Source organism: Aquarana catesbeiana, linkage group LG10 (assembly GCF_042186555.1).
Source record: "Aquarana catesbeiana isolate 2022-GZ linkage group LG10, ASM4218655v1, whole genome shotgun sequence".
NCBI lineage: Eukaryota > Metazoa > Chordata > Amphibia > Anura > Ranidae > Aquarana > Aquarana catesbeiana.
In genome coordinates this window covers 87,570,319-87,858,676 of record NC_133333.1, presented here as the reverse complement: position 1 = coordinate 87,858,676, position 288,358 = coordinate 87,570,319, and the positions used below count along the sequence as shown (strand labels likewise).

At 42.6% G+C, this 288,358-nt stretch overlaps 1 protein-coding gene and 2 long non-coding RNA genes across 9 annotated transcripts; 2 read left to right on the top strand and 1 right to left on the bottom strand.

The window, feature by feature from the left end:
* The first annotated feature begins 24,027 nt into the window (after window positions 1-24,027).
* On the top strand, window positions 24,028-54,799 carry LOC141110767 (uncharacterized). The gene is made up of 3 exons (XR_012236342.1): window positions 24,028-24,147; window positions 28,387-28,437; window positions 50,730-54,799. It is a non-coding gene; the product is annotated as an uncharacterized lncRNA (long non-coding RNA).
* A 77,211-nt stretch (window positions 54,800-132,010) lies between these two features.
* Window positions 132,011-222,769, top strand: LOC141110766 (uncharacterized). Of its 2 annotated transcripts, XR_012236340.1 has the most exons (7): window positions 132,011-132,202; window positions 135,025-135,105; window positions 178,349-178,418; window positions 191,474-191,638; window positions 198,389-199,043; window positions 222,108-222,228; window positions 222,671-222,769. It is a non-coding gene; the product is annotated as an uncharacterized lncRNA (long non-coding RNA). The 2 variants fall into 2 exon arrangements; XR_012236341.1 differs by lacking the exon at window positions 135,025-135,105.
* On the bottom strand, window positions 145,590-271,760 carry LOC141110765 (transcriptional enhancer factor TEF-1-like). 6 transcript variants are annotated; one of them, XM_073602358.1, is made up of 12 exons: window positions 271,429-271,760; window positions 220,728-220,996; window positions 183,752-183,816; window positions 179,701-179,763; window positions 167,921-168,055; window positions 165,747-165,805; window positions 162,863-162,927; window positions 157,774-157,907; window positions 152,158-152,352; window positions 151,111-151,251; window positions 150,168-150,320; window positions 145,590-148,932 (listed from the first exon to the last, which is right to left on the bottom strand). In XM_073602358.1, exons 2-12 carry the CDS (start codon window positions 220,927-220,929, stop codon window positions 148,819-148,821), a joined length of 1,326 nt encoding a protein of 441 aa, XP_073458459.1. In that variant the 5' UTR covers window positions 220,930-220,996; window positions 271,429-271,760; the 3' UTR covers window positions 145,590-148,818. The 6 variants fall into 6 exon arrangements, with proteins under 6 accessions (XP_073458459.1, XP_073458462.1, XP_073458465.1 ...); XM_073602361.1 differs by having other exon boundaries at window positions 220,728-220,993; XM_073602364.1 differs by having other exon boundaries at window positions 152,158-152,331; window positions 271,429-271,759.
* Between the last annotated feature and the right edge of the window lie 16,598 nt (window positions 271,761-288,358).

Sequence of the window (288,358 nt, the reverse complement as noted above, 5' to 3'; positions counted from 1 at the left end):
AGCGTGGTTCCCCCTTCACGTGCTCTGAGTCCTTTATTGACCCGTGAGGACACTACATTATCTTACAAGGTCGATGGCAAAGGCAGGCTGTCACTTTATGCGCCCTTTATGCCCCCAATACCCATCAGACTAACTTCCTAACTAAAGTGTTTGCTCACCTATTTCGGACGCCTAATGAATATTTGATTGTTGGCGTAGATTTCAACGTATCCCATTCAGTAGTGCTAGATTGCCATGTGCTGAACCCTACGGACTCACAAACTCGAGCCTCCAGGGACTCAAAACTATTCCATCATATCACTAGACGCTATGCCCTATTTGATGCCTGGTGGGCCCTCCATCCGGGGGATAGGCAGTACACGTTCTATTCCATACCTCACCACATGCACTCCCACATTGACTACATTTTTTCAACAATGCCACACTCCGCGTCACCAGGGATGCCCAAATCCTCCCGATCTCCTGGTCTTACCATGCTCCTGTACTTATGACCCTGTGGCTAGGCGCCATGAATCGCAAACCATGCCATTGACAGTTGAATAATTTCCTTCTCTAACACCTCCCCTCTAAAGCGGAACTAGAGTCCACACTGAAACTCTATTTCCTTGAGAATGACAATGTCTCTCCTTCCACTCTCTGGGAAGCTCACAAGGCGGTCCTCCGGGGGGTGTTGTATAGCGATCTCCTCGGCCGTGAAAAAAGATGCGAAAGCCTCTAAACTGAAAACTGAAAGAGACCTCAGGGCCCTGGAGCTCCGGCTACAAACCTTCCCGTCCCTATCCCTTCTAAAAAAATTGTCTGTTTTTGCACGACACTTCGAGACCTTGCAATGGGCCAAGTGGAGAAGGCACTCCTCAGACTGAAGCAACTTTACTATGACAAGGGAACAAGGCCCACTCCCTGTTAGCATGCAAATTGTCTGAACACTCCCACACGATCACCCCCCACCAAATTAAAAATCGGGCGGGCTGCCTTCTCTCTCACCCTCAAGACATAGCACAAGCCTTTGAGGAGTTCTACACGGCTCTATACAGCGACCCTGAAATCCCACGCGAACCCCCCCGACCTGACTGATGGCCTGCACCAGTATCTGGAATGCAGTGGAATTCCCAGACTTCAGGCCTCGGACCTCCTTTCCCTTAATGCATCTATCACGGTTGAGGAACTGACGGCCAGCATCAAGACCCTGCCTACGCATAAATCCCCTGGCCCAGATGGCCTCCCTTATGAATATTACAAATCATTCCTCCCCATTCTCCTACCACATATGTGTAAACTGTTCAATGCCTTTCTTCAGCTAACCCCTATTCCCTCAGACATGCAAAGGTCGTTTCTCATGTTGATTCCCAAACCCGATAAGGACCCATCTCTGTGCACTAGCTATAGGCCAATAGCACTACTAAACTCTGACCTGAAAATCTTCACCAAGCTCCTCTCGATACGTCTAAACCTGATACTGCCCTCCTTAATACATAAGGATCAGGTGGGCTTTGTCCCCCTCCGTCAAGCGGGGGGACAACACAAGACGGGTTATCGACCTAATAGATGTGGCGAACAGAGATGGCCTGGAATCTCTAGCTCTTAGTCTAGAAGCGTAAAAGGTCTTTGATGGCCTTGGCTGGCCTTTCCTGTTCGCCACATTGAGACACATGGGGTTCCGGGGCCCCTTCCTACAGGCTATCCATCACTTATACACTAATCCCGCGTCCCAGGTTAAGACCACCTTTCCGATAGCAAATGGGACCCGCCAGGGGTGTCGACTCTCACCGTTACTGTTTGCGCTGTGTGTTGAGCCCCTGGTGGCGTCCACTCATAGAAATCCGGATATCCAAGGGGTCCCGGTGCAGGAGAGGGAGTTTAAATTAGCACTTTTCGCAGAGGATATCATACTCACCCTGACCCAGCCTAGGACCTCACTGCCCAACCTACACACTGAACTCGATCTCTACAAATCCCTCTCTGGCTATAAAATAAACATGACTAAATCGGAGGCTCTCCCAATTAACATCCCAGCAGCAGAAGTGCAACACCTGCAGCAGTGCTTCCCCTACCACTGGAAGACGTCAGCCCTGAAATATCTGGAGGTTCAGATTACTCCGTCTTATGCCTCTCTATACCAGGCAAACTTTCCCCCCCTGTTCCATTCCATAAGAGACCTTCTACAGAAATGTAAGGTCCACCATATATCTCTCCTGGGGAGGGTGGCCTCTGTGAAGATGACCATTCTCCCCAAACTCCTCTATCTCTTCCAGGCACTGCCCATCCCAGTCCCGTATGCAGACTTGAGAAGACTCCAGGCAGACTTGGTGCGCTTTGTCTGGAACTATAGGAGACATAGAATACCCTGCTCAGTCCTGATGGTGTCTCGTTCCGACGGGGGGCTGGCATTTCCTGACTTCATAAAATACTACCAAGCAACTCAGCTGCGCGCCTTGACCTCCTGGTTTCCACAACAGTCTTACAATAAATGGACAGAAATTGAAAAGATATGGCTCGCGCCCACACACCCATATAGTGCACATAGACTTAGCTCAGAAAAGTCACTCCTGACCTCCTTCCTTTACAGCCCCAAGATGCCTGCTGGTCTCACGCATCAGATGTCTTCGCCCTGGGCGATGCAGAATTTATTCCATTTTGGCCACCTGGTGGACCCTAGATCACGCAAAATGCTCTCATTTACTGAACTCCAGAATAAATAGGACTTACCTCGCCAGGCGTTTTATGGGTATTTGCAAATACGTCTCTACGCTCAATCTTTTGCCCGAATCTCCAATTCTAGACGCCAACCTCCTTTGAGAGCCTGGTGATAGGGGAACTGCACGCCGAGGTTTGATTTCTGACATATACCGGCTGCTAAACTCTTACTCCATCCCTACTCAGGTTAAGCATGCATATATGCTTCGCTGGGAAAAAGTACTAGGAGAAGAAATCCCAGAAGCGACATGGCAGACGATCTGGTCTCAGGCAGCAAAAAGCTCTTTTTGCATGCTCTACAAAGAGAACGCTTATAAAATCCTCTATTTTTGGTACCTGACACCAGATGTGCTCCACGATATCTATCCCTCTAGCTCAGATAGGTGTTGGCGCTGTCAGGTAGCCAAGGGGACCCTTTATCACATTTACTGGAGTTGCCCCAAGATAGTGCCTTTCTAGATGGAAACACAGCTTTTATTGTCCCGCCTTCTTGGAGTACAGGTTCCCAGGAGCCCAAAATCATTCCTCTTAGTGGTTTCACCCCTGCAGATCCCCAAACGTTCCAAAAAACTGCTTAGACATGTCCTAACAGCTGCGAGATGCCTGGTTGCCCTTCATTAGAAACGGCACTCCCCACCCTCCCAGGCAGATTTGTATACTAGAATAAAAGATATAGAGCTCATGGAAAAAATGACAGCCAGATTACAGGACAGGCTGGAAATGCATGACAAGGTTTGGGAGGAGTGGCACCGGCGAGAGGATCTGCCCTGAGCAGTTGGTCGAGGCCCCCTTTCCTCAACCCCCCTCCCCATCTCTCCCTCTTCTGTAGTTTTCTTTCCCCCTTCTTTCTAATTATTCTCTCTTTCTGTTTTCTTTTCCTCTTTTTTTTGTGTTCTACTGTGGCCCATAGCAGACCCTATTTGATATCTAGCAGCTTGCATATGGAGTCAGCAATGACCCCCTACTGTCTGTTTCACTGTTTACTGTTACTTGATATACACTGGTTCTACTGCTGTTACAATGAAGTTTGTGTATTACAGTGTTAACTTCTTGTCTATTTACCTGCTGTTATGAATAATAAAAAATTGTTATTTAACCATCACAATACAGTGCATTTTAACCCCCTTCCTGCTCAAGCCATTTTTCAGCTTTCAGCGCTGTCACACTTTGAATGACAATTGCGCGGTCATACAACACTGTACCCTAATTAAATTTTTATTATTTTTTCCCCACAAATAGAGCATTATTTTGGTGGTATTTAATCACATCTGCGTTTTTTATTTTTTGCGCTATAAACAAAAGAAGAGGGACAAGTTTGAAAAAAAACACAATATTTTTTACTTTTTGTTATATTAAATATCCATTTTTTTTTTAAAACAAATTTTTTCCTCAGTTTAGGCTGATACTTATATTTCTACATATTTATGGTAAAAAAAAATCGCAATAAGCGTATATTGATTGGTTTGCGCAAAAGTTATAGCGTCTACAAAATAGGGGATAGATTTATAGTATTTTTATTATTATTTTTTTTTTTTTACTAGTCATGGCGGCGATCTGCGATTTTTATTGTGGCTGCGATATTGTGGTGGACACATCGGACACTTTTGACACAAACTATAAAAATGCACTGATTACTGTATAAATGTGACTGGCAGGGAAGGGGTTAACACTAGGGGGTGATCCAGGGGTTAACTGTGTTCCTAGGGAATGTTTCTAACTGAAGGGGGAGGGGACTCACAAGGGGAGGAGACCGATCTGTGTTGCTCTGTACTGAGAACACAGATCGGTCATCTCTCCTCTCTGACAGGACGTGGATCTGTGTGTTTACACACACAGATCCACATCCTGCCGTGTTACCGGGCAATCGTGTGTGCCCGGCTGACATCGCGGCCGCCGGGCACACGCATCGGGTGCCCAGTGACACGGCGGGCGTGCGCGATTGCCGTCGGTGGCACGCGCACGCCCCCTGGTGGGTAGGAAGGCGAGGGCATCATATGACGCCCTCCCAGAACGAGAGCCGCACCGCCTCGCCATCATATGAAAGCAGGCGGGCGGCAAGCGGTTAAAAAAAAAAGATAAAAAACATTCTGTGGGCGGTAGCCCCCCTAATACTTACCCGAGCCCCATCTAAATCCAGCAATGTTGCATGAGAGACTCGGCTGTCCGGGACCCTCCCTCCTTATTGGCTGAGACGGCAGCAAGGCGCCATTGGCTCCTGCTGCTGTCAATCAAAGTCAATGAGCCAATGAGGAGAGAGATGGGTCAGGCCGAGCCACAGCTCTATGTCTGAATGAACACACAGAGCAGCAGCTCAGCTCAGGTGTCCCCATAGCAAGCAGCTGGGCACTCGGCAGGAGGGAGGGGTCATGAGCGCCGACATGAGACCCAAGAAGAGGAGGATCCAGGCTGCTCTGTGCAAAACCTTTGCATAGAACAGGTAAGTATAACATGTTTGTTATTTGTAAATGAAAAACAAAATTGACTTTAGTATCACTTTAAGCATGAAACGTAGGCAAAATCAGGGCACAAACCAAGTTTAGGTCAGGAACAGCCAAACAGCATAATACCAAATATGGCTCCATGCACACTGGGCTTTAAAAAATGCCAGTTCTCTTGGCATAAAAAAAACACACAAATAGAGCATTTTTGTACACAGTTTAGGCGAGTTTAGGAGAGTTTAGTATTTTTTCTGCCAGAAAGCTCAAATCAGGAACACAACCTAAAAGTGTTTTTCTAGCTGTCTCTATGCATTTCAGATACCTCCAACTCAGGCATGCAGCACGAGCCCAATTTCCTAACCTGGTAGTCCTTCAGCCTGACTCGGTGGAGAGTCTGCTGACATCAAGGGTCCTGGAGAAACCTTTGTCTTCTTTTTATCTCTGTTTGGCATCGGCACACGCTTTCACCTTGACTAAGGGTGACATTCCAGACTTAACTGAGGAGGACTGGAAAGACTGTGTAGGTAGTTACAGTGCCTTGAAAAAGTATTCATACCCCTTTAAATTTTCCACATTTTGTCATGTTACAACCAAAAACGTAAATGTATTTTATTGGGATTTTATGTGATAGACCAACACAAAGTGGCACATAATTGTGAAGTGGAAGGAAAATGATAAAGGGTTTCCCAAATGTTTTACAAATAAATATGTGAAAAGTGTGGGGTACATTTGTATTCAGCCCCCCTGAGTCAATACTTTGTAAAACCACCTTTTGTTGCAATTACAGCTGCAAGTCTTTTTGGGGATGTCTCTACCAGCTTTGCACATCTAGAGAGTGATAATTTTGCCAGTTCTTCTTTGCACAATTGCTCAAGCTCTGTCAGATTGGATGGAGAGTGTCTGTGAACAGAAATTTTGCCACAGATTATCAAATGGATTTAGGTCTGGACTTTGACTGGGCCATTCTAACACATGAATATGCTTTGATCTAAACCATTCCATTGTAGCTCTGGCTTTATGTTTAGGGTCGTTGTCCTGCTGGCAGGGGAACCTTCGCCCCAGTCTCAAGTCTTTAGCAGACTCTAACAGGTTTTCTTCTAATGCCACCGGTTTTGCCATCGGAATAAACTCCGAAGGTTTCTCTGACAGAACTCCGACGGAATTCCATTTAAGCGGTCTTGCCTACACACGGTCAAACCAAAGTCCAACCAAAGTCTGAGCGTCCAGAACGCAGTGACGTACAACATGTACGACGGGACTAGAAAAAGGAAGTGCAATAGCCAGTAGCCAATAGCTTCCGTCTCGTACTTGCTTCAGAGCATGCGTTGCTTTTGGTCCGTCGAAACAGCATACAGACGAGCGGTTTTCCCGATAGGAATTGGTTCTGTCAGAAATATTAAGAACATGTTCCATTTCTAGGTCCATCAGAATTTTCAAAAAAAAAAGTCTGATGAGGCATACACACGATTGGAATAGACGATGAAAAGCTTCCGTTTGACTTTTTCTGTCGGACATTCCGCTCGTGTGTACGTGGCTTAAGAATGCCCTGTATTTGGCTCCATCCATCTTCCCATAAACTCTGACCAGCTTCCTTATCCCTGCTAAAGAAACGCATCCCCACAAAATGATGCTTCCACCACCATGTTTCACAGCGCGGGTGGTGTCTTCAGGGTGATGTGCAGTGTTTGTTTTCCGCCACACATAGCGTTTTGCTTTTAGGTCAAAAAGTTAAATTTTGGTCTCATCTGACCAGAACACCTTCTTCCACATGTTTGCTGTGTTCCCCACATGGCTTCTCGCAAACTGTAAATGGGACTTCGTATGGCTTTCTTTCAACAGTGGCTTGCCACTCTTCCATTAAGACCAGATTTGTGGAGTGCACGACAAATAGTTGTCCTGAGGACAGATTCTCCCACCTGAGATGTGGATCTCTGCAGCTCCTCCAGAGCTACCATGGGCCTCTTGGCTGCTTCTCTGATTAATGCTCTCCTTGCCCTGCCTGTCAGTTTAAGTGGATGGCCATGTTCAAAGCTTGGGATATTTTTTTATAACCTAACCCTGCTTTAAAATTTTACACAACTTTATCCCTCATGTGTTCCTTTGCCTTCATGATGCTGTTTGTTCATTAATGTTCTCTAACAAACTTATGAGGGTTTCACAGAACAGCTGTATTTATACTGAGATTAAATTACACACAGGTGGACTCTAATTTACTAATTAGTTGACTTCTTGTTCCACTAGATTTTAGTTAGGGGTATCAGAGTAAAGGGGCTGAATACAAATGCATGTCACACTGTTCAGATATTTATTTGTAAAAAAATTTGAAAACCATTTATCATTTTCCTTTCACTTCACAATTATGTGCCACTTTGTGTTGGTCTATCACATAATATAAGATTGGTGCTTATGATTCAAGATCTCAGGGAGCTTTGTGAATCGTCTATTTAGTTGACAGTTGCTTGTACCCTCTTCCCCCCTCCCCTGTCTTCCCTCCTTTCTTCTCGCCCTCGCCTCCCCCCCTTTTATTATGGAAGTATTTGTGCTGTCCTTCTTTGCCAGATCTGCATATTTGATGTGTTATTATTCACCTGCTCTGTTTGATAACTTATCCTTTTTTACCACAGGGTGGCTTTGGCCAATTATGGCTCAGGGGGTTTAGTACACGCCCCACACTATATAAGGTCGCCTGCGTGGTGGCCTTGTGTAGTGTGTTGTGGCGGAGAGAGATAGACAGAGAGACAGTGTCATTTGATTTAAGTTAGATAGAGTAGACAGGCGAGTCAGTTAGCTGCACTTACAGTGTATTGTGTATATATATGCATCCTAGGTGTTGTGTGTGTGTATATATATATATATATATATATATATATATATATATATATATATATATATATATATTATACACTGTATTCAGTTTAGCTAGATCCGTTCCTGTTATTCTCTTCCTACTGACAGGCAGGCAGGTGGTTTTACAGTATTTACAGTTAATGTACTGTGTCCTTTGCACAGTGTGCACCTAAAGCTACCTGAAGAAGATTGCTGGTGTTCTTCTGATCCTATTAGTACCACAGGCAGGCAGCTACAGTATTTACAGCTAGTGTACTGTGTCCTCTGGACAGTGTCCACCTAAAGCTACCTGAAGAAAATTGCTGGTGTTCTTCTGATCCTATTAGTACCACAGGCAGGCGGCTACAGTATTTACAGTTAGTGTACTGTGTCCTCTGCACAGTGTGCACCTAAAGCTACCTGAAGACAATTGCTGGTGTTCTTCTGATCCTATTAGTACCACAGACAGGCAGCTGCAGTATTTACAGTTAGTGTACTGTGTCCTCTGCACAGTGTGCACCTAAAGCTACCTGAAGACAATTGCTGGTGTTCTCATACTAATAATACTACAGGCAGGCAGTTGATTCTGCTAGCTGCAGTATCAGTATATATATACACCCCAGCTTTGTGCAGCTACATCTCACTGCAGGCCATTAGTATGTCTGGAAGGCCAAAAAGGAGAGGCAGACAGTCACAAGCCAATAAAAGAGGGCAAGCAGGCTCTGTGTCTAGAGGCAACAGTGCTGGTCGTGGAGACGGTGCATCCTCATCAGCACGTGGCCGTGGGACACGCTTGTCCTTTTTTTTCGGCAGCTGGCCGTGTTGAGCTGCAACATGCGGAAGACTTGGTAGAGTGGATAACCAAGCTGTCCTCATCCTCCTCATCTTCTCTCACCCAGGCTCAGGGTACTTTGTCTGACAAAGCAGTTGCCAACGCGGCCTCTTCCCTCGGCTCAATGGCATCAGTCACTCTTTCCCTAGCCCCACCATGTCCTCCTGAGGAGTCCCCCAAACTGTTTGACCACAGTGTTGGGTACATGCTCCAGGAGGATGCCCAGCGTTTTGAAGGCTCCGATGATGGTACCCAGCTAGAGGAGGGCAGTAACGTGAGCCCAGAGAGAGGGGGTGCCCAAGAAGGACAGCAATCTGGCAGTCATGTTCCCCCAGCTGCAGTATACTGCCAGGTTTGCTCCAGTGATGAGGAGGGAATGGGTGATGAGGTCACTGACTCCACGTGGGTGCCTGATAGGAGAGAGGAGGAGGAGGAGGCACATCTCCAACGAGGCAGGATGCCCTCCAGGGGCCAGCTTAACGTCAGCACACTGACTGCATCACACCGCAGAGCTCCGCATGTGCAGGGCGCTGCTGTCCCTGCGCGTTATTACAAAAGTTCTTGGGCACCTGCTTGGGCACCACATGCTTGACCAGACATATGTCGACCTGCCATGCAGTTCGTTGGCAAGCGTACCTAAAAGACCCACACCAAAGAACAAAGCGGACCTCTCCTTGCTCCTCATCAGCTGGAAAATCCAACCCCACTATACCTTTAGTCCTCTCTGAAACCTGCACTGAGAGGAATGAAGGTGTAGAATTAGGTGTGTCACAGCCAAGTACTTGCGGGTAATCTGTTATCGGTACACCAACGTCAGATTGTACCAGGCAAATTTCCCTGCCCCAGCTGCTGCATCGCTGAAAGAAGTTCGCTCCCAGCCATCCACATGCCCAGCGGTTGAATGCTGCCTTGGTAAATTGCTAGCACTTCAACTGCTGTCTTTTCAGTTGGTAGATTCTGCCCCCTTCCGTGAGTTTGTGGAATGTGCGGTTCCTCAGTGGCAGGTTCCCAAACCACTTTTTCTCATGGAAGGTGATTCCGCCTCTCTACTGGCATGTGGAAGGCAATGTCTTGGCCTTGCTGGACAGGGCGGTCATCGGTAAGGTGCATATTACCACTGACTCATGGTCCAGCAGGCATTGACAGGGACGTTACCTATCTTTCACCGAGCACTGGGTGACTCTTCTGGCAGCTGGGAAGGATGGAGGACAGGGTGCAGTAGTGTTGGAGGTTGTTCCGCCACCACGCCTCCAAAATTCTACTAGTGGTGATTCTGCCACACCTCTCTCCTCCATCCCCTCCTCTTCTTCTTCCTCCATGTCCTCTTCCTGTGCTGATTTGTCCTTGGAACCAGCGGTGCTCCGTAGGTGTTCAAGGGGCTACGCAAGCACGCAGGCAAAAAGATGCCATGCGGTGCTTGAGCTGGTGTGCTTGGGGAACAGGAGCCACACTGGGGCAGAGATTCTGTCAGCTCTGCAGGGGCAGGTTCAGAGGTGGTTGACGCCATGCCAGCTTAAGCCAGGTATGGTGGTTTGCAGCAATGGCACCAACATCCTCTCTGCCCTCCGTCAGGGACAACTGACCCATGTGCCCTGTTTGGCTCACATCCATAACTTGGTGGTGCAGCGGTTCTTGGGCAGGTACCCGGGCTTACAGGATGTCCTGAGGCAGGCCAGGAAAGTCTGTGTGCATTTCCGCAGGTCATATAATGCCAGTGCTCGGCTGGCTGACCTCCAAAAGGAATTTAACCTGCCCAAGAACCGCCTAATCTGTGACATGCCCACCAGGTGGAACTCAACGTTGGCCATGCTGCAGCGGCTGCACACACAGCAGAGAGCCATCAATGAGTACCTATGCGACTATAGCACCAGGACAGGGTCAAGGGAGCTTGTTTTTTTTTTCCCCACGCCAGTGGGCTATGATCAGGGATGCATGCACTGTCCTGTCACCATTTGAGGAGGCCACGAGGATGGTGAACAGTAACAGTGCATGCATCAGTGACACTGTCTCTCTTGTCCACCTGTTGGAGCACACGCTGCGTGGAATAATGGACAGGGCACTTGAGGCAGAACAGATGGAGGAAGAGGAGGACTTCCTTACCTCTCAAGGCCCCCTTTATCCAGACAGTGTTCCTGCATGCCCGCCGATCACACAGGAAGAGGAGGAGGATTGTGTCAGCATAAAGGTGGTGCCTGGCACTCAGCATCAGCAGCAGTCTTCAAGGGATCATTTACAGTCCGAAGAAACCTATGGATTTGTATGTGGCTGGGAGGAGGTGGCTGCAGGTCATGTCATCCTTAGCGACCCAGAGGACTCTGGACCGAATGCAAAGCCTGCGGAAGGATCCTCGTATTTGTGGTATCAAGGGGAGGGATCATTACTGGCTGGCAACCCTTCTTGATCCACGTTACAAGGGTAAGGTTGTGGACCTTATCTTTCCATTGCAGAAGATGAAACAGCTTTGGGAGGCCTTGCAGAAAGGTTTGTGCGATGCGTTTCCAGAGCCTGGGAGGTTACAATTTCCTGGTCCTCCTGGACAACGTGTTGCTGAGGCTTCGGTCAGTCACAGAAGGAGCGGTGGAGAAGGTGGCCGTCTGACCGATGCGTTCAGACAATTTTTTAGTCCGCAGCCCCAAGGTCTGATCAGTTCCAGCAACCATCGCCAGCATCTGATTCACATGGTGCAGGATTACCTAGGGACAAGATCAAACTTGGACACCTTTCCCACCAAAAATCCTCTGGGTTACTGGTCTTGAGGATGGATCACTGGCCAGAGCTTGCAGAGCATGCAGTTGAGCTACTGGCCTGTCCTGCATCCAGCGTTCTTTCAGAACGCACATTCAGTGCTGCTGGAGGCTTTGTAACTGATCACAGGGTGCGCCTGTCCACCAAATCGGTCGATCGGCTAACCTTCATAAAAATGAATCAGTCTTGGATCACCAGCTACCAAGCACCTGATGCTGATGTAACCAATTGATTTGTTTTTTAATGTGAGATCCCTTTAAGACTGCCTATGCTGATGCTGAGTGACTATCCTGTTATGCTGAGTGACAATCCTCTTCCTCCTCAATTTTCATGCTGATAGCTTGTAAGAACATTTTTGGTTCTTGGCACCGCCACCAGTGGTCAAGGCCTAATTTTTCTGCCCCTGTTTAACAGGGGCGTATAGTTACAATTTTTGCTGCAATACTTTGCAGCAGGGCTCACTCCTGCACTCCAACTATAGCATCTGTGAGGGGTTGCAGTGTTGTGGCAGCAGTGACTAAGGCCCAGTTTTTCTGCCCCTGTTTAACAGGGGCGTGTAATTACAATTTTTGATGCAATACTTTGCAGCAGGGCTCATTCCTGCACTCCAACTAGAGTATCTGTGAGGGGTTGCAGTGTTGTGGCACCAGCACCAGTGCCCAAGGCCCAAATTTTCAGCCCCTGTTTAACAGGGGCGTATAATTACAATTTTTGATGCAATACTTTGCAGCAGGGCTCATTCCTACACTCCAACTATAGCATCTGTGAGGGGTTGCAGTGTTGTGGCTGCAGTGCCTAAGGCCCAATTTTTCTGCCCCTCTTCAACAGGGACATGTAATTACAATTCTTGATCTAATATTTCACAGCAGGGCCCATTCCTGCGCCCACCAAGAGTAACTGTGAGGGCTTACAGTGTTGTGGCAACACCACCACCACCAAAGGCCCAATTTTTCTACAGTGTTGTGGCAACACCAACACCTAAGGCCCCAATTTCTGCAGATTATATAGGGCAGGCCCCTACTTTCAAATCCAACTTACAAACGACTCCTACTTGCAAAAGGAAGGAGACAACAGGAAGTGAGATGAAATCTACCCCTAGGAAGGGAAATTCTCTCCTGTAAGAGTTAATATGTGAAAAACGTGTCTCCTCTTCACTGATGCTTTATCACCAATCCTTGTTTCACTAAAAACCCCAAATTTTCAAAAAACATTTGTCATTGGGATAGAAAGTGAGGTGAAATCTTCTGAAGAGGTGCACAGACAGCAAAACAAATGTTACTATGTTTTCCAAAAAGCTTAAAAATAGATTTTTTGGCTGGAGCTACACTTTAACCACTTCAGTACAGTGCATTTTCACCCCCTTCCTGCCCAAGCCATTTTTTAGCTTTCAGCGCTGTCGCAATTTGAATGACAATTGCGCGGTCATACAACACTGTACCCAGATTAAATTGTTATCATTTTTTCCCCACAAATAGAGCTTTCTTTTGGTGGTATTTGATCACCTCTTCGGTTTTTATTTTTTGCGCTATAAACAAAAAGAGTGACAAGTTTGAAAAAAAACACAATATTTTTTAATTTTTGCGATAATAAATATCCAATTTTTTTTTGTTTAAAACAAATTTTTTCCTCAGTTTAGGCCGATATGTATTCTTCTACATATTTTTGGTAAAAAAAATCGCAATAAGCGTATATTGATTGGTTTGCGCAAAAGTTATAGCGTCAACAAAATAGGGGATAGATTTATAATATTTTTATATTTTTTTTTATTTACTAGTAATGGCGGCGATCTGCGATTTTTATCGTGACTGCGATATTGCGGCGGACATATCGGACACTTTTGACACATTTTTGGGACCATTCACATTTATACAGCGATCCGTGCTATAAAAATGCACTGAATACTGTATAAATGTGACTGTCAGGAAAGGGGTTAACACTAGGTGGTGATCGAGGGGTTAACTGTGTTTGCTAGGGAGTGTTTCTAACTGTAGGGGGAGGGGACTCACTAGGGGAGGAGACCGATCGGTGTTCCTCTGTACTGGGAACACACCATCGGTCTCCTCTCCTCTGACAGGACCACGGTCCTGCTGTGTTACTGCCAATCGCGGGTGCCCGGCGGACATCGCGGCCGCCGGGCACGCGCACCAGGTGCCCAGTGACACGGCGGGCGCACGCGATCGCCGGCGGCGGCTCTCGCACCCCCACTGGTGGGCCGGGAAAGCGAGGCCGTCATATGACGCCCGCCCGCAACAAGAGCTGCGCTGCCTGGCCGTCAATTGGCAGCCGGCGGTCAGCAAGCAGTTAAAAATGTACCAGTTCAAAATTACAAACAGATTCTACTTAACAACAAACCTACAGTCCCTGTCTTGTTTGCACCGCCTGTATACTGCTGTTCAGAGTATATAGGGCCTGAGGGCCCCACGCCTTTCCTTTTAATTCGGGTGCGGGGTTCCCCTTAATAACCATACAAGACCCAAAGGGCCTGGTAATGGGCTGGGGGGGTACCCATGCTGTTTGTCTCACTGATTTTCATCCATATTGCCGGGACCCGACATTACATTAAAGCCGCAAGCAGTTTTAAATGACTTTTATTCCTCTAAAAATGTCATTTTGTGCAGGGACTGTTCTAAGCACGGGAAACATGCGCCACTTTACAGGCATACTATAGGCACCCCCGAGGTACGATATTTAAAGGAATATTTCACTTTTTTTTTTCACTTTAAGCATCATTAAAATCACTGCTCCCGAAAAAATGTCCCTTTTTATAACTTTTTTTTGCATTGATACATATCCCCTGGGGCAGGACCCGGGTCCCCAAACCCTTTTTAGGACAATAACTTGCATATTAGCTTTTAAAATTAGCACATTTGATTTCAAACGTTCGAGTCCCATAGACTTTAATAGGGTTCTAAAGTTCGCACAAACTTTCGGTCTGTTCGCAGGTTCTGGTGCGAACCGAACTGGGGGTGTTCGGCTCATCCCTAGTCCAGAGGTAGATTGGGAGGCAATTTGGGTCATATACAGTAAGGAACATACTGACGACCACTCATCAACATCCTTCTGCAGTGCTTCAGAAGCCACTGGGCTCCAATACCAGTGCCCAGCATGTACACTAATTTTTGTGCACCCTAACGTGCATGACTCTTTGCTGGTAAATATCTGGCAGTTGCCCTATAAATAGAGACATGGGCAGAAGTATGCACACATGCATAAGCCTACACTAGTTGCCTTACACTGACGTGAATCCATCCTTTCTTACAGGCGCCAGTAGGTTAAACTACATTGGCAGTTTTGCAAAATATTGTATAATGTAAGTGCCACACCTGTAGGGCAGTTGTGACACCCCCGGTAGAAAAACTCCCATATTGCTAGCATTCCCCTGTCATGGGCTAGCAGGCTAGCATTCCCCTGTCATGGCTAGTTGCTAGGATGTTCCATACAGTGAGTGCTCAGCATATGAAGCATCCTAGCAATTACCTATGACAAAGGAGTTTTTTTTGCAGACTTTGGAGTGCAACAAATGGCCTACAGGTATGGCAATTGCACTAGGCAATATTTTTCAGCATTTCGACTGCAAAGTCCATTTTATTCAAAAGGTGAACTTTAGGGTGGGGCTTCGGAGGCGACTTCCTGGCTTGGATTAAAGCCCTATAATTGTCCCCCACAACTTCTGTTAAGTATGCCGGGTTTTTTTCCTCGCCTTTCCAGATTTTCCGAGGTACAAGGCAGGGCTGTCCACCGTCCCCACCTCTTTTTATCCTTGCTCTGGAGCCGCTAGCCATCGCCTTCCGTGACAACCCTGACATTTCCGGTGTTCCTTATGCAGGCAACCATTATAAGGCAAATTTTTATACGGACGATGCTCTCCTGGTCTTCACCAATCCAATTATCTCTGTTCCCAACCTCCAGGTAACATTGGATCATTTTTCGGCCATCTCAGGCCTCCTTATAAATCTCGCCAGAACTACGGTGCTGAACATTACTCTTTCTGATGCCATGGTCACGCATCTACAGACACAATTCCCCTATCTCTGGGCACCCAACTATATAGATTACCTGGGGATTAAACTTACTTCCTCTTACTCCACCTTGTTCCCAGCAAACTACTACCCCCTGCTGCGTTCCTTGACCTCGCTTCCCCATTCCTGGCAATTCCCTTCTCTCTCCTGGATAGGCCGGATCCATGCTGTCAAAATGACAATCCTGCCTAAAGTCCTCTATTTTTTTCGGACCCGGCCCATACATGTTCCTTCCTTTTTTCTACGCCTTTTACAGAACAGAATCCTTCAGTTTATCTGGGCTCATAAGCAGCCCAGAGTCCCCAGATCAACGCTTTACACCCATAGATTGGAGGGTGGCCTGGGAGCTCCCAACTTGGTCAGGTATTATTTGGCAGCTCAAATCTCTTAACTATCCATGTTACATGCCACCTCTGACATACCATTGTGGGTGCTTTTGGAACTACCTAATTGTGCCCCGATTTCTTTACAAGTGTTGCCCTGGCTTCCCCATAAACTACACCTCTTAACGCTAAGCTAACCTTTAATGCTGCACAGCCTGAAGCTGTGGGATTCAGCTTGATATTCTGGAAACTTGTTGTCCACTTTTTTACCTCTCGTACCAATCACCAATAATCCCCTTTTTCTGCCAGGACTGGCACAGCCTCATTCTTTCTCCTGGTGGGTCTCCCACGGCTTTACGGGGGTACATCACTTCCTAACTGCGCGCTTGTTTCCATCGTGGGAGTCCCTTCAGGAGACGTGCGAGATCCCCAGGCAGGAGTACTTTAATTATCTGCAATTACGAAATTGAATTATGTCTCTTCGTCGGCATTCCACCTTTTCTTTTCGCAAGACGTTTTTTGAGCATACTTATCTACACTCGCCGTGGTCCCCTGGTCTCATCTCATCGCTTTACGCCTCTCTTAATGGTAGATTGTCTTTATCAACCCTTTCCTCTGTGACACGATGGGAGCGAGATCTTGGCTCGAGTATTGAGTGGGAGGACTGGAGTAAAGCCTGAACAGCAATAGCAAAATGTTCATTCAACACTGCCACCCTCAAGGCTGCTTATCAAAGTGCTCCTGCGGTGGTACTAGGTCCTGGCTAAGCTTGCCCACGCTTATCCTGGAAGCAGTGATGGATATTTTCAGAATTGTGGTCAGCGTGGGAACGTCCTACATATATGGTGGTCCTGCCCACGATTGATCGGCTTCTGGTCCAGAGTCTTTGGCCTATTGCAGACTTCATTCCATGTGACGGTCTGAAAGGACCGCATTGCCCTATACCGGGTCTCTTTACACCCCAGCAGAAATTGGCCTCACTCCTTTATATTTCTGCAAAGCAGACCATCGCCCATACCTGGAAGACCCCAGCTGTTACCTTCCAGGGGGTGAAAATCAGAATGATCGCTCTGATAGTTAATGAGCAGATGTCCAGTATATTGAGGGACTTGCATGCAAAATTCTTGAAAATCTGGGAACCGTGGAGAAGTTATTCTTCCTGTCCCTGCCCCCGACTAGCTGTGGTCGACTTTAAAGCTTGTTGCATGGGTCCCACGTTCGTGGTGCTCGCCCTCTCCCGGGGGAGCTCTCCTTTTCTCTTTTGCTTCTCTTTCCTTTATTCTCTTTCTGTTTCCTCCTTTTCTCCCTTCATTCTTGGTATGAAGGCTATCAATACAGATTGCTGTTCTCCAAGGAGTAGAGTATTATAGCCTGTATTATCTGCCCAATACCTAACTTGGTCCTCATAACAGTTTTTTTTGTTTATGTTATGCATTACATGTTCATATGCTGTTTCTTCACATGCTTGTCTTAAGATGCCCCTGCGTGGGCAAACCATGGCATGCTATGATTCTTGAAACTTAAGAAAAAAAATATTGAACTTTATGCCGCGTACACACGATCTGACTTTACGGCATACTTGGTCTGGAGAACCTGAGTCCGTCGGACAATTCGATCGTGTGTGGGCTCCAGCTGACTTTTTCTTCTCAAAAGTTTGACGGACTTAGATTTGAAACATGTTGCAAATCTGTCCGACGGACTCGAGTCCGGTCGAAAAGTCCGCTCGTCTGTATGCTAGTCCGATGGACAAAAACCGATGCTAGGGCAGCTATTGGCTACTGGCTATGAACTTCCTTGTTTTAGTCCGGTCGTACGCCATCACGTACGAATCCATCGGACTTTGGTTGATCGTGTGTAGGCAAGTCCGTTCATTCAGAAAGTCCGTCGTAAAGTCCGTCGAAAAGTCCGCCAGACGAAGTCTGGCCAAAGTCAGAGCCAGTGGCTCTGGCCGCGAACACGTAAGACACGCCAAGGGCAAAATGTCAGCTCCCTCGCGTGGACCAGGATTGGATACTGACGCCTCATTCTAAGGTAAGTATTTCATAATGAGCTAGTATGTGATGCATACTAGCTTATTATGCCTTTGCCTTACAGGTTTTTGTTTTTTAATTTTTTTTTTTTTTTGAGGTATACAACTGCTTTAACCTCCGAACTTTCTGCATTGATCATTGGATAACAAGGTACAAGACTAATTACCTTAATGCTAGGTACTTTGTCAGTATGTACACCTGTATGTACAACAGAAGTCTAACGACTGGGTTTTGTCAAAGAGACATGCTGGAAAACCAGCATCCGATCAGTGCTTGCAGCCAATGGCTGCGAGAGCTGATCAATGTGTTCTGGCGGGGAAGGAGGGGTCCCTCTGCCAGAATACAAAGGCAGAGCGGGGGAGATTGCACAGCATTGCTTGTTTTGGTACAGTGATCTTTCAGTTTTTTTTCATTCAGCCTGCTGGTTTGAAGGAAAAAAACAGTGTGTACTGGGCTTAAGTTGGCCAATAAATGGTATCACCTAAACCAGTGGTCATCAACCCTGTCCTCAGGGCCCACTAACAGGCCAGGTTTTCAAGATAACTGAAATACATCACAGGTGATATAATTTGCTGCTCAGTGATTGCAGTATTCTAGTCTGCATCTCTCCAAGGTAATACATAAAACATGGGTTGATGACCACTGACCTAAACTACAAAATTTTGCTAGTGAGTCTTAAATTTAATAGCACTGCTAATTCTATTACTACTTCAATAAAAAGTATAATAATAATAATACTTCCTGGTTTTATCATTGTAGTAACAATGTACAGTTTTATTAAATGCAGCTCTATTCATTTTGTTATTGTAAAAAAACTACAGTTTTAAATTATTGTAAAATTCTATACAAAAACTCTAAACATCACATAAAAAATCTGATTTCATTTAGGATATTAAGCTAAACTCAAATTTTTTAAAGTTGTACTTTTATATAACACTGTGATTAATAGATTGCATTTTATCTGTTCTTTGTACATCTAAAAAAACAGTACCAAAAAGTAATTTCCTATTGGAAGAGAATGGCATACAATATTGTCAAAGAGAAAATAATAATATGTAACCTGGTGGAAAGAAAACAACAAAGATAATAATTTAGAATTGAATCTCTGTGACCCAGGGCAAAATCAGCTTTTAAATGCACTGCGCCTGGGTATAGCTGCCAAAGTTTCACATGTCTTTGCACAACTACGAACTTGGCTCTTAAATAAAGTGTTACTGCAGAGCAGCTCACCAAAAGTTTTGTAAATGCCGGGGAGCTCATTTCTATGCAATTGCTCCACATGCAGTTACACAGCATTTGCTTTAATAAATCAGCCCCATTATTTCTTAATTTTAAGCAAAAATGGAAATAATCTTTCAAGGTAAAAGGATACCTTCACCTTTTTTCAGTATATGGTCTCCTTATCCCCCTGCCCTTTTCCCTGCAACAGCATGCAGGAGATCCTCTCCCCACACCTGCTGTCACATTCTGAAAACGGCGTAGCTATGCAACTTGTAGTTTGAATGGGCTACTAATGTACTTATTAGCACACTTGTAGTCCATTCACACTGTACAGGAGCCTGTGCAGGAGCCTGAAATTTCACCCACAATCTGCTGTACTTCTGTACTTGCACATGGGAGTTACTTTGTCTTGGTACAGAATTATGCTGAGATTGCCCACCTGTTTCCGTTTTAAATACCATGTACCGGTGTCCGTATCTTCTTTACACTAGGCGACCGCGCTATAGCCGAAAGACGGCTACAGCACAGACTCCAGTTGCCGGGAGGGCATCCCTGGACGTCCTCCTGTTTACTCCCCAAAGTTCTGTGTTGGCCGTGTCCCTTGGACACAACCAATCACAGATCGTGCTAAATGGCCAATCACAGCGGCCACTTAGCACTCGATCTGAGTGTCCAATGAGAGATGATCTCATATGAGATCATCTCTCATTGCCAGCTCTCCCGGGAGAGCAAACGGCTGCAGCTTGTGAGTAAAAAAAAAGGAGAAAATAAAGTGCTCACAGTGCCATCTGTCCCCAGTGCCATCTGTCCCCAGTGCCATCTGTCCCCAGTGCCACCTGTTCCCAGTACCACCTGTCAGTGCCATCTGTCCCCAATGCCATCTGTCAGTGCCATCTGTCCTCAGTACCACCTGTCCCCAGTGCCACCTGTCCCCAGTACCATCTGTCCCCAGTACCACCTGTCAGTGCCATCTGTCCCCAGTGCCATCTGTTCTCAGTGCCACCTGTCCCCAGTACCATCTGTCCCCAGTACCACCTGTCAGTGCCATCTGTCCCCAGTGCCATCTGTCCTCAGTGCCACCTGTCCCCAGTGCCATCTGTCAGTGCCATCTGTCCCCAGTGCCACCTGTCCCCAGTGCCACCTGTCAGTGCCATCTGTCCCCAGTGCCACATATAAGTGCCATCTGTCATCAGTGCCACTGCCACGTATAAGTGCCATCTGTCATCATCAGTGTCACGTGTCATCAGTGCCACCTGTTAGTGTCATCTGTCAGTGCCACGTATTAGTGCCATCTTTCATCAGTGCCACATCAGTGTCACGTGTCATCAGTGCCACCTATTGGTGCCATCTGTCATCAGTGTCACGTGTCATCAGTGCCACGTATCAGTGCCACCTGTCAGTGTCACGTGCCATCTGTTATCAGTGTCACGTGTCATCAGTGCCATGTATTAGCACCATCTGTCATCAGTGCCACATATTAGTGTCATCTGTCATCAGTGCCACGTATTAGTGTCACCTGCCATCAGTGTCACATATTAGTGCCATCTGTCATCAGTGCCACGTATTAGTGCCACATGTCAGTGCCACATATTAGTGCCATCTGTCATCAGTGTCACGTGTTATTGCCGACCCTTCTGACATCAGTGCCACCTGTCAGTTACATAAATTATGTAATTTTGTTTAGTTGTTTGTTCAGAATCGTGATCTCTATTTTTATTCTCAGTTTATCCTGAATTGTGTAGCTCTAATACATAGCTTGTGTATGTATCATTTTGTTCTATTTAAAGTAATGTATAGAAGATAGGGCCCGAAAGTGACTCAAGCCCAGGGGCCCCCACCACCCTAAGTCCTGCCCTGCTGACACAGTCTCCTCTAGCATAAAAAGCAGCAAGTCAGACCTTTAAAAAAATACTTTACTTCCTTTTGAACTGCAGCAAACTTTTACAGCCCCTTGGAATCAGTTTGTTATCATTTTCAAGATTGTTTATTTTTATTGCTTGCTATTTTTATCAGGTGCCTTTCTGATTTTATTAGCAGGGACTGAAGTCAGCTGATTATGGGCAGTGCTAAATGGCAATGGTAAAATAGATACTTATCAGAAAGCTTAGAAAAGTCAGATATTTGTAATATACACATTATATACCAGTGACTAGATTCTTCAGCGGCCCGGTAAGTACCTGGAGTAATCTGTATATTATAAAGTTATAATAATAATAATAGTAATAATAGTTATATTACTAACAACGTACTGTTTTACTAAATACATGTAATATTTATAGTTACATAGTTACATAGTAGGTGAGGTTGAAAAAAGACAGAAGTCCATCAAGTCCAACCTATGTGTGTGATTATATGTCAGTATTACAGTGCTTATCTAATAGTTTTTTTTAACTATCGATGCTCCCCGCTGAGACCACCGCCTGTGGAAGGGAATTCCACATCCTTGCTGCTCTTATAGCATTATTCCATTTTTTATTTTATTTTCTTGTTGCTTACCCAATGCCCCAAGGCCATTTTAGGATTTTATGGGTTAGGGTGGGGTTGGCAATCTGTTTTTTTGCAATTGACCTGTTGCTTGTAGGTAGGCAACAGGTATATCTCGACTAACCCCACTGTTCTGACAGTTCCTGACCCCACTGTGCCTCTCCTCAGGACTTCAGATCAGTGCAGTAATGTGAATGCGGCCAAGAAAATTCCTAGGCTGGTCCTTGGCTCTGATGTCTCACATGAAATAGCTGAGGGGAAACCTGGGTGGACTTCCCTCAATCTGCTTGGTGGTGCTGTATCTGAGGTCTGTGAACTCAAGCTGCAAACAGAAGAAGATAGAAAGAAAATGAAGGGTTGCACTATGTAAATAAATTCTAACCATTGGGAAGATGAAAGACAATTTAAAGAAAGGTCCCTCATGCAGCAAAATATGATCCCCATAGTGACAAAATGAAAAATGCATGAGAGAGTGGACATATACAGATTGAGGCTGATCACACATTGATGCAGAACGACCAAGAAAATCCTATGCTCATCAAATGTATTCTTAATCCTCCATATGCACTAATGTATGTATACAGGCACAGTGAACATAAGGCAAATTTATTAACAAGGATGGTTTGCTATAGAATGTGTGCTCCAAAGCCATACACCAGCTAAGCTGTGGGTTGCCTAAAACAAAAACTTGATTTTCTCTATGGTTTTTGGTTCTAAGACCTGTTAGTATTTTTAAATGTGCATACAGTATGGAAATAAACCTGCATCAAGTGCACACTTCTAACATTAAAGGAGACTAAAACTCCAATAATTAAAGAAAGATTCAGGGAACCATTTGCTGGAGGGTATTGTGTGTTAACGTTCACCTACTAATGCAGCTCCACTGCCAAACATTTGCTAGCTATCTATGGAAATATTTAGCAGGCTGTTGTGTTTTAAAAGTAAATGTGATTTGTAATATGTGTGATAAGAACTCCAGGAAGCACAATGTACAGTAATAATAGGCAGTAATCTTGTTTTAGGTACCCTATTTTGATTATTTGTATCATGTTTTGCCTGTAGAAGCAGCTCAATGTTATCCTATGTGTCCATGCACATTAGGACGATTTGAGGCATATTTTAACCACTTGCCGACCCTATAACTTACATATACGGCACCAAAGTGGCACTGCTGTGCAGGATCATGTACCTGGTATGTGATTTTGCACTTCTGAGTCTGGGCAGCGCATGCACTCCGCCGGTGGCCTGCTCCCGCTGTGATTATACACAGTGGGAGCTGATCGGCGGGTAGCTTCGGTACTAAGGGAGAACAGCGGTCTGCCTATGTAAACAAGGCAGATCACTGTTCTGTCTCTAGGGAAGGCATGGATCCTTGTTCCTACAAAGCAGAGACAAGGATCCATGTTTCTCCCTAGTGAAAACACCTCCCATAGTACACAGAAACACAGGCTAGGCACACAGTTAACCCTTTGATCACCCCTGATGTTAAACCCTTTCCTTGTCATTAGTACAGTGACAATGCATATTCTTTAGCACTGATCACTTATTAGTGTCACTGGTCCCCAAAAAGTGTCAATCAGTGTCCGACTGTCAGCTGCAATATCACAGTCCTGCTATAAGTCACTGATCGCCACCATTACTAGTAAAAAAAGAAATAAATAAAAAGATCCCATAGTTTGTAGACGCTATAACTTTTGCGTAAACCAATCAATATACTGGATTTTTTTTTACCAAAACTATGTAGCAAAATACATTTTGGCCTAAATTGATGAAGAAATTCAATTTTTTATATTTTTTTTATTGGTTTTGTTTTATGTGAAAGTAAAAAATATATATATTTTTTTTTTTCAAAATTGTCTGTCTTTCTTTGTTTATAGCACAAAAAATAAAAACCACAGAGGTGATTAAATACCACCAAAAGAAAGCTCTATTTGTGGGAAAAAAAGGATGTACATTTTATTTGGGTACAGCGTTGCACAACTGCGCAATTGTCAGTTAAAGGCAAAGTTTATGCAGTGCCATATAGCAAAAAATGGCCTGGTCATGAAGTGGGGTAAATGTTCTGGAGGGCAAGCTCAACGTTTAGAGGCAGGAAAAAACCCTTCTGGTTTGCGTTTATGATTGGAGCTTTCTGGCAGAAAAAACACAAAACACCCCTAAACTCGCCTAAACTATGTACAAAAAATGAGCTATATGAGCATTTTTTTTTCTGCCAAGGGAACTGATGTTTTTTTAAGCCCAGTGTGCATGGAGCCCTAGAGTAAAACAGTCATATTCTGGTGTTCAAATGTTGCAAGTATAGGAATCTCCAGACTTTATTATTTCTCGGTGTGCCTGATATTGCAATCATTGCATTTTGCAAAATAGCCACTCAACATAGTCTTGTCATTTTCCAAGAAGGAAAGCCTTTTTACTAAGAAAAACAGTAGACAGTTTCGTTTCTTGGTTATTATTAGTTTCTGTTCTAGCCTTGATTGAAGTGGGAAGCTGTTGAATTGAAGCAGGGCTCCTAAAGCTCTTTCCTCCAGTTTGCAGGTACAGTTATCTCCAAAATGTATTCTTTGTATTTTTTTTACAAATATTTTAAACTTTCTGTTATATGAAATCATTACACAAGAGAATCTTTTCTCAGGAAGTCCTCTTAAGCTTATTAAAGAAGACACCCAGGCATAGAATGTGTGGATAAGAAGTTTTCTTAAATGAACTCTCACATAAATTAAAGACCAAACTGTGCTGTGTGTCTCTATATGCACAGTTGTGATGGTTTCATAAAGCATATCTGTGGTTAAAATGTAAAAAAATATATTCATTTCCATTGTATTTCTATTATTTCTAGCCTACTCCTATTACTCTAAACAATCTTAATGTCTGCAATCTTTGTGAAGATCCCCACACATTAACTTCCTTGAATTATGTTACACATTCTCTATGAGTAGATGCTGCCATGTCACACATTACAGAGACTGCCTTTCTGAACTACAGAGGTGCGTCAGTATAGAAATCACTATTTGCAGGCAGAAAGATACCATGCAGTGGCAGCTGGTGGGGCTTTTTTTTGGGAGGGGGCAGCAAACAGCCCCCCCCGGTGGCCGGGGGAGGGGCACACTCACCCACCACCACCCGCTGTCCATACCTTGGATGCGGGAGGTGAGAGTGTGGTGGGCTCGGGGAAAGCTGCTCCGGTGTCCTCTCCTGGAGCAGCTTCCATGGTGTCTTCTCTCTCCTCCTCCCCAATAGGATCGGCAGACGTCAGTATTTTCATTCGCTGTTGCAACACACCTGGGTGGGCTCCAGACGCAATGCTCTGCGTCCCAAGTTTATCCTATTTTGAAGCCTATTAGAGCCTATGGCTCTAATCAGTGCTTCAAAATAAAAAAAACCCTGGCCCCTGTAATTCATATGCCTGGTGTCCTGAAAGGGGCCGGACACATGAATAAGCGGCGGCAGTGGATAGATTCATATCCATTATGCATATAGGGGGTGGCGAGCATAGGGTGGGCTGTGCCCGGGCGCTCCTAATGGACGGGCCGCCACTGAGCACATGGGATATGTAGTCTTTAGAAAATTTAAAGTAAGCAGAGGAGGAAGCTGCAAAGCATTCAGGAAATCCAAGAATTTGAGGAAAGAGATGGCCAGAATGCAGGCAGCACTCATTAGGCCTCTTTCACAAGGAGGAAGACTCCGTTTTGATCAGCAAGGGGTCTGTCCACTGATCCCCTGCTGATCAGAGCAGAGTGGGCAGATTAGCCATCCGTGTCCACTCAGTTTCTGCACAGCAGACATGGACAGAGCACACTCTTTGCTAGGGGCTGGAAGTGAATGGACTCCCCTGTCTGTTTACACCCAACTGTCCTTTGATCCAATCCACCTAGACAGAGGAGAACACATCCCCTTCCATTTTTTTTTTTTTTGTGGTCCTGATTGGACTGGAGGTAGGCGGGTGTAAATGGTCATGGTTTACAACCGCTGGTCCATAAGTGTGAAAAACTGACAGGTGGACCTGATCGCACCCTTTGTGTGAAAGGGGCCTAACATGAAAGAAGATTTTTCAATTAAACTCAAAGTGGAAGGGAGGTTCTGTTTTATGCCCCCCTCCCCTTTTGCTTCTGACTTTTTTTTTGAGGGGGGCAGTTACCTATTTCTGGCAGGTAAAAGCTCCCACATTCACTGGAATCGCCTAGGCAATTCCAACAGAAGTTCTCCCCCACCCGCATCATTCTGGGACACGTCACAGGTCCCAGGAGGCTGTGGGAACATTCACACAGTGCATCACGACTCGTGCATGTGCAGTGTGAAGCCACAAGAAGTCACAGCTGGCTTCCCACAGTCAACATATTGGTGCAGGGAACCCGAAGACCGGAAAAGAAACAGCGCTGGATCCCTGGACAGGTAAGTGTCCTTTTATTTGTATCTGCTGACTTTTATTTTTTTAGGTACCTCTTTAAATTGAATTGTCAAAAATAAGTATTATTTGTATTGTTATTACAATGCTGATTTAAAAAAAAACATGAAAGTATATGCTGTGACCATAGAACTTTCATCTTTCATTAAGACACACAGAAAGAAGTCAATTTTAAGACATTTGGATTATATTCCTGCATACAGGTGATTGGACACTGGCTAATTAGTCAGTCAGATATAACACCTTGCATTTCCATAATGCTTCAGTTTTTTTCTAATATCCCAGAAGAATGGATGTCTTCTCTCCTTTGTGAGAAGCACACCCTCTTTTGACTAGACATTTTCTCAATTTTTGTGAGGAATGTTTGCCATTGCTTGGCTCTCTAAAGTGCTTATATGTGCAGCATGTAAGTAGGTTAATAGATCGGTGCTGTCCCAGCCAGAAGGGTAGAAGTTTATGCCCGTTCTGGTTCTTTGGTCTTTTAGCAGGTCCTTCTCTGGGCCTGGTCCACTAATCCTGTGGTGTATAAATATGGGACAGTGGTCCGGTACATGGAGAACCCCCCGGCAAAGTAGTTGGGAAGGGTTCAGGAGAAAGAGAGAAAGCTATCACCGGGGCTCGCAAGGGTGGGTGACGGAGAATGATACCCGCGAGGAGCAGGAGGAGGCCATTTATCATCAGTAGGGATGGGTTATCTGTTCGAGTCGAACAGCGAACAATTTGGGGTGTTCACGGCAAATTCGAAAAGCCACGGAACACCCTTTAAAAGTCTATGGGAGAAATCTAAAGTGCTCATTTTAAAGGTTAATATCAAGTTATTGTCATAAAAAGTGTTTGGGGACCTGGGTCCTGCCCCAGGGAACATGTATCAATGCAAAAAAAAAGTTTTAACAACGGTCGTTATTTCGGGAGCAGTGATTTTAATAATGCTTAAAGTGAAACAATAAAAGTGAAAAATGTCTTTAAATTTCGTACCTGGGGGGTGTCTAGAGTATGCCTGTAAAGTAGCGCATGTTTCCCGCGTTTATAACAGTCTGAGAGCAAAATGACATTTCTAAAGGAAAAAAAAGTCCTTTAAAAGTGCTAGCGCTAGTGCCAGCTATTAATGAATTGTCGCTCCCGACAATACACATAAAAGTAATTGAAAGCCATTGAAAAAAAAAAAAAAAAGATGCGTGGAGGTCCCCCGAAATTCCATTACCAGGCCCTTCAAGTCTGGTATGAATATTAAGGGGAACTCCGCGCCAAAATTTAAAAAAAATGGTGTGGGGTCGCCCCCAAAAATCCATACCAGACCTCAAAGGTCTGGTGTAGATTTTAAGGGGAACTCCGCGCCAAAATTTTAAAAAAAATGGTGTGGGGTTCCCCCAAAAATCCACACCAGACCCTTATCCGAGCACTCAACCTGGCAGGCCACAGGAAAAGAGGGGGGGACGAGAGAGCTTCCCCCCTCCTGAACCGTACCAGGACACATGTCTTCAACATGGGGAGGATGTTTACAGTCATACTATAGACACCTCCCAGGTACAAAATTTAAAGGAATATTTAACTTTTATTGTTTCACTTTAGGAATTATTAAAATCACTGCTCCTGAAAAAAAGGCCGTTTTTAAAACTTTTTTTGCATTGATACATATCCCCTGGGGCAGGACCTGGGTCCCCAAACACTTTTTATGACAATAACTTGCATATTAACCTTTTAAATTAGCACTTTTAATTTTTCATGTTTGTGTCCTATAGACTTTAACCGTGTTCAAACAAATTTTTTGCCTGTTCGCATGTTCTGGATGCGAACCGAACAGGGGAGTGTTCAGCCCATCCCTAATGTACAGGCATGTACAGCATATTTTACACATTATGGCAGACTTATCTATGAAAACATTCCTTTCCAGCATTGCAATGTCAGCGCTCTCCTCCGCCACATACCATAACTCCCGTACATGCACAGGGGAGTGCGCCCCTCAGTGTACACTTTTACAAAAAAGTACTGACAGGCAGGTGGAGGCATCTGTGGCATAAAAAGCAGCCTGTCAGCCTTTTTTTTTTTAAGTACTGTACTTTACTTTCTTTTAAGTGCAGTAACTTATTACAGTACCTTGGAATTAGTTTGCTTTCATTTTCAGATTGTTCATTGTTATTGCTTGCTTTATGCACCACTGGTTCCTCTCTGACTTTAGAGGCTGTGATTTAGACGTTATGGGATTATGGGCAGTGCTAAATGGCAATAGTGAAAATAGAACGCAAAGCCTTAAAAAAGTCAGGAATGTGAAATATACACATTATACATTTGATTCTTTAGCTGGTAAGTATCTGGAGTAACCTGTGTTCTGTGTATTAAGAAGCAGCTTGTTTAAAAAATATTTCTTCCTACAGTGACCCTTACAAGGCAATGCTGTTTCTGTGATACCTAGGATACTTCTCAAGGTATTTAGAGATTTTCTACAAATTTTTTCACTGTCCAATGTAAAATTAAATGTATGCTGTGTCAATAACAGTTTCAGTCAACCTAAAATTAAGAATACACAAAGAAATTGTAAAATGTAAGTATTTAGGTCTTATTGCATTTGCTTATCTCATTAGCCTCTTAATTTATTCTTTTTTTTTTTGGGTCACCTACATTTTTAATGAAACATTGGGCTTTTAAGTTTAGTGAAATATATATCAAAAATATAAAAAAGAATAAAAAAAGGTCACATAATGTTTATTATACAGTTTAATTAGTGATTATAATAATAATAACAATAATTATAATATTCCTATTAATTTGTTTACTAAATGCATGTAATATTTATAGTATTAATGAAATATTTGATTTTGTTCTTGTTGTTTACCTAATGCTGCAAGACCATTTTAAGGTTTGATAGGTTTACTGTGAGGTCAACAATCTGTTGTTTGCAATTGACCTTTCGATTGCAGGCAGGTAACAGGTAGATCTCAATTAACCCCACTGTTCTGCCAGCTCCTGACCCCACTGAACCTCCTTACAGACCTCAGATAAGAACAAAAATGTGAATCCAGAGCCAAGAAAAATCCTAGGCTGATCCTTGGCTCTGATTTCTCATATAAAACAGTCGAGGGGTGACCTAGGTGCACTACCTTCACTCTGCTTAGTGGTGCTGTATCTGAGGTCTGTGAGTACCCTGCACTCTGTATTACTTACTACTTACCTCCGAACTTTGCGTTACTTTCTACTGACCCTCACACTGTGTATTACTTACTAATAACCTCTGAACTCTGTATTACCCACTACTGAGTCCTTCACTCTGCTTTACTTACTACTGACCTATGCACTCTGAGTTACTTACACCAGACCTCTGTCTTACATACTACTGAAATTAGTAAACACGCTTTTTTTCATGTGATTAAATAATTAGAATGAATCTTCACACATTTTATTGTGTGAACATTCTTAAATTATTTTAGTAAATCAGCCCCATTGACTAAAGTAATCCAATTTAATTTAGCATTGCTCTAAGCTTATTTTTATTAAGAATTTTTAGTGGGATAGAGATGAGTTGTAGCATGGTAACATGGGATTTAAGCAGCAATCAGGAGAAGATAGAAGGAGAATGAAGGGTTATACTAAGTAAATAAATTTTTTCCATGGGGAAGGTGAAAGACAATTTAAAGAAAGGGCCCTCATGCAGCAAAATATGATCCTGGTAGTGACAAAATGAAAAATGCATGAGAAAGATAATGTTCCCTTTTTGTATAGTATCTAATTGTATTATGTATTATGTATAAGTGGACACATACAGATTGAGGCTGATCACACATTGATGCCACACAAACAAGTCACTCCTATGCTCATGGAACGTATTCTTTTTCCTCCATGTGCGTAGATGTACAATATGTACACAAGCCACAGTGAATATGCGCTATATTTAATAACAAGGATGGCTTGCTATAGAATTTGTGCTCCAGTATCCTACACTAGCTAACCTGAGGCTTGCCTAAAACAAAAACTTGATTTTCCCTGTGGTTTTTGTAAGTGCTGTGAGTATCTTAAAAAAGTGCATTCCATATGTGAATAAACCTGCACTATCATGAAAGAAGACTAAAACTACAAAATTTATAAAGAAATATTAAGGCAACCACTCCCTGGAGCTTATTGTCCTGTGCATGCTAACGCTTGCACACCAATCAGGTCTACCTGTCAGTTTTTCAGACGGACCAGGTGGACCCTCCATTATAAACTATGGCGCAGTGGATGTAAACAGACTTGTGTCCGTATGCACCCTACCGACATCAAATCCAATCTGATCCGCTAAAACCAGATGGATGGAGATCTGTTTCCCATGTTTCCCATCTTTCTAGCTGATCGGATGGTAATCGGGTGTAAACTACCAGGTGGTTCTTTTACATCTGACCACACATGGAGGAGAGCATGCTGTGTCACCCCAGCCACCCACCTGCTCAGCGGGGATTAACAGATAGATCCCCGCTGAGCAAGTGAACCCCCGTGTGGAAGGGGCCTTAAATTTAATTCACTAAAAAAACAAATACATTTGTTAAATAAGTTGTGGTCTAGCCATGCACTATTTAAATGTATTACGATAATAGCTGGTTGTTAAGGAGCTGGTGCCTGCTGCTTGCTAACAACCAGTAAATAGTTGGTTGTTAAAGAGCCAGCATCCGCTGCATCCTTAACAACCAGTGAGTCACACCAGGCCTTTCGGGTCTGTTGTGGATTTTAAGGAGGACCCTACACCCAAAAAAAAAATGTGACATGGGGCACCCTCAAAATCCATGCCAGACCCTTATCTGAGCATGCAGCCCAGCAGGCCAGGAAAGGGGGGGGATGAGCGTGCAGCCCCCCCCACCATGAATCATATTAGGTCACATTCCTTAACATGCAGGGGGTAGTTTGCCAGGGTGGGGGGCATGTACGTATTTGGTCAATGCTGTCATCGGGTGACACGGGGAAGCGAAGCAGTCATTTGGCGAGTGTTAAGCAAAAGGACGGTTGTGTGAAGGCGGGCAGCGTTGTTTTCTGTGCAGGGCAGAGTACATTGGTCATTAATTGGATGAAGGGAAGATTCTGGACAGCCGCACTCAAAATCAAATGCCTTTATTAAAAAAAGGAGGTAATAATCCAAAAAGTACAAGCCACAGCAAACAACGGATCACAGGAGCTGACGCATTTCACACTTTCAAAAGTGCTTATTCATAGCTAAAGAACCACAAACATTAACTGCAATATATACACACTGATATCTATTAAACATGTGACCCAAACCTGTGAATAAATTACTCTAATTAGAGTTAATTAATAGGTGAAGTGGGTTGATTAATGTGTAGCTAACATGCGTGGTTAAATGTGAGAAAACCACTAAGTATTCTAAAAGATAAAAACAAAAATGTGTAAAAGTTGATGTGCATAAAAATATAAATGAATATATATATATATATATATATATATATATATATATATATATATATATATATATATATATATACAGTGAAATATGGCAAAGACCCAAAAACATTTAATTAAACATCCATTGAATATAATAAAAAAATGAGAAATACTTAATGTTGGATATTAAATCAAAGTGCATATGTGTTGGAATAAAAATACTAAATATAAAATATATCCATATAGACATTTATATAGTGTAGAATGTGAAAATGAGGATATATATTATAAATAGAAACGTGAAGTACAGTAAAAATAATATGAAGAAAGGTGAAAAATGTGAAGTGGAATGATGTAATGGTAAACGAACATTCGTGTCCATATAAACATGCGTATCTCCAAGTGAGGAACAATAAGCATGTGAGTGTAGACATACATGTGTGTGAATATATAACAAAAAACTACGTTTGAAAATATGAAAATATAAGAGCATGAGAATGACCACACATCTACAGAGACATGTATAAAACAAAGGATGCAAGTGCATTCAAGAAGTTATCTTGTGTCTGTAGCCTATATATAAAGATGAAAACTTAATTAGTAAAACTATTACCAAAAATTAATATGGCTCATATATATACAGGAATAGACGTGGCTTCTAGATATAAACTATTCAGAAAATGGCTACTACATATAAAATTATTATACTGTTTCATACATAATTGAACGTACATAAACAGACATATCATTACTAAAACCTTAAATTTAAAACATTAGATATTATAAACAAATATCACAAATATGTGTACTAGATTTAAATGTGCCTCGATGTCTATTTATCCATCTAAGTGTCCGTATTTTTTAGCTCAAAAGTTTTTTTCCCCATAAAAATATATTGGGGTCACTACACCTCCGAAACCATGGTATGAGCATACATTGGTCATCGTGATTGACATGGACTTACATCACTGGACAGTGTGATTGATGATGATTGTACATCAAGGGACTTTTTTTAAAGGACTTGTCACAAAACTGTGTTTGTGGTTTTTCTCACTGTTTACACTCACTGTTTTTTTTTGGTGGATGTTAGGGATACTATGTACCCCATAGTAGTCCACATGGGGGGCTGGGATCTGGGGACTCCCTTATTGTTAAAGGGGGCTTCCAGATTCGGATAAGCCCCCCTCCCACATACCCCCACATCCACTGGGCCAGGGTTGTGAAGAAGAGGCCCTTTTCCTCATCAACATGGGGCCATGGTGCTTTCCCAGTAGGCATGCCCATGTTGACAGCATGTGGCCTGGTATTGTTCAGTTGGGGGGGGGGGCACACACTTGTCCTTTCCATGACATGTTTTTTCATTTTTGCCATGGGATCACCTTAAAATACATAGACCCTTATGGCCTTTTAGGGATTATAGGGGGGACCTCCATTTAATTTTCTTTTTTACTGGCAGCTTATTTGTTGGCATGGGGCCCCCCCTAAAATCAATACCAGAACCAAAGGGCCTGGTATAGATTTTGGGTAAACCACCAAACCATTTTTTAAAAAACTGTTGTATCATTTGTTTACATACTGCTGTCAACTGGTAATCTCTGATGACTCTCTGAAATTGCTGACTCTCTGGTTGTTAAGGGCAGGGTAGGTGCCGACTCCTTAACAACCAGTTTTTCACTGGTTTCAAGTGATAATAAAGTCTTTTTTTTTTACTTGTACCTACAGGTAAGTCTATAATAAGACTTACCAGTAGGTACAGTGAATATCTCCTAAACTTGCACTGTTTAGGAGATATTTACACTACATGCAGGTCACATGCGCTCTGAAGGGACGGCATACCCATTACGTCCCTTCAGAGCTCTGTGCCGCAGCCATGACTCTGGCGCACATTCGGGGGAGTGATGTCATCGCGGCTCGGCCAAAAAGACAGCCAGAGCACTTGAACCCGGAAGGAAGACCGGGTGAAGATGGAAGCCCTGTCAGCGGTGACAGCACACTGCTGGAGGGCTTCGTTCTAAGGTAAGTTTCTCATAATGTGCTTGTATGCGATGCATACTAGTACAATATGCCATTGTCTTGCAGGGTTTATGAAAAAGAAATATGCAGTTTACTACCGCTTTAAGGATGCTGACGGGTGCCTACTCCTTAATAACTAGCAGCCCCAAGCTCAACTGTCACAGTTAGCAGTGGTAGTAATACCCCCACTAAATGGTTCACTTACCTCTGCAGCCGGAAGTCCATCTGCATTAAAATGAGGTGCAAATACACACATTAAATACTTCAAAATAAAGAAATTTAACATATGTTGTATTTAACTTATGCTGTATATAATGTGCATTTTTTTGTCAATTGCATGTTTCTTGTGAATTGTTTTTTACCGCTAATACTCATGTGGTATAAAACTTAGTGAATTGACCCCAAAGAGTCATATTTGTTCAAGTTGCAAGTAGAGGAATCTCCAGATGTAATCTTTTCTCAGTTTACCCAATATTGTAATAATTCAATTTTCCTAAATAGTCACACAACACAGGGCTCGATTCCTTAACCACAACCATATAACTTACATATGCAGCGGCAAGGTGGCACCGCTGCACCAGATCATGTACCTAGTATGTGATCCAAAACATTCAGGTAGGGGGCGCTCATGCGCGCTGACCGCGGATGGCTCCCGCTGTGATTATATACAGCAGGAGCTGATCTGCAGGTAATGCAGACTCAATGTCCGCTGGCACCTGACGATCATTCAGTACAGAAGCAGAATGGCAACTATAATGGATCCCTGTCGCACTCCACTTGAGTGCTTTCATCAGTACACTGCTTCCTCCACTCTGGACCTTCAGATATAAGATATTACAGCCCATATATTGTAAGGACCAGGTGAGACTAGCTAAATTACAAAACTGCAACATGGAACCCTTTATTGGATAAGAAATACAGGCTTTTATACATTTGAGAAGAACATTCCCACCTCCTGATCATATTATCCTAACAATACAACTGTAACCAGAAATATAAATTAACATGAGCTAATTAAGTAATCATTTAACCAGCCTAGGTGACTCAGAGGCCTGTCCTTTCAGGGCAGACTTGCCGTCTTTTAGCTCAGAAGACACAACACACATTATCATAACTATAAACACAGGACACCTTTACACAATAGCAGGAGCTCCCAGAAGTAGAAGACTGTCTGGCTCCAGAGACCAAGTTGGCCAGCTCTTATAAATTAACATGTATAGTTCAGAATCAAACAAACCAGGAATAGTCTTTGTTTATTTCCTGGGAGATATTGTGGATAAATATTACTGTTCCATTTTTAATAATCCAAGCCACATTCTTAATGTCCATTATCTTCTTGGTCACCCTGTGCCCCTAATAGACAGGGTAACTTAGACATAGGAGGTGCATGGAGAGCTGAAGCAAGGGTTTCCCAACCTCTCCAAGGGATTCTTGGTTCCACCCGCCCAAAGTGACTCCCGTCACATCTCTCCCCTTTTGGCAGCAGACTAACACAGGAGACCCCAGATGGGTTGACTCCAAAGTTAGTCCATAGTTCCAGTCCCCCAATACCTGTACCCACACAGTACCCCAAACATATTGTTCCTAACAGAGCATTACTCACCCAGCCAACCTTTTTCTCTCTCATAGAACATACCTGCTGCTGGGGGGAAGTGTGGACTGGTCCTTCCCCCTGGAGTCCCTTTAGCCGCTGGAGAGAAGACAGGGTGGCTGAGCTCACTCCATCATGCTGTTGGGGATCTGGGCCCACTGCCCAGCATCCCTGGGGTTTACAAGTGGAGACTGTAGTTCATTCCACTTACGCAGGAAATCCATCCTTTGTTAGTGGAGGGCAGAGGCCAGCAGTGCTCTGTCCTGTTGCCAGTGGTTCAGCTGGGTGTAGGAGCTTCACTACATCAGCTTGTCGCTGGGGAGGGAGGCCAACTGCCCTGGCTCCCTGGAAGTCCGCAGTTGTTGACGGTGCTGGGCAGAGGTTGGTAGCACTCTGCTTTGTTGCCAGCACTTTTGCTGGGCTTCTGTTAGTGGAGACTGCAGTCCTATCTACCAACACCAGCTCAAGCTGCCGTTGTGTGGTGCCGATTGCATTCTCTCCCTGGAGCTCCTGCGAAGTAGATTGTTGTGCGCAGAGGCCAGTAGTGCTCTGCCCTGTTAGCGCTTCAGCGCTCACATCATGCATTCCGACTAACTGCTGGGGAGGGAAAACAGTTTTCTCCAACCTGGCTGACTGTTGGGGAGGGAAGACGACAACCTTCTCTCCCTTCTCCCCCTGAATCCTGATCTGCTGCTCGGGAATGACCGACACCTCCTCACCCTGGGCCTCCAGAACTGCCGCAGGTGTGGGGCAGAGGTCTTGAACCCTCTGTCCAGTTGCCAGCGCTTCAGCTGGGTTGGTGTTATCATTCTGGGGCAGCGTCTGCTACTGGGACGCCCTTTCTCTGGTACTGTCTCCCAGGTGCACAAATCCTTGTGGGGAAGGGGGAATGGCTGCTTCCCCTCCCTGCATCTCTGAAATCCACTGGGGATAAAGAACCACCACCTTCTCACCTCGGGCCTCTGAAACTGCCACGAGTGTAGAGCAGGGGTCTGCAGTACTCTGTCCTGTTGTCAGCACTTCTATTGGGGGTTTGCTAGATGGTTCCCCCTCTACAGAAAAGTCTATTAAATCCCAAATCTCTGGAATTGCCATAAGTCTAGGGCATGGGCTGGTGGCCATTGGGCCCAGTGCCAAAACTTTGGCAGGTGACTCATCAGCCATAACATCCTCTGATGAAAAGTCAACCAAATCCCTGCTTTCTGTGATCCATGTCTGGAGAATGAGGACAGCTTCCTCTTCTCCCAAGCCCTTGAACTGCCATTGGACAGACACATTTCTCCATCCAAGGTCATCCTTTGCAGAAACAGGTTTGTCAAGGTCAGTCAACACTTGCTGCATCCCTCATAGGACCTCCTCTTCCATAGCTGTGGGCAGAGATGGGCAAAGCACACTGTTACTCCTACCCATTGCTGACACTTCAGCCAATATTTCAGGACTGTAGGCTGGTATTTCTGGATAGTCCCAGGCAAAGGGAGCCCAGCCCTGGCGCTGAGCAGAGTCTAGCAGCCGGCTGTAGGCAATCTCCAGCTCCCATTCCTGCACGACCAGAAACTCTATATCTTCCAGTGCCCAGTGCACCTCCAAGACATTCAGTATCTCTTCTCTGAAAGCCATGATTTCATCCAACCGCCACCCCAAATTGCTCCCAAAGTTTGGTCCCCTGTCAGCTTCACGTACAACAGTCCCAGGCCGCCGTATCCAAAGCCTTCCATCGGGCTGTCATCCGCTATCCAAAGGCATGCTTGGGATACATGCCACCGAATGGCTCTGTAGCTCTCATCCAGCATCATCTCTGCCCAGACCAGCCTGCTTAACTCAGCTGTCTGCTCCTTATGCAGGTTTTCTCCCAAAAACAGCACCTGCAATCCATACTGCGACCAGTACCTTTCCTGGGTGGAGGGGAGAATTTTTCCCTGGTGGCACTGCTCATGGGCTAGCGTTTCCTTCCAGAGTTCGCAGTGGATAGAATCATACCATCCCAGCAGGACCTGCTCTGATACTGGTCCTCTGTGCTGTATCTGCATCTCTAGCAACCTCCTTCCAAATTCCTCTTCCATGGTGGCTGGCTGGTATCTGTACCTCTCCTGCTATACAGACCTTGGATATAGGTGGAAGTTTGGATGTCCCAGACTGCAGAAAGCGTCCCACTGCTTGCCACCAATGTAACGGATACTCATCACACTCTGCTTGAGTGCTTCCATCAGTACACTGCTTCCTTCAGTCTGGACCTTCAGATATCAGATATTACAGCCCATATATTGTAAGAACTAGGCAAGACTAGCTCAGGTACAAAACTGCAACAGTGAATCCTTTATTGGACAAGAAATACAGGCTTTTATATATTTGAGAAGAACATTCCCGACTCCTGATCATATTATCCTAACAATACAACTGTAACCAGAAAAATTAATTAACATGAGCTAATTAAGTAATCATTTAACCAGCCTAGGTGACTCAGAGGCCTGACCTTTCAGGGCAGACTTGCTGTCTTTTAGCTCAGAATACACAACACACATTATCATAACTATAAACACAGGACACCTTTACACAATAGCAGTAGCTCCCAGAGGTAGCAGACTGTCCGGCTCCAGAGGCCAAGGTAACCAGCTCTTTCAATTAACATGTATAGTTCATAATCAAACAAACCAGGAATAGTCTTTGCATATTTCCTGGGAGATATTGTAGATAAATATTACTGTTCCATTTTAAGAAATCCAAGCTACATTCTTAATGCCTATTATTTTCTTGGTCACCCTGCTCCCCTAATAGACACAGGGTGACTTAGACAGAGGAGGTGCATGGGGAGCTGAAGCAAAGGTTTCCCAACCTCTCCAAGGGATTCTGGGTCCAGGGACAAGTATTCATGTCTTCCCCTAGTACAAGCACATCCCACACTGCACAGAAACACAGTCAAGGCACACACTTAACTCTTTACCTCTTTAACCTCTTCCCAGCCAGTGTCATTAGTACAGTGAGTGCATATTTTTCCTGAGGTCTTCCCGAGTCTCCTCGAGGCTTCATCTCCCGCTGACATAAGGCGCCCGCTGCTGTCATCAAAGGCTCCCTTGGCTTCTTCCACCGTTTCACCTGACATGCCTTAATTAACGAGCACATGTGAGTGCATTTTATTTGTTTTAAACCTTTGCTACTTGTCATTAAAGAGGAAGTAAACCCTGATGGGTTTTACTTCTTTTAGCCAGAAAACTGGCTAAAAGACTGAATTCAGAGAGTAGTGGTTAATGATTTATACTCTGAATGATCTAAGGTTATCTGTGGTGTACCCCAAGGTTCAGTGTTGAGGCCCTTACTTTTTAATAACTTTATAAATGATATAGGGTCTGGGATTAAAAGTGCCATTTCAGGAGGAGGAGGAGGATTGTGTCAGTATGGAGGTGGAGCCTGGCACTCAGCATCAGCAGCAGTCTTTAAGGGATCAGTCCCAAGAAACCCATGGACTTGTACATGGCTGGGAGGAGGTGGCTGCGGACCATATCGTCCTTAGTGACCCAGAGGACTCCGGACCGAATGCCTCAGCAAACCTACGCTGCATGGCCTCCCTGATCCTGCAAAGCCTGCGTAAGGATCCTCATATTCGTGTTATCAAGGAGAAGGACCAATACTGGCTGGCAACCCTCCTTGATCCACGTTACAAGGGTAAGGTTGCAGACCTTCTCTTGCCGTCGCAGAGGGAGCAGAGGATGAAACATCTTCGGGAGGCCTTGCAGAAAGGTCTGTGCAACGCGTTCCCAGAGACTGGGAGGTTACAAACTCCTGTTTCTAGACAACGTGTTGCTGAGGCTTCGGTCAGTCAAAGAAGGAGCGGTGGAGAAGGTGGCCGTCTGACCGATGCGTTCAGACAATTTTTTAGTCTGCAGCCCCAAGGTATGATCGGTTCCAGCAACCATCGCCAGTGTCTGTTTTACATGGTGCAGGAATACCTAGGGGCAAGATCTGACTTGGACACCTTTCCCACCAAAAATCCTCTGGGTTACATGGTCTTGAGGATGGATCACTGGCCAGAGCTTGCACAGTATGCAATTAAGCTACTGGCCTGTCCTGCATCCAGCGTTCTTTTGGAAAGCACATTCAGTGCTGCTGGAGGCTTTGTAACCGATCACAGGGTGCGTCTGTCCACTGACTCGGTCGATCGACTGACCTTCATAAAAATGAATCAGTCTTGGATCACCACCAGCTACCAAGCACCCGATGCTGATGTAACCGAATAATTTTTTTTGAAATGTCAGATCCCTTCAAAGACTGCCTATGCTGATGCTGAGTGACTATCCTGTTATGCTGAGTAATTATCCTCTTCCTCCTCAATGATCATGCTGATAGCTTGTAAGAACATTTTTTGGTTCTGGGCGTCACCACCAGTGCCTAAGGCCCAATTTTTAAGCCCGCATGTAATTACAATTTTTGATGCAATTCTTTGCAGCAGGGCTAGTTCCTGCATTCCAACTAGAGTATCTGTGAGGAGTTGCAGTGTTGTGGCACCAGCACCAGTGCCTAAGGCCCAATTTTTCAGCCCCTGTTTAACAGGGGCGTGTAATTACAATTTTTGATGCAATACTTTGCAGCAGGGCTCGTTCCTGCGTTCCAACTAGAGTATCTATGAGGAGTTGCAGTGTTGTGGCACCAGCACCAGTGCCTAAGGCCCAATTTTTCAGCCCCTGTTTAACAGGGGCGTGTAATTACAATTTTTGATGCAATACTTTGCAGCAGGGCTCGTTCCTGCATTCCAAATAGAGTATCTGTGAGGGGTTGCAGTGTTGTGGCACCAGCACCAGTGCCCAAGGCCCAATTTTTCAGCCCCTGTTTAGCAGGGGCGTGTAATTACAATTCTTGATCTAATATTTCACAGCAGGGCCCGTTTCTGCGCCCACCAAGATTACCAGTGAGGACTTACAGTGTTGTGGCACCAACACCACCACTACCACCAAAGGCCCAATTTTTCAGCCCCTGTTCAACAGGGGCATGTAATTACAATTCTTGATCGAATATTTCACAGCAGGGCCCGTTTCTGTGCCCACCAAGATTAACTGTGAGGACTTACAGTGTTGTGCCACCAGCACCACCACCACCAAAGGCCCAATTTTTCTGGCCCTGTTCAACAGGGGCATGTAATTACAATTCTTGATTGAATATTTCACAGCAGGGCACGTTTCTGCGCCCACCAAGATTAACTGTGAGGACTTACAGTGTTGTGCCACCAGCACCACCACCACCACCAAAGGCCCAATTTTTCAGCCCCTGTTCAACAGGGGCATGTAATTACAATTCTTGATCTAATATTTCACAGCAGGGCCCATTCCAGCGCCCACCAAGAGTAACTGTGAGGACTTCCAGTGTTGTGGCACCAGCACCACCACCACCATCACCAAAGGCCCAATTTTTCTGGCCCTGTTCAACAGGGGCATGTAATTACAATTCTTGATCTAATATTTCACAGCAGGGCCCTGTGAGGGCTTAAAGTGTTGAGGCCACAACAACACCTAAGGCCCAAATTTCTGCTGAGTATACAGGGCAGGCTCCTGCTTTCAAACATCCAACTTACAAACGACTCCTACTTGCAAACGGAAGGAGACAACAGGAAGTGAGATGAAATCTACCCCATAGGAAGGGAAATTCTCTCCTGTAAGAGTTAATATGGGAAAAACGTTTCTCCTTACCACTGATGCTTTATCACCAATCCTTGTTTCACTAAAAACCCCAAATTTTCAAAAAACATTTGTCATTGGGACAAAAAGTGAGGTGGAATCTTCTGAAGAGGAGCACAGACAGCAAAACAAATGTCACAGGGGTGATAACCCTTCCCTATGTTTTCCAAAAAGCTTAAAAACAGTTTTTTTGGCTGGAGCTACACTTTAAAAATGTACCAGTTCAAAATTACAGTAGAGTTTTTCCCTTTTGTTGTTTGAACTAGATGTACTTGTGTCTTTTTTCAACCAGACTAACTATGTAACTATGTAACTCTCTCCCTTGGCAGCTGCAACTTCCCCTGACATACAGTTTCTTTCTTAATTTGCATTTTTTAATTTACTAAGATGTAAAGGCAGCTAATTGGTTGATCAAACACTTTTGATCTTGTTTGTTAAACAAAATGAAAAGACCCTACCTGCATTTACTGAAAATAACAATTACCACTGACTGTAGTGTTTACAACCTTTATCTCATAGGACAGTAAACAACTGCCCATTTGACCAATTAAAATAAGGCCAGAATGTTTTCTCTTTACAGTTTGCATCAACCTTTTAATACAGTTAGCATAGGAAAAGTCTGCCAAGTCTATTCTATTAATTTTAAAGAATTAAAGCATTTGTATGCCCTGGATAAAAAAAAAACTGTAAGGCAAAGCCATAATGAGCTAGCTCATAAAATACTTACCTTAGAACGAAGCGCCTGCACCTCCTCCCAGTCACCGTTGAGGGAGCTGATATGTTCCCTCTGCGTTTCTTCTGGGTTCGAGGCTCCGGTGCTGCGAGTGGAAGTCCTCTGTTCCGGCAAGGTCCGGCAGCATCCACAGACCTTTAGAGCACATGCAACACTGACATCAGAGGCTGCATGCAAGATGAATATTCATTTTACCTTTAGGTTAGCCTTATTATATGCTTACCTGTACGTAAAAATGTGCAAGCGGGGTATACAACCATTTTAACTTTTAATGTGTAAATGTACCTGCATGTACATGCAGGAATATACTGTGTGTGTGTGTATTTATGCAGACAAATTACACATACAGTATACGTGTACTACATAATAGTGGTACAATGTGCAAAATATTTGAGTGATCATCTGGCTACACTCCAAGATTTCTAAAAAATTCCCAAACTGCTCTTCATGTAGAGTTGTATGTATGCTGCAATGTCCATGTAAAAAATATTATATAGGGCAGTGGAAACATATTAGAAGTATTTAAAAACAAGGATAAGGATAGCTAAGTGTGAGGTCTAAAGGCAAAGGGGATCTATGCTTTGAATCTGCCACCCAGAAGAGGTATTCCTTGGGACATAACTCCCCTATCCTGTTCCTCTTTCCCCCACTCCCCTTTTTACTTTTTTAAAAATCATTCCTTTACCATCCTTGATATAGATCCCTACTCTGGTTTGTGTGTTATCGTAATGTACTCAATTGGGGCACCCCAGAGTAGGTGTGTCAGTAGGCCATGTGGTCTGCGCACCATAAAAAACATGATGTCCCCACATCAATGTCTGTCCACATGAATAGGGGTCATCATGTTAAACATTCTTAAAAAAACATTGGGCAGGAAGGCATCTCCAGTTTAAATTTATGAGTATTTAGGGTATAATTTCTGTAAGGATAATAATGTGATTTTGGATAACTGCCTGATTGTGGATACAATGTACTATTGAGAGGCCACATTATCTGCATTTTAAATCCATGTCTAGACCTGAGTGTGACCCCTAGATGGATAACCAGTGAATTGCAATGGGTCAGGTGCTTATAGGTAGCCTTAAGGGGGCCCTGCTCTTGTCCTGATGAAGCTTGGGTAACTGCACAGATGAAATGCGTTGGCGTCATCGCATCGAACATCGCCTTTACCACTCCCTCTGTCCTCCACCACCGCCACGTGCCAGCCTGCCAGCCTGTATGTCATAATGGCCAGATGGGAGCAATACATGGACTCAGGATAAACAGTACCTGATGGTGGAATTCTCTTAAGTGGAACTGAGTGGCATCCATTGTGGACTATTAACTTTAGCTGACACGAGCCGGCAATAAGATGAGCTTTGTGCTCTGACACCATTCTTACAAATCTCTGTCACATCTACCCCAACGCAGGTGGTCAGACACTATAGCTGGCTACTGTGTTCTTTACCTATAGCAGCCCGTTTTCCCATAAGGCAAGCAGGCCTACCTGTACTCGGTTGCCCCCAGGTCTTATACACAATGCTATAGTGCCTGGCCACCATGCCAGGGCAGACGCGAACTGAGCAAAGCAAACAGGTACTTGCAGTTTGGAGATAGGCAGAGTGGTTCAATGACAGTCCAGGTAAAAGGCAGGCATTCAGGGAATAGTCCAAAATCCGGTCCAAGGTCATACACAGGGAAATCCAACTAGCAGAGCAAGGCAGACAGACAGGGGGCTTGATCAGAAATTCGACAAACAAAGATTTGGGGGCACACTTAAAAAATCCATTAAAATAGTGCAGCCATAAGACCATATAAACAGAACAAAATATTACAGCGCACACATGCAAAAAAAATACATTTACCTCCTACAAGGCTATTTAAAACACCTGAACATTTTCAAAAAATATGGGGATTTAGTCACACCATATGGCTATATGGTGCTTAAGCCCACTTACTGTGTCAAGTGGGGTACTTTACTGATAACTGATTTTTCTTGCTCCAGAAAAATAAGCCTCAGGATAACAAAATGTATTCATCTGAGGCTAAGAAAAGTTACTTTTGTTTCATTCAGTCCTCCTTGCAGTCCAAGCCTTGGACTTCCACATCCTAAAGCAGGGGTGTCCAAACGTTTTTCAAAGAGGGCTAGATTTGATGAAGTGAACATGCATGAGGGCCCACCATTTTGCCTGACATTCTTTGAACCATTAAAATTCAGTGTTTGTCCGAGCATTAATACATTGCCCAACAAGAAATTCTTCTGCCTTTGTGGCTGTGTGTGGTGAAGAGATGAGCTTGGGCTTGTTGTTTGGATATACTGTATTTATCGGCGTATAACACGCACCTTCAATTTAAGAGGGAAGTTTCAGGAAAAAACTTAAATTTTAAATAAAGAACGGTGAAGCAAAATAAGGGTCAGAGCCCATCAGTGCAGCCTAATCTGTGCCCATCTGCAGCCTCACAAGTGCCATTAGTGCAGCACCCCCATTGCCATGAATGCAGCCCACCACTGCCATGAATGCAGTCCCGCCACTGCCATGAATGCAGCACCCCCATTGCCATAAATGCAGCCTCACCATTGCCATGAATGCAGCCCCACCATTGCCATGAATGCAGCACCCCCATTGCCATGAATGCAGCCCCACCATTGCCATGAATGCAGCCCCACCATTGCCATGAATGCAGCACCCCCATTGTCATGAATGCAGCACCCCCATTGCCATGAATGCAACCCCATCATTGCCATGAATGCAGCACCCCTATTGCCATAAATGCAGTCCACCATTGCCATGAATGCAGCACCCCCATTGCCATGAGTGCAGCCCCACCATTTGTCATGAATGCAGCACCCCCATTGCCATGAATGCAGCCCCACCATTGCCATGAATGCAGACTCACCATTGCCATCAGTGCAGCCTGATCCATGCCCATCTGCAGCCTCGGAGGGGACAGGGAGGGGGCGGAACGAGCGCCAAGAGATTACATTCAGGAGAAACTCCTGTTTTCTCTGCGGCTTTTTTAATTCAAAGTCCTGCCTCTTATAATGGACAGAACAGTCATCCAATGGCAGCCACCGCCACGTGCCAGCCTGCCAGCCTGTATGTCATAATGGCCAGATGGGAGCAATACATGGACTCAGGATAAACAGTACCTGATGGTGGAATTCTCTTAAGTGGAACTGAGTGGCATCCATTGTGGACTATTAACTTTAGCTGACACGAGCCGGCAATAAGATGAGCTTTGTGCTCTGACACCATTCTTACAAATCTCTGTCACATCTACCCCAACGCAGGTGGTCAGACACTATAGCTGGCTACTGTGTTCTTTACCTATAGCAGCCCGTTTTCCCATAAGGCAAGCAGGCCTACCTGTACTCGGTTGCCCCCAGGTCTTATACACAATGCTATAGTGCCTGGCCACCATGCCAGGGCAGACGCGAACTGAGCAAAGCAAACAGGTACTTGCAGTTTGGAGATAGGCAGAGTGGTTCAATGACAGTCCAGGTAAAAGGCAGGCATTCAGGGAATAGTCCAAAATCCGGTCCAAGGTCATACACAGGGAAATCCAACTAGCAGAGCAAGGCAGACAGACAGGGGGCTTGATCAGAAATTCGACAAACAAAGATTTGGGGGCACACTTAAAAAATCCATTAAAATAGTGCAGCCATAAGACCATATAAACAGAACAAAATATTACAGCGCACACATGCAAAAAAAATACATTTACCTCCTACAAGGCTATTTAAAACACCTGAACATTTTCAAAAAATATGGGGATTTAGTCACACCATATGGCTATATGGTGCTTAAGCCCACTTACTGTGTCAAGTGGGGTACTTTACTGATAACTGATTTTTCTTGCTCCAGAAAAATAAGCCTCAGGATAACAAAATGTATTCATCTGAGGCTAAGAAAAGTTACTTTTGTTTCATTCAGTCCTCCTTGCAGTCCAAGCCTTGGACTTCCACATCCTAAAGCAGGGGTGTCCAAACGTTTTTCAAAGAGGGCTAGATTTGATGAAGTGAACATGCATGAGGGCCCACCATTTTGCCTGACATTCTTTGAACCATTAAAATTCAGTGTTTGTCCGAGCATTAATACATTGCCCAACAAGAAATTCTTCTGCCTTTGTGGCTGTGTGTGGTGAAGAGATGAGCTTGGGCTTGTTGTTTGGATATACTGTATTTATCGGCGTATAACACGCACCTTCAATTTAAGAGGGAAGTTTCAGGAAAAAACTTAAATTTTAAATAAAGAACGGTGAAGCAAAATAAGGGTCAGAGCCCATCAGTGCAGCCTAATCTGTGCCCATCTGCAGCCTCACAAGTGCCATTAGTGCAGCACCCCCATTGCCATGAATGCAGCCCACCACTGCCATGAATGCAGTCCCGCCACTGCCATGAATGCAGCACCCCCATTGCCATAAATGCAGCCTCACCATTGCCATGAATGCAGCCCCACCATTGCCATGAATGCAGCACCCCCATTGCCATGAATGCAGCCCCACCATTGCCATGAATGCAGCCCCACCATTGCCATGAATGCAGCACCCCCATTGTCATGAATGCAGCACCCCCATTGCCATGAATGCAACCCCACCATTGCCATGAATGCAGCACCCCTATTGCCATAAATGCAGTCCACCATTGCCATGAATGCAGCACCCCCATTGCCATGAGTGGAGCCCCACCATTTGTCATGAATGCAGCACCCCCATTGCCATGAATGCAGCCCCACCATTGCCATGAATGCAGACTCACCATTGCCATCAGTGCAGCCTGATCCATGCCCATCTGCAGCCTCGGAGAGGACAGGGAGGGGGCGGAACGAGCGCCAAGAGATTACATTCAGGAGAAACTCCTGTTTTCTCTGCGGCTTTTTTAATTCAAAGTCCTGCCTCTTATAATGGACAGAACAGTCATCCAATGGCAGCATAGGAGACGGAACTTCCTATTACAGAGGCCACCGCGTAAACAGGAAATTCTCCTATATGTATGGCACTCATCCCCCCTTCCTGTTCCCTCTGAGGCAGCCAGAGGATATATCTTTTGCGGCCCAGTGCTTGGAGATTCGTTGGGGGCCACAAAAGATATATATGTCCAAATTACCAGGCGGGCAGTTCAAAACCGGAATGTGGGTCCCATGTGGCCCGTGGGCCAGACTTTGGACATGCCTGTCCTAAAGCCTTTGAGTAAGTACTTCTCACAAAGATGGGACATTTGTTAGCCTTGCAACTGCCTGGACTGATAGGAGTTGTATGGGTAAAGAACATTGTTTCCAGGAGCTACAAGCTGGAATTTTAAGCTCTACCTTAGCTTTACTTCATTTTGTCACATCTGCCAACATTCCTGCAAAGTCTAGCAGAACTCTATACTTTTCTGACACAACTCCTCTCTCAAAGAGTCATAGCCGTTGTCCTGGAAGTGAAGGACAGGATTTCTACTTTAACCTGCTCAGCATTTCCAAAGCAAGGGGGCATTCACCTCATTCAGGGTCTAAGGCATGTAGTGTCTTCATTTGATTTAAAAAATCCATATAAGATCTACCAGGTCAGTAATTTTCTTTCCTCCATCTGGAAGCTTTTCTGGGCCTTGTAGATATGAGTGGAGCAGTCTGACCCTCTGCCCTTGCATTGTGCTTGATGGTTGCTTTCTTTGAGGCAGTTCTGTATGCGCAATTCCACTCGAGACCATTGTAACTCAACATTTTGGGTGTGTGGGACAAGAAGACACATTCTCTGGACAATCACATGTGTATTACACCCAGGACAATTTTGTTCCTGGCTTGGTGGCTTATGTGCCTAGCCTTGAATTTGGGGAAATCCTTTCTTCTGTCGGTTTGAATGACTCACATGACAGAAAGCAGCCTAACAGGCATCAGAGAAGTCCTGGACACTTTATTGGTGCAGGGGACTTGGTGGTCGGGGGAAGTTCATCTCCCGATATTATTGGAATAGCGTTTTGGTTATCCCTTCAATGTTGGACCTATTGACTACAAGGTCATCTGACCCAGATTCTGTCAGACAATGCCACAGCAGTGGCATACATCCACCATCAGGGAGAAACCAGAAGAAACAGCGCTAGAGAAGCCAACCTGTTTCGTGCCTGGGTGAAGCATCCCATTCCAGCCAAGTCTACCATTTCAGGCGTGAAAAACTGTCAGGCAGACTTTCTCAGTTGTCAACATCTAATATTAGGAGAACAGTCTTTTCTAGAGGTGTTCAGGACCTCTGCTGTAGGTGGAGAACACTGTACATTGCCATCCTTGCTTATGATTCAACAACAAACTGAGCAAGTTTGTCTCCAGGTCTATGGATCCTCTAGCCAAAGCAGTGGATGCTCTTGTGACTCTAGGGAATCAGTTTATCTATGCCTTGTCTCCCCTGATGTTCCTTCATTGTTTGCGTTGCAGAATCAATACGGTGGGCATTCAAATGGTACTCATTGCACCAAACCACCCCAGGCAAATGTGGTACTCAGACCTCAACAGACTCCTGGCAGACTTTCAGTGGGCTCTCTCAGGTTGTCTGGATCTATGGTCTCAAGGGCCAACCCGTTTCACATTCACTGACTTTTAACAGCTTGGCTGTAGAATCCCAACCCTAAGAGATAGGGACCTATATGACTACATTATTGTTCTGCTCCCTAAAGCTAGGAATTCAGTCTCTTGCAAGGTCTGCCGTTGCACTTGGAAAGTGTGCTTTGCTTGGCACAAAACAGGGTAATTGCACCCCAGGAAGTTCTCTGTGGGATGTATCCTGACCAGTCTGGATCAATGTTTGGATTGGAGTACTCTCCAAGGACAGATCACAGCTTTAGCAATTCTTTTACTAAGACCAGTTGCCTCTCATCCCTTTGTGATGGCCTTTGTACAGGGGAGTATTCACATAGTTCCACCTGCACATCCACATGTATCTCTGTGGGATCTCAACCTGGTTTTGTTGACTTTTCCAAATCTGCCCTTTGAACCAGGGTTATTCCTCCATCCACAATTGTCTGTGTTAGCGGCTCTCTCTTGTAAAGAACCCTTACTTCGCTAGACATGTGCAGAATGGAAAACTTTGTTTTGTTTCATCTCCAATAGATTTGATATTTTACTCATTTCCTTTCATTGATTCGTTCAGTTTCATGTAGTCTCTTAACTTTCTAACGAATTCCAAATTTTCAGAACAATTTGAATTTGGATCGGGCAGAAATATTCGTCTGATCCGAATTATGTGTGAAGAATAGCTGGTTGTTAAGGAGTGGGCTGGGAAGCCGACCGCCCTGTCCTTAACAACCGATGACTGATCAGCTGTCAGCTGATTTCTTCGCTGACAGCTGAATTCCGGCAATGAAAATTTCAGAAAGAAAACAGTGTGGGGAGTTCCCCCTATCCATACCAGGCCCTTCCGTGAAACCCATGCCAAATTTTTCCAGGCCAGGAAAGGGGAGGGGGACGAGCAAGAGCTCTACCTCCTGAACATACCAGGCCACATGCCCTCAACTTAGGGGGGTGCTTTGGGGCAGGGGGCCATGTTGATGGGGACAAGGGCCTCTTTTCGACAACCCAGGCCAGGTGGTTGTGTTGGGTCTGCGGGCAGGAGGCTTATCAGAATCTGGAAGCCCCCTTTAACAATGCACCCCTACTCATTCAACAACAAAAAAGTTAATAAAAGCACAACAACAGTTTTTGACAAGTCCTTTATTTTAAAAAAATCCCATAAAAACGCTGACCTGAACAAAAAAACACAGCTCGCTGACTGTTCCCATCCAGGGACACAGCTGAATGACAGGTAAACATAGGGGCACCCAAAGCACCTTGTCCCTGTGTTGATGGGGACAAGGGTCTCTTCACCCCAACCCTGGACTTTGGTTGAAGGGGGCTGCAGGGGGTTTATCGGAATCTGGAAGCCCCAAAAAAAGGGGAAAAAAGCTCTGCTTGTTACGAACGCTACCACGGCCTGCCTGTTCCGATGTGTGACATTTGTTATATAGCTATGGGGCGGGGCCACCCAGCGATGTCACCTGGTGGCACTGCCCTTTATGACATCACTGACCCAGCATGCACTGTTCGGTTCCGGCTGGGCCGCGTCATGATTGACAATAGATCTACATCGAGGGACAGTTCATTTTTTAATAAAGGAATTGTCAAAACCTCTGTACTGTCTTTATTCACCTTTCCCCTTTTTTGGTGAATGTGTAGGGGTATTATATACCCCCTACTCATTCAAATTGGGGGCTTAAAGGGGGCTTTCAGATTCCATGTGAGAAAATGTAAACAAACAAATGTGTGTAAAAAATAAATAAACAACAATAAAGCAAAAACAGGTAGATCAAGTTTGAACTAGATAAGTGTTATGCCGCGTACACACGAACATTCCGACAATAAAATCGTGAATTTATTTCCAACGAATGTTGGCTCAAACTTGTCTTGCATACACACGGTCGCACAAATGTTGTCGGAAATTCCGAACATCAAGAAAGCGGTGATGTACAAAAAAAATGAAGTTCAATAGCCAGTGCGGCCCTTCTGCTTGATTCTGAGCAGTCGTGGAATTTTGTGCGTCGGAATTGAGTACACACGCTCGGAATTTCCAACAACAAGTTTTGTTGTCGGAAAATTTGAGAACCAGCTCTCAAACATTTGTTGTCGGAAATTCCAACAGCAAATGTCCGATGGAGCCTACACATGGTCGGAATTTCCGACAACAAGCTTACATCGAACATTTGTTGTCGGAAATTCCGACCGTGTGTACGCGGCATTAGGGTTAGGGTCAATTCTAGGGTCAAAGGTCAGCATATTTTAGGTATGAATTTAAAAACAGAATGTTTTAGGTAGGATAAAAAAAAGCAAAATGCACACTAATATTTCTTGGCCCTACTATGGGTACAAAGAACATACACAAATGTCATATCGCTGTGATCATCAGGAGCAGGAGAATTTATTTTGTGTTGTTCTTTGGTGGTAGGTTATTGTAATTGCAAGCAATATACAGCTAAATTTGAAAAAAACATTTTATTTTTTTTTTACTATTTTGTTTTTTGCTCTAATAAAAATAAGAAGATAAAAAAAAACACACACACACAGGAGATATCTATTACCTTTTACCACCAAATGAAAGCCCAATTTGTTCTGGAAAAAAAACAAGGTATAATCCACCTGGATACACTAAGTAGTTGTGATGATATGTACAGTTTTACTAACACATGTCAACGTTGCAAAACTGTAAGGTCTGTTTTACATTCATCATGAAGGGGTTAAACATGTGATAAACTGAAACTGTATCTGAAGTGGGGCCTTCAGTATTGTATTTTAGAAAATCCAATATCACATAAACAAGCCACATGCCTGCTGATAATGCTATAAAGAATAATGGTTTTATTTATTTTTCTTTCAACAGCAATGGCCGGTAATTCTACTAGATACAAACCTTGTCAAAGGTTCTATGTCATGTACCATGGTACAAATTTTTCTGCAGCTACGAACATCATCCAGCATGGTTTTCGACAATCAAGTGATGGCTTGCTAGGAAAAGGAGTATATGTTACTAGAGATGAAAAAAAAGCTCGCCTTCACCCAAGCAATACAAGTGAACAGGTCATTTTGAAGCTCAGCGTGAAAGTGGGAAGGGTAAAAAGAATTGATGCACAATGTGCCCATATGGCAAAGACATGGCATGATAATGGTTACAATACAGCATGGGTACCTCCAAACTCTGGCATCGTTCAAAGGGGCTTAGAGGAAGACTGTGTTTGGAACCCGCATAGGATCAAAGTGATTGACATTGTCTATACCGCTATTCCACAGCATATGCAATATCTTAAGGAATTACTTGCACAAAAATAAAATGTACCATCTGCCAGAAAATGTATTTCATTATTATCAAGAAGGTTACATTTGTTGTGCTTACAGTAAACAAAAGAAATAATAAAATTGACAATATGTGTGCCATATGAAGTTATATATTAGGATGGCTAAGGAAGTAATTCATCTTTTAAACCAAAACATTATATGTTCTTTTTCTTAAAGTTAAGGATTACCCAAAACATTTTGTTTCAGTTTTAGGGTTTTTGACTTTTAGGGTTCAATCTACTGCTAGGCCTTACACCACCTCAGCGGGTGACCTTCCTACATAATCAGCAAGGCCATGATAGCTGCTGTTAACTTGAACTTCCCACGTCACTGGACATTGTGATTAGTCCGTATATTTTATGGAGAAGCCAAAAGACACAACATGTTTTTGTTTACTTTTAGTGAATTCTGCATAGAAATATGTGGTAGGTTTATTTTGCCCAGTAACATAGGAAGCTCTGCTGAAAAGTTACCATACATATGTTATTTATATGTGAGGTTGGGTTAAGATCTCCATGAAAGAAGAACTGGTGCATTTTTAATTAAAAAAAAACCTGTTCACCAGCACTGTGGATTTGCAATCAGCTGTCTTTTTATTTATTACAGTAAAGTTTTTTTTTTATATATATAAAAAAAGTAAATGTGTGTAAAAGTACTGTATGTCCCCAACACCACAACATGACAGTCCAGAGCAAAAACACAGAATATCATGTTTAAATAAGCCTATATGAGTGGCCCCTATTTCAAAAAAGCTGCCCAGGGTTATTGGGCATCAGCTTTATGCACCTACAGTATTGTAGAAGAGGATTGGCTTACTGGGTAGGTTAAGGTTGAACCTTCTTGCCCATTATGTTGGGGGGTGAAAAAGAAAGAAATAAAGGACCTCTATCTGAGCCACATCCCTAAATAGAAAGATACAAAAAACAAATGCAAGAGCCGGTCCTGCAGCAGATGGACTTTACTGGCACCTACACGAGACCAACAACTATTTTTGTAAAAGTATCAAACATTTATTAGTACAAATGTTAAAAAGAAGGTGCTTAAAGAGTAGAGTCCACAAAACATAATAGTTTTAAAACAGTAGGTTGGACATGACATTCCTCATTGGACCCTAGTACATCAGCTCCCCACTTAAATAACAGTATTGACAACAGCAACTGGGGTGGGGGGCATCCAAAAACTGGGTCTCCTCCACTGGTTAGCTTCTAATAGGTAGCCTCTTCAGGACCAATAATAGAGGATGTCATATTCTGCTAAATGTAACAGAGATTTTCTTTACATACATGTATATGTGCTTATTTCAAAAACATTTTTATACATTATACATTTACGGCTATACAAGACATTGTAGTTTATGTGAATGCTTAACATCTTCTATGAACTTACATTTAAGGATGGCAAAGGTCTGTCAATGATCACAAATAACGCCTGGGGGGCAGAAATAGGGGCTGAGGACTCTCAGTTGATTTATAAAGAAAGAAACAATGGTCTGGAAAAGCAATCCCCTTGTTTAACCACTTGACAAAGGAGCGGTGCAACTCTTGTTCTTGGATGACATCATATGACATTGCCCCAGAACGGCCGATCTCGCGCACCCCAGGAAGGGGGGGCGTGCAGAGCGGCATTTGCGGCTGCGTTCCTAGGACACGGTGTGAACCCAATCCCTGTATAGGGTCTATGACGCGGTTCTTTTACCATGTGATTGGCTGTGTCCAATCACAGCCGGTCACATGTAAATGCGGAAATGCCAGTAATTGGCTCTTCTCGCCTCACACTGACAGGCAGTGCCCTGCCTACAGTAAAGCCCCATCAGTGCCCATCAGCGCCACTCATCAGTGCCCATCAATGCCACCCATCAGTGCCCATCAATGCCACCCATCAGTGCCCACCAGTGCCGCCTATCAATGCTCAGCAGTGCTGCATATTAGTGCCAACTATCAGTGCCCATAAGTATTAGTGCCTCCTCATCAGTACTACCTAATCAGTGCCCATAAGTGCAGCCCATCAGTGCCCATCAGTGCCCATCAGTGAAGGAGAAAAATTGAGGATGGCAACACAGCAGCAAAGATCAATAATGGAAAAAAAGAAATTAATAGGTCAATACAGTCAATACTGGATCACAGCTACCCTAGTTTTTGTCAAGACCAAAAAAATGTTTTAAAAACAAAAGGAAGGTAGCGCTGATTCTCAACTATGTGTTAAAATATGAATGTGAATGTGTTCACAAACTGTGAAAAGATTAATCAAAAAACATCTATTATGAAAATCACCAAAATCCCACTAAGGTATACATATATCAATAAAGTGCAAAGTGCTCAAAAATTATACTTAATAAGTCTATAATAAGTGCAATAAGGAGAACACAAGAATAACAAAGTCCATCTTGTTGGTGATCCAAAAAATGTATATCTGTCAAAAAAATTTGTATGTATATATATATATATATATATATATATATATGTGATATATGGAAAATGCTCAAATAAATACACATAAAAAATAAAAGTTCATGAATGTGGAAAAATATAAATAAATGGTAATACTCAGTGTTATCTTGGCTGTAGATCAGATGTGATAAAAAAAAACACCCAATGTGATCCTCCACCAGTCATTTTAAACTGACTCACCAAATAGAATGGCTGGTAAAGTTATAAACTAGCAGCTGCGCCTTTTTGCAATCAATGCTAGGATCCAGAGAAACATTTAACAATACACGAAAACCTCTTCAAGACTCAAGACATGATCCCCACATCTATAGGAGAGGAGGAAGGAAGCTCCAATAGTGTAATAAAGTTTTTTTTAAATATGTATTTAAAGCATATGCAATCATTACACTTATATTTTACAAGTGTCAGACCCAACACTAGGGATAACCAGCATGTGTGTGTTCCTGATCACCTCCGGCCGATCAGCTTGGTATTTGAGGCACGAGTGTGATCCTGGATAGCGCGTTGACGTCAGAGTCCTAGCCCCATCCTACGCGTTTTGTCATACAACATCTTCCCGTAAAGACCCCAATCTGTATACGCATTGCGTTTCTCTCCTTGATACCTCTTCCAGCATGTCTGACCCCCTCCAATGTCCCACTATTCTGTCGATCCCATAAAAGAGATGCTTTTTAGGGTCACTATTATGTTTTAATTTAAAGTGTCGTGAGACATTGTGTTTCTTAAGTCCTTTAATTATATTGCTGACATGCTCAATAATTCTAGTCTTTAATCATCTGGTGGTTCTACCCACGTTTTGCTTCTAGCACGAACATTCTAGTACATGAACCACATGGGTAGAGTCACAAGTGATCAAAGACTTAATCTTGTAATTTTTATTGTCAGTGAACGAAGTCCCCTCCTTTTTAGTGCTATTGCAAGCCTTACATTTATTACACCTAAAAAAGCCATCTAAATTTCCAAACATTTTTATCTTTTTTGGTGGGTCGGTGAAATTTTTAACAAGTTTCTCTTGTATGGCATTGTTTTTCCTATAAATACACCTAGGATAAGTGGGCACAATTTTCCTCAAGGCTTCATCCTTTAATAAAATGGGCCAATGTTTTTTTTATAATTTTTCTACCTCTTTGAATTGTTTGTTATAATCAGTAATAAAATTAAATCCAAAGTCTTCCTGTGATTTTTGTATTTTTGTATGTAGAAATCCACATCTATTTTTAGCCAAAATTCTGTCCCTTTCAGCAAAACAAAAATGCTTTTTTAAAACTCTTGTCCAAAAATCTTTCTATTAATATTTGTTTGGTTTATATAATCTGATTCCAACACACAGTTTCTGCGAATTCTACTGTATTGACTACTGAGAGTATTATATATCCATTTTTTATGATGATAACTGGTTGTGGGTATGTAGTTGTTCTGATCGGTATCCTTAAAATGTGTCTTAGCATGTATCTTTCCTTCCACCTTGAACAATACAAGATCCAAGAAATTGACCTGGTCTGCGCTCCACTCACCTGTGAAACCCAGATCGTAATCAATCCGATCAAGTTGCTTCAAAAAGTGTTTTGAAACCTTTATTGTACCTTCCCAGAATAGAATGATGTCATCTATGTAGCGTTTGTATAGCGCCATCTCTGGCCACTTGTAATATATGTTTTCTGTTTCCCACTTGGCTAATACTAGGTTTGCAACACTGGGGGCATATTTGGCTCCCATGGCAACTCCCCCTCAATTGCTAAAAGAAGCTGTCATTGTACCAAAAATAGTTGTTTGTCATAGCAAACTCCAAAAGTTCAAGAATTAATTTTCTTTGTATCTTGCGAATATTATTTTTTTTTCTAAAACCCATTTGACATCTGACATTGTATCTTTTTTATTGATACTGTGTAGAGGGTCAGCCTGGGGCAGGGTTAAGAAGGGGTTAATCAAAGAGGGCAGGTACTTCCCCTTCAGTCCTGCTTATTGTCAGCTGGGCTGAAAGTGTCAGAGGAGAGCTGATTGAGTAGGAGAGAGAGACACAACAGCACGCTGTGTGAAAAGTTCCATTGCTGGATTGTGTACTTGCTGGGTGAGCTTAACCACATAAAAGACTGTAGCTCTGATTAGAGCCATGAACTATTGCCTGTAAGCCTGTATGCTGCGGAACTGTGAGCTTTACCTGTGTGCACAACAAGACAGCCTGTTGTGTCTTCTGTTTGTTTTTGCCAAACAAGACAGCCTGTCGTGTCTTCTGTTTGTTTTTGCCAATTTGCTGAATAAAGCCATTTTTATTTTTACTGGACTGTTTCTGAGCTGGCTGTTCACCCCCCTGATCCCCTACAAATTGGTGGAGCTATGCATTGGGCAGTTTGAGGGGTACAGGCCAATCCCATGTCCTGGGTGAAAGCTGCACAGGCTGTAAAAGTCTTTAGAACAAGCCATGGTGGTATAGAGGGAATTGACATCCACTATTACCAGATGGCAATCCTCTATATATGTGTTGGAATTCAAGATTTTATCAACTCTCCACTATCCTTGAGATATGACTCGTTCTTTGTAACAATCTCCTGTAAAAAGTGATCAATGTATTCACCAATTCTGGAGAACACAGAGTCAATCCCACAAATGATTGGTGCTCAAAGAGGTATCAAGGAAAGAAACACAATAGGTATACAGACTGGGATCTTTACAGCCACAAGGGCTTAATATTGATATAAATCTCAATTGTTTTCTGACCAATTTTTGACATACATACCGTGGATAATCATGTTTTATTAGATTAGTGTTTGCATTTTCAACTTATAACATATTGTAACTGTCTGGGAATATAGTGTGTTATAAGACCATTTTTTCAACCATTGGTACTGATTGCTTTTTAGGAATATGTCATATTATGTTTTAGTCTTTTACGGTAGTTTGGAGTCACTTATATAGTCCGTATCTTGCTGTTAAAAACTATTAATGGTTGCATTTTTAAATTGCGTATTTTAGATTGCATGCATTCAGTTTTTTCTATTATTGATGGAATGAGGTAGTCTGCAGTCACTCTTTAATTCCACGTTTGATCTCCTAAGAACTATCAATTGTTGTAATGACTGCGTGTATATTTAAAACTGTATTTGTCTAGCCTTCATATCAGTAAAAGCATGAGGCATGGAGGATTCGCCATTTGATCTTGCGTTTTAAATAATAAAAATGTTGTTAACAATCAGCGCAGCAGGTTGTTGACCAAGCCCACGGAGGCTTTCCCATACATAAAATGGCATGGAGACTTCAGACATCCTGCTGCTCCAGGAAGGCGCTGTATGACGAAATGCATAAGGAGGGGCTAGGACTCTGACGTCAACACGCTATCCAGGATCACACTCGCGGCTCACATACCAAGCTGAGCAACCAGAGGTGATCAGGAACACACACATGCTGGTTACCCCCAGTGTCAGGTCTGACACTTTTAAAATGTGAGTGTAATGATTGCATATGTTTTAAATAAATGTTTTTAAAAAACGTTATTACACTATTGGAGCTTCCTTCCTCCTCTCCTATACATGTGGGGATCGTGTCTTGAGTCTTGAAGAGGATTTCATGTATTGTTAAATGGTTCTCTGGATCCTAGCATCGATTGCAAAAAGGCGCAGCTGCTGGTTTATAACTTTACCAGCCATTCTATTCGTTGAGTCAGTTTAAAATGACTGGTGGAGGATCACATTGGGTTTTTTTTTTATCACATCTGATCTACAGACAAGATATCACCGAGTGTGACCATTTATTTATATTTTTTCACATTCATGAACTTTTATTTTTTATGTGTATTTATTTGAATATTTTACATATATCTTTTTAATATATATGTTTATATATACACATTTTTTTTGACAGATATACTTTTTTTTTTTTGGATCACTAACAAGATGGACTTTGTTATTCTTGTGTTCTCCTTATTGCACTTATTATAGACTTATGGCACATTGAGTATAATTTTTGAGCACTTTGCACTTTATTGATACATATATGTATACCATAGCAGGATTTTGGTGATTTTCATAATATATGTTTTTTCATTAATCTTTTCACAATTTGTGAACACATTCACATTCGTATTTATTACATAGTTGAGGATCAGCGCTGCCTTCCTTTTGTGTTTAAAGAAGGAGAAAAATTACTTATTTACAAAAAAAAATTTCCCATCAGTGCCCATCAGCACCACCCATCAGTGCCCATCAATCTCACCCATCAGTGCACATCAGTGCCGCTTATCAGTGCTCATCCGTACCGCATATCAGTGCCACCTATCAGTGCCCATAAGTGTCTCCTCATCAGTGCCACCTAATCAGTGCCCTTAAGTGCCACCCATCAGTGCCCATCAATTCAAACCATCAGTGCCCATCAGTGCCGCCTATCAGTGCCCACTAGTGCCATCAATGTCCACCAGTGCCGCCTATCAGTGCTCATCAGTGCCACCTATTAGTGCCCATAAGTGCGGCACATTAGTGCCTCCTCCTCAGTGCCATCTAATCAGTGCCCATAAGTGCCACCACATCAGTGCCCATAAGTGCCACCTCATCAGTGCCCATCAGTGCAGCCCATCAGTGCCCATCTGTGCAGCCTCAGCAGCGCACATCAGTGAAGGAGAAAAATTACTTATTTACAAAATTTACTGACAGAAAGTAAGAAAAACGTTTTCTTTTTTTCAAAATTTTTGGTCTTCTTTTTTATTTTTTGTAAAAAATAAAAAACCCAGCAATGATTAAATATCATGAACTCTATTAATTCGCAAATACCAGAAAATTAATATAAGCGGCGCTAGTGGTGATGCTGTAGTGTGGTAAGTGACCATGTGTTGGAGTAGTATACTAAGTGATATCAAGTACACAAATTGTATATATCACACAAAACAATAATTAGTATATCACAAATAGCCACCCTGTGTCACAAAAATGTATAAAAATTAGGTAATAGAGATTATGTTGTAAAGTCCATCAATAGGAAAGACACCATGAATGATGTGCAGATTTCTAAAATGTCCACCAAAATGGAGGGAGTGCTACTGACGTCACGCTGCCGCTTCCCTAGGTTTTCCCTTAGCGCTCCGCCTTCCCGTTCTCCGCCTCCTCCTGCACTGACTGTCACATCTAAAGCTACGGGGTCCTCTGGCTCTGGAATAGAAAGCACCAACAGTTTGTGCAGTGCTTGACAAAATTAAGGCAGACATTACAATTTGGTACAAGAGGAATCAAAGAGCCCTGCTCATTAGAGCTTACAATCTGAAAGTGAAATGGCATATATACGGATGGAATTTGGATCTTTCGTTTAAACCTGATTGTAAGGTTTATTACGCCTATTTGCCGAAACACGAGAGTGTGAGGCATATTTATCCGGTGAGTTTTGAATCTGAAGGGAGAGGAATCACTGGCACGTTTGATTTTGGTGGACATTTTAGAAATCTGCACATCATTCACGGTGTCTTTCCTATTGATGGACTTTACAACATAATTTCTACTACCTAATTTTTATAAATTTTTTGTGACACAGGGTGGCTATTTGTGATATACTAATTATTGTTTTGTGTGATATATACAATTTGTGTACTTGATATCACTTAGTATACTAGTCCAACACATGGTCACTTACCACACTACGGCATCACCACTAGCGCCGCTTATATTAATTTTCTGGTATTTGCGAATTAATAGAGTTCATTATATTTATACATTTAAAGTGGCAGCTTTGGAAGTTTCACACTTCTTTACACATTTATATATATATTTTGTTTTATACACATTGTTTAAGGCACTTACTTTCCTAAGCGCAGTGGTGGGAACTCAAGGTGGGCGTAATTGAATACTTGATTACCATTATTTGCAATGATTAAATACCACCAAAAGAAAGCTCTATCTGTGTCAAGAAAATGGTTAAAAATTAATTTGGGCACAGTGTTGCATTACCACGCAATTGTCATTCAAAGTGAGAAAGCACAGAAAGATGAAAAATGGCCTTGGCAGGAAGGGGGTGAAAGTGCCCGGTATTGAGGTGGTTAAAGAAGAAATGAACATACATGTACTCACATGGTTGAGGTAGATGGATACCTAATGTGGCAGTACTAAAAGCGAATAAGTATATGTACCTATTTAGGAGCATGCATTTCCTCAAATAGCTTCTATGTTTATCTAGGCAGGATACATATATACTGTATATATACGTGTACTCTGGAGGGGGCCTCATCAAACAATTCAACCACATGCAAAATGTGGATACATCACTCTGTGAAAAGCAGGAGAGCGGAAATAGTCAGATACTCCGCCACGCTTGACGCCATCTTGCGCATGTGCGGCGGGTGGAGTGACGCGGTGCCGTGATGTCATGTCCCGGCGACGGCCGGGTTCACTTGCGGCACTCATGGGGACATAAAAGGACTCCTTCAGTAGTGATCAATCCTTGCTGTTGGGCAGACAGACGTATCCCTCTGATGTTACTTCAGGTACTGGGGGTCATTTACTATAGAACTGCGGTGCTAATTAGCGCTAATTGCTGGTAATTCACGCTAATTAGCGCTAATTCACTATAGCGCTGGTGAGAAAATACTCCCAAAATCGAATTTACTATAGTTCCCTGAAACCAAATAGCGCCCAAACCCTTACTCTGCTAAAACCTGGAGTAGTGCACATGGAAATACTGTTTGCACCCCTCCCCCTCCTCATTACCTCCTATTTAGTGGCCACCAGTAAATAGGATGTATCCCTTTCAGTTCTCCCACATAGAGGAGTTCAGCTCCCATGGTTGAGACAAAGGATCTTCCATTGTATTACTAGTGTAGGACCCACTAATTCGGGGTACTTTGTCGCAGTAAGTGGGCTTAGCACTATATGACCATATAGTGTGACCAAACCCCCGTATTTTTTGAATATGTTCAGGTGTTCAGGTGTTTTTAACTAGCCCTGCAGGAAATGTCATTCTTGTATGTGTGCGCTGTAAAATATTTTGTACTGTTTGTAGGTCTTATAGCAGCACCATCTTGAATTTAAATGCATTGTATGGTGTGCCCCCCAAATATGTTCTTGTAAGTGGGTAGCAGTTCTGTCTAGCAGCACCTGGGATGTTGGTTCAATTCCCCAACATGCTAATCCTTGTGTTGAAGTTTATATGTTCTCCCTGTGTGGGTTTCTCACCACAATCCAAAGACATGCTGGCATTTTATTTGTCTCCTGCCAAAATAGGTTCTAATGTAAGAAAGTTAATTTTGGACTTTATATTGGAAGCTCATTGCAGCCAGGGACTGATGTTAATGTTTGTTAGCACTAATCATGCCCAGGGACTTGGACATTTCAAATTTTAGGGTTTACACTGCACAGGTACATATGCTTAGAAAACTGTTGCTTTGTTTATGTGGATGCAAATGGACTTTGATCTTTGTCCTGTAGTTGGAAATTTGATGCACATAGCCAAGGGCTAACACAGTTGTGAATAGTATTATGTGTTCCTGCTCATCAGGTGCAATCACTTTAGACATACATGAAGAGATAGATTGAAAGATACTGGTGGGCGTGTACTTCTATTGGGTGTGTCAGTGTGCTAACAATACACTCTCTCTTATATAAAGAGAGAAGGGGGATTCGTTTGGCCTGAGAAGGTCAGGTTTTTTGCTGTGATTTGTGGGGGAGAAGGAATGATATTGTGCATATTGACAAATGCCCAACTAGGGAGATTTGATGAAATTCTTGTGCTTTTTTTCAATCAAAAGTGGGTTTATGTGGCCATGCTGTCAATGTTGTGTGTGTATTGTTCCTGTCTGATCATGCAAACATCGTTTGGAAGCATCTGCTGACCTACTCTTTTTTGTTTAATCGTGTACACCGAAATGCAGCTTCCAGCAGAACATGGTCACCAATGTATGTATGTGTGGATTGTGGGCTGGTGGTGGGTGTTTTGCATAAGTCTTTTGTAGTATTATGTTGGAATGCTTTGTAAGAATGACTGTTAAGTATGTTTCTATAATCTTGCAGATAAAAATGTGATGTGTTGCCCATTATACACTGAAAGTAAAGCTGTGTCCACTCTAGGGTTTTGTCAAATTTTAGATTGTAAGCTCCTATGAGCAGGGCCCCTAAAATCCCATTGCTAAATGTAGTACCATATATCCTGTCCAAATTTTTTGGAAGCTAGTAAATGTACATTTTTTTTTCTGCTGGTAAAATAAAAGTACATTATTATGCTTTTGTTGTGGTGTTTTTTTCTTTCTTTCTTCTTTCTCTTTAGTTTTTGTGGGTGGTGGGTTTGGGAAAGTGCAATATAGTTACATAGTTACATAGTAGGTGAGGTTGAAAAAAGACACAAGTCCATCAAGTCCAACCTATGTGTGTGATTATGTGTCAGTATTACATTATATATCCCTGTATGTTGCAGTCATTCAGGTGATTATCTAATAGTTTCTTGAAGCTATCAATGCTCCCGGCTGAGACCACTACCTGTGGAAGGGAATTCCACATCCTTGCCACTCTAACAGTAAAGAACCCTCTACGTAGTTAAGGTTAAACCTCTTTTCTTCTAATTGTAATGAGTGGCCATCTCTCTTATATTTTATTTCAATATGTATTTGTGCACCAAAAAACTAGGGAAGAAGACGCCGCGGAGGAAGATGCCGGACGAGAACACCGCAGGAAGAACCAGAAGAACCAAAGAAGAAGATGGAGGAAGAAACCGAAGGAAGATAGAAGAAAGAAGAAGCATTTAAATAAAGGAATTGTCAAAAACTGTATCTTGTAATTTTTAACATTTTTGACACTTTTTTTGTAAAATGGTAGGGGTACTTTTGTACCCCCTTATTATTTCACACGGGGGGCTGGGATCTGGAGGTCCCCTTGTTAAAGGGGGCTTCCAGATTCCGATAAGCCCCCTGCCCGCAGACCCCCACAACCACTGGGCAAGGGTTGTGGGGATGAGGCCCTTGTTCTCATCAACATGGGGACAAGGTGCTTTGGGGGGCTACCCCAAAGCACCCTCCCAATGTTGAGGGCATGTGGCCTGGTACGGTTCAGGAGGGGGGGTGCTCTCTCGTCCCCCCTCTTTTCCTGTGGCCTGCCAGGTTGCCAGGTCAGATGAGGGATGATGGATTTTTGGGGGGACCCCACGCCATTTTTTTTAAATTTTGGCGCGGAGTTCCCCTTAAAATCCATACCAGACCTGAAGGGTCTGGTATAGATTTTGAGGGGGACCCCACGCCATTTTTTTTTTAAATTTTGGTTCGGGGTTCCCCTTAATATCCATACCAGACCTGAAGGGCCTGGTATGGAATTTAGGGGGACCCCCACGCCATTTTTTTTTTTTAATTTTGGTTCGGGGTTCCCCTGTGGGGAATTCCCATGCCGTTTTTATCAATTAACTTTTATGTGTATTGTCAGACCTGCAATTCATTAGTAGCCGCGAGTAGTTTTAAATGACTTTTTTCCTTTGAAATGTCATTTTGCTGTCAGACTGTTCTAAACACGGGAAACATGCGCCCCTTTACAGGCATACTATAGACACCCCCCAAGTACGAAATTTAAAGGAATATTACACTTTTATTGTTTCACTCTAAGCATTATTAAAATCACTGCTCCCGAAAAAACGTCCGTTTTTAATAAAATTTTTTGCATTGATACAAGTCCCCTGGGGCAGGACCAGGGGCTCCAAACACTTTTTATGGCAAAGAACTTGCATATAAGCCTTCAGTGAGAACTTTGGATTTTGCAGGTTCGAGCCCCATTGACTTCCACTATTCCAGCATATGTGATCTGACAGTCATTATTGCCGGCAATAGCGCTGCTTTCCATTTGCATTAGCGCTGACTTTCTGAGAGTTGAAGTCTTTCTGGCCCTTTCTGAGAGCTATTTTTTGGTACTGCAGGATAATTTTTTGGCGCTATAGTAAATGACCCCCAGTTTGTGTTGATGACCAGCTAAATCTATCCCTTTGATTGAGGAGTCAGTACGGATTGCCTGAGCAAGGGGCTCAATAAGTAGGGCAAATAAGAGTGGGGAAAGTGGACAACCCTGACATGTTCCTCTGCTGATGTCAAACATGCCTGATTTGTATCCAGCATATTTAACATAGGCTTTGAGACTATTATATAAATGACAAAAAAGAAAGTGCAAAGATAGGCCACGTACGTAAATATATGAAGACAAAAAAATAGGTAGTACTACGTATTACCAGGGGGCGGACTTTTTAGGCTGAGAAACACTGGAGAGGAAGTAACAGTATAAAAATATACATTTATTGAAGGTTACAAATACATAAAAGTAAGAATGAAGATTATAACATAAATGCATCTATGAATATTGTGCAGTGAGCCCTTGTATGTCTACTATTTTGCCGCTAGGCTTCCTCAGGACACGGCCAAGGTTCACAGACGAGACAGATAAGAGTATATGTTTCTCTATCTGAAATGAGATATAATGTCATTAGACACACATAACTAACACATAAACAAACTGTTCAAGATAAAAATCATGCGCTAAGCAATTGCGAGTGCAGAGACGGAACCAAAACAAGTCAGTCCAGACGTAGTGAGATTCATCACAACCTATTGTGACCAGCATCAAACCATACGTTCTATTATCCAAAAACACTGGCATATTCTAACTACAGATCCCACCATCAGCAAATACATAGGCTCTCGTCCCGAAATCACCTTTCGACAAGCTAAATCCTTAAAGGACTCCCTAGTACGAAGTCATTACCGAAAAACCACCAATACAGCACAATCCCTGGGTTGGTGGTGTATGTTTCATGTGGTAATTTTAGTTGAATCGGTTTAAATGGGCAATTTACTTTTTTAAGTGCTCAGGCAAGAAGGGTGCCAGGCTTATTTGCTTAGATAGAGATAAAATTTATGTTTGGATTTACGTAAGGTTTTGTTTATGGATTCTGATCAAGGTTTAGACATGCTTTATCTAGCTGTATCTTTGTCACAGGGGTAGGAACCGGTTTATGTGTATCCCATAAGGTTAATGGAGATATATCAGGAGTTTCATTGTTTGTCAGATAATCTTTTATGGCTATTTCTAGGTTGGAAGGTAGGAATCTAGCAATGAATGTTGTTGAAGAAGTTTTTGGAGCAATCAAGATTGAGAGCTGAATGCAGTAGGAGTTGGGGATTTATCTAGGTAATGATATAGAACTTGGTTTGAATCTCCACAGATCAAAAGTGTGCCCATTTTATGTGTATCTATTACCTGTAGTAAATGAGAGATGAATGATGATGGATTTCTGTTAGGAGCATCGTAGGATACCACTGTGATTGAGGAATCACATAGATGCCCCGTAAGTATGAGATATCGACCTTCTGGGTCTTTGATCTCTGTCAGAAGGGAAAAGGGTGTGGTTTGATGAAATGCTATTAGTACTCCCCTTTACTTAGACTTAGCAGAGGCAATAATAACTTGGGGGTAAACTGAGCAAAAATATTTAGGAGTCTACGATTCAGTGAAATTAGTTTCTTGGAGGCATACTATGTGTGCTTTTGAGGAAGACAATGAACGGAAGACTTTAGTTCGCTTTTGTGAAATGTTTAGACCTTGTACGTTTAATGTAAGGACATTTAAGGGGGACATCTAGAAACCTTAAGGAAGTTATTGTAATATATTGCATGTATAGATTGTGAATCTATATTTACCCCAGGGAGGAGCAAGAAAAAAGAAGGGTGTAGAAACAGGTTATTAGAGAAAAAAGAGAGAGTAAGAATCATGTGTACAAATCAGGATTGTTAACGATAAAATAGTTGTAGCATTTAAACTAAATTTGTTTCTTATTAATTAAATAGGGCTTTGATCAAAACAATATTAACCTCTTTGTTTTAGTTGAGAAGGGGTTAGGGGGAGAGGATGGGGAGGGAAGGGAGTATGGAGGAAGGAGGAGGAAGGAGAAGGGGGAGGCTGAGGAAGAGAAAAGGGAGGATGGGGAGGGAAGATTAGGGAGGGAATAGGGAATAATTAGATAATATAATAAATATAATTATCTAAATCTGGGGGAGGTTTTAAAGGGGAATTCTAAAGTTGAAATATAATATCAATTCTAAGAAGTTTATTCAGAATATGTTGAAGACAGTAAATACTAGACATGTGCGGCGTCAATAAATTTGTTTAGTTTCGTTCTGTTTCGTATTAGAATTAATTTGTATTTCGTAATTCGTGTCCAAAATTTCATCCGAAATACAAATTCTTGTTAGGTTCGTTAACTTTTCGTAACAATTACGAATGTTCGTTATGATGAATTTATCATTATGAGGGGCTGTGCTGTGCTTACTTCCTGGGTTTTTAACTTTTAGGTTCGTTAGGAATTTCGTTAGGAATTTGGATCCGAAGTTCGTAAACAAAATTTCATATTTCGTACAAAATTTGGAAGCTTAGCAATTCATATTTCGGATCCTCCCGAATGTACGGATTTACAGAAATTCGTACTAATTTTCGATTTGTACGAAACTAATTGCACATGTCTAGTAAATACTTAACGACCAAAGAAAGAACGGAGGAGCCATAAGATAGAGTGAACTTCAACTTGATATGCAAAAAGTATTCAGTCAATTGTGTCTGGAAGATCTAGATCCGGAGAGTTGAATAAACCCCTCTTCGATGAGTTTTGTCTGCTTCTATCATTTCCGAAATTAGAGGAGCCTTGTGGAGAGCTGGATGTTGTGCGTCAAAGTGGGCTAGCAGTGGGTCTTTCGTATAGATGAAGTTCTTGTAAGCAGGGCCATCTTTAATTTTGATTGGGCCCTGGGCAAACATTTTCTTGGGGCCCCCCCCTCCATTCTGAGACATACAAAAAATAGCAGGTAGACTCAAAATCAGTTTACTGCAGCAGATCACGCAGCGATTGCAATTGTTTGCCAGAGGTTACAGCCTATCATTACTGCTCAATGGCTGGTTTCTAGAGGTTACAACACATAATTTCTGCTTGCCGATTGGTTGCTAGAGGTTAATGTACATTATTAGCGCTCACTAATTGGTTGCTAGGGGTTACAGCACATCATTAGCACTTACTGATTGGTTGCTAGAGATTAAAGCAGATCACTACTGTTTGCTGATTGGTTGCTAGAGGTTCATGCACATCATTACCTCTCACTGAGCAGTGGAGCAATCCCAAATAATTGAGCAAGTAAAGGGGCACATTAATACACATACTACAGGAGAGGTTCAGAGACTGCGGACATACTGCAAGAGATTACCAGAGACTGCGGACATACTGCAGGAGACAATCAGAGACTGCGGACATACTGCAGGAGACAATCAGAGACTGCGGACATACTACAGGAGACAATCAGAGACTGCGGACATACTGCAGGAGACAATTAGAGACTGCGGACATACTGCAGGAGACAATTAGAGACTGCGGACATACTGCAGGAGACAATCAGAGACTGCGGACATACTGCAGGAGACAATCAGAGACTGCGGACATACTGCAGGAGACAATCAGAGACTGCGGACATACTGCAGGAGACAATCAGAGACTGCGGACATACTGCAGGAGACAATCAGAGACTGCGGACATACTGCAGGAGACAATCAGAGACTGCGGACATACTGCAGGAGACAATCAGAGACTGCGGACATACTGCAGGAGACAATCAGAGACTGCGGACATACTGCAGGAGACAATCAAAGACTGCGGACATACTGCAGGAGACAATCAGAGACTGCGGACATACTGCAGGAGACAATTAGAGACTGCGGACATACTGCAGGAGACAATCAGAGACTGCGGACATACTGCAGGAGACAATCAGAGACTGCGGACATAATGCAGGAGACAATCAGAGACTGCGGACATACTGCAGGAGACAATTAGAGACTGCGGACATACTGCAGGAGACAATCAGAGACTGCGGACATACTGCAGAAGACAATTAGAGACTGCGGACATACTGCAGGAGACACTCAGAGGCTGCGGACATACTGCAGGAGACAATCAGAGACTGCGGACATACTGCAGGAGACAATCAGAGACTGCAGACATTATACAGGGGATGGTCAGAGAACTTTCAGCAATGCACAGCTTTACAGTTAAATAAAACAGCTCAGGGTTTAAACAGTCAGGCATTCTATGGTTGTAAGGACATACCTGGCCAGCCAAACTAACTACATACATTCAGGACTGTGGGCGGGGCTTCCACTCTCTGCTCTCACTAAAACAGCTGGGAGCTCCACTGATGCTTTGTTGGGTGGGCCCACATCACCCGTGAATGGTCGCCCCGATCACAGCTTTGCAGAGCGCAAAGAGGACATGGGAGGATGTATTCCGTGCTAGCCAGCTGAGAGGGGCGGGGCGGGGCTGAGAGCTCCACTGACGCTCTGACCCCGCCCACGTGCAGCCTGTGTACTGGGAATAGAGCGCCTGTAGTGAGAGCCAGTGATCGGAGTGGGAGTGTCATTGGAGCTCTCGGCCCCGCCCCCGGACCTCTGTATTCATCAGCCAGTATAGAGGGGGCGGGGCCGGAAGCTCCACTGACACTCCCACTCCGATCACTGGCTCTCACTACAGATGCTCTTTTCCGAGTACACAGGCTGCACGTGGGCGGGGTCAGAGCGTCAGTGGAGCTCCCGGCCCCGCCCCTCTCAGCTGGCTAGCGAGGAATACAACCTCCCGTGTCCTCTGTGCGCTCTGCAAAGCTGTAATTGTGGCCCTTATTCACGGCTAGCGCGGGCCCCCCAACAAAGATTGGGCCCAGGGCAAGTGCCCCGTTTTCCCTGCACTAAAGACGGCCCTGCTTGTAAGGTGTTCAGTAATCGTCAGAGGATATACATGAATGCTTGGTACCTTGATACGTGAAGCGAATAGAGAATGGGAATCCCCATTGGTAGTGGATCTGGTGCTGTTGTAAATTTTGAAGCGAAGGTTTCAATGCGCGTCATTTAGCCGCAGTTATTGGGGAAAGGTCGGCAAAGAGCTGATATGGGTGACCTTGAAAGATAAGGTATTCTTTGCTCATGACCATGAGTTGCTCTTTGGTGCGAAAGAAATGGAATTTCGCAATTATGTCACAGGGGAGACCTTCAGATTTGCGTGGTGACAAAGCTCTATGAATTCTATCCATTTCTAATCTTTCAACTGGTATTGACGGTATCATTTCTTGAAAAAGTGCAGTTATAGTCAATTGAAGGTCAATAATAGCCTCAGGTATACCTCGTATGCGGAGGTTTGAGCGACGTGCTCTATTTTCAAAATCCTCTAAATGCGTTTGCAGCGTAAGGTATTCATCTTTAAGTTCCTGCAATTCATTGTCATGAGATAATACATTAGTTTCAATGTCATCTACTCTGTTTTCTAAGTCAGCAGTGCGCTGACCTAATTCACAAATTTCTTTTGTCAACTTTTCAGTGGTCGGAGGTCTGCTTTAATGCTTTCTGTAACATTTTTTCTATTTGTTTTATTACATTGGGATGTAATGATTCTGCCTGTTGATGCTGAGAGGTGGCGCTGTATTCACAGTCTGTGTCATAGTTTTCCTGAGGTGAATGCAGCTGCTTGTCAGTGCGAGATGTGACTGTGTGAGACAGCGCCATTTTACAGGAGCCTCTGGGCGGATTATGTTTGTGTTTTTTTATTTTGTTTTTACCACAGGTGGCTTCCAAAACCATCTCTAAATAGTCCCAGGGCACTAAGTAGGGTTAGGGTAAGTCTTTTGTCTTATTTACCCTGCTGTTCAGGTGTCCTTTTTGGCCGTGAAGTTTCCGAGTGTCTCCGGCGCCCCCCCACCCCTGGCCACATGCAGTACTGCATAGACAAGCAGTGGCTGTGGAACAAATTATCTGAGTTTCCATTGATTCCTATGGGGAAACTCATTTTGATGTACGAGTGTTTTGGATTACAAGCATTCTTCTGGAACGGATTTGTCACGGAACGTCCCACACTCCGCTTGAGTGCTTCCGTCATATACCACTTCCTCACAGTCTGTATACAGATATCAGATATTCCAACCTCTCTGAGCACAAAACAAGGCAACACTTGCTTGTTGCTAACATGAACTCACTTTTTTTAGAATCAAAATTACAAGACTTTATATGCCGTTGGAACCTCCTCTAACAATACAACTGTAACCTAATTAACCTAATTAACATGAGCTAATTAACTAATTTTTTATACAGCCTAGGTGACTGAGACATGACCTATTACCCAGACTGAGTTAATTATCACAGGACATTTTCTCACAATAGCAGCAGCTCCAATAGGAGTCGTCCCGTCTCCTACATTGTATAGAGGACATGTGATCAGCTCATTCAATTAACATAAACACAGGTAGTTGGAGTTGATGACCCCAGCATCTCCTCACAGGATGTGTCCCAACAGTATGAATCAGTCTTATCAGCAGGGGGCTGCTGGAGGAATCCCCCCTCCCTCTTCAGGGACACAAATCCCCGATGATCACAGCAAGGAGTCCCCAACAGAATCAAACAACATACAATATATACATATATACATGACTGGGTCCGATTAGTACAGTTCAGACTAGATTTCTAATTCACCTCACAAAGAGTATTGTTCCATTGAAAATCCAGGGCCCATAATCAAAAGGCAAGAGGCTTGCATTCAGTCCTCTCCAACAGCCTCTGTCCCGGCTAGGTCTGTCACAGGATTATGCTCGTAATCCAAGGTACTACTGTAGTTGCCTGATTAAACAGTGCATTGAAGTCAACTTGTAAATTGGAGACATCCTGTAAGGGCGGTATTCCACTGCATAGCTTGGTGTCATCTGCAAAGACTGAAATGGTACTTTTAATCCTACACCCTATATTAGAGCTACACGATTCTGGTCAAAATGAGAATCACGATTTTTTTGCTTAGAATAAAAAGATCACGATTCTCTCATGATTCTCACAGCGTAAAATCTTTCACATTATACAATAATTTTTGTATTGTCATTTTTTCCCAACAAATTGCATTTGAACAACTGCTGCGCATATACAGTGTGACATAAAATATTGCAACAACCACCATTTTATTCTCTAGGGTCTCTACTAAATATACATATATATATATATATATATATATATATATATATATAATGTTTGGGGATTCTAAGTAATTTTCTAGCAAAAAAAAATGAAATTAAATTGAAACCAACAAATGTCAGAAAAAGGTTTAGTGTTTAAGTGGTTAAACTTCCCTCATTTTCACAACAAAGTGTATTCCTTTGATCTAAAGGACAAATTGTTACAATGTTTATACTTAAAGAGGAGTTCCACCCAGGGGGGCCGTCAAATAAAAAAAAAATTAAAAGTCAGCAGCTACAAATACTGCAGCTGCTGACTTTTAATTGGACACTTACCTGTCCCTGGGTCCAGCGATGCGGGGGATCGAAGCCCCGCTCGTCCCCCCCCTCCGCTCGTCGGTGCCGGCATTTCAACTGTGGGCGCCGGGCTGTGGCTTCACAGCCTGGCACCCACTGCGCATGCGCGAGCGGCGTCGCGCGCCGTGATTGGCCGCTCAATTACCTGGGACCTGTAATGGGTCCCAGATGATTGACAGGAGGGAGGGAGCAGAGCGGAGCCCTTCCTGTGCCTGGGGGGAAGTGATGTCACCAGCCCAGGCAAAGGAACAGGCAGACTACGAGGGACCACCTAGCAACAGGCATTTAGAGGTAAGTAAAAAAAAAAAAAATATCCAAATGTTTTTTTGTTTTTTTTTTTAGAATTTTTACAGGTATTTTTGTTTTTTGGGTGGAACCCCACTTTAAGTTTCACTGCTAAAGAATGTTGTGATTCTTGGCATAATGCCCGTCTTTGTTTTTCCTTTCTTTTGACGGCTGTCGGCTTTAGCAGAGCAGAGAGAATTCTCTGCATAGAAAGAATCGGGAAACACTTTTTTCAAGATCGCAACGGGGAAACAATTGCGATAACGATTCTTAACGATTAATCGTGCAACACTGAACCTTGGGGTACACAACTGATAACCTTAGACCCATCAGAGTATGAAACATTAACCACTACTCTCTGATTGCGTGCTTAGCCAGTTTTCTATCTATTTACAAACTGATATTTCCAAGCCTGTAGACTTTACCTTACACATGAGCCATGTGTGGGGAATTGTGTCAAACGCTTTTGCAAAATCCAAGTATACCACGTCCACAGCCACCCCTCTGTCCAAAGTTTTACTTACCTCCGCATAAAAAGAAATCAGATTTGTTTGACAACTTCTGTCTTTCATGAATCCATGCTGTCTGTTGCTTATTATATATATTGGTCCCATTTTGGATCTCAGTTCTTTAAATCTGTCTCTTGTAAGTAATTTTGTCAAATGCTGTGGTCCACTTTTGTTTTTCATGGATTGGGAGTTTTTTGCATCTCATCCTATGTGTCTGGCTTTGGTTTTAGTGCTACATGAGCAACACAGGACAGACGTTTGGCTGGAATGCTTTTATTGCTTCTGGTGGATTTCTTGATTGAAGCTTCTTGTGGCCTGCTTTCCTCTTTTTACAGCATTTGGATTGTCTGCATTAATTTCTATTTCTGTGTCACATTGTTGCTTATCTGCATGTGACACTGATGTGTAATTCCCCTGTTTGAAGTGTTATGCCCCGTACACAGGATCGGACATTGATCGGACATTCCGACAACAAAATCCATGGATTTTTTCCGACGGATGTTGGCTCAAACTTGTTTTGCCTACACAAGGTCGCACAAAGTTGTCAGAATTTCCGATCGCCAAGAACGCCGTCACGTACACCACGTACGACAAGACTATAAAAGGGCAGTTCAAAACCAAGCGCGGCACCCTTTGGGCTCCTTTTGCTAATCTCGTGTTAGTAAAAGTTTGGTGAGAGACGATTCACGCTTTTTCAGACTCGTGGCTTTCAGATCGTTTTCTGCTGTTCAGTTTGTGCTTGTGGGTTCGTATCTGGTCTTCAGTGCGTGCAATGAGTTCGTATTTGATTATTCAGTGCGTTCTTGTCCGCTCGTTGCTGATTTTCAGGTTGCTCTTCACAGGCTTTGCTGTTCTTCAGTGTGTTCTGTTACTTCGTTCTGAGCAGCCGACCGTTTTCTAGCCATGTTACGTATACGTACTCCTCGTAGAGTTCGTGCTGTGCGGGGGCTTGGTGTTGGGGTCCTTACCTTGACACAAGCCCAGTCCATGAACAGGGTGGGGAGGAGTTCATGGACCAAGAATTGGTTGCTCCAGCGTGACCAGTTCTGTCACATGCCTTTGCTCCGTGAGATCCGTGAGAATAATCCTGACGATTTCAGGAACTTTCTCCGGATGACGGACCCGTATTTCACCGTTTGTTGGCTTTGCTGACCCTTTATATCAGCAGGCAGGATACCTGCATGAGGCAAGCCATCACTCTGGAGCAGAGGCTAGTCGCCACCCTGCGGTACTTGGCAACGGGGAGAAGCCTGCAGGACCTCAAGTTCTCGACAGGCATCTCCCACCAGGCCCTGGGGATCATTATCCCGGAGACCTTTTCTGCCATCATTCAGGTCCTGCAGAAGGACTATATTAAGGTAAGATTTTTATCCTTTAACATCACATTTTATTGTATTTAATGTTTGTTAGTATATTGTATTTATTTCCTCATTCCCTAATTACCATGATTGTAATATGCTGTGAATGTCCCCTTTGTCCTCATGCATGCAGGATTTTTATGTAATTTTTTTGTCCTTCATACATATTTGCCTTCACTAACCTCCCCAGCATGCTCTCCTGGGCCTATATTCACGTTGTTTAGTCACTTAACAATGTATTTTGTCAGCTCCATAGTAGTGCTTTACCCTAAAAACCCCCTAAAATGTGTAAAATTGTGATGTGTGCTTGAAATTCTGGCAGAGTGCCAGAGGCTTTTTTTTGGGTCCCAAAATCATTTGAAACCCTCCCCCCAACTGCTAACTCAGCTGATACCACTCATCTATCTGCTGACTTTGCCAAACCCATACACACTATACCCACCTCTTTTGTGGTCAGATTTAGGGATGAATTCCCCAAAGCATGTGCAAGGGCCTGCCTGAATACTTTCAAATGGTACTGTTTAAAGTTTTTGTATCCTATTATTATCTTGATAGGTAATAGCCGAATGTAAAAATGTTCTAAAATGTGTACAGTGTGTATTTATATCTTTGTATTATGACACTTCTTACCTGTCCAGTGGGCTGCCAATAGTGTAAAGTAAGGAGGGGCTGGCCAAAGTAATACACATTATTTAGGCATTCATCTCTCAATGAAGTGGAGAGGGTTACCTGTCCAAAACATCTCCCCCCCCAAAAAAATTTTTACAAATGGCCCATGAGAGGGGGGGATCTGATAGGTTGACCTTATACCTTGGTCTTTAAATACTCCATAAAATAAATGTTATACTGATGTTGGTCAAGAATGTTTGTGTCTAATCTGCTTTCCATGTTTATGTGCAAAATGATTAATTTATTTTTCTTGTTTGACTCCACAGTTTCCTTCCAACCCACAGGAATGGCAGACTGTGGCCTCCCACTTTGCCCAGAGGTGGGACTTTCCTAACTGCGGAAGGCAATTGATGGGAAACACGTCCACATCGTCCCACCACCCAACTCGGGGTCATACTATTACAACTATAATGGGTTCAGTAGTATTGTGATGTTGGCGGTGGTGTCAGCTACTTACGAGCTCCTGTATGTGGACGTGGGGAAGAATGGCCGGATGTCGGATGGTGGAGTCATCGCCCAGACGGAGTTCTACAGGTGTCTCCAGAAGGGCAGCTTGGGCTTGCCACCTCCAGAAGACAATGCGGAAGGACTCCCATTTGTCTTCATTGCAGATGAAGCATCTGCACTGGGGGACCATCTTATGCGGCCATTCCCTATGAGGACCCTCAACCCGGACCAGAGGGTTTTTAATTACCGGCTGGCCAGAGCCAGAAGAGTGGTGGAGAACACATTTGGAATAATGGCCAGCCGGTTCCACCTATTTCTTACACTCATACATATGGCGGAGTATAAACTCAATCATATCATCCTGGCTTGCTGTGTTCTCTACAACTTTTTAAGGAGAAATTTTGCGAACTATCATGGCTCAGTTGGGCCTGAATCCGGAATTCATGTAAATGAACCAACCCTGATGGCGCTTGAAGCTGGCCGTCCTGGCTTTCCCCCCCTGAGTGCCCGTGAGGTCCGTCTAAGATACCTTGAATACTTTGCGGGTAGGGGGACCATCAATATGCCAGACAATGTCTGAGACATTTTTTAAAAATATTTGCTCACATTTACTGCTTGTGTTTCTTTTAGCTGACCCTGACTTAAATTTGGGTAGTCCTGAAAATGGCATGATTGTGTAACATTAGAAGGCACTGTTGGTTGTTATTTACTAAAGGCAAAGACACTTTGCACTACAAGTGCACTTGAGACTGCACAGAAACTGCACTTGTAGTGCAAAGTGGATTTTCCCCTAGGAAATAACCCCCATTGTCACAGAAAACACCAATTTTACCACACCCAAAGTTTTGGAGCATTGAAAGAATAATCCACACATTCTTAATTATCAATCTTTTTAATACCAGCACAATCACATGTGCATTTATAAAAGGTTTTTAAAACAAACCAACATGTTTGTTGTATAACATTTTTTTGGGTCACATTAATAAAAGTAGAAATGTCCATTTAAGGTAAAACAGGCATGTTTAAACCAACAAGAAAGACACAAATCCGGAACTTATAAAGTTCAACTTTGTTAGAAATTGAAGGCAATATCATACATGAGTATTTATAAACTGTGTTTGATATTACGTTCAGCAGATGGGGTGAAGTCACCCCTGGAAAAGCCAAATTTTGAAGATGCACACAAATTGCCGAATGTCAACATGTGCTAGCTGCCATCACGGGGATCAAGGGACTTGTTTTGGGGGTGCAACCCCTTCCTCTCAGCTACTTTATTATTGAGTGAGGGGTTGCACCCCCAAAACGCGTACATTGATCTCCCGTGATGGCAGATAGCACATGTTGACACACTGTGTGCATCTTCAAAATTTGGCTTTTCTATAATATGTCAAAAAATGTGAAAAATGTTTTCATTAAAAAAAAGCACAACAAAGTTAGGGATTTGGAGGTGTTTTAAACTCTCAATAAAACATCAATGATGTTCTTCATTTTTTTTTGAACATCATTGATGTTTTGCTTGATGTTTTCCAAGTCCCTATTACACCCCATGATCTCCCTGAGATCCCTGATTTCACTGGTGAAATGACCTTCATCCACAACATCATGATCACCTAAAAATATAGAAACAAAAACACACCATGTATTATAAATATGCCGGCATCCATCTCTTGCCTGAGCCTGTGGTCGCAGACACTCACCTGTTGTGGTGACAATTTCCACCACGTCTCCCTCCTCCTCCTCCTCCTGTTGAGTTTGTGGCATTTCCACTTCTTCCTGAGGTGGGGGGTCTGTTGTCTTCTCAGATGAGTGGTGTCCTCCGAGTCTTTTCTCTCCTATGTAAAAAAAAATAGGTATACTTAGCACACAGATATTTGATGGCAGAAATAGGAATATGAAACATTGCTTGGAAGTGGGGTACAATTGGCAGAGTTCCAAGATGAAGAAATATTGTTTTCCTTTCTAAAGCTTGAATACTTACCTGTTTTGTACAAGCTTCACAGATGGAGACACCCTATAGTATACACTGGAGCACCTGTGTGGGCCCCTAATAAAAAGGGTGTTCTTGTGTCCCACGCTAGTGCTCCAGCGTCCAGATGTGTAAACAGCTGCTGAGTGTCCTCTCCTTACACAGAATCTAGTTTGCATTTCATTCTAGTTACAAACCCATCTAGACACCAAAATTATTTTAAGAGAAGTAGGCTAGCAAAAATGTATTCAAATTGTTATATTCTTTATATCTAAATTTTAATTGGCTTTATTAAAAAGAATATGCATTCTCTACAATTGTGTGAATGCTAAGACTTTGAGCTAATGACATTCAGATGGTGACTCATTGACGGAGACTGCAGGTCAAGAATCTGTCAGAACTTGATGGATTTTGTAAATAATATATGTATGGTTTCAAAATATTCCTATGTAACCGATACTCTATTTGATATATGCGTTTTTGTTTTAAGTGGTCTGATAGTCTCTCACACATATATCTTGTTTCATGTTTAGAAGGTTTGTTAAAGTGAAAACAGATGTTAAAGAGCTTGCATATCTCTCGTAGCCCCCACTTCTAGGAAGGAGGAGAAAGGGGAGTGTATGGGAGGGATTTGTGTTTGGGCGCGAATTTGAAAGATTGAGTTCATATAATCAGAAGAAGAACAGTTTCCCTTCACTTGCTACTTCCTGCCTAAAAGCCAGACACATCTTCTCTTTCAAGACACACAGCTCTCTCTCTCTTCTATGCATACAGTATTTCTTCCAGGACACAAGAAGTTAAACGGCCATCTTTAAAAAGCCAAGACAAAGGAAAGCACATGACTTTAAGAACTTTTTTCAGATCTTTGAAACAAATGAACTATATTTGAACATTTTTTGCATATATGAAACAACACTAATTCTGAATATGAATGTACTATTTTTGTAAGTATTTTCCAAGTTTTATGTGTGTACAATAAAACACACAGTTTGATTTAAACTGACTCAAGCAGACATAATTCCAAAATTCGTCTCACGAGCAATCATCATTATTGAAAGCTTTTTATACAATATTAAGTCATTTATTTCATTGGCGAACGCCAGCCAGTTTCAATCGTCAGAAGTTTTTTCCACTTTCTTCCGCTGATCAGAGGGGAGAAAAGTGACGAACAGAAAACTTCGCAATTATTGAAAGAACCTAGAATCGCTTGTTTGATCTTTTGATTCGTGAAGACCAGAAAATTTTGGAACAGAAGTCTTGACAGATGGTTTAATTAGAGTCCAGCGGAAAACGGAAAAGATTTATATTCGGTGAGTACCAAAATATGGAATTTATAAATGTAATAGATGAAGAAAGTAATTTAGAATTTGAAGGTTTAGCCAGTCATATTTCAGATGCTAAGTTATGGAAATCTATGTTTCAGCAATGCCTACAGGCAAATAATGAAATTGATAAAACTAGATTTTTATTAGCTAAAACAAAGAAAAAATTACGTAATGTAATGAAGTTAGTTATGGTTTTCAATACAATGGTTTTTGATGAGCCAGATAAACAAATGATTTGTGTAGTGAATCAGTCAGCAAGTCAAAATTTAACGGAAATTATACAAACACAAGAGAATGTACCTTTTGAACCTAGTTGTTCAAGTTGTGACACTTTTTGTACGTATATTGAGCATTTAGAGAATGAAATAGAAATGCAGAATGATACCATTTCAAAAAACAAACAGATCTCGGTACTTACAAAGGGGGCTGAAAAGAAAAAACAGTCAGCTGCGGCAAAATCGTCGTTTATACCGGAGAATCCTGTTGAGTTAGACGAACCGTCAGAATGTGACGTTCGAAAGCAAAAGTTATTAGACAGAGCGTCTAAACTCAAATTGCAAATACACGATCAGTTGATGAAAATTTTGAAAGATATTCCGCATTATGATTTGAAAGCAAATGTGTTTCGCAATGGGGATGTTTTTGAAAGTTTTTGTGATCGTTTCAATTTGACTGATGAGCAAAGGAATAAAATTTTCTGTTTATGGGTTCCTAATCATATAGCAAGACATTTAGTTAAAACACCTTACATTGATGATTATGGAACTGAAGTTACATACTGATGCATCTGAAAGATTGCGTCAGTTACTGATGTGTATCACAGGGGAGGAAACTCCGACAGCTGAGATATTGGATTCTTTAAAAGTAACTATACATGACGATCCATATCATTTTCGTGAAACATTTGCAAAGGCATTCAGAATTGTATATGCAGTGGGAGATGAGAATTCTGCATTAATAAGGGCATTTGTTCGGAAATGTACATATCTAGATCCTGTATCGATGGCATTAGCCAGTCAAAAAGAAACTCTGGACGATGCAACTTCAGTTGTAGACCTTGTAAGAAGGCAGCTGAAGCGTAGTAATTTGAAAACAAAAATTGCTATCATTCAGAATAGTAATTCTGACATAGACATTCAGAATAATGTTAAAGCAGATGGTGCTGCCACCTTCAGGAACGACAGGGTAAGACAGGTTGATAAGAAAAGACTAATGACTTGTTTCTTTTGTCAGAAGCCTGGTCATTATAAATCACAATGTAGGAAGTATTTAAAATATATTGAGTCGAAAAACATTGGGAAAGAAAATGGATTAGTATTCACTAAACCTTCTGCCCCACCTTCAACAGAAGAAGTTCAAACTTTTTCTCCCTATGCCCCTTTGAGGAAAGAGCTAAAAGAGATTGGTACAAATATGAATGCACATTCAACCAGCGATAGCAGTGGGAGACAGCCATTGTTATCTTCTCCATGACAGATAGAGGAAAAAGAAATTGAATACCACTCTTTAGTTCCTGTAGCGCCTATATTTTTAGACAAGAGTGGTCGACCTTATTTAAAGGTTAAAATTAATGGACAAAAAGTGAAAACTCTTTTAGACACTGGTGCTCATGATTAGTGTCACTGGTTTGAAATTACCTGTTTTATCGGATGCAGCAATTTGTACAATTGTTGGGTTTAATGGAACAGGTGATTCTCAAGCTAAAATGTGTAAAAATGTTTCTTTTGAAATCCCAGGTCATTTGAAAACTGAAATAGACATGTGGTTTTGTAAAGGATCCGAAAATATCATTGGAACTGATATTTTGTATCAAAGAGGGTGGATTATTGATTTAGGGAATGGAGTGCTTTGGAAAGGTTCAGCTAATCGTAAGCCTGTGGTAATTGATCCAGCTGATTATTCAGAAGTGGGAAGCATATGTTTGATGGAAACAGTTGACAATGATTACAAATGGCCTGATACAGGAGAGAATTTGAAGTTAAAACAAGTGGTACAGTCACACAAAAAGCTTTGGAGTCAAAAAAAAAAAAAGAACGATGTTGGATTATTTAAAGGCATTGAAGTTAATGTTGAAGGCAAGGATCATCCTTTCGTGAAGCCATATAAATTACCACCAGATTCTGATGAACCTGTCTCATTGATCATTCAAGAGTTTTTGGAACAGGGTATCATCAGGAAACCAAATACTATAACAAATAATCCTTTATGGGTTGTGGCTAAATGAGATGACCCCAGTGCATACAGACTTTTGATTGACCTAAGAATGCTAAACAAATACATACCATGTTGTTCGCATATTGTAGCGGAAACACCAGATATCATGTCGCAATTAAATGCTAATGCAAAAGTGTTTTCTGTATTAGACATTGCAAATGGATTTTTTAGCATTTCTTTGGCCAAGAGCTGTCAATACAAATTTTCATTTGTGTATAAAAATGTTTCTTACGTTTTTACAAGACTTCCACAAGGATTTCATAGTTCCCCGTCTATATTTCATCAGGCGTTGGCAAATGTTTTATCAAGATTCTCTAGACCTGATTGTTTAATTCAGTATGTAGATGACATACTTCTTTCAAGTGAAAATGAGGAGGAGCATTTAACTCTTCTGGCAGAATTGTTCACACTTTTGCAAGAAGAAGGTCTCAAGCTGAATACACGCAAAGTTCAGCTTATGAAAAGTGAGGTCAAATTTCTAGGAATTTTGATTGGCCCAGGGAAGAAGCAGCCTTTACAGGAACGTACAGAGGCTATTGCATCTCTACCTGTATCAACAACATTCAACGCATTGAGACAATTTTTGGGATTGGTAAATTTTTCCAGAGATTTCATTGAGTCATTTGCAGAGACGGCGAAACCGCTATATGACTTGTTAAAACATACAGAGGATAATGAATTTGGTCCCTGGACTGAAGTCCAGCAAAAAGCTTTTGAAATGTTGAAGAATGATTTGCAGTCAGCCCCTGCATTAGCGACAGTGGATAAGCAAGCACCATTTGCTTTGCAAGTGCATGCTTCAGAGATTGTCATCTCAGCTGTTTTGCTTCAGAAACAGGGAGAAGATTGGATAACTCTTGGGTATTTTTCACGTTTAACTACCCCAGTGGAGAGAGGACTTGATGAATGTGTTCGACAATTAGTGGGTGTGCATTATGCAATAAAAGCAACAGAGCATATTGTAGGATTTAACAAAATCATTTTGCAAACCCCACATAGTACCTTGAAGTTCCTTTTTGAGAAAAATGTTCCTGGAGTCTCTAATCAAAGATTTTCTCAATGGTTAGTGGCTCTGTCACCTAAACAAATACAGGTTGAACACAATGCCAAGTATATCCTTCCTCAGTTGATGGAATACAATGGGCTAGAACATGAATATTTGTGTTAAGTCCATGAAACACATTCTCCTCTTTTTCGTAGAGAGGCAGAGGAAAATGATGAACCTGTATTTGTTGATGGTTCGAGATATTGTATGTCAGGTAATTATTACAGTGGGTATGCAATTTGGTATCCAAAGTGTAATCTTGCCATACAACACAAGTTGCCAGGACATTTTTCAGCTCAACGAGCAGAACTTGAAGCAGTAAAAACTGTATTGACAATTGACAAGGAAGAGAATAGAGGCTCACTAGTGATTTATAGTGATAGCTCATATGTTGTTCGTTCTCTTACTGATTATTTACCTATTTGGAAACTAAGAGGTTTTGTAGATTCATCCAACAAGACTCTTGTGCAGAAAGAGACATTAGAATCAGTTTTTGACCTTGCAGGGAGTAATTCTCTTGCATATGCTATTGTAAAAATTCCATCACATAAAAAAGATAATAGTGAGTTATCTGTAGGCAATAGAAAAGCAGACACATTAGCAAAGGAAGCAGCTTTGCATGGAGAGTTAGTAATTCAACCTGAAACGGTCTCAATTAATGTTGTGAAAAAGACAAACACACATTTACCTTCGTTTTCTGAGGAACAAGAGAGAGACAAGTCCATCTCTTGCTCTTCATCGGATGGTTTAGGATCTTCTTTGGTTTATGAAAACGGGATCCTATGTCACGACGCAGACGGTTTATTGTGTCCTGTTATACCACAACACCTGCAGGTGGAATTCACTAAATTTAACCATGACAGTTTAGGTCACATTGGTAAGCAAAAATTGCTTGAAATTCTTAAAGAGAAATTCTATTGGGACAAAATGGAAGAGACAGTGGACAGCGTAATCAAATCTTGTCTGATTTGTGCACAAGTTAATCCTAGACCAAAGGGTCAGAAACCTCCTTTACAAAGAATTCCTCCAGCAGATGGACCTTGGTCTTCTACACAAATAGATTATATAGGGCCATTACCATCAGGAAAAAATTGATTCAGATTTGCATTGGTTTTAGTTGAGATTTTCTCAAAGTGGATCGAGATTCTTTCAGTACGCAAAGATGATGCTTTAACAACTGCTAGGATGTTGATTAATCATGTTTTTCCAGTTTGGGGTATACCAGCAAACCTCAGTAGTGACAGAGGATCCCATTTTACAGGTAAAATCATGCAGGCAATGTGTAACATTTTGGGAATTGAACAGAGATTTCATGTACCGTATCATCCACAGTCTGCAGGAATTGTTGAACGAATGAATAGGACTATTAAATCTAGAATTGCAAAAATGTTGTTAGACAGAGGAAATACTTGGGTTGATGTTATTCCTTTTATTTTAATGAGTGTAAGAAGCACAACTTCTGCTGCTACAAAGTATTCTCCTTTTGAATTAATGACAGGAAGGAAAATGCCGCTTGTGTTTCCACATGAACCTTTTTTATCTACACCTCAAAGGGAGGCAATAGAGAAATTAAAATGGTTGCAGATGTTGCAGGACAATTTGAATAGTATTTTGCCACATGCAGCTACTTGTATGCAAAAAATGGTCCCTCCACATACTTCTAAGTTTGAGAAAGGAGGTCAGCTCATGGTAAAAAGTTTCAGGAAAAGTGGACTGTGGCAAAGTAATTGGGAAGGTTCATTTGACATCTTGGATGTTCAAGGGGTAATCGTACAGGTACAAAGGTCCCTCAATTCAGTGAAAAATGCACGTAGACAACAAAAAACGTGGGTGCACACTGATCAGTGCAAACTTTATAATCCGAGATAATGATGCTGCATTTCTTTTTCCAGGAATGAATTACAAAAATCTAACCTGGAGAAATTGTGGATTCCAAAAGGAAGAAAAGATGTCAGCTCAACAAAAAGGTTTTAGAGAGAGAAAACTCATCATCATCACAGGATTCATCTTTTCTCTCGTGACAATTTTATCTGTGGTAAAATATATCACAAACTGTTCCAGCTATGCAGAGGTTAACAGGATTGAAGAATTACACTACAAAGACATTACATTATTCAGAAACAAAAGAGATGTAGACATCGATGTCAATTTAGAGGAACAAAATGATAAAAACACTAATATCAATAGAAAGGACAAAAATGAGAGAGTTATTGATATTAATGCATTTGACAAGAATCATGATTTTAGATACGTTGATATTGATACAGCTGAAGATTTGTATGGATATGTTTGTGTAGGTCAGGGATATGATTGCTGTCTGCAATTGTATTTCATTCATAGCAATAATATTGAAGTCAACGTTAAAATAGAATCTAAAACAAATTTTGTTAAAATGCAGGGATCTTATAGACTAAACAACAAAACTGGAACTTTTGAATGTAATATATTGTTGAGGAGTTTCTGGGCTATATATCTAAAGGGTAATGACTCAACAATTTGGTCTGGAGATGTTACTAATACTATGTCAAGATCTGGGAAAGTATTTTATCCCTTAGATCACTTTTATTACCTTTTTCAAAGTTTCGTAAAAATATTAGATCCAGAACATTTAAATATAATAGGAGATGAAAAAGGGGATGTTGTAAGAACATAGGATTTTAAAGTACCAAGACAATTAACACAAATAAGGGTTAAAGTTAGTATTTCTATGGTCAACATGATTATTTCGGAAATTTATATTTTTCCACAATCTTTGAACATTTTTGAAGATAAAGATAGTTTGCATTTGATATGTAAAACAAAAATATATGTACCTCAAGATTCATTGGTAACTTGGAAACGGAACGATGAATTTTTGGGAAGTTTTCTTCACAGTTCTACTATGATAATTCATAAAGGAATTTTTGGTAGTGAGAATTGGATCAATAATACATTTGTTTATCAAAAAATGAGAGTATCTTTGAATGATACTGGTATATATGAATGTTGCATATCAATGGTAAATTATCCGGTGAAATGTGCGAAGGCAAGTGTTGTTGTAATGTCTCCTAGGAAAACTCCATGTGTTGGTAAGAAAAGTGTCTCAGCAAATCCATTTCAGATTAACCATTTCCAATCCAGAACTCTTTTGAGAGAGGGAAAGTTTGTCATTATATTGTGGAACTTTAATGTTTCAGAATGGAAAATTTCTACAAGGTTTCCACAATGTCAAGGACATTTGGTTAATATGGAATTGGGTATTGAAAGATGGTTTGGAATTAATAGTAGAAATCATAACAGAAATAAGCGTGGTATTGTTGAAGGTATTTTAGGAGGGATTGGCACAATTGGGAGTATAACAAATAGTATGGATATTAATACTTTAAAGTCTGATCTTGAGACAGCTGGTTTAGTGGGTAGTAACGGGATTAAAATACAGAAAAATTTAAATGAAATTTTAGAAAATATGGTTATTAAAACAGCTAATATAATGGGTCCATCTATTTTACATTTTCAAAATATTACTCTTGATTTAATGTTAAGTGAACAACATTCTCATATTGCCAGAGCATGTTTAGAGATCCAGACTGAATATTCCACTAATTTTAAAATAATTGCACAAGCATTTCAGAGTGGAATAACCCCTCTTGGCATTTTACAGAATTTACCCAGAGAATATGTATATGCTATAAATCATACAGATTTATGGGTAAATAAATGGATAGGATGCAAACAGGATGTTTGTTATAGTTCTTCTATGATTCCAATAGCAGGACAAGAACAAATTTTGGTTCCAATCACTGTCTTGGGATTACCCGTCAGCAATACACAATTATTGTATTATAAATTACAGTATACAGATTTTGCATTTAACAATGAAAATTCTGAATTAGAACAATTAGATCTGTCATCATGTTTACAATTTCAGTCTAAAGTTATCTGTTTACCCAATCAAGACAAAAGTATTTTTCATTCTTGTTTCATAATCATACATTATGTTCAGCAAGAATAGAAAAAGTTGAAACAATTTCTGAATTAATTACTCGTGTAGATAAAAAGAAGGTTTGTTTTCAGATTATGTCAGATACAGAAAGGGTTAAAACATTTTTCTCTTCCTGTACAAATACAGAAAACCTAAATCAAGGCTTGTATTGTATAGAAGGAGATATTGTAGCAATAAGTATTAATGGGTTTAGAACAAATTTAACAAATATGCTTATGAAAAATATAAGTGCTCTTCCCACACAATATAATATATCTCAGATAGAAGAATTTCCTTGGAAAGAATGGGCAAATGTAATTCAGAAGGATAAAGGTTTATTGATAGCTTTGGCTAAGGAACTTCAGAATGCAGAAATATTGTTTAAACATGAACAAGGTAATTTGCAAGAGATATCTCATCAATGGTCAGAGTTTTCAGGAAGTAACTGGTGGAAAAAATTCAGTAATAGTGTATCAATTTGGGGAAAAACTTCAATAACCTCAGCAGCAGGAAATATTTTATCACATCCTATAGTTATTCTTTTTATTATTATTATGTTATTCATTATATTCCAGTTATGTTTGATGTTTAGAATGAAAAAATTATATTATCGAATTAGAAATGAAATCAAGAAAGGAGATGATTTATTGCAAAATAAGCTTAAGAGAAAGATGGGTTTTGGTATTGCAAACTCGGTTAGTGATGGAAATACATTTGGAGTTATTGGATCAAAGTCAGAATGAATGAGACATAAATGCTATGTATGGATTTAAACCTTGAAAATATGATTATTATTCATATTTCAGAGGGGAATGTTATATTCTTTATATCTAAATTTTAATTGGCTTTATTAAAAAGAATATGCATTCTCTACAATTGTGTGAATGATAAGACTTTGAGCTAATGACATTCAGATGGTGACTCATTGACAGAGACTGCAGGTCAAGAATCTGTCAGAACTGATGGATTTTGTAAATAATATATGTATGGTTTCAAAATATTCCTATGTAACCGATACTCTATTTGATATATGCGTTTTTGTTTTAAGTGGTCTGATAGTCTCTCACACATATATCTTGTTTCATGTTTAGAAGGTTTGTTAAAGTGAAAACAGATGTTAAAGAGCTCGCATATCTCTCGTAGCCCCCACTTCTAGGAAGGAGGAGAAAGGGGAGTGTATGGGAGGGATTTGTGTTTGGGCGCGAATTTGAAAGACTGAGTTCATATAATCAGAAGAAGAACAGTTTCCCTTCGCTTGCTACTTCCTGCCTCCAAGCCAGACACATCTTCTCTTTCAAGACACACAGCTCTCTCTCTCTTCTATGCATACAGTATTTCTTCCAGGACACAAGAAGTTAAACGGCCATCTTTAAAAAGCCAAGACAAAGGAAAGCACATGACTTTAAGAACTTTTTTCAGATCTTTGAAACAAATGAACTATATTTGAACATTTTTTGCATATATGAAACAACACTAATTCTGAATATGAATGTACTATTTTTGTAAGTATTTTCCAAGTTTTATGTGTGTACAATAAAACACACAGTTTGATTTAAGCTGACTCAAGCAGACATAATTCCAAAATTCGTCTCACGAGCAATCATCATTATTGAAAGCTTTTTATACAATATTAAGTCATTTATTTCACAAATGCATATGGCCAAAACATGGTGTTTTATTGGCCGAATGAACAATGTTTTTTCCTACGAAAGAACAATGTGCCCATGAACATGAAAGTTGCCATTTTAAACTGTACAACAGTTAAGAAAAGCATATGGAGCAGCACGAACATTATAAAAATAAAGAATAGGAACACAGGACAACTACTTACTTTTTTGCAGCATTTTCCTGATCCTTCTGTACTGCTCAAGCTCCCTTAATTTGAGGTCCGACCACCGTTTCCTGAGTTGATCCTTGGATCAACGTACCCCAAAATTTCGGTGCAGACTCTTCACCACTTTCGCCATTATCTTGGCCTTTCTGACATTGGGGTTGGGGTAAGGTCCATACTTCCCATCATAGTAGGCCCTCTTCAGTATGTCCACCATCTCCACCATCTCTACAAAGGACATATTCGATGCCTTAAATCTTCTCCTCCGGGATCCAGACGTTTCTGACTCCGGGCTTTCCTCCTCCTCCTTCTCCTCCTCCTCCTCCTGCCACAACTCCACCACCACAGACACAGCGTGGAAGGAAGTGTGGAAGGAAGACCAGAGAGTGATGGCCTGGGTTCAGTCTGGTCTGACAAAAGATGCAGGCTCTTGTATGACCACAGACTGGGGATATACATGTCATCTGCTGCTTTCGTGATTCTCTTGGACTTCTGGACCAGATTGAACTCCCTTAGATAAGGACTCCTCAGGCCACCAATTTTGCCTGGAAATAATTGATGTGTGCCCTGGGGGCCAAAGGCTTCACCAATTTCTGCTGTTTCTCCAGCGTTGCCTCCCTCTTTGTTTGGTTCTGAGCCCTTAATAAAGGAATTTTTTTTCAATTATACTCGCCTATGTGTTTTTTCCTTCAAAAAGGACAGTTTGTTTGTGAGGAGGCAGGTACATTTCAAAAATACAATGTGAAATTAACAAGAGACACCAACACCAAGCAACCTCCTTGAGATTAATAAATAATACAAGATAATAATGGTGTTGTGGTAACTTGACACACAAAACACACACAAAACTATTCTGGAGTTAAAAAAAAAAAATACAAGATCAGGCTTGAAATAAATATTAACAAAATAAAAATACAAAAAAAATTTTTTTTGAGTCAGATGTGAATAATCAAAATATTATATTGATGAAATCAAAAGAAATAATAAAGAAAGAAGTTTGTGAGAAGTCTGTGTGTCTGTGGAAAATCCGACCGTGTGTACAGGCATTAGTGTTAGTTTATGAAATTTTGAACACACTGAAGTTTCGTTAACAATTACACTGCTACTTATGGTTACCTTGTTTGTGCCTTGGTGTAGAATTCTGTATCCCTTTTCAGATTCACTGTACCCTACAAGTACACCTTCTTTTGCACAAGTATCCCATTTTGTACATTTTTCTTTTAGAATGTGCACAAAAAAAAATGTTTTTTTATTTCCTTTTTCTTTTATTTTTCCTCAAATAGCAAAAAAGATACAACATCATGAAATATTATGTGGTGTCTTACGATACATAAAACTGTTATTACTTTACCTTCCCTCTCCCTTCCTCCCAACCCACTCCCGCCCCCCACCATTTTATTTATTCTACCTATTATCTCCACCCAATATCTAAATAGCTTTGGGCACTTCCACACCATGTGGATAAAATCCCCTGTCGCTTTGCACCTGCAGCACTCATCGTTTTGTCTCCACCCAAGTTTAAAAATTTTTTTAGAGGTATAGTAGACTCTGTGTATTAAGAACAGATGAGATACTTTCTGTGAAGGGGAAATCGAGACCAATGCTCCTCGTTCTAAGATCTTATCCCATTCTTCCATTGTCATTGCTCCCACGTCTCTCTCCCATCCCACTCTGCTCTTGGAAGGCCCAACTCCACTTATTATTCTAGGCCCCAATCTGGCATATAGCTCAAAGATTAGTCCTTTGGATGTGTCTGACTTGATTATTTTTAGGAGAGTGGGGATCTGGGTCCATTCAATTATCTGTGACCTGAAATGACGTGTCTAGCCTGAAGGTATTTGTAAAACAAATTATTTGATATATTAAATTCCCATCTTAGATATAGAAATGTTTTCATAAGATTGCCCTCATATAATTGGATTAGTTGGTTAATGCCCTGTCTCTCCCATTCCCTGGGCCTCTCTATACCCCTTACTTCCACCAAGTTTTTATTGTTCCATAGGCAGGGCTTTTTTTCAGGGGGAACTTGGTGGAACTCAGTTCCACCACCTCTGGCTCAGACCCTTTGGTGCCTACTCAACGCAATTACTTGTAAACACAGAAGTCTGTTTTCTGTGTTTACAAGTGACAGCTCTGAACTCTGTGTGTAACCCCCATGAACTTTGCACTCTGTATGTAATGCAATCCTGATATTTAATGCCCTTTTAAGACCCTTCTACTGTTTGTGAAATATGACCACACCCACTATTTGATGTGATTTGGAGGTCGTGTGTGGGGGAGGGATTTTGGGGGGTCGTGGTTGAGTTCCAGCACCTATTGTTTGAGAAAAAAATCTCTGTCCATAGGGGAGTATATTCTTTTGCCCCTTTATACCCCATTAATGCCTTCATTACCTGCCATACTTTACTAACTAGTTTTATCGTCTGGCATCTGTGAATAAATGAGTATGCCTCTAATACCTCCACTAGTATACTATGTGGGGCCCCCATTATCATCATTCTGCCACTGGAGTTCCCACCTCCTAGGGTTCCACAGCCTGCTAGATGTTGCATCTGGGGTGCCAGAAAATATGATCTCGGGTGCGGGACCGCCCTACCCCCTTCTTTAATCGGTAGTTGCATAGTTTGCAAACTAATCCTAGATTGGCCCTTCTTCCAAATTAATTCCCTAAAGAGGGATTCTATTCTTTTAAACCACTTTTGACCTATCCAAATCAGGGAGTTGTGAAACAAGTATAGTATCTGCGGTAGCCATATCATCTTTATTAGATTGCAACGCCCTGCTACAGACAGAGGGAGTCGGCTCCAGATATCTCCTTTTTGCTTTAATTTAGGAAGTAATGGGGCTATGTTGTTATTAATGTACTGATTTATATCGCTCGTGATCCAAACACCCAGATATTTCAGCTTTGCAATTACTTTTAGGTGGGGAGTTCCAGATGGTATCTGGTTACCAAGTGGGTCAACCGGTAACAAGGCCGACTTCTCCCAATTGATAACCAGACCAGAAAATTGTCCGAACTCTCCAACCATTTGTATCACTATATTTAACAAAGTTTCAACATCTCCAAGGAAAAACAGGACATCGACCGCGAATAGTGCTATCCTGTTCTCTTCTGTCTGCCTTCGGAACCCCTGTATGTCTGGCATTGATCTAGTCATAATTGCTAGTGGTTCCATTGCTAGAGCGAACAATAGGGGGGACAGGGGTCAACCCTGCCTCATCCTTCTCTCCAAGTGGAACAATTCTGAATATTCCTTATTGATTCTTATTTTTGCTCTTGGTTCACTATAGAGTATTTTCACCCATCTGATAAAGGAGGGGCCGAAACCTAATCTCTCTAGCACCCTCCATAGATAGTCCCATTCCAGGCTGTCGAAGGGCTTGGTAGCGTCCAAGGCCAATATGGCCCTAGAGCCCACATTGTTGGAATCTGCATGTTTAAAAAAACTCTTCTAATGTTGATACTAGTTGACCTGTTGGGAATAAAACCCGACTGATCAGGATGTATAAGATGTTGAATACATCCATTTAGAAGGGTTGCTAGCACTTTGGCCAAGATTTTTACATCAGTGCATAATAATGAGATTGGGCGATAAAAGGAAACATCCAATTGATCTTTCCCCTCCTTATGTATTACAGTAATGGTGGCTTCCAACATTGAGGTGGGGAGTCTCCCATTGGTTAATGCCCATCTCAGTGTTTTCAGGAGTTCTGGAAGCAGTACCTCTCCATATCGTTTGTATATTTCTATTGGGAGCCCATCCGGGCCTGGTGACTTTTGGCTGGGGATCCCGGCCAAAGCTTGCTGTAATTTATCTAAGGTCACCGGTGCCTCTATATCTATTTTGTCCTTCTCTGCCAAGGTCGGGATTGTTATTCCCTGAAGAAAAGCATCCATTTTTTCACTCCCAACTCTCCTATTGGATTTATACAAAGACATAGTATTCACTGAATGTATGCATTATTTCTGTCGCGTCGATAGAGATCCCTCCGCTTGGTGTCCTAACCGCCAAAACAGTAGAGGGGGGTATTAAATCTAATCAAGAGGGACAACATACGGCCCACTCTCTCCCCTTCTCCAAAATGGCACTGTCTCTGGAATATTCGTCTATTCTCTGTCCTCTTTGTAGTGGCCATTTTATAGACTTGTTGCTTATCTAGCCATTCCCTTTGCCTGTCTGGGGTTGGGTCTTCGACATATTGTTTCTCTGCCTGTATCGCCTCCTTCCTAATATCCCTTTCCCAAACCCTAGGTTTCCCCTTAGTTTTTGCCACTTGTTGGATCAAAGGACCTCTGATATAGGCCTTCAAGGAGTCCCAAACCACTCCAGCTGACGCCGTGCCTGCATTCATTTGCACAAATTCATTCACCACTTCTCCAGGGTTGCCAATCAATTCCAGCTAACAAGGGCTGATTTTCCATTCTCTTGGATGGGCTTTACCCCCTATATTTATTGTCAGTACAAGCGGGGAGTGGTCTTCGACCATACTCTATATTCCTTACCAACGATGTTGCTTCCCTGTTACCTAGGGCCATGTCTATTCTGGAGAGAGTGAGGTAGGAGCTTGAAAAGCAGGAGTATTGCTGTTCCTGTGGATACTGTGTTCGCTACATGTCGCTTAACCCCATTTTCTCCAAATATCGAAATAGCCGACCCTCTCCTGTTGTATTGGGCCTGTTTCCCGGTGGAAATCTATCTAGGCTTTGGGAGACACCAGATAGTAAGAAAAAGAACCTCTTTCGGCAAAATGAAGTCCAGCTGTGTCTTATCATAAATGGTTACTTCTGGCCGAAAGAGGTTCTTTTTCTTACTACCTGGTGTCTCCCAAAGGCTTTGGGAGACACCAGGTAGTAAGAAAAAGAACCTCTTTCGGCCAGAAGTAACCATTTATGATAAGACACAGCTGGACTTCATTTCAGAACCAGAGAGCTCTTTGGCACCACACTCTGAATATGTAAAGGTGTACATTGGAGATCATTCATTTCCCCTTGCTGTGTGGGATAAAAGCTTGGTGGCTCTGACATGAGAGTGTGGGCAAAAGGAGCTGGTGAGTTTATTTACCTAAGGGGAGTGGATTCACAGTCACAGAGGTGCGGTGGAAGAATTATTTTAAGTGAAGACCTGCACTGTATCACGTCACGGAACAATATTATATTTGGACTTTTTGTGGACACTTTTTTATATTTGTGGACTGATTCACATTGGTTTACACATATTTATATATATTTTGAATTATATATTTAATTTTTTATGTGCACAGATATGTTATTCACATAATTGGTTTTGCGCACTTTATTTGTGAATTTTTTGATCATATTATTTGATGCACAATAATAGGGAGGAGTGATGATATGATTATATCATTGTTTGATTGTTTGTTTCATCACTCTTTACTATATGTCACTTCTTGATTAGGGTTCACTTTAGCGCTGCTAATTTGAGTTCACTTGGGGCGAGATTGTGGTGAATCAAATTTTTCATTTATGGTTGTTATCATTTAAGTAGCACCTTAGATTCAGGCTTTATTTTCCATCAGCGCAGCGTTTTTGGGTGTATGAGTGGGCGGTTTTTCTTTATACCTGATTTTTGACAAGCCTCAGACATTCCAAGAGCTTATACTGAATGTCTTATCCTGCATGAAAAGATATAAAAAAATAAATCAAGAGTAAAAGGAAAAAAAATAAAAGAATCAATCTGACAGCCCCACTCTCTCCCCTCCACCCCAAATATTCTCTCCAGTCTGTGTGTTCCTCCCTCCCCCATATCCCACTCTTCTCTCTATTGGTGCCTTCTGCCATATTGATATTTGTGGTGTATACTTCTTACCCCCCACCCTACCCCTATCCCCCCCTCCAACCACCTCCCTCCCATACCCCTCCTCCCCTGCCCAACTGGGCTTGCCCAGAGGGCTTCACCTGTGACCTTTCCGTACCTCCCCCACCATTCCCTCCTCACATTCCAAACCAGTGACATTAACAATTTTAGTGCAAAATATAGCCAATATTGGAGCCCCATTTGCTCCCTTACTCCCATTCTTATATGCATCTATAGGATTCAACCAAGAGTGTGTTTCCCTCCCTCCGCTCCATCTAATTTAATCAACCAACATTATTACAGTAATATTATAGTGATCAGACCAAACAAAAAAAAAATTATTTCAGGGCTGTAGGAAAAAAAAAAGGGGGGGGAGGGCCGGTAATCCCCAGAAAAAAAAGGGGGGCGGTAATCACGTAAAAAAAAAAGGGAAGAAAGTAACTCTCCGCCAATTTACCCTCTCTCCCCCTCCCCTCCCATACAATACATAATCAAACCAATTCCATGCCCATTATATTTTATTCTATTATATTCTCAGTTCTATAGGTCTTTCTTATTTTCCTCCAACCATTGTGCCACATCAGCCGGTGAGCTGAAGAACAAAGTTCCACCCAGTGCTGTCACCCGTAAGGGGGCTGGATACAACAAAGCATATACAATCTTATGTTTCTGCAAAGTACGCTTGATTGGCATGAATTCTGCTCTACGCTTCTGAAGATCTGGCGAAAAGTCAGTATACAATGAAACCCTAACCCCAATATACATAATTTCCCCCATCTCTCTGCCTTCTGTAGCAGGGTCACCTTGTCGTTGTAATTAAGAAGTTTCAGGAGAAGCGACCTGGGATAGTCACCCGCCTGCCCGGCTTTAAAGGGGACTCGATGGGCTCTTTTGATCACAAAAAATGGTGTAAAGGTAGTGAGCCCAAAAATTTCCCTAAACCACCCCTCCAGGAATGCTATGGGGTTAGGGCCCTCGCTCCGCTCTGGCAGGCCTATCACTCTCACATTGTTTCTACGGCTTCTATTCTCCATTTCATCAAGTTTAGCCACCTGTATATCCATTTGTTCCTTCAACTTCAACTTTCTCAATTTAGTGGATATAAATCATCCTCAACTGTACTTATTGATAGGGGGAGTTGGATAGGAAATGACCAGGACTTCTCCAATTAAGTCCTACCTCACCAGAAAAGACAGTTGTGGACTATCGCGGTACCTCATGAAAGCATGCAGGATAAGTAAAATTTCAATTTATTCAAAAATAGACATATTAAAAAATCTATATTTATACAATATAGATTAACAGCAATATAGTTAAGACATATTACAATACAATGTTAATTGAAATAACAATTTAAAGCGCCCGCATAAGTGAATGAAGGCAGGTTTTGAATACTTAGGGACGTGAACCTTGACAGTTTCGCGATCAAGCCGCTTCCTGAGGAGGCGTCCCAGTAAATTCTCTACAAAGTGAAACAGTCAAAATTACAAATACATAGTAATAAGAGATAATATAAAGTAAATAACATGACATTGGAGTAGTTAATCAAATTTTGAGAATACACTCACCAACCACTGCCCCTTCGGGCTTGGACGGCACTTGCGAGACGCCCACAGCGGGCGTTCCCCCGGGGGCGAGCAAGAGGTTTTTTTTTTGCAAAATGAGCTATTATGTAAAAACATAAGATATATAATGAGTGTTGGTGTGGGGTATCGACTGATGGTAAAGTAATAGCCACCTCAGTGAGTAGGGTGGGAAAGCAGTGAGGGAAAGGAAAGAGGGAGGGGGGGAAGGGGGGGGAGGGGGGAAAGAGGGAGAGGAGCAGGGAGAGGGAAAAGATGAGATGGGGAAGAGCAAAGAGTGGGAAGGGGGGGAAAGAGAGGGGGGGAAGGGGGGGGAAGAGAGGGGGAGAGGAAGGGGGGAAGAGGAAACAGGGAATGGTAGAAAGGGGGTTGAAGGGGGGGAGAAAAAAGAGAGACAGGGAGAGGGGCAGAAGGAGGGGGGAGAGGAGGGGAGGGGGGGAAGAAGGGAAAAGAAGGGAGGAAGGGAGGGGGGAAAAAAGGGGAGGGGGGGCCGGGTGAGGAAAGAGGGGGGAAAGGGGGAGGAGAGTCAAGGGGATGAGGGATAGGGAAAGGGAAGGGGGGAAAGAGGGAAGAGGGGGGAAGGGAAGGGGGAAAGGGAAGGGAGGGGAGAAAAAGGGGGGGAGAAAGGGGGGATGGTGACCGGAAGGATGAGGGAGCAGAATAGAGATAGCCCTCCACACTGGTGAAGTTGGTAATCATTAATATAGAAATGAAGCATAACCCACCAGCACTTGAATGATAGATAAGAGTCAGTTGTTACTGGCACCCAGGGATAAGAGTTAATTCCCAGCGACTGTTATGGGGAGGTACTTCAGCATACATAGGCATACATAGGCAGGAGGGGCCCTTAGAGAGAAAGGTATAGTGTTAAAAACAAATTGTTGTTGGGAGATGATGTACCCACGGGGTCCTCCCCGAGAGAGGTACACCGTGGTTTCTACATCATCTAACCCAAAGGGGTAAGGGGGAGGACAGAATGGCCCCCGCAATGGCTGGTCACTTACTATAAATCCGCTGATAGGTCGGGAGCCTCCGGGTGTCCGCCATCCACATAAGGCAGCCATGGCGGCTGCCTTATGTACCCCCAACCCGGAAGACGTACGGCGCTGTGTGAGACAGCTCCAACCCAAACCCTGACACCCCATGCAATGCGAAGGTCCCCAGGGGGAGCCAGGGGAAAGTCAGCCGGCCCTTCAAGTGGGCCCTGTAGTAACCTCCAAGTTGCCAGAAACGTCAGACACGCCGGGCGCCTTCAATCAAGAGAAGGTAGGGAGTGGAGGAGAAACACTTTAAACGCTCACTCTCTCACATTCACTCTCTCCTGCATCCGGTCACGCCCGACTTCCAAAAAAGTTTGCCCTTCCATTCCACAGTTCAAATGGAGTTTCCGCAGTTGATTTTCCTGGTAGTCGATTCTGGAGATAGCATGCAGTCATAATTGCCTGCCCCAAGTATGTGGTTGGCATATCTGCATCAAACAGCATGGTTCTTTTCCTCTCACATAAAGTACACTTCATTCTTTCTGAAACCCCGTTCTGTTTTGAGTTGTATGGTACAGTAGTTTATAATATTATGCCATGCTTTCTGAGAATCGCCTGTGTGTTATCACCTGTGCATTCAGTTCCATTTTCTGTATGCAATACACTTGGCATTTTGCCAAATGTGTTGCTTACTTGAGTCAAATACTGTTCAAGTTTCTCTAGTACTTCACTTTTGTTGTTTTACAGATATAGTGTATTATACCTGGGGTAATCATCTATAAAAGTGAGAAAATACCTCTTCTTTCCTGAAGTTAATTTTTCCACTGGACCACAAAAGGTTTCTTTGCTCTGCTGTTACTCTGCTTTGGAAAAGCTTTTCTTGTCCTTTTCTTTTTATACAGCTGCTGCATGTCATGGTTTGACATGGATTCATTTGTATTCCACTTGCCTAGCCATTCTCAGTTAATTTCTTTATTTTGTCAGGACTTCTGTGTCCAAGTCGTCTGTGCCATGTGTGAATGCAGTTTGAATATTTTTCCTCCTTGGCAGTTTTAACCACCTCATTGCAGTTCATTTGATACAGTTTGTCTGTAATTTTAGCCTTTGCAAGTAAAATATCCAGTTTTGTGATGGGACAACTGTCATCTTGAAAAGTCACTACATTAACTTGTTTTGTGAGCTTTTTCACTGACTAGTTTCAAGAGCAGGGACATAGAGGACATTTTTCATAGGTATCTTTCTGGTGACACTTTCTGGGAAATAGGATAGTAAAGAAAAACATTTCCTATTCCTGCTGATTCCATTATTTGCCCATTAGCTGTGGTGATTTTTTCTGTTTTACTCTGGTCAAGGCGAATAAAGAAATTTCTGTCATTTGTCATGTGACTCATAGCTCTTCAATCAACAAACTGAAGCAAAATCTGTTTCTTCCATCACACTTTTGGCCTTCTGTAGTTCAGTTTGTTTTTGCATTCTAGCTTTTCAGATTCTGCAATCTACTTTTAAATGATCTTGTTTCTTGCACACAAAACATTCACGTGTTTGTTGCATGTTACTGTTTTTATCCCCATTTTTCATCTTTAAAGCAGCCACACAACAGAAGCACAGTCGCTATTAATGCTTTCAGTTTTATGCTTACATTAATCCACAAGTTTGCCCTTAAAATATTCCAATGTCAGTACATCATCTGGACGTTCAAGTGCTGTGACAAGCGCTTCATAACTTTCTGGTAAACCACTTAGTATTATTGCTGCAATATGAAAATCTTTTCTTTTTTCTCCTTTACCCTTCAGGCGTTCAACCAATTCCAAGGTGTGCCTTATGTAATCTCGCATATCCTGGCCTTTCATCCTCTTGGTTTGGTATAGCTTTCTAATTAAACATAATTTACTGCTGAGATAGGCCCTTTCATGCACCTTTTGTAAGCCTTCCCACATTTCTTTAGCTTTCATCACTTTCACAAATACATATATGTATGATTTGATCATCTTCTGTGCTAAGAGAGATTGTGCTCTGAGCTTTTTGGTCTTTCTCTGTCCACTCATCTGAAGGGTGTTCTGGCCTGACTTCATTTATACATTTCCAGGTACCTTCTCTTATTAGCAGCATTTTCATCTTGAATTTCCAAGACTGATAGTTCTGGATTGTCAAATTTCCAAATGAATGTTTTGTTGCAGCTGTGTTGATGGCCATTTTCTTTTATATTCTTTTGCAGTCTTCTTTCTGTTGCTGTATCTTGCACTTATTTACTGTGGCTGGCTATGACTGGGTTCTCATATTTTCTCTGAGTGGGTGTCTGGGCTATGCCTGGGCTCATAACCTGTTAGAAATTCTCTATGTAGCCCTACAGAATAGACAGTGCACAGTATTTGCTGCTGCCTAACTGCAGAGAGGAAACAAGAACTTTATTACAGAGAAAAGACATAGAGTTTAACCATAGAGCAGCTACAAACTTATAAACACTGCAATCTACTGGCTAAGCCTGGCCATACACCTATAGATTATCTGCAGATTTTCTATGGTCAGATGGAAAAAGTGGAACAGATTCCTCCATCTACGCTGAACTGTGTGGATGGAAGAATAGCCCACTGGCCCAAGCTTCCATATCTTGCTAGTCAGCCTCGCTGGCTCTCACAATACCTGAACATTCTGATTGGGCGCTGGCATTGTTTAGGTTGAGAGCCAGCTGGGCCGACTAGCAAGATACTGAAGCTTGGCCCACTGGGAGATTCCTCTATCCACACAGTTTAGCATACATGGAGAAATCTGTTGCACTTTTTCCATCTAACCATAGAAAATCTGCAGATAATCTATAGGTGTATGGCCAGCCTAATGTGGTTGTTGCACAAAATACATGAACAATGTCTTCCAACATGGTGTGTATCCAATTATCTGAAGACTCTTGCTTCTTGAAAAAACTTCCCTTCAGTGACTCCTTCTTAGCCAATGGATACTGAATTGGCAAGATATCTTTACTGTTAGAGTTACAGATGGTAACAGTTCAGGGAAGTATCTGGCACTATGAAGGCAGCAATAAAGTTAGGATTTTCACAATATGCAGTTAAGGGGAGTCACACAATTACATGTAACTGTGTTTGGTGCGGTATCCCAAAGAAATACTAAACTTGAGCACGTCATAAAATTTATTTTTTAAATACAAGCAGTGTAAGTACCTGAATTTGACCTGAATTTTTGTAAAGCTCTGTACAGGAGAGCTCAGACTTGGAGATGGGGAAGGAGCACAATGAGCCAGTCAGCTGTGCTGCAGTGCCTACCTGCTAACAAGGAATATGCTGATAGAAGAAGATAGCAGAGTGAAGGAGAGATGAGCTTATCAGTCTGCTGCTTCTCCTTTCACTGTCAAGTCACATGCTGGGGGAGAAGAAAAAAATTGGGAGGAAAATAGTAAGAAGCCATGATGTTTTTTTTTTCAATTTTTATTCCCACTGGGGAAATTGACTGGCCCTCTTTAATAATGTGTGCTACATATATGTATGCCTAGGAAGCGATAACATGCAAACAGCCTAATTGCACATTCTACAAACTCAGATATTGCTGCAGATGATAATACATTGTACACTACTGAAACTTAAGCACCAGAGTAATTAATGTAACTTTTTAAAGGCTAAAGCTGGCCATAGATGGGTCAGTTTTTTTTGTTTAATTAGTGGGTCAAATGAAAAAAAAAAAAAAAAGACCTGATTCCCCCATCCACAAATTTGAGGTGGATAGGGGAATCCTCCCACTGTGACATTGTATTTTGACAGTGGGTAGACTACCCTGCCATCAGAATACAATGATCAGCTCTGCAGGCTATAGCCTGCAGTACTTATTGTGCTGATTTTTTTCCAACAAGGTGGTGGACAGAAGTTAATCAGTAGTCAATGCTCAACCACGGTGGCCATACATGGTTCGATATTCGGCCTGTTACTACTAAATGGATGAGTTTAAATCCATTTATGCCCAGCTTTAGTCCATCTTTCAGACCATGTTTCATAATACATCCACATTTGAGATGAAACATGGTCACAGTCCACAGTCCTCAACCCCCCAGTCCCCCCAGTCTCCCTCTCTTACCTCAATTGTAGGGTTCTTCTCCCCACACTGTCCTGTCTTTTTTTAGTTGCAATTTAGCATGCCTCTGTCAACACAGCCACGTCATCCATCATTACATTCCTAGTTCTTTACAGTAGGTCCACACCTTGGCATGCATCTGTTGCTAGAGGAAAGGTCTGCAGGAGACTATGCATTGCAGCTACAATCCACTTATCACAGTCGCAATGCTTTGCAGGCTCTTTTGCATAAAAAAATATATATTTTTTTGTTTTAGAAATGTGGGTGCAATTAGTTATTTTTTGCAAAAGGTAGGATATGCTTTTAAATATTGCATATAAAGAAGCTGGATGTGATAGGTGAGTGGTGGCAAGGCAAACAAAACATGTCCACAAAAATGTATACAATTTCGTATTTAGTGTGTTAAAATATCAGGTAAGCCACTTTAATAATATTTTTGATATACTGTATGATACAAAAGAAATATGCTGTGCTACCCCTTTAAAACTAAATTGATAATAAAATGAACTTATCAAGTTCATGCATGATAACATACAAATAAATAAAGTGAAACAAGTGAAATATAAAATAATTGCAATCAAAAAAGTCCAAAGAGCTTCCTTCTACAACAATCCACTTCCAAATCCTTAAAGTATTACTAAACCCACAACAGCAAAATCAGTCACAGCATGCTTGTTATACTCACTGTGGAACTTAAGAGGTTAATCCTCTGCATTGTGTAAAAAGGCTGTTTTATCCTGTATGCACAATTCCTTCCGTCTATCTGGGAAAGGCCAGCTAACACAGGCAGAGTAGCCGACCTGCACATGCTCAGTTGTGTCTTTTATGCTGGAGAGAACATTTACTTGTCGATCAGATCTAGCCTGGTCACATGATATTGACATCACACATGTGGGCGTGTATACAGGCTGCAGTGGAAATCTCCTCCTTCCTGAACTCTCAGCACTAGAGAAACTGCAGTTTATCATGTAACCTTGGTATACAGATCATCGAAAAAGCTATATAGTGGCAGTATTTTAACCACTTTCCGCCCGCCATATAGCAAAATGATGTCGGCAAAATGGTTGCGATATCCTGACCAGACGTCAGATGATTTTGTCAGGATATCAAGCCGCTGTGTGCCCCCGGGTGCGTGCATCGCGGCGATCGTTGTTGCAGCGTGTCAGTCTGACACACCGCAACTCTGATCTAGGTAAAGAGTCTCTCTGACAGAGACTCTTTACCACGTGATGTCGTGTCACGTGGATCAAGGCTGATCACGATGTAAACAGGAAGAGCCGTTGATTGGCTTTTCCTCACTCGCGCCTGACAGACGCGAGTAGAGGGGAGTCGATCGGCTGCTCTCCTGACAGGGGGGGGTATGTGCTGATTGTTTATCTAAGCGCAGCCCCCGCCTCGGATGCCCGCCCAGGACCACCAGGATGCCCAACACACTGGACCTCCAGGTATACCATCCTAGACCACCAAGGAAATGCCAATCAGTGCCAAGGCAGCTGCCAATCAGTGCCCAGGCATCTGCCAATCAGTGCCAATGAAAAATGCCTGCCAGTGCCACCAGTGATGCCTATCAGTGAAATCTATCAGTGCCCATCAGTCCCCATCAGTGCCGCCTATTGGTGCACATCAGTGCCCAGCAGTGCTGTATATCAGTGCCACCCATAAGTACCCATCAGTGCAGCCTTTCAGTGCCCATCAGTGTCGCCTATCAGTGACCACCAGTGCCACCTATGAGTGACCATCAGTACTGCCTATCAATGCCCATCAGTGCCACATATCAGTGCCACCTATCAGTGCTGCCTATCAGTGCCCATCAGTGCCGCCTATCAGTGCCCATCATCAGTACCCATCAGTGCCAGCTCATTAGTGACATCTCATTGGTGCCACCTCATCGGTGCCACCTTATCAGTGCCCATCAGTGCAGCTTATCAGTGCCCATCAGTGAAGGAGAAAAATTACTTATTTACAAAATTTTATAACAAAAACAAAGAGAAAATTATTTTTTTCAAAATTTTCGGTCTTTTTTTACTCGTTTAGCAAAAAATAAAAACTGCAGAGATGATCAAATACCACTAAAAGAAAGCTCTATTTGTGGGAACAAAATTATAAAAATTTAGTTTGGATACAGTGTAGCATGACCGCGCAATTGTCATTTATAAAGTGACAGCACTGAAAGCTGAAAATTGGCCTGGGCAGGAAGGTACGAAAGTGCCCTGTATTGAAGTGGTTAATGTAAAAAGATGATTTATATGCTGTGGGCACTGCGGGGGTGGATGAACTATTTTCATATTGTACTGGGTTTAGTAACACTTTAATTAGAAGACTCCTCTATGTGACCACCAGCCACCATCACAAGCACTAAGTTCTCCAGCAAGGGATCGGGACACCACCAGCCGATCATCAAATGAAGATACCGCCTCAAACCATCAACATACCGTCATAACATGTTAAAAAGAGCACTCCACATAGTGTATTGAACAATTTCACATTTAGAAAAAAAATCCAATACAAAAAACTCACAGTGCTAAGTAAAAAGTTTGCAGACAAGTACATTTGTCCTCTCACTGTACCACTATCTCACATCAACGTGCCATACTCCACCCAACATGTTTCCTCAAAGGTGACATCTCTGGGGCCATGTGTGCTGAGAGATCACAGGTAATATATAAAGCGCAATCCAATTAGGGGCAAGCAAAATCTCACCTCCCAAATGTCACTAATCTACAGCAGTATAAGCACAATCAGTAAATGAAAATGAATAAATGAAAGAACTCCATCTAGAGGCCTCATAATAAAAGAGCATCCCTATGGAAAATATCCTTTAAAGTGGTATGAGGCCCGAAAGGAAATATTTATTACAGTACATTGTAGCTTTCCAATTCTTAGATATGATGGCTGCATTAGGCTGAATTCACAATGACTTGCGGTAAAATACAGGGAAAATAGGTGTATATGTTCATCCATTTTATGTGTATTTTAACACGCATTGATCTGTGAATTAGATATGAAAATAGAGGATGCGGGACTTGCTTACAAATATAATTGCACAAGAAGAGTTAAAAAAATTACAACAATTTATTTGGTTACAAAAATTTGATTAAAAACATTTGTACAACCATGTAATGTCATCCATCAAACATGAGAGACTTATTCATTCATCACACTTGTAATTTCAACATGTTTTGCCAAAACCGGCTTCTTCAGGAAAAAGCGTGGTGAAAATACTGGTAAAGCAAATGAAAAGCATAAATCTAAATATTTTCAAACAATAGACATTGCATCCATTTTCACACATGGTTTTACCACACAATTAAAGGTAAGATTGCATCCACTAGCACTGAAACAAAATGAATTGCATATATGGATAAGAGCAAACCCATAGCATGTCTAGAAACTTAGATTCAGATTGGTATGAATCTTGGTTCAAGATTGAGGGTTATAAACAGATGTAAACAATTAACATCACCCCACAGGTTTACATCATACTTGTTTTGATCCGATATACAGATATACAGATGTGCCAAACATTAGTAGTGTACTTTACTGTAGGATGACCAGACATCCCCGGACTGAGGGCACTGTCCCCAGAGCACGTCGGTCCCCAGATTTGTCCCCGGATTGCAGGGTGGGTGCTGAGGCAGAGGAGGGTGCGCTCCGCCACCCAGGTGCCACACTGGGGGGTGTCAGTCCAGCATCTCCCGCTGTGTAAGCTTTAATTTGTATTGATGGGTGCTCGCTGTCACCAAGTTCATCTCCCGGTATGGCTCCTTTGACAGACAGTACACTTGTCCAATGCTGGGACATGTGCTGTCTATCATAGGTGGGAGCCGATCCAGGAGGCGGGACTTGGTAAGGCTGCATTCCAGGGCACTGGTAAGGCTGCATTGCTGGGCACTGGTGAGGCTGCAGTACTGAGCACAGCTAAGGCTGCATTGCTGGGCACAGCTAAGGCTACATTGCTGGGCACTGGTGACGCTGCATAGATGGGCACTGGTGAGGCTGCATAGATGGGCACTGGTGAGGTTGCATAGATGGGCACTGCTGAGCCCTGCATTCTTTATGTAGCACACCCCTGAGCCTTGCATTCTTTATGTAGTGCACTCCTGAGCCCTGCATTCTTTATGTAGCACACCCCTGAGCCCTGCATTCTTTATGTAGCGCACTCCTAAGCCCTGCATTCTTTATGTACAGTGCCTTGAAAAAGTATTCATACCCCTTGAAATTTTCCCCATTTTGTCATGTTACAACCAAAAATGACACATTATTGTGAAGTGGAAGGAAAATGATAAATGGTTTTCAAACATTTTTTACAAATAAATATGTGAAAAGTGTGGCGTGCATTTGTATTCAGCTCCCCTGAGTCAATACTTTGTAGAACCACCTTTCGCTGCACTTACAGCTGCAAGTCTTTTTGGGTATGTCTCTACCAGTCTTGTACATTTAGTGAGTGACATATTTGCCCATTCTTCTTTGCAAAATAGCCCAAGCTCTGTCAGATTGGATGGGGAGCATCTGTGAACAGCAATTTTCAAGTCTTGCCACAGATTCTCAATTGGATTTAGGTCTGGACTTTTGGCCCTTCTAACACATGAATATACTTTGATTTAAACCATTCCATTGTAGCTCTGGCTGTATGTTTAGGGTTGTTGCCCTGCTGGAAGGTGAAACTCCGCCCCAGGCTCAAGTCTTTTGCAGACTCTAACAGGTTTTCTTCTAAGATTGCCTGTATTTGGCTCCATCCATCTTCCTATCAACTCTGACGAGCTTCGCTGTCCCTTCTGAAGAAAAGCATCCCCACAACATGATGCTGCCACTACCATGTTTTACAGTGGGGATGGTGTGTTTAGGGTGATGTGCAGTGTCAGTTTTCCACCACATATATTGTTTTGCTTTTAGGCCAAAAAGTTCAATTTTGGTATCATCTGACCAGAGCACCTTCTTCCACATGTTTGCTGTGTCCCCACGTGACTTCTCGCAAAGGGGACTTCTTATGGCTTTCTTTCAACAATGGCTTTCTTCTTGCCACTTCCATAAAGGCCCGGATTTGTGGAGTGCATGACTAATAGTTGTCCTGTGGAAAGATTCTCCCACCTGAGTGTGGATCTCTGCAGCTCCTCTAGAGTTACCATGGACCTCTTGGCTGCTTCTGTGATTAATGCTCTCCTTGCCCGGCCTGTCAGTTTAGGTGGATGGCCATGTCTTGGTAGGTTTGCCATTGTGCCATACTCTTTCCATTTTCGGATGATGGATTGAACAGTGTTCTGTGAGATGTTCAAAGCTTGGGATATTTTTTTATAACCTAAGAGGGAAGACACATTAAGGAGTCAATGCTGCTCACCCCAATATGGACAAGAAAAATGGGAAAAGGTCCCCCGAGCGGGGTTTTTAGGCAGCTAACCATAGATATGAACAAGGCATTAAATAAAATATTAAAGTGCTTTATTGAGGGGTAATGAATGAATGTAACAACATATAAATATAAATTGGGAGCTCCAGTGGGAAAATACCCATACCAAATACATATAATAGCAAACATAGGTTATACACAGCATATGATAAGGCTATTGCATAACAATCCTGACGCGTTTCGACCCATGAATTTTGGGGTCTCTTCAGAGGATGAGTTTGCTACAGAAAAAAGAAAAATTTATAACAGTATGTCCAGCTTATTTAAAAGAATTACAGCATAGGCAAGTTTGTTTAGCAACACTTTGCACATAATTACCACTGAGTTTGGATGTACCCCTCGATCAGAGCCTCCCCACACAGCAGCCAGACCATCCAGTGTGCCCGCACGTAGCAGCACCCCAGGAAAAAGGGGGAACAGGAATCCACTTGATATGGCTTGCAAGGAGTCACACGTATAATTGCCCCCCCACCAACACACCACTGGGGGGTGGGGCCGGAACCTACGAAAATTGTCAGAGCGTTAGCTCCTGAATATACCCATATAGGTTAGTAGTTAGATTTAACTGTTGGGCGGTCAGAAAGTGTTGTAATAATCTATTACAGCTTGAATTGATCATGTGAAGGATAATAAAATGAGTAAAGTGACTATATTGGTATAACTAATATAGAATATGTCAGGGATGACATATAGGTTCCGGCCCCACCCCCCAGTGGTGTGGTATCAAGTGGATTCCTGTTCCCCCTTTTTCCTGGGGTGCTGCTACGTGCGGGCACACTGGATGGTCTGGCTGCTGTGTGGGGAGGCTCTGATCGAGGGGTACATCCAAACTCAGTGGTAATTATGTGCAAAGTGTTGCTAAACAAACTTGCCTATGCTGTAATTCTTTTAAATAAGCTGGACATACTGTTATAAATTTTTCTTTTTTCTGTAGCAAACTCATCCTCTGAAGAGACCCCAAAATTCATGGGTCGAAACGCGTCAGGATTGTTATGCAATAGCCTTATCATATGCTGTGTATAACCTATGTTTGCTATTATATGTATTTGGTATGGGTATTTTCCCACTGGAGCTCCCAATTTATATTTATATGTTGTTACATTCATTCATTACCCCTCAATAAAGCACTTTAATATTTTATTTAATGCCTTGTTCATATCTATGGTTAGCTGCCTAAAAACCCCGCTCGGGGGACCTTTTCCCATTTTTTTATAACCTAACCCTGCTTTAAACTTCTCCACAACTTTATCCCTGACCTGTCTGGTGTGTTCCTTGGCGTTCATGATGCTGTTTGTTCACTAAGGTTCTCCAGCAAATCTCTGAGGGCTTCACAGAACAGCTGTATTTATACTGAGATTAAATTACACACAAGTGGACTCTATTTACTAATTAGGTGACTTCTGAAGGCAATTGGTTCCACTAGATTTTAGTTAGGGGTATCAGAGTAAAAAGGGCTGAATACAAATGCACGCCACACTTTTCACATATTTATTTGTAAAAAATGTTGAAAGCCATTTATGAATTTTCCATCCACCTCACAATTATGCGTCACTTTGTGTTGGTCCATCACATAAAATCTCAATAAAATACATTTACGTTTTTGGTTGTAACATGAAAAAATGTGGAAAATGTCAAGGGGTATGAATACTTTCTCAAGGCACTGTAGCATGCGCCTGAGTGCTACTTTGTGTAGCGCGCACCTTAGCCCTGCATTTTTTATGTAGCGCGCTCCTTAGCCCTGCATTCTTTATTTAATGCACTCCTGAACTCTGCAAAAAAACATGTCCCTGGATTTCATTTTAAAAATGTGGTCACCAAACTTTACTGATGACACAGGACCAGTCTCAATCTGTGTAAAAGAGAAAAAAACGTGCCATCACCCCAAGGCATATTCAAAGGTATGGGGAACCATATGAACAGTCAAGTAGCAAGGGAGAGAGAAAGCGAAAGTCCTTTCAATAAAAGTAAATAACTGCTCAGATTATGAACATGTGGACACGTATATGCTGAGATAGAGCTCCCTGAGACTGCGGCAACATGACCGTCGGTATATGGATCTTTATATTCCCCACTCCTCCGCGCCAACGTGTGATGTCATTGCGGGGTGCGAATGCAACATAGAGTGCCACTCATGTGCAGAGTGGAGTGCATGCGCCCCCGTGGCAGCGTCATGAACTAAGCCAACACTAGCAGGTGTGGCCAGGCGGAGGGTGTATACCCACCCGCCAGACAATGGTCTGTGTGACGCGGGGGGAGAGCAGAAGTGTTCAGATGGATACAGGCCGAGGCTTGAGCACAGAGGACATGGAGATAAGCAAGAGGGAAGGCAGACCTGCCTCCGGCCCACGTCAGTCCCCATGCAATCTTACCTTTGCTTGTGTGTTGAAACCATGTGTGAACCTGGATTCAATGCCTATTATTTGATAATATTTTGATCTATGCTTTTCATTTACTTTACCAGTATTTTCACCACCCCAGAAGCTGCAATGGCGAAACATGTTGAAATTACAAGTGTGATGAATGAATAAGTCTCTCATTTTGATGGATGACATTACATGGTTGTAAAAATGTTTTTAGTCAAATTTTTGTAACCAAATAAATTGTAATTTTTTTAACTCTTCTTGTGCAACTATATGTGTAAGCACCTGAAAAGTCACCCATCCTCCATTTTCATATTTAAGTCTCAATACTGTGGCATGTTGGTGCCTTCAATAACCTGGTCTTGTTCATATAACTTACTTAGTTTTGCATTGATCTGTGTTTTAGTGCACTTGTAAAATGCAGGTCAAGGCATAGACACATATAAAAATATTTTTTTATGTGTCCTTTTCACATTACAGTGCTGTGTTGACCAGTGTTGTGTTAAAATGCATACATGTTGCATCTCAATGTATGTAAATATGCATATCTCATATCTAAGTGATCCCTGTGGAAGCTGAAAATCACTGTAGTAGTCTGCACTACCACAGCACTAGCTGCAGTCTTCCAGGTTCAGTGCCGAGCAGTTCCCTTCTACACACTTAAAGCGGACCTTCAGTCATTTTTTCAACTTTTCATCTATTAAATCTTCTGCCTTTGTTGTTTTAACTTTGTATAGTAAAACATTTTTTTCTGCCAGTAAATATCTTATACAGCCCACTTCCTGTTTCTTGTCTGTTAAAAAGCCTAGGCTTATGACATCATGCACAGCTCTTTCTCTCGCTCTTGTGAGAGTTTGCTAGGAAGGGAGGGGGGATGAGTCGTAAGATGGGCAATGAAAGCTGCAGAGCTGGAGGTGTGCCTCTGTGTGTCTGTGTAAATCCAAGAAGTGAACAGGCAGCAGCTTCAGCTGCCCACAGTTAAAATGGATGCAGCCAGAATCAGTGGAGGGAGATTTCTGCAGCATATTTGGCAAGTACAGAATTACAGTATATATAAAATAATATGCAAAGTGGTTGAAGGGAAGCTTCAGAATGGCAAAGATGTTTTTATTATAAATTATGTGAGTAGACTGCAGTTCCTCTTTAACGCAGGGGGTCACCCACTCAGCACTGCCACCATTCACAGAATACCTTGTATTTTTCAATTTAATACAAGGCTTCTTTTAATTGGATGAGGTTGAGAGGCAGGGCAGTAATGTCACAATCTCCACTTTCTAATGAGATAATGCCTTGTATTTATTGAAATGAATAAAAGGTGCTCTGTGAATGGCACAGTGCTGTGCAAGCAAACCCCTGTGGTTACTAGAGATGGGACGAACGGACCCCTGTTTGTATCATCATCATCATCTCCATCTCCTCCATCTTCATTATTAACACTGGAGACAACTTGGCAATACGCTGCGGCTTGGGGAACATGAATGCCAATTTATCTACCAGTGTTCCTCCCTCTCTCTAGGCTCATGTTCCTCCTCAACCTCAGAACCAACATCTGAATCCAGTAATGGCTAGGCATCATCAAGGCGCAAGTGGCTGACACCATGGTCAAATAACTCAGCTGACTCCTTAATGGCTGATGTTGGGGCTATGGCAGGAATAGATGTGGACAAGGAGGCAGGTTTATCCACTCTGGCAACTGCAGGGGATTGCACACTTATCTCTGCTTGTTCTGGGATCCAGCACTTTGGGCACTTCAGCTCAGTGAAGCCGCTTTGTCAGCTGCTCACCTCCCCCACTGCAGGCTCTGCCACATGAATAGAAAGGGGGATCCCACAAAGTCTTGGGGTCCCACATAGTCCCACGGTCATCTCCTTTCTTCCCCCCACACCCCCAGCCACCGCTATGTTGGTCCTAAGAGCGTGCACGCGAAGAGGGTGCTCTTTTACGGCAGAAACGGTGGAGGGGAGGGGGGTGTGGTTGCCAGCGCCATGCACGGCGAATCAATGCCCAGGTGCGAAACGTTTGTTTTAAAAAAACTCAGGTCGCCAGGAGTCTGTAAGCAGCAGGATACAGAGCTGTGGGCACGTAAGCATCTCATGTGGATCGGATACAGGCATTCCTAGACACCTAGTCAGCATCAGGTTGTGCAGGCTAGCAAACATTATTATTATTATTATTGTAAGACTAGGCACAACAGTGTATGCAATTGTATAGTGCCTCTGCTTTTTGTCAGCTTAGGACTATGTCTCCCCATAAAAGGGTTTCAAGGGCAGGTAAAAAGAGTACCAAGAAGTCACCGTCTGGGGGCTCTAGACGTGCATGTAGGATAACATCCTAGAAGCCGCCGCACAGGATGAGCCATTGCCCCTGTCAGGCTTACAGCCTCTTCCAACATTCCAGCCCTGAATAGGTGTTTTGAGGACGTTTGTTTGTATTGCAGTGTGTGGTTTACAGGAGAAGTTAGCTGCTTTAATCGCAGTATCTTCACAAGAGAGCAGTAGTTGGGGTAGTTCCCTTCCCCTGCTCTAAATCCTCATTCAAGAGGATCAACAGTCTGATGATGGAAGATCACCATCAGGGGACAGGGAACAGGTACAATTTGATCAGGTGGAGATATCAGAAGCCTCACAAGCTCTGATGTTGTAGCTGCAATCTTTTACAGAGGTTCAGGCTGCGTATAACTTACCTTCAGCCTACTCGGCCAAAGCCTCTGTCTCCTCCTTGGTTTTTTTCTTAAATTCCCATAGGTTTCTTGTTCCTTCCCAGTCCGTCCATTGCTACTAAGAGGTGAAAAACCTCCACAAGGTCCTCATGCAGGTGCTTGCTTAAAAAACAGCCAAACACACAGCTGCTGAGATGCACAGTTTGTTTGTTTTAAAAAAACTCAGGTCGCCAGGAGTCTGTAAGCAGCAGGATACAGAGCTGTGGGCATGTAAGCATCTCACGTGGATCGGATACAGGCATTCCTAGACACCTACTCAGCATCAGGTTGTGCAGGCTAGCAAACATTATTATTATTATTGTAAGACTAGGCACAACAGTGTATGCAATTGTATAGTACCTCTGCTTTTTGTCAGCTTAGGACTATGTCTCCCTATAAAAGGGTTTCAAGGGCAGGTAAAAAGAGTACCAAGAAGTCACCATCTGGGGGTTCTAGACGTGCCTGAAGGAAAACATCCTAGAAGCAGCCGCACAGGATGAGCCATTGCCCCTGTCAGGCTTACAGCCTCTTCCAACATTGCAGCCCTGAATAGGTGTTTTGAGGACGTTTGTTTGTATTGCAGTGTGTGGTTTACAGGAGAAGTTAGCTGCTTTAATCGCAGTATCTTCACAAGAGAGCAGTAATTGGGGTAGTTCCCTTCCCCTGCTCTAAATCCTCATTCAAGAGGATCAACAGTCTGATGATGGAAGATCACCATCAGGGAACAGGGAACAGGTACAATTTGATGAGGTGGAGATATCAGAAGCCTGACAAGCTCTGATGTTGTAGCTGCAATCTTTTGCAGAGGTTCAGGCTGCATATAACTTACCTTCAGCCTACTCGGCCAAAGCCTCTGTCTCCTCCTTGGCTTTTTTCTTAAATTCCCATAGGTTTCTTGTTCCTTCCCAGTCCGTTCATTGCTACTAAGAGGTGAAAAACCTCCACAAGGTCCTCATGCAGGTGCTTGCTTAAAAACCAGCCAAACACACAACTGCTGAGATGCACAGTTCTGTGCATATTGTTGCTAACACACAAGCAACTGATCGCATGAGTGCGGGAACGCACGTCAGCGGAGGATAACTTCCTTTTTTGGTTATCAGTCCAAATGTTTGCATAAATACATAAGTTGGATTGTACAATATGCATGTGGCAGAACATGTTATTCATATAGAGATACATGTTTTCTGTTTGTAGTGGTCTGGCATAGTCGCATGAAGATGCTTGATCGTTTAGGTGCCTGTTTGCGCAGGAATGCCTAAAATCGCATAAATGCCTAATATCGCATAATTGCCTAAGAATGCATAAGTGCCTGTTTGCAAAAAAGATACGGGATCCCACAAGAATGCTCGATCTCACAAGAGTCCTTGTTTGCTCAAGGATGCTTGGTCACGCAGAAAGGCTTGTTTTCACAAGAAAGGCCTAAATTGCATAAAAATGCTTGATTGCATAAAAGATGCTGGATCGCACAGGGGTGCTTGATCACACAAGAGTCCTTGGTCACACAAGGGTACTTGTCCGCACAGTAGTGATTATAATGCATAAAATGTTTGATCGCATAAAAAATGCTGAATCGCATAAGAATGCATGATCACCTAAGTTGCATGATCACCTAGATTTGCATGGTAGCATAACAAGGCATGTTAATTTAGCTTATGTTCACATAAGAATACGTGTCTGTCTGGATACATGATGTGTAAACTACACATTCAGAGACGCATGCTTGCTTGCAAAATGCTCGTTCCACAGCACATGATATAGGTATGCGTGTATACAGCGCACACCTTTTTATGTTTTTGCCCTTAAACATATTGTAGGTAATTCATGCTTCCATGAACGCACGTTTCTATTGAGGCATAGGGCATTTACTCTTGCCACATACACATATGATGGTTTGCATATGTGTTTATTTGTATGACACTACAGAGGTTGTCTGCGTTTCACAGGGAAGCAGAAAGTCCTCCAGTTAGTAGGCTTGCCCTTGGGTTAGCCACCATGCTCGAGTTTTAAAGAGTGCTAGGGCCCATCTCTAGCAGGTCTAAGAGGCCAGGGTATAGCAGTAATTGCATGCCAAGGCAGTCTGCTGCCAAGAGATCAGTCTGTTGCATGGCTGGACCTAGGTGCGTCCAGCATGGTCAAGTATCTGGAACTCCTGGGTTAGGATCCCAGTTTAAGGTACATTCTCAGCCCGAGGAAACTCAATGTGCTCAATACAGTAAAGACTTAAGAGCACTTAAGCTGGGTCCTCAACTTAGAGAAATCATCTTGCAGCCCTTTTGGACGCTGGAGTTTTTTGGGTATAGTCATAGGCACAGCCCAAAGCAGGGTGTCTTTACCCGGGTCAAAGGCCAAGACCATAAAATAAAAAAAAAATAAATAAAAAAGAAACTTTTTTTTGGCCTAAGTAGGCAAGTAGGGGAAAGACCTTCCATTTGCCTTTGTATGAGGTTGTTGGGGAAGATGGTAGCCTCGTTCAAGGCTATTCCCTTCGCCTAGTTTCACTCAACGCCATTAAAGAACAGCATGCTGTCTGCTTGGATCAAGAGAATCTAAGCCTTGGATTTTCCATTGCACCTGACGTCAGAAGTACGTAAAGCCTCAGTTGGTAATTACTAGCCAAACGTCTACAGGAAAATCCTTTATTCCAGTCACCAGGAAAGTGGTAACTACAGATACCAGCATCATAGGCTGGGGGACAGTCCTAGAAGAGCTTTCGGTCCAAGGGAAGTGGTCCAGACCGAAAGGTTCCTGTCCATCAATATTCTGGAGGTTTGGGCAGTATGTTTGGCCCTCGGGGCCTGGACATACAGGTCACAAGGTGGTCCTGTCTGGATACAATCTGACAATGCTACAGCAGTGACCTATATCAGTCACCAAGGGGGCGCCAGGAGTCTAGATGCCCAGAAGGAGGTGAACCATTTATTTGTTAGACAGAGAGGTATGTTTCCTTGCCTATCTACAGTTTTATTCCAGGGGTGGAAAAATTGGCAGGCGGATTTTCTAAGCCTCCAGCAGCTGTACCTAGGAGAATGGTCTCTACACCCCACCATATTTCAGGCCAAAAAATGGGGTACCCTAGATGTAGATCGGCTAGCTTCCAGGTTCAACAAGAAGCTAGACAACTTTGTGTCAAGAACAAGTGATCCGCTAGCACTAGGCTTAGATGCCTTGATAATTCCTTGGGATCAGTTTTCTCTGATCTATGCATTCCCTCCAGTTCCGCTTCTTGCGCGGTTCCTTCATAGGATCAAGCAGGAAAGGAAGCCGGTAATTCTAGTAGTCCTGGCTTGGCCCAGAAGGTACTGGTATGCAGAGATCGTGTGAATGGCAGTTGGAAGGCCATGGGTTCTTCCGCTACGGCCAGATCTACTTTCACAGGGGCCAATATTCCATCCTTCCTTACAAAATCTGAATTTGACGGTTTGGCTATTGAGACCCACGTCCTAAAAAAAGTGGGATCTCAGGTTCAGTCCTAACCACTCTGGTTAATGCCAGGAAGCCAGCCTCCAGGCTCATCTATTATAGAATCTGGAAGGCATATGTCTCCTGGTGTGAGTCCAAGGGATGGCATCCTAGGAGGTTTGCCATTGACAGAATTCTCGCTTTCCTTCAATTAGGAGTAGAAATGAAGCTGGCCTTGAGCACTATCAAGGGTCAGATCTTGGCCCTGTCTGTATTTTTTTTTTAGAAACCGATTGCCTCTCATTCCCTAATCCGGACCTTTATCCAGGGGGCACTGCGTTTAAATCCGCCAGTCAGGCCACCCGTGTGTCCATGGGATTTGAATTTGGTTTTGTCTGTTCTACAAAAACAGCCTTTTGAACCATTACACCGTGCTTCTTTGTGTCTTTTGACCAAGAAGTTGTTTTTTTCTTGTTGCCATATCCTCTGCCAGGAGGGTATCAGAATTAGCGGCTTTTTTATGTAAAGAGCCATACTTAATTGTTCAAAAGACAGGGTATTGTTGCGTCCTCACCTGGCTTTCTTAACTAAGGTGGTATCAGGGTTCCACCTAAACCAAGATGTGGTCCTACCATCCTTTTTTACAGAGTCCACGAGGAAACATTGGGGTTGATTTACTAAAGGCAAATCCACTTTGGAAGTGCAGTTGCGGAAGTGCAGTTGCAGTAGATCTGAGGGGGACATGCAAGGAAAATAAAAAACAGCATTTTTGCTTGTATATGATTGGATTATAAAATCAGCAGAGATTCCCCTCATTTTAGATCTATGCCTCAGATCTAAAGCGCCTGCACTTCCAAGTGGATTTGCCTTTAGTAAATCAACCCCATTGCTACACTCTCTAGATGTTGTTAGAGAAGTAAAAATCTATCTGGAAGCGACTGCTCAGATACGGAAGACTGATTTTCTGTTTGTGTTGCCAGACGGTCCCAGAAAGGGCCAGGCAGCGTCGAAGTCCGCTATAGCTAGGTGGATTCGACAAGTTATTGTTTAGGCCTATGGTTGGGAAAAGAAAATTCCTCCTTTTCAGGTTAAAGCGCACTCAACTAGAGCAGTAAGTGCTTTATGGGCATGGAGCAGATCTGCAAGGCTGTAACTTGGTCTTCGGTCCATATATTCACTAGATTTTATCAGGTGGATGTAAGAGGGCATGAGGATAACCCTTTTGGGTTTTATCAGGTGGATGTAAGAGGGCATGAGGATACCGCTTTTGGGTGCAGTGTACTGCAGGCAGCAGTGTAGGTCTTCACGTCCAATGGCAGTCTTTTCTGATCTGTGTCTCCCTCCCCTCAATGTAGGCATTGCTATGGGATGTCCCATGATGTAATGAATAGAGCTCTGTGTCTCGTGATGTATGAAAAAGAAAATAGGATTTTTTAAAACAGCCTACCTGTAAAATCCTTTTCTTGAAATTACATCAAGATATATATATGCATCAAGATACTTATTGCTTTGCTACAAAACTGAGGTGCTCTCCATATGGGAGGGGTTATATAGGGGAAGAACTCTCCTTACAATTAGGGTTGCCAGTGTCCAACACCTGAAGGTGGCTATCCAACCCATGATGTAATGAATGGAGCTCTGTGTCCCGTGATGTAATCTCAAGAAAAGGATTTTGCAGGTAAGCTGTTTTAAAAAATCCTATTATATCACTTTAAGAATGCACAGAGTGGACAGCGAACCTCCTCTCCTTCACAGTATAAACAAAAGGGAATACGAGCACACAGGCTCATGGTGCAATAATGTCTTTTTATTGGCTATAAAAGAATAAAATCGATACACTCACAAGCAGGGCTTTTTTTCAGGGGGAACTTGGTGGAACTCAGTTCCACCACCTCTAGCTCAGACCCTTGGGGGGGGGCTGCTCACCACAATCACTTGTAAACACAGAAGTCCGGTTTCTGTGTTTACAAGTGACAGCTCTGCACTCTGTGTGTAACCCCCCCTAAACTCTGCACTCTGTATGTAATGCAATCCTGGTATTTAAGGCCCCTTTAAGACCCTCCTACTGTTCCTGAAATTTGACTGACCACACCCACTATTTGATGTGATTTGGAGGGTGTTTTGGAGAGTCGTGGTTGAGGTCGTGGTTGAGTTACAGCACCTATTGTTTGAGAAAAAAAGCCCTGCTCACAAGTGAAGGTGAATAAACAGCGTCAAACAGTTCCTCCAATAGAGAGCCTTAAAAAGGGACACATCCGTGCTTCAGAATAGATGAGAAAACCACTGGATGGATGGGCTGGCTCCACCGACACAGGCTCATCAAGCAGATGAGTGAAGAGACAGTCAGTCAGGAGAGGGCTGTGGGGCGCCTGCAACACTTGTCCCAGGGAGAGCTCTGATGGAGTCAACTGACAGAGGACACTGTAGTTGTCAGGATAACATGTTTTGGAGGGCGTGGCCTCCTTCCTCAGATCCACGCCTTGTTATTCAGAGAGCCCTTTTGTAGCTAAAATTAATTGGCCTGGGCTTTTAACCTTATAATCAGAATTTATCGAACTTCTCCTGAAAAACATATAGGGGATAGTATGACAACTAGATCACATTTAAGAGTAGCATACAATGCCTAGGGTATAATTACATATATTTTCTCTTGAAAAAAAATTAAATTAATTGGATTACAATTGCAAATGAAAAATAATTGTATAATAGTAAAAAATAAATAAATCATAAATTTCAGTAAAATTGGATACGTACAAAATAATAATAATAATAATATTATTAATAATAATAATAATAATAATAATAAAAAAATTGCTATATAATTGTCAGTCTTGTCAGCCAGTCTTGTTGGTTGGAGGCTAGAGAGTGGGGACCTTGAGTGGAGAGTGTGAACATGTTTTGCTTTTGACTGCGGTGTTGCATTTTAGGTTCTTTTTGGGTCTTTTTCCTTGCAGCTTTTTAACACCTTTTCTGGCATTTTTTTGTATTGTATTTTAAATAAACCAACATAGTCTCCCTGCACTATTGAAATCTTATTTTCTTCTTGGTACTTACGGATAATCCTTGCTGGATTCAGTTGGAGAGAAAACCTTGATTGCCATATGAGGAACGCTCCTGGGTCAGCATCCTTTGGATAGTACCTTGGTGTCGCTGGCTAGCCTTCCTGTAAGCTGGAGGAACATCTACAGAGCTCCCTGCGGGACACTTTCTAAGGTCCACATATCTCTACTGAGCGTGTTTTGACCCCCCTGAATAAGGGCGGTCGCAGGCTGTCTGGTAAGCCTCCAACACTATTCATTAGGTGGTGGGCAGCACCTGCGATGGAATATATATCCAGGATTTCATATTGGAACACCACTGTTTTTTTGGGACTTTAATTTTTTGGGACTTTAATCATTTTTCAATTTTTTATCTTTCACATATATTTATTGTATTTCACTGCTATACAATCTACCATGTTTGATTAACCATACACTGGTTGATTTAATTTTATTAGTTGTCTCTCGTTGATATCATTTTTTTTGTATTGATATATTGAATTTACACATTTTTCATTTAAGATATATATCCAGCACTGCACTGTTCTTTCTATATCTGCTTTCTGTGCCCTTATATCGGGGTTATAGTGTTCAGCAGCAGGATTCCTTTCACGGTTTTTATTCAGTTACTTATTTATATTAACACTTTTTCACGTAGCATATGCACCTAGCGCAAATCTTTTTTGTATACTTTAGTAAACTAACATATAAAATTCAATTCCCTTTACAACACACTAAGGGTTAAAAAGCTAAAAAGCAAGAAAAGCCATAAATTAGGAAACTAAAAAGTTTTTCGATATAAATAACTAATATATTAAAATATGACTTAATATGTATATATAAAAATATATATATACAGTACTACAATAATGATAAAATAATTAATGTGTGTGTATATATGTGTATATGTTGGTGTTCACATACAGTGGGGACGGAAAGTATTCAGACTCCCTTAAATTTTTCAATCTTTGTTATATTGCAGCCATTTGCTAAAATCATTTAGGTTCATTTTTTTTCCTCATTAATGTACACACAGCACCCCATATTGACAGAAAAACACAGAATTGTTGACATTTTTGCAGATTTATTAAAAAATAAAAACTGAAATATACCATGAGTCTTTTTGGGAAAGATGCAACAAGTTTTTCACATCTGGATTTGGGGATCCTCTGCCATTCCTCCTTGCAGATCCTCTCCAGTTCTGTCAGTTTGGATGGTAAACGTTGGTGGACAGCCATTTTTAGGTTTCTCCAGAGATGCTCAATTGGGTTTAAGTCAGGGCTCTGGCTGGGCCATTCAAGAACAGTCACAGAGTTGTTGTGAAGGCACTCCTTCGTTATTTTAGATGTGTGCTTAGGGTCATTGTCTTGTTGGAAGGTAAACCTTCGGCCCAGTCTGAGGTCCTGAGCACTCTGGAGAAGGTTTTTTCGTCCAGGATATCCCTGTACTTGGCCGCATTCATCTTTCCCTCGATTGCAACCAGTCGTCTCGTCCCTGCAGCTGAAAAACACCCCCACAGCATGATGCTGCCACCACCATGCTTCACTGTTGGGACTGTATTGAACAGGTGATGAGCAGTGCCTGGTTTTCCCCACACATACCGCTCAGAATTAAGGCCAAAAAGTTCTATTTTGGTCTCATCAAACCAGAGAATCTTATTTCTCACCATCTTGGAGTCCTTCAGGTGTTTTTTAGCAAACTTCATGCGGGCTTTCATGTGTCTTGCACTGAGGAGAGGCTTCCGTCGGGCCACTCTGCCATAAAGCTCCAACTGGTGGAGGGCTGCAGTGATGGTTGACTTTCTACAACTTTCTCCTGTCTCCCGACTGCATCTCTGGAGCTCAGCCACAGTGATCTTTGGGTTCTTCTTTAACTCTCTCACCAAGGTTCTTCTCCCCCGATAGCTCAGTTTGGATGGAAGAACAGCTCTAGGAAGGGTTCTGGTCGTCCCAAACATCTTCCGTTCAAGGATTATGGAGGCCACTGTGCTCTTAGGAACCTTAAGTGCAGCAGAATTTTTTTTGTAACCTTGGCCAGATCTGTGCCTTGCACTGTCTCTGAGCTCTTCAGGCAGTTCCTTTGACCTCATGATTCTCATTTGCTCTGACATGCACTGTGAGCTGTAAGCAGGTGTGTGGCTCTCCTAATCAAGTCCAATCAGTATAATCAAACACAGCTGGACTCAAATGAAGGTGTAGAACCATCTCAAGGATGATAAGAAGAAATGGACAGCACCTGAGTTAAATATATGAGTGTCACAGCAAAGGGTCTGAATACTTAGGACCATGTGATATTTCAGTTTTTCTTTTTTTATTAAATCTGAAAAAATGTCAACAATTCTGTGTTTTTCTGTCAATATGGGATGCTGTGTGTACATTAATGAGGAAAAAAATGAACATAAATGATTTTAGCAAATAACTGCAATACAACAAAGAGTGAAAAATTTAAGGGGGTCTGAATACTTTCCGTCTCCACTGTATATGTATGTAGCACAGGGGTTGTGACCAAGTTATCGTGCTAAATAATGTGATGTTCTTTAACCACTTGCCGACCAGTGTTGCCAACCGCCCCTAGATTTACGGGCAGCCCGTAAAAACGACCCGTTTTTCGGGGCGCCCGTGAATGCCCGTTACGGGCACCGGTGCCCGTAAAAATGATGGCCGCGAGCCGGCCACGCAACTGCGCATGCGCCGTTCCGAAGCCGGCCGGGCTCGGGAAAGCTCGTACGCGCTCGGCCGGGCGGCGCATGCGCAGTAACGTAATACCGCCGCCTGGCGTCATTTTCAAATCGATCGAGCGCGGCCGCGGCGGCAAGGCAAGCTGACAGCTGAGCTGAGCCAGGGCCAGGCGACTCTGCCACTGGAGCAGCAGGTCTCGGAGGCTGAGCAGCACGCGCCGGCGGAATGGAGGGGAGCCCTGCATCCAGGACCAGGCAATCCAGAGTCTACGGGGACCGGGGGGAGTCTGGGACAGAGTGACAGCCCAGCCGACGGTGACAGAAGGTGATGGTGGCAGAGGGGGATGGACTGGAGCAGGTCGTGTTGGTGGCAGAGGGGGATGGAGGCAGAGGGGGATGGACTGGAGCAGGTGGTGTTGGTGGCAGAGGGGGATGGAGGCAGAGGGGGGTGGACTGGAGCAGGTGGTGTTGGTGGCAGAGGGGGATGGAGGCAGTCTGGCAGAGGGGGGTGGAGGCAGGGTATGATGGTGGCAGAGGGGGATTGTGGCAGGGGGTGATGGTGGCAGAGGGGGTGAAGGCAGGGTATGATGGTGGCAGGGGGTGATGATGGCAGAGGGGGATGGAGCAGGTGGTGATGGTGGCAGAGGGGGATAGTGGCAGAGGGGGGTGGAGGCAGTCTGGCAGAGGGCGGTGGTGGCAGGGGGTAATGGTGGCAGAGGGGGGTGGAGGCAGGGTATGATGGTGGCAGAGGGGGATTGTGGCAGGGGGTGATGGCGGCAGAGGGGGATAGTGGCAGAGGGGGATGGAGGCAGTCTGGCAGAGGGGGGATAGTGGTAGGGGGTGATGGTGGCAGAGGGGGATGGAGGCAGGGTATGATGGTGGCAGAGGGGGATTGTGGCAGGGGGTGATGGTGGCAGAGGGGGATAGTGGCAGAGGGGGATGGAGGCAGTCTGGCAGAGGGGGGATAGTGGTAGGGGGTAATGGTGGCAGAGGGGGGTGGAGGCAGGGTATGATGGTGGCAGAGGGGGATTGTGGCAGGGGGTGATGGTGGCAGAGGGGGATAGTGGCAGAGGGGGATGGAGGCAGTCTGGCAGAGGGGGGATAGTGGTAGGGGGTGATGATGGCAGAGGGGGATGGAGGCAGGGTGTGATGGTGGCAGAGGGGGGTGGAGACATGGTATGATGGTGGCAGAGGGGTCAGTGGCAGAAGGGGATGGTGGCAGAGGGGGATGGACTGGAGCAGGTGGTGTTGGTGGCAGAGGGGGATGGTGGCAGAGGGGGATGGACTGGAGCAGATGGTGTTGGTGGCAGAGGGGGATGGTGGCAGAGGGGGATGGACTGGAGCAGGTGGTGTTGGTGGCAGAGGGGGATGGTGGCAGAGGGGGGTGGACTGGAGCAGGTGGTGTTAGTGGCAGAGGGGGATGGTGGCAAAGAGGGGTGGAGGCAGTCTGGCAGGGGGTGATGGTGGCAGGGGGTGGAGGCAGAGGGGGATGGAGGCAGTCTGGCAGGGAGTAATGGTGACAGGTGATGGAGGCAGGAGGTGATTGGACTAGATAATTCCTTATTATGTCGAAAATACCAAAAATATGTTTTTTTACCTTAAAATCTACCTTAAATCACATTGCTATTTGCTTAGCATACCTGTTTGTAGCCTAAATACTGAAATTTACACCTAAAAATGTAATTTTGGAACTTTTGTGAAATGCCAGTAAAAACGTGGTGGTGCCAGTAAATTTTGGGTGTTGTGCCAGTAAATTTCAATCTGGTAGGTTGGCGACACTGCTCCATCCCCCTCTGCCACCAACACGACCTGCTCCAGTCCATCCCCCTCTGCCACCATCACCTTCTGTAACCGTCGGCTGGGCTGTCACTCTGTCCCAGACTCCCCCCGGTCCCCGTAGACTCTGGATTGCCTGGTCCTGGATGCAGGGCTCCCCTCCATTCCGCCGGCGCGTGCTGCTCAGCCTCCGAGACCTGCTGCTCCAGTGGCAGAGTCACCTGGCCCTGGCTCAGCTCAGCTGTCAGCTTGCCTTGCCGCCGCGGCCGCGCTCGATCGATTTGAAAATGACGCCGGGCGGCGGTATTACGTTACTGCGCATGCGCCGCCCGGCCGAGCGCGTACGAGCTTTCCCGAGCCCGGCCGGCTTCGGAACGGCGCATGCGCAGTTGCGTGGCCGGCTCGCGGCCATCATTTTTACGGGCACCGGTGCCCGTAACGGGCATTCACGGGCGCCCCGAAAAACGGGTCGTTTTTACGGGCTGCCCGTAAATCTACGGGCGGTTGGCAACACTGGGATGGAGGCAGAGGGGGATGGACTGGAGCAGGTGGTGTTGGTGGCAGAGGGGGATGGAGGCAGAGGGGGGTGGACTGGAGCAGGTGGTGTTGGTGGCAGAGGGGGATGGAGGCAGTCTGGCAGAGGGGGGTGGAGGCAGGGTATGATGGTGGCAGAGGGGGATTGTGGCAGGGGGTGATGGTGGCAGAGGGGGTGAAGGCAGGGTATGATGGTGGCAGGGGGTGATGATGGCAGAGGGGGATGGAGCAGGTGGTGATGGTGGCAGAGGGGGATAGTGGCAGAGGGGGGTGGAGGCAGTCTGGCAGAGGGCGGTGGTGGCAGGGGGTAATGGTGGCAGAGGGGGGTGGAGGCAGGGTATGATGGTGGCAGAGGGGGATTGTGGCAGGGGGTGATGGCGGCAGAGGGGGATAGTGGCAGAGGGGGATGGAGGCAGTCTGGCAGAGGGGGGATAGTGGTAGGGGGTGATGGTGGCAGAGGGGGATGGAGGCAGGGTATGATGGTGGCAGAGGGGGATTGTGGCAGGGGGTGATGGTGGCAGAGGGGGATAGTGGCAGAGGGGGATGGAGGCAGTCTGGCAGAGGGGGGATAGTGGTAGGGGGTAATGGTGGCAGAGGGGGGTGGAGGCAGGGTATGATGGTGGCAGAGGGGGATTGTGGCAGGGGGTGATGGTGGCAGAGGGGGATAGTGGCAGAGGGGGATGGAGGCAGTCTGGCAGAGGGGGGATAGTGGTAGGGGGTGATGGTGGCAGAGGGGGATGGAGGCAGGGTGTGATGGTGGCAGAGGGGGGTGGAGACATGGTATGATGGTGGCAGAGGGGTCAGTGGCAGAAGGGGATGGTGGCAGAGGGGGATGGACTGGAGCAGGTGGTGTTGGTGGCAGAGGGGGATGGTGGCAGAGGGGGATGGACTGGAGCAGATGGTGTTGGTGGCAGAGGGGGATGGTGGCAGAGGGGGATGGACTGGAGCAGGTGGTGTTGGTGGCAGAGGGGGATGGTGGCAGAGGGGGGTGGACTGGAGCAGGTGGTGTTAGTGACAGAGGGGGATGGTGGCAAAGAGGGGTGGAGGCAGTCTGGCAGGGGGTGATGGTGGCAGGGGGTGGAGGCAGAGGGGGATGGAGGCAGTCTGGCAGGGAGTAATGGTGACAGGTGATGGAGGCAGGAGGTGATTGGACTAGATAATTCCTTATTATGTCGAAAATACCAAAAATATGTTTTTTTACCTTAAAATCTACCTTAAATCACATTGCTATTTGCTTAGCATACCTGTTTGTAGCCTAAATACTGAAATTTACACCTAAAAATGTAATTTTGGAACTTTTGTGAAATGCCAGTAAAAACGTGGTGGTGCCAGTAAATTTTGGGTGTTGTGCCAGTAAATTTCAATCTGGTAGGTTGGCGACACTGCCTGCTGGCCCTCCTGGCCGACAGGTATGCATTAGGAATACCACCTCGTGGTCCTCCGTTCCTGGAGGCCCACATCGCTGCAGCGTGTGGGTGGGCCCAGAAGCCTGTCTGGGGCCTACCACAGCGGCAGAGGAATGGTCCTGGGCTGTCTATCCTGAGAGAAGAAGCTGGACAACTGAGGAGATCCCAGGGGAGGACCCGTCATGGAAAGATCATGCAGAGTGCTGGTCTGGAGAGGGGCCTGGTGACTCAGTTGGAGGACGTATCCTGAAGTAATCTTACTGCATAGTACTGCCGGGTTGGCTTAAAGGTTCAAGTGCTGTGTCTGATATTCATCGTAAACCATTACATCCTGTGGCAGAGGATCGTACCGGTTCTGTTCCAAACAAGTCTGTGGCAGAGACTTTTGTTTGTGCTACGTACTGGCTGCTAGGCAAGTGAGAGAGGCCTATCCAGGCGGGCAAAGATTGAATTCCACAAGGGGAGTGCATTCAATTACAAGTGTTCAATTCCTAACAATGTACTAAAGAATACTACGAAAAGGTATTTGAGCTTCCCTGCAACTTTCCTTCTACCTCTTTCCTGCTACTTCCTTTATTACCTGTTCATTAAAGCATTGGAAAAGATACTCAAGTGTTTGGTGCCTACATTGTCTGGAGGTAAACTCAACGGGACCCTAGACCCGGTGCCAGTGAAACAGAGGTGGCGGGAGTGAAGGTAACAGCCCACTTTAAACCAGCAGCTCCACCGAGACTTATTGCTACACACCGTTAGCTGGAATACCACCAACGGGACCCATACCACCGATGGGTTCCGAACACTTATGTATCCGAGGTTTCTTCCTTCACCCACAAAGACTAACAACCCGCCACTGCCACGACATCTGTCAACCTTGTTCTGTGGAAAAAACTTCTTGTTTAGCATTAAAACAGTGAACAATACAAATCCTTTCAGTGAGGGAGGGTGCGAAGCTCGCTCCTCCAGCTACCACTGAGCTGGGGAGGGACACACATGCTGCTTCATGCAGCTAGCTCCTCCCCCACTGCCTAACACCCAATCTACTCATCTCTAACAAACAGCTCTCTTCATAATGTGCCCTGCTTAACCCTGTCATGCCCGCCCTTCGTTTTATGTCATTAATTTATTTTACTCCGGGCTTCTCTTGACATTGTATAACAGATGCTACATAATTACCATCCTCTGCCAGACCCATACCCAGCTCTACTTTTACCTTACCCTTACCCATGAATGGAGACCACACCAAGCTGGAGCAAATACTGGCCTTAGCAACCGTTTTTTATTAACAACTCAAGTAAATTTACATAACTTTATAAAACACATCCGTTAAAACCACCACTCATCAGTCACATATTTGCGTTGGTCTTTGCAGGAAAACCCCAAGCTTGCCACATGATCCAAATCGGTACTGCGGTACCTTTAACTTAAAATAGGCATCCAGCTGACATGCTAGCTCGGAGACAACCAAACACTGACCGCAGTGGAACCAAATACCAGCTAAACCACCGTTAGCTGGAATACCACCAACGGGACCCATACCACGGATGGGTCCCGAACTCTTCCTTATCCAAGTTTTCTTCCTTCACCCGCAAAGACCAACAACCCGCCACAGCTCACCAGGGGAAAACCTTACCCTTGTGTGCGCCGCCACACCCTCAACGCTCTCTGGATCCCATCCTGCAAACCTAGAGCTCACATATCAATCCCCACAGCATTGAGGTGTACACCATCACCCCAAAGGTAACGCCAGGTATCAACTTATAGCTCCAAGTGTCTGATCGCCAACCCACCATTCCAGACAACAAATCTACTGACATCCCTGTTCACCTTTTTCCTAGCCTTATTGATCCATTCCACTGACCAAGCTAAGCGCCAAGTGGTCCGTGCCACACTATTATCATCTCCGGAAAGGCCATCCGGAGCCGAAAGAAGTCAAACTTGACATCTTGCACGATGTCCAACATAGACCCCAAGTCATTACCACCCACAAGTAATACTAAAATGTCAGGGGGCTCGTCCAGATGCGCACATCTGTGCACTTCTGGAATGGTCCTGTTCCATAGCATCCCGGGTACCCCCAGCCACCTAATACAAGCCTCACTCCTTGAAATGCCCAATTGTCTACCCTCGGGCCCTCCTTGCCCCCCAAAAGGCATATGAATGCCCCAGTATCCAGACCAGTCCTTGGGTTCCTCCTGAAAGAAAAGAAAAACAACCCACATAACAATAATTGCTTACCTAAGCATGTATATCAAAGACCACACATCCTATGACCCCAATCCCCTGCTTAACTGTCAACAGGTGGGGTCTAACATATGACTTGAAACACTGTAACTCCCATCTCCCAATGCATTTTACCGCTGCCTCGTCCAACCCCCATCGTCAGTAGCAGCTCCAATACGGAACGAATGGGATGAAAATTTATGATCCCCCAAACCCAGGGCCTCCAAACAATTTTTAAAAACTCCAGTGAACTGAAATCTTGATAATGAGTTGCTGTCCCAGTGTACCAAGGAGCCCACCATCTCTGGACGTACCACGAGGAATCCCTTAACCAACCCCACTGGGCACAAGGGTGAACCCGGTATTGCAAACACCTGCACTTTTTTGCCCTTGCCCTGCTAATCTCTTTTTGACCACCTCGTATGGGGAAGAACACGTGTGGACCAACTGCCCCAATAAGCTACCCAATAGCTCAAAAGAAACGGGGCGCAGAGCATCTCTGTTTGACATGGATCGCCAATATCCCTTCATTGCTTGCCTTACCCAAAAATCTTTCGGAAAGTCTGGGCAACCTTGCAATTTAAACCAAAAAGCCAACCCTGCCAACTTCTTCTCCAAACCCGATACCGACACACCCGCTTCCAAGTTACGCAAAACAAAGTACAATACCATCATGACGTGTTGCAACAGTGACAACCATTCGCGCCATACCCTAATGTAAGCTCGCCACGTTGGCCAAGCTCACCAACTGTCTTATCTATCCGGATACTTTTCCAAGGCAACTTTCCACAGCCATTCGGGACAAGGAACCCTGCGTTGCTCCGCCTCCAGTGCCAACACTCATAATTTGTCCCACTGAAAGAGAGACAAAGCATCAGCAATGACGTTTTCCACTCCCTGGAGGTGGACAGCATAAATAAAAACATTCAGCTGTAGACAATGGTGTCTGAGTAGCTGGATCACCGGTGGGGGTGCAGCCGATACTTTGTTGATGACCTGCACCACCCCAAGTTATCCCTGTGAAAACGCACTTTCAAGTTCCTGAATGACTTCCCCCATAACTCAATCGCCAATACTACTGGAAACAGCTCCAGTTACAACATGTTCTTCAACAAACCTGCCTCTTTCCATGAATCTGGCCAGGGCCCCGCACTCCATTTACCTTGAAAGAAGGCCCCAAAACCCGCCGATCCAGCCGCATCTGTGTACAGTTGCAGATCAAACCTACTAACCGGCCCTGACATCCAAAGTGCCCGTCCATTGAAACCGTCCAGGAAGACGTGCCAAATCCTCAAATCTTCCCTATGCTCCCGTCTCAGTCGCACATAATGAGTGGGGGCCATAATGCCTGCCAGACTTGCCGACAGCCGTCTGCAAAACACTCTCCCAATCGGGAGGATGCAACACGCAAAGTTCAACTTACCCAACAGTGACTGCAGAGTCCGAAGTTTCACCTTGCGTAATGCCATTACCCCCCCGAATTTCAGCCTGCAGCGCCACCAGCTCATCCTCTGGTAGTTTACACTCCATGGCATCTAAAAGCTGATTCTATGTCGGCTTTGGCCATGTGGGCCCCCTGCCCATACTTACGAACCCAAAACACAGCCGAATCAAAAGACGTGTACGATACAGCACACATTTCCAGGTTAATGGCATCGTTAACAGATCCCCTTTGGGAAGGAAAGAGACCACCAAATTGGGTAATGGCAAACTAGTGAATGGGCCACCCATGCGACCCAGTGCCACCTCCTTCTGCAGTTTCTCTGAAACCACATCTGCATGTTGCAAGGCTGAGCCCAGGTTGCGAGCCACAGGAGGTGCCTCGACCAGGGTAGACGGAATCCTAAACCCTTCTAAAAACCCCAGGCTCAACAACCACGCCACCCCCTATCTGGGTACCTATCGAGAAATGGCTGCATCCCTGCCACTTTCACCGGCATTGTCCCTTTTACTAGCAGACTCCCAGGCACAACCATTTCTATGCTTAAAACAATGGGACAATGGATGCACACCTCCGCAGCCTGAGTGTTGGAATTCAACATGATTTAATATTATATTTATGGTATTTCATTTCCTGGCTGATACAGGCAGATGGCCCCAAGTTGGAATGTAACCAGTTACACATTATAGCTTTGTAGCATATCAGAATGACAATGGCTTGGCTCAAGCCCACCTGGTGTGATATGTGTGGTTACAAGCTTCAAAGAGAATAGGGGCTGGCTAGGACGGCCTAGGGCTCATAGAGATGTTTCATGGACAAACGCTGCCCCCTAGTGGGCAATACAGCATGCTTCCTGGAGAATGGTCAGATATTAGAAGGACTACCTCTTGGCAATATCTATTGGACAGAAGGCAAGTGGGGGTGGCTACGAATGGGTGTGAATGTTTTTGAGTAAAAAGGGCACACACAGGCAATTCGTCCCTTTTCGCTGTTGGTTCAAGCCGGGTGGCTGCCTAAGGCCACATGGCTATCTCTCTTGGTCATCTGAGCCACATGGCTCTCCACCATCTTGTGCCTGATGATACAAGGCCTCACGGAGAGCCTTGTGATAAGTATCTTTGATATTCTTGTATTATGTTCTGGTTATATCATTTGTAAATTTGTAATATCTTTCTTTAGTATTAGTTATGTTAGCACTTTCCTATGTTCTTGAGAAATAAATAAGAGTTTGTTATTAAGCCGTGTGCTTGGTTTTCATAGCTAACCTTGTATTATTGTGATATCAACAGTAACATGTGCTCAGAGTTTTTATAGACTAGCTAACCATAGGGATAGACAAATTAATATATAGGTACAATAATATTTTTGTACCAATTTACTTCAATTCGCACCCCAGAAGGCGTGTGGAATTTACTTCTGCACAGAATCCAAACCCTAATGTATTTTTGTCTTGAGTCCCTATAAGATAAGGAGTCAATTACACCTAGAACGGAAGGCCTGCTCTACTGTGGACAAAGATTTGCGCTGGTTCGTGAATTTGGAAGTCCTGCTTGAATGGTCCTGAAAGTTCTATGAAATATTTCATCAGTGAGCGGATGCGCAAAATCTGGTGAGCTCTGAGCATTCGTATTTGTACTTGCGGGACCCCCCCAAATTTGCAGGAGCCCTCGTTATATTGCCAGCACACCCCTTTCTTTCCTGTGGCCGATTGTCCGGGGTTGGATGAGCCACCGACACCCCCTGGAAAAAATGGACTCGTTGCCCTCGCCAACGTCATAAGTCGCATCCACAGGCTAATATCCTTGTGATCCAACCGTAACAACGGTGGATATTGCCCTTCTCTGCCAGAACTGTTCATCATAACGCAACAACGCCATTCCTCCATAGACTCTATGTGCCTCACCCACAGCGTCCAAATAGCAGAACAGCACAGAACAATGTTCCGGGTTCTTTTTTCCAATTACGCTAGCCATTATGGTGAAATCCTGGAGCCAATTCTGGAAAGACCGCGGAATAAGCCTGTATCTCCTCTTCTCCTCATCCTCCTTCTTATGATCCTCAGACTTCACCCTGTCTAAATTGAATTTCTCCAGGGGCAGTAGTGCGAATATCTCCACGTACTCACCTTTCCAGATCTTCTCCCGCACCTCCGGTTTTTAGGTGCACCCCCAGAGGCCCCACAAAACACATAAACTTCACACTTCGTCTGCCAGCCTGACCAGATCCCATTTTTTAGCTGCCTCCCCTGATGTGTCCCCCGCCGCTGTCTTGGGAGCCTCCTCCTGACCAACCACCGCCGTTACACCCGCCGTGGGCACTGCCGCTGCTGTGGGAGACGTGGGTGCAACCCCTGTCACTGGATTCCCCAATTCCGAATCCTCCACACCCCTGGGAGCCATCCATGCCACTGCAGGCGACGCAAACCCACTCAGCCCCGGCTCAAACCTTTTTACCAACTCCTTTAAACCCGCCAGAAACCCCTGCAAACCCAGTTCCGCCATGGCGTGGTCGCAGACCGACGCGGCCAGAAGAGGGGAAACAGGCAGAACTGCCCGCTGCGGGGTAATCTGACTACCTGAGCTATTACCACTACCTGCCCCTAACCCATCCACCCACCCCCCACCACTGTACAATGAAGTAAAAACTGACCTACCAGACTGCCTAGGAAGGGTCCTACCAGCCGACAGTTCCGTCTCCATCGCTGCTGGACGACCTCGTGGCACCTCCTCATCCGACAGCGACAGCTCACCCTCAGATCGATCGACCACCATGTCTTCAGCTCCCACTGACAGCCCTCCAAAGGATTCGTCCCCGGATGCCAAGGATCCGTGCTGTTCTGCCCATCGACTTCTTGATCGCTTTTCCCGGGCCTCTGCCACCTCCACTGCTCTGTCGGCCTGGGTCCAGACTCTCCTCTGGCTTCTTTCTCTGCCCATCCCCATTATGGGAGCCGCTGGCTGCTGATGGAAAAGGCCGGCGGCCGCAGCAGATCGCATCCCTCACCCAAGCTCCGCCCCGCTGCCACCAGGGGCAGAGCCCGCATCTTCCGCCTCCCTCTGCGTGTTTGGCCTAGTGGGGGCTCCCAGACTGCCAGAGGCCCCACTAGCCAAGCTCCGGCCGTGATGGGGATGCCTCCCAGGACCCCCTGCTGCACGCACCGCGGAGCGCTTCGCAAGGGGGCTTGCAGAGGCCCTCAGGGGACTCCCTAGTTGCTGCTGGGCTCTGGAGGGACCACAGAGCTCGCGCGGACTCCCTCCCCGCTGTGCCGATCCCTCTCCTAACGCTGCCGTCTGCCTCTCCTGGAGCCATCCTTCACCCCTTGTCTCTGCTTCGGCCTGCAGCCGTTCTAACAGGGCCTCTACCTGAGCCATGATGTGGAGCTGCTCCTGCAAGGTCGCTCCTCCAGCTACCACTGAGCTGGGGAGGGGCACACATACTGCTTCATGCAGCTATCTCCTCCCCCACTGCCTAACACCCAATGTACTCATCTCTAACAAACAGCTCTCTTCATAATGTGCCCTGCTTAACCCTGTCATGCCCACCCTTCGTTTTATGTAATTTTATTTATTTTACTCCAGGCTTCTCTGTTTTCCACTTTGCAACAGACCATTATAAATGAGCTTTGGCACTGAGAAGATGACAGTGTTTCTGGATCATGGTCACATATGACTTCTTCTTTGCATGATAGATCTTTAACTTGCATTTTTTGGATAGCATGTCGAACTATGTCCAAAGACAGTAACTTTTGGAAGTATTCCTGAGTCCATGCAGTGATGTCCATTGCAGAATCATGCCTGTTTTTATTGCAGTGCCGTCTGAGGGCCCAAAGATCACAGGCACCTAATATTGTGTACTGGCCGCACAGAGATTTCTTCAGTGTCTTGGCATCTTTTGATGATATTATGCACTGCAGATGATGATATATTTAAACTCTTTGCAATTTTACAATGAGGAATATTCTGAAATTGTTCGACAATTTTTAGATGCAGCTTTTCACAAATTGATGAACCTCCACTCATCTTTACTTCAGAGACACTCTGAAGCTTGGTTCACACTGCTGCGACCCCAAAGTCATGCGACTTTGCATTGCTACTTGCTTGTGACTTGAGGCAACTTCAATACAACTTTGATATTTTGCGACTTTGGCCAATTATAACAATACAAAGCATGACACATATTACTGGCCTTACAAAACACTCTGAAGTCACAGCCAAAGTCGCAAAGATAAGACAAAGACATGTCTTTCTTGTGACGTTTGTGATTTTAACATTGCAGTCTATCACATTCATGTCACAATTAAGATGCAGAAAAGCAGTGCAGGAACTAATTTTTTTTTTCTGTTGCTGCAGCAATTAAGACAGCGCCCTTTGAAATGAATGTGTTTTGCATGAGAAGTCGCAGCAATGTGAACCAGAGCTGACCCTCTAAGATACTCTTTTTATACCCAAGCATGCTACTGACTAGTTGCCAACTAAACTAATTTGTTGCAAAATGTTTTTACAGCTCTTCCTTGTTAGTACCACTTTGCCAGCTTTTTGTTGCCATGTCACAACTTTTTTGAGACATGTTGCTGCCATCAATTTCAAAATGACCTTTTTTTCTTCCTAAAATTGTACATTTTCTCAGTTCAAGCATTTGATATGTTTTCTATTTTGTAAAGCTGGAGGTATACAGGTCCAAAAACGTCGCCCCAATGCCTGTATTCCTACCTCTGCGCTAAGATTTAAATACCAAAGCCCTATCAGAGCTGCCACTTAAATAATAGAATAAATAACAAACTGAATTCACCTAAAGAAAGCAGGGATAAATAGTGGCGCTAGCCCCCAAATAATGGAGAAATACCAAACACTCCTATATATTCAATGAACTACAGTGAATGCAGCCGTGTACCAGACAATATAATGATGTACCTGGACTGAGTCAACACTGTATGGGTCAGGTGGTCTTCCCTATTACCCAAAACTGAATATATCAGATACTAAACTAAAAATGTAACACTCCGTGACAGTAGTGCAAAACAATGATGAAATATATGAATATTGGTCCACAAAAAAGATCTTAATTGTGAAAAGAAAAAAATGTACAGTGTTAAACTACATATAAAAACATACCACCCCGTGATAATGGTATATAAAGAATATATATATATTCAACAGTGAACATATAATATGAGTATCCACCAAGGAATATCTTGATACAAGCAATAAATGATATAAAGTCCACAATATATGTGTAAATAAATATGTGAATAGAGTCCAAATATTCATATATTTCATATATATTCGTATATGTGAATAGAAGAGACCAATATTCATATATTTCATCATTGTTTTGCACTACTGTCACGGAGTGTTACATTTTTAGTTTAGTATCTGATATATTCAGTTTTGGGTAATAGGGAAGACCACTTGACCCATACAGTGTTGACTCAGTCCAGGTACATTATTATATTGTCTGGTACACGGCTGCATTCACTGTAGTTCATTGAACATATAGGAGTGTTTGGTATTTCCCCATTATTTGGGGGCTAGCACCACTATTCATCCCTGCTTTTTTTGGGTGAATTCAGTTTGTTATGTTTTCTATTTTATATTGTGAATAAAAAATAGGTTTATGATATTTGCAAATCATTGCATTTTATATGTATGTATCGTTTACATAGTGTCCCAACTTTTTTAAACTAGGGCTGTATTTTATGAATGAATACAAAGCTTCCTCTGATTGGCTGAGACAGAGACCAAGACGTCATCTGTCAATCAGAAGAAGCCTTGTATGTACTCAGGAAATATAAAACTTCCTGTGAATGGCTGAGAATTTCAGTGTGCGCCCAACTTTCTGTTTGGACTGAAAACAGTGCCTCTACTCGACCAAAATTTTAGCTAGCATTATCAGCCCCTGGAACCGTCCCCCATCTCTTTGTTGGCTTGGGCTAGCATTGGCCTGTATAGAGAGAGGCAGACATGCCTGCCTTGCCCTCTATGGGATAGCCTACAGCAAAATGGTGACGGCTGACTATTATGTCTGGACGTGCGGGAAGTGACATCTGGTCCGCACTTCCGGTTTTCTGGATCGCAAACAGTACGGCATGCGTTCCAGACATGGGTCTGGCCGTGAGGGGAGGCCAAAAAGGCTACTGATTTGGTAGCTACCACATCTATTGGCGGTGCATGGCACTGATAGCTAGCGCTCTGATGGGGCAACCTCCTGAACTCCCTAAGTGGCGGTGCATGGTGCTGATAAGTAGCACTTTGATTGGGTAAGCTGTAGATTTAATACTGTACTCGCTCCCAGATGGCTGTGAAATGATTACCCAATGTCTCTAATCACTTATGGGATAAGATTCAGATCACCGTGTTTGCCCATTTTGTAACCTTTGTTTTTTGACCTTTGTCATTTCATTACTTTTGCTGCATATGTCTTGCCTGTGTACTGATAGAGATTTTTGACAACTCATTGTGGGTACAGATGTTTGTAACACCATGCGCATTGTTTTATATAGGTGTATGTGTGTATGTTTACTTATGTGGATGTCTGCATGGATATATTCCTTAGTTCTCAATTGGGCATTGCCCTCCTACTGAGAACCGCCCACATTTGTAGGTGGGACCTTTGAACCCTTCTGGGAGGTGCTCTATGAATGTATATATATATATATATATATATATACATATATACATGAAGCTGGAGGATATAACACTGCTGGGCTCTGAGGAAGAAGGTATCCCTTTGAAACGTGTCAGGCGGCAGTGGCCCTCAAAATCTTCTCTATTACCATCTGGAGACTGTTGTAGTCACACCGATTGCCATCATCTGAAGGCTATTTATATTGCGGTTTTCTTTCACATGTTTGTGAGTAGTTTTTAATTTGTTCTTTTAATAAAATATATTTAAGGATAATGCACAAGGTTGGTGCGCCCTCTTTTTTCCATTTCTCTTTTGACTGCTAGGATAGCCTTGTATGTACTCAAGAAATATAAAGCTTCCTGTGAATGGCTGAGAATTTCAGTGTGTGCCCAACTTTCTGTATGGACTAAAATCAGTGCCTCTGCTCAACCAAAATTTTAGCCAGCATTATCAGCCCTGTCTGCTGGACTGAAGAACTCTGCTTATCCCCTATCCTTCTCTGTCCAACTCCCCATGCGTACATTAAAGTGATACTAAACTCTCATTTAACCACTTCCCATCCAGCCGTTCTCTTATCTCAGGTGGGCGTCGCGTGACGTCCTCCCATTCTCACACAGCAGCACAATCTGCTACAGCTGTATCCATTGGACACAGCGGAACAGAGGGATCGATGCCAGGCCGCTGAGATTGGCCCAGGTTCCATGTGATTGCTATAACTAATTACAGCGATCACATGTTCACAAGTCAATTATTGTCATAAATGGATTTTATTCATGATTCGTTCTTTACTATTGTGATGCTGTGATTGGTCACAGTGATCACATGGTGTGCAGGGCCAATCACAGCAGCCCTGTTCAATGTAATGAAAACCATTCACGACTGTCAAAATGATTGATGTTACAGTGATCATCACTGTAACAAGCAATCACAGTGTAAAAAAAAATAAAAATAAGAATTATATATAGACATTATATTAACAAAAGTATTGGGACACCTGCCTTTACACACACATGAACTTTAATACATCCCAGTCTTATGCCCCGTACACATGGTCGGACTTTGTTCGGACATTCCGACAACAAAATCCTAGGATTTTTTCCGACGGATGTTGGCTCAAACTTGTCTTGCATACACACGGTCACACAAAGTTGTTGGAAAATCTGATCGTTCTAAACACGGGGACGTAAAACACGTATGTCGGGACTATAAACGGGACAGTGGCCAATAGCTTTCATCTCTTTATTTATTCTGAGCATGCGTGGCACTTTATCCGTCGGATTTGTGTACACACGATCGGAATTTCCGACAACGGATTTTGTTGTCGGAAAATTTTATATCCTGCTCTCAAACTTTGTGTGTCGGAAAATCCGATGGAAAATGTGTGATGGAGCCTACACACGGTCGGAATTTCCGACAACAAGGTCCTATCACACATTTTCCGTCTGAAAATCTGACCGTGTGTATGGGGCATAAGTCCGTAGGGTTCAATATTAAGTTGGCTCACCCTTTGCAGCTATAACAGCTTCAACTCTTCTTGGGAGGCTGCTCACAAGGTTTATGAGAGTGTTTGACCATTCATGTTTATGGAAATGTTTGACCATTCTTCCAGAAGTGCATTTGTGAGGTCAGGCACTAATGTGGATGAGAAGGCCTGGCTTGCAGTCTCCACTCTAATTCATCCTAAAGGTTTTCTATTGGGTTGAGGTCAGGACTCTGTGCAGGCCAGTCAAGTTCCTCCACCCCACAATAGGTCATTCATGTCTTTATGGACCTTGTTTTCCAGTAAAGAAAAATGCAAAATTAGTGTAAGATAGCATCCCAAAATGATGGGATATATTTATGGAATCTTTTTTTTTACTAGTAATGGCAGCGATCAGCAACTTATAGCGGGGCTGCAATATTGTGGCAGACAAATCGGACACCTAACTAACAGTTTTTTGGGAACCAGTAAAACTAATGGTGCTAAAAATATGCACTGTCGCTGTTCTAATGACACTGGCAGGGAAGAGGTTAAAGCATTTGTTAACCTAAAAAATAAAAAAAAAAATTAAGATCCTGTTCCTTAAAAGCATGTTGTACAGCACAGTGCTTGTGCTGTGTAATTTGGGCCCCTGTATCACCTAAAATACCTGATTGATCTTGCCAGTTTCTGCCCTCCCCTCTGTACGTTGACCACGGTCTAACATGGCTACTAAGCCCTGACACCGTGGTCAGATTATGTGCCTCCATCCTCTTCTGTTTCCTCTGTGCTCTCTCCCCCCTCCCTCCCCACCTGTCAGCTCCATGTCTGTACCCACCCCGGCTGCTCTAATTACTATTCATTTCTCACACTATCCTCTCTGATTATTTATGTAATGTCCCCCTGTGGTTGTGCTTTATAAAAATAATGCAGTATATACCTTGTTTACAGAGCGCTGATCTGACCCGCCGTATCTCTTCTCTCTTGCATGACAGGTGCAGCAGGCGGAGCCGCCTCTCTCCTCCTCTGATCTGAGCTGAAAGAGGCGGCGGTCAGATCAGCGCTCTGTAAACAAGGTATATACTGCATTATTATTATAAAGCACAATCACAGGGGGACATTACATACATAACCAGAAAGGATAGTGTAAAGTTACATTGGTGGGTTAACAACCACTTTAACATCAGGGTTGATCAAGGGGTTAAATGTGTACCTAACATGTGTTACTGTGTACTGTGTGTGCTGCTTTTACTAAGCAATGTGCTGTTTTTTCCTGCTGCTGTTAGAAGAGAGCCCTGTGTTTGTTTACTTACACAGGGCTCTCTTCAGGTATTGTCTGGAGCCAATCGTCAGGTTCCGGCGACCAATCAGTGGCCGGCGTCCGCTGACTGGTTCATGCTGTTCATGCTGCAGCCAATAGCAGCACAGCTGGGGTGGCGGGGGCTCCCTACCCCGGTGCACGGATTACGTACTAAGAACGTGATCTTGCACAGGGGATCCGCCTTGCCACCGTATATGTACAGTATAAGGTCGGCAATCGGTTAATGATGCTTAAAGTGAAACAATTAAAATGAAAAATTCCTTTAAATATAGTGCATGGGAGGTCCTCTTAGTCTACCTGTACAGTGGTACATCCGTACCCTGTATAGAACCTGCTGCAGCAAAACTGACATTTATAAAAAAAATTACATTTAAATTGATTTTCCATTTGTAAGCTTTCTTTATTTTGTAAACAATGGCTTGGGTAGCCACAATTTAGTGCACTTGAAACAAGATTAGAGATTTTTTGCATAGATTCTGGTGTCTCGTTAGCAGACTTTAGATGGAAATAAAGTTTTGCACCAGAATGAGCAAGAATTATGTGAAGTTCAGTACACTCAGGCCAATATTAACAATTTTTTTTAGATAAAGTCTGGTGTCTATTTTGCAGACTTTGGATAACAGATGCAAGTAACAGGTACAGAAAAATTAGGCTTTCAGTGTTGGTGGTGTCTTCACACTGTAACCCTATAGAGGTGCTCTTAATGAAAGCAAGAATTGGCCTTGCTGTAAGGGCCAGTTCACACCATAGAAACGCAGTCCGGATGCGTTCCATATGCTTTTCTGCATGGCATTTTCGACATGTTTTTGATGTGTTCCAGTGCGCTTTTGGTGCGTTTTTGATGCAGTCCAGTACATTTTTCCCATTCTTTTTTCTTAACCTTAAGGGCCAGTTCACATCACATGCAGTCCAGTGCGTTTTTTCCTGCATCAAAAACGCATGTAAAGTAGGTTATATGGTTTCCAATGGCTTAGTTCACACCAGTTCAGGCAGTTCCAGAGCTTTCCAGTTCCAGAAAAAGAAGTAGGACTTGCGGCATTTTCCATGCACTGGAAAGTGCAGAAACACAGTAAAACGCTTAAAAAACACATCAGAACGCACCTATATGCACCAAAAATTTACTGGACCACATATGTCCTTATTTAAGGTTAAGGGAAAAGGGGGGGGATGCACTAGACTGCATCAAAAATGCACCAAAACGCACTGGAATGCATCAAAAACGCATCAAAAATGCCATGCATCTGGAACGCATCCAGACTGCGTTTCTATGGCGTGAACTGGCCCTGTGTTCCGGTGCATTTAGGTGTGTTCTGGTGTGTTTTTGATGCATTTTACTGCATTCCAGTATAGTTCAGTGCAGGAAAAATGCAGCATGTTCTACTTCTTTTTCTGGAACTGACTGCACTGGTGTGAACTATGCCATCGGAAATCATATGACCTACTTTACATGCTTTTTTGATGCAGAAAAAAAAACGCACTGGGCTGCATGTGGCGTGAACTGGCCCTTAAAAATTTAAATTTGATGCCCCTGTCACACGGTTCACAAATTAGCAGAAATATTGGTCTTTGGGTGTTGGTGGTGCCTTCACCCTGTAACCCTCTAGAGGTACTCTTGATGAAAGAAAAAACTGGCCTTTCTGTAAAAAAAAAATTTAATTTGATGCCCCTGTCAAACAGTTGCGGAAAAATTGGGTTTTAGGTGTTGCTGGTGCCTTCACCCTGTAATCTTCCAGAAGTACTCTTGATGAAAGCAAGAATTGACCTTGCTGTAAAAAATTGAAATTTGATACCCCTGTTACACAGTTGCGGAAACATTGGTCTTTGGGTGTCAGTGGTGCCTTCACCCCATAAACTTCTAGAGGTATTCTTGAAGAAAGCAAGAATTGGCCTTGCTGTAAAAAATTGACATTTGATGCCTCTGTCAGACAGGTTAAGAAAGATTGGTCCTTGGGTGTCATTTTTGTTGTTACTTACAGATAAAATCAACATATACAAAGCTAAGCAGTAGAGATGGGCCGAACACTCTCCGTTTTGGTTCACGCCAAAACCCTTGAACATCTCAAAAGTTCGAGCCCAAACCTCATTGAAGTCTATGGGACCTGAATTTGAAACATCAAAAGTCCCCATTTTCCTGCAGCAAAACTGACATTTATAAAGAAAAAAAAAAAAAAATCGACATTTAAAATTGGCAGCAATACAATACCATTGCCTGCAATAGAAAAATGTTACACCCCCCCCCCAAGATCCATATCAGACCCTTATCTGAGCATGCAGCCTGGTACTTTAGGAAAAGGGGGGGGGGGGTTGAGTGAGCCATACCAGGCCACATGCCCTCAACATGGGTCTGCTTTGGGGCAGGGGGGCTCTAGAGGGTTGCCAGCTAATAATGATCCTTCTCCTGTGCTGAAATAACCAGTAAAATAACCCTTACTAGCACCTACCTTCTGGTAGAGTGTGCGACATGTCTATCTCAACTGTTATTCAATAAGTGTACAGTTGTAGCAGTTAGGTAATATTTCTGCGGATTAAATATTTACATAGCACTAGAAGGAAACATCTGCAAAATTTTAAATTATAAAAAATATATATATACACGAACACACATACACACAATATATACACACACCTTTAAAAACAACCAATAAGTAAAAGTGTGAAAGTTAACATTATTTTTAGGCAAACTAAGTAACAGTGAGTCAAAATGTATTGCTGTGTTGCTACAATATTACATTAAAACAAACATCTCAAAATGCAATTGCTGGCCCTTTTGGCCTTATCCATTGCCCATTATTTGGCAGGTCACTGATCTAAAACAAACATTCATATCAATTGCTCAGACATTTTACAGTTTACATGCTTGCTCTGGGTCAGTGATTTGCAAAGTAGTGCACCAAGTATAAGTAAGACAGCCACAAGTCTACATCCAAAACATGAAAAAAAAGTCAGTAGTGGCATCTCCCATACTTTTTCCATTGTTATCAAATTACACCAGAGCATATGCAAATAGTATAACTGAAGTGGTCCATCTATAGAAAATGTGGCTACCGCAGAGAGCTGATGGCACAGTGAAGTTCAAAAATTCATAGACTTTATTAGACATATATTAGTGTTTCATAGACAACTACTCCAACCCCGGAAGGATTTACCCCATTAATGGCCAGGACATTTTTTGGGATACTGCAATGAGGCAATGAACAAAGCGCTGTAACCCAAGCAGTTCATCTTTTAATTGTTCTGACTTTTTTTTGAGCTGAAAAAAAGCTGTCTGCTACTGAAAATCTGGATATTACAGTTTATATTACCAGACACTTTTACCCCCTTCCTGCCCAGGCCAATTTTCAGCTTTCAGTGCTGCCAAACTTTGAAAGACAATTGCATAGTCATGCAACACTGTACCCAAACTATATTTTCATCATTTTGTTCACACAAATAGAGCTTTCTTTTGATGGTATTTAATCACCACTGGGTTTTTTTATTCTTTGCTGAATAAACAAAAAAAGGTAGAGAATTTTGAAAAAAAAAAAAAAAAAAGTTTTTCTTTGTTTCTGTTACATAATCAGGTTGAAAAAAAAAAGTCCATTTAGTTCAACCAATAAAAAAAAAAAAAAAAAAAAAAGTCTAATGCCGCGTACACACGAGCGGACTTTACGGCAGACTTTGCCCGGCGGACGGGATTTTGTCAGACAATTCGATCGTGTGTGGGCTCCAGCGGACTTTGTTTTCTCAAAAGTTGGACGGACTTAGATTTGAAACATGTTTTAAATCAATCCGTCGAACTGGAGTCCGGTCGAAAAGTCCGCTCGTCTGTATGCTAGTTCGATGGACAAAAAGCCACGCTAGGGCAGCTATTGGCTACTGGCTATGAACTGCCTTGTTTTAGTCCGGTCGTACGTCATCACGTACGAATTCGACGGACTTTGGTGGATTATGTGTAGGCAAGTCCGTTCATTCAGAAAGTCCGTCGTAAAGTACATTGAAAAGTCTGCCGGGCAAAGTCTGCCATAAAGTCCGCTCGTGTGTAAGCGGCATTACAATACCATATACCCAATCCTATACCCACAGTTGATCCAGAGGAAGGTGAAAAACCCCAGGAAAGCATGATCCAATTTGCTACAGCAGGGGAAAAAAATTCCTTCCTGATCCACCGAGAGGCAATGGATATTCAGTGAATCAACATTACCTATAAATGTTAGTACCCAGTTATATTATGTACATTTAGGAAAGAATCCAGGCCTTTTTTAAAGCAATCTACTGAGCTGGCCAGAACCACCTCTGGAGGGGGTCTATTCCACATTTTTGCAGCTCTTACTGTCAAGAAACCTTTGCATATTTGGAGATGAAATCTCTTTTCCTCTAGGTGTAAAGAGTGCCCCCTTGTCCACTGTGATGACCTTAAAGTGAATAACTCAAAACCAAGTTCACTATATTATTATTATACAGGATTTATATATTGCCAACAGCTTACACAGTGCTTTACAATAAAAAGAAGGGACAGTACAATTATAATACAGTTCAATACAGAAGGAATAGGAGGTCCCTGCTCATGGAGCTTACAATCTAAAAGGGAGGGGGAGGTGGTACAAAAGGTAATGGCTCCAGGGGATGATCTGATGGAGGGGACTCAAGTACAGTTCTTAGGTGGAGGTAGGGTAGGCTTCCCTGAATAAGTGAGTTTATTGATCACCTAAAGGCGGACAGTGTAGGAGCTGACCGAACATACTGGGGCAGGAAGTTTGAGAGGAGAGAGGCTCTGGAGAAGTCCTGTAGGTGAGCATGGGAGGCAGTAACAAGGGAGCTTAAGAGCAGGAGGTCTTGGGAGGAGTGGAGAGGACGATTTGGGCGATATCTGCATATGGGAAAAAAGATAGGTGGGAAGCGTTAATAGTGATTAAACTAAAAAATATGTTGCATTAGAGAAAATTGAAAAAAATTTACACACCGGCCTACCTAGTTGGATTATAAAAAAAAAACATAAATCAAATGAGTGAAACCAGGAATAATGCCTATGAGTGTACTGTGATAATAAACGACCATTAAATACAATACCAATATAGGTGCTATGGTGATAACACCAATTGTAAACAACCAAACAAATCGTATAGCGTGATAGTCATAGAAATAAAAAACCTAATGGAACCACATATAATTGAATCATATGAGATACACGATAGGCATATAACCAAGTGAAAACAAAGTTCATATAAGTGAAAAAAGTCCATATAGCCGATGACTCTTGTGACCAAAACTTGGTAATTAAAGTACAGTGAAAATGACAGTAGAACACCTTCACCGTCTGTAGATATCACCTAAAGTGCTCAGGGGATAGATGTCAGCTTACCAGAAGTAGTTGACCTAATTAGTGAAAAAAAGGTCAAATGAGCTTTAGCAAGATATTGCTTGCTGCAATGGAGAGCACTGTAGACTGGACTCGTTCCCTCACACCAAGAGGAGCTCACGATAGGGATATGAAACAAAATGTAGAAGGAGCCAAATAGTGTAATCCTGTTTATTAAAAAATTATTTAAAAACAAACAGCCAAATGGCTGCTTACATTGGTGGTGCCATCTCATATCTGCAGATGAGGTTGGCGATGTAGCTGGGGGCGATGTTGTGGAAGGCCTTGTATTTCATGGTTAGTATTTAGAATTTTATTTGGTGGGGAAGGGGAAGCCAGTGGCAGAGGGGGCAGCAGTCACGGATCAGTTAGTAAGGTGTATTAGGCTGGCAGCAGCATTCATGATAGACTGAAGGGGGGATAGCCTGTGTAAAAGTAGGCCAGTGAGGAGGGAGTTGTAGCAATACAGGAAAATAACCAAGGAGTGAATAAGTTGTTTGTGGTGTTGTTAGTTAGAAAGGGGTGAATTCTGGAGATGTTGCAGGGGTTAAGGCAGCAAGATTTAGCCAGTGATTGGATGTGGGGGCTGAAGGAGAGGTCAGAGTCTAGGATTACACCCAGCACTCTGGCATGTGCGGAGCGACCAATGATTGTGCCGTTGATCTCAATAGTAAAGTCATGGGGAGGGGATCGGGAGGGAGGAAATATTACAAGCTCAGTTTTAGAAAGAATGAGTTTGAGGAAGTGGTCGACATCCATACTATGTCGCTTAGTAAGTTTGTGATGTGTGAGGAGATTGAGGTGGTGAGTTGAGGAGTCCAGAGATAGATCTGGGTGTCATCAGCATAGAGGAGGTATTTGAAGCCATGGGAAGTTATCAACTGGCCCAAGAAAGAGAGCGAGAGAATAGGAGGGTTCCAAGAAAGAGAATAGGGGTACCCCAACAGGAAGAGGAGCGGAGGAGATTTTGTATGCGACATTGAAAGTGTGCCGAGATAGGTAGGAGGAGAACCAGGAAAGAGCAGAGTTATGGAGGCCAAGGGAGTGGAGTTTATTGAGGAGTGGGTGGTCAACTGTGTCAAAGGCAGCAGCAAGAAGAGTATGAAGTACTGGCCATTGGTTTTAGCAGTTAGTCACTGGTGAGTTTTAGCAGGGCAGTTTTGTAATGTTGTGGGCGGAAGGCGAACTGTAGAGAAGGTTGTTGTCAGTAAGGTAGCAACTCATACGGTTGTGGACAAGGCATTCAAGAAGCTTGGAGGCTAACAGGAGCAGGGAAATGGGTCTTAAGTTTTTAAACAGGTGGAGTCCAGTGCGGGTTTTTTTTTTTTTAAGTATGGGGGTAACCAGTGCATGTTTGAGCAGAGAGAGAAAGGTGACAGAAGAGAGGGAGGTTGAAGATGTGGGTTACAGCATTTAGGATAGAGCAGGAAGGTGGTTGCAGTAGTTGCGAGGGGACAGGTGGGGAGGTGGGTTGTGGGTGGGGGGTGCTGGACACTGGATACACAGCACAAATTTTGTCGATTTTGCTTTTGAAGTGATTGGCAATCTCCTGGGCAGTAAGCAAGTTGGTGGGTGGAGGCAGTGGTGGGTGAATTAAGGGTATAAAAAAGAGTTGACTAGGTTTGGATGGGAGGGTTTCAATAAGAGTGGTGTAGTTGGTTTGTTTAGCGGAGTATAGGCAGGAGGTGTATTTAAGAAGGGCAGATTTGTAGAGGGTGAAGTGTTGTAGGGATTTAGTTTTACACCACACTCGTTCAAGAGCACGGCTGTGTTTGAGACTTCTGGTGTAATCTGTTTGCCAGGGTTGTATTAGGCGAGGCCTGGGTCTGCATGTAGAGAGGGGGAAAGTGCGTTCAGGGAGGATGACAGCATGTTGTTGTAGTCAGAAGTAGCCAGGTCTATGCAGGACAGGGGTGTGATTTTATCATAAAGGCACACAGTAAAAGAATGAAGAAGGGAAGGTTTGAGGTGGCAAAGGTTCCTGTGGGTAAATGTTTACAGGTTGGCAGCATGGGAGGTAGGAGACAGGGAGTGTGTGAAACCAATATGGTTGTGATCGGAGAGAGGAAAGGAGGTGTTATAGAGGTTGCAGGAAGTGCAGAGGTGGGAGAATACGAGGACAAGAGTGTTGTCGTTGCAGTAAGTGGTGGTTTGTGTCCATTGTGTTAGGTTGAAGGAGGAGGTTAAATCGAGGCTTTGAGAAGAGGTTGAGGTGTTAGCATTGATTGGAATGTTAAAGTTTCCAAGGATGATGGCAGGTACTTCAGAGCAGAGAAAGTAGGGTAACCATGCGGAAGTCATCAAGAAACCGTGACACAAGGCAGAGGGGCCGGTAAATTACTGCAACCATCAGACAAACTGGAGAAAAAAAAGAAATGAATGCAGTGCACTTCAAAAGAACAGAGGAAAAGAGAGGGAGGTGTAGGAAGAACCTGGAAGGTGCCTTTTGGGGAGACTAGAAGTCCAACTCCGCCTCCTTTTGGGCCACTGGATCTGGGTGAGTAAAGTCCAGAGGAAGCCACCATGGGAGAGGGAAGCGGGAGAGACAGTGTTGAATTCCTGGAGTCAGGTTTCGGTAATAGCAAGGAGATTGAGGAAGTTGAAGAGGAAAAGGACATTGATAGAGGTAAGTTTGTTAGAAAGCGGGCATTCTAAAGGGCACATAAGGGGGGAGCTGACTAATGGAATCAGGGGAATTGCGATAAGAGAGTAAGAGTTACGGCCACTGTCAGAGAAGGTAGACTGCCAATTCTGGGGATAAGAGTTAGGTGGGAGAGGACCAGGGTTTGAGGCGACATTAGGCATAGTAGGAGGGGGGAGAGCAGTAAGGTGGGAGTAGGATTTACACGAGGGCAGGTGCTGCAGTGAAGTGGAAGTAGTGGCATTGTGTGGGCTCAGAATGAGCAGGAGGTGACAACTATGGACCCCTTATGTATTTGTACATGTTGATCATATCCCACCTCAATCTTCTCTTCTCAAGAGAGAATAAATTCAGTTCCTCTAATCTTTCCTCATTTGTTTCTGTTATAAAAGCTTGCAAACAAATAACATTTCATATATTTAGGCCAAAATGTATTCTGCTACATTTTTTTGAAGGTTATACAGTCCACAAGCTAGGAAATATTATATATATATATAAAATATCTGAAGATTTATCAATCCTGATGTACTGACAGCCTAGCTTATTTCTTGAGGCCCAAAAATGTCCGTACAGTAAAGATAATCCCCCAAATGACCCCTTTTTGGGAAGTAGACAGTCTAAGGTATTTTTCTTTAAAGTTGTAATTTTTTGTCATATCTTTTTTTTTTACATACTGTCACCAGTGCAGTACAGCATCATAATATAACTGGTGTGGTGGTGATCAGGGACACTGACTTGTGACAGTACGGTAAAATAAAAATAAATTTTTTTTCACATTTTATTTTATTAACACACTTTAACCAGAGCAATAGAATTTTACCATAGTAACATTGTACTACACTGGAGAAGTGATCGGTATTTCTATTTTTCACATTACGTTTGCCCTTAGCAATGAATTTCATTGTTATAAGCAAGCATTTTATTGAATGAAAGATTCAGTTTATTTTGTTGCGATTAGCTACAGCTGACCACATGGCACTGATGGGCTGTGATTGGCCCAGTCTGTACCATCTGATCACTGTGACCAATCACAGCTAGCAACACAATTGTATACAATAGATGGCTTGAAAGGAAGCCATCCATTGTTTACAACTGTCATGTGACCTGCTGTGATTGGTTACAGCGGTCACATGGTACCGGCAACGGGTCGGTACAGTAATCAGTCAGCGGCTGTGACCGCGAGTGTGCCATATGATGTCCACCTGGAAAGACGAGAGGTTCCCGCCAGTGTCATCTTGCCACAGAACGGGCAGGAATCAGTTAAAAGGAGTAGGACCAGAGCCATTTTGGCCCTACTTCTCCTGGGGATCACAGGAGTGCACTTCGTTCTGCACTCCTGTGACCTTTATTCAGGCTGTTATAAGTGGGGAAGGGTCAGAATTTATGTTAGTTGTTTTGCTCCCCTCACTGGCCCTGTTAAGATGTCCCCTCACTTCCTATCAAGGTACCATGTGTTTTTAGTGCTGACTGTGAAACGGAGGTTTCTCCAAGAGGGCGAGCAGTAAAATCTGAAAAAGTTCTAACCATTCCCCATTCTATCCAAAACTAAACAGAAAAATGGCTAGAAATGCAATTACATTTTTTGATTTTTCAATAAATGAAATGCATACAAATGAGACAACTACCATTTTTTTGTAAAATAATTTTATATACTAAAGAAAGTTTTGTTCACAATACAAACATAGGTATACATTAAAGTCCACTGTTAATTTTCTCCTGTGTACAATGGTTTTCCCCAAAAATCAGAGCAAACAAAGCATTTCCTGATAATGTGTTGGATTGATAGAGACAAGGCAAACACATGGCAAGCGGGGCTACTAGGCACATTCATTATCATCCTTTTTGCATCTGTTGGATGCGATCACTAACCTACCAAATTATCAGGGTTCTAGTCTAGTTAGGAACCATTTGAATATATGACACTAGTCTTTATTCCTCAGACTCATACTTAATATACAATCTTGCTGCTATTGCAATGACATTGAGATTGGGTAGTGTGCATTGTGGAATGCCAAAAGATCTTATTAGCAAGTAATTATACAGACATGCCTGCTGCGATCTTAAACATTTGGGCAAACATGACAAACACTTGAATGCCCAAAAAAGGAGGATCTGTCCATGTACGTGAAATTTAAGGGTGATTACAAAAACATTGATAAACACATTTGCCTGTTGGTGTGTGCTGTTACATTTCAGTGCATGTGGAATGAAAAGATCACATAGGAGTGAAAAGTTCTTCAAAGTTTGCAATGTTAGAAAATAGAGCACAGTTGACACAAATGTACTGTATGTGTGTCATTCCACGCATGTCAACCCTTGGAAGGTCCATATGTAAATCCTAGGCAGGCAAAAACGTGGACCATTTATGGCTGTTGCAATGATATAGCTTTGATAGAAAAAATGGCAGGCAGTTAGAAATTTAGGAGAGAAGCAAAGTAGCAAGTAGCCTCAAAATACGCATGCCAATCTAAATTGCAAATAGACATGCCAAGTATTTCGGAGCTGTGAAAACTTAACCCTGAACTTCGGATAAACAAATATTTTCTACATGCAAGAGGCATATGTATTCGTACTTTAATCTTGGTGGTTTCATGTATTTCTTTCTGATCGCTACAGTTATGCCATGCGGAACTTTTCCTTTGTACAGGTACAATGTCATTGCAATGTTTGCAAGATAAAATCTAGGTTTACAAAGGCACACAAAGTAAATGTATATCCATTGTGGCTATTGAGAAATAAAAAATAGAGAATTGTAGATTTGAATTAAAGTTTTTGTTCCCAGAGTTCAGTTTTAAGATATTCGATTCACGTTAAATTATATTGCTAATATTTTTTTTTTCCTAGCAAGTACGTCCTGTTGAAAAAATTTAGAATGATACACTGAAGGCTTTTCAATGCAGTTATAGTATTAGCACATATAAAGGTCAAGTATCGAATGTTATGGAAAGGAACAAACACTTTATATATGTACGGTATTTATTAAATGTTAATGTTGCCTCTCTATACAGAAACTTTTTTTGTCTTGCTTTATAATATGTTTCTACTAAAGTCTGAGGGAAATGCAAAAGAAGAAACATTAAATGCATTAGCTTGTGTTTTCTTTTATTAAAACCTGCATCTGATAGTTAAAACTTTAAGTTCCAAATAGAAGATTCAACAGAATGTTACACAAGCCAATCTATTAGGACAAATCTATGTCATTGATAAAAAAAATAATTTAAATACCCTTTTTATGCAGTGCTTATTTCACACTTCTGTCTAGCTCCACACACTTCCATAATCCCTAAAAACGCATATTGTATAATAAAATTGCCTGTAATCTGGCCACTTGACTTTATTTCGATAAATACGGGCTTCTGATGAAAATATGACCTATATAATAAGAATGAATATGGCACACTGTAATTGGTGCACAAAATGGAGGTTGCAAGCTATGCAATCCTATAAGTTAAGAGTAGGTTGGTTGTATCTGGGGACCAAAAGATTCCACTGGAGAGAAGATCAGTAGATAACCATAGCCGGTATATCTTTGGTTTGATAGATCTGGCGTTTACAAGCTCTGCTCGTTTTAAGGCACCCATAAACTACAGATGACAGTCAGACAGACAACAATACAAATTTGAGAACATGTTTTAGTGTTATGATGCTGAATGATATGTACGCCAAGAACAAATTGCCACAAAACTCCAACAAGATTGGTCCAGATTATAATTTAGGCGTCCCAGGTCTGCTGCCGAATTGTCCTTTAACCTTTGACATGGCAAGTGCTGGACAACAGACCTGGCCTGTTTATGGGTACCTTTGGCACTCTTTTTGGACCACAAAATAACAAGTGACTTAAAGATGGTGATATCTACCTTCTATGCATTAAAATGAGTCCATACATATGACAGTAGTGGCTTACATGATACGTTCACAGAAGCTGTAGGGATCATAGTACTCCTAAACTCTACAAAGTGGATAAATAAATGCCCCGTGTACAGTTTGCAGAGATGAGTAACACACATTCCATATTGCATCATTATCAAATCACATGAAATGCTGATACACCTCCAACTTTACCACCATAAAAAAAGACAAATCAGCACACTGCAGTGTAAAGGACCAATCTTCCCCATGCTCAAAAAAGAAAAAAAAATCTGGCCTTTTTTTTTTTTTTTTTTTTTGGAGGAAGAGCAAGGCATGCAGATTGTGGGCTGCCAGTTAAGTACGTTATTTTCATAACAATATCAAATCCACCCAGGAAATAAAATCTTGGTTTTCAATACAAAAAAATATGTATTTTCCACTCAAATTTTAGGCACTGAATTTGTGACACAAGAGGGTGAGAGTCACTATACGTGCCTTCTAAGAGTCCTGCTTTACAAAAGTCCAGCTGGTCAATACCAAAAGTCTTTAGCATTTGTCTTCATGACACGTCTGTTTGTTTGTGCTCAGGGTAACTTGTTAGAAGTGCCACCATAACACTTGTTGGAAGCGCCCACTTTAATTTGAAAATAAAACTTTGAACTTCTATTGGTCTTTCATTCATACTCAAAACAGTCAAGGACCAGATGTTAATATTCACTTTGGCCATTCACCAAAATTCTACATTTTCTTGGCAAGAAGGAAAATGGCTTAACGAATCATGATTGAGTCACATTATATACCACCTTCTGAATTCCCATAAAAACTTCACAAGTCCATATTGAAGATTAAATGCATCGGCATTCTTTAAAACTTTCATACATCAAAGACCAAAAAGGTGCATTTAACCCACACAGTAGAATTTGCTTTCTGCTACTCCCTGATATGTTAAATAGGATCTCTTAGTTCTATGAACTGGTCACATGCAACATGAGGTTGAACAGTGAACCAGATTAAAATACTGTGCAAGCTATTAACAAAAAAAAAACAAAACACATTAGTGGGCTATTATGGTGGATATAGCTACAAAGTTTCGACCACGGAAAGTGCAGGAGTTACATTTCAGTGGGGTCCAAGAAGCTAAAAAATAAAAAATTAAAAGTGAGACAAGGAGTGTTAATACAAATCTCCTATCCCACTGAATCCTCCACAGCCTTCTCAAAAAATGGCGCCGTACCATGAACTGATGCACTTGGCAGCAACATATGTAAAAAATAACATTTAAAATAAAACAAAACACCTTATGACAGTTGCGGCTTCTACATGGTTTTCCAGGTTCGGAAACTGTTTCACACACAAACATATTTATATTTATATATATATATATATATATATTTATATATATTCCTTTTGGCTCAAAACATAAAACACAGAAGGTTCTGTTAGGGTGAGGTCTTTGTGGTTTCATGGCCCTTCCCCCTCATGTCCATGCTTCTTCCATTTAAGGGTTCCATCCCTGTTTCCCCCTAGTCTCTTCATCTTGGAAAAAGGTTTGAGAGGCTCAAAGAGAAAGTGAGATGCCTCTGAGACTGCCGAAGACAGCCAAGTCCCACATGGCTGAGTCATAAGGAAGGGTTTTCTACAGCTCAGTCTTTCACCAGCCTGTAGATGTGATGCTGAGCGCCATGTTCACTGGTGGACACTTCAAATACGTAGGCTATGCAGAGGAGCAATTCTTGAGTATCCCGATTTGTAACCACCTGAGTAGAATAGGAAAAAACAATGAAATATTTTTATTATGTTAAAAAATGCATATTAAAAAGTCTTTTTGTTTGTAACATAAGCCTGGTGGCTCCCAAAAGAAACCAGAGACACTAGCAGCATTGGCATGGAAATTGTGATCTGAGGTCTGTGTTCTTACCTACTTGGATAGTCAAGAGTGTGGGAGGGCATTTCGGTAGACAGTGAACATACCCTAACTATTATTTAAAAAATCATCACAATGTAACTAGCATAAGTTCTGGCATTTGCCTTGATATCAGATTCCTGTAATTCTATGCACATAAAGATGCAGACTAGAAGAGGGAGCCCATTAAGATGTACTACAGACTTAAGACTAAGCAAGTTTGTGTGTGTAATGTACTAAGACAGTATTTGATGATCCTGGCTCATTTATAATCCTAAAGTATTGCAAAAGTCTATTGCCATCTTCTTGGCTCTTCTGGCAGTCCCCCTGTTACTTTCTTCTTGCTCCAGGTGCCTCCTAGCAAGCCAGGTGCTAAGAAGGCACCAATGCATGCATGCTCTTGAGCCGGGCTGTACACGTCCAGAGATACACAGCGTCGGTAAGCCACAATCCCGCGCTGCAGCTGAGACAGTCCTGGAGCGATGATAGGAGCGAGGTAAATATTTAGAGGGGAGGGGGAGGTGAGGCTAGGGGGCTAAGGATCTTTTTAATGCAAACCTGCAGATGTTTGCTTGCTGACTCTAACATTACAAAGGGTTGTCAGTCGCTGAACATGCTTACAGGACATGAAAACAGGGGTGACACAGCCTGCTACTTACTGTCCAATTAACAATCAGGTAGCGTAAAGCCTAGTACACACTAGTAGCTTTTTTATTTTTGTACAACCCAGTAGGGTTGAACAAAAAAAAAACCTAACAATTCAGAACTCAGGAGGAGACTATCCGGTGTTAGTACATCTCTGCTGTGCTATTGTGTTCTGACAGGGGGATGCATATGTATATTTAGCTGCTTGCTTGGATTTCAATAAAAAAAATTTAGGAAACTGTATGGAAATGACTGCAAAGTCCATTTATACGGATGACATTGACACACCTCTGTATTGAAAACACAGACTGTAATGCACAGCCAACAAAAAAAATACACTGTTTGTATTCTATGCTGCTATGCATCTGAAACACTCAGTTCCCATGTGCCAAGAATGATGGAATTGGCCTATTAACAAAGGAAAGTACAAAAAACATTTTTTACCTGTAGTATAGTAAAGTTTTCTAACACACTGTTCATCATATATTTTTCTGGAAGCTGCTTTAATTTGTGGATGAAATTGATGAGATATTCACACATGGGTGAGCGATGAATGCGATAAAGAAAACGTCCATTTTCAAACCGAGCATACTCTGTCTGTGGGCAAGAAAGAATGGGGATATCAGGATTAACCCACTTATGAACATTTACCTCTGATTAGGATCATTATATTTACATTTTTTATTGAAAGGGATTCTAAGGAAAATTGGATAATCTATCTGTTTAGGACATGTTGGTCCAACATCATGTTAATTTTGGGATTATAGGTCTATAACTGTAGGTAGCATCTGCTGGTAGTGGCACAATCTTTTAGCAAACTGGTTATAGAACAAAATAGATTAATAATCAAGTCCAGAAGGTGCCACCACTAAACCTATGGGCAAAGAAACAGAGGTGTGCACTTTTTAGGAAACCATCATAGGGGCAGGTGAGAGCTCCTCATTCCCTAAAGCAATGGGATTCTTTACAGGTCAACAGAGGTACCCAAATTGCATTGTGGCAAGCTCACCCTGCACACTGATGAGAGTTAAAGATAAAATGGTACATATAAGCACTTTTTGCTTCCTGCTATGAAGGACTTGTTTTAAAATCACTTTAATTTCTAAACTAAACCATGAAGTCTTATAGTTATTTTGCTATTAGACAGTGGTATTGCCCATCATGGCTAAAAGCAGAGGGTCATCATCACACAGAGCAGAAAACTAATTTGTCTGCGAGTGGCAGGGATACAAATCTCACATTTAAAAGGGACATCTTCCCAATGTTTTTGATGCGGAGCAACATTCTTTGAAACCGGCATCCTATTGCCAAGTTGCACCCATGTCAGAAACATGTTTTCTTTTGTAAGGTTAGGTCACTATTAATTCAGAAGACAATAGTTGCTCACCTCTACTTTCTCTACTACTTGCTTTCCAAAGGAGCAGACTTTGGAGGAACAGGTGATGGTCATATTTTCTGGGCTCTCATACTGGCTGCTTACACCATAAAATATGCCTGGCTCATCCTGAATGCTGGTATTGAGGTCAGCCTGTTAACAAAATATTGCAGAAATAAATAGGAGTGAAAACACAACTTTATAAAATGGTATTTGCATAAAGGTGTCCGATTTATAGAAATCTGGTACAGAGCCATCCTGCTGTTTAGCAGATGCATGGGGGTATCAAGAATCCTAATGGCAGCCCTACACACTGAAAAGCTCAGTGCAGTTTCCCTTGCTAGGAACCACAAAGCATTATGCAGTTGCTCTGCAGCTGCATTTTTGGAATGGGCGCAGGGACCCTTTCCCTGCATTTTCCATATGTAGCAGCCAATACTAAAGAATGGGCTGCTATGCCTGCCCAAACGTGGCTGCAGGGAAACTGGAATACAGTAATGTGAATTTAGGCTTAAGTACGGTAAACAAGCTTTCTACAAAATAGGAGAGAAGATTAAACAGGAAAACAAATGGAAATAAACTAATCTGATGACTGAAAATAAGAACACAGTGGGGTTGATTTACTAAAACTAGTGCAGCTTTGCACAGAAACAAATCCGCTTCCAGGTTTTTTTTTTTTTTTTTGTCAAAACTTAATTGAACAAGCTAAAGTTAGAAGCGGATTGGTTACCATGCACAGCTGCACCAGATTTTGCACTTGAGTTTTAGTAGATCAACCCCAAAGTATATTTATGTAATATGAACACCTAACTGAATAGCCATACATAGCCCAATCTTTTAGAAATTTCCATGTGTGTATGATTGATAAAGGCATGACTTAATGAACAATAATTGTCCCCACTCTAAAAACTGCATTGTGTTATCTATTCAGCTGAGAAGCAAATAGGGCCTAGTAGTTCTTCCCTATTCGTACAAATCATTATAAAATAAAGACTTTCAGTTTAACCTGTTGGGAACAATTACAATTGTTTAATCAACAACACAACTGAGATCTCCTACCCAGAACTTGACCAAAAAGAAGGCATTGGGTGGCCCTTTCTCGTATAGCTCTTTAAGTCCACCCTTCTTTTCAGGAAACTTGTCGTAAATCTGACGCACATCCACAGACTCCAGTAATGCATCACTATAGGAGGGATTCGACTGGCTGATATGTACATACAGATGCTTGTTGTACTGTGGAGAAAAATGTACAAACTATAGCTCAAGATGATTTACCTGTATATAGGTTACTGGCGTGAGAACAAATCTATACTATATACAGTTGTGCTAAAAAGTTTGCATACCCTGGCAGAAACCGTGAAATGTTGGCATTAATATTGGAAACATTACTGATCATAACAAAAAAATTCTCTTATTTAACCACTTAAGGACCGGAAGGATTTGCCCCTTAATGATCAGGCCATGTTTTGCGATACGGCACTGGGTCGCTTTAAGTGACAACTGCACAGTCGCGCGACGCTGTACCCAAACAAAACTGATGTCCTTTTTCCCCCCACATATACAGCTTTCTTTTGGTGGTATTTGAATACCTCTGTAATTTTTTATTTTTTGCGCTATAAACAAAAAAACGGAGCGACAATTCGTTACTAGACCTACTGAATCCTAACAATACAGACTTGATCACGGATGTAGAAATATGGGGCAACTTAGGAGACAATGATCACGGGTCAAATACTTTCAGCATAAATCACACAAATAGGAAACATAAGGAAACCTAAAACAAAAAGAGCCATCTTCCAGAAACTACACTCCTTGCACGAAAATACTAAATAGGATAAAATCCTACGAACAAAGAACATGGAAGAAAATAAAAGCCCTGGGTGGCTTAAGACCAACGTAAAAATTCATACAAAAGCAAAGGAGAAGGCCTTCAAAAAATACAAGGCTGAGGGTTCATCATCAGCATTCCAACTGTACAAAGAATGCAATAAGAAATGTAAGGGTGTAATCAGGGCGGATAAAATAGAACACGAAAGGCACATAGCGGAGGAGAGTAAAAAAATCCTAAGAATCCCGTATTTTGGGATAATCTATCCCGTATTTTGTAGACACTATAACTTTTGTGCAAATCAATATACGCTTACTGCGATATTATTATTTTTTTTATTTTTTTATTTATTTTTTTTTTTTTTTTTACCAAAAATATGTAGACGAATACATATTGGCCTAAACTGAGGAAGAAATTTTGTTTTTAAAAAAAAATTTGAGGGGATATTTATTATAGCAAAAAGTAAAAAATATATATATTTTTTTTTTCAAAATTGTCATAGTTACATAGTTGGTAAGGTTGAAAAAATACACAAGTCCAACCTATGTGTGCGTTTTTATGTCAACATTACATTGTATATCCCTGTATGTTGTGGTCATTTAGGTGCCTATCTAATAGTTTTTTGAAATTATCTGTGCTCCCTGCTAAAACCACTGCTTGTGGAAGAGAATTCCACATTCTTACTGCTCTTACCGTAAAGAGCTCTCTACGCAGTTTCAGGTTAAATTGCTTTTTGTCTAATTTTAGTGAATGGCCACGAGTCTTTTTAAATGCCCTTTTACCCCTATTGTGGGGTCACCAGTACGGTGTTTGTACATGTTCAGTGCTTGTAATCTTTCCTCACAACTAAGATCCTCCAGTCCCTTTTATTAGCTTTGTTTGCCCTTCTCTTTACTCAGATACACTACGTCTAAGGGCCTTCCTTCATCTAGATGGCAGCTCACCTCCTCATAGAAGGTTAATAGATTTGTTTGGCAAGAATGATTTTTCATGAATCCATGTTGATTACTGCTAATGATACCGTTTTCATTACTAAAATGTTGTATATAGTCCCTTATCATCCCTTCCAAGAGCTTGCATACCATTGATGTTAGGCTAACTTGTCTGTATTTCCCAGGGATATATCTGGGTCCTTTTTTAAAGATTGGTGCTACATTGGCATTTCTCCAAACAGCTGGTACCATACAAGTCAGTCGACTGTTCGTAAAAATTAGAAACAACGGTCTGGCAATTACTTGACTGAGTTCCTTAAGGACCCTCGGGTGCAAGCCATCTGGTCCCAGTGACTTATTTATGTTAAGTTTTTCAAGTCTGTTTCTAATTTTATCCTCTGCTAACCATGTGGATGCTTCCTGTGACGTGTCATGAGGATAAACATTGCAGTTTTGGTTACTGAAACACCCTGATTCCCTCGTGAAGACCGAGGAGAAGAATACATTCAAAACCGCCACCATCTAACCATCCTTAGTGACCAGATTCCCTTCATCATTCTTTATGGGGCCAATATGATCTGTCATCCCTCTTTTACTATTTATGTACTTTAAGAATTTCTTAGGATTTTTTTACTCTCCTCCGCTATGTGCCTTTCGTGTTCTATTTTATCCGCCCTGATTACACCCTTACATTTCTTATTGCATTCTTTGTACAGTTGGAATGCTGATGATGAACCCTCAGCCTTGTATTTTTTGAAGGCCTTCTCCTTTGCTTTTGTATGAATTTTTACGTTGGTCTTAAGCCACCCAGGGCTTTTATTTTCTTCCATGTTCTTTGTTCGTAGGATTTTATCCTATTTAGTATTTTCGTGCAAGGAGTGTAGTTTGTGGAAGATGGCTCTTTTTGTTTTAGGTTTCCTTATGTTTCCTATTTGTGTGATTTATGCTGAAAGTATTTGACCCGTGATCATTGTCTCCTAAGTTGCCCCATATTTCTACATCCGTGATCAAGTCTGTATTGTTAGGATTCAGTAGGTCTATTATTTTTTTTACTAGTAATGGTGGCGATCTGCAATTTTTAGCGGGACTGCGACATTGCGGCGGACAGATCGGACACTTGACACTTTTTTGGGACCATTGACATTTATACAGCGATTAGTGCTATACAAATGCACTGATTACTGTGTAAATGTCACTGGCAGGGAAGGGGTTAACACTAGGGGGCGTTTAAGGGGTTAACTGTGTTCCCTCATGTGCGTTTCTAACTGTGGGGGGAAAGGACTGACTGGAGGAGGAGACAGATCACTGTTCCTAATTACTAGGAACAGCAGATCTGTATCCCCTCCCGTCAGAACGGGGATTTGTGTGTTTACATACACAGATCCCCCTTCTGACTCTCGTGGCCGTGATCGCGGGTGGCTGGCAGACAACGCGGCCACTGGCCACATGCATTGGGTCCCCCACTGTGCAGCGGGCATGCACGTGCCTGCTATGGCTCTTAAAAGGAGCCCACATACAGGTACAGCGTATAATGATGGCGTCTGGTCGGCAAGTGGTTAAAATATTACTGAACCCAGGACCATGCATTCACTATATCTGGTCTCCCACAATATACAGAAAATGGAAATGCAATAGTTTTAGTAAATAAACTGCTAAATATAGCTTTTCTCATCAGCAGTTAGGGCAATCTTGTGACGTCTATCAGTGTCTGGTTGTAGGAGGAGTTTTCATTCTACTCTGACTGTCCATGAAGCTGCAGGACCCCTGACCCTCTGTCTGGACAGTGCTGATTGGCCCTGTGCTGATCACATGCAGTTTCCCCAAGAAAAAAAAAATCTAGCAATACACACCAAACTGAGCATGTGCAGCTTGTCCCCTGGCTTGTTCTATCAGCAGATGGATTGGGGACAGTGGAAGAAGGGTGACGGACAGAGACTACAGGATCAAACAGCCTTTTTACAAAATGCAGAGAATTGTGCAGAGGTTACCCTTAGGTTCCACAGTGAGCATGCTTTACTGCATATACAGACTGGTTTTACTGTTGTGGGTTTAGTAACACTTTAAGGATAGTGATCATATGAAGTAATTTATTATCACATAGTTGTCTGGCTCCTTTTTAAATCATAGTGAAAATAGAAAACATCCAAATGGCCCTGATCAAAAGTTTACATACCGTGGAATGTTTGGGCTTGGCACAGACATACAAGGTGACACACACAGGTTAAAATGGCAGTTAAAGGTTAATTTCCCACATCTGTGGCTTTTTAAATTGAAATTAGTGTGTGTATAAATTATCAATGTGGTTGTTAGCTCTCACATAATTGCACTGAGCAGGCTGGATACTGAGCCATGAAGAGATGGACTTGTGTCGTTTTTTAACCTCACCTACTATAAGAGCAGAAAAAAAAAAACTGTCAAAAGACCTGCGTAACAAGGTAATGGAACTTTATAAAGATGTAAAAGGATATAAAAAGATATCCAAAGTCTTACATTTGCCAGTAAATGCTGCTCACTCATTGGCGCAGTAAAAGGTTTCTTTCTGGCAACTCGACTGTGCAAATGATTTTTGTTCAAGTATTGTCGTATTGTGCTCCTTAAAAACAACCACACCGTCTTTTTCAAGAGCAGCCTGTATTTCTCCTGAGGTTATCTGTGGGGTTTTCTTTGAATCCCGAACAATTCCTCTGGCAGTTGTGGCTGTAATCTTTCTTGGTCTTCCTGACCTTGGCTTGGTATCAAGAGATCCCTGGAATTTCCACTTCTTAATAAGTGAGCAGTACTTATTGTCAATTTAAGGCTTTGGATATCTTTTTATATCCTTTTCCATCTTTCCAAAGTGCCATTACCTTTGTTACACAGGTCTTTTTTCTGCTCTCCATGGCTCAGTATCCAGCCTGCTCAGTGCATTCACATGAGAGCTAACAAACGCATTGACAATTTATGCACAGACACTAATTGCAATTTTAAAAGCCACAGATGTGGGGAAATTAACCTTTAATTGCCATTTTAACCTGTGTGGGTCACCTTGTATGTCTGTACCAAGGCCAAACATTCCAGGGTATATAAACTTTTGATCAGGACCATTTGGATGATTTCTGTTATTATGACTTTAAAGTAGCCAATCAAATATATGTGATAATAAACGGCTTAATATGATTGCGATCCTTGAATAAAATATTTTTAAATAAAAAGTTTGATTAGTCATGATTAGTCATATTTACAATATTAATGCCAAAATTTCACAATTTCTGGCAGGTAGAGCTGCAGGATTCTGGATAAAATGAGAATCGCTATTTTTTTGCTTGGAATAAAGATCATAACTCTCGGTGTAACATCATCTTTCACGTTATATTGGGCTCATTTTACTGTTAAATTAATAATAAAAAAAAAAAAAAAAAACTGTATTTTTCCCCAAAAAATTGTGTTTGAAAGACTGCTGCGCAAATACAGTGTGACATACAGTAAAATATTGCAATAACTGCCATTTTATTCTCTAGGGTCTCTGCTAAAAATATATAATGTTTGGGGGTTCTAAGTAATTTTCTAGCTAAAAACACTGATTTTAATTCGTAAGCAACAAGTGTCAGAAAAAGGCTTAGTCTTCAAGTGGTTAAACTGACCTCATTTGCAGACCAAAGTTCATTCCTTTCATCTGTAAATGAACAGAAAGATACAATGTTTCTTTTATCTCTTTTTCAGCGCTGAACAATGTTGATAAACATTGCCGGCTGTTTTTTTTTTTTTTTTACAGTTTTGTTACATGAATCGTGGAAATGCTGGATTAAAATCTTGTGAGGGTTTGAATCGAGATCACGATTTATTAATGATTAATTGTGCAGATATACTGCCGGGGTATGCAAACTTTTCAGCACAACTGTATGTACAAATCAGAATTGTACTATAGATTGTACTTACTGCATCAGGTTCTCCTTGCTGTTCCATAAAGGCCATGAATTCCACTAAACGCAGCTTAGGCGTGCCAATAGAGCGGCCTTGCCATGCAGGCCCTGTAGGTACCGGAGACAGACTGGCAGGACTGGCATTATAACCTTAACAGTCAAAGAAAACTTGAGTTAAAAGGAAATTCTAAATACATAAAAGTAATGTAGGCATAAGATGAGGCAATACCATGTAGAAACATAGAAAAGTGACAGCAGAAAAAGACTGGAGTAGTCTATCGAGTCTGCCCATTTAAAAAAAAAAAAAATTATTTTTGTGTCGTTTTTGTTTTCGCTAACTGTATTGTCTGACTATAGATCTTTGTCACTACCTCTGCTAGAAGTTTGTTCCAAGCATCAATTATCCTTTCAGTAAAATAATACTTTCTAAGATTTGTTTTGAACTTTCCTCCAGTTAGCTTGAGGTCATGTCCCTGTTTTCTTGATTTTGGTTTCATATTGAAAAAACTGCCCTGCTGAACCTTATTCATCCCCTTGATGTATTCAACAACTTCAATACTGGGCACTTTCACCCCTTTCCTGCCCAGGCCAATTTTCAGCGCTGTCGCATTTTGAATGACAATTGCGCAATCATGCGACACTGTACCCAAATGAAATTTTTATCAATTCACCCAAAAAGAGCTTTCTTTTGGTGGTATTTAATCACCGCAGGGTTTTTTGATTTTTTGCTAAAAAAAAAAACAAAGACCGAAAATAAATAAGTAAATAAGCTTTTCTTAGTTTTGGCTAGAAAATTTTGTAAATAGGTAATTTTTGCCCTTCACTCATGTGCACTGATAGGCTGCACTGATGGGCACCAATGAGGTGGCACTAATATGCAGCACTTATGGGCACTGATAGGCGGCACTGATTGCATTCACTGATGGGCATCACTGCTGGGCACTGTTGGGGCTGCACTGATCATCAGGGCACGGATGATCAGTGCCCTTATTATCTGTATAGGTCTCCCCTGTGAGAAAATGCCGCTGATCGGCTCTCCTCTCCTCACACACTGTCAGTGTGAGAAGAGGAAATCCGATAACTGGCATTTCCTGGTTTACGTGTGATCAGCTGTGACTGGACAGAGCTGATCACACGGGTAAAGAGCTATGTCATTGGCTCTTTACCGAGATCGGGGATGTGTTGTGTGCCGATCGCTGCATTGCGGGCGCGCAAGCACGGCGAGAGTGGGGCGACATCCTATGATATCACCCCAGAGCATCAGAGCCTTCCCACCACAATTTGTCTGTACGGCGGGTGGGAGGTGGTCAAAGATTTCCATCATGTCTCCCCTTTCCCTTCTTTCCTCCAGACTGTACACTATATACAATAGTCCATCCAGTTCAACCTGTGTTGGTGTACGTGTGTCAGTGTCTACAAAGATTGTTCATATCGCTGTGTGTTGTGTTCTTTAAGATATACATCCAAGAGTCTTTTAAAAATAGCCATACTCCCCACAGCCACCACCAATCGTGGAAGATAATTCCACATCCTTATTGCCCCGACAGTAAAAAAAAAAAACCTGCGCAGCTTAAGGTTAAACCGCTTCTCTTCCAGTCTCATTGTGTGACCCCATGTCCTCTTACACATCCTGAGACTAAATAGTTTCTTTCCTATGCTGGTATCCCCATTAAGGTATTTGTAGATCGATATGTCCCCTCAAGGGTCGCTTCTCTAGCAAGAATGAATTTAGTGATTCCAGTCGTTCCTCATAATTCAGGTCCTCCAGTCCCCTTATTAGTTTGTTGCCCTTCTTTGGACTCTCTCCAGCTCCAGCACATCCCTTCTGAGGACTGGTGACCAGAACTGGACAGAATATTCCAGATGTGGCCGGATCAGAATTTTATAAAGTGGCAGGATTATAGTTTTATCCCTAGAGTATATGCCTTTTTTTATGCATGCTAATATTTGTCCGGCTTTGGTAGCTGCAGCTTGCATGCTATTGCTCATTTACCATTTGTCTGCCCACTCCATTATTTTGTTCAGGTCATTCTGTAAAATTTCTAGATCCTGATGTGAAGTTCTTGCCCTGCTATTTATAGCATCCTCTATATCATTTATGAATAAATTGAATAGAATTGGTCCCAAGACAGAATCTTGGGGTATCCCACTCGCACTCCCGACCAGTCTGAGTACGTTATTTACCACCACCCTTTGGACACGTCCCTGTAACCAGCACAAACCTTAAGCTACATGCCCATTTTTACAGCCATTTTAATGAGCATTTTTTGCAGCTCCATGTTAGCTAATGGCTTCATGCCCACCATGGCGTTTTTGAGCTGTAAGTGGCATAGGCATTTTTAAGCTCCAAAAAAAACCCCAGGACCAGTGCGTTCTGAGGCTCCAGAGCTGTAAAAACGCCAGACGCCAGTAAAAGGTGTTAAACGCGATTTAACGAGGCTTAACGCTGTATACACATCGTTATGCCCCGTCCATCGTTTCTGTCTCTATTCCAAATCAATGGTTCCCTATGGGGGCCCATTGATTTGAATAGAAGTCGCACCAGAAGTCGGATCAAGATGATCTGACTTGCGGTGCAACTTGTGCTGAGAATCTTGAAGGGGAACCCCAACAAAATTTTGCATGAGGTTCCCCCCAAGATTCATACCAGACCCTTATCTGAGCACACAGCCAGGCAGGTCATTAAAGGGTGGTGGGAGACTTTCCTGACCTGCCGGGCTGCATGCTCGGATAAGGGTCTGGTATGGATCTTGGGGGGAACCTCACGCAAAACTTTGTCGGTGTTCTCCATCAAAATTTTCAGCACAAGTCGCACCGCAAACCGGATCATCTTGATCCAACTTCTATTCAAATCAATGGGCTCCCATAGAGAACCATTGATTTTGAATAGAGACAGAGAAATGCGGCTGTAAAGCTAGCATGGCTAAACGTGCATTGACGCCAATGCAAAAAAGGGGAAAAAAAAAAATATCGCATTTTTAACGCTGCTTTTTTCCTGGCATTGGAACTAGCTTTGCAGCTCGTTTTTTAAAACATCCCTGGGCATGTAGCCTTATGGTCCATGCCTGCAGACCTCCACTTGTATATTAAGTGTTTAGGAGGAACTGTATCAAATGCTTTTGCAAAATCCAAATACACTAAATCCACTGGCCTCCACTATCTAGATGGCAGCTCACTTCCTCGTAGAATGTTAGCAGATTGGTCTGGCAGGAACGACCTTTCATAAACTCATGCTAATTACTACTAAGTATTTTTTTCCTCAGTAAATGTTTGGATATAGTCCCTTATCATCCCCTCCAATAAATTACCTACATATTGATGTTAGGCTGAATAGTCTGTAGTTTCCAGGGATTTGTCTCTACCCTTTTCTGAATATTGGTACCACATTGGCTTTTCTCCAATCAGCTGGTACCAATGCTGCCAGTATGCTGTCCGCAAAGATTAGGAACAATGGTCTGGCTATAACCTGACTGAGTTCTTTGAGGACTCTCGGGTGTAAGCCATCTGGTCCTGGTAAATTATTTGATGATTTATTTGGTGATTCTGAAGTTGCTCCCAATAGGTTTTATCCACCAACCTTTTATCATTTTTGTTACCAGTCTCTGGACTTCTATTTTATCATTACCTTTGTGTAAGTGAGGTCTCCAGAACTAAAACACAGTATTCCAAATGAGGTCTCACCAAAGATCTATATATAGGGGAATCAGAACCTCCTTCCTCCTGCTGGTAATCCCTTTAGTTATACATCCTAGAATTCTACATAGGTTTTAGGTAACCAACCTACCTTAGGTGTGCGCAACCCATTGCATTAGGGTGTGCACCTCAAAGCTCAAAACACACATGCATGTATATAGCAGTGAAGCAGTGGACGATGTCAGTAGGGCAGAGGTTGGTGTCAGTAGGGCAGTGGACGTTTCAGTAGTTAATTTCTATAATTTTTTTTATTACAACTTTGTATAATTTTATATATTTTTTTTTATAATCATGTATTTCTATTATTACATTTTTTAGGAGCATTGGGAGGCTTTGGAGAAATATCAGAGGTATAAACCCCTGATGTCTCCCTTTTAAAACAGAGCAAGGGACTAAGAACAAAGATTTCCCAGTCCCTTTCTCTGCAGCCAAGCATTGGGGGAATCTGTGTAGGAAGGCATCATTAGGGTGTGCCCAGGCACACCTGGCACACCCTGCACGCACGTCTATGCGAATCTACATAGGTTTTAGGTAACCAATCTACATAGGTTTTAGGTAACCAATGCAATACAATGTGTATCTAATCTAATGTGTGAAGATAGATATGATGATTAATAGCTATTAGATAATTAATAAACACTTTATGCGACACTTCACAATTGTTTTTGTGTGAAAATGCTTCATTTGTAATAATAAATATGATGATGAAGTAGAAACAGTATTTTTCCAGAGGATGTGAACATTTATCATGCTATTGAAGGTACTATTAGCCATAAATTGGTATTTTATTAATGTGCTGTTATTTTAGATCCATTTGGAATAGGTTGGCTTTCTGCCTTCTGCTATAAGCTCCTCATAGAAATGCACTGTTAAACCCAGCCAGCAAATCCTATGCGGGAACTGACTTTTGCATGTGGAATAATGCAAAAAAAAAAAAAAATATTATAAAATGAATGTGGTAAATTCAGCCAATCTATGTGATGATTTTTTTTTATTTTCCCAAACAGGATAGCTTTATTGGAAAAATATAAAAACAATACAATACATTCACCAAAGAAAAAAAACAACTGTTTGGCATGGCAGTGTAGAATCATGACAAAGAGAATCAGTATGTGCTTACATTTTTAGTAAATTAAAAATAAAATGATTTTCAAAGTCATAAATAAATGTATGATAACGAGCATTCCACATGCGTTATGCTTTTGCATTCAATCTATCGTATTCTATCTCTAATCTATGATTACCACGTGCAAACCAATATCCTAAATACAATACAAAATATTTTTATATTTGTAGCCAATAGGAGGAAACAAGGAAAACAAAAAGGTCAAAATAAAAAGACTGAAAACAGAAAAAGATATAGGGAAGATGTAAAGCTGTCACAACTTAAAAGGCAGAAAGAAAATCTGTACCTGGTACAGCAGGAGGGGGGGCAGCGGGCTGCAGGGGGTATGGAGGCTGGGAAAACGGCTTAACGCTAAAGAAAATAATACAAATGATAAAATAAATACAAGTAAATAAATAAAATGGAAACCCATTCACCTTTGAAGCCCTTTTCTGTCCCATGAAGCATTGTAATTAAAAGGAAAAAAATCACAGAAAGAAAGATTGATAAACAGTGGCATACATGTAGCAAACTTGGGTGTAAAAAAAAAAAAAAAAAAAAAAAAAAGTGTAGTCATTAGACTCATCTTAACTGTTGTCATTTATATAAATTGTTTGATCACATTTACATCCAGAATTGCCAACATGATTATAGCAAATCTAGTATTTCCAAAAAGTATAAAATTAGCAATAATATTCTGGGACAGAGGCCCACACACTATAATCATACCTTTCAAATTAAAAAAAATGGAGGGGTGATACCAGGCTATAACTTTGGTTTGTCCAACTGACCTGAGCAGATTTCATTTATTTCTAAAACGTCAGACTGCCTTGGGACCCAAAAGCTCTCTAAAAATCAGAACTGGCTGGAAATATGCACAGCGATGTTCCTATTCATAGAAATGATTGGCTGATCATACAATATATAGAGGTAGCTAGGCTTCTGAGTCACAGGAATCTAGTGTACAGCTTTAAAGGCTAAGTTCACCTTTTTCTAAATTCCAGCTCCCCTATGTACCAATAAAGCATTAATGTACTTTTTTTGCAAAAATATCAAAGCTTCCCATAAAATCTACAGACACGTACCTTACTGTCCTAGATATACGATTCCAAACGTATCGATTGCTTCTGTCTTGTGTCCTTACAGACTGTAGGTCATGACACAGGAAGGAGTTGATAGCGGACCTCATTAGCACACACCCTGCATCCTCCACCCTCCCACTTGCACGTTTTTTTTTTAAATGAAATGCAATCAATCAGTGATCATCCTTCTCACTAAATACACAATCAGATTACATAGTGTATGGCCATCTTTATTACAAGTACATAGAAGGGAGTGAACAGAAACACTCAGCTGTCAAGCCCCGTTCACAACTCTGCATAGTGGAAACTCGCATTCCCACATGCATTTTTTTTTTTTAGCGAGGTGGGGAAGCGTTTGAGCATTTTCACTCATCACACATAGGGCAGCCCATCCACCTGAATTGGCTGCCCTACACACAGAAATCGCCCCAAAGAAGCTTCAGAACTTTTTTTTTTTTTTTTTTTTTTTTTTTTAGAGCGGAGCTTGGTGTTTTTTTTACTGCGATTTTTGTTGCAGTGCATTTCTGAAATGCACACATGTGAATGGAGCCTCATTATTCTTGTGTTATCGCTCCAATTTCACTAAACAAGTGGGCATAAGCTATACGATCTGATTGTACAATCTTCTTTAGATTTACTAAATTTATATAAAAGGAGGAAACACCTATCTAGCCAGTCACTCTATATCCAATCAGGCAGGCCCTTGCACTACATAATTGATGGTAGATCTAAAGAAGATTGTTCAATCAGATTGTATAGTGTATGGCCACCTTTTTACACCTAAAATTACTAGTTGCGCTTTCAGTGCCATTAATTGGTAACGGCACCCCAAACACAGAAGCAAACACACATTTTGGCAATGCTGCAAAAAACGCACAGTAAAAAACACGCAACCCACAAAATGCCAACATGTCCCATAAGTCACATATAGCACAGCCCATTAAAATCAGCAGGCTGCCCTATGTGTGTCACAGGAAAAACGAGCCACAAAACATTCACTCCCACTATGCTAGATGTGAATGGGTCCTGAAAGTGAAATTGGTTCAATAACACAAGAACAATAAGGCTCCATTTACATCTGTGCGTTTCCTTGCATTTCAGAAATGCACTGCACCAAAAATTGCAGTAAAAAATGCACCAAGCTCCGCTCTAAAAAAAAGTTCTGAAGCTTCTTTGGGGTGATTGCTGTGTGTAGGGCAGCACATTCAGGTGGATTGGCTGCCCTAAGTGCGATTAGTGAAAATGCTCCAAAACACCTCCCCACCTTGCAAAAAAAAAAAAAATGCATGTAGGAATGCGAGTTCCCGCTACGCAGAGATGTGAATGGGGCTTGACAGCTGAGTGTTTCTGTATACTCCCTTCTATGTACTTGTATAAAGATGGCAATACACTATGCAATCTGATTGTGTATTGTGTATTTAGTGAGAAGGATGATCACTGATTGATTGCATTTCATTTAAAAAACGTGCAGCTGGGAGTGGGAGGGTGGATGATGCAGGGTGTGTGCTAATGAGGTCAGCTGGTCAACTCCTTCCTGTGTCATGACCCACAGTCTGTAAGGACGCAAGACAGAAGCAATAGATACGTTTTGAATCATGGATGTAGAACAGTAAGGTACATGTCTGTAGATTTTGTGGAAAACTTTAATATTTTTGCAAAAAAAGTACATGAATGCTATATTGGTGCATAGGGGAGCTGGAATTTAGAAAAAGAAAAAAAAAAAAAAAAAAAAAAAGATGAACTTAGCCTTTAACTTTAAAATTGCAATAAAGCCTACATTCCTAACACATGCTGGTAGGTTAATTGGCTCCTGTCTAAACTGGCCATAGTATGTATATGTATGAATGTGAACTAAGCAGATCGTAAGCTTCTTGAAGGTCGGGACTGAGGTCAATCTACAATATATATGTAAAGTGCTGTGTAAATTAAGGCACTATATAAGTACCTGTAATAAATATATAAAAATAAAACAGTTATTCAATGCATGTTTTAAAAGTCTTATAGAAAAACATGTTAAAAGAATGCATTGCCAGCAAGAAAATATGTTTGTACAGAACGTGACATTATCAGAGAGACTAATGACAAAATGTGTAAGTGGGCAGTACTTACTCTTGTGTCGGCCGGGGCGGGCCAGCTCCTCCAGGCCAAAACTGGAAAAATTCTGGAGACTAGAGAGAAAAAAAAAGAAGGGTTTATCATATCTACACTGTGTTTGCAACAAATTTGATATCTGTGTTTAAAGTAATAAAAGAAAGAAATAGAATAAATTTGAGTGAGAAAATGCATTTGCAAAATTTACTATAAAACTGTGCTGGAAGACTTGGGGTTGATTTACTAAAGGCAAATAGGCTGTTCACTTTGCATGCAAATGTTCATGTTAAAAAGGTCATGTAGCCTTCGCTTTGTGGATGTAGTTAAAATTTACATTGCAAAAAATACTTAAGTCACATGCACAGAAAAAAAAGCTGAATTTTTGCTTGCATGTGATTGAATGATGGGAGGTTAGCAAAGCTTCACCTCATTCACTAAGCTAGAGAGAAAATTCCCTTGCAAAGTGAACAGCCTATTTGCCTTTAGTAAGTCAACCCCTATATCTTCCATGAGGTAAGTAAGACTTTCTGCTGTGTTCCTGCAGCTTCACAAGGGAACAGAATAAAAACCACAGGCATATACGGAATATAAGGCATATAAGGAAACCAGCCTCTAAAGCTGGTAATAGATGGATTTTTATTTTATTTTTTTGATCATCCAGCTGACTGGAAATGGAAAAAACAGAAAAAAAACAAAAAAAAAAAAAAAAAAAACAACACACACACACACACACACACAAACAATCTGATTCCTATCGTCAGAATGCACTGATACACCTAATGCTGCAGTCGATAGGCTGTCTGCGCTCATCAAATGAAAATATACCAACAGCCCCCAACCAGCAAATATCAATCCATTTATGGCCAGCTTTACCTGCACTAAAACATTTTTCTGAATTCTACTCTGCTTTAGCATTGTGTGTACTGCAAACTAATGCGCTTTTAAGGCCACTGTACACATTAGGGGTTAAAATGGTGCTTTGGACTTTCTATTGCTCAGTCTCTAGCGCCAAAAACAGCACGTCAGATGACCTAAATGACGAGACCATCCAGCTAAATGTCTGCTTTGTGCTAAATTGAACGCAAGCTGCAATGTTTGCTAAGACGATGCAGCAGCCCTTGTTCTCCTTAATGTGTAACTAAAGGCAAAACTTTTTTTCCCCATTTCGCAGAGAGTGGCGAGGTATTAGGCCTCACATACACTGCTCCTGGTAAACGGACGTTTTCAGCTGCCCCTGAACTCATCCAATGTTATCTTATCAGTACATGTACACAGGTTCGTTTAGTGTCATTTTTAGGCAGTTGAGTTTAGAGGCCTTTTTTGGAAAGAAAAAAAAAAGAGTTCAGATGCTGAGTTTAGAGGCATTTCAAGCGCTAAACACTTCTAAACGCGGTAACTCGTGTTTAGCCATGTTTCGTTTACAGGCGTTTTTCATTTTTGGCTATTTTGAAAAAAAGAGGAGGTATCTTCCAATAGTTTTGGTTATGGGGTGGGTAGAGAAAAGAAATCTTCCCAATGGGACACAGATGGCAAAAAAAAAAAAACTGGCAGGAGTTATAATCTTCTCTTACTTTATCCAACATGAAAACAATTTTTACCTATAGATCTACTTTAATGGCTCTCCCAAGTGGTAGGGCTCACTTGGAGGAACAGTGAACTAGAGCCTTCATACCGACTGTGCTATAGTCTTTAATGCTTGTGCCCTATAAGGGAATACCGGTAGGAAATATTATGCAGGTGCTTTGATCATTTAATACTGTAAGTAGAAGTAGATATTGAATTACAGAAAAAAAACTCCAGTCAAAACTTTATTTTGTTAAGCTTTGGATACAGTTATAAAGAGTTTGGAATCGCTATGTTTTTTTTTTTTTTTTTTGAATTCTTTGTCTCCACTGTGGAAAATTCCCTTTCTTCTTTTGCCATCTCTAAAAACAGAAGTGAATAAAATCTCCCCAACAGTGACACAAGGAGCAGCCAAAGGACGTTTAAAGTATGATGAAGAAAATTTGTCAGATTTTTATCATGTGACCCCTTTGGTGTGATTCCCTTTTTTATCTGTGACATTAGATAACAAAAAGGTAATAATCATAAGTTAGAGGAAATATTTCATTCAGGGACACGTTTTGTCTAGAGCTGTGCTTCAAAAGAACAAACAGGGAAAAAAAACTCAATACAATATGGTGATCACTTACCCCTGCATTGGGAGGGAATGGGGACTGTGATATACTGGGTACTCCTAGCTTATTCTGAATGGATGTTGCAGAAATTAGTTGTGCTGAAGACATGGCTGCCATACTCTGTAGAGCTTTATCTTTTGCTACCTGATCCTGAAACATGAGCACAAAAACATAAGTATGAACAAACCACCCTACTAAGGGATAAAACAGTATTACAAACTTTGCTACGACTGCAAACTAAAGCCATTATAAATACATATACTGTAGACATGTGCAGGTAGTTTCGTTCCGAATCAATATTCGGACAAAATTTTAGTTATTCGGATATATACCAATACACAAAGCTTACCGAATGCTCTGAATAACGTAACAAAATTAGTCAGAATTTCCAAAATTCAAATTGAAATTCGAGTTTTACATTAAATGCTATTTGAATTTGAACTGTAAACATATTTCTGAAATCAAAGACTGTGTGTGTTATTAGAGTACCATTTTGAAATAATGCTGTTTTTGTTAAGGCAAAGCTGATTTAAAGAGTTATTGTAATCATTTGATGAATTTATTTTTTGTTTGTTCGCTTTATCGCATTCAAATAAAAAAACCCAACATGTTCGTTTCGACCCATTCAAAATTTATCGATTTGAACGTTTCGAATCGAAAAAAACAAAAATTGAAAAGACAAAACTAATCCCGAATATGAATTGAACAAATTACCAAAGTTAACAAAACTAAATAACTGGGTTAAAGCGGAGTTCCACACAAAAATGGAATTTCCGCTTTTCGGAACCCTCCCCCCCTCCGGTGTCACATTTGGCACCTTTCAGGGGGGAGGGGGGTGCAGATACCTGTCTAAGACAGGTATTTGCACCCACTTCCGGCATAGACTCCCATGGGAGTCTATGCCTCTTCCCGTCCCCACCGCGCTGTCTGCTGGGAACACACAGCTCCCAGGAGAGAGCGGGGACCATTTGGGACGCGCAGCGCGACTCGCGCATGCGCAGTAGGGAACCGGGAAGTGAAGCCGCAATGCTTCACTTCCTGATTCCCTCACCTAGGATGGCGGCGGCAGCTGCTGAGAACTGAGCGGGTTCTCGGCGTCCCCTGCCGACATCGCTGGACCCTGGGACAGGTAAGTGGCCATGTATTAAAAGTCAGCAGCTGCAGTATTTGTAGCTGCTGGCTTTTAATATTTTTTTTTTTTGGCGGTGTGGGTGAACCCCCGCTTTAAGGAATCTAAATGAAACTATTTTTTCGTCATGTGCATGTCTAATATAATGTATTTAAACTGTCCTGCACACAGCAGATTGATAAGATTTTGTGGAAAAATGCTAATCATGTTTAGGAAAATGGACCTATTTTTAAAAAATGTTGTCTATATTTTATTAACATGAACAAAAGGGCATTGGTGGGCAAACTTATTAATGTTATGGTTAAAAAAAAAATATTATATTATAAACAGAATAATTAACAGACTCTGAAAACAGAAGAAAATCATGCTAACATACTGTAACAGGATTTTGCCTATTTACAACACTTAAACAATAATACGATGTTAATGTAGAAACACATTTTAAAATTTTAGCAAACACATAATGAATTACAATTATTGCATTTTTTAGTTCACCTTCTTCCTTATTTCATCTTTGGCAACATTTTTGGCAATAATAAGGAGTCTCCAGAAAATATAAGAAGCCACCAATGAATTTAATCCAACAGTGTCCACACAAAATGGGGATAGCAGTTTTGGACAAGTTGGATTTTAAGGGCTTACGATTTATTGAATCGAATATCTAAAACACTGTATCTGGAGTTCTCTCAAGAGGTAGCTGTCTATGTTTTAGCAGTCAGCCGTGACTAAGATATTGCACATCTCCGTCTAAGCTAATTTTTTGTAGTTTATCCTGGGGTGTTTACATAAGGGAGCCACATCCAGAAACATGAACTGAACATACTTGTATGTCTTTAAACCTATGGCTTCTTTACATATCAAAGTGTTCACCGGTGTACAGTTTCCTCAAAATGAACTTGGGCTTTTGCCCAATCACAAATCACTAGCAGGGTCGGATTTCCCACAAGGCCCCCAAGGCAAGGCCTCGGGGCGGCAGTGGTGCAGGGGCGGCGCCGCTCCTGCGGCGACTTCCCGGATTGCCCGGAATTGTCCCTTAATTATGATCTTTGTCCCGTGTCCCGGGCACCTTCATTCCGGGACAATACAGTGTCCCGGAATGAAAAGAAAAAAAAAAAAAAAAAAACGGTCCGCCTCAGCCACTCTGATATAGTTACACTCATCTGAAGCAGAACTGGTTGCTAGGCTAGGGCTGCCCCGCGTCTAGCAACCAGTGACGTCGGCTGACACGTGGGCAGTGCACCCTATGGCTGAGCAGCGCACCTCCGACTCTGAGTCCACCCACCTCCTCTCTCCTTCTCTGCCTCCGGCCAGGAGCAGAGAGGGAGAGAGACCAGCCAGGCACACCAGAGCGACGAGTCACCAGGATCCAGCCTGTGCCCACTGCCCAGTCAGTGCCAGTGAGGCCCGGGGCCGCTGCCGACTACTCCCGAGTCCAACAGCCACTACAGGGGAGCACACTGCCAGCAGCCCAACTTCTCCAGTTCAGTTCCCCTGCTGAGCCTCCCCCTGCCCACGAGGGCTGCAAGTTTTGCCCTGCCACTGCGCCAGACAAACTTCCACGACCAGGTTAATGTTTGTTCACGTGGCAGCAAATATCATTCATGACATTGATACAGCAACTTGCTGGCAAATTCTTGTTTAGTCACTATTCAATTATTAACCATTTCAGCCCCAGACCATTTTTGCTGGCCAAAGATCAGAGCACATTTTGCAAGTCGGCACTGCGTCGCTTTAACTGACGATTGCACGGTCGTGGGACGTAGCTCCCAGACAAAACTGACTTTTTTCCCTCAAATAGAGCTTTCTTTTGGTGCTATTTCTCGTGTGTGGAGATATGTTTTTAATTGATCTATTGTAGCAGTCATTGATAAAGGACGAGAATGGTGGTGGGTGTGGGGGAGGGGGGGGGCGTCATTGAAGGACCCGGCCTTGAGGCGGCAAAGGGAGTAAATCCGGGCCTGATCACCAGTGCTGTCATATGAGAGAAGGGGGAGTGAGTTAAATGGCCCCCCATACTCACAAAAGGGGCATTTGCACCTGATAGGTGAACAGCAGGCCAAACTCCAAATAAAATGGATGGGCAGCGGTTACGTAAACCTGCCACTTTAAAATAGGACGTTACACTTGAAAACCATGTTTAAAAAAAAACAAAGCTACCATATTTCCAAAATGCCATTTTTTAACCAATTCATCAAAAAAAAAAAAAAAAAAAACTTCTACTGCATAATATTAATAAATTCATTCAATGCGTTTTTTTTTTTTGAGGAAGTGGTTTGTTTAGGCAACCAACAGAATTTATCAAAATGCAATTCAAGTATCCCACTTCCCATATGAGAATGTTTATCCAACCACAAGAATGTCACTTTGATTTTGAGTACTACTTTGCTATAGAAAAAATGGGTTGTAGGAGAGGAAAAGGCCAAACACATGCTGTCTTCTGTCTAACCAGCACAATGAAAAGACAATGGAAATCTGTCTGGTTGCTGCAGGCAACCTTTTATCCTTAAATATTTAGAACACTAACCATTATGCCAGGCCTTTTGTTGGCGGTCAAAATTTTAAAAGGAAATTAAAACAAAAAAAACAAAAACGCTGGGTTACAAGGAATTCGGTCTCAAAAGGTGTATGCCACCTCCTGGATATCTGCCCGTTATTTATGCTTTATTTAAAGCGTTTATTACCCCAACACTTCATATTCTTGATATGTGCCTAATGTAGCATGTACTTGTATGAGAAAGTATCCTGTTCTCTTGTTGTTGAATTGCTTCCTTTATGTGAAATCCCTGGTGATCCTGCTAGCCCACTTGCTTTCCTATTAAAAACCGACCACACTAAGCAGGAGAGCACACCGTGGCCAGTTCTCTAGCTATGCTGGGAACTCCGTTTTACTTTCCTCCAAATGATCACACTTGTCCTGACATGCCCCCGCTGCATAGCCATTCACTGGGAAGCTCAGTGTGCAGCTGCTTCTCCTCCCCCAGCCCTTATGCAGCTGAGAACAGAGGGAATGTGATGCAAAAGGGAAAAAAAGGTATTCATTATGTTTTTTTATATCTATACATAACTGTTTTGCCTTTCATTTCTATTTTAAATTGAATGGGTGGTTTTACAACGTGATCGTTTACAATCACTTTAAGCAATGACAGTATAGCTTTTGTTAAACTTCTGGCGTTCTGTCATTTGCCTGCCGCTCATCTCCCCTGGTCTATTCACAGAATGCTTGGCAAAATACAAAGTGATCCGTAAATAGACAGGGTAGAGGGGGACAGACAGGGTGGCTGCAGAGTAGGAGAGCCACAAGTCTGATGTTGGAGAACCAGATGTATAGCAAAAGCTACACTATTGGTGCTCAATAAAAGTGTAAATTGTAAAGAGCAGGCAGCAACCTACATCTCCTGAGATTTACTTGTAAACCAGCAGGAGTTCTTTTTAAATTAACCAACACGCTAGAAACAAATAACATTATTGTAATTTCTTCCCATTTAAAGCAGTTGTATACCCGCAAAGAAAAAAACCTGTAAGGCAAAGGCATAATGAGCTAGTATGCACCGCATACTAGCTCATTATGAAATACTTACCTTTGAACGAAGGCATCGCCTCCCGGTCACCGCTGAGGGAGCTGACATGTTCCCTCTGCATTTCTTCTGGATTTGCGCCTCCTGCTCTGTGAGTGGCCAGAGCTGCAATGACGTCACTCCCATGCATGCGCGCGGGAGTCCGGCAGCATCCGCCAGATGTCAGAGCGCATGCGCCGCTGACGTCAGTGGCTGCAAGCAAGGTGAATATCTCCTAAACGGTACAGGTTTAGGAGATATTCATTTTACCTACAGGTAAGCCTGATTATAGGCTTACCTGTAGGTAAAAATGTGAAAGTGGGGTATACAACCGCTTTAACACATATATGTCAGCTTATTTTAGAAGGCAGTTTCAAATGCACTGGCCAAGTACAGTAACTCGTAGCAACCCAATGACATATTTTGCTGATTTCACATTAGTGTATTTGTATAGTGTGAACATAAACTGTAAAGCATGCTTGCCATCAGTCCCCTCTCCTAAAATTAGCTCACATGCTGAAGTCCCTAACACAGTTATATACATACACACACACACACACGTACGTATACACTCCAGGGGCAGTTTGCTTAGAAGCCAGCATAAGTAGTATGACTTTAGGGCTGCTATGTAACCAGACTCTTCTTTAATCATATACGACACTGCAGATTCTACCCACTGCTAGCCTGCATTTTAAAAATAAGGCATAAAAGCCAAAGGGCAGATAATGCTATCTACTCTCCCTTATGAACAGGTACCTTAGCATTTGGCAACACTCTGGAAAAACTTGTTTATGGCACCAAGAGCCACACACCCAAGTCTTGCACTGCCTTCCAACATGGAAAACCAACACAATTCTTGGGCATCATGTAAAATAGAAAAAGTTTAACTGTGCAAACTACAGGATATGCTACTGCTCAGGCTCCTACAAACTGTCTAGTATGGAAGAACCTGAGAATGTGCTGCCCAATGCTCATTCACGCACAAATGGTCTACAGGATTCTGAGTTCTATAGGAGGCACCAGATCAGATTCGATGAGGTGGTTTGAAGAAAAGGGCATCATGTTTTACTCACTCGTTACCCAAAATCCCAAGGGAAACTCCATCTGGAGTATGTTGGGGTCTGAAATTTTCTAGCTGAAAACATGTTGCCCAATGCTCATCCAAGCACAAACAAATGGTTTACAGGCCTCTGAGTTCTATAGGAGGTGCCATATCAGATTCGTCAAGAAGGTTTAAAGAAAAGAGCATCATGTTCTACTCACTCCTTACCCAACAATCCTAGGAGAAATTTGGGGTCTGAAATGGAAAAATAAACCGACAGCTTGGACTTAAATAAGTAAAGAGAAGTAAAAAAATCTCACATGTCCACCGCCCAGGGCAGATTAAGATTTGTGACATGCACTAAAAGAACTGGAAGAAAGAATTTTAGCTTGATTGAAATATGTCCCTTCAGTATTTTACAACTTCTTCTTTGCTACTTTTCTCTCTTTCTACTAACTCACTTTGACATCACTCAGTCTGCATTAGCCAAGTCAGAATGCTTCTGGCAGTAACAGGACACATTTCTCAAACTGACACTTTTTAGAAAGAAACTTAAGAAATTTTAAAAAATGATGTCTATCACCTCAAGATCAATGAATACACAGCTTTTTTCCTTTGAGGTGTACTGCTGTTCGAGTACATTTTAGTTATGTGGGAAAGATTATGTTTTACTATTAGCTTTGAATGCATAGTTATGCTTAAAGGATAATTTCACCAAAGGCTGAAAGGCGTTATGGCATAACACAATGACTTCCTTATCTCTGAGCCTCCAGCAATAACTGCTGAAGGAGAGGAGTTGCTACATCTTTGTAGTTGCGCCCAAAAGGTGGGAAAGCCTGTATTATGCCTACAGGCACAGCTGACTCTTTTATGCAAAATTTCATGATCATCTTCTTAAACTTAAACTTAAAGCATGTAACCATTATTTCCAAGTTAAAAAAGCTCTTCCATATAATTGAAGTTCTTGCAAAGTTCTAAACCCCAAAGTGCTAGTCTACAAGCTTAGTTTTCCTTGCAATCCTATGCAGATTTCACTCTGGCCTTGTCTCTGGTAGCCAGAAGCAGATTTGATGCGGTTAGTGAACCTCTCCTGGGAATAAAGTCCTTCCTATAACAATCCCAGTCATGCACACTGCTTCAGATGCCCTGAGCAATTCTGAGTGACTCAATAGTCATGTGACTAGAAGTCCTGGAGTACTTCCTGCAAGGTCACTGCATACCAGGCACTCTTTTATTGCGAGAACACAGAGGTGGATTACTACATAACTCTGACATTGCAAATTCCTTCCCTCTGCATAACTTAGATGCCAGGAATCTGATGCAAGTATATTTGTAAGTGAGTAACTGAAAATTAAATATACAGGATGTGCTGCATTTTAAAGCACATAAACATCTCAAGTGTTAGTAATAAGAGAGCTCGTTCACACCAGAGGCGTTAGGGCTACGCTGGCCGCTATTTCCAGAGTAGCTCCAATGCATAGATAAGACAAAATTCCTTGTTCCCAATGTGGTGTGCGCTGAGGGGAAAGTGCTGCATCTAGTGCTTTTTTTCAAAGCAGTGGGTTGCAACACAAATCACATCATCGCAACACTGCTGAACTAAATAGAACTTTTATAGAAATTTCCCTATAAAGTAATATAATATAATATAATGAATATAATAAAGTTCAGTGAAGAAGTGCACTGGCACTGTGTCTCACAGCACACACCAGCAGTCAATCATTCAGTGCATGGTACAAATGGTTTTAAATGTTTATAAAGATGTTTTAGTTCCACTTTGAGTTCAGGAATTTTTTTTTTTTTTTGGGGGGGTTGGTTTACAGAATTACATTTCTGTCAGATGTTATTTCCGTCCAAGACCCTATTTTGAGAATGCTTAAATTTAAAAATTGCCCTGTCTGGGAGTGCAAACACTGCCAACGGCATTACCCTGTGAAAGGAGCAGCTTTATTAGTTATCTGTCCAGTGTTGGACTCTTTTGAAGAGCTACATTACTAGATCACAGATGGTCCTTTTAACACAGGGGTCAGTGAAAGGAACCACAGCAGCCAGGGACACTTTTTTCTATTCTACACACCCTTCCGACTGTGTCCTCGGAGAGTAGCAGCACCCAGAACTGAAGTTTCAGGACACTACCTGCTGGACAGGTAATCATTGAGCCAATGAGGAGAGAGAGGGGGGTGAGGCTCTGTGTGTGAATGGACATGCAGAGCAGCGGCTCGGGTGCTTGGGTGTCTCCAGAGCAAATGGTTTGCTGTGGGGGCACTTGGCAGGAGGGAGTGGCCAGGAATGCTGGCAGGGGACCCTGGAAGAGGAGGTAAGCGGTGTTTACTATATAAAAAAAGAAAACAAAAAAAACTTGTGTTTAAAATCACTTTAAAGAAAACCAGTATTTAAAAAAAAAAAAAAAAAAAAAACATAGGAGTGTCTTTTCGGCTTTTATTACTGTCTGTGTCCCTGTTACTGTTAGAGAGATTCGCCCTCTCTTTGTCCCGTTTACCATCATTACCAAAAGTTAAAGAAAATCTTCAATTTTGGGTTGTCGCAGGAACTGTAATAGAATAGAAATCGTCCAATGGGGACATGGGTTCTGGTGATCCTAGCTACAACTAGCGATTCCCTCACTTTGCAGGGGTTTAGTCTCACTTCCTGTTTTGGCTATGGGACAGGAAGCGAAGGGGGATCTCCCAACAGGATACAAATGGAAATATAAAACCTGATGAGGTTATAACCTTCCCTACTCTATCCAAAAATGAAAGAAAAGCCTTTAGTTCCGTTCTATTTTAACTTTTTGTTTATAATAGTGCACACATTTACAATGGGAGCTGTTTCACATTTTCATATTCTATTGTTAACGTTTTTTTTTTTTTTTTTGTGATTCTCAAGTTACCATCCAACTGTGTAATATTCTCATGATAATATACGGTACCATATATAGATTCTTTGCTAATTAATGGCACCGCCGTGTGTCTGCATAAGGGCAGCACGTCTCTCTGCGCAGGGAAAGTGAATTTTGCAAACATTCCTGACACGCAAAGATCTGAACCTAGCCTAATCTCACTGCAGGCTCACTCACACACACAGTGGAACATATTTATAAAATGGTGGCTGTGACCATTCACAGATGGTTAGTTATCCCCTGTAATTTAACATGCATGCACTAAAAATTCATCTGCAGTAAATATATGGTGAATGTCACATTCACCGCTTTATAAATATGCCCCTTAGGCATGAGAAAGTGGCTGCACAGCTTGGAGACATTTGGCAAGAGACCACAGATCTAATCAGAAATAATATGTATCAAAATTTGCAGAGAACAAAAATGCAAATTAAGATAAATTATATGGACCTTTTAACAACAAGGTGGCATTGTTTCCAAACTATCATTAGCATTTCACTAATTTTAACTGTAGGCTGCAGCAAAGCCATAGGACTACATTTTATTCTATTTCATGCAAAGCAATATCTCCATACAACCCGAATTCATCAAAAAAGGTAGAGGATTATATTAAGAGGTTAAGGTATTTTGATACACCAACTTACCATGTTCATAGCCTGGACACAAAGAGATTGTCATCCAGAGCGGAGAACAGGAAAGTTGCAGTCCACATGGAGGGAGGAAGGCAGGGAAGTTGGACAGAATGAAATGGAATAGGGTCGGGTAAAGGGAAGGGAGGGACACAGAGGAACAGTAGGAAGAGAGTGGAAACGTGAATCAAAACAATAATACATGTGTTTCAATGAACAACAGGACGGAAAACAACTTAGAAATACATGATCATAATAAAGACAGAAAGAGTGGGCAGCTTTAGGGTGGTTAGGGGCAGAAGGAAGAGCGGTTCAGTTATAGAATGTGGTTACTGTGAAAAGGATGCAGTAAAGGAAGAATGGGAAAGTACAGAAAATGTGTCACTCAGAAGGACAAAGTGAGGATAAATGTTTGGATATGTCAGTGCAAGAGATGTTAAAGTTCACACGGTGATGTTAATCCATGATGGTGCTGCTGTACAGAAATAGTGTTTTCATGGCACCGGCCTTTTAGACGTATTCATAACAAATGCCAGGCAAAGCAGAACAGGAATTGGTCACAGCTCTAGAGGCAGGACAGACCAGTCTAGAACAAATTGTTACCAAAGGACAAAACTTCAAAATCCATCAAGAGGAGGACAGGATTGGGGGAGCCTTTCCATTCTATAGCAGAACAAGTATTTAACAGTAGACATAGCAAGTCATGCAACTGCTATGGGCCCAGCATGACCACAAATATGTCACTGGCTTTATGAGGATTTTTGTGCAGGCGTACATAACATTTCCTAAATCTAAGGGCATATTCTCGATAACAGTGTAACAGCTCTGTTGGATACTCATAAATGCAATTAGAGTGCTGCAGCCCTGTTTAAGAATGCACAGGTTCCTGTTAAGGTTTTAAGTAACTAGTGATTCTGTGCTGAGGGCCCGACATTTGCATCTTTTTCCTCTCCCTGCATCCTTGTACTATTGTGCAGTAACAGCAGTACCCGTTTAATATCATGTTATTCTGCTGCCAAGGCATACTCCCTTCTAATGGTCTGCCTTTAATGCAAGAAAGTTATGTGCTTCGCTTGTACATAGAATTTCTGCCACCTAGAACAGTTTAACCAATTTATATTCTAATCATCTCAAATCTACCCATACACTATAGCTGACCCATTATCCTTAATGTAACACCTGTCTTTTAGGTATTAGTTGGAAGGTTACAAGGCCATATTATCCCTGCAGCAAAAACCAAGGATCATCCTGTAACACTGGGTAGGTAAATTAGGTTCACTTTAATTATGTTTTTCAATGCATGACCGCTTCCATTTTCAAAAACCTTTATAGACTGATCTATGAGGAGGTGTGGCAAAGTGCAACATTTTAGGCCCTAAAGCTCTGTTGATGTAAATACTTGCCAATTTTTTACTTGCTCTCATTTAAAATGATATTGATATGGAAAATTTGTGAATCTTTTTCCATTATACAATGTGAATATTGGCAATTCCTGTGAGATGACGAGATACCAATAAAAATAACAAGTTTGAACTTATTGGTAAGTATTTTGTGTTACATGCTTAAAGAGTATATACACAAAACCTAAATAACAGGAACACAAAAAACAGAAGTCAACAAAGTGACATTTCACTGTAACTTTGGGATATTGGTATTTGTCAGCTTACACTACTAGCAACCATTGGAATGATGTCTTCTCCAACATGTCTATTAGACTCACAAGCCCATACAGCCTCACCACACTCCCTATATGCCACTGGTAACAGGTACTAGAGTAAGTATATTCTACCATAAGGCAGTTCCTCAAGGAAACCCTCAATCTTTCAAGTGAGCCATCTGCGCTGATGGTAAATACAACAAGTGGTACATACGGCATACTTTATGAAAAACTACACTATGGCCTTACATCCTCATGTAACACATCATTTCACACTTATAACTATTAGAACTACTGTTTGCTAAACTACACATATGTAGCAAGCCTTTAGATTTTCAAAACTCTCTATTATTAGCACAAAACTGAATCTGATCTAAAAAGAATATGCATCATTAATCCTAAATAAAAATAAAACCAGGTATCAAACAAAACATAAAATACATCAGACATCTAGCTACTACAAAATACCCATAAAAGTATTTTTAAACATAAGCAAAACACGCTGCTTGCTGCTAAAATGTCAACTCTTAAAAGTTAAAATAGATTCAGAAAATGGCCTTTATCAAGCCCTGGATTCATTTTTCTATATTCCTGAGAACCCATACAAATCTACCACCAAAAGATCCCCATACCTCATAAAGTTAACAATGCTATGAGCCCATTATATAGATAATTCAGTGGATGGTCAGCTTCTGCCACACAAACATTGATCTATTCCTGCATAATGCTGGTATTAATATGTACGTTCATCCTGTCTGGAGCAGAAGCATAGCCATACATAATGCAGGCAAGTCAGGATGCAGGCACAGAAGCAGAGTCATATACAATGCAGCAGGCATAAGCAGAGGCTAAAGCCAGCAGATAAGGAGAAAGTTTCCTACTTACCTTAAGCTTGGACTGGATCTCTCGAGACTTCCTCCGTGCTAGAACTTGGATGTGACTAGACACCTAAAGAGACAAAAAAATTGCCTTTATTGCACACCCCAACCTCCTTTACTGTGTGTTTGCGTCAAGTAACTGTAAACCACATATATAAAATAATAAAGTAAAGAAATTACAATTTTATCGCTCACTTGGTATTCAGACTACGCTTTGCACTTTTTCAATAAATGTAAAATGTGCTCTGACATGGTAAAGAGGCAGGGTGGTGATGTTGAGAGCTCAGTCTTGTCCAATCAGAGAATACCTTGTATTCTTTGAGAAAAATGGCACCAGTGCACAACAGACAACCCCCTTTGGTTGCTATGCAGCAAGACAACTGGTTGGCACAGGACCCGGTAAGACCGCAAGGATCACTGAAGCAGCTGCTGTTACTACAGTGATTCTCTGCCTCTACAGGGATCAACCAGGTATGGAATATGAATACTTGGACCAATGTAACTATACAAAAAAAAAAAAAAAAACCCAAGACAATAGAAAAATGAATTTAGGGATTTCACCTTGAGCATCGAAAACTGAACAACAAAGCAAAAAAAAAATTAAAAAAAACATGTTATCCTTGAAACAAAGGCAATGCAAGCGATGTAAAATCTCTTTCGTCCACAGGGTGGCAATAGAAGAAAAGTTTTACAAAGATCAGACTAAAACGTTCATGTATTTATTTCCACTATCAATTACAGATAAACAGTCACCACAGTATCCGATTTGGTTAAAATGTACACCTCACTTTACTAAAATGTCAAAATTCATTAGATGGTAAACTGCCTTTGTTAAGTTTAAACTGAAGGGGCAATAAAAGAACTATTATTGGGATCTTAAGATTGTCTTTTTTGTCTTATTACAAGTTCAAACTTTGGTTTAAAGTTTCTGTGATTGCTTCAGCTCTCAAGACAACGGTAATGGGTCTCTGAACTTAATCATAAGGGGAAAAGTAATTCACCTGTCCTTCCGCTCTAATGATCTATTGCAAGCTGTTCCATTCTACAGCTAGGAGCTGAAATTAAATGCATTATTTAAAAGCAATGGTACATTTATAAAATATGCAGAGATCAACAACATCACTTTAGCCAGGAAGTGGCTACAGCGGAGTCACTTGGATTACTCAAAGTGACAATCTCAAGTGCTCTAAAACAGCTATGAAGTCTATTACAGGTGACCCAGAAGCTGGCTGGTCTACTGTAATGTACATGATATGCAGGACAGTCTGACACAGACCATGAAGAGAAGAAGGGAGGTAAACCTTATTTATACATTATCAATATCTGTATAATATCTGGTAATCAAAGTATTCATGAAACTAGGAAGCCACGTAAAGTCCTGTCAAATATTTACCTACTGCCCCACGATGACTAGTAGGGATGGGGGAACGGTTTGGCCCGAGCAGGAGTTCGGGCTGAATATTTGCCATTTCGGCTGTTCTTTGGACACCCGAATTTGCGGGGTGTTCGCCCTGACAAACACCCTTCTAAGCTTTGCCCAATCAGGGTGCAGTGTAAGCTAGTTGTTAAGAAGCAGGGCCGGGAAGCCAGCCGTGGCGCCCTTAACAACCAACAAGTCATCAGCTGTCAGCTGAACAATGAAAAGAAAAAAAGTGTTGGTTAAAAAACAAAGAAAAAAACGGAATGGGGTCCCCCCACCAGTCCAAACTAGGCCTTTTGGATCTGGTATGGATTTGAAGGAGAACCCCACTCCAAAATAGAAAAAAAAAACCCAAAAAACACAAAAAAACAAAACAAACAAAAAAAAAAAAAAAAACGGGGTGGGGTCCCCCCCCCCCCCCCCCAAAATCCGTACCAGACCCTTATCCGGGCATGCAGCCCAGCAGGTCAGGAAGGGAGGGGGGTGGGTGCTTGTCCCCATGTTGATGGGGACAAGGGCCTCATTCCCACAACTGTGCCCAGTGGTTGTGGGGATCTGCAAGCGGGGCTTTAACTAGTGGGCCCAGATCCCGCCCTTGTGAATGGTTAGGGGGTACATAATACCCCTACCCATTCACCAAAAAAGTGTCAAAAAGTAATAAACAGACACAAGTTTTTGACAATTCCTTTATTAAAAAATAATAAAATAAAAAAAAAGTGTCCTTCGATGTAAATCGACTGTCAATCACACCGTCCACTGACCCAAAAAATAAAAAACGTTCCCGCCTCTTGGGGGGCCTCCTGCCTAATGCCTGCTCTGCGCTTTGATATTTCTTATATAGGTAAGGGGCAGGGCCAGCTGGCCACCTCCAGTGGTGACCCCGCTGGCTTGTGACGTCACATGCCCAGCATGCACCAGTCCGTGACGTCAGAAATTTAAGACATTTTAAAAGGGCAGAGCAGACACTCGGCGGGAGGCCTCCCAGGGGGCAGGAGAGTTTTTTTCGGGTCGGCGGACGGCGTGATTGATTTATATCGAGTGACACTACTTTTTTATTTTTAAATAAAAGAATTGTCAAAAACGCGTCTCTTGTGTTTATTGCTTCTTGACCCTTTTTTTGGACACAAGGATGTCTTAGGTCTCATGCACACTACAGCTGTCATATGCCTGAATTACAGGCGTTTGGCCTTTTTAAAAAATGTTTTCTGCCCCTAAATGCCCCTCTAGGTTAGCCTGTGTGTCCATGCACACAAGCATTTACTAGAATTTAGAGACAAGGGTGTTTAGGGGCACAAATCTGAATGCGCCAAAAATCGCATTCAGGAGGGAAGCTTTTGGGCAGAAATACACCTGAAGCATCTAAATGCACCTAAACACGTTTAGCACTTAAATGGCCAGAGTACTAATTTCAATGGCCAGAACAAATTACAATTCTTGTCAATGAAATTAATGAAGGCCCAAATGCTTGACGTGCTTTAGGCTCATTTTCAATGCCGCATTTCTCCTCAGGAGAAAAGCGTTAAGAAGAGCATAGTATGCACAAGGCCTAGCTTTACGGATATGCATATTGTTCCAGGTCAATGACCTTAGTGGACTCAGTTGGTCAGTGTAGTAGCCAGGCAACCAGCATCTTCATTAGAAGGGAGGCAACTCCCTTGCATCTCTTAGTAAAAGCTTGCTTTAAAATTACCCTTCAACATTAAAAGGAGAAGTATAGCCAAAGCTCGTTTGGCTGTACTTCTCCTGTGGATCACAGAAAGGCAGTTCGTTTTGCACTCCTGTGACCCGTTTTCAGCAGAGAGTGGGCTGAAGTCCGCTCTCTGCTGACGTCACGGATGTCAATCCGGGCACCGCGTCATCGCGACAATAAAGTCTGGATCCGCCAGGTGCCTGGACTGATACCGGGCTAAGCCTCTCAGCAAGCCGCTGAGAAACTGACCCAGCCGCTCCCTACCCCCTCCACAGCTCAACGATCCAATAAACGAGGAGGTAGCAGAACAGAGAGCTGTGACTGGCAGTCTACAGCTCTCTGCTCACAGAGCTCTGAAAACCGGGCGATCGGCGGTGTTCGATCGCTCGGTTCTCAGTGCAGAGGCCGATGCTGCATTCACCTAGGTAAGTATGGTTCAGGAGAAAATAAATCCTTTACTTCTCTTTTAATCTCAACATAAAGGGATTGATTTACAAAAAGGCTGTTCACTTTGCAAAGGACCTTGCCCCAGAGTTTAGTAAATGTGGTGAAATTTCAGTTTGCATGGAACACCCAAGCACATGCAAAGAAAAAAAACAAAAAAAAAAAAAAACATTTTGCTTACGCATGATTCGATGATGGAAGCCAGCAGAGCTTCACACATTCACTAAGGAAGTTCTGGGGAAAATTCTCTTGCTAAGTGCATCTTACCTTGGAAAGTGAACAGACTATTTGTCTTTAGTAAAACAATCCCATAGACTCCCTTTTTGAGTTGATGAACTGCTGCATGACAGATTAATTTGAAAAACAATAAACATGACTTGCTCCTAAAAATTTTTAAAAGATTAGCGGTCCCGTGGACTACAAATTAATGGCTCCATGTAATTAGAAATAGCATCGAGGAAAGTTTTTCTAAAAAACACAATTATGTTTCTGTTTCTTTCTCACCTGTTTCCTTGTGCGCGTCTTTCCTGTCCGTAGTTTTATATATCTGGCTATTAACTCATTCCGCCCTGAGAAACAGGAAGAGGGGATTGAAGGAACAGATGAAAGAGTGTGAGAAAGTTTTCAGAGAATAGACACAGGATGCATAGCATAAAGAGATGAAGACAGAATCAAGAGGAAAGTAAACAAGAAGACACATTAATAAAAATGTGGTAAAAAAATAAGGACTAATAGAACACAAAGAGCAAACAAAGCTCAATTTGCAGATTAAAATAACATTTTATGATTTCATTTAGATTTTATGTTTTTCATAAAAGGAACATGATGGTTGTCTATGTTCACAGCAAACAACCGCTAGTTCCTAAGGTTCATGAACCCAACCTGGCAGACAGATCTCAACCCGCATATTGGTAGAAGCAGGGTTTTTCTTCCATATGTCAAAGCCTCCAGCAAGAACCACCATAAGCAGCACAATAGCGACATCACCAAATCTGGGGAAAATGGCAAGCATTGACATAAACTGGTCATGCACTCTGAATTTCGCATAGATTCCTGATGAACCAGCCAAAATTCACTCAGTGCTTAGACCTGTGGACTGATTCCTGCCCAACATCCCTCGACCGATAAATCAGAGAAGTCAGGTGTAAAACTGTCAGTCCAACAGCGACTGCATTCAATCAGATGAGGCCCTACCGTGGTATTTTTAGAGCCGGCAGGGCCTATGCAGGAGCAAGAGATTAGTTCATCTGTGCTGTGCATCATGGTTGGTAAAATTTGTTTTTTAATCTAGATGTGAAATCACTCTGCATATACAGTATACAACTTTGAGTTTGTAGGCACATGAGTGTTTAGGCACCATAAAACAGGGAGTGCACTCCTATATTTAAAGTAGTTGTAAACTCAAAGAAATATTACTGCCAGCCCCTCTGGTCTATCAAGTCATACTACACTGTGTACAGGTTTGTATATAAATATGCCTGCAAATAAAAATTCTTTCAGTTAGTTTCTGGCCCCTGGCCACTCTCCTCCCCTGATCTAAGGGCTACAGTGGGAGGGGCCGATATCCCCCTGTAAAGTCAGCCGGGGAGGTCACATGACCGCTGTGCTGTCTGAACAGCCCCTCCAACTGTAGCCCTTACATTGGGGGAGGAGAGTGGCCGGAGGTCATGTGACTGGCCAGAAACTAACTGAAAGAAGGTATTTAGAGGAATAATTTTATACAAACATGTACACAGTGTACATGTAAACAGTACATGAGTCTTCTAAAAGCTACTGATGTTGTCCAGTAAACAGGTAACATTCACTACATGTGCCCAAAAGTGCATCTATAGCCAATGATTTGTATGTTGTCTTTGCCCCGCTGGAGAGATTTCTTGTGTCTTGGAAACAAGACGGGAAGTGAGAGATGAACTTTGTAACAGGTGTTCCTACTGGAAGAACTCTCTTCATTTTTAGTTCTAGAGACAACGATCAACTTTTAGATTTACCATAATTTTTTTCCCTTTTAACAATAGTAATCGAAACAAATACAGGAAAACATGCAAACTTACAATACCCTTCAACACTTTTTTTTTTTATACTTCAGAAATACTCACCGACACCCAATCGTGCCATCATCTAATCTCTATAGACCATCTAGGTGGCTAAACCACTTCTTGTTGACCATCTGTGTTTGGGAGCTTCCAGTTCATACCTATCCTGTACCTATTGTGTATTGCAGTCAAACAATGAGATTTTTTTAATCTGATTAGATGGAACCTGTGATGCTAAAGCATTAGGAAACTCACAGCGTTAAATGGAAACTCGATCTTGGAACAAGATGGGCGAGTGATCAATAAATGGCAGCAGAGTGTTTAACACTAAACAAACCTCTGAATTTTCCTGTCTTTTTTTAAATGGAGGAGCCACTTTCAACCTTTCAACTTTTTTCAATGGTGGGGTCAGTGAGGTGGTGTTTTCAAAACACCGTCCCTCCCAGGCCTTGGGGAGATAATGGTCCCTGGGCTCTGCATTATCTTTTGTTAAACTGCAGGGAGGAGACTGCATGCTTATGGCTACAGGCAAGATGGGTGGAGGTTGCTGCACCTGGGGTGCCTTTTTGAAGGTAATGTCATGTGAGCTCTGACAGCAGTTAATTGTAGAAAAACTAAAATAAATGACCCAGAGTGTTCAGTTACAAAGCAGGTAAGAACTGGTCAATTAAAATAAAAATTGTGTACAGGGTTAAAAACAAATACGTGTCAGGTTTCTGCTCGGCAATCACAGTCAAAACCCCACTTGGAACTTTAGTGGATTCCAGGTGAAGAGAAAAAATTCTTCTACATGGAGGGGGGATGCAAGTGGGTAATATTGTAATATTTACTAATCTATCACTTTGATAGTCATTCGAGAAATAACGGAGGCCGATATTCGGGAAAATTCTAGTGCCCTGGCTGTCTGAGTCACTAACCCTGAACTGGAATAAAGTCCGGTCAGTGAAGCCTGAACTCTTGATCTCCCTTTTTTTTTTTTTTTTTTTACAGGTCAAGGACTCAAATGTATTAAAATCACTGGATATGCATGACAACCAGGTAACTAGTATTTTCCGAAGCAAACATCAGTTATAATAAGCTTTGATATTTCTCACATGTTTTTTTTACAAATTTGACAGGGTCTCTTTAAAAGATTTAAAACCAGCGCTCCCCTGTAATAATAGGTTATACTAGAAGACTATAGTTCAATCACTGAATGCCTCTTCAACATCTGACAGTGTTGGGTGCTTATATCTCGCACACTGGTTGCTTCCTCAACGTCCTTAAGGGCCATACACACTGGCCAAATACCAGGCAGCATCGGCCGCTTCAATAGAAACCGTCCGACATTGGGCCCGTGTTGCTTCTGTCGAAGGGTCGTGACCGAAAAAAGTATGCCGATTGGCATCCAATCAGCGCTCTCAGCCAATGGCCAGCGTGTTTCGGCAGCGGGGGGAGTCAGTCCCACTGTCAGAACACAATAGCTCAGCAGGGGAGATCACTGCACTATCATTGCAGAGTTAGTACATTGGCTCCTCCCAAGCTCTTTATTATGTTTTTTTCTTTCAGCCCGCTGGGTTAGTGTACCAAGCTTTAGTCACTGCAGAACTTCACAGCGAAGGGAGTGGTCAAAGGACTACACAATGATACAAGGCTGGGGGGCCACAGGCATCCCGCCCAATCTTCGTCTGATTAGCTATCATTCCGGACAGGATGCCCAAGTGTTTCATGCATATGATTTTGCACTGTTGGATGCTAGTTACCTGGCTTTTATGTCAATTCACTGCCTTTCATCCATTCTGAGTCACTGACTTGGAATAAACGTGTAGATCAGAAATTTCAGAAGTTATCAGCATAATTGGCCCAAGTCAGTGATTAAAAAAAAAAACAACTGAAGAATTGAAGCCAGAGGGAAAGCATGACAGCCTAGCATTTTTTTGAAGGAGTGGTCAGCAATGGCATCCTCTGGATTTTCTTTAAAGGTAATATGTGTTTTGTAAAGATTTGTTTTATTACAACCCAAATTCCAAAAAAAAAGTTGAGACACTGTTAAATCTACATAAAAACAGCGTCCAGAGCCCACCCTATTTAAGCCTCTGGCTCTAATCAGGTGCTTAAAAAAAAAAAAAAATGCTGCTGTTATTCATGCTCCCGGCATCCTGAAAGGAGCCGGCCACATGAATAGGGGGTGGCGACGTTGATGGAAAGGGGAGGCGGCGCCCGTGCGCCCTTAATGGAAGGGCCGACCCTGGTCACCCCATAGATACAATGTAGAAACGAATGTAGACATGAAGGGACAAGACATATATGTTACTTGCAGGATTATCTGGTGAAAATAAAGTTAAAAAATGAAACATAGAAATCTAATACTACAAGGGCAAGTAAGCTGCAATAGGTAGGTTTTGTGTTTTCTGAGGGAGTTCACAGGTAATTACCTTTCCTAGAATCAGCTGTCTCCACATAAGCAGGGGGCAGGCTCTGTTTACAACAGGAGTGATAGGAAAAAATAGCTGGATAGCCGCACTCCAAAAAATTCACCTTTATTGTGTAAAAATAGTAGACATCAAGACATCACAAATGGGTACAACTACCCGAGTAGCTGACGCGTTTCACACCGTATTTGGCGCTTAGTCATAGCTGAGCTAGGTTTTGTGTTTTCTGGTTTAGATAATCACGCAGTATTATCTTTAGGGGGGACATGAAAAAAAATTAAGACAAAGCATGTGAAAAAGGTGACCTAGCAACTAAAAAGTGTAGTAGCTCACTCTAGCTGAAAAATTCATTATTTTATAGACACAAGGTACCATATAATTTATTTTAGAGCAACACAAGGTCCACAATTTGCATGTCATATAGGGATATTCAATAAATCTCTGCAAAGAGCACTGATGATAAATACAGTATAGAACCTGAATGAGTTATATATAGAACCTCAGCATGAGTTATTCAGATCAATTACACATGATTTTGAACTGGTAGCTGTGGTTACAGTCTTTTGCATAGTGCTTTTCACTTTGCTGAATAAGCCACATAGTTTTGTATCCTTTAGCTTCAATGACTAAAATCTATGGAATTATTTTCAGTCCCCTAGCTGCAGCACTCCTTGGCCTGTACAATCACAAATACATGAGACAGTGGGGTTGATTTACTAAAGGCAAATACACTTTGATCTACAAGTGCACTTGGTAGTGCAGTCGCTGTAGATCTGAGGGGAAGATCTAAAATGAGGGGAAGCTCTGCTGATTTTATCATCCAATCATGTGCAAGCAAAAATGCTGTTTTTTTTTTTCAAATTTCCTTGCATGTCCCCCTCAGATCTACAGCGACTGCACTACCAAGTGCACTTGCAGAGTGGATTTGCCTTTAGTAAATAACACCCAGTATGTTATTACTTTTTGAATATGATGTCTTGAAGTAATAAATCTGCAACTCTTTTGTTACCCATTACTCTTGATTTACAAACTGGTCAAAACAAAATTGATATTTTTACTATTAATAATAGTGTGCAGAACGGAAACTATGGTTTCAACATGGTAGCCACTAAACTCAAAAACCAGATGGAAGAAAATTATCAGATTAATTATGGATCCTTCTAGACTTAAAAATGTACCCTGCTAGTGTTTCCAGTTCAGCACTCCACCATTAAATGATGTTCCTAGTTCTGAATTCTACTATAATAAAAAAAATAAAATCAGCCAGACTGTCCCATAATAGCTCTCGCTGGCAAACAGAGATAGGACAGGTGTGGCTAAGATCCTCAGTTAGAAGCAGCGGATGATAGAACCTACAGGCATCCACCCACAACATGTGGTCAGAGGTATAGGTCTAATTTAAAGCTGGCCATATACCAGTTGATTTTCATTCAGACATTTGTACTGAAATTCTGAGTATTCAATCATGCCATCACTGAGTTAAAGCAGAACTCCAGCCCCCCCCCCCACCAAAAAATTTAAAGTAAAAATACTGTAGCTGCTGACTTAATATTAGGACACTTACCTGTCCAGGGATGCCGGCACACCAGCCGGACGATTTTCTCAAAGAACTCTTGGTTGCGGCCGCCGCCATTCCTTGTGAGGGAAACCGGCAGTGAAGCCTTGCGGTTTCACAGCTGGTTCCCTACTGCGCATGCAAGCTTTCTGAATGGCCCAGCGGAGGGGGGCCGAACTTCTGGGGGCCGCGGCGTGGTCTCCAGGAAGTGGGGACGGGTACCTGTCAAAAACAGGTACCCGCTCCCCCCCCCCCCCCAGTGTCAAATGTGGCAGAGGGGGGGGGGGGGACAAACAAGAGGAGCTTCCCTTTTGCGTGGAGTGCCGCTTTGACTATATTTTTTTAAAACACTTAAGCAACAAATAGATGACTCATTATTCTTTCCATCCACAGGGCTGGAAGGAATAAAATTGCTCAATGACCCCATCAACACAGTCAGTGTTGAAGAGGGAATCCCTTCCGCAACGCTATTATGCTCTGCCAGCGGGCGGGGGGCTTGGGTTGGGTCGCAAAGAGCCTTCCCGGCTGGCAGAATATAGTGTTTAATGCTAGCGGCTACAAAAAAGGAAAGAAAGGAGGGCGCAATGACCTAGTGCATTACCACTGGTAACATTTATTAAAAAAGTAAAACAGCAAATGGATACTCACAAACGAGCTTGAAACATCAGGCATAGACAGTAGCTGCAGGTGAGCAAAATCAAACATCAAAAAACCCTGGACCGGACATCGGGTAGATGGGGCAATGGCTGACGCGTTTCTGGGGAGAACCCCTTTCTTCAGAGCCTAGACGGGTAATCCGTCTAATGCTAGCGGCTAAACACATATCGTCTGTGACTTACATATACACATTACAAAATGTACAACTCCTCCCCGAGCATTAACCACATTCATAGTAAGGCTGGGTATACACAGAGTTTTTTTTTTTTCCATTCAACCAGAAAGTTGAAAAAAAAAAAAACACCCAGATTTCTGCATCCACACAAGCAATGTGGATGCAGAGCCTGCCTTGCTGTGCTATTGTATTCTGACAGCAGGGGCAGTCTGCTAACAGCACCCCCTCCCCCCACGTGTATGCTCAGCTTTAGAATGTTTTTTTGAGAAAAAAAATTTCATCCTGCTCCTTTGAATTTTCTCATCACTATAGTCAAAAAAGATTGTCGATTTGCCCCAATAACCATTAGAATATTAAAGCGTTGCAAAAATGAACATTTTCTAACAAAATTCTACTGGCATATGACCAGAATACCAGCTGGCAAATATGGATTTTCAAGAACATTCATATGAACACATTATTGGTTATGGAATACCAGCTGGCTCTAGGAAATATGAACACTCAATTCAGTTGAACATTTACATTCAAGTGCTCTCACTGAAGAAGTGGGGTCATCAGTAGCCTCAAGTTTTTAAAGAGGAAGTAAACCCTGATGGGTTTTTCTTCCTCTTTTCCCCTGCAAATTAAAAGCATAATGGGCTAGTATGCATCGCATACTAGCCCATTATGTGGCACTTGCGAAGCCTGCGTTGTCCCCGCTGGTGGTTGCATCCATCTTCGCCCCCTCTCCCTTCCGGAGTCGTGGACTCCAGCTCTGTGACTGGCCGGAGTCACGTGACATCAGTCCCGAGCATGCGCGCAGGAGCCGTCAGTCACGGCACTTGCTAGTGAAGAAACGGCATGGAGGGTCGTTTCTTCGCAGTGCATGCGCTGATCACTTTGGCGCAAGGGTATATGGTAAATATCTCCTAAACCATGCAGGTTTAGGAGATATTTACAGTACCTACAGGTAAGCTTTATTATAGGCTTACCTGTAGGTACAAGTGGTGTAATTAGGTTTAGAACCACTTTAAGGCTAAATAAACCTCCGTTATATATTGTGTCACTTTGATGAACACCAAATGCAATGCACCACCATATGACTGCACCTCCTGAGCACACAAGGACGTCACCAAATGTTAATTTGCTGTTAGTAATCTCTGAGTCTTTTCTCTAAGTTATTTGGCAATGCTAGCCTTCATAATTTCATAATATGAGGACTTTTAAAATATACAAAATCAATTTTTAAATGTTTAACATTTTAAAACAATTTTAATTTTTAAAACAAAGCTTTATAATTTGTATGCTGATCCTAAAGAATACAACAGTATTTCAGCTGTTAATGCAGTTCTCAGAAGAAATAATTTGGCCCCTTTGGGTTATCCTACCCACTATTTGAACTTTTTTTTTGCGTAGGACATGCCTGCAACATATAATGGGAGATACTGCCTAGCAGTACTAGGGTCGTCAGTTCGAATCCCCAACATGACACTACCTGCCTGGAGTTTGGAGTGTGGGAAGAAACCGGAGCACCTGGAGGAAACCCTCGCAGGCACAGGGAGAACATTCAAAGACATGGTGGTAGGTTAATTGGCTACTGTCTATATTGGCCCTAGTATGTATGTATGAATGCGAGTTAAGGACCTTAGATTGTAAGCACTTTGAGAGCAGGGACCGTTGTGAATGTGCAATATATACGTGATGCGCTGCATAAATTGACAGCGCTATAGAAGTACCTGTAATAAAGAAATACCAACTTTTCTTGGATAAAAGCTTTTTGTGCACCATGAGTAACAAAGAAGCATTCCATGCCCCATGCACAATACAGCCTGCCCGATGTCCGGGGCACCAAGCTGTTGCAAAAAGTACCAAAACAATAGTTTGAGACGTTCAAGCTTTAAGTTGTAAATGGAGACAGACAGTAAAATGGGCAGACATAACCAATTAATGTGTTAACTTGGAAGCATGCAAACTGTTGAATTACTTAGAACACTTTAAGATTTGTATTTGTAACAGGTTGAAGAGTGAGAGCCAATATTGTCACAGCTGCCATGTGAATCCACCGTTTGGTCATCCATTAGTACATCTGCTTCACACCCCCACTCTGTTTGAGAGCAGAGCTGCGGGGCAAACACATCCCCCTGAACGAGACAAGTCACAGCACATCGGTGACCAAATATAGCAATAGCGAGGCTGAAAGTTGCACTAAGCCAAATCTACAGTCTGAAGGAAACACTGGAGTTCAGACAAATCATAAACTGAGCCTTCCAAATGCAGCCGCTGCCTTATTAACTCCAAACATGAATCACACTGCCTCTTTAGTAATCCTGGCTTAGTTCAACAGCATAGTGACATTAGTACTGAGTGTTAAGCTACCCAACTGAAGGGATTTCCTGCACTTACACATAGTAAGCGCTGCAAATCAGTTTTCTTGGAATAGACAATTCAGAAAACTTCAGTAAGTCTACAAGTTACTGATCGACTAGAGGTCGCTGTGATTTTGTCACCTGCATGATAGAAATTATATAACTGTTGGCATCTTTCATCTTGTAAGCAAAAATCTTGGACGCAACAGCCAAACTGAGTTTTTTGTAAGAGTCACTGTTAAAAGTCTAGACAAAAACTAGTTTTCTATGGAAAGGTGAAGAATTAGAACTCTTGTTAGGTTTTTACTGCCATGCTAAATTAGGGAGATTAATCCTTACTTCACATTCTGCTGACAACAGTTTTACCAAACAGAAAATCTACAGTGCAGAAAAAAATAAAAACTTGACAGGAGTTCCAGCCCTCCCCTACTGTGCTTGCTGTTGGAACAGTCACCCTTACTTTCTGTCGGGCAAATCATTCTCAGAAGGGCAGGAAGTGAGAATAGATCTCTACTACAGCACCAGATAGTAGTAAAAACTGGACTTCCCCACCCTATACAAGCTGGTCATATGCTAAAAGATTTAGGTACATAGAACAGATTCCTTTATCCACACTATATATATCTTTAATTTAACAAATTTGCAGGGTCAGTTATTGTATTCTGATAACCAACAGAAGCAGCTGTCAGAATACCCAGGCAGCGTCTGCACTCGATTGGATGCACACACTGTTCGATTGACAACTTCCTTCATTCTCCTGCCTGACAACTTTCCTTAAAAGTTCTCAGGCAGAAGAAGGCCTACAGCACCACCCAAAAAATCACCAATTCCTCAGGAATGGAAATGGCTAGCTTTAGGAGGACAGGGACTACCAACACAGCCTGTCTTTGTATGGATACAGCACAGACTCCTAACAACGGGTTGTGGAGAGCTGAGAAAGGCTCATCAGTCCCCTCTACAGAAGTAGGAAGGAATCTCTTCAGAACGTTGCCATATTGTGTTCAACCTTTACAGATCTTTTCCCAGTTAGCTTTGTGAAGGGTTAAACCTTCTGTAGCCAAGTTAATAGAGCATGCAATGTAACAGAGGGTAGAACAGGTTCTGTTTAAACGGCTGCTTTCTTTCTCTGTCAATAGGTTTACTGTGCCTGAAGCAAATGTCAGCAAACAGTTTCCCAGGCCTGATGTGTAATGTCCGTCAAATCTGAGGCAGGTGGAAGGCCGAGGCACCTGTCCAGTGTTTTTACACACAGCCAAAGTGTTCATCCGGTCAGCTCCACTGGGAGAAAGCTAGAAGAACTTTTTTTTTTTCTTCGGATAAGCATATTATCGCTTAAAGCTAGACGAGCTGGCAAAGTTGAAAACAGAGTATTACAGTTATCCGGGCTTGTTTTCACACGCACATAGCAGGTTTAACTAGGTAACCCGCTCCTCCTTCTAAGTCTTAAAACAATCATCTGCATGACTCATACTGCTCTGTCACTGTCTGCACTGCTCTTTTAACCCATCAGTGGATTAACAAACCTAAAGGCTTGCAACATGTTTCTAATGCCTACTTTTAATTCCCTGTAGAGCTCAGGACAACAGGCTGAAGCATATCTGTATGTTACCTTTACGACCTTCCTCCTGAATGCTTTCATGAAACAGTCCTCACTTCTAATGGGGAGCTCATGGAACGGCTGAGGAACACAAAGTGAAAACATAAGCATCAAGTCCAAGGCAGCACTTAGCGCTCATGTAGACTAACATGACCATGGTAAAAAACGAATCTTCACCAGCACACTTTGGTACAGCGATAATCTTGACTTTTATTCACATAAAATGACAGGCCTCACAAGCCAGTTTTTTGGGACCTTGCAAGATGCCTTTTTCATGGAAGAGCCTGCCTTAAGAAAGGGATCCTGTGAGGTCCCAAAATGGTTACTTGTGAGTCCTGGCCTAAACCCGATAAAACACCTTTGGAATGAATTAGAGCAGAGACTGCGTGCCAGGCCTGCTCGTCCAACAAGTGCCTGACCTCACAAATGCGCTTTTGGAAGAATGATCAAACGTTCCCCACAGACACACTCCTAACCCTTGTGGACAGCCTTCCCAGAAGAGTTGAAGCTGTTATAGCTGCAAAGGGGTGGCCAACTCCATATTAAAGCCTACAGACTTATGTCCTGTACACACGGTCGGATTTTCCGACGGAAAATGTGTGATAGGTCCTTGTTTTCGGAAATTCTGACCGTATGGGGGCTCCATCACACATTTTCCATAGGAATTTCCGACGCACAAAGTTTGAGAGCTTGTATAAAATTTTCCGACAACAAAATCCGTTGTCGGAAATTCCAATCGTGTGTACACAAATCTGATGGAAAAAGTGCCACGCATGCTCAGAATAAATTAAGAGACGAAAGCTATTGGCTACTGCCCCGTTTATAGTCCTGACGTACGTGTTTTACGTCACCGTGTTCAGAATGATCGGATTTTCCGATAACTTTGTGTGACTGTGTGTATGCAGAACAAGTTTGAGCCAACATCCGTCGGAAAAAATTCATGGACTTTGTTGTCGGAATGTCCGATCAATGTCCGACCGTGTGTACGGGGCATAAGACTGGGATGCCATTAAAGTTCATGTGTGTAAAGGCAGGCGGCCCAATACTTTTGACAATATAGTGTATAATAAACCACTTTTTTGACTGACTTTATTAAGCTGGATGAATAAAACATGCTTTATTTATTATTCCAGAACAGATTTTATTATTCCAGAACAGATTTTCCTGAACAGATCCTTGAATAACAGAATTTTCCCCATTTGCTGGATGATTTCAGTGGAGAACCTTCATGCCTGTTGTCCTCATCACCTGTTTTTATACAATCTATCTTAATGTGTGAGAAATATTAGTAAGCCCTGGCGCCAACCAAAAATGACAATATGCTAAAAAACGTGAAGCTGCCCCTTTCAGTAAATAAACCACCTCTGAAAAGCAACCTAATGAAAAGCAAGGCGTTAACACATGTGAAACTAAACACATGCAATTATCACATGTGTTAGCGCCTTGCTTTTCATTGGTTTAAGCGTTCTTAATGATCTGTACACTCAGCAAATTGTTGTGAGACCCATGTTTGCCCTTGGGTATTTCTCAACTTGCATTGCCGGTTTTTCTTGTGCTCAGAATGCTGAAAACATCAGAATATTAACAATATGCAACTTGCCATTTATGCGGAACAAAATTCTATCAAGTAAATTGTTGAAGGTTTAAGGTACATTCAATAAACCTATCCAGGACAGCACCAATTATTCTACATGTAACACAATAGGATCTCTTACTGGTAATTCCAGCTGATCTGTTTATTCATTTAGCAGCGAAGATTCCCTGAATATGTATAGTTAAACTTCGTGAAAGATGATATAGGGCACACTTTGAAAATAAGAAAGTTTCATTTATATCAGCCATTCACAATCAGGTTTGCTCCAGATGTTGCCAAGGGTTCCTTGAGTTGTGGATGATTGATTTCCCATTTGATGGTACCTGCATAGTACGAGGCGAACGTCACTTGATAGAGCCAGCTTTATGACATCAATAATCATACTAGCTGTTTGTAAGGGTGACATTCAAACCACTAATCACCAATTAATTGATTTCAGATGGGATTCCCCGAGATCTAAAAATATTTCATAGTTTTTTCTGGTGTAAAAAGGTTGGGGAAGACCAATTTATATACATTATCTTTCCAATTATATCCTCACCAGCTCTAAGGGATTTTATTTGACATCAGCACTTGCATTTCCACGATTGATACAATATATTGACTACAACCGCCCAATATAATAATAGGCTAAACTTTACATACAGTGATAAAATGCTGGTTCTTGGCTGAGCTATGGTGATCTCACTGCACATCTACCAGTTTGTCCAATTGAAAATAGAGTCTCTGCAGTCTGTAATGACAAGAATCACCCATAATGCTGAGGGTAGCCAGAGACCATCTGAGTTTTTGCCTAGAGGTCCCATAAAGGAACTCAGAGGAAATATTTTTCACTTCCTGCAAGAACATTATACTTCTCACTACTCAAAGTAATAAATGTGGCCAAGTATAACTGATGCTCTACTAATTTTACACAAATTCAGATTTTTTTAAAAATTTCTTATCTTAACGATTCCCTGCCAATGGGCACATAGTTTTTTGTTCTTTCACTGTTCCATTATGTCATTTAAATGTACTATATGTGTATTTATCAGAAATCTGTTGCCCAAAGCATTGTAACATTAGCTAAAGTTCAGTGACAACAGATTTGTTGTGTATATCCTGTTATTTACAGCATGTTCTCCATCTATACATATCAGACAGATTTTCACTAAGCAATATGTACGGATAATTTGATTACAATACAGAACACCAAGCATATTTATATAAAATCCAGCCTGTTGAAGTTCCTGTCCCCATCAGTTTCTCCTTAAGTATGCCATAGCAACAGTCGTTACTAGAAGCAAAAGGAGCTTAATTATATTTATAGTCGAAGAAGACAGACTGTCACTGGCAGCGTTTTTTTTGTTTGTTTGTTTTTTTGAAGTATAAAAGTACAGATCTCTTTAATGCATTTGGCATCTCATGTGAAGCTGAAAAAAATATCCAATTTTCATTGGACTGACCCCTTTATCCACTTCAGCCTCTGAAGATTTGGCTGCAGAATGAACGGGCCAATTTTTGCGATTCGGCACTGCGTCGCTTTGACAATTGCGCGCTCGTGCGACGTTGCACCCAAACAAAATTAACACCCTTTTTTTCCCACAAATAGAACTTCCTTTTGGTGGTATTTGATCGCCTCTGCACTTTTTATCTTTTGCGCTATAAACAAAAAAATGAGCGACAATTTTGGAAAAAAAAAAAAAAAAATATATATATATATATATATATATATATATATATATATATATATATATATATATATTGTACTTTTTGCTGTAATAAATATCCCCATTTTTTTTTTTTTTTAAAAGCTATTTTTTTCTCAGTTTAGGCCGATATGTATTCTTCTATATATTTTTTGGTAAAAATAAATAAATAAATAAAATCACAATAAGCGTATTTTGAAAAGTTATAGCGTCTACAAACTAGGGGATAGATTTATAGCATTTTTATTATTTTTATTATTTTTTTTAACTAGTAATGGCGGCAATCTGCAATTTTTATCGTGACTGCGACATTATGGTGGACACATCGGACAATTTTGACACATTTTTGGGACCATTGGCATTTATACAGTGATCAGTGCTATAAAAATGCATTGATTACTGTAAAAATATCACTGGCAGTGAAGGGGTTAACACTAGGGGGCGATCAAGGGGTTAAGTTTGTTCCCTGGGAGGTGATTCCAACTGAAGGGGAGGGGACTGACTAGAGGAAGTGACGGATCATGGTTCCTAGCTAATAGGAACACACAATCTGTCACTGCTCTCAGAACAAAACACAGATTTGTGTGTTTGCACACACACTTCCATGTTCTGTCCTTCCTGCTCGTGATCGCTCGTGGCCGGCGGTGATGGTGACTGTCGTCCACGAGCATCGGCACCCCCGCTGTGCAGCCTGCTATCCCAATCCCGCAAGCTGACGTATAGCTACGACGGTTCGCGGGATCGTGCCGACCTGCCGCATTATTATGACGGCGGCTGGTCGGCAAGCGGTTAAAGCAGAACTAAACTTTCCTATCGTTTACAGATGTGGAAACTGCCATCCTAGCCTCTGTGTGATCGTCAGTTGCCATGGTGATGCACATTGACACCAGTCATTTGATGGCTTGACAGTTCAGTTGAGAACACAAGCAACTGTTAGCATTTACAGGGTACCTTGAAAAGTAATGGTTTTGGGAAGCCATATAACCGATGGGTTTAGTTCCACTTTAATTTTTCATCTTAATTCCAAACAGACTTTTGGCCTTTGAATAGAGAATAACTTTGAAACTGACTTTTTATTCTTTACAGGTCCCACTCAGAAACTAGATCATCTTTCAACTACTGTGAGCCATTTGAGGAATCACCAAAAGTCCAACCAAAAAGTGTGAATTGAAAGGAGAAAAAGGGAGGAGGGCTGGGATTTTAGAGAAGTTGAATTCAAGTTTAAACTGTTGCTGATTCATCGTCAGTGAAAGAAGTTTATGGAAGAAGTTCATGAGCAGCTTGTCCCAGTTGGGATAGAAAAGACAGTTGTTGGTGAGAGGGAGGGAAGATGGGGAGGGGGGAGTTAGGGAGAGATCTATGCAGGAGGGAAAAGTCTGAAATTCAAGTAAATGGGCATGCCTCGGTTAAAAGGAAACTATGGCAAGGCATGACAGCTGCTTCTGGGGTCAAAGGCCACAGCTTGTGCATTCATGGGCTTAACAGTTAGAAGGCAGCACCTGCCAGCTTCAGGGTGTGTCTAGATGTTTCACTGTTTTCTCTGCTGACATGTGACAGCCAGCCAGGAGAGGGAAGAAGAATAAAAAAAAGGAGGATTATAGAGATAATGAAAACAAAACATAAAATTGCATACAGAGGTGAGGGCGCGACCGACCTATAGTTTATTTAACTGACATGCATAAACGCCATTAGGCAGATGGAGAGGAAAAATCTGCAGCTAGGGAAGGGGAGAATAGGGCAGGTAAGTCAAAGCAATAAGAAGTGGAAGGTGGAGTAGAAAGAGGAATGCTACTTAACAGTGTTTAAAACGTAAATGAATACGTTAATCAACCTCATTATTCCAGAAAAACTACAACTTTTCTGCAGATCTTATCTTAGGCCTCTCCCAAACAGGGGTATCGAACTTCGGCATTTTAGTGTGCCCAGGAAGGACAGTGCAGAGTCCGTCCCCGCTGCCTGCAACCTGCCAAAAGGTAGGCTGTGGATGGATGGGGCCGAACGCTGTACCTACTGGTACTCACATTTAGGGCCCTATGGGTGCAGGGATGAATACCCTGAGCACAGGTTTTAAAAAAGGCCTTTTCTAGATGCACATAATATAACTGGATATAATATTTATAGGTGAAGTTGATCCAGGGAGTATCCGATTGTCTCGTGGGGGTTCAGGAATTTTTTTCCCCCTGCTAGAGCAAATTGGATTTGGATTATGCTTAATTGTGGGGGGGGGGGGGAGGGGTTGTTGCCTTCCTCTGGATCAACTGTGCTTATAGGATTTGGGTTTGTATATTTTTTTTCCCCTTCTATTGGTTGAACTGGATGGACTTGTGTCTTTTTTCAACCTAACTATGTACCAACTCACCTATTTCTCTGCTTGTAAATGAAAACATTTGAGAAAAAAAAAAAAAAAAAAGCAAAAATGTATTGCTCTTCAGTAAAACTGCAACTAATGTATATCTATAGTGCCCAACAGTACATTTACATCAGTCTCCTACAATCTATGATTCTTACTTCACATGCATACAGTATCTCACAAAAGTGAGTACACCCCTCACATTTTTGTAAATATATATTTTATTATATCTTTTCATGTGATAAACACCAAAGAAATGACACTTTGCTACAATGTAAAGTAGTGAGTGTACAGCTTATATAACAGTGTAAATTTGCTGTCCCCTCAAAATAACTCAACACACAGCCATTAATGTCTAAACAGCTGGCAACAAAAGTGAGTACACCCCTAAGTAAAAATGTCTAAATTTTCCCCAATTAGTCATTTTCCCTCCCCGGTGTCATGTGACTCGTTAATGTTACAAGGTCTCAGGTGTGAATTGGGAGCAGGTGTGTTTAATTTAGTGTTATCGTTCTCACTCTCTCATACTGGTCACTGTTTTTTTTTTGCACTGCAAATTAACTTCTTCTGAAATTACTATAAAGGTTGTATAATGTGGTTAGTTTATAGCAACTTCATGCTTACCCTGCATATAACATAAAAGGGATTAAAAAGTTTCTCGTACCAGCTTTAGGAATAAATCCAACACATACAGTATTTGTCTCAAAATCATCAAGTTTCCAGTATGCAGCACTGTGGATATGCATTACTGAGAAATGGTGCATGTGGACATTCCTTTACAGAGTCTGGACTATGATGTCCTCACCAGAATAATTTACTACAGGCAATACAATTAGGTTGCCTGCTACCAACATTATTAATGAGATCTTGAGCCGCCAGCAGTCTGGGAGATTAGTGTATAAAATGAGATATTACAGCTGGCCACAGCTGTTCATACAGGATGGTTCACCATGGAAGAAGAAAGCCTCATCTTTGAATTTTCAACATTAATTAAACCAGCGCTCAGAGGCGTAGCTAGGGAAGGGCAGGAGCAGCAGCTGCTCATGAAGGGAGGAAGACATGAGGGAGAATATGATATTAAAATGTCCTTGAGGACTGTATGCATGTCCTGACAAGTGAACCCAACAAATAGACATCGTACACATGGATGCAGGATTAGGACACTCAGCAGGAAAAGATGGGGGATGGGGGGGGGATGTAGCATTACCATTTACAGATGCAGCATTCTGGATTGTTTTTGGCATAACCTGAAGTCAACTCTTCGGGGAGAGTAGAGCTGTAGTGAACCAGCCTACAAAATGCCAGTGGATGGCCAAGCATGCCAGAACATACTCTGAAAACTTCCGTTTGGCAGTAGTGTGGACCAATGCTGGCAATACACTTGGAAATTTCGTTACCAGTTTTGGAACTTTCCATGAACTTTCAAACATGGCAAGCTGCCGCCTGTGTTTTATTAATTTCCCTGTTTGGAGTGACCAAGCAATCAGAATTTAAAATGCAAATCTGGGGGGCTGATGGAGTTGCAGGAAATAACTGTAGTAGTCTGTGCTACAAATTGTCGGCACTGGTGTATTCCAGGTGTTGCTTTAGCAGTTCGCCATTTGTTTACTGAATAGAGGGGGGGTCACTCGCTCAGCACCTCTGCACTTTTTACAATGAATACATGGCGTTCTCTGATTGGATGAGGCGGAAATAGTGACATTATCCACCCCTCCGCTATACCTCATGCAAACACAGAATGCCTTGTTTCATTTAGAAAAAGATGTTCTCAGAATGGTGGCAGTGCTGGGTGAGCAACTCAGTGTTCACAATACAGACGACAAGTAGTTGTAGCACAGACATAGTGAATTTCTGTATCCCCAAAAGCCCTCTGGACGTGCGATACGAAAGAATACATTTAACAAAGCTGGACCAAAGTTAGCAAAAAAAAAGTTAAATTATAAATCAGCTAAATGCATTCCTGGTGTTCAAAGCCTTAAGTTAGTTTTCCTTAGAAAGCTACCACAGTCCGAGAAAAGCCTGTCCCCTGCAAGCTAGGGTTGCCACATCATCCCTTTAATCCAGGACACATATGAATTACACAGGTTCTGAGGCTGATTTAATGCAGATAAGGCACAGAGTTTAATCACTACCCACCTTAAATCAGCCACAGAACCTGTGTAATTAATGTGTCCCCTGGATTGAGGCCGAGTTCACACTGGTACAACAAACACTCCGACATTGGGAGCTTATGTCGCATGACGTGTGAAAATCAATGTTTCCCTATGGGAGCCGTCTTAACTGGTCCGACACAAGTCGGTCTGACTTTGAAAATGCTCCCTGCGCTACTTTGGTCCGACTTCGATCCTGCTTTAGCCCATTGAATATCATTGAAGTCGGATCGCCGTCTTGACTGATCCGACTTTGGCATGGGACTTGTGCTCTGATGATCTTGAAGGGGAACTTCACGCCAAATAAAAAAAAATTAAAAAAACGCATGGGTTCCCCCTCCAAGAGCATACTAGGCCCTTCAATCTGGTATGGATTTTAAGGGGCGCATACCAGACCCTTATCTAAGCACACAGCTTGGCAGGTCAGGAAATGGGGTGGGGGCAAGCGAGCACCCCCCTTCCTGAACTGTACCAGGCTGCATGCTCTCAACATGGTGGGGTAAGTGCTTTGGGGCAGGGGGGCCCTGCGCTCCCCCACCCCAAAGCACCCTGTCCCCATGTGGATGAGGACAAGGGCTTCTTCCTGACAACCCTGGCCATTGGTTGTCCGTGTCTGCGGGCGGGGGGCTTATTGGAATCTGGAAGCACCCGTTAACAAGGGGGCCTCTAGATCCCTGCCCCCCACCCTATGTGAATGAGTATGGGGTACCCATTCACTAAAAAAAAGTGTCAAAAATAAAAAACACAGTACAAAGGTTTTTAAAGTAATTTATTATGCAGCTCCAGCGTCTCTTCCGACTTCTTCTGCCCTCTCCGGCTCTTTTGCCTCCTCCACCAGTTCTTCTCCCCTCTCCGGCTCTTCTCCCCTCTCTCTCTCCTGTTCTTCTCCCTCTGTCTGCTGTCTTCTCACTCTTTTGCTTGGTCTTCTCTGCTGTGTTCTCCCTCTGTTCTTCTTCCGATGTTGACTCGACACTCTCTCCCGCTCTAATGCTGGGTGCGCGGTGTGCCCCTACTTATATTGGCATGGGGCGGGGTCACAGAGTGATGTCACCTGGAGGCCCCACCCCTTATGCCCGGACGGTGACGTCATAAGGGGCGGGCCTCCGATGACCCCATCCCAAGCCAATATAAGTAGTGGCACACTGCGCACCCAGCATTAGAGCAGGAGAGAGCGTCCAGTCAACAGGGAGAACACAGCAGAGAAGACCCAGAAAAAGAGCAAGAACATAAGGGAGAAGACCCAGCAGAGGCAGGAGACAGCGGACAGAGGGAGAATAACCGGAGAGGGCTAGAAGACATCAGCGGAGAGCGAAGACCCAGAGAGGGGAGAAGACATCAGCGGAAGACGCAGAAAAGCCGGACAGGGGAGAAGAGAACGGAAGAGACGACAGAGCTGCCTTAATAAATTACTTTAAAAATATGTGTAATATGCTTTATTTTTTACATTTTTTTTTTTTTTTTAGGTGAATGGGTAGGGGTACAATGTACCCCATACTCATTCACATAGGGTGGGGGGCCAGGATCTGGGGGCATCCTTGTTCCGATAAGCTCCCCACCCGCAGCCAACAACCAACGGCCAGGGTTGTCGGGAAGAGGCTTTTGTCCTCAACATGGGGACAAGGTGCCCCAGAGCACCCACCCCCCATGTTGAGGGCATGTGGCCTGGCACGGTTCAGGAGGGGGGGGGGGGTGGGGAACACTCGCTCGTCCCCACCCCCATTCCTGATCTGCCGGGCTGTGCGCTTGGATAAGGGTCTGGTATGGATATTGGGGGGACCCCAACGCCGTTTTTTCAGCGTGGGAGCTCCCTTGAAAATCCATACCAGACCAAAGGGCCTGGTAAGCTCCTAAAGGGGGAACCCATGCCGTTTTTTCTTTTTACATTGTGCGTGGAGTTCCCCCTAAAGATTCATACCAGACACAGTGCCTGGTATTGTTGGGTATCAAAGTCAGATCCCTGTTCATTGAAGTCGGACACATGTCACAGAGCAAAGTCGGCTCCAAAGTGCTACAACTGTCGTGTCGTACCAGTGTGAACCCAGCCTAAACGTATGATGTGGCAACCCTACGGCCAGCATGCTGCAGACAAAAAAAAAAAAAAAAAAAAACAAACAACCTCCACCCCCAGCTAGGTCAGAACAAGAGTTCTCCAATCAGCTGGAAGCAAGAGCACAGCTGATTGCAGCGCTAGAAGTCTGATTCAACAGGTGGTATGTTGGACCTCTGCAGAGAGAAACACAGAGAGCAAAAGTCTTTTTGCAGCATTCTGACAGGGGACTGGATTTTCCAGGCTGCGGCTGTAAGCCTCTACACACTTTTTGTTTTGATGCACATAGAATGTATTTAGTGGATTTAAACTGAAGGTTCAGTTGGGCTTTAGGCTGCATTCACACTTCAGCGTTTTGAATCGCAGGCAGATTTGCTGCGAATCTGCCCGTGATTTGAAAGCGCTGTTGTGTGAATGGCAAATCGCGGGACTCGCATTTGAGATGCCATTCATTTGATAAATCGCGCTGCAATCAGGGCAAAAACGCATCGCGGGAAGCATGTCGCCCGAAAGTGACTGAACTTTTTTTGGGCTTCCCGCGAGGCAGCGGGATTTATTGCGCAACAATCGCGGCAGACCCGTGCCGTGATTTGAAGTTTTAAATGAATGGCATCTCAAATGCGAGTCCCTCGATTTGCCATTCACACACCACCTCTTTCAAATCGCAGGTAGATTTGCGGCAAATCTGCCCACAATTCAAAACGCTGAAGTGTGAATGCAGCCTTAAAGTGGTAATAGGTTTATCGATGCCTAGTACTGCATATGAGCACAGAACACAAAGATTTTTCTTAAAGCTTAAACTGCAGGCAGAAATGTGATGTTATTGTTGTAAAAGTAAATTTCTTGGCTTTTAATAAAATCTTCTTTGTGTTCTTGGCACCATCACTGCGCTCCACTGAAAATACTAGTTGCCTGGCTGGCAGGCTGACTTTCTAGCTTCAACGTATAGGGCTCATGCACACAGGACGTTTTTACAGCTGCTGTTATGGGCATCTGACTTTTTTTTTTTTTTTTAACTACTTCTGAACGCCCCTCCATGTTAGCCTAGGTGTCCATGCACACAAACTTTCAGAGGCGTTTGAATGAATAAGCGTTTAGGGGCAGTAGAAAAAAATTACAGCTTGTGCGTCCAGGTGCAGAGGTTGTTGAGCTGTAAAAAGGTAAAAAACGCCAAAGAACACTGCTAAACGCTGTAACAAATGTTTAGCCATGTTTGGCGTTTTTATATTATAGGGAGTGTTTTTATTGAAAGAAAGCCAAAAAAAAAAAAAAAACACACACACGTGGAAAAACGCCCATAAACGCTATTCAAAAAAGCGTCTAACAATTTTAACGCTGCTTTTTCCTGGCAGCAGCACTGCCATTTTTTAAACATTTTGCGTGCATGAGGCCATGCAGTATTACTGACCCAGTTTGCAGATTCTGACTTTCCTGCTATACAGATTTATTCCTTTTCACTTACCACAAAGTATTTAAGCCTAATGGTCAGCATAACATTTTCAGAACAAGGTCAGCAATAGCAGTCCATAATATTATAATAAATATATATATATATATATATATATATATATATATATATATATATTACACATATATAATACACACACACATCGCTGTGAAAAAGTAATTGCCCCCTAAACCTAGTAACTGGTTGTGCCACCCCTGGTGGCAACAGCTGCTATCAAGCGTTTGCTATAACTGGCAATGAGTCTTTCACATTGCTGTGGAGCAAATTTGGCCCACTCTTCTTTGCAGAATTGTTTTAATTCAGCCACATTAGAGGGTTTTCCAGCATGAACGGCCTGTGTAAGGTCATTATACAGCATCTTAATTGGATTTAAGTCCGGGCTTTGACTAGGCCACTCCAAAACCTAGATTTAACTTTGTTTGAACCATGTGGAGATGGACTTGCTGTTGTGTTTCGGATCATTGTCCTGCTGCATAACCCAAGTGCACTTGAGCTTGAGGTCACGAACTGATGGCCGGACATTCGTCTTTAGGATTTCCTGGTAGAGCTCAGAATTCGTGGTTCCATCAATGATAGCAAGTCGTCCAGGTCCTGAAGCTGCAAAGCAGCCCCAGACCATCACGCTACCACCACCATGTCTGACTGTTGGCATGATGTTCTTGTTATGAAATGCTGTATTAGTTTTATACCAGATGTAACGGGACGCACACCTTCCAAAAAGTAAAATTTTTGTCTCATCAGTCCACAGAATGTGAGAGGAGCCTTTGTGTTCTTTTTGGCCAGCAATGGCTTTGGCCTTGGAACTCCCCCATGGATGCCATTTTTGCCCAGTCTCTTTCTTATTGTTGAACCATGAACACTGATCTTACCTGAGGCAAGTGAGGCCTGCAGTTCTTTAGATGTTCTGGGTTCTTTTATGACCTCCTGGATGAGTCGTCGTTGTGCTCTTGGAGTCATTTTGGTTGGCTGGCCACTCCTAGTAAGGTTCACCACCAAGTTTTCTCCATTTGTGGATAATGGCTCTCACTGTGGTTCACTGGCATCCCAAAGCCTTAAAAATGGCTTTGTAATCCTTTCCAGACTGATACGTGTCAATGACTTTGTTTCTCATCTGTTCTTGAATATCTTTAGATCACGGTATAATGTGTTGCTTTTTGAGATCTTTTAGCGTGCTTCACTTTGTCAGACAACTTCTACTTAAGTGATTTTTTGATTCAACAGGTCTGGCAGTAATCAGGCCTGGGTGTGGCAAGTGAAATTTAACTCCGCTTTCCAAAAAATTGTGGTTCATCACAGTTCATTCATGATTCAGCGTAGATGGGGCAATTACTTTTTCACATAGGGCCAGGCAGGGTTTAACAGCTTTTTTCCCTTAATAAATGAAATAATTTAAAAACTGCATCTTGGATTTACTCGGGCCATCTTTGTGTAAAATGAAAACTTGTTTGGTGATCTGAATCATTTAAGTGTGAGAAATATGCAAAAAAATTAAATCAGGAAGGGGGCAAATACTTCTTCACAGCACTGTACATATACAATATATATATATATATATATATATATATATATATATATATATATATATATATATATATATATATATATATATATATATATATATATATATACACACACACACACACACACACACGTTGCATATTGTACATATGCAATTATAAACATTGGAAAGTCTACTACAGAATCACTGGGATACAAGCAATATGTACAACAGGCCAAGGTAGTGGTAGAGGGGCAAAGGACATGGATTTTCGCAGGTTATCGAAATTCAAACAGTCTTTACTTGAGCCCACCTGGCCTGTATTCGGCAGATCACCACAAAGATGAGGACCCCCCCAGAAGTGAACATTCATCAGCATTGAGAAATACAAGTGCAATAGATCACAGAGGATGCCAAATTAAAAAATCTTTAGAAAACAAAATCGTTGTTCAACTGGTTACAACAAGCAGGGCAAAGGCCAGCCAATGTGTTTGGGGGGAGCACACAATCCCCCTTCATCAGGGCTGAGTGAAATAGCAGAATGTTAAATGGACTCAGCATTACTCCTAAGCAGACTGATCTGCAGGCAGTGGATGTTACAAACAGCAGTCAGTGCTGGCGTTCACAGTAAAAAGAACAAGTGCAATAGGGGCACATTTTTCTTAAAGCATTTACTCCAACACTTCATATTTCTGATATATGTGCCTGCTGTTACTTGTATGAGGAAAGTATCCCGTTTTCTTTTAAATTGGTTCCTTTATGTAAAATCCCTGATGTTTCTGCTAGTCACTCTGTTTTCCTATTAAACTGACCACACTAAGCAGGAGAGCACATTGTGGTCAGTTCTCTAGCTTTGCTGGAAACTCAGTATGCTCTCCTCCAATGAACTGACACCCCCCCCCCCCCCCCCGGTTGCACAGCCATTCACTGGGAAGCTCCCTCGCTTGGATATCTAGGGCAGGTAAGATAGTAAAAGAAGACGTGAAAGCTTGTTACAAGCATTTATTAGCTTTGCAGATACTGTCACAGAATAGCTGGTCATCAGATCCACAAACACCAGCTTTTCCCAGAATGCCAAGGGCAACACCGACTGTCCTTCAGACCTGCCATTCTTTCCACCCCCAGCCGTCTGTGCCATTGGGACAGTACCCTCCTTGTACAATGCATACAATATACGAGGTCTTCAAGAAGGGCACACTGTACATAACTGAGGAGTGCTGTGTCCTTTTCGTTCCGCTCTCCCTTCTGTCCCCATCCATTTTCCATATGCAATTTCACAGAGAACAGCCCCATCTGGAAGACGCATGTGCTTCACTCTGAAGTAATTCAGTGAATCTGAGCAAATGTGGACAGCTATGCTGGAATTCCTGGCATGCAAGCCAGTTGTGGAAGGGCATTGAAGAATGTGAATCAATTTAGAAATGGAGAATAGAGACCTCACCATGGTCACATGTCCTAATCCTGACTCGTGACAAGAGTAAAAGGGAGGGGGTCACCAATAGAGGATTTCCTTCAGGCAGCACTTAAACTGTGCTTGTCACCACACAATAGAGGCCACTATGTTGTGGGCAGAACCTTTAAGAAGGGAATAAAATCACCAGACACTAGTGACAAGGAGGCACGAGTTACAATTTGATGTATAAAGGCCAATTCAGAAAAGCATTTTATTATTTTGCAGTTTCGCTAAAAGATTTGATTTTTGTGCAATTATGTACCCCAGCCAGTAAAAAGCCCTAGCAAAAGGGTTCCTGTTTGGGCACAGAAGTGTCCATGAAAAGGAATGCTATCTGCAGGGGAAGGCTATATACAACAGAGTAGAAGTGTGGGCTATAAAAAATACAGTAGAGTGTATAATGTGGAGTGGTAAGAATAGATGTACACTGCAGTGTACAGCACAGTGCACAGAATGGAGCATATAATGTACAGCACATTGTGCAGAGTGGTGTATACACTGTACAGCACAGACTGGAGTATATAATGTACAGAACTTTGTACAGAGTGGTGTATACAACGTACAACAGTGCACAAAATGGAGCATATAATGTACAGCAGAATGTATAGAAGGTACAGCACAGTATGGAGTTTATAATGTGCAGCACAGTGCACTGAGTGGAGTACATCATTTGTGTACAGTGTTGAGTAATGTGAAATATATAGTGTATAGCACCTGTCTGTTATGCAGAACAAAATCATACCTATGAGCTGATGTTTGTAATTATACTAAAGTAAATGCCCAGAAGTGCCACTATTCTATGGAATGTATCACAAGCAAAGAATTTACATTCCTATTTTGTTTAATGTCACTGAGGTAGACATCTCTTCTTTGATAATATGGTGCATATCCATATCAAAGCACCGCACTGGATTCAGTAGATTCAATATTGTTAAATGTTAACTTTATTTTATAGTCACCACTACAACCGCCCAAACAAAACAGGCCGTTATTTTCTATGGCTAGGGCATGTGCAGTATTGCAGAAAGTCTGAGTACCCGGGAGGATGAGTGCATCATAAGAGTGGAGCATCAAGATAACACAAAAGTCTTGAGGGATCTTGGCCACAAGGTCTCTACATATGGGGATGGTCATCTAAAAATAAAATTCCATTAAATCAAAACCATAATTCAAAAACTAGAAGTCTCTTGGCCACATCATGTCTAGTACACAGTTACGAACCCTGCTTTGGAGAGGGTCCAGAGAAAGGCAACTAAATTGGTAGGCAGATTGGAGGATCTCAATTATGAGGAATAACTGCAAGCACTGAATTTGTTCTCCCTGGAGAAGAGACGCTTGAGAGGAGGTATGATAGCGGTATACAAATATCTCAATGGTGATCCCAGCATAGGAAGAAAACTTTTCAGTCTAAGGGAGTGTAAGAAGACATGGGGCCACACAATGCGATTGGAGGAGAAGCAGTTTACCATTAAGCTGCTTAGGGGATTTTTTACCGTCAGGGCGAGAAGGATGTGGCACTCTCTTCCACAATTGGTGGCGTCAGTGGGGAGTATTGATATTTTTTAGGTTGAAAAGGTTTTTATTAGCATAACGTAACAGAAAAGAAAAGCACAGTTGACAAAAAATGTTTTACAATGCAGTGATATCGCCTACAGCAAGGTTGGTAGCTGTGAAACATAAGAAATTATATTAACATTTATTATGCCAAACAATAAAAGAGTAAGATGGATGAAGAAAAGAAAAGAAGGGGAAATAAAAATAGAGAAAAGGGAGAGAAAGGGGTGGCAGGGGAAGGGGAACTGCTGGCGGGGACCGGAGGGGAGGGACCACAGTTTATCAATTACGAGTCTTAATCTGGGTTCAGGTAAAGATCAAATTATGGAGGGAACTGGATTTGGGGAGGTAGGAAGCAACGTAACCAGCGTGCCTGAGGAGAAGCGCCACCAGATCGACCATAGTGCTGTAAATTTATCATAGGTATCATTATCCAGCGCCAACATCTCCTCCATACGCATATCGTCCATGGTGGAGATCCAAAGAGCTAACGGGGGGGATAGCAGTTGTTTTCCAAAAAAGAGGTATGAGTTGGCGAGCAGCAGACAGAAAGAAGCGTAGTAAACAACGTTTTTGGGAAGCTATAGATTCTGGTAGAATAGAGCGAAGAGCTATTTCGTGAGTCGGTTGCAAAGGGTCATCATAGATTTTTTCATATACCTGGAATACCTGTTTCCAGAAGGGTCGGATCCGATCACACTCCCACCAGACATGAAGGTACGTGCCCATGGCTGCATTACATCGCCAGCAGGTAGATGGAGTGGAGGGGAATATTTTCCGCAGAGAAGCGTGGTCCCTGTACCATCTCGACATCTTAAAATTCTTCTCTTGCGAGTAACAAGAGATTGAGGACTTGTGTGCAAAATGGAATGCAGTTTGCCATTCCGCTCTGGAGATGGTCCCTCCCAAGTGTGCCGACCACATCCTAGTGTAAGTGGGTAAGTCTGTTTGTGTGAGGGCTTGAATCTAGGTAATTGTCTAGGTAATTCTTGAAGAGAGCCCAGGTGTTCAAATTCAGTCAGAGGGCGATGAGTCTGGGAAGAACTGAATAAGTGTTTGGTGAAGGTTGTTAGGTGTAGGGAGGTAAGCCAGTCCTGGGTTCCCGTCGGGCTGTTTGGAGTTCCACTGTCTGCATGTATGAAGGTATGAGCTTGTGGCCAGGAGGTGCGAAGGAAAGAACCTAGAGCATGGGCCCCTATACCTTGTGGGAAGGCTGGATTATCAAAAAGTGAAGATAAGGGGGACAGATCCGAGGACAGAAGCTCACATAATCCTCTCCCACACCAGAGCACAAGGGCAGCTATAGTTAAGTATTGATATTTTTAAAAGAGCCATGGATGTGCATCTTAGTGGACACAAACATACAGGGATATGGGAAAAGATCAACATTGACACACATACTGTACACCTACACAGGTTGAACTGGATGGACTATTGTCTTTATTCAACCTTAACTACTATGAAACTATGAACTGAATTGACTTGAGAAAAACAAAAAGGGCTGTCTTACACCAAAATATGCGTGTTACTGTGCACATAAACACACATTTTGACGTGCATTGTAATGCGCTCTGCATTGTTAACACACCTTGCTGTGCCCTATTGCGCCCCCCCCCCCACACACATTTTTTAATGTTAATCGTATGCATTGCAGTGCGCTGGAACATGCTGCACAAGTGCAAAGAAATGCACACGCATCATTAAAGATGATGGTGTCAAATGGGTTGAAACACTTGCCTTGTGGCACGTGCGTCTCGGTTCGCATTACAGCTAACTTCCATCTAATTCAATTACTTACTTACTCCACAGTTTGACTGCCCACCATATAATCTGCATGTAAAAGCTGGTCCTCATCCATGGACAGTAAAATCTTCCTTATTGAATAACTGTGATTAAAACACTATGGTATAAACAGTGTTTACATATTCCAGTAGGTACAACCTTAGTCTACAACTAGGACTTAGAAATAAGGCTCTACATGGCTAAAACACATCAACGCTGTTTATACCATGGTGTTTTAATCACAGTTATTTATAAAACATGATTTTACAGTCCATGGATGAGTGCTGGCTTTTGTATTTAGGACTATATGGTGGGCATACAGGAGCCCTAGCTGTAACATCATCACTTGTCTTGCACACAAACATCAGACCTATCTGGCTTGAGCACGGGGAGTTTGATTTTGACCCCTTTCACACTGAAGCTCCAGTAAAACAGCGCTAAAGAGCCGGTGGTTTTTGCTGTGCTTTAGCAACACTTGTCGGGCGCCAGCAGGGCGATTTTTTAAGGTCACGTGACCTTAAAAAAAAAAAAATTCCAAAAAACACCCATTTTGCAGTGCTTTCTAAACGCTTTTAAGGCGATTCAGAAGCGCTGCCCATTCATTTCAATTGGCAGGGCCGTTTTTGGAGCGCTTTTTACAGTGTTTCAAACCCGCCCCAAAGATGCTGCTTGCAGGACTTTTTTTTAACGTCCCAAGTGTGAAAGCACTCATGCAAATAAATGGGATGCAGTTTTCAGGTGCTATTTCTAGCGATAAAATCACTGAAAACAGCCTCAGTATGAAAGGGATCTTAGGATTACTGTACTGTTTATGCAAAAAAAATATGTATGACATTAACTACATTTGTAGTTTACAGAGCTATTCATTTCTAGATTCAGATCATTTCGATTTACAGGGCCAGCTTGTAAGGTAGTAACACAATACTGTGATGACAGAAAATGTCCTAGGCACTATCACTATCTGGTCACTTGTTTGCCATCAGTAATCACGACACATCTCATATAGGCTTGCATATTGATTTTTTTTTTTTTTTCCTTGTGGATTGGTAATATTTTTAGTCAGATCACATACATACAAACAGGAATATAAGAGTACCAACAGCCATGTAAAAACGTAAAATCATTGTAATGAGCATTGCATCATGGGTGCACATGAAACAACATTTTTGCCAGTGTTGACATGCAATACATAGTGCATTGCAATGTGCATCAATGCATGTTTTCATTGAAATTGCATGTGTCTAAAGACAGAACTAGGTGAATGCAGCCTTATTCAAAAAGGAACACAAGGGCCACAGAGATGCAGTAACCTGCAGAAGCCAGCTAGAATTCACTTTGCTGAGGTCAGCAAATAAATAAAGTAAATAAAATAAAAAGTACAAACACTAAAGCTTTAGTCCTCATGCACACGGACGTTTTTACAGCTGCTTTTTTGAGCTTTTTTTGCAGCTTAAAAAGGCCTGTCTATGTTAGTCTATGGCTTCATGCCCACCTAGGCGTTTTTGAGCTGCAAGTGGCATAGGCGTTTTTAAGCTGTAAAAAAAAACCCAGGACCAGTGGGTTCTGAAAGACGTTTTTCAGCTGTAAAAACGCTCTAACGCTCAAAAACGCTCAAAAACGTCATTCACCAACGTTTTTTAGCGTTTTTGATCCATTGAAAAAAAAAAAAAAAAAAAATTGAAAAAGAAAAAACGCTCAAAAACGCTAACGCGGAAAAACGTTCAAAAACGCTCAAAAACGTTAAAAAACACTATTGCAAAAACGCTGAAAAAAGTTAAAAAAAATCACTGCAAAGATACTGGCGTTTTCATAACGTTTTTTTAACAGCCTGTGTGCATGAGGGCTTAAATTGAGCATTTAGCAGTGTCCAGGACAGCAGCATCTTTGTAAGAAAAAAAAAAAAAAAATGAACATTGCAGTGTCCCCCTCTCCCGCACTGCAAGGGTTAAATGTCTGTTTACTCTAGTGAGTGAGGAAAAAGGTGTAATACTTCTTACCCCTCCAACAAGCAGGCACCATCACTCTCCTCCACTCTGGCTTGTGGGCAGTCCCTCATGACGTCATCATGCGACCAGGGCTCAAAGTGCCTTATAGAAGAGGACGTTGGGGGGGGGGGGGGGTGAGACGACAGGTCTCACAGATGGAGGGAGCCTTTTGGAGTGAGGAGTAATGCAATCTTTATCCCTTAGGGCTCATTCACACAAGCGCAGAGAGCTGTACACCTGAGAAAGGAGCATATTTGTGTACAGCCACCTGTACAAATCAATGACCGGTTGTGGCCGAATGCTGGTACCCTACATCTGAGTGTTTTCTTTTGTACAGAGCTGATTTGCAACTCTAGACACGTACAGTTTGTGTCCAGGGCTCCGGGGCACATGTCACTCCTATGTGCAGAAACATGCTTGTTTTTCACAATAAAAAGCTCTGCACCCAAGTGAATAAGCCCATATTTTGTATCCCCTAGAGCAGTGGTCTCTAAACTGTGGTCCTTTGCTTGCCTTTATTCGGCCCTTGGAGCACTCTCCTTCCCATGAATACGCGGCACCATTTCTTTCGCCGACATGAACGATGGGGCACTATTCCTTACCCGAGTACCAAAGCTGGGGCACCATTATCTGCCACTGACAGCAAGACATTTTCTACTCTCATTGGCCATAGCCTGCCCCCCCCCCCCCCAATACCTGAAGGACCATGAACTTGCCTTTTGTTTAGAATGGTATGGAGACCCCTGCCCTAGTGTTAGCAAGCATTTAACCCTTGCACTGCAGGGGCCCCCCACTGCAAGAGTAGATTTTTTTTTTATAATCCCCAGAGTTACACTTTAAGGCAGGCCCTTCTGGTTGTGCTTTGTGGTGTATTGCAGCGCATGTGCACCTTGGGGTGCCATTGAGAACGAATGGTTCTGCAGTGCACCAACATATTACATCAAACAGACGTGTTACTGCAACACACCATAATGAATAAGTAAAAGCGATAACATTTTCACACAAATCAGAATTTTTAATCTGGGCCAAGCAATCTGCTGTGTTTTCAGGGTAGGATATACTAGCTGCATCATTTAATTATCTGAGCTACCAAGGACGATTTTCTAATGAATGCCTCATTGCCATTAAGTATTCAATCTTTTCTGGCAATGTGCATAGACAATGTGTGTTCATTTCCAACACTGGAATTTTACAGATTAGCGAATTTATACAGTTTAAACAAAATTGTGTTGGCAAGTTCTGGAGCAGAGCAAACATTCATGACATGTCCTAAATCCGGTCAGGTGCGGAGGGGGTTAACCGTACACTGCAATCCTTCATTGCAGGCCTGGCTTGTAATAGATTAGGTCTGTATGTGTTACTCCCCCACCAATCCCTCCAAAACACACTGGAGCTTGTCCTGCCAGGCAGAAACCAAGATCAGATTTCATCTACCACCACCTCCTCCCCCCCTCTTCTCCCCAGCCTGACTCCCCTCCCCCCACCCACCCCCACCCACTGGTGTCTTCTTTCCATGTGACCTTGCACAGGCTTGATTTACTGGAATCACAGACCCCCTAGAAAGGCAGAGAGAGGGAAAGAAAAGGGTGGGAGGGGAGAGACTATGAGGGTATTACACAACAAAAGCTAACTCTAGGCCTTGCACAGCCAGACACCAATAAACAGCAGTTCCAGCAAAGAGTACACCCATGCCAGGTGGAGAAGAGCAGGGAGGCTAGACGAAGGCCAAGCAACAGGTCTTTCCAATGTAAACTAGATAAAAGCGCCAGTCCTGCAAATGAATCTGAAGAGATACAGCATGAAGGCACATATGGACTTGCTGCACCCAGGGAAGATACAAGAAATGGGAAGCTTTTACCGAAGTACAGAAAAGTTGTTACTTTTTGTGTACAAGAAAGAAAAATGTAAACCTCAAAACAGATTATTGCTTATTAGTTTAGCTAACAAAATGTAGTAGCTTCATCTATCTACCTTCATTTTCACCTGGTGATCTGACCAGTGGCACACTTCCTGTCCTAGGGTGGCTCCACTCTTGATGGGGGAGCAATGGAGCCATCCTTGGTCAATCTGGGGAAAGGGTAGTGTTAGAAGAACTAGCAGATTTAGAAGGACTTCTCTAAAGCTGGCCATATATTATACAATTTTCTTTAGATTTACCTTCAACCATGTAGTACAAGGGCCTGCCTGATTGCATACAAATCGAAAATGTTTAGGTTTGACCTCATATTATATGGTTTTGGGATATCTAAAGGATAATTGTACAAGAAAACTTTATAATGTATTGCCAGCCTTACAGAATAAAGCCGAACGATTGCCAACAATATTTAAGCAGCTAAGGCAACAGGGATCGCAAAATGAAAAGGTGAACTACCATGACACTACCTGCTTGGAGTTTGCATGTGACTGCATGGGTTTCCTCTGGGTACTCTGGGTTCCTCCCACACTCCAGAGACATGCCGGTAGGTTAAACCGTTTGTTAAACCCCCCCCCCCCCCCCCAAAAAAAGAAATTGATCCTGCTCCTTTAAAGCATTTTATACAGCACAGTGCTTGTGCTGTGTCATTTGGCCACCTGTACCACCTAAAAAACCTGGCTGATCCTGCCAGTTTCAGCCCTCCCCTAAGTAAACTGACCACGGTATATCATGCCTGCTGAGCCCTGACATCTTGGTCAGTTTATGTGCCTCCTTCATCTGCAGCCCTGCTCTCTGTCGCCTCTGTCCTCCCTGCTTGTCAACTCAAAAAACACTGCCAGCCAGCCCCCCCCCCCCCCCCCCCCGCCCCGCTGTTTGAACAACTCTAACATGTATACACCATCAGTACTGCCTTCTATTATAAAAAAAATTTCCTCAGTTTAGGCCGACATGTATTTTTCTACAAGAAAAAAAAACCTGCAATAAGCGTATATTGATTGGTTTGCGCAAAAGGTATAGCGTCTACAAAATAAGGGATAGATTTATGGCGTTTTTATTATGTATTTTTTTTTACTAGTAATGGCGGTAATCAGTGATTTTTATGGGGACTGCCATATTGCGGCAGACAGACCAGTGCTATAAAAATGCACTGATTACTGTATGAATGTCACTAGGGGGCGATCAAGGGGTTAACTGTGTTCCCTAGGTGTGTTCTAACTGTGGGGGGGATGGGATTGACTAGGAGGGAGAGAGGGAGAGAGAGAGAGAGAGAGACTTCGTATGAACACATGATCTGTCTCCTCTCCCGAGAGAACCGGGATCTGTGTGTTTACACACATAAATCTCGGTATTCGCTCTGTCGCGAGCTATCGCGGGTGCCTGGTAGTCACCGCACTCGCATCGGCTCCGGCAGTGAGCCATGGGCGTGCGTGCCTCCAGCGGAGTGAGCGCACACCCTAGTGGCCAAAAGGCGAATCAACGTAAGGTAACGTTGTTTCACCCGGGGAGCCAGCCTGCAGTACAACTGTGGTGGCTGGTTGGGAAGGGGTTAAGTGGATCCTGTCTAAATTGGCCCTAGTATGTGTATGTATGTATGTCTGTCTGCGAGTTAGGGACCTTGGATTGTAAGCTCCTTGAGGGCAGGGACTGATGTGAATGTACAATGTATATGGAAAGCGCTGCATAAATAGACGGCGCTATACAAGTACCTGAAATAAATTCATAAAATAAATAACATACAAGCACCCCAACTGTACTTGCCCCCATGGGTGAGAAGCTGTCAGTGCCCACATAGCCAGGACAGTGGTCCAGGGATTTGAAATCCCCACTCATCTCCCTCTTTGTGCATGGATTCAGGCACAGATCAGAGTGATTCTGATTGGTCAGTGTCAGCACAGAGCATCACTTTGATCAATCCCAAAAGCCCTGCAGAAAAGAAGAGGGAGAAGAGAGGGGATTTCAAAACCCTGGACTGCTACTCCAGCTGCATGGGCACTGACAGCTCATCACCCACAGAGGTAAGTACAGTGGGGACTGAGGGGGGTAGGGATGGTATACTGAGCTAGTTCACTTTTTCATTTTTTCTGAAGAGGTTAACTAACCCTTTAAATGGTTTGACTCAACGCTGTCACTTTTGCTGGACAGCTTAGTCTGTTAAAAGAAGGTTGAAAAGTTATTTAATTTACTGTCAGGATTAGTGAAAATAAAAGTAAAGGATAAAACAAGTGTACCCACCACATCCAAGAATTGGTAAGCTGCAATACAATAAAGTTTTGTTCTTGGATCCAATACCACTTTAATTATGGATAGAATAGGGGACAGCTGTAACCCTGTCTTATTGCCGTCTGTGTCTCTGCTGGAAGATTCATTCTCAATATTGGTCCTGCTGACCATTGTCTCTAAAACCGAAAACCGCTGGTCAGGTGCAAGGCTTTGCCATTTAGGGCACAGAGCACTGTCAGAGCCCTGATTGGACAAAGTGATCATGGCTCTTTGCCAATCACAGCTCAGTGTTCATGGTCCCACCCCACACTAAAAAAAGTAACTTCCCATAGGAAGCTTTTGCATTGTGTTGGGGTGGAGATAGAGCAGGGCTCAGTTTGCTGCTAGCGAGTTACAGTAGTGTGTTCACTTATTGTGACTGAGTGTAGAGTGTTAGTATAGTATAGTGTGTCAGTGTACTGTAGTGTGTTAGTGTAGTGCAGCTTTACACAACATTTAGTGCCCCCCCCCCTTTTTTTTGGTTGCTACATTTTTTTTTTTTTTGTCCCCTGCCTGCCCCCTTTTTTTAAATTGTCAGCCACAGTTTTTCTGACTGCGATGCAGGCGTTCTCCTTTTTTTCTTTTTATTACAGTTTTTACATTTCGGTCTCAGCATCAGTCCTCAATTTAAAGTGCTCCAAACACCACTTTTGATTCAAAAAAGTGCATCCAATCCCACATTTCCCAGGACCTATTAAATTTGAGTAATAAGCACCCCCCATCATTACTATGAGGGGGCCAGCAGCATCTGTGTCCACGAGCAAAGGTGGACGTGGTCCATCCTCAAGCAAGGCTATCCAGCCACAGCATGCAGAGGAGGTGATGGACTGGCTTACTAAAGCATCCTCATGCTCCTCATCCTCTATGACCCAACCCAAGCTGACACTAGTGCGCAGTCCACCGCAGCTGCCAAAGCAGCTTTTTCTGCCTCCTTGTCCACAGCTACTCCCTGCAATAGCCACAAGCAAAATGCATGGAGGAGTCAGCTGAATTGTTTGAACACAGCCACTTGCTTCTTGAGGATGCGCATACATTACTTGATTCTGTTGTTGGTTCTGAGGTAGAGGAAGGGAGCAACAGGAGCCTACAGAGAGGGGAGAACACTGATAAACAAAAAACTGGCAGCCACATTCAGCTGTGTGGGCTTTTTTTTAGCATGTGCAGCCTATTACACTGCTGTAATTTGCAATCTCTGCCGCAAGTAGATCAAGCGTGGCAAAAACACCAGCCATTTGGGTACCACATGTTTGATAAGACATTTAATCTGCCACCACTCAGCCATTGGCAAGAGCACCTGAAAGCCCTACACAAGGGAAACAATTCTCCTCCTCCTCACCTTTCATGTCTACCCCCACTATATCTCATGACCTCTCAAGCAGCCTACACTAAAAAGGGTATCACAGGGTCTTGCAACACGTCTGCCAGCAGCACACCACCAGCAAACCTGTAGAATATAGCAGGCAAATTTCTCTGCCCCAGCTGCTACATCGAGAAAAAAAAAACTCCCTGCCACCCACATGCCCAGCGTCTAAATTCCAGTTTGTACAAATAAAGAAAGGTTGCAGGGAAATCTATTTAAATGTCATTTTTTTCCTTTATAAATATCAGATTTGCTGCAGCAGGTTCTATACGTGGTACAGATAACACCACTTTACAGGCAGACTAAGAGGTCTCCCCAGGCACTATATTTAAAAAAACATTTAAATTTTTGTTATTTCAGTGTAAGCATCAATAAAATCACTACTCCTTTAAATACTGTATCTCTTTAAAAAGTTTTTTTTTTGCATTGGTACAGTAGCCAGGCCTCCATACCCTTTAAAATGGCCCATAACTTGCATATAAGCCTACAAAATGGGGACTTTTGATTTTTTCAAATTCGGGGTCACATAGACTTCAATGGGGTTCATTGTTCGGGTCTGAACTTTTGCGATGATCAAGAGTTCTGGACTGAACCGTGTTCAGCCCATCTCTACTTGTTATCAATGACCTAATGCGGATAAGGAATTATGACCTTTCTCCAAATCCAGGGATAAACACACACATCATGTTTTACATGTTTATACTGTGTAGACGACATACTCCTGATTTCGGGCCCGAGTCTCTTTTGCAGCCTTTTTTTACCAGGGATGAGCCGAACACCCCCCGGTTCGGTTCGCAGCATAACATGCGTACAGGCAAGTTCGAACACCGTTAAAGTCTATGGGACACGAACATGAAAAATCAAAAGTGCTAATTTTAAGGGTTAATGTGCAAGCTATGCAAGTTTTCATAAAAAAAGTGTTTGGGGACCTGGGTCCTGCCCCAGGGGACATATATCAATGCAAAAAAAGTTTTGAAAACGGACGTTTTTTCGAGAGCAGTGATTTTAATGATTTTGTACCTGGGGGGTGTCTATAGTATGCCAGTAAAGTGCCGCATTTTTCCCATGTTTACAACAGTCCCTGCACAAAATGACATTTCTAAAGGAAAAAAAAAAAGTCATTTAAAAGTAATAGCAGCTATAGTGAATTGTTGGGTCTCGGCAATACAGATAAAAGTCATTGAAAAAAACGGCATGGGATTTCCCCAGTCCATTACCATGCCCTTTGGGTCTGGTATGAATATTAAGGGGAACCCCGAACCAAAATTAAAAAAAAAATTGCGTGGGGGTCCCCCCAAATTCCATACCAGGCCCTTTAGGTCTGGTATGGATATTAAAAGGGAAACCCTGTGCTATTTTTTTTTTTTTTTTAAATGGCGTAGGTGTCCCCTTCAAAATCCATACCAGACCCTTCAGGCGAACACCCGATGTTCGAGTCAAACTTACGTTCGACTCTAACATCGGGCTCATCTCTACTTTTAACCCAATGCAGAAATGTTTAGTCTTAATGGTCTGTTTCAGTTTTGCTCTGGATCTAACAGAGCCACTTGCCTTGTAGACAGAAGATAAAAGTGTTGTTTGTTTTTTTTGGGGGGGGGACTCACCGTACATCTTGCCCTCATCAGATAGGATAATTTTGCGCCTCCCACATGGTGGGTATATCGCCAATGCCTCCTGGAAACTTTGTTCAATGTCTGGACTCCACACTCCTTCTGCGTCATTGTCTAGGCTCTTCTCCATGGAGTCTCCCAGGTCCCCTGTGCTTTCTGCCGGACTGCCGGCTTCACTCCAACCATTGGGATCCATGTTTGATACAGGAGGGTAAGGAGAGGCTCCTCCAAGCCTCACCCCACAAAGGAGGGCTCAGCAACTGCTGCAACAAAAAAGACAATATTAACTTATTATCACAAGAACACTGAACGATTCTAAAAGCATTAAAATCAGGAAGACAAAGGAATTACAGTGTATAGATATAGGAATTTCTGAGCTACAAGAAGAACCACATAACCCTAAAAGCTCCAAAAACGCATGAGACATTTTCCCAAAGTTTACATTTCTCATATTGGGTAATAATCATATGACTGAGGTGAGCAGCAGATACACCCCCAAGTGACCAGTAAATCTCCAATGAGGATACAGAAAACATATCTTTGTAGTAGCTCTAACCTTCCATACTATTCAAAACATCAAAAACAACTTTTGCCAGTACATGTTTTTCCTTTGTATTGACGTGTTACCACTTCTCTTAAAAGTAGCCATTTGCTTGATGGGACTTATAGACTCTAGAGACTGAGGATAAAGTTTTGGTAAAGCCTGTAGCTGCAACATTTAGCTGTCTGCAAGTTAATTTACAGCAAGCTAGCTTGGTCATACACTACCATTGTGATGTTAAATTTTAACAAGGATTTAACGAGAAGCTCGGGCTGTTTGACAACTTTGGTTAAAGTCTTTATTTCGTTTAACTAGTTTAAAACCAGACCAGAACTGTTTATGGTCAATAGTTCTTTTGTGCTCAAATCCATCTGTAGAGTGGATCAAGGTTATAAAAACTGCTGAAACTCATTGACTGAATAACATTTATCATACAGATCTGAGCAAAACCGGCTGTTTATTGATAAGCTAAACATTTTTTTTTTTTTTAAAGGAGGTGCTTGCTTAGTACAATTAAATAATAATGAGGCATTTAATTTCTAGGGGCAACAGTTCTAGTTTTCCAATGACAGTCACACCCCTACTAATGTAACACCTTGACTGTGTACTTTGGATCCAATCACTGCCCAGGAGAGGAGAGTTTAGACAGAGCTGATAACTCTGCAGTGGAGGCGCAAACAGTATCGCATGCCCAAACAGGAAATTAGGATATCTCGATATTTGGCAGATCGAAGGGGTTTTTTCTGTTCATGCAGCATTCTTAAAACAGACAAACCACTGGGATATGTGCATTACTGCAGAGATGTAGTTAATATTTTTTTCTTTTTGCCTAGATGTACACTTTTAAAACTGGATCATTTCCTCGTGAACATCCATCATCTGACGTCTATGACCAGCCTAACTCTGAAACTCAAGCACCTTAAATAAATATAAAGCAATATGGCAAGCACAAAGGTGAGACATTCTAAGTACACATGAAGAATTTCATCCTCCCCAAAAGTGCGCTGCAGTCCTCTGAACAGATACAGCTCAAAGAAATCATATACACCAAGTCAAAGCCACATAGAGGCACACTAATCTCAAACATTTTCTTTGCTTAAAATACAAAAAAAAATCTTTAGCAATACAGTATGCACCACAGTGGGCAAACTCATACTTACAGCGTTTACACAAACCCCTTGTTAGCGACACCAGAACCCCTAAAATGACCCTATAGACTTGGCAACTGTCTTCACAAACACAAAGTGTTAGATTGTAGAATAGGGGAGGGGATGGCTACTTCTTCCATACCCTGAACCATTGTCCCAAGGTGTTTCACTTTTGCTTTGCTCAAATCCTAAAGTTACGAGTTTGCATACGTACATTTAGTGATTTTTTTTTTTTTTTTTTTATACAGGTTCTTATGATTCTATGGCTGAAGACAACTTTAGGTTTTGTGTAAAATATGAAATATATAAATGCACGTTCCTTTTGATCCAATAAATATACCACTGAAAGCATTGTTATATTTATTTAAGACCAAAATATACCTATTGATCTTTCCAGCAGAGGCAGGGACAACTACAGAGGACTACAGAACTCCACCCCTCAATATTATGGAGGCGAGATGAGGACAGGGGTTTCTGTAGTCCGGTCTTGTTTCTGTTTAGATACAGTTTTGCCGCGTACACACAGTTGGACTTTTCGACCGGACTGGTCCGACAGACTTTCCAGCGTACTTTCGACGGACTTTTGCAGGACTTCCTAACGAAAGGACTTGCCTACACACGATCACACCAAAGTCCGACGGATTCGTACGTGATGACGTACACCGGACTAAAATAAGGAAGTTGATAGCCAGTAGCCAATAGCTGCCCTAGCGTCGGTTTTTGTCCGTCGGACTAGCATACAGACGATCGGATTTCTGGGTCCGGCGGAGTTACAACGTAAAGATTTGAAGCAAGTTCCAAATCTAAAGTCCGTCAGATTTGTGACTGGAAAAGTCCGCTGAAGGTCCGGTGAAGCCCACACACGATCGGATTGTCCGCCGGCTATGGTCCGACGGACCAGTCCGGTCGAAAAGTCTGACCGTGTGTACGCGGCATAAGATGAATGTTGCCACCCAAAGTTCCAAAAGGCTAAAAAAGCCATATCCCATGCTTTTAAATTGTCTCTGTTCAAATTTGAGTATCCGCATGCCGTAACTCAACACCTGATGCTCCAAAGAGGTACATTACGCTACTTCTGAAGCATTTTGTAACGCATGTTTTTTGGGTTTTATCATTACATTTTGAAAAATACGTGCATATGTATAGGCGAGCACAGCCTATTCTGTATTTATGCTTTAATAAGAAAGGAAATTCCCAAATCAATTAGCTCTTAAAATTCCCAAACAAACCACAAAAAGTGAAGTAATCACACTGGTAAATTAAATTTAAGACGCAATATATTAAATCACACCTGTTATTGCATGTACATTCAAGAACAAAGGTTTTTTATAAATTCTACTTTGGGGACCTTGGCTGCTGATAGACTTTCCTGATGTTTGGTATGTCTATAGTACAAAATGCAGTGCAATTTTCACTGGCCAGAGAAGCCAAAATGGGAGCTGGTTTACTTGCCCGCTTACGCTAATATTTGATATGTGTATACTAGGGCAGATCTAACATCAAAAAATAAAATGTAGACATAAAAATCATCCAGAGTTCAAATATATGGACTACCCTAATGCCGTGTACACCTGAGCGGATTTCCTGTCAGAAAAATCTTGGATGGTTTTTCCGACAGAATTCCGCTCAAGCTTGGCTTGCATATACACAGTCACACAAAAGTTCGCTGAACTTTCGACCGTCAAGAACGCGGTGACGTACAAACACTACGACGAGCTGAGAAAATGAAGATCAATGCTTCCGAGTATGCGTCGAATTGTTTCCGAGCATGCGTAGGAATTTTGCGCGTCGGAATTGCTACAGAAGTTCGCATTTTCGGATAGGAACTTTTTCCGACCGAAAAATTGAAAACATGCTCTCAATCTTTTGCTGGCTGGAATTTGGCCAGCAAAAGTCCGATAGAGCATACAAACTGTCACATTTGTCGACCAAAAACTCTCATCGGTCTTTTGCTGGCCGAATATCCAATCGTGTGTACGCGGCATTAAGCTCCATGCACACTAGCATTTTTTAAGCTCCTAGAAGCGATTAGCATTTTTTTTGTCTGCTCCTAGAAGCTAAATAGTGTTATCATGTGTGTCCACGCACACTACTTTAGGCGATTAACATTTTTGGAGCTTCATTGAGCTTCGCTGAATGCTCCTAACTGCTTCTAAAATGCTACTAGCAGCTTTTTTTTTCCTTCATGTACTGCAAAAATGCTAATAAAATGCTAATGCGCTTAAAAGCTTCTAAAAGCTACTAGAAGCTGGGACAAAAATGCTATTATCAGCATTTTTTCTAGCTTTTTTTGAGCTTATGAAAAATGCTAGTGTGCATGAAGCCTTAATAACTTGAACAGTCCCCCAAACAGAAGGCTGTATACTGGAAGAAATGGATATAACAATATGAATATAAACAAAAAAAATGCATCATCCACAAAGTAAATAAAGCAGTATTTAACCCAAAAGCAAACATTTTATTCTTGCAGCTTACCAATTCTTAGATGTGATGACTGTATAAGTTTCCCTTTTAGGCTTTTTTTCTTCTATTTCATCTGGTGATCCAGCCAGCAAGTCTGTTTTTCACAGCACAAACTCTCCAGCAGAATGTATCAGTTTATATGGATGAGAGAAACCACTTAACACTGACAGAGGTGATTAAAATAATCAGCTTATATTTATTCATGCAAAAAGGAAAAAAAAATCAGTTTGCTGTAACTGATTATAAAGTGTGAGCTGGAGCTTGGCTTTAATCTGTTGGTGGTTCTAAATCTGCTAATAAATTTAACACTTCCTTCTCCTCCCCAGGATTAACATTTCTGCTGTGCCTCCTATATTCATTCCTCCAGAGTTGTGTCTCACTAATAGAGGAGGTGCGTTACTGGGCAGATCACCAGGTGAAAACAGGAGTAAGAGCCAAAGAAAACGGATACAGCCACGAAATCTAATGATTGATAAGCTGCAAATATTTATGTGCAAAATAGAATTTATTTTTGGTTTTGGGTTTGGGTTTAATACTGCTTTAAAAGGCCACTAAAACACACAAAAAGACCAAAAGGTATTATGGTGTCTCCAATATATATTTGGGTTCCACTTGATGGCACAAACAGTTTGACAAACCACTGGTCTGTAGACCAGGAAACAAATACAGTTTTACATTAGTACTCTGTGTAATGGACACACAAACTCAGATCATGCGACTGTCTCATCTTCCACAAATATACGCTTGATCATGTTTGCAGAAACTGTTTAGGCCATATTATATATATATATATATATATATATATATATATATAATAATGTCAAGCTGAATGCCAGTGATAGACAAACTCTGTTGCCAGTAGATCGGAATTCCAAATTATAGGGTCCTTCCAGATAAAAAAAAAACACAGATTTAGTAATTAACCAAGGACAAAGTGCATATAACTCTATATATTGTCAAGCAAATGTGGTCTCCTTGAAATCGCATTACGAAAATCTTTTAACTTAAAAAAGTTTCCCTTTAAAAACTCCAAGATATCCGCACATACATTTTTGCCAAAAAGGAAGTCCCACTGTAAAACGTAATAAAATTATAGGAGAAAACTTGGCTTGAAGCGTTGTTTAAAATTGACACAAAAGACTTAAATCTATTACTGCTTCGGCTTTCAGTACAACGATTTGGCAGGAAGAGTGTTTATGAAACACATTTTTCAGACGAAGGGAAACATTATACTATTTGAACTACTTAGGAAAGTGGCAACATGATTAACCAATCCTTGTGAATATTTCTCAAAACCGTACAAACCAAAGTGGCCCATGGTGTTACCTAATACAAACAATTTCAGTATGGTCAAAAAATAGCATATGCATCTAAATTAAAATGATTGCTTCCAATGACTTGGGGATCTAGAATGGGTATGTTGACTACGCAGCTTTTGCCAGTGGACGGTGGCACCAAATTACTAGGGACCCAAAACAAAAGTATAGCAGAGAAATCCAAGTGAGCAAGATGTGACACCGTCACCTAGGTTCCTGTGTAGAATGGCGATAAACATGGCATGGTTGCCCGATTATATGTCAACATGTCAGAAAGCACCAATGTCCGAGCTGGTGACCACAGTGAAGCAATTGAGGCAGAAGTGGCAAGGAACGACTGGAGGTAATTGTGGAGCAGTGTCAAGCTCAGAGACTATGGATACAGGCACCGGTCAGGTAATTAAGGTCATTACAACAAATGTTGGTGCTTCAGGTTGGCTATGTAAGGCTGACCTATAAAACTGATGAACTATGAAAGATCCAACTATCATAATTAAAACTTAGAGAAGTGGTTAATGTACGGTGTAGGGACCAGTCCATGGAAAACAAGTAACAATCCTTGAAATAAAAGCAAATCGAACAACCTCCTGCACTCAAGGTGGATGTTCCCGGAGGACTTTAGGTTTTCTACAACTTGTAGCTGTGCAAGACTTTGTAGCCCCCTGAGGACTGGGGATGCTCAAAAAGGACACGGGAAAAACAAAAATAGGAGGGTGCACATTTTTATACTCACAAACAAAATATGACATCACGCCCATCATTATCCACAGTCTGGTCCATTGTGCCAATCCCAGCGTAGGGAGGACACTTCAATGACAGACACGTTTCAAGAGTATATACCCGCTTCTTCAGAGCAACAAAGTCGCTAGCCTTGAAGCGCGTCAGCATTGGAAGGGTCTTCCCTATGCTGAGATTGGTACAGTGAAGCAGGAGTATGCAGGTCACTGTGGATATAGATTAGCTTCATATTATGTGCTGTTTGAGTACACCGTTTAATTTCTTCAATAAAAAGTTTTAATGGTAATGCTTTTGTTTTTCCAATAATCCTTGAAAGACCAGAGATCTACCAGCACACTGGAAAGCTGCGTGCCTTATCAGGCATTGTCCATGTACACTAGTGTTCATTATTTCTCTATAACAAGCAATTCTAAATTTTCACATTTACTTTAGTGCAAGGAGGAGGTTGGAGGCGACAGGGAGAAGTGTGATCAGGACAGGTTTTTCTGACCTTTCTAGTTTCCCTCTCAGGAGCGGCCTACTGGTTATTTAAAAAACCATTGTGTAATGACTTCATTAAATCTTTTCATTTTGTTACGGACACTCTGAAGCCTCCTCACTTATTTTTGTAGGTCATTGCCAAGATGCATTGGGTTTGTTTACCAGGGTCCCATGGTTACAACAAAAGATTCTCCAGACATGCATTAGATTCTTCTGATACTGGACTGACATTTAGCCCCCGGTTTACATCTATGTGATGCTTCTTCATGGCACCCCAGCGCACCACAAATTATAGCAACTCACTGTATTTTAAATTAGCACTAATAATTCTGGATCTCTATATGATGGCCAGTTGATTTTCTCACTACATATAAATAGCAAATATGTATATGATCACCAGTACTGATCAAATGCAAAAAAGCTTAGTATGCTTTTAGACAAAGTCATGACCCAAATCGAGGTAACTTTTTCTGATTCTCACGTTTAGTGACCTATGGCAAACCAAGCTTTGTTTTCATTATATGTTAATGAGCATCTGGCAATGTATCATGGTATGACAACATAGACGAAAGCAGAAGGGAAGAAATACACTTATCTGTGTTGTCCTACCCACACAATGCCACAAAACAGGCAGTCTTCTGACTGCTGGTGGGCAGTTCTTGGAATACAAGGACGAGCTGACCTCAACTACATGGAGTGGGTCTGTCAGGCTGCCAGACTGTAGCAGGTGTGGAATGAGCCCGTGTCATTAGAGCCGCTGGCAGGGATGGGGCACAGACATCCTTCTTACAGAGTACAGATAGAGTTTTAAGAGCTGTCAAAAGTGCTACTGATCTAAAAAGAGTACATTTACTTCACATATACATGAATTTTTTAAAATCTTTTACAAAAAAAAAAAAAATTTCTTTAAAGGTTTGGCTACAGTAAGGAGCAAAAACTGGGGAGTCTTTCCCTTCCCATCTCTGTGATGCCCATAAAGCTAGACATACACACGTAGATTTATCTCGTTCAGCCCAAAATCACTCAATGCCCCCATCCATACTAAAGAGCATGGATGAACGAATCTGCAGCGTCAGCTATTCTATACCGACACCAAGCACCAGGGTTTATTGTACTAGGCTACAATGCAGATCCATTCTACCGCTCTCCCATTTCTTAGGAGAAAAATCTAAAACTGTCTAAGCAGCTAAATATTCATTTGAAATACAAATATCAGAACTATTTTATCCACCAAATTTTTCAAAACACTGGTTTAGCCAATCTTGTGATCCAAGCATCCCTACCAGACACCACAGCAAGATCCTAAAACTTCAGTGCAGTGGAAGTACAGCATGATCCAGAACACATCCCAATCCCGTTGATTGGACAATGAAAGGACAGCCACACAGTTAGCATTCTGCTTTCTCCTCCTGGTAGCATATTCCCTTTGTACTGCAAAGAAGCCTGATTGGCTTCTGGCACCAGCCTTCCCACTTACAGTAGTGCCGGTTCACACTGGTGCGATGCGAGAACACTGCGAATCCACTGCGTGTTCCCTTATCACATGTCACTTCACACTGCCATATGCGAATCGCTGGGGAGTGTCAATACATTGTTAACGACACCCCCAGTTCAGCTTGCATATCGCACTGCGAACTGACAGTTCGGACGTGAATCAGATCGCATATGTGTGAACACACATGCGATCCGATTCTGGTCCGAACAGAAAAAAGGGTCCTGTGCGTGTTTGCATCGAATGCAAGAGTGTGTAGCTTGTAGATGAAAAACATATTATTAAAAAAAATTATATTAGAGAGATAAATATCTCTCTCTCTCTCTCTCTCTCTCTATCTATATACTGTATTTATTGGCGTATAACACTCACTTTTTCACCATGAAAATCGGGTGCAAATAGCATGTGCGTGTTATACGCCAATACTTAAATTTTAGCTGCCTCGAAGGGGACAGGGAGTGGGGCGGGACGAGCGCCGTCAGATTACGTGCAGTGAAAATCTCCCGTTTACTTGGCGGCCTCTGTAATAGGAAGTCCCGTCTCCTGGGCCGCCATTGGACCACTGTTCTGTCTATCATAGGATTCTCACTGCATGTAATCTGTCGGCACTCATTCCGCCCCCCTCCCTGTCCCCTCTTGCTGTAGATGGGCATCGATCAGGCTGCACTGATGGCAATGGTGAGGCTGCTGCATTGAAGGCAATGGTGAGGCTGCTGCATTGAAGGCAATGGTGAGGCTGCTGCATTGAAGGCAATGGTGAGGCTGCTGCATTGAAGGCAATGGTGAGGCTGCTGCATTGAAGGCAATGGTGAGGCTGCTGCATTGAAGGCAATGGTGAGGCTGCTGCATTGAAGGCAATGGTGAGGCTGCTGCATTGAAGGCAATGGTGAGGCTGCTGCATTGAAGGCAATAGTGAGGCTGCTGCATTGAAGGCAATGGTGAGGCTGCTGCATTGAAGGCAATGGTGAGGCTGCTGCATTGAAGGCAATGGCGAGGCTGCTGCATTGAAGGCAATGGCGAGGCTGCTGCATTGATGGCAATTGCGAAGCTGTACTGATGGCACTTGTGAGGCTGCAGATGGGCATTGATCAGGCTGCATTGATGGCAATGGTGAGGCTGCAGATAGGCACTGACCCTTATTTTGCTTCAAAGTTCCTTATTTAACCACTTCCCTACCCGCCCATAGTCATATGACGTCCCCAGATGGGATCTCCCATCCTGGGTGGACGTCATATGACGTCCTGGGATTCCCGGGCGTCTAGGGGGCGCGCGCGCCCGCCGCGTTCCTCGGGACCCGGTGCGTGTGCCCGGCAGCCGCGATGTCCGCCGGGCACCCGCGATTGCCCGTTAACCGGGCCGGCATGTGGATCTGTGTGTGTAAACACACAGATCCACAGCCTGTCAGCTCTGAGGAGAGCGATCTGTGTTCCCAGAACGGAGGAACACAGATCGGTCTCCTCCCCTAGTGCGTCCCCTCCCCCTTCAGTTAGTAATCACTCCCTAGGAAACACATTAACCCCTCCCCGCCCCCTAGTGGTTAACCCCTTCACTGCCTGTCACATTTACACAGTAATCAATGCAATTTTATAGCATTGATCGCTGTATAAATGTGATTGGTCCCAAAAATGTGTCAAAAGTGTCCGATGTGTCCGCCATAATGTCGCAGTCACCAAAAAAAATCGCGATCGCCGCTAGAAAAATAAAAAAAAATTTTTTTTTTAAAAATGCCATAAATCTCTCCCATATTTTGTAGACGCTATAACTTTTGCGCAAACCAATCAATATACGCTTATTGCGATTTTTTTAAACAAAAATATGTAGAAGAATACGTATCGGCCAAAACTGAGGAAAAAATGTGTTTTTAAAAAAAAAAATTGGGATATTATAGCAAAAAGTAAAAAATATTGTGTTTTTTTCAAAATTGTCGCTCTTCTTTTGTTTATAGCGCAAAAAATAAAAAACGCAGAGGCGATCAAATACCACCAAAAAAAAGCTCTATTTGTGGTGAAAAAAGGACGTCAATTTTTTTTGGGTACAACGTCGCACGACCGCGCAATTGACGTTTAAAGTGCGACAGCGCTGAAAACTAAAAATTGGCCTGGGAAGGAAGGGGGTGAAATTGCCCTGTATTGAACCGGTTAAAATTTACGTTTTTTTCCTGAAATTTCCCTCTTAAAATGAATGTGCGTGTTATACGCCTGTGTGTGTTATACGCCGATAAATACGGTATATCTATCTCTCTCTATTAGTAATGTCTCTATAAGCCTTTCATGTTTTAGGCTGGCCATACAATATTCATTTTTTGTTTCATTCAACCAGCAGGCTGAACCAAAAAAAAAAAAAAAAAAGAAGAAGAAGGAGGGCTGTTTCACTCGATGTGGATGAGGGATTTCTTTCCTGCTGAGCCTTTGTATTCTGACAGCAGGGACCCTCCCCTGCCGTCAGATTACAGTGATCAGTGTTGCCAGCTATAGCCAACAGTATTGATCGATCGGGAAAAAACGGACAGGTTGCCATACACGAATCAGAGATCCACGCTGAACTGTCCAAATTTCTATCCATGTATGACTGCTTTTAGAATTTGTATAACTCTGGCAAGCGCAAATGAAGATGAAAGAAACATTGAACTAATTCAATTATTTTTTACATTCAAAATAAGAAAAATTCCTAAATGGTGAAGTCCTTTGGAGGTGACATATTTATGGAAGGCAATACACCAGGGTATTCAGCATTAAAAATATTACCAAACAAGGTTCTTAGCAGCACAGCCCACTTTAATACTAACAATTCAACCAGAAACGTTGGCAAAACGATGAAGTCAATAGTTGTAAAAGGAATTAGGCTTTTGCTGATCGTAATATTTTAAATTAAGGAAAAAAGGAGCAACTCATTTTCACTTTACAACTGTTGCTTTTAAGTCCTGAAATAGGTTTTAATAGGCGAACACAAAAATCCCTGAATTATACTTTTCCCATATACCGAGAGACTCTGAATGAGTCTGTGACCCAGAAGAGGCATGCATAGAAGGGAAGTCAGAGGCTCCATGCACACTGGACTTAAAAAACGTCGATTCTACAGGCGTTTGACGTTTTTTTCTCCTGCCTCTAGAAGCACTTCTATTGTATTCTATGTGTCTTTGCACATTTTGACTTCTACAGGCGTTTTCTGTCAGGGACGTTCAGAGGCAGAAAAAAAAAACCTTCTCTATTGCGTTTTCTGGAGAAGATTAGGAGCTGTAAAACGTCAGTCTCTCCTAAACTCCTCTTATCTCTTCTGAACATCAACGTTTTTTAGTAAAAATGCAATGCAGTGTGAAATGCATTCTGGTTATTTTGGGGGTGCAGAGGGGAGTGTAGTGCAAAAAACGCCTATAAACTAAAATTCTTAAACTGTCATAGACTTTAAGCTAAAAACTTTGACGTTTTTTCTGCTCCTAGTGTGCATGGAGCCAGAAAGTAAAGCTGGAAATACACAAGTAGAACTTTGTTCAAAATGTTTAGTTTCAAGAAAATTTGTTCAATTTCTCAATGTTAGTTGGGCCAAAATTGTTTTTGACCATAGTGACAAGAAAATTCGAAGGAGCAGGATGGAAAAATTTTCTTGAACGTCCATTCATTCAAAAATCAAATGTTCAAAGCCATTGAATGTACTGAGTTGAAGCCATTGCATTTTTGTTCTACTACTAGAGCATACACAGCTTAGAAGTCTTTATCTACATACTTGTTCCAGGCAGTAATTATGGAATCCAGAGGGTCAGCATGATGACCAGACAATAGCAGTTGCAGAACGAGAGGTTTGTAATAGCAGCCTTCACTGTTTCTCTTAGAAAACGTTGCCTTTATTCAGTTGCCTTTCTAAGGCTCCATTCACACCTGAGCGTATTGAATTACTTTCTTTTTTAGGCTTTTTTGCAGCTTTTTATAAGATTAAAAGTGTATTACAAGCGTTTTAACAGCTTTGGGCATTTTTGTTTGGCCAATAGAAAGCACTAAGGGGAGGAGAGGGAAAGGAAATTAGGGGTGGAGAGCTGCTATTCGAGCGTTTTACAAGCGTTTTTCTGCACAAGTCAGGTGTTTCTATAGAAGTTTATAGGGCCAAAAACGCTTGTAATCTGCCAAAAAGAAGCTCATGTACTTTTTTGGGCTTCAGGTGACAGAACGCTCATATGTGAACAGGGGCCATTGAAATGAATGGGATTTGGCTTGATGAGCATTTTAGAGCTACAAGCTTCAAGCAGAAAATCTCCCAGGTGTGGACGGGCCTTAAAGAGGACCATTGTTCTATAAAAGGTGAGAAGCCTGTGTTTACAGACCATAATCTGTCAATCAGTGATAATAGTGGTGTCAAACACATACAGTGTACACATGGAGAAGGAAACCCCGGCAACTACTTCTAAAAATTAAAGTTGTCACTTCAACCTTTTGCTATTGTTGTAAACAAAAGCGAGTGTTCCTTTGCTCAAAAAAAAAGTTTGATGGCTTCTAAATGCATTAACTTCCTCATAAATTTTTCTAACCAAAATATTTGATATTTTTTCTGCCGCACTATATAAACCAAAGAAGACACATAAGCAGTGGTTTTACATCAAAAACAATTTGATCTACAAGCGACGATGACTAGTCAACAGAACAGGAATCTGTAACAATCATGGCTGTGGGATGTAAACAATGTGAGGCCTGGAATTTCCTGACTAACTGAAAGAGAAAGACGTGGTATGAGGTATGCACAATAAATGACTGGAATTCTACACAGGACAGGTAACTCCTTTCTTTCCGACTCATGCAATGATTTTCTGGGGAAGGCTGTTCTGCAAGTTACAATATGCTCTTATTAACCAAAACAATCCCTGAACGGAAGCCAAGGCCTCTAGGAACATACAAAAAGCTCTAGTATTTCTTTACACGCACACGCACACGCACACAAACACACACACAAACACACACACACATCATCTTAAAGGGCACCCAATAAAAAATACAAATAAAAATTTAGTAGGATAAGTAAATATAAAAAGCGATTTGACCTCAAATGATGTCACTGCTTAGTAAACCTATCCAGTGACACAAGGACACTAAGCACAATATGGCTGCTTCTAGATACACAGCCCAGCCATTCATTTCTGGTTAGGACATCTCCATCTAGTTAAAAAGAGTAATTTAGTTGCTATAGTAAAATATATGCACAAATTGCTGCCACTCTACAGGTTAAAAACTAGAAATAACTGGAAAGATAAGACTCAGTCTAAACTAAACTAGAGACAACAATGGTCATTGGAGTCTGGGCATTTGATTGTGTTCAGTAGAGTGCAAACTAAAAAAACAGACATGACTATAAGGTCCTTTTCACACTTGTGCGACTTGTCCTGCGACTTGGGACTGCAAAGCCACATGACAAGTCATACCCCATGATTTCCCATGAGTACTGTTCATATCTGTGCGACTTCAAAAGTAGTCCCTGCACTACTTTGGTCTGACTTTGATGCAACTTGAGGTCCATAGACCTCAAGATTACATGGGCATTGCTTCAAGTCACGCGACTTTCAGGCCGTACAAGTGTGAAAGTGGCCTTAAAGGACAGAAATTCAAGCCCTTCACTTTTAATGGACCACGGACATCTAAGGAATCGTCAGATGTTCATGCACAATCCAACAGTCTCATGACGTCTTTTAGTCCATCTTGTGTTCCAAACAGAACACTTTGTCCAAAGTGGTTCTTTCAAGGTAACAGAGGTCTAGTTGGAACCCAAAAGGAAAGGTCTCACTGATGACCTCCTCAGGATAAATATATAAAATTCAGACAAGGTTATCTGTAGGGCTGCAACTAACGATTATTTTCATAATCGATTAGTTGGCCGATTATTGTTTCGATTAATCGATTAATCGGTTAATAACCTTAAAAAAAAAAGTGTGGTGTATAATTTAGTTAATATGTAAAGTTTTTAAAAAAAGGCAATTTATTCTTAAATTTCTCTATGCAGTGGTAAATAAAAATAGCCAACTATATGGTTAGGGAGCAAAATATCTAATCCACTCTGAGAATTACACAGAAGAGATATACTGTATATACTATAAGAGGAAATATACTGTATATACTATTAGAGGAGAGATAAGAACGTTCGTTCGATTTTCTAATCATTAGTGGGGTCAAATCGACGTTCATTTTCAACCACAGTAATGGGAAAATTTGGAAATAATAAAAAAACTTCTTGGTGAAAGGAATTATCAGACAGTGTATGTGGTTTTCGTTCAGAAATTACAATTATTTTAAAAACAGAATGTTAAAAACAAGTGAAAATTTCAAACATTCTTTCATTCATTGAATGTACAAAGATTTTTCGTCTGAATATTCTCATCTGAAAATTGATCGGTGTGGCCAGCATAAGGCTCGGTGCACACCTATGCAGTTTGCTTTTGATCTATTTCTGTAGTGCTCTTTCCTGTGCGTTTTGATTTTTGCGCACGTGATTTTGCTGCGATTTGCGTTTTTTGCGGCAAATTTGTTGGGCAGATTAAAAAACACAAATTGCTGCAAAAACGCACTACATGCTTTTCTGCAGCTTCTCCATTGAAGTATGTTGCGTTAAAAAAAAGTCACTGACGCTTTACAAATACGCAGCGGCTGAAAAAGCATAGATGTGAACGTGTTCCATAGGAAACCATGTGAATGACCTGTAGTCTGTTTCTGCAAAAAGCACCAAAAAACACATAGGTGTGAACCAGGTGTAAGACGTTTAGTAACATAATGGGGTTAAAAAAACGAATATTAGCCCTTTATAGTACAAATAAAGCAAATAATCATTACTGTAAGGGGTTCATTTTTTTTACTGTAGAACTGTGAAAGAAATAGTCACAGTAGCGATTATTTGCTCTTTTTGTACTATAAAGGGCTCATTTTAGTTTTTTTTTTTTTTTTAACCACATTATGTTACTGGCCGATTAATCGATTATGAAAATAGTAATCGATTAATTTCATAATCGATTAGTTGTCGATTAATCGATTAGTTGTTTCAGCCCTAGTTATCTGACATATCTAGTTGATTGCCCCACTGAAAAAGGTAGTTGGGGACTTACATGTACTTTCAGCTAATGTATTCATATAAAAGCACCTTTAGGTCAAATACAAACCAAGAAGAACAAGGGATGCAATGGATTTGTCCAGCCTGTGGTTTCCAAAGCTGTTCCACTGTGTCTGTCTATATCCAATGCTCTGGGAGCAACACTGTTATGCCACTAGCATTTCTATTGTGTGGCATTAGGCTTGTTCATACAAACATACTAAAAACAGCTGCCCGATTGTACTCTTGGGGGAAACGTATCGCTTTTTCCACAAGTCACACAAAAGTAATAGCCATCAACAGTAATACGTTTTGTAAATCTCCCCCACCTCAACCCACACTATGGACAGCCTGTCAAGCAGCACTGACACGCTAGACCTCCTGCTCTCCAATCTTAGCTGCAGAACAGGTGCACTTGCTCTAGGCAGCTGTTCCACAGGATCTGGAGATGCAGCATGGAGATTACAGCAGGCTGCTGCATCAAGGGCAAAGAGAAGAATGGGGAGGACACAAAAATGTGCGCATGAATAAAACTTTAAGACAGACTTTGTTTTCAACCTACGCCAGAAACACTGTTCCAAATCAACTTAAAGGGACAGTTACATTATTTTTAAAAAAATCGGCTTATGGAAATAGTTTTTAATATCATATTATTAAAATACACAGCAATATCGCAATACAAGAAACTTCAAACTATCATTCTGGAATCTTCACTTGGCAGCTTACAGAGCAATAAATGTACTAACAAGCAAAGTTACAGAAATGTCATATCTCCAATATCATTCTGGGGATAAAAGGTTTACATAAATAGTTGTAAATGCTATTCGATGTTCTTTCACAAGGTATAAAAACTTTTGAAAAACATTATTACTATGTTTTGAAAAACATCATTATTATAACATTACATTATTATACAGTGGTTGGAAACAAACAGTTTTGAAGTGTTTGTAAAGGATTTTTGTTTCTTTCAAAAAAAATAACAAATGTGTTATACCTACCTGCTCTGTGTAATAGTTTTGCACAGAGCAGCCCAGATCCTCCTTTTCTTTGGTGTCCCCTCCCCCCCGCCCCCAAAGCTCTGGGCCCCTCGCCCTTGTTGAGTGCCCCCACAGCAAGCCACTTGCTATTGAGGAATTTGTGCATGCGATTGACAGCAGCTGAAGCCAATGAACAAGAGACCCAGGACAGCCTTAGCTGGATCGAGATTGGGCTTAAATAAGTATGGGGGGGGGGGGGGGGAGCTGCAAACAGAAGGTTTCTTTTACCTTCAGCCTTTACAACTTTAGGCTGGTTGTGACTTTGATAAGAAGCAAGATAATAATAAAAACAATTTTGTTTATAACCCCTTCCCTCTTGTTCCAGTGTCCCTTTAACTGGGCTATTATATATGGGTGCTGGGAGGATCTGTCTGGTCATGGGACCACTGTGACTGGCTGTCACAGTGGTCACATGATTAGGAGATTGTCCCAATCATTAGTATAGACCGAGAGCTGTCTTTGACAGCTCAGTCTCTGTGCTGGGAGCGCCCAATGAGCATTAACTTCTGCCGCCCATAGACGCATATGTTCGTGATGTGGGCGTTAAAGCCCACGCTCTTTGGCACAGCACATAAGCGTTACCTGTGCAGCAAGGAGGTTAAAAAGAGCACGTGCTTCTTCACACATACTGTGTTGGCCTGGGTTTTTATGCATTGGATAAACGCATGTCCCCCCTAGGGCACGTAGAAGGCAATTGCTTTCTATATGTCCTGCTCACACCATAATGCTGCACTTTTCTGCAGCGCACCAAATGGCACCACAGATCACCATGATGCTGTTGAGAGACCCGAACAGAGTGTACACTTTGTACACTTCCACTAAAGTTTCAAAAAAAAAAAAAAAAAAAAAAGTCACTGTTCCATCAGTTTTTTTTAAATTGAGGTTTGTTGATCCATCTGTTGCTGATAAGGCCACCCACAGCTCGAATTTCAGCTGATTCAGCAGGAACTGACTGAAATTTAAGCCTTATGTGGTTAGCATAAATTTGTCCCAATCCCCACCAGTTACTGCTATAATATGCAGCCCACGCCTGGTTGTTAACAACATGGAGACCCTTAAAGTGTATCTGAACCCAAAATTCTAACATATTGCAGCACACTAGTACTTAAGCCTGCCATAGATGGTTCGCATCTCGGATGGTTCAGCAGGGACCATCCAACGAGATTCAAACCATGTATGGGCAGGCTGAATGTACCCAAGTTGGATTTTACATGCGATTATTGCTAGCAGTAATCACTGTGTTCTCCCAGCATGGATGGCTCCTTCCCACCGGGAGAACACAATGGCTCCGTGGGAGGGATTTCCCCATCAACACTGACTGTGTTGATGGGGGAAATCAAGCGATTATCTTTCCTGCAACAAATCGCTCTGTCTATTTGCAGTGTCCTTGTAACTTCCTGTGAGCTAATCTCTTCATACACTATGGCTATCTGCATGAGGAATAGAAGGGTTCACTTTAAACATCATATGTGTTTTCCTCAGAAACTTGTTTATAATTATTTTATATTAGTTAAACTAATACAGTTTATCAGAGTCCATAAGCAACACACAAGACCTAGGGATGAATCCTAATTCTCAAGGTTTTTGGTCCTTGATCCTTTGAATGTAAGATTTTATGAGCTCAGAAACACTAGAAATTTCAATTTGGTATGCCTAGTATGATGGGGCAACCAGCAATGCATTTTATGGTGTCAGTTTAAAATGATGTTTAAGAACACAAGCAGCCCTTTTTATCTCATTGAGGCTGAATAATGAAAGACTGAATTCATGAGAAAACATTTTGCAATTGCCCAGAGTAACCAACCAAATCGGATTTCATTTTCCCAATGTAGCTTCAAGAATGAAGACTAAAGTTTGATTGGCTGCTACTGACAACTATATCGCCCCCCAGCCCCACCCCCCCACAAGCACAAGATCATTGGCAGCCCAGAATATTTTCCAGTATTTGAAAACAAAGCTGTGAAGAACTATGCATTTATACAACTTTCCAAAAAGCATACAACTAAAAGAAAAAAAGATTACTAAACAGAAGAAGCCCCAAGTCTGATTGTTCCCTCTTCCGATCCTTTAGGGTCTTATCCTTCTTTCCTCACAGAACTTTGCTTTACTGTTCTCCCTTTGAAAATGTATGGTCTCTTCTATCCCTGTTGCACAGGACCATCAAATATTCTAAACAATAAAGTTTCCATGCCAAATATATACATTTAGACTGTCTTGACATTTCTCCCCCCAGAACATCGTGAGAAAGAATACTTCACCAAAACATGTGACATTTATGGTCATAAACAGAGCCCTTGCTTATCTAGTCACTTTACCAAGACAAGGTCGCTAGAGGGTTCCAGCTCTGATGAGGAGCACTGGGAAGAAATAGCGAAGGCATCCACAACAATAAGTTAAAATGTATCACAATATTATGCAGCTGGTTAATCTACATTTAAAGCAGTGTTCCTCAGTCTATTTCTGCTAATAATATATTTTTTGCTTACTGTATATTAGTGTGATGGTCATTGGGAAGTATGTTCCTTACGTATGTGGTCACAGAAAAGAATCCCCCACTTACAGATAGCTAAAATGATCAATGGTGTCAGTAGGTTCTCATCTGCGAGGCAAAAGTTGCTCATTGCTTAAAGGAACCCCTAGCATCCTCTGCAGGAACCCTAAGATTCCATGGAACCCAGGTTGAGAAAGACTATCAAACTGACAAATTTGAAAAAAAAAAAAAAAAAAAACACACCAGTTTTAATCCTGAAAGCCAGACCAGTCTTGCAAGTCAATTTTAGGGCTGGTTCATACCCTGTTTCCCCGAAAATAAGACCTAGCGTGAGTGTCAGTGATGGCTGCAATATAAGCCCTACCCCCCAAATAAGCCCTACCCTGTTTCCCCGAAAATAAGCCCTTCCCTGAAAATAAGACCTACAAGGACTTTAACTAGGGATTATTTGGGGGGTAGGGCTTATATTGCAGCCATCATCGACAATCACGCTAGGTCTTATTTTCGGGGAAACAGGGTACTACCAGCTATGATAAATGCAACTGTTGGTGTGCGATAGGATGACAGCAGTGCCAATCACAGTGCATCACACGGTTTATTATTTTTTTAAAACAAACTTTATTGAAATGTTGCACAAGGACATTTCATTAAATTCTATTGGCCATATAGGAACACACTATGTCGGTCTAACATTCATACGCTGGTGTGCGTAGACCTCCACACCAGCACCATCCTGTGGATTTTTTTTTTTTTTTTTGTAATATTGCCCTTTACAATAACTTTATTAAATGTTCTAGAGTTCTGCGATGTGTGAGCTTTAAAATGTTCCTTTCTCAAGCATATCATTTCACAAGCGTTCTGTCTTTTTATATTCAACAATAATTTGATGTACAAATCAGAAGAAACAGATGTCACCTGACTTAGAGCCCTTGCACACTGGGGCGGTTTGCAGGCGCTATTGCGCTAATAATAGCGCCTGCAAACCGCCCCGAAAGTGCCGCTGCATGTATTCCTGTGTGAAAGCCCCGAGGGCTTGCACACTGGAGCGATGCGCTGGCAGGACGGTAATAAAAGTCCTGCTAGCAGCATCTTCGGAGCGTGTGTATACCGCTCCTTTACCGCTCCTGCCCATTGAAATCAATGGGACGGCGCGGCTATACCGCCGGCAATGCGCCTCTGCAGAGGCGCTTTGCGGTGGTTTTTAACCCTTTCTCGGCCGCTAGTGGGGGGTAAAACCGCCCCGCTAGCGGCCGCATACCGACGGTAAAACGCCGCTATTAATAGCGGCGTTTTACCGCCGACGCCGCCCCCGCCCCAGTGTGCAAGGGCTCTTAGTAAATTAAAGCCGAGTTCCACTCAAAAGTGGAAGCTCTGCATATCTGCTTCCATCCCCACCTCCAGTGCCACATTTGGCACCTTTTGGGGGGGGGTTTACCTTCTCCCACTTCTGGGAAATCTCACCACGGTGAGATTATCTGGAAGTTCGGCTCCCCTCCTCCTTCCCCTGCCGCCAGGCCATTCAGAAAGTGCAGCGTGCTTCCTGCATGCGCAGTAGGGAACCGGCTGTGAAGCCGCAAGGCTTCACTCTCAGTTTTCATTAGAAGCAATTGCAGTGGCAGCACCAGAGAGCAGATAGAAAAATGGGCTGGGGTGTGGACATCGTGGGATCCCTGGACAGGTAAGTGTCCCAATATTAAAAAAGTCGGCAGCTACAGTATTTGTAGCTGCTTACCGTATATACTCGAGTATAAGTTGAAATTTTCAGCCCCTTTTTTGGGGCTGAAAGTGCCCCCCTCGACTTATACTCGAGTCACCGTCTGCCTACATGATCAGCGTGTCATGCAGGCAGACGGCGGCCAGCATGTGCTACATACCACTCAGCAGCCTCTCACTGTTCCAAAGCCGCGCCTCCTCCTCCTGTACAGCCTATCACGGACATTCTCTCATCCTCGTCCATGGTATGAGGATGAGAGAATGTCCGTGATAGGCTGACTGCTAAGAAATGGAGTTTTCTACCTATCATGGACGAGGAGGAGGCGCGGCTTTTGAACAGTGAATGGCCACCAAATAGTAATAGCACACGCTGATGGGTGCAGAGCGGCACACAGAGGCATGCACAGGACACAGGTAGGATGCACACAGACACATACACAGGTACATATACACAGGCACATGACACATGCACAGGACACAGGGAGGTATACAGCTGCAGATGGGCATTGTTGACCCTCTTTTTCCACTTACAGTAGATGCTGCATTTCTCACCCTCGTCTTATACTCGGGGCAATAAGTTTTTCCCATTTTTTTGTGGTAAATTAGGGCCTCGACTTATACTCGGATTGACTTATACTCGAGTATATACGGTACTTAATTTTTTCTGAGGAAGGCCGGACCAATTTCAAGCCAGGCTGCATGCTGGTGAAATATACATAGTACAACGTAGGCGTCACATGATTTCTGTGCGTCATGTGACTTGTGTTAATTATAGTGCTTAGCCTATTTTCAGGACAGGCTACATCCTGATGAAATATTCATAGTGTGATATAGCAGTCACATGACTTCTTTGGACCTTGGCTACCTTTATATTATATTCATGGTACATCAGTTATGCTGCCAAAATGAAGGCCAGAGTTTGTGACTGGTGAATGCGTTAGGTTTGATGTATAAAAAGGAACAACCCTTGAATGAAATGGATAGGTTTGAGAAATGCCACACAATCACAGCTTTTTTTTTTTCCCCCTCAAGCGCTAAACAATTTTTGTACAGGATGGTGCTGGTCTAGCCACTTGCTGACTAGGCCTTTTCTGGAACTTTTTGTTTACAAATTTAAATTAGTATTTTTCCCTAAAAAATTTCTTGGAACCTCCAAACATTATAGATTTTTGTTTTTGTTAGAGACTCTAGCGAATGCAATGGCGATGGTTGCGAAATTTTATGTCACACTGCATTTGCGCAGCAGACTTTCAAACGCAATTGTTTTAGAAAAAAAATACACTTGAATAAATACAAAAAACAAACACACAACCACTAAAGTTAGCCCAATTTTTTTTACAATTTGAAAGATGTTGTTACGCCAAGTAAATGGATACTGAACATGTCACGCTTTAAAATTGTGCACGCTTGCGGAATGGCGACAAACCACAGTACTTAAAAATCTCCATAGGCGACGTTTTGAACATTTTTATAGGTTACCTGTTCAGAGTTACAAGAGAGGTCTAGTGCTAGAATTATTGCTCTTGCGCTATTGATCGTGGCGATACCTCACATGTGTGTTTAAACATCATTTTACATATGCGGGCGTGACTTACGTATGCGTTCGCTTTTGCGCGTGAGCACGGAGGGATGGGGTGCTTTACTTTTTATTTTTACATTGTCCCTTTATTTTTATGATCACTTTTATTCCAATGTAAACATCCTTTGTAATAGAAATAAGCACGATAGGTCCTCTCTATTGAGAGATCTGTAGTCAAAAAGACCCCAGATCTCTCATTTACCATTAAAAAAAACAAAAGAAAAAAGAAAAAATAATCATTTCTTTAAGCCCGAGAACCAGAAGTGACATTGGTCCTCCAAGAGCACAGAGCCAAGTGGGGGGCTATCTTGCCCTCGTTCGACTTTCTGCCTAGCCATCGGCTACATCAAATCGGTTTATGGGCTTACTGATGGCTCCGCCGCTGGAACCACTTTTAACCGACGCCGAATTGCCCACAGAACAAAATGATACTGGGGTTTTGGCAGCTAGCTGCTGCCATAACAATGGTATTTAACATCAACGTCATGACGTAAATGTACTGTGGGCAGTTGCTAAGTGGCTAGAGAGCTGGTTTCAAATGCCATCATCAGAAGTTTCAGTAGTATCACTAGAAGATGATTCAGATCACCAGAGTATTGTAAGAAGCATATTGGTGCCTAGAGAAATAGACTGAAGCTGGGTAGCAGGGTGTCAAGGTTGGGGGGACCTTGTGGATAAGGTTTACTGGTACTAGTATAGCAACCTATTCACACAGGACAGACACCAGGATATAGGTGAGCAACTTATGTGGGCAGGTATTAGATCATTAGAAGATAAGAGGAACAATCAAAGATGGAGCTAACATTAGACTGTATGACGGTTGGAAACTTCTGGCATTTGTGGAACACTAGATTCAAAAGTAATGTAACTTGGGGGAAAAAAAGCAATTAGTTGATCTGAAGTTTCTTTACCATTAAAAATGTCCTGACTACAATTCGGCTTTAATTGATCATGACACAAAATGCTCAAAAATGCATACACTTTCAAGCACATGGTTCATGTAATTCACTGTGCAAAGTACTGTGTACATATAGCCTACCTTTTCTTCCTCCTGTGTCTTAGGCCAGCCATAGAGGGATTAAATTCAGCTGGTTCAGCCGGAACTGGACGAGCTTCGATCCCTCTATGGGCAGGCTGAGTGTACTGAAACCGATCTATTGATTGATATGGGTACAACCAGCCTGTCTGTTTTTTTCCATACAATCACTGTCGCTAGCTATAGCGGCAGCAGTGATCATTGTATTCTGATGGCAGAGAAACCCGTGGATCAAAGAAAATTGCACAATGTAATGTCAGCCTTACCGCCCATCATTCTAGGGGACCAATATTGAGGTTTTGGAGGTAGAGGGTTACAGCATGACTTTCTCTACAAAACATAAAATTTGCATAACAGAGTAAACTGGGTTTCACAGTTACCACCACTCAGTATCCAGAATGTGCAGGCATTGTATTACTTTATGATAATTACGGGTTTACTTTAAAGTAGGGCAGACAAATACAATACATTTTTCTGAATGTCTGGGTAAGGAAGTCAGTCATTTGCGTTATGACTTCTGGCAACTTTAATCTGAAGAAAATTGTTAATAGATTTACAGATCCTACAGCTGGACTGGCACAAGAAAAAAAAAAAAAAAAACTGTATAAATACAAGAGGTATACATAATTTTTCTAGAAATCTTGGTATGCTTTATGTCTTACTTCCAGATCCAAGCAGCAGTGTCCAGCATGGGACACTTAAATGATTTGGTCACGGGCCACAATAAAACTGAAATGGTTCAGAATTTCACATTTTTCATTTTGAATAGCATAATGAAGATTTTAAACAACAGTCAGGATTCATCATTTTCCGTGGGACCAATTCCAGTTAAATGTTTACCCACTGTTTAAATCACATTTTTTTATTAATCAGATCACCATTAATCCCACTCAGGTGTGACCAGCCAAAAAAAAAAAAAATCTCTGAACCAGTGTTGCAGCCTTCACTATACCAGGGTCTTTGTAGCCATCCCTTGAATTGTCAAAGCAAGGACTGTAGACAATCTATAAACATTAAAAAACAGACCAGGCATGCGCATGCCCTAGTAGTACAATAAACATCATTATTAGGCAAAGATAAAACACATAATGCACTCATATGCTCCTGTAATGACACCAGGCTCAAACAACTCTGAGAATCCACCTTCAAAACCCCTGTAGGGAAAGAAGCTAGATGTAAGCCACTCAGCGAAATGCTCCTCTCCACGTGTCTGTTTGTTCGGAAAGAAAGAGAAGATCGGGGAGCCAACCGCAATAATGGCTTGTGTATGAGAGCACCCGGGATTATGGAGGACCGACAATCATTCAGTAAAGTGGCATGCACCTGAAGGAGGCTGTGCGAGTTGCCACAGGTTTGAGGTCATGGGCCACGGGTTGAGCATGCCTGACCTATACTGTTAAGTTTAGTACACACAAGTCAAATTTCAGGTGGCATCGGCCGGTTCAATAGGAGTCGAGTCAGCTTCTGTCGAAGGGACACAACAGTAAGGCCCCTTTCACACGTGCGGACCGTATGTCCGTATTTCATCCATCCGTTTTTGGATGAAATACGGACATACATGCATCCCTATGGGATAGCGGGTGTCAGCGGATGTACATCCGCTGACACCCGATGTTGTCCGCCTCCGCTCTCGTCCGATTCTGCGGACGGAAGAAAATCCTATTTTTCTATCCGTCTGCAGAGCGGATCGGAGGAACACGGACAGACGGTCCGTGTTCCTCCGATCCCCCATAGGGGAGAGCGGAGATCTGACAGGGCGGTCCCTGCACAGTGTGCGGGTCCCGCCCTGTCATCTGCCTGCTCAGCTGGGGAAAGCGGAGCGATCCCCGCTGAGCAGCGGATAAACACGGGGCGGATCAACACGGATCCGTCCCGTGTGAAAGGGACCTTAAAAGGTCTGCTGACCAGCTCCCAATCAGCGCTCTCAGCCAATGGCCGCCCCCCCTGTCAGAACAGAATACCACAGAAGGGAGATCACTGTACTAACATTGGATAGTTAGTACAGCTGCTAAGTTTTTTTTTTCCTTTCAGCCCTGCTGGGTTGAACAAAAAAAAAAAAAGGACTGGTGTGTATTAGGCTTTAGCGTGAATGGAGTACTCTGTTGGATCTCTTTTGTTCAGCCTTCACGCTGTAAGGAATAAATATTTACTGTATGTGTCTGGCTAGCTTCAGTGGCAAAACCTAGAGATGAATGACCCTCTAAACTTTAGGACCTTTAGACAGCTTTCACCTTTCCAACCAAGTAGTGCTTTAAATTGCAACAGAATATAACTTATTCTAGTACAAAAACAGACATGGGAAACAAAAGCAATACAAGTTTTTCATGTTAATTAATACGCAAAGCAATAACTGTGCAGCAGTGTAATCCTGGGAGGTGTAAAATACAATGTTTAACTAGTCAGACAAGCATATCTTCTGGTGAACACAGCTACTTGTACACAAAGAGGAACAGACCGAGCGAACCAGGAAGGGGAGTGGGCTGCAGAAAGATCTAGAAGCCAAGAGGCCGATCTACGCTGTGTTTGCACAGATTTTTTTTTTTTTACAGGAGAGTTTGGAGAGGCAGGAAGTGCTTACTGATCGAAATCTCAGCCTCTCTCACGGAGTAGCCAAGAAGAATAAAGCAGGAACATGGGTCAGCTCTGCTGAAAAACAAGCATGTTGTATAAAGTAATGAGTATACAGAGAAATAGAGAAACGTCATAAGCAGCCAAGACACTATAATCTGCTTATCTATACTACCAGTACAAAGATGTACTGTAAGAATACTGTACATGGAAAAAGATATAAGGGCTCTAAAAGTCTTGATATTGTACAGAAAAACAATTTAACATGATGCAATAATCTGGCCACAGATGCTGCCAAACATTTACAATCCAACCACTGCTAGGTTTTCTTCGCAGCAGAAAGTAATGTAGACAACCTTCCAAATCTCCAGTAAACATTCCTTTATGGGAACACACCTGTCTGGCTCTATATAAATGGGAGCACATTAGACTGGCCTTTCCCAACCTTTTTAACATAGAGGAACCCTTGAAATAACTTTCAGGTCTCTGAGAACCCCTGCCAATAATTGCTACAACCCACGGTACATTAGCATGATGGTTGGTAAGAAGAGTGCTTCTTATATTTGTGGCCAGTGGGAAGACTGCTCCCTTTACAGATAGCTAAAAAGATCATTGGTGTCAATGAAACCCCTAGCAACCTCTGGAGGAACCCTCAGGTTCATGTTCTCCCTGTGCGTTTGCTTGTGGTATTCCGGTTTCCTCCCACACTCCAAAGACATGCTGGTAGGTTAATTGGCTCCTGTCTATATTGGCTCTAGTATGTGTATGTATGAGTGAGTTAGGGACCTTAGATTCTAAAGCTCCTTGAGGGCAGAGACTGATGTGAATGTACAATATATATGGAAAGCGCTGCAGAAATTGGTCGGTCTCTCTCTCTCTCTCTCTATAATATATATATATATATATATATATATATATATATATATATATATATATATATATATATATATATATATATATATATATATTTAGGCTGGCCCTACTTTACCCATTATTTGCTAACTCAAATATTGCTAGTAAGATTTTGACAGTACAGGGACAATGACTTACAATATTCTTGAAGATACAGAATCTACAACCATCAGCATCTTTTTAAATTTGTCAGAATTCTGGACAGGTCATGACAGTATACACTGTTCTGCCATTTCAAAAAAATCTGTTGCTGGCTAGACCATATGAATAATGGATGAATTAAATCCCAACAGTGATAAAAACTACTCCAATACAGAAAAATGAGTGCTACCATAAGGGGAACTTTATTTAATTTTTTACAGTGAAGTCACCTCTTTCCTTAAAATTTCCCATTAGGCCTAAACATTACCCAGATGGAACAGTGCACATAGTGCACCATCCTGTCCAGAGTTGCACTACAATAGCAAATTTTACCTGTAAATAGCAATATAAAGATTGATATTGATGGCCTTGTCTTTGAAATATACTAATTGCAAAACTATCATACTAATGTGTGATGTGTTTGTAATACTTCCTAAGTGTGCAGATCAAGAGTTCAAAACTCCTTATAAATAGCTTACGCATTCATTGTTAACATACTTTACAATCCCTCTTTCGTGTAATGACTCCACAGAGGTCTGTGAAGTTCTGGACAAGTTTTTCCCTTCTCTGGGAAATTCAGTTCGTCAGAAAACAGGGAATATCTGTGCTGTGGAAGGAACACACTGAAATAAGAGAAAGGATGGAGTGTTGCCTGGAAACCCACTGTGTCACTTCCTTAATGATTCATTCATGTTTGTAGAACAATGAGAGGATGTGAAACGATGTGTTTAGTGCACATGACTTCGGAGCCAGGAGGCTTCAGAGACAATCCCAGCTAAACAAAATCCTGCCAATCCAAAGTGAAAATCGGGTTATATGTTAAAACTTTCAAATCAATCATACACAGAATAGCCAGGCCATACCAAGAAAAAGGTATTGGACACAATATATTCCAATACCATGTAACTTTTGTTTCCGTACACATATGCCAAAAATGCTGGTCAAATATCAGAAGATACTGAGCCTTAAGCCTGCCATACATGGTTCTTATTTCAGCCGATACCTGCTGAAATAACCAAAATTAGAGCGTGGCTAGTTTAGGAACCACCCAGTTCAGCATCAACATCAATTAAACGACTGAAGGAGCTGGGTGAAAAACTGATGCTCGTACAGCGACTGCATCTTATCAGATGTACTCATAGGTCGGGTATTTAGACACGACTGCAGGTGCAAGCTGTCAGAATACAAAAGCCAGCAAAGATGATTCCTCTTGTCCAGCTTGAGAAATATATAAGTGTATGCCTAGTCATAGGTTTATGAATCTATCACAAATTACAAAATGCGTCAATTAAACCCACAGATATGGGAAGAGTTGGAAAAACACTTTCCGAGTTTCCATAAATCATCACCATTCCCTTTCTTCCTTACATTTACTTGTTTGCATCCCATCTAGCGTGGTGTGAATGTGGAGTATTAAGCAGTTATCAGAGAACCTGGTGTTTTTTCTAATGTATAAAAACTATTAGAGCTACTACACACAATCTGATCTGTCACATGCTCTGAACAATATGATGATTATTATTAATATCATACTGGATTTATAAAGTGTCAGCTTTACAAACTGGAAGGGGACAATACAATTACAATACAATTCAATAGATTAGAGGGCTCTGCACATTAGAGCTTACAATCTAAAAGGGATGGTCAGAAAGAGAGAGTCAAAAAGTAATACCTGCTAGGGATGAGCTGATGGAGAAAATAGAAGTTATGTTAGTTAGAGGCAGGATATGCCTCCCTGAAGAGATGTTTTTTTCAGAGATTGCCTAAAGGAAGATACAGAACAGTGTTTTTCAACTCCAGTCCTCAAGGCGCCCCAACAGGTCATGTTTTCATGCTTTCCATTATTTTGCACAGGTGATTTGATCAGTTTCACTGCCTTAGTAATTACCACAGCTCTTTCATCTGAGGGAAATCCTGAAAACATGACCTGTTGTGGCGCCTCGAGGACTGGAGTTGAGAAATACCAGAGTTGGAGATAGTTGAAGAGATTAGGATAAGGAGTTCCAGAGTATGGGATAGGCTCTGAAGAAGTCCTTGAGGCAAGCATGGGAGGTGGTGACAACGTAGCCAGAGAGCAGAGAGAGTAGTACCAACAGTTTTGTTGGTATTTTGAGACAAGGTTGGTGATGTAGCCGGGGTCAGAGTTGAGGATGATTGAGGAGAAATTGGCAGAGAAGGATAACAGACACTGAACAGATAGCCAAGCGTGTCTAGTAACAACATTCATTATGGACTGAAGGGGGAATAGCTTGTGTAAAGGAAGGCCAACGAGGAAAGAGTTGCAATAACTGAGGTGTAAAGTTACCAGGGAGTGAAATATATGAGCAAAATTGTACAAAACTCCCAATCTATATGAGGGTCATCAACAATAGAAGGAGAAAAAAAAAAAAAAACTATATATGAGACAGGCAGGGCTCATAGAAGTATTTTAGATTTCCCATTAGGGTTTGCTGCATGAGCCCTGCAAAGCCAGATCCAGATATCTTTGCCATCTATCACTGGTGGATCTTCCAGGGATCTAACCAATTAAAAAAAACTAGAGCTAAGCAGCCAAATACAATTAGCTCCATTAATTTGAGGGAAAACACACACAAACAAAATAAGGTTGAAACATAATGGTTAATTTTAGTCATGTTCATAATAAAAATTATAACCTGGGATTGCATTGTAGTTCTGGATCTGACAAACCTTGGCAGAAAAGTCAGGGCAAAAAGTGATCATTATCTCAAAAAATGGCAGAGACTTAAACAGCCTCTACCTTACAGGGAGGGGCCCAACTGCACATCTGGACTTGCCTGGCCCTTCCTGACCCCCTGAGGGCTGAATACATGGGGGAGGGAGTGAAGGAGATGTTATCAGACCTGTGAACAGATCCCCTTGGGACAGAAGGAGTATGATAAGACAATCAGTGATTTGAGAGGCTCTGACTACAGGCTTTGACATTTACCAGAAGACAGAACAGTTTCATAAACAGATGGAACTAAATATATTGCAATAAGCCACATTGCCCTCACTATTACAGTACTCCACCACCTCTGCAAGTTACAGTATAACTATGAACTGGTGGATGAGTAACCAAGCAATGGTATCACACTTCCTGAAATTACACTGTGCTATCTACAGATCATATACTTGCTGAATGAGAGGAGATCAGGGGGTGCTAACTACATTGGACCTACTATGTGCAGGGTTCAGTACCATTAACCCATACCAACCAACATTCAATCATCTGTTTAATAGTGAATTCAGACTAGTCATGGGGTATTTACATTAAGGCCTCAGGCATAGAAATAAGGCCTCATGCACACTGAGCGTTTGTCCAGCTCTTCAGAACCTCCGAAGAAAAGCAGTCTAAAAATAACCTGCCTAAAGCCGTGTTTTGTAAAGACTTTTAGGCGTGTCAAGTGCTCAAGAGCTAAATCTGCCTAGCATTTAGGGGCATTTAGACCATTTTTTTTTCTGGCTCTAAACGCTCCTGCTTCTAAACGCGTGTGTGCACATTGACTCATGGCTAACATGAAGCGATGTTAAGGCCACTTTCACACTAAAGGGGCGGCTGCGCTAGCGGTAAAGCACTGCTAGTTTTAGCGCCATTTTAGCTGCGCTTTTAACCCCCGCTAGCGGCTGAAAAAAGTTAAAAGCACTGCTGCTGAATCGCTTTGCAAGCGCTTTGGCAGTGTTGGCCATTGATTTCAATGGCAGGGGCGGTTTAGGAGCGGTGTATTCACCGCTCCTAAACCGCCCCAAAGATGCTGCTTGCAAGAATTTTTTTTAACATCCCGCAAGCACGCCACCCCAGTGTGAAAGCACTTGGGCTTTCACACTGGAGTGACAGGAGAGGCGCTATGCAGACGCTATTTTTAGCGCTAAAACACCTGTAAAGCGCCTCAGTGTGAAAGTGGCCTTAGAGACAGAAAAAAAAAACCCTCAAACACCCTCAAAAATATTGTGTTTGACACCAAGTATGCAAAAGGCATAAAAGTGCTGCCAACAGTGACCAGTCAGATCTTCCTCCAAGGCAGAGATCAGAATCAAACTGTTTGCCAATTTTCAGCTCCACCTGTCTTGACAATCAAATTAAAAAACTGACTGATCCATGTGGACTATTTCCATCCCATCAGGTGCAATCACTGTTTGGATATTCAAACAGCCATGAGATCAGCCCCGTCTGAATATAATAGCTGGGAGTGCAGATTTCTCCATCCGTACGATTAAGTGTGAATAGAGGAACCTATTGATTTTCTCCCAGCATATGCTCCAGATTCATGCAATCCATTATTACTACTACTACATACAATTGCATGTGTTCTCATGGTGCTCATAGCTAACCAGACTAAATATCTTGACAATTCTCTCTGTGTGTAATGAAGGTAAAACATTTCATATTTCCTTGGTTGTGATAGAACATACAAAAAAAACTATTACATAGCATACTAAATAATAGGACAATGACTACACAGTCATGCAGAAAAAGTAAAGCCCAATATTGATGTTTCCACCCCATCATGGAGGATCCCTTGAAGGGACAGAATACGCTAAAATCTTTATCGCTTTGCATGGATTTATTTGTAGCTTCACTATTCTGGACATGCGCATGCTGAAATCTATTTTTTTTTTTTTTTATAACTACAATCAATTTAGCAGAACTTAATTCATTCACTATTGAGAAGAGGCAATTAATGGGGGGTATAATCACCAATAAGTTGTCCATATGGTCAACTTAGTGTAGAGTTATTCACTTTCAGGTCATTACAGAAGGACAAGCGGGCACTCTTTACGGCTCGAGATTTAACCTTCACATGCAGAAAGGCTTCTTCACAGTAAGAGCTGTGAAAATGTGGAACAGACTCCCTGAAGAACAAGTTCCGCCAACTCAGTAGATGAATTCCTAAATTCACAAAATATAACTGCTTATTAACATTTATAGATGTCACCACCAGAGATGGTTGATCTTGGGAATATCAGATTGCCTTTTGTGGGATTTGGAAGGAATTTGTTTTCTCCAACTAAAGCACATTGGACCACACTTTAATGGGTTTTTTTTTTTGCCTTTCTTTGAATCAACTGTGGGTATAGAATTGTGTACAAGGAGGTTTTCCATGCATTTTCTTTTTCTATTGGTTAAAATAAATGGACTTTTGTTTTTTTTCAACGGAAGTACGTAACTATGTAATTTATGATAGATATATAGATATATCTATTTCCACTATAGACTTGAGGGACATGGCACGACGCCCTAGTTAATAAGCACCCCTGAGATACGAATTGTCTACTCATAAAAAGGTGTACAGGTTACAATCTCTAACTTTCGATTCCCTTATACTGAAAGACTAAAAAGGAGCAATCCTTTATAACTACCCTTAGCTACATCTTCGGACATTTGATACACAAGGTTCTATGCCACAATAACACCACAAGGTGTATTTGCAGGAGTACTGTCAATGAAAAATAATTTTTTAAATATACACACACACAAAAGTCCTCCTCAAAAAAATGTAGACAGGTGCTCTTGAGTCAGGTCTTTGTTGTAAGCTAAAGACATAAAGGGTTAACTCTGTTTATAGGAAGAGCGAGTTCCAAGGAGTGTTACAAGAATGACATAATTTACAGAATACTTCATTTCAACAATCAGACATCTGAATTCCCTACTTTTTTTTCTGTGGAATGCTAAACATTTGGAATGCTCCCAATTTCTGAAACAAGGAAGGATCCTCTGCCACTGAAAGCCAGCATTATGTCATATACTCCCAGACTAAAGGTCACTTAAAGAACAGAGCAGCAAAATGTTGTTACATACAAATTTCAATTAGAAGTTGCTAAGGTTGTATTAAATCTGAGAATCGGCATATCTTACCTTTTATTCTTTTGGAAGCCTTGCCTAGAGAGCGGATGCTACAAGATACTTACTATTGCTTTTACTAGCCAGAAAAGGCATATTCTGTGCCCCTCTCTGGCTTACTTTATTTTTTATTTATTTTTTTATTTTTTAACTTAGACTGTGTTTATGTGTATAAGAGGTGGGTACTGACATATGTACATCAAATTCCTGGCAAAAAATTCCTGCATAAAAAAACGCAAGGTAATGCAGTATAGCAAATGAATATTCTTGCAAGATTCCATACACATGTGCACACGCACGTAAAATTCTTTTAGCTTTTCTTGAAATAGGTCATACACATGTATATGCGAGTATACGTGTGTAAATTCCTGTCCATTAACGCAGATTTTTTTTACTGATCTATATTTACACACCTGTGTGTACAAGCCCATTATAAACAATGGGCTGCATTTTAAGGGCATCTATGTGCAAGAGGCGTTAGTCATCATGCATCTGTTGAGGACTAAAGCTGTCCATACACAGATTGAAATTTGTCCAGTTCAGCAGGAACCAGCAGAATTTGGATCAGTGTGTGGCTGTCCTTTCTCAACAAAAGTCAATTGTTTGAGCGACTTCTGTTAAAGGGATAGGCTGAACAACTTTTGTTGAATAACGGCTCCAGCCAATTGTCTGCAGCTGCTGATCAGTGTTTTCTGATGGTGAAGGGCCTGACGAAGATGGGGCATTCCTCCATCCACCTTATTTTCATCTTTCCTGCACCACGATCTGATGTGAACCGATCCTTAAAAGCAGAAGACAAGTAAACCATGTACTTTTAGCCATATAGCATGCATTTTATTTTGATACAGTTAGTTCCCATGGGGCCTGTCAACATGTTACAGCAAGTAAAAAAAAAAAAAAAAAAAAAAAAAAAAAAAGGGGAAAGGGTTCTTCTCACTGCAGTGCAAAGTGACATAAATTGCCAGACAAACAAAGGGTAGGTTCACATCGCAGCCCCCACTTAAGGTGTGGTAAGTTTCTGCATGCTTTACAGTGAATGTTCTACCTGTGTTGCATTGTAGGCTTGTTTTTTACTCACAGTTACTTTTTTAGTCAACGCGCTGCAGCGTGGATAAAATGCATGCCTGCCCTGCAGTTTTTTTTATTTTTTTGCTTTTTACAGCGTACACCAACACAGCATGTTAGTGTGAGCTGTGACATTACAAAACAAGGTGAAAAACATGTCCATGTGGGGTGTTTACCTCAGTCAAAAAAATAAAACACAAACATGCCCCATTAGCACACCACCATGGGTAACTAGATTTATTCTGTATTTGCATGGTAAAATAAAAGCTGTTTTATAAACAAAGTTTTAAAATGTAAAAAAAAACAACCTGTATGCAGTAAACGTAGACTCTGAATAGAGTAGGAGCTTTGCAGAGTCTGCTTTGATCCCGCAATGTTGTCACAGTATTTTTTTCTCTTTATCTGAAGTCTCTGTGGCTGCCCTGAGGCAGATTCACTGTCCTGCTCATCACCATCTTGCTGCAAAATTTGTACAACCCATCCCCTATCCAGTTGTTTTTCAGGCCCCCTCAATTCTGACAGGGTTTATTTTTATAAAGACAACAATAAATTCTGGAAAAAAAAAATGTAAGTAGTTGTAAAGGCACAGGGTTTTTACCTTCATGCATCCTGTGGTATTTGCTCTGTGCAGCACCCCACCCAGCCCCCTCTAATACTTGAGCCCCCTCTCGATCCAGTGATGTCCATGAGAAGCCTTGGCTCTCCGGGGACTCGCACACCTGATTGACTTTTGGCAGCAGCCAGCGAGTCAAATCAGGAGACGTAGGGGACGGGCCTGCTTGGGTGCCCCCACAGCAAGCTGCTTGCTGCGATGGCACCCGGCAGGAGGGAGGAGCAAGGAGTGCCAGCGTGGGGCCCAGGAACAGGAGGATCCGAGCTGCTCTGTGAAAACATTGCACAGAGCAGGTAAGCATGACAGGTTTGTTTATATATATATATATATTTTTTTTTAAGCAAGGCTTCAATGTTGCCATTTTTGTTTACCATGAGAGAAGGCTCAGTATTACTCTACAGAGATTTTATATATAAAATAATGGCCACTTCACACATCAGAAATCACTGCTCCAGTGTAACTGAATGATGGGATCTTGCTATCCAAAGCTACCACAAGCCCCCATTCACACTTCAGCATGAGCGTAGCCAGGTGATTTAGAAGCATTTTTGTGTGTATTTAAGCACAACTTGTACGAGAGTAGAATCGCACATTTTTGGCTCCATACACTTTTAAATTTTTTTCAGGTGCTCCTATGGAAGGGATTCTCCCATAAAGAAGATTATAAGCTCCTTGAGGGCAGGGACTGATGTGAATGTACAATATATATGTAAACCGCTGCTTAAATTGTTGGCGCTATATAAGTACCTAAAATAAATAAAATAAAAATGTACTTTTTCAATGCTCAGGTGGGAACAGTACCATTGAGAAAAATGTTGTTCTTCATCTTAAGTGTTGTCATGTTTCAGGAATAGCGCGACAAAACACTCAGGTGAATGGGGCCATTTACCTCAAAGAAGCATGTGTACAGTTGGAGCTTCACATTACATAACGGAACACTCAGGTGTGGTTGGACCTACTGACAATGGGATTCTTCATCTTGAGTGATGTCATGTTTTGGGACCCGAGCAACAAAATGTTCAGGTGTAAAGGGGGGTGAATAACTTCAGGCCAATTCAGCCGATTCCTAGCACTGTTGGCACCCCCTGGTTCAACAAACCCATTTAGCATCGATGGGGGAATCTAATGACTTCTTTTGTTTAGCCCCATGGGAAATCCTTACATGTATGGCAAGTCTAAGTTTAGGCATTCCAATATTTTTTGTATCTTCTAGAATTTAAAAATAAAAAGCAAACAGAAATAGATTTTAACACGTAGTTGCTCTATAGTTGATACAGCAAACCTCTAACATTCTTCTGAATCTTCTCCAACCTAGGGATTTCAGGTTACTTTGAAACACAAAGTTAGCTGCTTCCTACCACACAACAGATTGATCTGTCTCTTTAAAGAAGCGGGTGTTACACGGTGATGGAAAATGCTGCCAACCTTTGTGCCAGGAAAGGTGTTATGCTAATAATGAACTTGTACTGGCGCCAGCATCGGCCCAATTGAAACTCCAGGCTGCTCAGCGTCTACAGCCGCCAACTTTCCTCACCCAGTGCCTGGCTAAATAAACTGCTCAAATGTTTTATCTGACTGTTGGGTTTGTGACGTAGATCTGATAATGAAAGTCTGAAATAAAAGTAAATCATTTCTACTACTGACTACTAATACATTAAAAGGCATGCTGGAAGTTATTGTACTAAAAATATAATGCTGGAAAGGAGAAGCGGTGAAAAAAAAAAAAAAAAAAACATACTTGATTCCTCCAGGGAAGAATGATGTATTGGGTACTGGAAGTATCATGTTTAAAGAAGAATTCCAGGTAAGAATATTTTTATGTAATTATATTGATCCAGCTTGGACCAATGTAACTATGTACATTCCATACCTGTGAGATCCCTCTAGAAGCTGCACATCATTTTTAGTGGCCAGCACTTCTTCAGTGATCACCATGCTGAACGGGAAGTTGGCCGCTCAGCTTGTGCATCATTCAGAGAATGCTATGCAAAGAGTTCTTTGATTGGATAACGTAGAGAAGCGGACCATGACATCACACTCTCCATCTCATCCAATCAGAGAATGCTTTGAATTCACTGAGAAAATTCACAGCATTCTCTGAATGGCACCCACACCGAGCGGCTGACCCCCTGTGTACACAATACAGCAGGGCAGCAGCTCCTCCCGGGACACAGAAGCAAGTGGAGATCACTGGAGTAGCAGTGTCTACTACAATGATTTCCAGCTTCTTGAGGGATCACACAGGTATATCCATACCTGGAATTCTTTAAAGCCCATTTCACTTCTGTGTGCTTCCATCTCATACCATGGCAGAGGGAGCACAGTGAAAGGTGGATTATAGATCCTGTTCACTAATCCCACCTAGGACAATACCTGCATGGAGTGTGTATGTTCTCTCCCAGTTTGTGTGGATTTCCTCCCAAGATTCAAAAAACACACTAGCGGTTAAAAGGCTGTTTCTGCAATTGCACCTAGAGTGTGTACGAGTGTTGTAGGGAGACTGAGCACATGGACTGATGTGAATGTATCTACATACTTTGTAAAATGCTGTTTAATATGCCTGCACTATATGAATACTGGACATATATAACATAAATAAGTAAAGATCTCCTGGTAAACAAAGCTTTTTGTTTTTTTACAGGCTTTAAAACTCACTAAATACTGAACGGGTGCCATTGAAAAGAATGGGCTGAGACTTATCATGCAACTTTGATGTCCAAAGTTGCATTACAAATCACAGTGTGAATGGAGCCTACATGCCTGCCGACTCTCTAAATGGCCAGAATTTTTACACTTGTCTACTTTTGGATCACAGGGGATACAATAAACATGTCCAATTAATACATTCCTTCAGCCCTACAGATTATACTCTTAAGGTCCGGTCCATTTACACCATTTGCGTTGAGCTCCGGTTGGCAAAGTCCCAACAAAAAGACAAAGCAATCTGCCCCATTTACTATGGCATCAGTTCACACCAATGCACTGCGATTGGTGTTCGCTGAAAAATTTACTGCATTTATTTATTATTTATTTCAGGTACTTATATAGCGCCATCAATTTACGCAGCGCTTTACATATATATATTATACATTCGCATCAGTCCCTATACCCTCAAGGAGCTTACAATCTAAGGTCCCTAACTCACATTCATACCTATACTAGGGCCAATTTAGACAGGATCCAATTAACCTACCAGCATGTCTTTGGAGTGTGGGAGGAAACCGGAGTACCCGGAGGAAACCCACGCAGACACAGGGAGAACATGCAAACTCCAGGCAGGTAGTGTCGTGGTCGGGATTCGAACCAGCGACCCTTCTTACTGCATGCCACACTCTTTTATGCAGCGTACACACGGTCGGACTTTTCGAATGGACTCGTCGGACGGCCTTTCCGACGAACTTGCCTACACACGATCATACCAAAGTCCGATGGATTCATACGTGATGACGTACACGGGACTAAAATAAGGAAGTTGATAGCCAGTAGCCAATAGCTGCCCTAGCGTCGGTTTTTGTCCGTCGGACTAGCATACAGACGAGTGGATTTCTGGGTCCGGTGGAGTTATGACGTAAAGATTTGAAGCATGTTCCAAATCTAAAATCCGTCAGATTTTCGACTGGAAAAGTCCGCTGAAAGTCCGAAGAAGCCCACACATGATCGGATTGTCCGCGGGACTCGGTCCGTCGGACCAGTCCGGTCGAAAAGTCCGCCCGTGTGTACGCGGCTTTAGAGCAGAGTGCTGTGACGCAAACACCTGCATTGCAATGCAGCTGCGGTGAATAGCACTGAATAAAACGTCACCTCTAATATTTCAAAAGTTCTAACAAAAAAAGGAAAAAGCAAACAGTGCGATGCACTGGAATCAGCGCGTTTGCACTGTTCCACTCAGCGCACACCAGTGGTTGTTTCAGTGCGGATACTGATGTGAACAAATCCTAAAACTGAGGCTGTAGCTTCATCAAGGATCCTTTCACATTTCTCCCTTCCTGTGCGTTGCATTACTGTGAATTTTGTCTTGCCACCATGCAATACATTAAGGCAGTCCATCCATTTCCAATGGGTTGCTGCCAACACACAGGGACGCACCAAAAATGGCCACACAGCACTTTTCTTGAAGCAGCACATTACTGTGTTACCTTAGCGCATTGGGGTGGTATTCGAAATGAACAGCACCACAATGCGTGAATGCAAGTAACGTGCACAGGTTTGCGCCACAGCAAAGTACACATTACCGCAAAGCATTGCACTGGAAGGTGTGCTTCCACTTTCAAGCTTCAGTTATTGTACAGCATGCTATATTGTCCCTGAATGACTCAATGTGGAGGAGTGGGAACAAATGGCAGCCACAACCACCCAGACCTGGACATACACACAATACTAATCACAAAAAAACAAAACAAAAAAAAACAAAACACGTTTTAAACCATTGAATGTACGATAGAGTGTTCCAAATAAATTAGGAGATTACATTTATTTATCAAGAGCGGACTAAACAAGAATCTCACTGCAGTTGGGGAATTCCACATCAGCTCAATCTACAACAGCCAAGTTTCACAACTACCTGACCAGGTCTGTTAGCTCAACTCACAAATGACGTGACATATAACCACTAAAAACTAGGAGTTTCTTACCTGTAGGCACCAATCAGATCCATTCTATTGAAGTCTAAAATCTCACTGATTGAGGAAATAAGTTTTACCCTACTGACTCTCTTACTTCAGATAAGGAAAAAAAAAAAAAAAAATAAAAAATAAAAAACATGCAAATGTAAATGTTACCAAATTAAACAAGCTTACAAACATATCAATAAGTAGGACTTTAAAGAGCCTCTGATTGGCAGATAATCCTCCCACTGCCCCGGGAGGCCACTGAAATACTGCTGTGTTAAAGATGCCTGCTGGCACTGACGGGGTTAATTGAGCTAATCCTCTCAGTGTGCCGGACATCACAGTGTATTTATGTAATGGGGGTTTCTTCTGTTAAAGAATAGGCCCTTATTCACTGCTGAGGTGTTTTATTTGCACCATCTGCATAGAATAGAACAGGGGTCGGTGCGGGTGACAGTGTGCATGGGGGCTCACTGTTACTGGGATGTTTTTGGTTTTGATTCTATCTGGCACTACAAAAGTCAGTACTATTAAAATTACACAGAAAAAAAAAAACTCACACCGCTCACAATCATGACCTGTACAAAGATGCTACCGCTTAGAGTAAACATTGGTTTATATTTTTTAAAGGACCTATATCAAACATTAGAACATGTTCCATCATTGAAATACAAAAAAAGTGGTAAAAAGGGCTAAAATTCTTACCTGTCCTGTAGGCCAGCAATAATCAACCAAGGTTCCCCCAGAGGCAGCTAGGGGTTCCTTGACTTGTGGCTGATTGACCTTCCATCTATCTGATGGTGCATCCATAGTTCCATGCCCAATGTCACTTGACAGAGCCAGTGGCATGACACCAGGGATCTTTTTAGTTGTCTGTAAAATGACATTCTAACCATCGTTGTAAGATAGGCATTCTTTCAACTGACCACCAATGTAATGTGCATTATTCCCACTGACCCCAATGAATACATTTCAACAAGGGGTCATTGGGACCTGAAAAATATTTCAAGGTTTCCTCTGGGGTAAAACATTTAAGAAGGGATGCTGTAGTACATGATTATCCAAACTTTGAGTGATGCCACATGACTGGATGCCTAGGTATAGTATTATGTGATCTTTGCTAGAGAGAAAGTTCATAGCTTAGACAGGCCTACGTTCCCATTTAGCAGAGATGATGAAGCCAGGCACTTAGAACTGATGGGAACCCAAAAACAGCATTTTGTCCAAGACAGACAATTTCAATCCTTCTATTAATCTCTCTGTACCAAGAGAGTGTTTTAGGCCAGCTGTACAATAACCAACTTGTTTTCCCTCAACCACAGGATGAAGGAAAAGAAAATCACTATATTTGCCCATCAGCACATTCAGAGAAACCAAATTATGGATGGGCATATGTATCTTATATATGTTGCATACACCTTTTCTCCTGCAATTTCATTTCTGAGCCTAAATACATGTTTCTAGAAGTAACCAGGAATAATAAAATAAAAATATATTAAATTACAAGTCCTGTACATTGATGCAGTTCTCTCCTTTGCCTTACGGTAAATGCAAATGTGACCAAAGTTTTTTTTTTGCCTAAACCATGTACAGATCTGCTTGTGTATGGTCAATCTTCAGATGGTCATAAATCACTACAGGGAGGTCTTAAACCACCAGGCGGCTGAACCCTTTACAGAAAGAGCAGCCAGAGATATCAGCTGTGGACAGGAGGTGTCCATAGAATAGTCAGGACTGACACTCGATTACTGTAAACGCAATATAAAATTGTCATGGATGTTCCAAACCATTCATCCAATTATACCGAGACATAGCTGATCAACACAGAAATCACAAGAACTGCACATTACATAGGATTACAGTTAGAAAGAATTGTAGGCACATATCTAAGTCAGTCTGAAAGGACAACACTATGGGGGCACAATAGACAACTCCAACAACCTGTACAATCAAAATCAATAGTAAACATTTAGAACCTACCGCTTTGATTTTAATATCCTATTAGAAGGTACATAGGTAATTCTTTTTAATAGTGGAATTCATACATCAAAAAGGTGAGGAACTGTTTAAAAAAAAAATTCTATGTTCCATAAATGGCCTTTTTTGTTTTCTTTCACCACCTTATTGGGGTCACATTTAATATGCCCCAAGGAAGACAGAGATGAATACAAGTAGAAATGTTTCAGATCGGGAACCAGTTTAACAACTTCATGATGAGCAAACAAAACAAGAAGATGTGAACTGTAAGGGATGGCTGCACGAACAGAGTCAAGGGCTGTTTTTAAGCAAGGACAGCAGAAAAAGGCTGTACTGTGCTGGGAAAAAAAAAAAAGGGACACTAAACAATTTCCTTATTCTCCAAAAATCCACTGCTTAATGGCCCTGTAATCTATTCTTCATGAAATAATTTATTACTGTGTTTTTCTGCCTCCCTGTACTCCCAAACTTCTCCATTTCCCCTCACTACTGTTTGTTTGGAATAGGATGTGCACTGTAGTTTCGGTCATTTGTGCAGCTCTAAGCACACTACAAAATTCCAATGTAGTCCATCTTGGGAGTGAGTAAGTGACTCACTCACTCCCAAGTGAAGAGTCACTATGTTCCTACACACAGTAGGACCATGGAGAACCAAAGTAGCCACCATTTACCTGAAGTCATTTTTTTTTTTAACAGATAGATAGATAGATAGATAGATAGATAGATAGATAGATAGATAGATAGATAGATAGATAGATAGATAGATAGATAGATAGATAGATAGATAGATAGATAGATAGATAGATAGACTACTACTATACATATAATACTGAATAGTTATTAATGATTAATTACATAGTTAGCTAGGCTGAAAAAAAGGCAAGTCCACCCGGTTAAAAAAAAAAATTATATACGATATGAATTCTCAATTATTGTCTGCAAAATCATTATTTTTATGTATTTTGTTTTCAAGTCATGACCTTTAAGTCATGTCATATGACTGAAGAAAGCAGCAATACCCCCTCCCGATATATCCAACTACAGGTTTTCCTGTGAAATCTTCTAAACAACGCTAACAGTCCTCAGCTCTGCTCATTTCTTTTTCCAACACAGCACATGGCCACAATCTCCACAACTGATGTCATGAGAATATTCCCCGGAATGTCTATATTTATGATTGGACTCTGGTGTAGAGCGGGTATAAAGGAAAGTTTGTTCCGTATGATTCCAGTTCATACACTCCTAGTAAAGTTTGTTGGGCTGGCTGGGAGAGTTTCTAAAAAAACCTGGTAGCTAAACAGAGCCCAGGCTTGGTGATACCACTAATAAAGACACAAGTGAGTTACTCATAAGCTGAGTTTCTGGAGGAGTCAACTATGTGTTGAAACATCCAGGATCACCTATGACAATCACTGTACATACTACTGTCCTGTCCTAGGTGTGTGAATCACCAGGGTGATGGTAAAGAAACAGCTTCCTCTGGAGTCACACAAAGCAAGCAAATGATATAAACCTGAATACATTCTTAATGTTTAATTAAAATAGTTAAAATTAAGTAAACCTCTCTGGAAAATGTTAAAATGTTTTAGGCCCCATTCACACATGAGCGTTTTCTAGCCTCAAGCTCCAAAATGCTCAACATCCCCAATCCCACGCATTACAATGGTGACTGTTCCCATAGGGGTGCTCAGACTCCTGTAGCTCTAGAAGCTACTTCTGAGACAGAGTTGGGCATTTTTTGCCCCACAAAATTCAATTAAAATGCCTGAAAATGCTCGAAGTGGACATTTTTGAGCATTTTTCAGGAATTTGAAGCTTGTATGAACTGGTCTCCTCCCTCTAGTGCTTTCCATTGGCTAAAAAGTTTTTGTTTTGCCTGAAGTTTGAATACACATGTGAAATGCTTGAAATACACTTCTAAACATGCTTGTACACACACACACGCCCTGTTTTTAACCTATTCGATATTAGGAGGGACCTTGGGTTGAAAGTGTTTTTCACTTTTATGTACCCCAATCAACCATAACATAATGACCACCCACCATAACCCATTAAGACATGGACTCCATTAGAACACTGAAGGTATGCTGCATGACCTATATGATTTTATTTGTGTATGTATAATATATACTTTCAAACCTGGTGTCATAAAAATCTGTTTTCTAAACCAAAACAATATTGTGGATCTTGATCGTAGTGCCAGTCCCAATTATCTAAATCAATAACTGTGGTTGGTAGTAGGGATGGTGACATCCTCTCAAGAGAGGCTTCGGAGTAAATTTTCAAAGTAATGTTCCAGCAAGTTTGAGTTGAAGTAGGGCTTTAAAGTGGTTGTAAACCCTTTACAACCACTTTTTGCTACAGGCAAGCCTATAATAAGGCATACCTGCAGCTACCCCAGATGTCTCCTAAAGCTGCATGGTTTAGGAAACATCCCCTGTATCGGCACATGCGCACTGAAGCAATGGCACGTACGTACTCCTGCACGCATGCGCGGGAGTGACATCATCACAGCTCCAGCCAATCACAGCGCCGGAGCCCGCGCTACCCGGAAATAACTAATATCAAGGGTACGAGGACCGCTGTGGGGGCTTCGATCTAAGGTAAGTAATTCATAATGAGCTAGTATGCTATGCATACTAGCTCATTATGCCTTTGTCTTGCAGGTTTTTTTGTTTGTGGGTTTACAACCACTTTAATGGACAAAAGAGCAATTGAGTTAAAGAGAAGTTTCATGTAAAATGTAGACTGACCAAAAGCCACATCTAGAGCCAAGCTTTCTTGGATTACAACAGCTCTCACCATACAACATTATGCAGCCCTGGAAGAATCAACAAGGACCTCAATATTATGAGGCAGAGACACAAGTATCAATTTAAACAAATGACTGCCATGCTGCTGCCCAGTTGTTACATTGTGGTTGGTTGCAGAAGTGTATAACACCATGCTCACAATACACACCCACTTGATCATGAATTAAAATGTTTTTTCCTTGGAGAAGCCTTCTTTGATTGGGCAGCCTTGTTCTAATTTTATCTAACCTACTTTTCCTATTATAAAGATTAATTACAGTGTGTCAAAGTCATAATACAAGACACCATGGAGACATGACATGGAACTACAATCAAGATGACTGTAGAGGTCATCCACTTATACAAACACATGCAATCTTGCCATAACTTAATATTCTGCGCAGAACTCCAGTATACATAGTACTTTGTAATGTAAACATTACAGCTCAGTGCCACGCAGACATTACATATGCAAATACAGGCCAAAGAAAGCAAAATCCTCATTTTTTTAAAATCAGAGTTAAGGTATAATTATAAAGCCTCTTGAGTTTTGGCACAGTGGTCCAATTCCGACAGCACAGAGTACAATGGTCTGGCAGGGGGAATTCGTCTATTAGTATAGATAGAGAAATCCACTGGCTATACGCTATATAATTTTCTTGTTCAAATTTCCTTTAGGTAGGCCATACACGGTGCAAATTTGAACATTGACACAGACAGTGCCGACAGGTGAATCCCTCCTGCCGAGCAACTGTCTGCTCCAGGCAAGGATGGCTTCCCTGCAGGGAGAAGACAGTGATTATCGCTGGCGGCTATAGCAACCGCTTCGATTGTGATAGATCGCAAGAGAATCCAGCAGACTGGTTGTACCCAAGTAGATCAATCAACTTGGTACATTCAGACTGCCCATCAATGGTTCAAAACTTGGCCGGTTCCTGCTGGACCGGCCCAGATTTAAACCGTGTATGGCCGGCCTTAGATTTACCTTCAGCTATGTAGTGCAAGGGCCTGCCTAGTTGCATACTAATTGAAAGTGTTTAGGTTTCACCTCATATGGTTTTGGTAAATCTAAAAAGGAAAATTGTATAATGTAAGGCCAGCCATTAAGACCCGTACACACCGGCCGAATGTCAGGAGACAACAGCCGGTTAAAAAAAACAAAAACAAAAAAAAATAAAAACAGCAGACATTCGGCCTATGTGTATGTCAGGCATGCATGCTGAAAAACCAGCAGCCGACGACTCCCAATTAGCGCTCTCAGCCAATAACAGGGAGCGCTGATCAGAGTGTTCTGGCGGGGGGAGGCCACCCCCCTTCCAGAACACAACAGCTCAGCAGGGGAGAACAGCCCCGCTGTAACCCGCTGGGGTTGCATGAAAAAGAACTAATAGTGTGTACCCGGCTTTATCCTTCCAGTCCTAAACAAACAGAAAGATGTTATCACAGGTGCTCTTCCCTCCACCCCCTGTAGTATGTGCATTTCAATGACCAATTCACGTTGACAGTAAACAATTCCATCCATTCACCTAGTCACACCATAGATCAACCAACCTTTCTATCTAGTCCTATTGTCTGCTTGTCTAATTACCCTATTCTGATCTGGATACATGTATGCACGATGTTAATCCAAAAGGTAGGATTTGCCCAGATTACAATAAAGTGCTGAAATGATAAATCTACCTACTCTAAAAACCTGCAGAAAAGTGAATTAGCCTAGCTAGATTCCATGTTTAGCCTATTTTTGTAAGCGCTGGGAACAATCCAAGCATTTCTTGACCATACAATTAGTAAGCAGGCAGTAATGAGTGTGTGTGTTTTAACCACCTCAATACTGGGCACTTACATCCCCTTCCAGTCCAGGCCATTTTCAGCTTTCAGCGCTGTCACAATTTGAATGACAATTGCGTGGGCATGCTACACTGTAACCATGTGAAATTTTTATCACTTTCTTTACACAAATAGAGCTTTCGTTTGGTGCTATTTAATCACTTCTGGGTTTTTTTTTTAATTTTTTTTTTTAGAAAAAATAAGACCAAAAATTTTGAAAAAAAAAAATAAAAGTTTTTCTTAGTTTCTCTCAGTAAACTTTGTAAATAAGTATTTTTTCTCCTTCACTGATGGGCTGCACTTATGGGTGCTGATGAGGCGGCATGAATATGCTGCACTTATGGGCACTGATAGGTGACACTGATGGGTGGCACTGGGCACTGATAGGCGGCACTGGTGGGCACAAATAGGCGGCACTGATGGGCAACAGTGACAGGCATCACTAATGGCCACTGATTGCTGGCACTGATTGCTGGCAGTGGTGGGCAATCATTGCTGGCACTGGTGGGCATTAAATGTAATCAAGGCACTGATGATCAGTGCCCCGATTACATACCTAGCTGTCCCCTGTGAGGAGATGCCGCTGATCGGTTCTCCTCTCCTCACACTCTGTCAGTGTGAGGCAAGAAGCGCTGATTACCGGCATCTCCACAGTCGATCACATGGTTAAAGAGCCGCAGCTGTTGCTATGACACGGCGCGTGAGAGCGGTCATTCTGGGAGGCATCATATGGCCACCCAGAACAAGAGCCGCACCGCCCAGCCGTCCAGCCGTCATTTGCGGGTGGCAAGTGGTTAGAAGTGCTCATTACAGATTGCATTGTTTTCAGAAAAGTTTAAGGCTTGGTTCACACTCCTGCAATGGCAAAGTCGTATGACTTTGCCTCAGACTTGATCTAACTTGGATGCTATTTAGGAGCCTATACAAGGGCTGAAATCACCCCCAAGTCGGACCAAAGTAGAGTAGCACCTTTTCTAAAAGGGGAGATGGCACATTCAGTGATCATGACAAAGATGAAAGGACACTTATTTTTTTACACATGAAACGCGTCGGGCCTACACCACGCACCTACTTTATAGAATAGTTTTATATACAGATGTATGATCACTGCTTCATATCATATTATGGGTTGCTGCATTGCTACTAATGTGGTTTTTACGGTTTGTAAACGGTTTCGGTTATGGCTTCACTGGGGGGGGGGGACCTCTGGGGGAATCTAGGATGGAAAAGGACCTGGGGGTCCTAGTAGATGATAGGCTCAGCAATGGCATGCAATGCCAAGCTGCTGCTAACAAAGCAAACAGAATATTGGCATGCATTAAAAGGGGGATCAACTCCAGAGATAAAACGATAATTCTCCCACTCTACAAGGCTCTGGTTCGGCCGCACCTAGAGTATGCTGTCCAGTTCAGGGCACCAGTTCTCAGGAAGGATGTACTGGAAATGGAGCGAGTACAAAGAAGGGCAACAAAGCTAATAAAGGGTCTGGAGGATATCAGTTATGAGGAAAGGTTGCGAGCACTGAACTTATTCTCTCTGGAGAAGAGACACTTGAGAGGGGATATGATTTCAATATACAAATACTGTACTGGTGACCCCACAATAGGGATAAAACTTTTTCGCAGAAGAGAGTTTAATAAGACTCGTGGCCACTCATTACAATTAGAAGAAAAGAGGTTTAACCTTAAACTACGTAGAGGGTTATTTACTGTAAGAGCGGCAAGGATGTGGAATTCCCTTCCACAGGCGGTGGTCTCAGCGGGGAGCATTGATAGCTTCAAGAAACTATTAGATAATCACCTGAATGACCACAACATACAGGGATATACAATGTAATACTGACACATAATCACACACATAGGTTGGACTTGATGGACTTGTGTCTTTTTTCAACCTCACCCACTATGTAACTATGTAAATCATGATACTGTTTAGCCGATTCACCTGGGCATACACTATGATATTGTATTACCATCTTCATAATCAATGTTTTTTATAAAATTGACTGTTCCTTTGGCCATGCATACTCACCTCACGCAAAGTCTCAAAACTCTTCTTTTCCATATGCATGGGGAGGGAGCGTGCTTGCACGTCTCACTCAAAGTCCCAAACCTTTTCCATTTACAAGGACACTTATTGCCCTCTCTAGCCTAACGGCACTATAGAGGCACCATGTACATATAAACCCAAACCTAAAAAGACACTGACTTTGCTAGAGCAATATTATACTTATTTACTAATATTATACTTACTTATATTTATTATATTGCATACCTTTAGATTGTAAGCTCTCAGGAACAGGTCTGCTGGATCATGCAACCACTGTGATTGGCTGTCGCTGTGGTCGCATAATTGGGAGCTGGTTGCTCCCAATCAATACTAGAGACCGGAAGCGGTCTTTGACAGCTCGGTCACTGTACAAGGAGCATGCAGAGAGCTTGCTCTTAGCAAGGAAACCTCTGCCACCCATGGCATCAATATTCAGTATGGATGACTCTTTTTTGACCTTACATGGGAAGAGATACCACCAGCACTGGTGCATAAGGTGACATCTAGACCTACTTGTCCTCCAACCCAATCACACACATCCACTCCGAACCTACCAATGCATAGATGTGACACAGGTTTGACAACAATGAATAGAACCATTTTGCAAATGTTCCAAGCTATAAGATAACAATGTCTTCCGACATTCATGACCCAGTTGTCAGATATGCCAGAAATAGGCAACATATGGCCAATCTAACCATTTTTACTGACTTTGTTACATACATACAGAGCTAAATCATATTGTGATAATATAGCTATTAGAGACAAAAACATGGATATCTACCAACAACTTCCAATCATTTTTTGGGGACATGAAATATTGATCCCTCTAAAATCTTGCCATCCAATATATAGAATAGCTCTCAAAATGAAGATTCATAGGAGTGTTTGTCAACAAACCGTTTGCTCCATGTAAGGAGACTTTTAGCCTTGGTTCACACTGCTGTGACCCCACTGTCCCCACTTTAATGTGACATTAGAGTCCATGTGCCTCAAAGTCACACTGAAGTCTCATCAAAGTACTGCAGAAAACTTTTAATAAGTCTCTGCAACTTGAGTCACATTGATTGGAACACCCACTATTGAAATTAATGCGTTTTCACTTGTCATGCGACTCGGTATTGCAAGTTGGGGGTTAGGTTGACTATACCTTATACAGTCCAATTGACTGTACATCCTTCTTTCAATTTACCAAAACTATGCAATAGAAGGACAAACCTTAATAATGCATTCAATCTGGACATCAGGCAAGTCCTTTCACTACATAGTTGGTTGTAGAGCCAAAGGAGATTCTACAATGTACAGTCTAAATACTTAGAAAGTCCCAGAAACATTATTGTAAATAGTTCTCTATAGCTCACTCTGCCACACAAGATCAGCTCTTACGTTTTCCTAGTTAAATCCAGTAGCGCCAATAACAATCCTGGGCCTTTGTGCTGTGATTTCCCCCACCCAACCCCCTTCAAGAGATTTGTTTAGTTGCCAGTGGAAAAAGAAAAGGAAAAAAAAAAGGGAGCTTCCTGCTTTATTTATACTGAAGATACTACAAAACAAATACAACTAATGCTGAGCACAGCCAGCATGGCAGAGCCATAGAGCCCAAGCAGCTGAACAAAGAGAGCAAACTTTGAAAGCCTGCTGTGTTCCCTCCTTATCTGTCCCTCTCCCTCCTTTTTTTTCTTCCCCTACAACCTTCCCCCTCCTTCTTCCAGCTTTCCATGTCGGCTCCCATTTCCTACAAGCTGGTCAGCAACAGTTGGGCAATATGGAAAATACAGTAACCCCATAAACTGCCCCCCACCCCCCCTTTTACCAACACCCTGATCCAAGACAAAGAGCTTGCCACTGCTTAGACATCAAGGGGTTGAGTCACCAGCACTAAGCAGAGCATTGTTGAATTCACATATTACATATAAAAATGATACCGTCAATGCAAAAAATACTTTCTATATAAAAATACACACTTTAAATAAAGAACTAACTCTAAAAAAGTAAATATTTTCAATATAAAAACAAACACTTACAAATATAAAAATAGTCCCTAAATACTATAAAATATAAACAGAACACTTCACATATGAAAGTAGCACTTTAAATATAAAATAACACTCGACATATAAAAGTAGTATTTTAAATCTAAAATACTATAAAGAATACACTCTACATAAAAAAAAAAAAAAAAAAACAGGTCAATCTAAAAATAGAACTGTCAACATATAAAAATAATACTGTCAAAATATATAAAAATAAACACTGTGTCAATGTATAAATAACACTTTCAATATAAAATAACAGTTACTAAAGACCTTGAAACTTCAATGGAGAAAAGAACAAAAAGTTTCAAAGTCAAGTTTTGAAAAGTTTCAGAAGAGGTGGTTGGTGGCATTTAAAGGGTTTATAATCTAAATCTCAAAACTAAAACTTGGGGGTGGGGGGGAGACACCTACAAAATACACATTGTACAAGACAAAAGAAGAGAAAATTCAACTTGTAACCAACTGGGGGGAAAACTAAGCTCCACGCTTCGCCCAGCTCTGGGGGTTTCCTGCTTAGATCAGCAGAAAGATGGAAAAACAAAGGATCAGGACTTACATGGATACAGGAACCAAGCAGAATCCAGGCTGGGGGGAGATGGTGGTGGGTGGGGAGGCAACAAAGACCAAATCAATAAAACAAAAAAAAAAAAAAAAAGTGCAGTTTTCAAAGTTTCTCTGGCTAATGATGAACAATAAATGGTACGAGAATATATATATATATATATATATATATATATATATATATATATATATATATTTTAAAATCTGATTATAGACAATGAGGAAAAAAGGGGGCATGAGGGGGGCTATTTAACACTAAAAACAGTCCAATAAGTTGTAAACAAATCCACAGTCTCCTTAGTGGTCCGACCCCAACCTGAAAAAGCCAGATCAGCCCATACAACGAGAGATCCATGGTCGCCCTCTATGGAAGGATCACCAGGACAGCCAAAAAGAAGCGAAATCAAGGAAAAGCAACCCTTTGCCATGATCAGAGTCAGCCAAGCTCTGAGCTATCGTCCTCTCCAGCTCGATCCAAGCTCAAAGTAATCAGGAAGAGAGAAAGGAACCCAAAAAATGCCAAACATGCTAGAAACGACAAGGATTCCAAGCTCCCGGCTCGTGTGATAGACAGGAGGGGGGAGAGAGACAAATACACGGATCTGGAAGTTTTCTGCTTACCTTGCCAGCAGGAGAAGTTCAGAGGGGGCTCTGAGCAGCAAGCACTAGGTGGCCCCTGGATGGTAAGTTGGGGGGGATGTGGGAGCCAGAAGAGGGAAGGCAGCCCCTGATCAGCACTTGTATGGGGGGGGGGGGGGGGGAAGACTTAGGATTTTTTTTTCTCCTTGGAGGGATTGTCTCTGCCCCCTCCTGTGTGATGAAGGTCAGGTGAGGATGAGGAGGGCTCTGTGGGTGCTGGTGGTAGGGAAGCAGGCTTGGTATTTTGGAAAGGTGACAGCTTTTCAGAGGAATCTCTGGAATGAAGAGAGGAATGAAATTAGCTCAATGAGTCAGTTGCAGTTCAGGGGCGGGGTTTGTAGAGGGAGGGGCTCTGCTCATTGTCCGGCCCCTCCCCCCCCCCCCCTGGGAGAGGAGACATGAAGTTTGTCTGGAGGAAGAAAAGTTTTCTCCAGCCAGAGATCAGTGTGATCCCAGGATCGGATCATTGTGCTGCAGGGAGAAACGACATAGAAATCAATGGGGAGGGCTCTGTAACCTTACCTGACAAATACTGGCCATACACTATACAATGTGATTGTACAATTCTATTTAAAGTTATTAAGAAGTAACATGAGACCAAACCTAAGCGAGCAATTCAGTTTCTATCCAATCAGGCAGACTGTCGCACTGCATCGCCTTCAGGGCCCATTCACAACAGAAACTGCACAGAACTTTGTTTCTGACTGCATGTCTACATACATTCGAAGTGTGCTTGCATGCGTTTTTGCTCTGCGTTTAGCACTGAGTTTGCAGTGCGTTTTTCTCAACGTTTTTGGGCTTGGCTTAAAGGGGCGCGGTGCAGGTGTTGTGCGTTTGAAGCGCATTTGTAGCACGTTCCCTGCATTTGTAGTGTGAGAAAATGCAGCATGCTCTAATTTTTTTTAACTCTGCTGAACTGCAATCATGTGAACTATGCCGATAGGATTACCTTGATTTTGGGCTGTCTATGAAGTTGGAGTGCAGCTCAAATGTTCACACCACAAAAAAGCACTCCAGATTCGTTATGGATGCATTTCTACATGCGCCTTTTTAACACGTGTTTGACGCGTTCCAGTGCATTTTGTATGCGTTTCCAGAGGCATTCCAGATGCTTTTTTCCTGTTTTTTTTTTTTTCACTGTAATGGGGTCTGGTGAGTATTCAATGCGTTTTCAGGTAGTCCTGTGCATTTTTTATGCGTTTTACCGTGTTCCAGTACAGTCCTGTCCTTTTTTTCTGGAACTGGAACTGACCGCACTGGTGTGAACTATGCCATTGGAAGCCTTATAACTTAATTTCCATGCGTTTTGAATGCAGAAATAAAATGCACTGGTCTGCATGTGGTGTGAACTGCCCATAAATCTCACCATACACCGTACAATCTCTTTTAGATCTACCATCAACTTTATAGTCAGGTTGAAAAAAAACACAAGTCCATCTAGTCCAACTTTGTAGTGCCGGAGCCTGCTAGATTGAATGGAAATTGAATAGCTTGTTTAGGTTTCCTATATTTCATAGTCTTGAAAACTCTAAGACCCCTTTCACATTGGGGCTGCCCGAGCATTAGTGGTAGGTAAAGCGTAGCTCGTCAGGGCTGTCTTAATGAGTGGGCACACTTGGGCACTGCCCAGGGGCCCCAGCTGCATGGGGGTGCCCTGCACTTTCCTTGAGCCCACACTGCCCCAAAATTGGGGGCCCCATGATTACACATTTGGCACATAGCCAAAAGTTTACATGCACTGTATCTCCACTGGAAAAAGGAGGTACTACATGGATGGAATAATGGTGTTGGGGGATATCAAGGTTGTATGGGGGAAAACAATGCTGAGGGGGGATCTGGGGTGTATAGGGGGGAGCAATGCTTGGGGTATCTTGGGTGGCTACAGTGCTAGAGGTATCAGGGATGTAGAGAGGCCACAGTGTAGGTGGTATCAGGGATGTAGTGGAGACACAATACAAGGGATATCTTATGGTATATGGTAACAGTGCTGGGGGATATCTGGGGTGTAGAGGGGTCAGAGTGCTGGGGGGATATCTGGGGTGTAGAGGGGTCAGAATGCTGGGGGATATCTGGGGTGTAGAGGGGTCAGAATGCTGGGGTGATATCTGGGGTGTAGAGGGATCAGAGTGCTGGGGAAATATCTGGGATGTAGAGGGATCAGAGTGCTGGGGAAATATCTGGGGTGTAGAGGGGTCAGAGTGCTGGGGGGATACCTGGGGTGTAGAGGGGCCAGAGTGCTGGGGGCTTATCTGGGGTGTAGAGGGGTCAGAGTTCTGGGGTGATATCTGGGGTGTAGAGGGGTCAGAGTGCTGGGGGGATATATGGGGTGTAGAGGGGTCAGAGTGCTGGGGGGATATCTGGGGTGTAGAGGGGTCAGAGTGCTTGGGGGACACCTGGGGTGTAGAGGGGTCAGAGTGCTGGGGGGATATCTGGGGTGTAGAGGGGTCAGAGTGCTTGGGGGACACCTGGGGTGTAGAGGGATCAGAGTGCTGGGGGGGATATCTGGGATGTAGAGGGGTCAGAGTGCTTGGGGGATATCTGGGGTGTAGAGAGGTCACAGTGCTTGGGGAATATCTGGGGTGTAGAAAGGTCAGAGTGCTGGGGGGATATCTAGGGTGTAGAGGGGTCAGAGTGCTTGGGGGATATCTGGGGTGTAGAGGGGTCACAGTGCTTGGGGGATATCTGAGGTGTAGAAGGGTCAGAGTGCTTGGGGGATATCTGGGATGTAGAGGAGTCAGAGTGCTGGGGGGATATCTGGGGTGTAGAGGGGTCAGAGTGCTGGGGTGATATCTAAGGTGTAGAGGGGTCAGAGTGCTGGGGTGTAGAGGGGTTAGAGTGCTGGGGGGATATCTGGGGTGTAGAGGGGTCAGAGTGCTGGGGGATATCTGGGGTGTAGAGGGGTCAGAATGCTGGGGTGATATCTGGGGTGTAGAGGGGTCAGAGTGCTGGGGGAATATCTGGGGTGTAGAGGGGTCAGAGTGCTGGGGGATACCTGGGGTGTAGAGGGGCCAGAGTGCTGGGGTCTTATCTGGGGTGTAGAGGGGTCAGAGTTCTGGGGGGGATATCTGGGGTGTAGAGGGGTCAGAGTGCTGGGGGGATATATGGGGTGTAGAGGGGTCAGAGTGCATGGGGGATACCTGGGGTGTAGAGGGGTCAGAGTGCTGGGGGGATATCTGGGATGTAGAGGGGTCAGAGTGCTTGGGGGATATCTGGGGTGTAGAGGGGTCAGAGTGCTAGGGGGGATATCTGGGTGTAGAGGGGTCACAGTGCTTGGGGGATACCTGGGGTGTAGAGGGGTCAGAGTGCTTGGGGGATACCTGGGGTGTAGAGGGGTCAGAAAGCTGGGGGGATATCTGGGATGTATAGGGGTCAGAGTGCTGGGGGGATATCTGGGGTGTAGAGAGGTCAGAGTGCTTGGGGGATATCTGGGGTGTAGAGGGGTCACAGTGCTTGGGGAATATCTGGGGTATAGAGAGGTCAGAGTGCTGGGGGGATATCTGGGGTGTAAAGGGTCAGAGTGCTTGGGGGATATCTGGGATGTAGAGGGGTCACAGTGCTTGGGGGATATCTGAGGTGTAGAGGGGTCAGAGTGCTTGGGGGATATCTGGGATGTAGAGGGGTCAGAGTGCTGGGCGACATCTGGGGTGTAGAGGGGTCAGAGTGCTGGGGGATATCTGGGATGTAGAGGGGTCAGAGTGCTGAGGGGATATCTGGGGTGTAGAGGGGTCAGAGTGCTGGTGGGATAGCTGGGGTGTAGAGGGGTCAGAGTGCTGGGGGGATATCTGGGGTGTAGAGGGGTCAGAGTTTTAGGGGGATATCTGGGGTGTAGAGATGTCAGAGTGCTGGGGGGGGGGGGGGTATCTGGGATGTAGAGGGGTCAGAGTGCTGAGGGGATATCTGGGGTGTAGAGGGGTCAGAGTGCTGGGGGGATATCTGGGATGTAGAGGGGTCAGAGTGCTTGGGGGATATCTGGGGTGTAGAGGGGTCAGAGTGCTAGGGGGGATATCTGGATGTAGAGGGGTCACAGTGCTTGGGGGATACCTGGGGTGTAGAGGGGTCAGAGTGCTTGGGGGATACCTGGGGTGTAGAGGGGTCAGAAAGCTGGGGGGATATCTGGGATGTATAAGGGTCAGAGTGCTGGGGGGATATCTGGGGTGTAGAGAGGTCAGAGTGCTTGGGGGATATCTGGGGTGTAGAGGGGTCACAGTGCCTGGGGAATATCTGGGGTATAGAGAGGTCAGAGTGCTGGGGGGATATCTGGGGTGTAGAGGGGTCAGAGTGCTTGGGGGATATCTGGGATGTAGAGGGGTCACAGTGCTTGGGGGATATCTGAGGTGTAGAGGGGTCAGAGTGCTTGGGGGATATCTGGGATGTAGAGGGGTCAGAGTGCTGGGCGATATCTGGGGTGTAGAGGGGTCAGAGTGCTGGGGGATATCTGAGATGTAGAGGGGTCAGAGTGCTGAGGGGATATCTGGGGTGTAGAGGGGTCAGAGTGCTGGTGGGATAGCTGGGGTGTAGAAGGGTCAGAGTTTTAGGGGGATATCTGGGGTGTAGAGATGTCAGAGTGCTGGGGGGCAGGGTATCTGGGATGTAGAGGGGTCAGAGTGCTGGGGGATATCTGGGGTGTAGAGGGGTCAGAGTGCTGGGGAGATATCTGGGGTGTAGAGGGGTCAGAGTTTTAGGGGGATATCTGGGGTGTAGAGATGTCAGAGTGCTGGGGGGCAGGGTATCTGGAATGTAGAGGGGTCAGAGTGCTGAGGGGATATCTGGGGTGTAGAGGGGTCAGAGTGCTGGTGGGATAGCTGGGGTGTAGAGGGGTCAGAGTGCTGGGGGGGATATCTGGGGTGTAGAGGGGTCAGAGTTCTAGGGGGATATCTGGGGTGTAGAGAGGTCAGAGTGCTGGGGGGGGGGGGTATCTGGGATGTAGAGGGGTCAGATTCTGGGGGGATATTTTGGGTGTAGAGGGGTCAGAGTGCTGAGGGGATATTTGGGGTGTAGAGGGGTCACAGTGCTTGTGGGATATCTGGGATGTAGAGGGGTCAGAGTGCTGGGGGGGGATATCTGGGTGTAGAGGGGTCAGAGTGCTGGGGGGATATCTGGGGTGTAGAGGGGTCAGATTCTGGGAAGATATTTTGGGTGTAGAGGGGTCAGAGTGCTGGCGGAATATCTAGGGTGTAGAGGGGTCAGCGTGCTGGGGGGATATCTGGGGTGTAGAGGAGTCAGAGTGCTGGGGGGGATATCTAGGGTGTAGAGGGGTCAGAGTGCTGGTTGGATATCTGGGATGTAGAGGGATCAGAGTGCTGGGGGGATATCTAGGGTGTAGAGGGGTCAGAGTGCTGGGGGGATATCTGGGGTGTAGAGGGGTCAGAGTGCTGGGGGGGATATCTAGGGTGTAGAGGGGTCAGAGTGCTGGTTGGATATCTTGGTTGTAGAGGGGTCAGAGTGCTGGGGGGATATCTGGGATGTAGAGGGGTCAGAGTGCTGGGGGATATCTGGGATGTAGAGGGGTCAGAGTGCTGGGGGATATCTGGGGTCTAGAGGGGTCAAAGTGCTGGGGGATATCTGGGGGGTAGAGGGGTCAGAGTGCTGGGGGGATATCTGGGGTGTAGAGGGGTCAGAGTGCTGGGGGAATATCTGGGGTGTAGAGGGGTCAGAGTGCTGGGGGATATCTGGGGTGTAGAGGGGTCAGAATGCTGGGGGGATATCTGGGGTGTAGAGGGGTCAGAGTGCTGGGGGATATCTGGGGTGTAGAGGGGTCAGAATGCTGGGGTGATATCTGGGGTGTAGAGGGGTCAGAGTGCTGGGGGAATATCTGGGGTGTAGAGGGGTCAGAGTGCTGGGGGAATATCTGGGGTGTAGAGGGGTCAGAGTGCTGGGGGGATACCTGGGGTGTAGAGGGGCCAGAGTGCTGGGGGCTTATCTGGGGTGTAGAGAGGTCAGAGTTCTGGGGTGATATCTGGGGTGTAGAGGGGTCAGAGTGCTGGGGGGGGGGATATCTGGGGTGTAGAGGGGTCAGTGTGCTGGGGGGATATATGGGGTGTAAAGGGGTCAGAGTGCTTGGGGGATACCTGGGGTGTAGAGGGGTCAGAGTGCTGGGGGGATATCTGGGATGTAGAGGGGTCAGAGTGCTTGGGGGATATCTGGGGTGTAGAGGGGTCAGAGTGCTTGGGGGATACCTGGGGTGTAGAGCGGTCAGAGTGCTTGGGGGATACCTGTGGTGTAGAGGGGTCAGAGTGCTGGGGGGATATCTGGGATGTATAGGGGTCAGAGTGCTGGGGGGATATCTGGGGTGTACAGAGGTCAGAGTGCTTGGGGGATATCTGGGGTGTAGAGGGGTCACAGTGCTTGGGGAATATCTAGGGTGTAAAGAGGTCAAAATGCTGGGGGACATCTGGCGTGTAGAGGGGTCACAGTGATTGGGGCATATCTGAGGTGTAGAGGGGTCAGAGTGCTTGGGGGACATCTGGGATGTATAGGGGTCAGAGTGCTGGGCGATATCTGGGGTGTAGAGGGGTCAGAGTGCTGGGGGATATCTGGGATGTAGAGGGGTCGGAGTGCTGAGGGGATATCTGGGGTGTAGAGGGGTCAGAGTGCTGGTGGGATAGCTGGGGTGTAGAGGGGTCAGAGTGCTGGGGGGATATCTGGGGTGTAGAGGGATCAGAGTTCTAGGGGGATATCTGGGGTGTAGAGGGGTCAGAGTGCTGGGGGGGGGTATCTGGGATGTAGAGGGGTCAGATTAAGGGGGGATATTTTGGGTTTAGAGGGGTCAGAATGCTGAGGGGATATTTGGGGTGTAGAGGGGTCACAGTGCTTGTGGGATATCTGGGATGTAGAGGGGTCAGAGTGCTGGGAGCATATCTGGGGTGTAGAGGGGTCAGAGTGCGGGGAGGATTTCTGGGGTGTAGAGGGGTCAGAGTGCTGGGGGGATATCTGGGGTGTAGAGGGGTCAGATTCTGGGAGGATATTTTGGGTGTAGAGGGGTCAGAGTGCTGGGGGATATCTAGGGTGTAGAGGGGTCAGAGTGCTGGGGTGATATCTGGGGTGTAGAGGGGTCAGAGTGCTGGGGGGATATCTGGGATGTAGAGGGGTCAGAGTGCTGGTTGGATATCTGGGGTGTAGAGGGGTCAGAGTGCTGGGGGAATATCTGGGGTGTAGAGGGGTCAGAGTGCTGGGGGGATACCTGGGGTGTAGAGGGGCCAGAGTGCTGGGGGCTTATCTGGGGTGTAGAGGGGTCAGAGTTCTGGGGTGATATCTGGGGTGTAGAGGGGTCAGAGTGCGGGGGGGGGGGATATCTGGGGTGTAGAGGGGTCAGTGTGCTGGGGGGATATATGGGGTGTAAAGGGGTCAGAGTGCTTGGGGGATACCTGGGGTGTAGAGGGGTCAGAGTGCTGGGGGGATATCTGGGATGTAGAGGGGTCAGAGTGCTTGGGGGATATCTGGGGTTTAGAGGGGTCAGAGTGCTTGGGGGATACCTGGGGTGTAGAGCGGTCAGAGTGCTTGGGGGATACCTGGGGTGTAGAGGGGTCAGAGTGCTGGGGGGATATCTGGGATGTATAGGGGTCAGAGTGCTGGGGGGATATCTGGGGTGTAGAGGAGTCAGAGTGCTGGGGGGGATATCTAGGGTGTAGAGGGGTCAGAGTGCTGGTTGGATATCTGGGATGTAGAGGGGTCAGAGTGCTGGGGGGATATCTAGGGTGTAGAGGGGTCAGAGTGCTGGGGGGATATCTGGGGTGTAGAGGGGTCAGAGTGCTGGGGGGGATATCTAGGGTGTAGAGGGGTCAGAGTGCTGGTTGGATATCTTGGTTGTAGAGGGGTCAGAGTGCTGGGGGGATATCTGGGATGTAGAGGGGTCAGAGTGCTGGGGGGATATCTAGGGTGTAGAGGGGTCAGAGTGCTGGGGGATATCTGGGGTCTAGAGGGGTCAAAGTGCTGGGGGATATCTGGGGTGTAGAGGGGTCAGAGTGCTGGGGGGATATCTGGGGTGTAGAGGGGTCAGAGTGCTGGGGGAATATCTGGGGTGTAGAGGGGTCAGAGTGCTGGGGGATATCTGGGGTGTAGAGGGGTCAGAATGCTGGAGGGATATCTGGGGTGTAGAGGGGTCAGAGTGCTGGGGGATATCTGGGGTGTAGAGGGGTCAGAATGCTGGGGTGATATCTGGGGTGTAGAGGGGTCAGAGTGCTGGGGGAATATCTGGGGTGTAGAGGGGTCAGAGTGCTGGGGGAATATCTGGGGTGTAGAGGGGTCAGAGTGCCGGGGGGGATACCTAGGGTGTAGAGGGGCCAGAGTGCTGGGGGCTTATCTGGGGTGTAGAGAGGTCAGAGTTCTGGGGTGATATCTGGGGTGTAGAGGGGTCAGAGTGCTGGGGGGGGGATATCTGGGGTGTAGAGGGGTCAGTGTGCTGGGGGGATATATGGGGTGTAAAGGGGTCAGAGTGCTTGGGGGATACCTGGGGTGTAGAGGGGTCAGAGTGCTGGGGGGATATCTGGGATGTAGAGGGGTCAGAGTGCTTGGGGGATATCTGGGGTGTAGAGGGATCAGAGTGCTTGGGGGATACCTGGGGTGTAGAGCGGTCAGAGTGCTTGGGGGATACCTGGGGTGTAAAGGGGTCAGAGTGCTGGGGGGATATCTGGGATGTATAGGGGTCAGAGTGCTGGGGGGATATCTGGGGTGTAGAGAGGTCAGAGTGCTTGGGGGATATCTGGGGTGTAGAGGGGTCACAGTGCTTGGGGAATATCTAGGGTGTAAAGAGGTCAAAATGCTGGGGGACATCTGGCGTGTAGAGGGGTCACAGTGATTGGGGCATATCTGAGGTGTAGAGGGGTCAGAGTGCTTGGGGGACATCTGGGATGTAGAGGGGTCAGAGTGCTGGGCGATATCTGGGGTGTAGAGGGGTCAGAGTGCTGGGGAATATCTGGGATGTAGAGGGGTCGGAGTGCTGAGGGGATATCTGGGGTGTAGAGGGGTCAGAGTGCTGGTGGGATAGCTGGGGTGTAGAGGGGTCAGAGTGCTGGGGGGATATCTGGGGTGTAGAGGGATCAGAGTTCTAGGGGGATATCTGGGGTGTAGAGGGGTCAGAGTGCTGGGGGGGGGGGTATCTGGGATGTAGAGGGGTCAGATTCTGGGGGGATATTTTGGGTGTAGAGGGGTCAGAATGCTGAGGGGATATTTGGGGTGTAGAGGGGTCACAGTGCTTGTGGGATATCTGGGATGTAGAGGGGTCAGAGTGCTGGGAGCATATCTGGGGTGTAGAGGGGTCAGAGTGCGGGGAGGATTTCTGGGGTGTAGAGGGGTCAGAGTGCTGGGGGGATATCTGGGGTGTAGAGGGGTCAGATTCTGGGAGGATATTTTGGGTGTAGAGGGGTCAGAGTGCTGGGGGATATCTAGGGTGTAGAGGGGTCAGAGTGCTGGGGTGATATCTGGGGTGTAGAGGGGTCAGAGTGCTGGGGTGATATCTGGGGTGTAGAGGGGTCAGAGTGCTGGGGGGATATCTGGGATGTAGAGGGGTCAGAGTGCTGGTTGGATATCTGGGGTGTAGAGGGGTCAGAGTGCTGGGGGAATATCTGGGGTGTAGAGGGGTCAGAGTGCTGGGGGCTTATCTGGGGTGTAGAGGGGTCAGAGTTCTGGGTGATATCTGGGGTGTAGAGGGGTCAGAGTGCTGGGGGGAGGGATATCTGGGGTGTAGAGGGGTCAGTGTGCTGGGGGGATATATGGGGTGTAAAGGGGTCAGAGTGCTTGGGGGATACCTGGGGTGTAGAGGGGTCAGAGTGCTGGGGGGATATCTGGGATGTAGAGGGGTCAGAGTGCTTGGGGGATATCTGGGGTTTAGAGGGGTCAGAGTGCTTGGGGGATACCTGGGGTGTAGAGCGGTCAGAGTGCTTGGGGGATACCTGGGGTGTAGAGGGGTCACAGTGCTTGGGGAATATCTAGGGTGTAGAGAGGTCAGAATGCTGGGGGACATCTGGCGTGTAGAGGGTTCACAGTGATTGGGGCATATCTGAGGTGTAGAGGGGTCAGAGTGCTTGGGGGATATCTGGGATGTAGAGGGGTCTGAGTGCTGGGCGATATCTGGGGTGTAGAGGGGTCAGAGTGCTGGGGGATATCTGGAATGTAGAGGGGTCGGAGTGCTGAGGGGATATCTGGGGTATAGAGGGGTCAGAGTGCTGCTGGGATAGCTGGGGTGTAGAGGGGTCAGAGTGCTGGGGGGATATCTGGGGTGTAGAGGGATCAGAGTTCTAGGGGGATATCTGGGGTGTAGAGGGGTCAGAGTGCTAGGGGGGGGGGGGGGTATCTGGGATGTAGAGGGGTCAGATTCTGGGGGGATATTTTGGGTGTAGAGGGGTCAGAATGCTGAGGGGATATTTGGGGTGTAGAGGGGTCACAGTGCTTGTGGGATATCTGGGATGTAGAGGGGTCAGAGTGCTGGGAGCATATCTGGGGTGTAGAGGGGTCAGAGTGCGGGGAGGATTTCTGGGGTGTAGAGGGGTCAGAGTGCTGGGAGGATATCTGGGGTGTAGAGGGGTCAGATTCTGGGAGGATATTTTGGGTGTAGAGGGGTCAGAGTGCTGGGGGATATCTGGGGTGTAGAGGGGTCAGAGTGCTGGTTGGATATCTGGGGTGTAGAGGGGCCATAGTGCTGGGGAGGCATCAATCTAGCAGATATATATATATATATATATATATATATATATATATATATATATATATATACTTTATGTATGTAGCATTTTCCCACTGTTTCTTTTCTGTACAGAATGATTGTTCATGTAGTTAATGCGGAGCTCCACCCAAAAGGGGAAGTTCTGCTTGTCTGCCTCCCACCTACTTGATGTCTGTTTACCTGATCTTGTAGGGGCCCCAGAGCATTACTTTGCCCAGGGCCTCGTGATGCTATTAAGACGGCCCTGGTGCTCGTTTTAGCGGGGCTTTACTGCTATTTTAGCAACGCTTTTTGGCCGCTATCGGGGCACTTTTAACCCCCGCTAGTGGCCGAAAAAGGTGTCAAAACCGCCCATGTTGCGGTGCTTCCGAATCGCTTTTCAGACGCTTTGGAAGCTTTGCCCATTCATTTTAAAGGGCAGGACCTTTTGGGAGCGGTGTATACAATCCTTCATAACCCCCCCAAAGATACTGCTTTGCAGGACTTTTCCTAACATCCTGCAAGCGAAAAGTCACACAGAAATGAATGGGAGGTGGTTTTCAGGCACTTTACAGGTGTTATTTCTAGCACTAAAACGCCTGAAGTTCGCCTCAGTGGGAAAGAGGTCTTAATTGTACAATCGGATCGTATAGTGTATGATCAGCCTAACCGTGACTGCAATTTTTTTTATTTTTTATTTATTTTTTAACCATTTCAATACAGGGAATTTTCACCCCCTTCCTGCCCAGGCCAATTTTCAGCTTTCAGCGCTGTAACATTTTGAATGACAATTGCACGGTCATGCAACACTGTACCCAAATGAAATTTTTATCATTTTTTCCCCCACAAATAGAGCTTTCTTTTGATGGTATTTGATCACCTCTGCGGTTTTTATTCTTTGCGCTATAAACAAAAAAGAGCGACAATATTGACTATGCACTGATTACTGTATAAATGTCACTGGCAGGGAAGGAGTTAACACTAGGGGGTGATCAAGGGGTTAAATATGTTACCTAGGGGGTGATTCTAACTGTGGGGGGATGGGACTGACTAGGGGAGGAGACCGATCGGTGTTCCTATATACTAGGAACACACGATCTGTCTCCTCTCCTCTGACAGGACATGGATCTGTGTGTTTACATTCCTGTTCTGTCACCAGCAATCGCAGGTGCCCGGCGGACATTGCGGCCGCCGGGCAAGAGCATCGGCTCCCGCAGGTGCCCCCTATACCACCGGGAAGCTGAGGACGTCATATGACGCCCGCCCAGGACGTGATATGACTATGGGCAGGTAGGGAAGTGGTTAATCTAATCGATTTGAGCATTTTTTATTCAATCAAAATGCTCAAATCTGCTAACAATCGAATAGCCACAACCCCCTTCCAAATGATTTAAGCCCCATACACACTATTAGATTTACCAAAACCATGCAGTGCAAGGGCCTGCCTCATTGCATACAAATTGACCTCATATTATATGGTTTTGGTAAATCTGAAGACAAAAATCTGCAGAAAATCTAATAGTGTGTAATGGGGCTTTAGACGCAATTTCAATTGGATTTGATCAACCTGAGTTTATTGGCCAGGTAGAAAATGATTGATCCTTTTGCAACGATCGGCAGCAGTTTGACATGATTGTATTTCAATCAATCATATTATTAGGTTATGTGGTGGAAATAGATATACGAATAACTATCATGTGAAATCCACTGCCCATGTGTGGCATATTGATCAAATGGGCTGTCAGCTATAGAGTGATTATTCCAATGGGAAGGAATTGATCGGAAAATAAATCGATAATTTACCAAGGATCTATAGCTACCATAAGGCTGGCCATACACTATACAATCTGTGCAATTTCATTTAGAGTTGTCAGACTTTTGCACTATATAGTTGATGGTAGATCTGCAGTTGATTGTACAAACAGATTGTACAGTCTATGGTCCGTCCGCCTACTGGTTGCCATACACACTTCGATTTTATTTTTATCCAATCGATGTGCGATTCATTCAAAATGATCGGATCTGCAAACAGTTGAATAGCCATAACTCCCTTCCAATTGATTTATACTCAGTTTTGATCAAATTGAATTAAACTGAGTCAATCAGCCAGGGTGGAATATTATCAATCATTTTGCATCAATCAACAGCACTGAGATACTTAGTTCATAAATACGATCATATTTCGATTGAGGAGATTATGAGATTACATGGTGAAAATAGAGACACAATTGATAAATTAAGGATCGTAAGTTGGATGCTATTTTATACACTATGTGTATGTCCAGAACACATGTAAAATCATGCGATTTCCTGGCATGCACAGAAACACGCTGCCTTTTAGCAGAGGTGCGGCATTGCCGTTAATTGTCAGTGGCACCCCTTCGCATCTGCTAACACGCACATTTTTACGTGCCAAAAAGCATCGTGCTGGAGCACCATGTTGTTCAGTGTGGTGTGATTTTTTTTTTCAAAAGAGTCAGGGACTTATTTTGCTCATTTCTTGTGCGTAGGGCAGCCCATCTAAATGAATAAACTGCCCTTCACTCTGCACGGAAATCCACGCACAGTCTGTCCTACACATAAAGTATTAACCTAGCCTTAACTATTGATCAAAATCCACTTGTGTGGCATATTGATTGAATGGGCTAATAACTATATATTGATTATTCCTATCAGAAAATAAATTGATCATTTATCAGAGTGTCTATACCCACCATAAGACTGGCCATACAATCTGATTGTACCATTTAATTTAGAGTTATGAGGACAAACCTAAACAATCCATTTAATTCCTATCCAATCAGGCAAGCTCTTGCACTAAATAGTTGATGGTAGATCTAATGGAGATTGTACAATCAGATTGTATAGTGTATGGTCAGCCTAAGGGCTTGTTCACAGTCACCAGGTGCAGTGAAATGCGTTTTTAACCACTTCAGCACCGTAAGAATTTACCCCCTTCCTGATCAGGCCATTTTTTGCGATGCAGCACTGCGTCGCTTTAACTGACAATTGCAACATTGTACCCAAACAAAATTTACCTCCTTTTTTCCCACAAATAGAGCTTTCTTTTGGTGGTATTTGATCACCTCTGCAGTTTTTATTTTTTATGCCATAAACAAAAGAAGATCGCCAATTTTGAAAAAAAAACACAACATTTTTTGCTATAATAAATATCCCAAATTAAAAAAACAAAAACAAATGTCTTCATCAGTTTAGGCCAATATATATTCTTCTACATATTTTTGGTTAAAAAAAAATCGCAATAAGCGTGTATTAATTGGTTTACGCAAAAGTTATAGCGTCTACAAAATAGGGGATAGATTTATGGCATTTTTATTTTTTTTTACTAGTAATGGCGGAGATCAGAGATTTTTATTGGGACTCCGACATTGTGGCGGACAGATCGGATACTTTTGACCCTTTTTTGGGACCATTATCGTTTATACAGCGATCAGAGCTAAAAATAGCTACTGATTGCTGTATAAATGTCACTGGCAGGGAAGGGGTTAACACTAGGGGGCGATCAAGGGGTTAAGTGTGTTCCCTAGGTGTGTTTCTTTTTTTTTTTTTTTTAATTTCTTTATTAATTTTCTTTATAACAAATGTATATCCAAGCAATAAAACAAAACACTTATCAAACACTGACACCATTTGCCATTATTATCCCCCCCCCCCCCCTTCCCACTTTCCCCTCTCTTTTTTTTTATTACTTGATTTCTGCCGTGACTCCCACCCTCTCCCCTTCATCTACTCCCTTCTTTAGTTCTACATATCTCCTTGTCTGCTTAAACTCTCTCCAAACCTTCCACTTACTTTCCAGTCTGTCCATTCCTCCCTCCCCACAGAACCAGATATTCCATATTATAAGTCTCATCCAATTTCTTACACCAACTCCCCATCGTAGGGCTTTCTATCTCCTGCCATTGTCGCAGTATTAGACTTTTGGCTGCGTTCATTAGATGGGGAGCCAATTTTCTCATGTATTGTTTAATTGGCGTTCTCACCCCATGAAACAGACACCTCCACGGTTCCTCTGGTATCTCTATATCTCCTTGATTACCTGCAACACCTCTCTCCAGTAGTTTTTATTTTTGGACACTTCCACCATATGTGGGCCATCGTTCCCACTTCCCCGCCAACATAATCGTGAGACCTCCTTCTGACATTTATGTGCCTCATCAAGTGTTATATACCAACGCGCTAAGCATTTGTAGTTCATTTCTATAGTGTTGCTATCAATTGCCATGGTATGTGTAATCTTAAAAAACTTCCCCAAATCTTGGTCTTTCTCTCCCTTACCTAATTCTTCTTCCCACTTTATTATGAATGGCGATATTTCCAGCCCCTTCAATCCCACAAGCACTTTATAGATCTTTGAGATCCCCCTCTTTGTTCCTGCTGCCATACATAGCCGCTCAAATGGCCGTAGGTCCTCCTCAGATCTTACTGGTTGGGGCAGTGATGTAACAAAGTGTTTTAGCTGGGAGTACCGCCATTCATCAATTACTATTAGGTCTTTGTTATATTTTAAATCCTGTAACATGTGTATTTTACCTTTCACCGTGATGTCTTTTAATTGTGCGTCTTCTTTTTTGATCCATTCCCCAAACAATCTTCCCTTCCCCAGTGGAAAAAAATTTGTTTCTTTTAATGGTATCAGAGGCAAATTAAATTCCCATTTTTCCTTTGTGTGCATCAAATCCCAAATTGCCAATATTTATATATGTGTCCTGTTGCAGTTTTAATAATTTCGTTTTTGTTTCATTCAGAAGCGGAATAAAATTAGCTTGATATATTGTCTTTTCAGATGGTGTTATTTTTACTCCTAAATATTTTAGTTCCTTTTATCGCCATATAAATGGGAACTCTTGTTGGAATATCTGTTCGTCCTGTTTCCTAACATTGATATTAAGAATCTCTGATTTAGCGGGGTTCATCTTAAAGTTTGATATCTCTCCATAGGCTTTTAGCAGCTTCATTAGATTGGGCAGTTACTCTAGGTTTAGTGATGTAGAGCAATATATCATTGGCGCATGCCGCTAATTTATGCTTTTCGCCCCCTATCGTAATCCCCTCTATATGTGTGCTCTGTCTGATCCCTGCCAAAAGTGGTTCCAATGACAGAACAAACAATAGAAGGGACAGCCCTGTCTTGTTCCATTATGCATCTCGAAAGGCATAGATTCTGTCCCATTAACCTTTACCCTAGCTGTTGGATAATTATACAGTGCTTCAATCTAGTTGGTCTTCTTTGGGCCTACTCCCATCACCACTAATGTCTTCATCATGATTCCCCAGTCTACCCTATCAAACTCTTTCTCTGTGTCTATTGAGAGAAGTAGTCCTGGGGACCTACTTTTTTTGATTCCTTCACCAGTAACAGTGTTCTAACCCCGTTATCTCTCCCTTCCCTTCCTGGGATGAATCCGACCTGGTCCGCATGTACCAGGTCGTTCATTACCACTTTCATCCTACTAGCTAATACTTTAGTGAATAGTTTTGTATCTGCGTTTAGCAGTGGGATAGGTCTGTAACTTGAACATAGGGTCGCGTCTTTCCCTTCCTTTGGAATGATGGTAATGACAGCCGCTAGGGCATACCTTCTCATCTCCCATCTTGTTCCTATCCTGTTCATGTAGGTCCATAGACTGGGGATTAATATTTTCTTAAACTTCTTATAGTAAAATGTCGTGAGCCCATCTGGGCCAGGACTTTTCCCTGAGGCTGTTTCTTTTAAGATCCGGCTTATCTCTTCTTCTGTTATAAGTCCTTCCAGGGCGCTTAGTCTGTCTTCTTCTATTTAAACATTAACAAGTATCGCCAAAATAGACACATACACAATGCTGAAAGTATTCAAGACTTACATCCTGGTCATTTGCATATATAGCAGAACATCCACATTGATTAAAAAACAAAGGAATGACACTGTTGCGTACAGTCCCCTAAACACCACGTCCACGATGGTTTATTGCTTCAATTTAAAATTGATAAGGATGGAAAAAAGGTACCGAGTGTTGTAAGGGGATACGATCCCCCAATCACACCAAACTCAGCTGGAATCTGGAGACCCAGATACAGCCGAAAAATACCATGTGTACTGAGGCCCCAAAAGCAGAAAATCTGTAAGGAAGAGCACAAACAGACACATAAACATAAAGTAAGATCTATTCTGAAGGAGGGGCTAATGGGGTAAAGGGACAAAGGAATATTACACTTATAACCCCAATGACTGAACCCCTCAAAAGATAACATACCTATATGGAGCAGTGACATCAA

Excerpts from the sequence above, each read along its gene's own strand:
- LOC141110765 (XM_073602358.1), bottom strand. The coding sequence starts at position 220,929 with ATGGATCCCAATGGTTGGAGTGAAGCCGGCAGTCCGGCAGAAAGCACA. Across the intron at positions 165,806-167,920 it reads CATTCCCTCCCAATGCAGGG|TCTCCAGAATTTTTCCAGTT; the intron begins GTAAGTGATCAC and ends TTTTCTCTCTAG. Across the intron at positions 150,321-151,110 it reads AAGTAGTAGAGAAAGTAGAG|ACAGAGTATGCTCGGTTTGA; the intron begins GTGAGCAACTAT and ends TCTTGCCCACAG.